This window comes from Cydia amplana, chromosome 19 (genome assembly GCF_948474715.1).
Source record: "Cydia amplana chromosome 19, ilCydAmpl1.1, whole genome shotgun sequence".
Lineage (NCBI taxonomy): Eukaryota > Metazoa > Arthropoda > Insecta > Lepidoptera > Tortricidae > Cydia > Cydia amplana.
In genome coordinates this window covers 12,676,643-12,964,943 of record NC_086087.1, presented here as the reverse complement: position 1 = coordinate 12,964,943, position 288,301 = coordinate 12,676,643, and the positions used below count along the sequence as shown (strand labels likewise).

Genomic DNA, 288,301 nt, shown 5'->3' with positions numbered 1-288,301 from the left:
AAATAAGCTACTGGATGATTTGTGTATCTGATAACCCATGAATTTTACATGAATACAATGCATTTTGAATTTTTTCACAGAAGTATACTTGCAGACTGTTATTATCCAGTTCTTTAATTGTTAAAAATAATGGAATTAGCTAATGCAGCATGGTCAATACTTATAATTTATTCGTAATTTTACTGCAAAATGTGCCCATTTGTTAATGATAAAAACAACAAAGTATATTCAGGTCAATGTGGAAAAGTCAGTCTTCAAAATTTAATGCAATAAAGACAATCACAGGGCAAAAACTCTCGTGTTTGTAAACATACGTTGCAAAAAAGGTAGAACTGCAGTCCTGCTCTACTGATCTTCTATAAGTAGTGGCAGATTTGTCCTAAGACCCAGTAGGTCCGGCCAAGGGCAGCAAGACATGGGTGGCAGTCTATATGATGTGGGCTGAGCAGGGACGTATTTTGAAATTTGGCACCCCGGGCCAATACGTTTCGCCGCCCCAGAAGTCAAGGATGAAAAACAAAATGCAATCTGCTAGGGACGGCATATGCCGCCCCAGGCCATGGCCCGGATGGCCCTAGGGTAAATAAGCCCCTGGGGCTGAGAAAGATCGGCTAGTAGTTACTACAGGGCCCGGGGCCTAGGGCGGCCAATACTGATCCGCCACTGTCTATAGGTGGAGTATGTGTAGAAATGCAAGGGTTAGAAGTGACAAAAGAATTTACATGGCTTTTTCAGTCCATGGTTGCAAGTTTTAAATTTCGGCGGTGGCGCCCTAACATAGCTAGGCTATTCGAAATAGATAGGTAACATGGTGAGGAGATTGCCTCACGGCGCCCTCTCTACTGTCTATGGCGCCCCAGTACGCAGTTTGGGAGCCCCTGTTATAGACTGTCGTCTCCACGTAATCTTAGATCAATTTTTTTTTAAATGAGTGTACCTGTACATCTGGTTTATGTCATACTCGAATTCAGCCATATTCCCGCTTTCTTGTTTCAGCATGGTGTCTGCCTAAAACTGAGAGAAAATTGTTGAGAAAGAGAAAAACCAAAGATATTTCCTTTTAAACACACACTAGTCTGTGCGGAAAGAGAAGAGTCGTAATGTATGAGCTCCCTTACACTCCACGACTCTTCTCTTTCCGCACACTCTAAATGAAACAAAGCACAACACTTTTCTAAGACAGATACACTGGCATGGATGCCATGGATAGTACATGGCAGAATATTTTGGAAAAATAACTTGTTCCAAAATATTCTAAATATATGACGAAATCATGACATTTTTACTCAATCCTGGAACACTGTACTAGCGCTATTAATGTTCAAACTAGAGTAACATAAAGTTAAAACAAATGCGAATACGATATTTAAGTAACAACAACAACATTTTATCAAAAACAAACAGTAAACTTTTTTATGAAGTTCAAGAGTAGCGATGTCAAAGCAACGTGCTCCATCATAACTTCATAAAATTCACTTACCAAGTTTAAGTGAATTCAATGAATAAACTGAATTATACAGCCAATTTGTATGCGTTTTTATTTGGATTTGCATCAAAAACAGCAGGGCAACTCAATTCCAAACACAGCGATAAACGAGAAACAAACACCAAAACCACGCACCAACGGTACCGCAACAAACACCAAAACGAACGATGCGAATGATTCGAGGGGAGAGGAGGGCTGCGAAAAGCTGAACAAAGAACGAATGGTTTTGTGGAATGTTGTTTATTAGACTGTTTACACGATTCATTCTGGAGAGATTTTTTGTTTAATCGTTCACCGTACGAACATATTTTGTTCCTTAATTCTGGCTTATAAGTGCATATTAATATCGCATACTTAAATATTTTGGAAATACGGATCAGATCCGGCGTGAATCCGCGAATCCCACAAGCTTTACTTTTTAGTTTAATCTGTGGCGGATCCGCACTTGTAAAAAAAAAAAAATATGTCATTGTCTGTCACTGTCAGAGCAGCTGTTCTGAGTGTTCGTTCTTTTATTTTGACTAAGGTTTTTGTTGAACCGTTGAAGTTACATTAAGTGAATCCAGTTTTGAGAAATACGAATTACATATTTGGACTACACTATGTCTCAAATGTAAGGGTTAATATATTATTTATCAAAGCCAAAAACAAACTTGTTCATAACAAATCTTTATTATAATATAATGCAATCAAAAATTAAAACTACCTACTAGTACCTACTAAACTTATACTAACACATAAAAACATGGATGACCTAACCCAATATGTTTCAAAATATGTCGATTGCATGTTTATAGTTTGGCCAATTGGCAAGAGTCGTTTGTCAGTGGCACTCAGTGGAGCATAGGCAGACGTAATCGTTGAGTCCGCACCAGGGATGTTGCGAACAACGCACCTATATTCTTGCTCAAATACTAAACGTTTCGTTTTTTTTAATAAAAAAATACTAAAAGTGTAATATGTGACGTTTTCTAAGTACCTAATCTTGACATCCGCATCCGCGGATGTGAGCCTTTAAATATCCGCATCCACATCCGCGGATGTCAAAAAATCGGCATCCGCAACATCCCTGGTCCGCACGTCCGCAGCGAGCACGGTTCTCCATACAAAATGTAGTTACGCTCTCATTTTAAAACAACTAGCTTTTAGATTTTATTCTGAAACTGTACTTACAATAGGATAAGGTATATCTATGCCTGTAATTATAATTAGTTTATGTATCTTCAGATAACATAGTTAATTATTTTATTTATTTATTTCTAGCCTTAAGTATATCACAAATACATTTTTATACTATAATGTATTCCTCTGCTAGCTAGTGCTAAAACCCGAAAGACAGGGATGGCTAGTTTTTTATTCTAATGTTATTGATAAAACTTGTTTGCCAGACTGTAATTTGATTGCCTAGTTTCAGAATATATCCATAGGTATTTATCTGATTAATTACGGGAAATTGAATAAGCCTAATAATTTTTTTACAGATCTTTGCGACATTTACACCGCGGTCCAACCACTACACTAATCTTTACAATTGTACGGATCGAAGGAGACCCTGTTTCAATATCATATGATCACACTATTACCGTTGATAACTTGATACAGGCTTCTGTAAAATTTGAGTACATAAAATGCACGTTTGTACCGTATGTAAGAATGAAGAAAATGGAAGGTGTATACAATTCTCCAGTTCCAGTTACAATACAAAGTGACGGATTTAAAGAACAGTTTTTTTGCTCTGACTACTGGATTGAAGTAAAGTTGAACCCATTTGTACATACTTCAGCAGGAAGAACTAATTTTAAATGTAGCAACACAAGTTATTCGGACAGGGCACATGATATTACCGCAACTTGTTACATCATTGAAATAAATGTTACCGTGCAAGCCATAATACCAACAGGTTTTTTGCCAAGAAAAGAACTCTATGAAGATACAGAGTCTATGGATTTTCAACTGCATACAAAAGATGGCACAGTGGCAGTACACAAGGCAGTACTGTTCCTTCACAGCGACATGTTCAAAATGATGTTGACAAATAACTGGAAGGAATCTAATGAAGGTCAGATTAATATGGACGGTATCACTGTCCAGACGCTTAAACACCTGAAGGACTACATGTACTTGGGTATTCTGCCAGAAGAAGGCCTGGAGCCGCTGCTGCAGGTTGCTGCACACTACTTCATGGACAAGTTGAGAGCCGATTGCTCGGCTAAGCTAGTAGAATCGGTGAATTCAGAGAACATCAATAGACTTATTGCTCTGGGTTGCGAGTTTAATATACCAGAATTGGTGAGAGGTCTTATATTTAGAATTCCAGATAGTATTGTTAATGATATGAATTACTTGAAAATTGATAAGTCAAATGACAAAGTCGTAGAGGAAAACTGATATTTGAAATGAGAATTATATTTGTGCCATTTTCAACAAAAAGGGTACTTATTGTCGGTTGTCAATAAGGCGCTATTTTCATATAGCTTCATGTTGAAATCAACCTTATCGACAACTGACAAAGTGGTACCTTTTGGTTGAAAATGTCACATTTTTCTTTTATGAAACTAAAATAATTTAATGATAGGTAATGATTGAAGGCTTAAAGTTAACCATAAGTACGTAGTAGGGTCATTATTTGATTTGGTGTAAATTGGCATGTCCACGGTAAAAATTTGAAAAATCTTTAATTTTGGTACTTGTTTGCCCATAATCAAATGTTTAGGATGCAAGGACTTTAAATAACGTTATGGTCCCTTTCTGTGAAAGTTATCTCCGAAGATATGGACCTCGAAATTTTAAAGTGCCATGGTGATGACATTTTATGTGATTAGTATGACGTTTATACATGGTAATGACAAATTATTATTTTTACCTTATAAATAATAATACATATTTTCTCACTTTAAGTAAAATATTATAGTATATGAATAAAATACAAGCAAATAAAAATAACTCTCCTTCGGCAGATTCGCTTAAAACAGAAGATAAACAATAAAAAAGCGTTCCATGTCCTTACCGTGGAGAAATAGTCATTACCATGGTCGAAATATCCACGGTATTCCATGGTAATGACTACCACGGTGATGACAAAAGCTAACATTTTGTCTCATAACCCTAAACATAGTTAATGCTCCAGAACATTCTTCCAATTACGTCATAACAGTTCGAATAAGTCATCGTATCAAATAGGATTTGTATTAAAATGATTTCCACTTACCGAGAAATAAGACACAGAACCTGACAATTTTTTTGAACGGCTCCACGGTAATCGACTTATTATTTGAAAATAAAATATATGCGGGTACAAATGTTGAAGTGTGTTCCCACTGTCGATTACTAGGCGACGAAGGGCGCGCGGGGGCAGCGGCAGGATCTCAACACTGCTTTCTATTGGACAGCTATATGATATGCAAGTAGCATCCACGGAATGACGGTACCGCGAGGGCCGGTTAAGTTCGATGGTGCCATTTAGTTCTGGAGGACACAATTTAATTTGTGCAATCAATAATGAATGTACTAACTAATGTAGTTTTAGGCACTTAGTAAATACTAGCCATAAATTTAAATTTAAATTAACTTTTAGCTCATGTTTTGATGAAATCTGATTAGGCGACACGCGTTTGTAGTGACATTTTGACCCTTTGGAGCCTTAAAAAACATAGATCTTCTAAAGATAGCAGGAAATAGAACACGGCATGTATAAATATTTTTTAATTTACTACTTATATGTATAAGACACGGTAAAGATCCAACTTCGTTTTGTGCCAAAAAACGCCGGCGACATGCGATTTACACCAAATCAAATAATGACCCAGTACTATTACTTATTCTGTGCCATACATAAGGTAGACAACTTTGTCCAATTGTTACTATAAATAAAATGTTTAATACTTGGACAGAATTTTACTCCAATCCAATATGTACTCCTGATATGCCTTATCTATGCCTATTAAGGCACAGAATAAAGTACTACCGTACAGAAACGACACTTACTACAAAACCGAAGTTTGACAGTGATTCAGGGTCGATCATGATATTCCTCAACTATGGCACTATCCCTTTCGGCTATTTAGGGTTGTCAAAATTCAAGTCATCTTATCTGTGGGCGTGCACGCAAAGGGACGTCAAGTTGTGTCAACCCTATAATTGCTCGGAGCAATGCTGAGCTGGCATACATAGAAAGGGATAGCATGATTCGTCCCTGAATCGCTGTCAAACTTCGGTTTTGTAGGAAGTGTCCTTTCTGTACGGTAGTACTATTATTATTATGTGCTAATAGTTAAGTGCAGTTTTCTGCACATTACAAAATTACCATAGAAGCCTAATATTGGCCATTTTGTTCGGGACACAAATCACCAAACGGTGAAGAAGACATGAGATGCGGGACGCTGTTCACGGCGTTGTGATTTTTTTTTTTTTTTTTTTTTTTTTTTTTTTTTAATGGACTTGAGGGCGGTGTTGCCCGTAGCCAACGTCAAGTAAATTAAAGGGAAGGAAATTAAACGCGGAACAAGGATTAAAGGTAATTCGGAATTTGGAAAGTGTAGTGGTCAGGACAGGTAGGTATATAGATGAAATACAAAATGATAAATATACTTAGTTTTATAAAATATTATACCTTTATATCATTGTAAACGATGAATGAAGCTAGGATGTTATAAAAGTCTGGATTGATGAGCAAGGAAGGGATGTCTATTGGAAATGGAACATTTTTGGATAGTAAAGAATCCATCAAAGCAGTACGATCATAAAAAGGACATGAAAAGAATATATGATTAATATCCGCCTCCTCGGCACCACAGTCACAATTGGGATCGTTAATAAATTTAAATCGAGCAAGGTCAGAAGGAGCAGATGTATGGCCCAATCTCATGCGTGTTAAACATGATATTTCACGTCTTTTAAAGTTTTTATTGTAAAACCACGGCTTTACAGGGATGTCACTTTGAATCTTAAGGTAATAACTTCCGGATTCCAGGCTGCTCCAAAACCAAAAGAACTCCCAGGCTAACCTGAGATATCTTTTGGGGAGCAACAGAAGGTCATGACAATAGTTTTTATATGGAAATATATCACCAGAAGCAACAGCATCTACCGCCAGACGATCAGCCTTCTCATTTCCGGGAATTCCACAATGACTTGGCACCCATACAAAGTTTACAGTAAGCCCTTTCTTTTCGCATTTTAACAAGACGTCTCGGATATCATATAACAAAGGGTAACTGTTAGTCATTTTGAAAGGAGATTTTAATAGAATTTGAAGGCAACTTTTAGAATCGGAAAAAATTACACATTTATTTAAATTGAACATGCAAACATATTCAACAGCTTTATAAATACCAAATAGTTCTCCGGTAAATACCGAAGATTCTGGAGGGAGTTTAATTTTTTGTACAACATTATACTGGTGATGAAATACACCAACCCCAACACAACTATTTGTAGCAAGTTTTGATGCATCTGTGTATATGTAATGCCAACCAGACCAATATTCGCCCACTAAGTTGTTAAATACAGGTTGAGCAGTTATTATATCCTTAGAAATATTGGAGTCTAGAAAAACTTGTGGAGAAATAATCAAAGAGTCAAAGTCTTTCTCGTATATAGGAAGGTTAATATGTCTGACAGTAGGAGAAGATAGAGCCAAAAATTTAAGGTAACTATTAATTATACAAGGAGGAGTTCTATTACGCCAATATGGAGATGACTGCATATGATCATAAAGAGTCGATAATTTTGTGATAAGAGGATGAACCGAAAATTGCATAGTCCTAAAAATGAATCTGTCGGATAAAAATTGACGTCTCAAATGCGCAGGTGGGTCAACACACTCCACTTGCATGGCATTAGCCGGACTGGTTCGCATAGCACCAAGGATTGTCCTTAGTGACTTATTCTGTATGACATTGAATACTTTAATGGCATCTTCTGTACCCGGAGTTAAAAGAAAAGAACCGTAATCAACAACGCTTCTTATTACTGCATTATAAATAAGCTTCAAATAGAAAGGATGGCTGCCCCACCATACACCAGCCAAGCATCTCAATATGTTTAATGAGCGTTCACATCTACCTTTAACATAATTACAATGACCCTTGGCTGACAAATTGTAGTCCAAAACCATTCCTAAATACTTGACTTCTTGACGAAAGGAGATTGTAGTTCCACCATAGGATAAACTTTCATTAACAGTTTTTTTCCTGGGAGAAAATATAATTGCTGAGGTTTTCGGGACTGAAAGGTCTAACCCATTATTATTTAAATATACATTTAGTTCATTCAAACTAGCATTTATGAGTTCACAGGCCTTTTGTACGGATTTATTTCTTGAGTAGAACACTATGTCATCGGCATATTGTAAAATTGATATATAATCTGGCAAATTGGAACTAAGGTCGTATGTATATACATTAAAAAGTAAAGGGCTAAGAACAGAACCCTGTGGTAGTCCTTTCCAAACTGTCCTGTGAAATACTTTATCATCTAAATCTAACCTAATCGTCCGTTCATAAAACATAGCAGCAATAATATTACACAAGCGTTCAGGAACTCCCAAGAGGAACAACTTATTTACAAGAATTGATATATTTACATTATCATAGGCCGAATTGATGTCTATAAAACAAGCTACGACATATTCCCGTTTCGAGAAGGCTAAAAGGATATCAGAAACTAACAAACCCACACAGTCTAAAGTGCTTCTGCTTTTGCGAAAACCATATTGAATATCGGGTAATAATTTTTTACTCTCAATAAACCACTCTAACCTATTTTTAACTAAATGTTCTAAAATCTTAATTAAAACAGAAGATAACGCAATTGGACGATACGAATTTGGATCATTACGGGGTTTATTCGGTTTGAGAAAGGGTAACACCAACTGTATTTTCCAATTTGGTGGAATGTCACCTGTCATAAAAATCCCGTTGATAATATTAAGAAAGTAACCTATAACGTTGTCACTAGAATGTTTCAAAAATGAATATGGAATACCATCGCATCCTGGTGCAGAATCAATAACATATGATAAGACATTCTTTAGCTCTAAAAACGAAAATGGACTGTTAAAAGGCTGCACGTTATCATTATCAATATTGGGCGAGGAAGCCAGTTCAGGACACACAGGGAATGGGACAAATGAAGGAGCTAATTTATCTAAAAATTTCTCGGCTACTGGAGGATCAAGATTGATGGCGTTATTTTCTACAAAAGCTCCTCTAAACATTCTAACCTTCCTCCAAACTTCTGACGGGTGAGTGCTAGGACTTAAAGATGCACAAAAGGATCTCCAACTGTCAACTTTCTTTTTCTTCAAAAACTGTTTTGTTTCTTTTAAAGTAACTAATAAGGAATTAAAGTTCTCTTCGCTCATATTATTATTATACATTAACTCACACTGTTTTCTCTTTTTAACAGCTTCTGAACATTCAGAATCCCACCATGGAGGGCTGGGAATATTGAATTTAGAGGACTTCTTACGAGGAAATACTTCATCAGCTATATTAATTATAAACTTAGCAAAAGCATCAGAAGTTTTAAACAAATTTTCACGAGATACATCGGGTAATTCTCCCAACCTCTCATCCATATGTTTGCGAAACTTATCCCAATCTGCATTTTGAAGTTTATATGCTAAAAGTGGAGATCTTTTATGTAATGGTCTGTTTTTAATAGGAAAAGAAATGAGAATTGGAAAATGATCACTGCCATAGGAAAGTGGAAGTACCTCCCACAGTAAGGAGTGTGATATGGAAGAGCTACAAATTGATAAATCTAATGCACTAGGATTCTCATTGGGAGCAGACCGACGCGTAGGAACACCAGAATTCAATATACATAAATTATAATAATCAACTATGTCTATTATTTCCTCGCCTAAAGTACTTGAATTGAAACACCCCCAAGCTGGGTGATGGCAATTAAAATCTCCTAATATTAAACATGGAGTAGGAAGAGATGATATAATGTTTCTTACTTCACTAAGTATGGTAAGCGAGGGATGAGGTATGTACACTGAAACTATACAAATGCTATCTACAAGAGCTAAGATTATGGAAAATTCATTATTATGAGGTGCTAATGGAACATGAGAGAAATGATATGATTTTTTTACCAGGATGGCTACACCACCATGCCCATCCGACCTGTCTTCGCGGAGGCATGCATAGCCAGGAATTTTGAAACATGACTCAGACCTGAGCCATGTTTCAGATAGGGTAATAACAAAAGGGTCATACTTCTTAATTAAATGGATTAAATCGCTTTTTTTATTGTTAATGCTGCGACAATTCCATTGAAGAATTTTGGAATTGTTGGCCATTATTGGAGGAAACATGAGGACTAGTAATATGTGCAGCGTTGGACGGTTCTGAATGGTTTTTGTGTAAATTAATACTTAACAGTTGAATAAGTTCTAATATGAGGTCATTGGTAGTTTTATTGTTAAATTGTTGCACAATGGCACAACCATTCCCAGAGGGGGATGGCATGTTATAGTCTTTAGATAAATTGTAATGTGAGGCAGTGTCAAAACCTTTCTGGGATTTTGGCAAGCTGCGAGGTTTCAGAAAGACTGTTTTTTTATATGAGTGAGTAGTTGTACCTAAGTTATTATTATTTCTATTATGCTGAGACGGGAGAGATGTTGGAGTGGACATGACCACATCTGCATATGGTTTTGTTACAGGAGGGTGCAGTTTAGAGGCCTCTGTATAAGATATAGCACTTTGTGCCATAGATAGCTTAATATTTTTCTGGCGCTCATACTCTGGACAGCGAGACTTATTAGTGGCAAAATGAACACCGGAACATAAGCAACAAGATGCACAATCTTCTTCAATAGTGCATGTGGAGCCAGTATGACCCTCTCCACACTTGTAACACCTCGGTTTAGATCTACATTGTCCCTGCGTGTGACCAAAGCGAGAACAAGAGTAACATTGGATCGTTGGATAGATGTATAAGTCTACTGGTAGAGCGTTATAAAACATAAATATGCGTTTTGGAAGAACTTGGCCATCAAACGTTATAACAACTGTTTGTGATGGCTTCCAGACCGGAGAACCATCCACAATCACTTTATAATTAATTCTCCTTACTTTTAAAACTTCACCACAACCTACTGGGACACTGATGTTTTCTTTGACCTCCTCTAAAGACATTTCAGTTGGTATGCCTTTAACAACACCCATTCTGATAACGTTAAAACTTGGAATAAACGCCTTATATTTGTTGTCAGTCAGTCGAGTGTCTTTTAGAAAATGGTTGGCATCCTCATACTTTGAGAATGATAGAGCGACTCTATTGCGGCCTATACGTTTGACACTACCATTAACAATGTTCCTAAAATTGTGCCGTTTCAAAAAGTTGCCAAAAGCAATTGAATGAATAGAAGTGCCATCATTGGGAGATTCTTGTTGTTTCTGGACATGTACTACATACGGCGAAGAATCAGTTTGTATATATTGCTTCCTGGACATGTCTGTGAGCTGAGAGGTGGTATTCACTGAGCCAGCTGGGGCTGCAGCTGGGGCCGCAGCTGGGGCTGCAGCTGGGGCCGCAGCTGGAGCCGGAGCAGGAGCTAGAGCCGGAGTAAAAGCTGAGGCTGAGAGTGGTGCTTGAAATTGTGACTTTGTATCGGAGTTGTTTGAGCAAGTTTGACAATTGCAATCATCTGTAATGGATTCTTTATCCCTATTTTTGTCCTTGTTATGTCGCTTTTTTTTATTACAGTGACGACATATCCTCCTGGATGCGGTCTTTCGTTTTCTCACCTCAGAAGATACAGAACTATCTGTATCCACGCTGTGATACTCTTTCATATCAATTTCATTATCAGAATTTTCATTATTATCGATTGTAACAGTGTGGGAAACCGGAGGACCACCTCCTGGGTCGTGAGGCTCGTCGTCATCACCGCCCATGGCGGTGAAAAATGTATTAAACACTTACCTAGATAATGAATAAATATATACAAAATATAATAAACTAACTACCAATGATATTTACAAACTATTTACACTGCGGTGACCACTATTACTACTAAAAATATTTAAAATTGTATAAAGGAGAAAAAAATACGCGCGCACAGGTCGAAGTTTCCCGCCCTTTTTCAAAGGCGTTGTGATTGGTTGTACCAAACATGGCGCGCCACCACGTGCAAGCGTAGGGATGGGACATGTTCATTACATGCAGTTGTAATGGTACCAGTGGTACCGTAATTTATTGTGGTAAAATTGTTATCATTAGTCTACAGAAAAAATACTTAAATCATATTAAAACAATAAATCCTTCATTAAGTAGGTGCTTTAAAAATGTTACTTAGCATATGAGATAAGATTCTAGACGTGAAGTTGTAGCTACTGCGCAAATCTCCGCGTAAGATTATCTGCTCGCTTAAGACAAAGTCGGGCTCTAAAGTGGTGACCCCGACGTGATAATAAGGGTCGCATAAAATATATATAAAATAGAAACTCGATTTTGCATACATTTTGTGGTGAAATTATAATTTATGAGATTTGCACAGTACTTATGTACTTGTTAAAGGCGTTAAAGACTAAGGTGCTTTAGGGTAACTTCAATATAGACATGTTTAAACCATAGTCCTCGCAAGGCATGAAGTGTTTCTAAATTATGTATAAAATAATAAACTACCTATAAATACTTCTTTATACCAATTTTTTTTAATTGGGTGTGGTAATTTTTGTTGTGTTTAATCTCAGTTGTCAAATTTAAATTGATTTAATAGAATTCGTATTTGCATTTCTCCCACTAATAATTGCTGTCATAATGAAAAAAAAAAACAGTGCTAAGATCGTGATAATACGTTTTATTACAAAACTAAACGAGACATAGGTTTCAGTGCTACAAAACGATTATGAAATGAATATTTAATTTACTCTCAACTAACAGAGCAAAGATAATTGATTTTTCTTTTCTCCTAAAAGAGAGTTCAGTGAAAAGATCTCTCTATTATAATTCTTGAAAATCTTCTAAAAGAGATTTCAGTGAAACGATCTCTCGTTTTAATCTCCTGTTTGCATCACGCAACTTTCGCAGTTTAACATTTTTTTCATTTACTTTGCACTTAAGTTCCATGATTCTTCGACTAAGTCGTTTTTTGTCAGGACTATCATAAGCAGATGGTGACTCAGGGTCCCGGACTTGGGATAGTTTTCGCTTACTGGTAGGTGTTTGTGACATCTCATTCTGCTGTTGAGATGTTGTTATCAACACTGAACCCTGCAGAGTAGAGCCATGATCCTGAAAATATAACATACAATGATGACTATACTTAATCTTTAGAAATTTCAGAACTAACGGTAGTAATATTATACTATAATCGAACCTCTTTTTTATTTAGATGTGCCTTTATCATGGGCATCACAGTCAGTACTGTCTTTACCATAAGAGCACACGGGACCCGTGCCCAGGGCCCCCATCCTCAGGGGGCCCCCAAGGACAGACAGTAACAGTATATTTGATTACCCATAATAATTTTTTACAGTATTTTTTTTGTATTCTTTACTTTCCAAATGGGCCCCAAATTCTTATGTGCCCAGGGGCCTCAGCATAGTTTAAGAGGCCCTGATCATAGTCTATGTTTTGCGGTATTTGAACTGCTACTGTCGAGTGTCTAGTTATTATGTTGCTGAGTTATATCGTCAATCTGAAATATTATTTCTATGTAAAATTTGTAATATTTTACCCATAAAAAGAACAATAATTCAAAATTCGAACCAGGTGTGAGGTGGTACTTGTAGATGGAACTTCATCAACATTAAGTCGCTGTTGTACTTTTCCCTCGATGGTATGGTCCACGTCCATATGTGTCGGAAGTGGAGCCTGCAAATATTTTATTTCATGTTTTTTAATATCATATTCATGGCTGTAAGTAGGTAGTAGGTACATAGAAGTGTTTGGTAAATGTAATTTAAAATGATGAATTAACCAAAATAATTCTCATCAAAACTATAAGAAGTTTTTTAAATAAAAATAAAGATAATCAATTACATGTTGAATCAGCTTACCAAAACTGGTAAAAATAGAGTTGGTACTGCAGAACTCAATAATCGTCTCCGCTGGCTCGTTACTTGGTGGAAATTATCCGCAGTGAAGTGCCTTGAGCAAATGACACTCGTATTACATGGGTACCATAACTGTCCACGGTGCGTAGCGTCAATCCATTTTGTTTTAATTGCAGGATTTTTTGGAAATCTGAAAGTCCATCAAATTATTTTACCATATAAAAAGCGACGCCACGATTTGTATACATACACAGACAAGACATCCTCTAGACTAAGCATAGTAACGCTACCCCCTCTGCCACAAATATACGGTAGTTTTACTTCTTCTTCGAGTCAAAGTGTCAGAATCCCGTGCCGTGATTGGTCCGTGTCTTTGAACGGACCAATCACGGCACGGGATTCGCTCACCTCGTCCCCCGCACCCAAGTATTTTTGGCAGCATCGGTTTCATGAAATAATTGCTCTTAACTCCGTCTAGACTAGACTAGGAAGTCTATGTATATGTCACCGTAAAATTGTAAACACTCGTCAGATTATAATCTCGCTAGTTAAATTATAAACTGACGGTAGGGAGATTATAAACTAACCTAACCTACGTTAGATTATAAACTAACGGGTTCACAATCTTACGGTGTCATATACATATGATCCCTATTCCCAGATTCTACAGATTGAAAAAAGGATCACAGTTTTCTTTTATATTTTTAAAAATGGTACAAAAACCAAACCATCATCGTCACATCACTATTCGTTTACGTGAAAGGGATAACACATTGCATTTTCAAGTTGACGAAAAGGGACGGGCATACTTCGTTGTTGCTCGGTACATTCGAATTGACCAGTATAAAACAATCTTACGGTGTCATATACATATGATCCCTATTCCCAGATTCTACAGATTAATTATTCTCAATAAAAAATAAAAAAAAGGAATCACAGTTTTCTTTTATATTTTTAAAAATGGTACAATAACCAAACCATCATCGTTACATCACTATTCGTTTACGTGAAAGGGATAACATTGCATTTTCAAGTTGACGAAAAGGGACGGGCATACTTCGTTGTTGCTCGGTACATTCGAATTGACCAGTATAAAACAATCTTACGGTGTCATATACATATGATCCCTATTCCCAGATTCTACAGATTAATTATTCTCAATAAAAAATAAAAAAAAGAATCACAGTTTTCTTTTATATTTTAAAAAATGGTACAATAACCAAACCATCATCGTCACATCACTATTCGTTTACGTGAAAGGGATAACACATTGCATTTTCAAGTTGACGAAAAGGGACGGGCATACTTCGTTGCTGCTCAGTACATTCGAATTGACCAGTATAAAATCAACTCTGCGGACAAGAAACTATTTTCAACAAAATAATGAATTTCACTTACCTGTGGAATGTTATCCCATCTGTTAAGTATTTGGAAGTCTTAGATGACTTGCCACACCATTTTACACTGCAATATACCATTATTAGCGAACGAATTCACGATTTATTTTCGTACAGACGTGTACACTACACTACTAACAAGTCGTATTCTTGGGCGCAACTGATCGGCGTCATCGGAGCGGCGCGCGTGTATAACACCTATACACCACACGGGTGGTGACCGCGAGTCGTCCTACAGGGCAGTGGTCTGTGCAAATTGATTTGACAGACTACGCGAAATTTAGAATTTGTGAAGACCGTGAAGACCATGTAAAGACAGATCGGCTTAGCTTTTTTTTGCAACTGTCATGTGTCAAGTTGACATTAATGGACATAACCAAACAAAGGGTCAAACAGTAGAAATAACTGCGTGTTGTGTATTTTAATATTCATAAAACTAGTATTTTACACATAACTAATGTCCGATTCTTCTGATGACGAAGACCTTTCGAGGTTCCGCGAGGCTGTCGATACTTCATTCACTAAACTCATCAATGAAACTCGCGGTATACCACAAAAAGGTAGGCTGTATTCTGAATCTTGTTAAATGTTTTTGATTTTTCCTAAATTATTTTAATAATTTTCACAGGGATTTACTAGCTAACACTTTGTTACAGAGATAGCTCCAATAACTTAGTCTTTCTGTAATTTTGATATCCCCAGGTCGACCAATATTTTCGCATTAATTTTCTGCTACCCAAAGGTTGTCTGGAAGAGATGGCTTCTTAGCGATAAGACCGCCTGTTGTTACCTAGCTTTTAACTGTATTTCATTTTCTGTGTATTTTTAACTGTATGGTGCACATTCAAGAATATTTACTTACTTAATTTAGCGAATAATATCTACCTAATACTCACTCTGGTTTAGACGTAGAGGCGAATTTCTCTTTATTTAATGTCATTAAAATATCTTCTGAAAACCTCACTTTATACAACAACCCCGTAAAACAGATCTTCAGTCTGTCTGAGCTAATTTACACCAAGTTAAATAGAACAAAGTGTAAAAGTGCCACTATAAACATCATAATTCCATAGAGATTTGACATAAATTTGGTCTGACTCCATCACTTATACTGTCAAGCCAATTGTGGTGTCCCTATAACAGGCCTATTTCCATTTTACCCCATAAGAACAACTTGGAATAAACCGAAAAACATTATTATTGCCCTGATTAACCTTTTGGACGCCAATGACCGATATATCCGCACTGTAGGTTCAACGCCAAAGACCGATTAATCGGTCACATACCACAGAGCAACATAGACCTACGTGCATATGCATAAAGTTCAATTTCAGTTTTGACACGTGGCGTCAGCGTGACAGCTTTTGTGTTGGACACAGCGTCGAAAAGGTTAATTGATTGGTATCTTATTAAATTTTTTAGATGTAAAAAAACCTGTTTCCGAGAGGTATTTGGAAACCGCCAGCCATTACAACGATGTGAAGGTGCCGGAGAAAATGCAAAAACAGATTGGTGTGAAGATCTCCAAGATTATTGAAAAGAATGTCGAATTTGTAGACATGGAGGCCAATGGAGTGAAGTAAGTGTTCTTATATAATCACTCAATACTTAATTACACATAAAACATTATTATTTACATAATTACTAGCAGTGAAAATAAATGTATAAAGTATAATCCAAATACAGTCAACAGGGGTGAATAGGGATGGCTGGGGTAAATAGGGACAAACTTAAAATGCGATATACCTAACAATTTCTTAAAAAATACCTACAAAATAATCATACTCGTATTTTTGTAGGTATTTTTTAAGAATTTGTTAGGTAAATCCCATTTTAATTTTGTCCCTATTCACCCCAGCCATCCCTATTCACCCGGCTGATGGAATCACTCATAATTTTATATGGTATCATATTAGAGTACATGTAATGACTAGTGTCCGACCGAAGATTCGGTTTCGGTTTCGGCCAGTTTCGCCCATAAAATCATGTTTCGTCCGTAGTTTCGGTTTCGGCCTAAAAACGGCCGAACCTTTCGGCCGCGCCGAAACATACGAAATAGTACTTCGTACTATGAAACTAAACTATGTGACAAAGACCAAAAGTTGGGGAGCAATTAGGATAACAATATTTATGTTGTAACGACCCTTATTGGCTTACCCTATGTAACTCTGATTGAGGCTCAGTGAGCGGCCGCCAAGCCACTTTTTCCAACAAATCATTCTGTCTGTACCTTCTGCCTAAAGAAGTTCTTTGAACAACTAAATTATGGAGGGGGTAAAGACCCTACCAGAGTACAAAAAGAAAGAAATTAAGTCTTAACTAAAGGTTCGGGCGCCTGGCAGAAAGCACAGAAACAGATTAAATGACCAGATACCTCGTATGAGCAAAATAGTCTTTTAATACTAGGGAGGGCTAGGAGAGAAAGGAAACAAACTTATTGCCTTATAAATTATATTGTATCGAGGAGGCGGGTTACAATTAGGTTGACAAGTTATTGGTTTTGCAGCCCCACAGAAGGTGGTATCTAAATTTGAGCTAAATAAATCTAATAAGGTTTTTGAGACACATTGAATAAAGAAGGGTCACCGACCTGTGGGTGGGCACTACATAATACCCGCGGGATGCCTTGGGCAGAGGTCCTCACGCGGCACGAGCTCCACTGCGCGGAGTCAAAGATCGTAGAGCCCGGAAAGGATGTCATCAGCGTTCCCGCAGGTGTAGGCGGTTAGAGCTGTTCCGTCATCGCCGACCCGGGCGAGCACGTGGGGTACGGAGGTTAGAAAAGCATCATGAGCTCACTCGCCGCGATCTCATAACCGGCGCATAGCGGCGGGAAAATGGAGGAGACGAAGGTTCTTTTTTTTAAATTAAAAGGATTATAAGGGTTATAAGGGCTAACACGCCCCTTATCTGGAAAAGAAAAATGGCGCGAGTCAGCTAAAGTCGAACCGGAAAATTTAAAAGGAATCGCATTTTCCGAAAGACGATTGTGGAAATTGAGGAAAAACTTACGTTAGCCCTTCATTAGGTTGCCGGGGTTTGCCGTGGCGGCATTATTTTCGCCCCTAATCCATTCCTATAACAAAGAGGAATTCCATGTGAAATCTGGCGAGACCGAATTTTCATATAAAATGGAAATACTAAGAGAAATCTACATACCTGAGGGACGGAGCAAACCTCCGGAACAAAGCACTGCCGGTATTTCACCAAAATAATGGAAATTTACAATGATTTTCTCGGATCAAAATTTTATCTGTTTTCCAATGAGAAAGCTGACAGTAAAATGACAAGACGGAATTCACATCGAACCATCGATAAGAAGAAATGTTACCAGATCCGAAATAAGAATGATTTTTGCTAACCAAAATGCTAAAATTGTAATAAATTTTGAACAATTTTTGACGAATATATTATTAAATATATTATCAAATATTGTCGGATCTATTTTTCCTAAAACAAAACTACCACTTGCGAAATTTAAACGAAAAGAAGAATTTATCAAATATGAAAACGTTTGAGACAATTTTAAAGGCATTGGAATGAAAGTTACCGAATCTGTCAAAGACAACGAAACTCAAATAGTTCGCTGTCAAACGTCAAAGTGACAAGCGAATGGTTGTAAATAAAACAGGAATTGGGAATATTTTCTAATTTGGAAATAAATCTAAACAAATGTAGGCTAACTCATGGAGAACTTTATTAAATATGTGTTTAGTATGTGACGTGACTTATTGACACGTTACATTACCCCCTTTCTGTGAAAAATAAAAAATAGGAACTATTTTTTATGGAAGAAAACAAAAGCTAACTCAAAAATAACCGCTAGACTAGAACTGAACTGCAGAGCTTAGAGTTTATCAAGGAATACTTTGGGCGGAATACTAGAGTAAACTTATAAGAGTAATTATTGTAATTATAGGACATAGAAAAACTAAAGTTGAAAATCCTGTGACTAACTTTAAAACTTGCTATTATTAATGGTTCTACGGTACAAGAGGGAAAGAGTGAGAAACGACGGGCCCCAGCACCACCTATCAACAGTTCAATTCCGCTTCTACATTGATTTTAGGAGAATTGAAATTAAACAAACTTAAATTTAAGGGATGTAAAATGAAAACTAACCAATCAATTATACTCTACTCGTGCAGATGCAATGCATTAAGTTAACTAACAATTAGAGACAGTTGAGCCCCAAAGCCACTGTCTGGAATTACTAACATGCGAAAACGAGGTTACCACTAAATTTTATTATTTATGAAGAAACAAAATTTATAGTATACTAAGTTAAGGGAATTATAATACAGTTAGGCACCTCTGCCACTGTCTTATGCTAAGCTGACGTGCTGAACTATTTTAATTTAATTAGAGACTTAAGGTAATACAAAACGAGGAGATGATTAGTACAGTTAGGCACCCACGCCGCTGACTAGTTTCACTTTACATGCCAAATTAACCTACAGTTAAAGAAGAATTTGTTATTAACTAACAAAGGGGGTAGTGCAGCTAGGCACCATCGCCGCTGACTAATTTGGAAATAAAAGGGAATTTAGAGTGCAGTTAGGTACTGTCACCACTGACTATCGAAAAAGAAAGGAAATGGAATGAGTGTACTGTGACAACTCAAATAAACCAATTGTGACTGGCACACCACCACCAGCTTTCCTTACACAATGGAAGGAAATGAAATAAAATGTAATGAGTGTACTGAGACAACTCAAATAAACCAATTGTGACTGGCACACCACCACCAGCTTTCCTTACACAATGGAAGGAAATGAAATAAAATGTGATGAGTGTACTGAGACAACTCAAATAAACCAATTGTGACTGGCACACCACCACCAGCTTTCCTTACACAATGGAAGGAAATGAAATAAAATGTAATGAGTGTACTGAGACAACTCAAATAAACCAATTGTGACTGGCACACCACCACCAGCTTTCCTTACACAATGGAAGGAAATGAAATAAAATGTGATGAGTGTACTGAGACAACTCAAATAAACCAATTGTGACTGGCACACCACCACCAGCTTTCCTTACACAATGGAAGGAAAGGAACTAGCACTAAATAGTGTAGCCTTTTAAATGACCAACTTCGCTGAGGAAGTGGTGAGAGTAAAGTCCGAGTCCTTCCTCAGGGATCCAATGAGGGGAGGTAAAAGTCAAATCCGGGAAATATACTTATGCTAAATTTATACTAAACCGATCGGCCATCTAATTTTATAATTTTAATAACTACATTTTACTTGAACGAATAAATTAGGAATTTTTAGAGTTATCATGCGGCGAGATAAGCTAAATTACAACAAAAGTTAAGAGAGAAATGGAAAAGGACTTCTAAACTAGAATAGTCCCTTTTCTGAACTTAGGAACTGGTTTGCACAGTTAGACGCCTCTTACGTCACGCTTCTGGCTGCGGTAGGGAAACGTATTCTACTACCCATCCCTACATGGGGAGAAATCCTAAGAAAGTACGAGAAAAAGAAAGTCCACAACATAACCAAAGAATTTACTAAGGAGAATCTTTACGAATGAAGTAATACTGTACGTTAGGTTCTATAGTATAACCGGCTTCCAGAAAACGTCGATGTATATTGCAACCGAGAACACAAGTAGACGCACCACTATCCAACAAGCCGGACTGTTCTACCCCGTTCACATGGAAAGTCAAGAAGGGTCTAATGTCATCATCCTTTACAAACAACATAGGCGCTATCCTATGTAGGCCGGAATAAACTCTAATGAAATCTAAACACTTTTGAAGTTCTGACTTAATAACATCCGAGGAGGGTTTTAAACTGGGAATGGAATTGTTATCACGGCCGGCCGAAACACGCCTCACTTCGGAACGAAATGGTGTTCGACCGCCGTCTACTCGTTTTTTGGAGACGCTACTTTCGTCGGTTCAGTTGTGCCCGACTTACATATATCACAGGTTAGGGTGGTGACGTCCCTTTTTTTACACTTAAAGCAAATAGTGCCTCTTATTGTTTTACAATCCCTATAGTGGTGACCATTCTTTTCACATTTCAAACAGGTTAAGGGTTTAACAACGTCTATGGGATTGTATTTTCTAGTAGGCTTGTCCAAATTAGAGTTAGACGTACTTTGATGCTGTGAAGGTACAGTCATAGTATACGCATCAATTTCCTTACTAAGCCGCACAATAACATCCATATCATAAGTGGTTTTACCAACAAAGTGTACCATTAAAGACGGTAACATGTTATGTCTAAATATACCTAACAATACAGTTTCAGTTAACAGGAGGTAAGTTGAGTGCAGTTGGAAGTCGCTGCGCACCGGTGTCCGTGCTGTTGTGACCAGCACCAGGGTATCCGGAGAGTGTTATTAAATCTCCCTGAGATGGTAAAAATTGAAGTTGGTCACCCGCACCACTAATGTGTCGTTCACCGGTAGTCATCGACTCCATTGAAGGATGAGAAAACCCTGGGGCAGTCTCAGGTTCTCGATCCCCATTGACCGACATCTTGAAATTAAATCAAACCGACTACGTGGATGTACAACAAGACAAAGTTCAAAGTTAAAAATCTAAAAGTTCCTCCAAAATAAATCCGAATTTAAAATTCAATTAAAGTTTCTAAGTCGAAAAATTTTTTTTAAAACCTTCACAAAAATTTAAACCACCCTGTATAACCAAAGGTCACAGTTGCCAAAATATTCTAAGTTCAAAATTTAATTTAATTTAATTACTATCAATCTCAATTTCAATCTCACCCTGTATATTCTTAAACGAGTACCACCCTGTATATAAAAAAGTTGTTGACCTGAAGTAGGTATTATACCTAGTCACTAAGTTTATTTTAATTGCAAATGATTAACTATTTTTTATATCACTGTATGTAAAACTTTAGTTTTTAAGTGGAAGATTTTTACAAAACAAGCTGTGGAACACACACAGGAATTCAAGAAAGATAAACACAGTATTAAACAATACAATAAACAATATACCACAGGTGTCTCAAACTTAAATTCAAAGGTACAATATTCTAATGAAAATTAAATTCCCGCTAAGGCAATAAGTTTGAAAAAGCAAGAAAAAGTCAAGTCCCTGTTCGCGACGACAAATATGTAACGACCCTTATTGGCTTACCCTATGTAACTCTGATTGAGGCTCAGTGAGCGGCCGCCAAGCCACTTTTTCCAACAAATCATTCTGTCTGTACCTTCTGCCTAAAGAAGTTCTTTGAACAACTAAATTATGGAGGGGGTAAAGACCCTACCAGAGTACAAAAAGAAAGAAATTAAGTCTTAACTAAAGGTTCGGGCGCCTGGCAGAAAGCACAGAAACAGATTAAATGACCAGATACCTCGTATGAGCAAAATAGTCTTTTAATACTAGGGAGGGCTAGGAGAGAAAGGAAACAAACTTATTGCCTTATAAATTATATTGTATCGAGGAGGCGGGTTACAATTAGGTTGACAAGTTATTGGTTTTGCAGCCCCACAGAAGGTGGTATCTAAATTTGAGCTAAATAAATCTAATAAGGTTTTTGAGACACATTGAATAAAGAAGGGTCACCGACCTGTGGGTGGGCACTACATAATACCCGCGGGATGCCTTGGGCAGAGGTCCTCACGCGGCACGAGCTCCACTGCGCGGAGTCAAAGATCGTAGAGCCCGGAAAGGATGTCATCAGCGTTCCCGCAGGTGTAGGCGGTTAGAGCTGTTCCGTCATCGCCGACCCGGGCGAGCACGTGGGGTACGGAGGTTAGAAAAGCATCATGAGCTCACTCGCCGCGATCTCATAACCGGCGCATAGCGGCGGGAAAATGGAGGAGACGAAGGTTCTTTTTTTTAAATTAAAAGGATTATAAGGGTTATAAGGGCTAACACGCCCCTTATCTGGAAAAGAAAAATGGCGCGAGTCAGCTAAAGTCGAACCGGAAAATTTAAAAGGAATCGCATTTTCCGAAAGACGATTGTGGAAATTGAGGAAAAACTTACGTTAGCCCTTCATTAGGTTGCCGGGGTTTGCCGTGGCGGCATTATTTTCGCCCCTAATCCATTCCTATAACAAAGAGGAATTCCATGTGAAATCTGGCGAGACCGAATTTTCATATTAAAATGGAAATACTAAGAGAAATCTACATACCTGAGGGACGGAGCAAACCTCCGGAACAAAGCACTGCCGGTATTTCACCAAAATAATGGAAATTTACAATGATTTTCTCGGATCAAAATTTTATCTGTTTTCCAATGAGAAAGCTGACAGTAAAATGACAAGACGGAATTCACATCGAACCATCGATAAGAAGAAATGTTACCAGATCCGAAATAAGAATGATTTTTGCTAACCAAAATGCTAAAATTGTAATAAATTTTGAACAATTTTTGACGAATATATTATTAAATATATTATCAAATATTGTCGGATCTATTTTTCCTAAAACAAAACTACCACTTGCGAAATTTAAACGAAAAGAAGAATTTATCAAATATGAAAACGTTTGAGACAATTTTAAAGGCATTGGAATGAAAGTTACCGAATCTGTCAAAGACAACGAAACTCAAATAGTTCGCTGTCAAACGTCAAAGTGACAAGCGAATGGTTGTAAATAAAACAGGAATTGGGAATATTTTCTAATTTGGAAATAAATCTAAACAAATGTAGGCTAACTCATGGAGAACTTTATTAAATATGTGTTTAGTATGTGACGTGACTTATTGACACGTTACAATGTATAGGACAGAAATTAATTGGTTTATTAGAAAACACCAAACCATATTACTGAATTATCTATTAATAAATTTAAGAATTATGTAAAGCGTAAACTTATTTCTAAAGCGTATTATACCACACAAGACTACATGAATGATAAAACAACGTGGGATTAATTGTTATTCGAAATGATTATTTTTAGGTATATTTTATTAATGATGAGGAAATTGATATTCCGATGTATGTACTTTTGTGTTTTTTATTTATTTATTTGACATTTAGATTTTATTCTAGAAACATTCTAGACTAGTATTTTTTATACAATTTTTTTTCATGTTTGACGATACTTTTGTGAAATTCTTAATTTAATTTAATTTGTGTTTAATTTGATTTGTATAATAATCCAATATTCTTATGGAATAATAACATCAATAAATTGCTCTGATAATTAGCTTAAGATAATTTATAAGTATGTTACGATTCATAAGTGCTAAACACAATACCCCTAATGATGGCGCCACTGGACGGTCCTTCGGTCCTTCGAACCTTCGGTTTCGGCAAACGCTACAACGCTTTTGCTAGCGACTTCAATTATCCTATATCCTTCCGCGGGCCTCAGTCTCTATGCCAAATTTCATCTAAATTGGTTCAGCAGTTTAAGCATGAAGACCAATAACAGACAGACAGACTTTCGAGTTATAATATTAGTATGGAATTAGAATGTGTGATTATGTTTTTTAGGGTTCCGTACCCAAAGGGTAAAAACGGGACCCTATTACTAAGACTCCGCTGTCCGTCCGTCCGTCCGTCCGTCTGTCACCAGGCTGTATCTCACGAACCGTGATAGCTAGACAGTTGAAATTTTCACAGATGATGTATTTCTGTTGCCGCTATAACAACAAATACTAAAAACAGAATAAAATAAAGATTTAAGTGGGGCTCCCATACAACAAACGTGATTTTTGACCGAAGTTAAGCAACGTCGGGCGGGGTCAGTACTTGGATGGGTGACAGTTTTTTTGCTTGTTTTTTTTGCTTGTTTTGGTCTATTTTTTGTTGATGGTGCGGAACCCTCCGTGCGCGAGTCCGACTCGCACTTGGCCGGTTTTTTTTATAATTAACTGATAGGCGATAGGCTCTAGTCACACCTGAAAGTGAAAACAGTACCTAAGATGGAGCTCACCGGTTCAGTAATAGCCTATTCACTCTTGCTTACATGTTTACAGAAAACGTAAGATCAAAGGTGGCGTGAAACTGTTCTCCGACTCAGTTGATTACCTCTCACCGGAGGCTGCAGTGGACACGTATGCCGAGACACACAATGCACGGTCTAGGGAAATGATGACACAGAAGCGGCAGCGTGAAGAAAAACAAGTAGATGAAAATGGTACGGTTTATTTGCATTTCAACTGATAATTTTGATGTTTTAAATTGTATTGTTATATTTGGATATTACATTACTTTTCATTCTTTGAAAGAGGGTAATTGTTGTTCTAAAAGGTGTGCAGAAAATGATACGTTTCTGCACTAGAGCATTTAACTTCGCAGAGCGACTTTTTAATTTTTTTTAATAAACAATTGAAATTTGGTCTTAAATGGATTTGTTATACAATTTACATTCTGATGTTTAACTCCCCATTCCATAAATAAAGATTCCTTTACTTAAAATATTAATTGAAATTACTCTCGAGAAACAGTATCAAAATCTATACTTTGTTATGTTTTTTAAAATGACATGGATTTTACTTTCCTCGTATTCGAAATGAAAAGAAGAGCGTTTAACTCGGGCGAAAGGCATAATTTCAGCCTCGGACTATTGGCTATTAAACTACCTCGGCAGAAAGGAGTGCGTGCCTTTCACCCCTTGGTTAAGAATCTACTATTGTTCCCTATATTAAGATTTATTTTTTAATGATATTTTTTTATTATTTTCAGACAAAATAGCAACAGTGGCAGTAACAGGCGAGTATGTTTTATCCAAAGAAGAAACAAAATGCTGGAAATCTAGACGAAAAGAAAAACTTTTCAAATACAAGTCCCAAAAAAACAGCAAAATTTTAACCGCTATTGAATAGTTTCCAAAATAAAACAAGAGTAAATTTACTTTTTTATTTCTATTTACAATAATACTTAGTAATTAACAAAATAAATATGTACAAAAGTCAGTATCACAATAGTAACTGCATTTTTTTTACATTACAATAATTAATGTTCTGAGTAAGTTTTCATTTTTTTTTGTAAAATAAATTAAGATTATGTTACTTTCATGTTTTAGACCCAATTATTAGTTACAAATTACAATGTTTCAAGTTTAAATCATTTAAACTATTCAAAAGTGAATGCCAGGTAAAAAAACATTGTAACCTGTAGCTTTATAATCTAGGGCCCTATAGGGGTTACACCATGATTACTTGATTTTCTCAGACAAATGATTTTATTTTTCATTAAAATTTTCAACGTTATAAGAAAAAGTATAAAATTGCTCAATACATATACTCAAAAGTATATTTCTGGCAATGTAGACTTTATGATAATTATTTTAAAGACGATAATCAAATGTATTAAAACCACAAGTCTGTCCCAAAGTAATCATGTTGCTTGACAAATGTCAAACCAAAAACAACTATAGTGTGTCAAAGGACTGTCTCATTTGAAACATAGACAGAGAAAATCATACTATCTTTGTCTTACACTAGTACTAGCATCCAAAAGAAAAGGATGAGTATAGTTTTTTATGTTCCTATTTACTGACAAATTCGTTTGACCAACTATAGTAACATAAATCTAAGACAATCTTCAACAACTACATCTATGGCGTATGGTTTTAGGCAAGAGCTTGGTAACACTAACATCACATGTCACATAATCTAGACATAAACCCTTGGAGGATACAACTAAACGGAGTAGCCATTGACAGGCTTTCCCCTCTGTCGAAAATAGGCGGCCAACGGTCATACACAATGTATGGACTGACGTTTATCTGACATGGCTATTTTTACGTTACGCATACATTTGACGTTCCCCTCCCCCGCAAAAATCGGCAGACTGTTTTGTACAGAAAATTACAGACATGGCGTCTCCGTTTGATTATATCCTCCAAGCATAAATCTGAGGCAACGAATATCGTAATTTCGTTATCTGCCTCTATCGCTATTACTCATTCGAGCGATAGAGAGGTAGATAAAGAAATTTCAATTTCGTTTTTCGCCTCTGAGGAAACATTATTTCTTTGTAAATAAAGTACCTAACTATAGCCTGGCAAGCCACTTTTGTTAGTACAAAAGACAAATTTCAGAAACGTGGCCGAACGATCGATTTCTCATAAAATAAGTTTTTGTCAAAAATTTCATTTTTGGTACAAGCTTTTATCGCTGACTGTACTTTTCTTACGACAGACAACTAATACTCATCGAGACAATTCTAAAAACCCCTAACACAATTAGGTTGCGTTGTTTCATCACAGAGTTCCTATGGCCACCTCCTGTCTCCATCATCAGATCAGCTCGATGGTACCATAATATTGCATTGTCACCCGACTTTGTGTATGCAAACTTTCAGCTCAATCGGAAACCGGGAAGTGGACCAAATTTAACTTCACTTGGTTACATAGAGGTCGACCTAATAAAAGCTAGTTAAAAATTGAATTCACTTTTGTTACTGACAAATTGGCTTTCCAGACTATATTTAAAACGGCGGCAAATCTATTGGATCCATTTATTTTGTAGAATGAGATAAATGACACATTTTACGAGATTCTAGTTCCTCTTATTCTATCGTTGTCACTACATGACACATTCATTATATTACGAGATTCAAAATGCATTCTCTGTGTTTTCCACTTTTTTTTTGGATTTTCCAAATTCATCATCAAGAATGGGATCATCATTCAGTAGCGTCCCAAAAACATCTCTTCTAAACTGATATCAACCTTATACAGTAACACAGCAGACAAAATAATATCTTAAATATACATGCTCATAAGGCACTTACTCGTACAATCCATTTCAGGCATAACCATGAAAAATCGGGTATTTCGTCTTATGTCTAAGCGCGGATAAATCATCCGACCACTTTTCAAATGACGAATGATTTATTCGTTATTTCATTCGAATAAATCCACGAAAAATATTTAAGTTTATTGGCTTATGCCATTCAAATAAACAACACGAATAATAACATTAATAACACGTTTAATATGACTTGTTTTTACTGTAAATTTGTTCTGACAAGTTAAAGATTGTTAAGGGTTAAAGGATAAGCCCAGGTAGTATAATAAACAAAGGATTAGCGTGAACAATAAATTACACACAAAATATTAGTAACTTTCTAGCCAGACCCAGAAAGAGATAGCTATATACTAAAAGAGTGAGAAAACCAAATTTTCTTAGCAGTTGTTTGCTTCAGAGCGAATCTCACAACGCGTAATTTATATTTACAGTAACTATTTAGGTAGTTATAGGACTTGCAGGTAGTTGTATCGCACATCACAGTTGCCAAATCTTTCGAAACCGTAAAGTTTATAAGGTATTCCAATAAACAAATTATTCGTGGCAATTCATTCGACGTATAAATTATTCGCGGATGAATTATTCGACGAATAATTTATTCAAATAAGAATAATCATCCGACATTTTTATTCGTCATTCGCGATAAATTTAGTTATTTTCATTCGTAATTCGTCATTCGAATAAATTTTGCCCATCTCTGCCTATGAGTCTGTGCGTGAAATCTATGACTCTTCTCTTTCCGCACAGACTATATGTCTGAACTGATTATTAACTTTACAACAAAATCGAACCTTATACACGTGCACACAAGGTTCTTTCTCGTATCCACTTTAGACATCGAAAATGTTACCACAGATACCACAGACAGTGTGGTGTCCGTTCCGCGCGTATGCTCTGTTTTCTATGTCGTATAAAAATCACAACTTCCGAACTGATATTAAATTACAACAACATCGAACCTTAAGTGCATACACACAAGGTTCTTTCTTATAACCATCGAGAATTACCACAGATAAACTACAATTTGCTAGAATCGTGTGCGGGGCGCGTTCCGTTTCGCGCGGGTAATTCGTCGTGGCTGTACGCTCTGTTGTCTAAGCCTATGGGTTTCGCCGTCGGGCTGAGCTGTGCGGGCTCCGGGGCCTTCGCCACTGGGCCATCCATGAAGAACATAGTCAGGAAGAAGAGGATGCAGCCTGTTGAAAAAAAAATTGATTAAGAATGATGGTTAGGTCAATTCTGTCAAGCCATTTCCGTCAGTAGAAAAGAGCGGCAAATTTAAAAAATATAGGCGCGAACAGTTGTCGTCCCATAGAAAATTTGAATTTCGCGCCTTTTTCTACTGACAAATTTGTTTGAACGGCAATAACTATTTATTTTGATCTTACTGATGCCAAAAATGAGCTTGAGACCAAAACTAAACTCGTCATCACCGACTTTGTGATTACACGTGGAAGTATCATAATAAAACGTCATATTTTCATATAAATATAAGGAAAACAGATACCACTAACGCTTCACTCCTTACATCAGGCCCCATAGCTAAGGGTACTTTAAGTGGAGTCCAGACGAGACAATTTTTCGTCAATCTGATTAAATTGTCCGATCAAATCAGGACGTGCGGACGCAAATGCCAATTTGGCTCGCCGAATTCGACCGCCGATTATGACCGATATTACCGATAAAATGGGGTGCGGACGCAAGAATACTAATTTGTGACGCTATTTTCGTTTTGGAGCATTTTTTTAACTTAGAGGGATCAAATATCACCATAAATCTTAAATTGGTGATTAAACTGGAGATTGGCGCCAATTATTTTCTTGATCTAATCTATCGATTTGCCCAGCTCGTCTGGACTCTACTTTAGAGATACATTATAATTTATACCAAGTGCAAGACTTACTGATTCCGTAAAAGCCAGCGTAGAAGATCATAATAGCCTCTCTGTAGCCAATAGCCTTGGCCACAGGGTCCACCAGGATGGGAAGGTTCCCTCCCACGTTGTTTATGACGAACAGGAACTCGCTCCACATACCTAAGGTTACTTTAGAGCTACATTATACCAAGTGCAAGACTTACTGATTCCATAGAAGCCAGCGTAGAAGATCATAATAGCCTCTCTGTAGCCAATAGCCTTGGCCACAGGGTCCACCAGGATGGGAAGGTTCCCTCCCACGTTGTTTATGACGAACAGGAACTCGCTCCACATACCTAAGGTGGTTACTTTAGAGCTACATTATACCAAGTGCAAGACTTACTGATTCCATAGAAGCCAGCGTAGAAGATCATAATAGCCTCTCTGTAGCCAATAGCCTTGGCCACAGGGTCCACCAGGATGGGAAGGTTCCCTCCCACGTTGTTTATGACTAACAGGAACTCGCTCCACATACCTAAGGTGGTTACTTTAGAGCTACATTATACCAAGTGCAAGACTTACTGATTCCATAGAAGCCAGCGTAGAAGATCATAATAGCCTCTCTGTAGCCAATAGCCTTGGCCACAGGGTCCACCAGGATGGGAAGGTTCCCTCCCACGTTGTTTATGACGAACAGGAACTCGCTCCACATACCTAAGGTGGTTACTTTAGAGCTACATTATACCAAGTGCAAGACTTACTGATTCCATAGAAGCCAGCGTAGAAGATCATAATAGCCTCTCTGTAGCCAATAGCCTTGGCCACAGGGTCCACCAGGATGGGAAGGTTCCCTCCCACGTTGTTTATGACGAACAGGAACTCGCTCCACATACCTAAGGTGGTTACTTTAGAGCTACATTATACCAAGTGCAAGACTTACTGATTCCATAGAAGCCAGCGTAGAAGATCATAATAGCCTCTCTGTAGCCAATAGCCTTGGCCACAGGGTCCACCAGGATGGGAAGGTTCCCTCCCACGTTGTTTATGACGAACAGGAACTCGCTCCACATACCTAAGGTTACTTTAGAGCTACATTATACCAAGTGCAAGACTTACTGATTCCATAGAAGCCAGCGTAGAAGATCATAATAGCCTCTCTGTAGCCAATAGCCTTGGCCACAGGGTCCACCAGGATGGGAAGGTTCCCTCCCACGTTGTTTATGACGAACAGGAACTCGCTCCACATACCTAAGGTGGTTACTTTAGAGCTACATTATACCAAGTGCAAGACTTACTGATTCCATAGAAGCCAGCGTAGAAGATCATAATAGCCTCTCTGTAGCCAATAGCCTTGGCCACAGGGTCCACCAGGATGGGAAGGTTCCCTCCCACGTTGTTTATGACTAACAGGAACTCGCTCCACATACCTAAGGTGGTTACTTTAGAGCTACATTATACCAAGTGCAAGACTTACTGATTCCATAGAAGCCAGCGTAGAAGATCATAATAGCCTCTCTGTAGCCAATAGCCTTGGCCACAGGGTCCACCAGGATGGGAAGGTTCCCTCCCACGTTGTTTATGACGAACAGGAACTCGCTCCACATACCTAAGGTGGTTACTTTAGAGCTACATTATACCAAGTGCAAGACTTACTGATTCCATAGAAGCCAGCGTAGAAGATCATAATAGCCTCTCTGTAGCCAATAGCCTTGGCCACAGGGTCCACCAGGATGGGAAGGTTCCCTCCCACGTTGTTTATGACGAACAGGAACTCGCTCCACATACCTAAGGTGGTTACTTTAGAGCTACATTATACCAAGTGCAAGACTTACTGATTCCATAGAAGCCAGCGTAGAAGATCATAATAGCCTCTCTGTAGCCAATAGCCTTGGCCACAGGGTCCACCAGGATGGGAAGGTTCCCTCCCACGTTGTTTATGACGAACAGGAACTCGCTCCACATACCTAAGGTGGTTACTTTAGAGCTACATTATACCAAGTGCAAGACTTACTGATTCCATAGAAGCCAGCGTAGAAGATCATAATAGCCTCTCTGTAGCCAATAGCCTTGGCCACAGGGTCCACCAGGATGGGAAGGTTCCCTCCCACGTTGTTTATGACGAACAGGAACTCGCTCCACATACCTAAGGTGGTTACTTTAGAGCTACATTATACCAAGTGCAAGACTTACTGATTCCATAGAAGCCAGCGTAGAAGATCATAATAGCCTCTCTGTAGCCAATAGCCTTGGCCACAGGGTCCACCAGGATGGGAAGGTTCCCTCCCACGTTGTTTATGACGAACAGGAACTCGCTCCACATACCTAAGGTGGTTACTTTAGAGCTACATTATACCAAGTGCAAGACTTACTGATTCCATAGAAGCCAGCGTAGAAGATCATAATAGCCTCTCTGTAGCCAATAGCCTTGGCCACAGGGTCCACCAGGATGGGAAGGTTCCCTCCCACGTTGTTTATGACGAACAGGAACTCGCTCCACATACCTAAGGTTACTTTAGAGCTACATTATACCAAGTGCAAGACTTACTGATTCCATAGAAGCCAGCGTAGAAGATCATAATAGCCTCTCTGTAGCCAATAGCCTTGGCCACAGGGTCCACCAGGATGGGAAGGTTCCCTCCCACGTTGTTCATGACAAACAGGAACACTCCAACGGTGGTGGAGCGAACGGAGAGCGGTACGATCTCCACGAGGATCGCGAACACGATGCCGAACCACATCTCAGCTGGAAACGAACGTATTTGTTAGTGTAAGGCCTGAGTGGACGCTCGAAGCGGAGCGTTCGGCGGGGCGTGCAGCGTGGCGTCGGGCTCACAAGGGATTTGAGCAGCGTGCACTAAGGCCGCTACTATACGCTTGCATTTGTTTGACATGCACGCCCCGCCCCGCTGCACGCCCAACATGAGCGTCCACTCGGGCCTTACACTTAGAAATTTGATAAATTATTTCTTTGTACAATATCTATCTAATTGTAAGTACATGTGCATCGTGATTCATTTACGAAATTGCTATAAACATTAAGGCAACGTATAAATAAGTATATCTACGATATGCGTGATTGATTCTGGTAAAAATTGCTATCTTACAGGGTGTAGGTACCAAGTACAGAATTAATTAAAAAATGTAAAAAGTAAAATATGTACTTTTAGTATAGGTACTAATGTTGTCCGAATTGACTGTGTTCATAGCTCATTCTGAACATATAGCGAAACCACAAACTTACCCAAGAAGTAGGAAAGAGCTAGGGTCATCATGGCCCATAGAGGTCCGAAGACAACCGAACCGAAGGCGGGTAGCGTAGCGATCAGCTGGGATAAAGCCAGTGTCATAACTTACCGAAAAAGTAGGGAACTTACCGAAGAAGTAGGAAAGAGCTAGGGTGATCATGGCCCACAGATGTCCGAAGACAACCGAACCGAAGGCGGGTAGCGTAGCGATCAGCTGGGATAAAGCCAGTGTCATAACTTACCGAAAAAGTAGGGAACTTACCGAAGAAGTAGGAAAGAGCTAGGGTGATCATGGCCCACAGAGGTCCGAAGACAACCGAACCGAAGGCGGGTAGCGTAGCGATCAGCTGGGATAAAGCCAGTGTCATAACTTACCGAAAAAGTAGGGAACTTACCGAAGAAGTAGGAAAGAGCTAGGGTGATCATGGCCCACAGAGGTCCGAAGACAACCGAACCGAAGGCGGGTAGCGTAGCGACCAGCTGCGATAGAGCCAGCACGAGCACACGGGAGCGGACGCCCAGTTTGGCCACGAATCTGGAATAAATTAGATATTAATTAATCACAGTTTGAGCACGAGATCCTTACATTATCTCGCGTAGGGGAAGCGGGGGGCAGGTACACATTATATTGGGAAAAGGGTTCACTTGGCTACGAGATAAATAATCATAACACAGAAAAAGGAATAGTAAAATAAAGAATTATGAAAGCTGAACTACTGTCAAACAGTTACAATAGTACAAGTTGTGAAACTTGTCCGAGGCGACTTCAACCGGCTGCTTTCTACCACCGCACCAGCACCACTCACCGCGGGCAGGTCTGTCGGCTCTGTCCTCACTTTGGAATTTATATGGCCGCGCCGTAAAGTGGAGGATAAGTACCTACATAAGGATAAGTATACTACATAGATACTTTTGAACTTTGAAGATGGCTTTCTACCACCGCATCACTCTCGCCGTCGTTGGCAGGTTCTTCACATTCTGCACCAAATGAATACCCTTCCCCTAACGCACCAGCTGTGGAATGAACTCCCTGTTTTCATGAAAGGTAAGCATGAAGTTTTTCGAAGTACCTACAAGCTTGGCGTGGTATGGTATGGAAGTAGTCGCGCCAAAGAGTCAACCACTCTGGCATAAAGTTAAATCTCGTAGCCTATCTGATAGCATAGAGAAAAAAATACATAGAGTGCTCACTCCATACATCAGTTTCAGTACCAAAAAGACTATTAGCATCTAGCATCGAGTAGCGGAACTATGAGTACTGCTACTTGACAATAGATGTAGCACCGACCGGAAAGTCTTATGCTGTTGAGATAAGACTTTCCGGTCGGTGCTACATCTATTGTTAAGTAGCAGTACTGATAGTTCCGCTACTCGATGCTAGATGTAGACACTGAAATTAATAGTCTGAACTGATGTATGGAGTGAGCACTCTTGTCTTACTTATTTCTCTATGCTGATAGTCAACCGGACTATAAACTTACTTGTCAGACACGACGCCGCCAACGACAACGCCGACAGAGCCGATGCCGACAGTTACGGCGAACAGCCACCAGCCCAGGTCCACGTCGGGGAAGTAGTCCCGGTAGTACAAGTCGGCGTTGTATGCGAAGCACATGCCGCCTGCGAAAAAATTTTTGTATGTGTTACAAAAAACATCAGCGGCGGTAGCACGGTCGCATTTTTATCGCTTGTCACGATGCCTGTCACGTTCTGACAAATATGTAAGTGCAAAAGTGACGGGCATAGTGACAGGCTATAAAAATGGAACCAGCATACTGCGCCCGCAGGTCAGGATTTTTTTTACTGACGACAGGAATGCAGCAATATGTAGTCGTAGAAGTCCCTCTCGTCAGTTAGGTGTCATTCAGGAAGGTGTAACAAGCTCTTTAGTATGCTTACATATCCCTGGTAATTTATATAGGGGACGTGCATGAACTGTTGGGGCACTTAGTACTAAAAGCGATACCGATAAGCGATAGGTATAAATACATAAGTACAATTTGGCATTTGCGACAGGCAAAGTCGCAGAACTATTTATAGGCACAGTACACCCAAATAATGTACATTTAATAACCCCGCCTGCGGCAGTTGAAAATAGAATTGAGATACGTACCTAGTTCCTACTATTTTACGCCATTAATTGACCGAATGTTTACATTAACCCGTCTCTATTGTGCCAAAAATAACATGTACCTACTCGTATCAATTTCCGACTTTTTGTCCGCTGAATTAATTACAACTCAATTTAACGGAAGCCTTATTAAACACAAAGCCTTGTATTTTATTAGAACGGCATAAGAAATATTTTTGAATGCCTCGGGACCACTAATTTGGCCTTGCATTTTGTGACAAGATGTCAGAACCGTGACTGGCAGGATACGGGTGACAGGCAGAACTATTTTATACTTCCTTTGCAAAATACAACCTTAATGTGTTTAAATTTATGTAGATTTTAGTATACATTTATGAATGAGGCCTTTTTTCATAGGCCACTCGATATTGAACCTTAAAAAGTAAGACTTTAGGTTCTTTAGGGATTGGTTGTAGTAGGACTTCTTAATGGTGTCTCCTAGGCATGTTTCTAGGTATTATGTTTTCTTGTTCGTCATGTTCGATTGTTGTTTTGTGAACGACTTCGATCGATTTATTGATAGGAAATTGCTACTGCGTCAAAAACAGGTAGGTATCTATAGTAATACTTAGGTGCCAATGCCAACATAGGTACTTACAATACATTTGGAACTATACCTACAGTTTCGACTTGCTAGTTCATGATTCTAATGTAAGGTAGGTACTTAAATAGGTATCTATGAGGGTTGTGGTTGTGACAGAGAAGGCTTGTGACATTGAAGATTTCTCGAAAACTGATCGTTAGTGAGCTGAAATATTGTCCTTTTAGAAATGCACTTTTCGACGCAGTACTTACATTCAACAGTGACAGCGCACGTAAAGCGGTTATGATTATACGTCTAACTACTTACAGCATCGCTCTCACTGATTGTCGGTGGGCTTATATCTTCGCAATAGGTATGCAATAATATTTATGAATTATATGGTAACAGTATTGCCGAGGCACAACAGGTATTCTGCTTACTTGTGTGGCATTATATTAAGTAGGCGTGTTATAATACCTATGCGAGATGTTAACCAAACCAACATCGTCACTCTTAGAAAGTGACAACTGTTTAATATACTGTGATAAGCGATATAGGGGCCATCATATTAATCCTTCAGCCGGGCTAGCACATGATTGGAGCGACAACAGTATCTCGCGGCGAGATAGAATACTCTTATTTTTCTAACTGTGTTAATAAAATAGGGACAGGTAGTCTATCTCGCCGCGAGATACTGTCGCGCCCATCACGTGCTAGCCCGGCTGGTTGGGGCATGTATATAAAGCTCGGAACACACTTATCCCACGTACGGCAACGTATGCAATGCATTATGACACCTGTACCCTAAAATTTGTATGCTTAGAAACATACTTGTCATACGCAACGCAACGCATGACAAGTATGTTTCTAAGCATACAACTTTCAGGGTTCAGATTGTCATAATCCATTGCATACATTGCGTACGTGGGGTAAGTGTGTCCCTGCCTTTAAACTCACCGCAATGTCTGATAGAAGCCGCAATACACAGCAATATGATCCTCGGCTGGGTAATAACGTGCCAGATGGTGATTTGTGGCTGTTTCGTCCCCGCCTCCATGTTTTCCGTCTTCCCCCCCTCCTCGCCGATGGTGGTGCGCTCCGGCTCTCGGAGGGTCATAAAGGTGAGGATCGTGAGGACGATGCCAACGACGCCGGCGCCGTAGTAGCATAGTCGCCAGCTCTGTTCAGGGGAAATTGGGTGTTATTGTCTTGCAAATTTACATACTAGCGACCCGTCCCCGACAAAAAGTCACGAGATTCACATAACACGATTTAAATTTCCATTGGAATTTCCTATTAGGTACCTAATAATTATCATTTGGCTTATTAGGTCTAATTTTATGCTTGTGGGAAGGTACAAACATTGTGTTATTTAAAATGCCTGCTGTCTTCAAAAACAAAAGCGAGGGAACAATATCTGGAGGCCAATTCTTATTTAACCGGTTGTTTATAATTTTGATTTTGTTTTGATAAGACCTTGAAGATTGTTCATCGCTCATGCTGGTTAAAGCATGTTATTTATGTAAAATGAAACGAAAGCAGTGCGTTAGATGATCACCAATTACCACTCACATCTTCAATGTTGTTTTCGTCAAAATTAACTAACTAACTTCAAATACCTTAACTAGGTATACAAAAGTAGGATACATCGATTGAATAATGTATAAGTAGATACCTATGAGTCCTATGCCGTTATCATTTAATCTCTATTTTACATTTAATCGTTAATTCTGTAATAAAACTAATAAAGGACTGAACGTATTAATCGGCCATATTCAAAACGTGAATAAAATTACCATAAACTGTACTAGTTTAGGCTCAATCTAGCTCAGAATGACATACGTTATGATAGGTAATAGGTAGGTACATTAAGTTAACTACTTAATTACAAGCTTCGATTTGGGTCAAACAACTCCCTGCACGAATTTTGCAAGGAAAAAGTGCGGAAGAGCCTTAACACATTAATTGCCACCCAGCCAAACAAGACATCCGCGCCAGGCCACAAAAATGTCGTCATATAAAGCTGTAGTACCACGATCCCGACTATCGGGTCGTCCGGCCTGGGAACGAAAGTATAAAATACCCGACAGTCGGCTTTTCGGCACTGAATGTGTTAATAAACATTATATTTTAGTAGAAATTTGCGGTTGCAAAGTCTGTACAGAGTGAGCTCGGTCCAATTCGTGTAAAGTCCAACTCACCAATCCCCACGCATTCAACTCAGGTATATACCTCCCAACAGGGAAAGCTATACCATATCCCCCATAAATCCCCCAGTTGAAGATCGACAGCACCAGCGCCCTCTGGTGTTCCGGAAACATGTCAGTCAGGATGCCAGTGGCCAGCGGGTTACATCCTGACTCGCCGGCAGCCAAGATCATCCTGAGGACTACTAGGTGCCAGTATTCTTTGACAGCCCCCATCAGGATTATGGCGACGACGAAGACTAGAGTGCAGTAGGAGAGGATTTTGGCGCGGTTGTACCTGAGAAGATTGTAATAAAACTAAATTAAGTTTGTATTAAGCAGAAAACCAGTAAGCATTTGTGTCCAGCGACGAGCGTATATGGCTCTTTTGTACGAGTGGTATGTAAAATTAAGACTTAAAAGACTGTTTACTTTATTTTGTAGGCACCCAGTGCTCAACCCTGGTGCCTATTAGACCAACAATTGCTCTACCTATAACATAGCTTTGTTTCCTTGTTCTCTAATTATGACAATATGTTATTATGTTATTAATTATACCGTTGTATGTAAATACTAACAAGTCTACTAAGGCTTACTTATCAGCGATGAATCCAATGATGACGCCGACCACTGTAAACACTGCCATGAACGCTGGACCAGCCAGCACCTGGTAGTCTATGCCCAGCCCGTTGTAACCCCATTCGCAGTACTTCGTGCCGTTCAGGGTCAGTGACTCGCATCTGCAAAAGGTATAAGGTTAATAAATGATTACGTATCGACTAAAAATCCCGACTTAATCGCGTAAAATTAAGTTTTAAATTTACCTCCGACATTTCGAGGACGGCGTTGTCCCCGTGGTCTCGGAGAAGACAGGCTAAAGTTGACATCAACATCTTATTTCTAGCCGCGCGAGTTTTTCGAACTAAACGTGCGTCGGAGGTAAATTTAAAACTTAATTTTACGCGATTAAGTCCCGTTTTAGTCAACAATAACGAGTAAATATCGTGATAGTTTAAATCAAGTTTGATAAAGTCCGTCTACGCAAAGTTGGTGGCGACTTGGCATTGAGAATGCATAACGTAGGTATATGTGGTGAAGATATACAATTTTTAGTTGGGAAGAACGTCGTAGGGCTAAAACTCTTGTATTTGAATACGTACTTCGCTCAGACACAGTCAGAAAGTAAGAGCTTCGCTTCTTCCGCTCTACCCTCCTAAGGCCCAATGTCCTACCTATAGTACCTATTCAGTTCGATGTAATTTAAACCATGTACAATTGGAACAGAGTCGCTTTTGCTTTGTTTCGTTCAATTTTCAAACGAACAAATGCAAGTGTTAAAAGCGATGAACGAGCTTGTAGACGGTCTTACCTCATAGATCGTCTTCACCATCATCGTCAATCGACCGATCGTCATTGACCTTACTAAACTTATTTTGTAAATACTCTAGATATTTTAGATTGAATAAAATTTCCGTATATTTGTCAATGGATTTAGGCGTAAGTATTTAAAGATTTAAAACCGTTGAAAACCGTGTAAAAATAATTAAACCCTTGTCCGTAATTGCGCGATGTCTATTGATTGCCAACGTTTTAATGAGATGGTGTTTAAAGAATGCAATACTAATTACTGGTTACATGTCACGAGTTTCCTAGTATTGAGAAAATTGCAAAATAATAATTTTGCATTTGCCAATGCAATAGCATTGCACTATTGACTTGCATTATGTCACCAAGACAAAAATAAAGTCATTCATAAAATAAATATTAATTATGGGAGAATCTACACAAATCAACTTAGTCCTACTTCCCACAGTAAACTCATTAACCTTTTGGACGCCAATGACCGATATATCCGCACCGTAGGTTCAACGCCAAAGACCGATTAATCGGTCACAGAGCACAGAGCAACATCGACCTACGTGCATATACATAAAGTTCAACTTCAGTTATGACACTTCAATGACGTGGCGTCTGAGTGACAGCTTTTGTGTTTGACACGGCGTGGAAAAGGTTAAGAGAAAAGTGAACGACCGGTTCTCCATATAAATAAATAAATAAATAAATAAATAAATATTATAGGACATTTCTACACAAATTGACTAAGCCCCACGGTAAGCTCAAGAAGGCTTGTGTCGTGGGTACTCAGACAACGATAGATATAATATACAAATACTTAAATACATAGAAAACAACCATGACTCAGGAACAAACATCTGTGCTCATCACACAAATAAATGCCCTTACTGGGATTCGAACCCAGGACCGCGGCTTCACAGGCAGGGTCACTACCCACTAGGCCAGACCGGTCGTCAAAAACCCATATAAACGTAGTCCCTATTTTCCTCACCGGATATTGTAATCAAGGATACAATACAATACAATTACAAATCCTCTTTATTGTACAACCTCAGAATGAATTTACATGGAAACACAAATAATACATGAAGACAGAGGTAAACAACAGGCGGCCTTATCGCTAAGGAGCGATCTCTCCCAGACAGCCTTTAGGTAGGTGGTGGATATTGGTGGGTGGTAGTGGAATTATGGGAAGCTAATTTTGCATGACATTTGCAATGACGCCAATGACAAAGTGTGGACATGTCATCATAAATGTTATAGCGATGAGTCAATACATGACCCTAGAGATTTTTTCACTGATTGAACAATTTATGACGAGGTAGAGGCAGATTGATTATTTAATTACTTAATGGCAATGTCGATTAAGATTGAGTGATTCAGAGGAAATTATTGTTGTTGTTTGAGAATTTTGTTTGTGTGGGGATTTTTATAACATTAATAGTTACGAGTAGGTACCTCTTATTTAAGAATTTCGAAGACAAGATTGTATGGAAACCACTTTAATTTAAATATTATACGTATATAATTCAATAAAAAATATGTGAAATATTAATTTAACGTATGAAATCATGGGTCCGAAAATATTTATTGTGTCATAATTGGCAATCTAAAGCTATGCTTATAGTATTTTATGCAACCGTTGTTTATGAGAGGTCAAAAAATGCGAGTGGCGTGAGTAACAATTTGAGGCGAAGCCGAAAATTGTTAATAAAAACGCCACGAGTATTTTTTGACTCAGTTAAACAACGTTGCATACAATACTTTTTCTACGACCAAGCACTTACTTTTAAATAAAATTTTAAATTTAACAAATATTTTTAATTCAAGAAGTAGCAAAAATGAAGGGTACGGGCGGGAAAAGAATGAATGAATGAAATTAAAAAAAAAAACATGTCTATGACATTTAAAAAAAGGTTGGCAACACTGTATTTCATTCAATATTTTTTAAGTGGTCATTACACGAAGTATCGTAAAATCGCCAAAAAGATACTGCGTGTATGCACAAATTCTTTTTTGGGGAATAGACTAAAGAACTATAAGGTAGGGTTTTAAAGTGTGCACGACCCTTTAAATGACAAATAAAAGTACCGGAGTAGAAAAAATAAATAACACACAATTATGTAACAACGTAGTACTTCCTAGTTTTTTTTGCAGTTCTTAAACCGGATTAGATAATAACTGTGACAGTATGTCCTTGTCGCCATTTTGTTGAGTTTTTTTGTCATCCTTAGGAATCGGTACTTAAAGGCTTATTATAGGCACTAAGTTGTATAATAATTTTTATTTTATTTTATTTAAACTTTATTGCACAAAATATATACAACAATGTATAAATGGCGGACTTAATGCCAAATGGCATTCTCTACCAGTCAACCATAGGGCCAAACAGAGATACCTTCAATTGGTGCAGAGAGAGAAAATATATTGAGTGAATTAAAAAAAAGCAAACTATACTTATAAATTACATAAATAAATAAAATATATATAATAACTAGCTGTTGCCCGCGACTTCGTACGCGTGGATTTGTATATTGGTGGTTATAAATTCTACATTAGCTTAGAACATTATGCAGCAAAAGATAGCAGTAGGGACGGTTAATCATTTGTTAATTATTATACAACGCATAAGATTTGTCTTTCACAACCTGGCTACGAAGTTTCAAGCCCCTAACTGAATAAAATTGTTCTCGATAATCTCGATATAATCTCTCTCAACCCCCAGAAGATTTTCAAGTCCACTATTTAATAAAACCTACTACCTAACTACCTATTTACGAAGTTTGAAGTTCCTAGCTTTAAATAAAATTTGAACCCTCTACCAACTCTCAACCCCTGTTTAAACTTTTAGGGGATGAATTTTTAAAAACGCTGAGATTACTTTTCTTGTATTGTAATAATATGCCTTTATACAACGATTCAAGTTCCGCACTCCAATAAATATTTGGGTTCCATACAAATTTTCGACCCCCTTCACCACCTTGGGGGATGAATTATCAAAGACTCTGAAATTAGTTTTCTTTTCTCTCAATAAAATACCTTTTTACGAAGCTTCAAGTTCCTAGCTGTAAATAAAATTATAACCTATACAATCTTTCAACCCCTTTTTAACCCTGTTATGGGATGAATTTTTAAAAACGCTGAAATAAGTTTTCTTGTGTTCTAATACTATGGCTTTATACAAAGATTTAAGTCTCGCACTCTCAAAAATATTTGATCTCCATACAAACTTTCAACCCCTTTTTCACCTCCTCGGGGGATAAATTTTTAAAAACGCTGAATAGGTTTTTTTGTTTTTTAATAAAATACCTTTTTACGAAGTTTCAAGTTCCTAGCTTTAAATAAAATTTGAACCCTATACAAACTTTCAACCCCTTTTGGACCCTTATAGGGTATGAATTTTTGAAAACGCTGAAATTACTTTTATCGTATTCTAATAATATGTCATTATACAAAGATTCAAGTCCCGTACTTACAAAAAATATTGACCTCCATACAAATTTTCAACCCCTTTTTCACCACCTTAAATGTTGAATTTTGAAAAACGCTAACATTAGTTTTCTTCTCTTTTAATGAAATAACTTTTTACGAAGTTACAAATTCGTAGCTTAAAATAAAATTTAAACCCTATACAATCTTTCAACCCCTTTATAACCCTTTTAAGGGATGAATTTTTGAAAACGCTGATATTACTTTTCTTGATAATTAATAATATGGTTTTATACAAAGATTCAAGTCCCGCACTTTAAAAAATATTTGATCTCCGTACAAACTTTCAATCCCTTTTTCACCACCTCGGGGGATGAATTTTTAAAAACACTGAAATTTGTTTTGTTGTTTTTTAATTTAATACCTTTTTGCGAAGTTTCAAGGTCCTAGCTTAAAATAAAATTTGCACCCCAAGACAAAGTTTCATCCCCTTTTTTACCCTCTTAGGGGTTGAAGTTCCTAAAACGTCGCAATTCCTTTTTTTTGCAATCGGCTATTATGCCTTTCTAAAAAGTTTTAAAGCATTTGTAATGGATTCAAACTTTCAACCCCTTTCTAACCCTGTTCGGGGATGAATTTTTAAAAACGCTGAAATTACTTTTCCTGTCTTATAATAATATACTCATATACAAAGTTTAAAGTCACACACTCACAAAAATATTTGTGCTCCATACAAACTTTCAACCCCTTTTTCACCACCTTGGGGGATGAATTTTCGAAAACGCTGAAATTAGTTTTCTTATTTTTTAATTTAATATATTTTTGCAAAGTTTCAAGTTCCTACCTTAAAATAAAATCTGAACCCTATACGAACTTTCAACCCCTTTTTAACCCTGTTAGGGGATGAATTTTACAAAACGCTGAAATTACTTTTCCTGTCTTCTAATAATATCCCCAAATAAAAAGATTCAAGTCCCGCGCTCGAAAAAATGTTTGATATCCATACAAACTTTCAACCCCTTTTCCACCACCTTAGGGGATGAATTTTCAAAAACGCTGAAATTAGTTTTCTTGTACTTTAATTTAATAGCGTTTTGCAAAGTTTCAAGTTCCTAGATTAAAATAAAATTTGCACCCTATGACGAACTTTCATCCCCTTTTTAACCCCCTTAGGGGTTGAATTTCCAAAAGCGTTGCAATTACTTTTTTTTGTAATCGGCTATTATGCCTTTCTAAGAAGTTTCAAAGCATTTGTAATGGATTCAAATTTTCAACCCCTTTTTAACCCTGTTGGGGGATGAATTTTCAAAAACGCTGAAATTACTTTTCCTGTCATATAATAATATCCCCATATACAAAGTTTCAAGTCCCACACTCACAAAAATATTTAATCTCCATAGAAACTTTCAACCCCTTTTTCACCACCTTGGGGGATGAATTTTCAAAAACGCTGAAATTAGTTTTCTTGTTTTTTAATATAATACATTTTTACAAAGTTTAAAATTCCTAGCTTAAAATAAAACTTGTACCCCATACAACCTTTCATCCCCTTTTTAACCCCCTTAGGGGTTGAATTTTTCAAAATCGCTTCTTAGCTCTTGTACACTTTATAAATTCAACCTAGTGTGCAAATTTCAACCTTCTAGCATTTGTAGTTTCGGCTCTGCGTTGATGAGTCAGTCAGTCAGTCAGTCAGTCAGTCAATCAGTCAGGACACGTGCATTTATATATATAGATAATATATGTAGTATAATAGATATTATGAAATACCTAGTTATTTTTTTGCTCTTTTTTGCCGGTTTTAAATGATGTTCGATTACTAAAAAACTCGTTAATTGGGTACTTTCCTACTAGTCAAATCAGCTTCTTTTTTTAGAACTGTCAAAACGATTTGCCAATATGAAACTGTGTGTAGTGACGTCACGGTCAACTCGCCTACTTTTTATATTTCTATCTGATTTATTAAATAGGTAGGTAGGTAGGTTTTTTAGGTAGTTTTAATTTAGTATATGTTTAGTTATTAGTTTATTTTATTTTTGTTAGTTGTAATTAATTACTTTTATTTGTAGCATAATTATTTGATAAATAAAGTTAGTTTTACTAATAGAAATTGTGTTTAAAAATAACTTCTATCTATGTTTTTCTAATAATTATCTGGTGCTTTATTTCGTGCACAGTGTGAAATAATTTATTTAAGTAGAGGAAAGTAGGTACCAAATTCGTTATATCTTGTATTGTTTAAAAATTAATAGTTATAAAAAATAATTGGCCATCTATTGCAAAAAAAAAATGTTTTGAATAAGTGTATGTACCGTAAAACGAGGTGACTTTAGGAAATTTTGGGGATACTTTGATAGTTTTAAAACTGCCACTAAATTATCATTATTCATTATTTTCTCGAACTGTTCGTGTAACAAGTTAGATTATTATACATACTTGTTTACCTACTACTAAAAAATCCGAATAAAAATATGTAACGGCTGAAAAACTGAAATATCGAAGTCGCCCCTGCATTTGAAAGTCACCCCGGTTTACGGTACCTATTCTGCAGTAAACTGATAGATTTTAAAGATACGAAATTTATCAATAAGTATAATATACATATAGCTGGTCAACCAAATCTTGTCAGTAAAAAAAGGCGCGAAATTCAAATTTTCTATGGGACGAATTCCCTTAGCGCCTACATTTTTCAAATTTGCCGCCTTTTTCTACTGTCAAGATCTGGTTGACCAAGTATACTACAGTTCTTCGTTTTTTTAGCATTACAAATAAGGTAAACAATCTTGATGTGTCTTTTAATTGAAAAACACATTTTAAAAATAAGTTACGGTAAATATGTAACAATTATGAATCTAATACGATCTTTTATAGTCTTCTGCTTTCATAAGTAATAGTTATTGATTTTTAAAAAGTGTTTTTCAATTAAAAGACATGTCGAAATCGCTTACATTCTTTCAAGTTCTTTCTAATGCTAAAAAATAAACGAACTATAGCTTCTGCCTGCGACTATGTCTGTGTGATATGATGACGATGATTGATAAAAACTATCCTTTGTCCTTCCCCGGGCCTCAAACTATCTTTAATATCTCCATACTAAATGTAATCTAAATAGGTTCAGCGGTTTAAGCGACAAAAACAGACAGACGGACAGAGTTATTTTCGTATTTATAATATTAAGTATGAATTATATATAAAAGAGTTCCGTTACTTAGATATTGACAGACAGACAGACAGCGGCGACAGCTGCGATGGTGTGGTCACGTCTCCCGTATGTCTAGTGACAGAGTTGCTAAGCGCATCTTCTACTCTGAGTTGCAAAGTGGCAAGCGGAAACAGGGCGGCCAACTTTTGCGCTACAAAGATGTGCTGAAGCGTCACATGCGGAGATGTGACATTGAACCATCGCACTGGGAGACTTCGGCACAAGATCGGCCGAAGTGGAGGCATATAGTGAGTACAAAAGTGCGAGCCTTTGAAGAACAGAGGCGAGTGGAACTCGACGCGAAGCGTGACGAGTTAAAGGCCCGACCACCTGCGGTCATAAACTATAATTTTGTCGGAGGGGTGCTGACCTGCGGTGAGTGTGGACGTACATTCGCCGCAAAAATAGGCTACGTCAGCCACCTGAGAGCTCACGATCGTCGCTCTCAATAGCCAGTGAATATCCAGTCGCCGAGGCCGAAATCGGCTAGGACAGGATGATGATGATGATTGACAGACAACGCCCAGCCTAAACTATTTAAGTCAGGACATGAAATTTAGATTAATATGTTCTTTAAATATTGCCGAGCTCCAATAAGAATAGTAGTTTGTGTTACAAGGGATCAAAATGATATATTTCCGTCAAGGGCGTACATTGAATCCTGAATGAAGCGATGGATTCTACAATAGAATCCCGAACGTAGTGAGGGATTCTAAAGTAAAATCCTGAGCGTAATGAGGGATTCAAGTGTTAACGGCCAAGACGAAATAATTTTTATACCGTGTGACACCTACTGCTTTTCACATCAACTATGAGGAAAATTAAAAAATCTTAGTGTTGAAACAATCTGATGCTTAAACAGATTATTTAAGCTAAAAAAATAATGTGCAAAAAAATGTAAAAATAGTGTGCTTGAACAGAAAAGTGCCACTTTGATCCCTCCTAGCAGGGAGGAAAAGTGCCACTTTGATCCCTCCTAGCAGGGAAGAAAAAGCTCTTTTCTGAATAGGAGGTGTGAAAAGGATTTTTATTCAACCCCGGGGTGAATTAAAGTGTTTATAGTTTGTCAAAGGACTGTCTCATTTCAAACATAGACAGAGAGAATCATACTATCTTGGTCTTACACTAGTACTAGCACCCAAAAGAAAATGATGAGTATAGTTTTTTTGTTCTTATTTACTGACTATTTGGTTTGACCAACTTAACTCCTACGCGGACAAATTCGTGGGCGGATAATACATATGTAGATGTCAATAAATACTTAATTAATTTTACCATTGACTTCCTACACTTACACATAAAATAAACCTTCATGTATCGGCATATTTGTCTTAATCTAATGGCACCTCATATAACCCCCCTTGAAGCATCATAAGCAATAAAAGCTATGACATTGGCCGAATTGATCGTAATCTAAGGAACATATATACCTAACATCGCAGCGGCTCGCTCTCAACATCAATTTATATTAATTGTGGCTAATGATTCAACGAATGCTTGCAATTTCAGGGAGACGGTGTAACTACAGAATCATTGCGGCACTTGACCTATTATTGAGGGAAACTTATTATAGTTCATTTCATTTCATTTATTTCTTGCAACCATGGTGTTTACAGGATGTTCATATACAGGGTGCCCGGTAATTAGTGGATAACCTTCTAACCACCGACAGAGCACCTTAGGCTGGTCCAGAAAATGCACTTATAGGTCTAGTAAAAGTTTCGTGGTTTTCGAGATAATCGAACTTTTCTGTCTTTTTTAATTGGAGCTAGCCATTAAAAAAGACAGAAAAGTTCGATTATCTCGAAAACCACGAAACTTTTACTAGACCTATAAGTGAATTTTCTGGACCAGCCTAAGGTGCTCTGTCGGTGGTTAGAAGGTTATCCACTAATTACCGGGCACCCTGTATATAACTCAACAAGTTTGTTCATAAACTTATAACCGCCGGTGATGATTTCTCACGGGTAGGTATTTATTCCTCTATTTAGAATTTCTGCCAAGCTTATAATGACAATAAAGTTTGATACAATTCAATTTGCGAAGGATCGCTTATTTTTTATTTATTTTTTGTTATTAACCACAGCTGACAATAATTTTTCACGGGTCTCTATTTCCATTTTCTGCCAAGCTTTGATTCTAAAAAAATACGAGTAGGACTACCGTAATTGTTAATTTTTTTAGAGATACCTTCGCATGGAATGCATAAATCGCGGTACAATACTATGTTGTTCCAATTTACTTTTTGCCTTAGCGCAGAAAAACCCGTCTAAAAACTGTAAAAGACATAACTAGCGACAAGAAACTAGTTCTTTATGAAATGAATTTTATAATGGCTATATGAAACGTTTAAAGGTTTCCTTATTGGCTAGTTTTTCTTGAGTATTTCAGATAGGTAGGTAGGTATATAATAAATAAATATTACTTAAGTTAAATTACAGAAAATGGGTAGAAACGTGAGGTCCCTACCTACCACTACCTACTTTATTTTTTTTATTGTAGTTGTTCAGAACGCATCCTATGTGACGTCAGAGACGGCCGATTGCGTCCGAAATTAGAAGATCGGCAACGATCGGATGCGTATACACCGTGTTTTTTAGGGTTCCGTAGCCAAATGGCAAAAAACGGAACCCTTATAGATTCGTCATGTCTGTCTGTCTGTCCGTCTGTCCGTCTGTCTGTCCGTCCGTATGTCACAGCCACTTTTCTCCGAAACTATAAGAACTATACTGTTGAAACTTGGTAAGTAGATGTATTCTGTGAACCGCATTAAGATTTTCACACAAAAATAGAAAAAAAACAATAAATTTTTGGGGTTCCCCATACTTCGAACTGAAACTCAAAAATTTTTTTTCATCAAACCCATACGTGTGGGATATCTATGGATAGGTCTTCAAAAATGATATTGAGGTTTCTAATATCATTTTTTTCTAAACTGAATAGTTTGCGCGAGAGACACTTCCAAAGTGGTAAAATGTGTGTCCCCCCCCCTGTAACTTCTAAAATAAGAGAATGATAAAACTAAAAAAAATATATGATGTACATTACCATGTAAACTTCCACCGAAAATTGGTTTGAACGAGATCTAGTAAGTAGTTTTTTTTTATACGTCATAAATCGCCTAAATACGGAACCCTTCATGGGCGAGTCCGACTCGCACTTGGCCGCTTTTTTGATTTCCGTTAATTTCAAGGGTGCATTCCTGAGCTTAAATCAAGTAACTTTCTCAAAGACACCGATATTCTAATTAACTCCATTTCGGAGATAATCAATAATTTATTTTTTTCCTATAAGGCCTCTACAAGCGTGTACACTTGCCTTAGGGCCGGTTTACATATTGATTAGTGTTTAGAATGAGTTCATACATTTGCTACTAAACTTAGGTACAATCTCGGTCGATCGATGTTCGAAATGACATCGATATGTCACAGATTTCAATTGTTTGGTTGAGTTAAATGTAATGCCCGTGTTACAACAACGCTATATGTTACGTTTAATTAGTTTTTAAACTTATTTTTTTTTTGTAAAAAAAGCAAAAAAACAATTTTTTTTTGAAAATTAACTATGTCATTTAGTTCTCTTAAACGTACTTAACCATACCCCGAAGTTAACGGAATTCAATAAAAACACGGTAACGTCCGCCGCCAGCAGCCAACGGCAATCTTTCAAAATACGTTGAAAGTTGAAACGACAAACTGTACTTGTAGTTGTACTGTATTAAATTAATTTAATTTTACAAATAAATCTCTGTACATAAGTTAAAATAATAAGTCTTCATTGAAGATCCACTTAGGCATCCCTGTACCACTAGAAAGGAGCCTATAGGCCTCAACAGTAGTTTTTTATGTGACCTACGTCATCTACATACAATTTGTATCTAACCGTTTAGTAAACAGGCATTTCATAGTCATCTTGTATTTTTTTCGGGACCGATCATTTTGCTCTATAAATCATAACCGAGGTTTGATCCGTGATTTTTGACCACCACATACATGTATGAAAGAATTGATATAAATGGGCACCGAATTATGAAATAATAATAAAGATAGTTGTGGCACTTGTGGCGAGCTGTTGGGGAGTAACGACCCCACGGACCCGAGTGCTCCAGAGAGACGGTCAGGGTCTCCGTCTCCGGCGTGTCTTCGTCGGTCGGAGTGGAACCCAAGGGGACCCGCAGGACTCTCAGCTCTGGCTTGCCTTCATTGGCCGTCCAGAGAGGAGTCGCTAGAGCTATAAGCTCCAGGGGTGGAAGTGAAAGATGCATAAGACGCGAGTTGACACAGTGGCTGGTAACAGCCACTGGGTAGAAAGCGGCGCACGCCTCTCGACACCCCTGAGCCGCTCACACCGATGTTGCCCCTGGTCGTCTTCACGACGGCAGTTTCAGGGGCCCATCTAGTCAGCGGCGAGTCACCTGCCTCAATAACGTGTTAAACATTGTTATGGCAGGTGTCCGGACCTCATTACAATAGCCCAATCTTTTGACCAGCTAAACTTCAACACCATAACCGGAATTTTTCTCCACTATATTTAATTTACAATAGCCCCTACGCCTGTTGGGACCGATTTTCGGGTATCTATTTGTACCCGTGAATGGGTTCTAGCAGGTGTATTCCATAACAGCAAACTTCACCAAAGGGCCTCTACGTGTTGGATGTCTATCCCCAACGCCTATCAAATGACCGGGATGCATATACCCGTGAGTTTAGAAAAGATAGTTTATTATTCAAGTACCTAGGCATATTACAATGCGCTTATGAACGTCAAATACTTAAAGCTAAATTGTTGACGATTGCATTATCATTTGATTCGCTGGCTATTTGAAAAGTGACTCGTAGCAGCTTTTATTTATAGCCCAACGCTTTCCTTGGCCATCTTGTGAGGGGCTTTGACTAATTAAAAATCTAAGTTAAAGAAACCTTTACTTACATTTCACTGGAGTTGACTTTCTCGCAGATGACGGGTAGTTGCGCGTATGTGAGATGCGTGTGTATAGTGTTGAGCATGCACGCCTTGTCGCCGTAGTGAAGGTCGTTCGCTGTCACTTTTGATGTGGTTCCTGAAGGAAAGATAAGTACATCATTAGAAACATCTACAAGATATATCGTAAATATCTGGAGACTGAGGCAAAATGTTGTTATTTTTGGAGTTAGGAGAGATAATAGGTAGAAAGCTTTTGTAATCTATATAGCGATAAGACATGCGTCTTACACCGATTGCAACGGGAGGTCGCAATTCGTAGATTCGTACCACGGCCTGTACCACCAGTTCGCAAATTGCGGGCATTTTTCTGTCACTCTAATTATGCTTTCATTGGAGTATAAGAGAAAGATCCCCGCGATTTACGAATTTCGGTATTCGCGGTAGCCCCCCAGGCACGTGTTGGGAACATTCCTTCGAAAACGCTTTTCCTCCAGTCTTTTCGGTGAATAATTATATTAAGACCTAGTTATCCCTCAGATATCAGTCAGGCTTTCGTAAAAACGAATGAAAAATGGCAAAATGGCAGAGACCACTATATTTAGTTACTTTATGATATTACCTAACCCAATAGGGTATTTGACTGTATTTAAAATAAATTATTTTACACGATGCATGAAATGAAGCACCAGAAGATTAATAGAAACGCGTAGACAGCAGTTATTTTTAGACACAATTTCTATTTTAAAACCCGTATAAAACTATAAAGAGTAGGTAATTTGATTGTGACGTCACATTCTAGTGTTACATATAAATTTCATAGTAGCAAAATCGTTTTGACAATTCGAAAAAAGAAACTGATTTGACTAGTGAAAATACCCAATACAGACTTCACGAAAAACCTAACCAACTTCACGGTAGCTTTACGTAACTATTTACATCAACAATGACAAGACTTCAGTCGCGAAACCAACTTTTTGTAATCTATGTTAATGATTACCGAAATACGTTAAATAATTAACTCGGGCAAAAAGCGGAACATTTGGTGCTTTTTGTTTAATTACTAGGTTCGAGGCCGTTCAATGTCGAGGTTGGCACGCAAAAAGTCACTGGCCTATTCGAACGAGTGTTCATCAGAATGATACCTGAATGATTTCATTCAGTTTGCATCGCTCGCGCCAATACATGTACAGTCGACTACAAAGAGATGTATCCACTTTTTCACCTTATTGCATTGTAATAAAGTGAAAAGGTGGATACATCTCTTTGTAGTCGACCCTACAGATGTAGTGCATAATTGTTTTTCATCGCATTTTCTCGGAATCGTTCGTATTTGTCATGCTACTCCAGTCAACCTCAGTACTTTTTGTACCGAGACTGACTGAAATAGCAAGACACGTTCTTACCGTTTCCGTGAAAATACGATGGAAAATCTGGGGGCACGGCAGTGTCCCCGCCAAGTCGAGCGCGAAGCAAACACTGCCGTAACATCCTTTACTGGAACCATTTCGCCGCATTTTCAGGCCCCTATTTGAGAACCTCTGGATAAGACCAGAACGCAGAAATTTTCGTCATCCAGTAAGCTATAATCACATACTTAAAATCCAAAATTTTAAGTCTGTAGGTCATTTAGTTCCGAAGTTAAGCGAAAGCAAAGTTTCGCATTTATGACACTCATTCATTCACTCATGATCATCATGAGTATGGAAATGCATTGTACCGCGTATATTGAATAGATTTCCAAATGAATTATTAAGCTCATTAGAAGATCGAACATGTGGGCAAGCTAGATACATTATAAAGAAACACATGCTTAAAATAAGAGAACAATCGAATCCCTATCTTGTAACAATATAATAAAGATGTAATAGTAGTGTATAATTAATTCTATATGACTACCTAGACTCCTTAACTCAAAAAATCTTTTTAATTTAAGATTAGTAGTTAAGTTTTGTAAATATGCATGCTTATTTTATGAAATAAACAGATTAAATTTTTAAAATTTTTTTTTTTTTTTTTTAAATAGAATTAGTACTTCCCATAAACTCAGAGAGCTGAAATTTTGTACAGAGTTAGGGTTTAATGGCCACATAAAGGGTAAACCTGAAAATATTGCAATATCAGTCACGTTTTAAAGATCTAAGAACTGCATAAGTAAGTTTGTAATCCCATATAAAGATATGATATTACAAAGTTACTGTTGCAGTTCCTACAAATATGTAGTAGGTAAAGTAAAGGTACACTACGATGTACGATGTGAGTATGAATGAAGATACGTTTAGTTATGACATGTGTATACATAGTATGGGTATGAGTACCCGAAAAGAAGGACTGCCAACAAAAAGAGGAGATCCCATCAAAAACATTACATGTAAAAAGGTGCAAGTCTCGCAACGCTTTTACTACAAAAAAGTTTTGAGATGTAATGTGAAACCAAGTCGGTTATTTTAATCAGTGCCAGGGGGTGTTAAAACCAGTTATCAATAAGATATCTTTAATTTGTAATACATATAATGACTTGGCAATCGCACATAACTTTACTCGTACCGTACTCGTAAATATGTGTAATGCTCAAACTGCAATTAGCGCTAGCTAATGTTCAATTAGAATTATTTTTAATAGGTGATAATGATCCTTTTGTCATTATGCAGCCGTGCGATGGCCAAGTCATTATACGTATTACAAATTAAAGATATCTTATTGATACGGTTTTAACATCCCCTGGTACTGATTAAAATAACCGACTTGGTTTCACATTACATCTCAAAACTTTTTTGTAGTAAAAGCGTTGCGAGACTTGCACCTTTTTACATGTAATGTTTTTGATGGGATAATTATTGACTACATTCTGTAGGTCTCTTCTTCCTCGCGTTGTCCCGGCATTTTGCCACGGCTCATGGGAGCCTGGGGTCCGCTTGGCAACTAATCCCAGTAATTGGCGTGGGCACTAGTTTTTACGAAAGCGACTGCCAACTGACCTTCCAACCCAGAGGGTAAACTAGGCCCTTATTGGGATTAGTCCGGTTTCCTCACGATGTTTTCCTTCACTGAAAAGCGACTGGTAAATATCAAATGATATTTCATACATAAGTTCCGAAAAACTCATTGGTACGAGCCGGGGTTCGAACCCGCGACCTCCGGATTGCAAGTCGCACGCTCTTATATACCGCTAGGCCACCAGCGTTACATTCTGTAGGTACCTAAGCTACGGATAAGTAAGTAGTAGTAGTATAGTAAACTCTTTATTGTAGCAAAATACATATTATATATTAACATACAATTAGTAAGAAGTACAAAGGCGAACTTATCCCTTTGAGAGATCTCTTCCAGTTACCCTTTGAGTAGATGAGAGGAGATAGTAACGTGAAAAGAGGATGACAAATGCAGCAAAACGTACAACAAGGTACCTGAACGACATCATGTAGATGTCATTCAGAGGGCCTATCGCGAACCACGTTGCCTCCCTGTCACACTTACGTACGAATTTACAAGTGCGGCAGAGAGGCAACACGTTGAACGTGGTTCGCGGTTTGTATTCATGTTACGTTCGAATCGGCCTGTCATGGCGTGCGCATGTCAGTGATTGATAGGGCTACTGTGTTGCGTTATGTTATTACTTATGATATAATCGGTTGATGTATATCTTAAACGTTTGCAGATATTATGTTACTCTATGTCTTAATTTACTGTTTGGTGCATAGTAATTCTGGGTGATGAGATTAAAATACATATATGTATATACGACTTTCGTAATTCGGTAAAGGAGATAAGCATAGTTAGGTACATAATTATTTACTTTTTAACCGAGCTCTAAATAAAGTGTCATTCAATAGAACTTGCTAACTATGTAAACAAAAGTTACTAGTAATTTGGCATTCAGTGTCAATTTTAGTATGGCGGTTTGTTTACATAGTTAGCAAGTTCTATTGAATGACATTTTATTTTATTTTATTTATTTCGATAAAGTCGAAGCGACTGCTGCCGATGCCGGCCTAGCCAAGGTGACGATCGCTTGCGCTTTGCCATCGAATCGCTTTTTTTTATGTTTCAAATCTTGAGCTCCCATATTTTCCTAAGAGCCGGGTTTTTAAATAGAGTCTGTTCGGAAAGAGAAGCCCATCAAAAAAATTACATGTAAAAAGGTGCAAGTCTCGCAACGCTTCTACTACAGGACAGGTTATTTTAATCAGTTAAAACCGTATCAATAAGATATCTTTAATTTGTAATACGTATAATGACTGGCCCTTAAGTAAATAGACCGGTTTTAAAGTAATGAGCACCTGTTATTTTTTGTTATCAATAAAAACATATCCGCCAGCCTACACAGCCTCAAAGTATACAGAAATCGCTAGAGAACCTACTAGTAGAGAACATAGGTGAATAATTATCACAGTCATATATGTTAATCAATTTGAACTTCAGTCTCCTACAACCAATAAATAATTTTACCGTGCGGCGTACTTCCAAAAACACTAAATAAAATAAATTAATAAATGTTACAGCCGTGACGTGTGACGGAAGACAGGGGAGGCTTGAATCGGGGGCCAGTTATAGACTTATCGAACATGACTAATTCAACAACGTCGCCCCATCCATTGACATAGATATCTAGGGACTGGCTTTACGGGCAATAAAAATGAGGCATGACAGGGGCCAGTACAGCGGTGTGAAATCGCTACAACGAGATTGGTTGATGAGTTCGCAATGTTCGCATCACGCGCGCGATTGTTTGACGAGTTCGCATTACGCGCGCTATTGGTCGCAACTAGTTGCGTTAGACTGCACGATTGGCTGGAATTCGTGAGTAACACCGCTGAATTAGTACGATTTTTAGTGTACCATTAGCCCGTCCTTAGATATTATACGTCAATGGCCCCACCCGGCCGTCCGATACTATTATAAACTCATAATGAACTTAGCATTTCTCGGCTAACCCAGTCATGACCGCAGTGTGACCGCTCTCTAGTCACGTGCTGTTTGTAAACAAACATACGAGTGCGAGCGTGTGTGACGCAACACCACCGCAATAAGTTGACGAGACGAGAGCTTTCACTTTTCACGGAGATGTACGAATTGTATGAGTTTAGAAATTAACGAGGTGTGTTATGCATAGTTGCCTAATTAGGTACTATTTTTCCTAGTTGCAATTAAATGCAACTGCATGTTTTGAGTAAATGGGCTAATATAGTATATTTAGCGTTGGTTTATTTTTTGCACTATCAAGAATTTTATGTTTAGGCACAAAAATGCGGAATTAGAAATATTAGCAATTATTGAAATATATTCCGATATTTTTCAATAATGTCATAAAATAGTATTTTAAATGGAATGCTTACTTATGCCAATATAAGCTATATAAAAGCAATTAACTAAACATAAGGAAGTGACAACATGATACGCAATTCCAAAATAATTAAACTAAGACTGTGGGAAGTAAATGCAAATTTAGACACTAATTTAATTATGATACATGACCGTAGGTTTAATTGGGTGCTAAAATATGACCTTGACGAAGCATTGACCGTTTAACAGTCCCGTTTGTAGTTGTATGGGCTGCTAGTGTCACATACACCAATTGTATTCTGTTGGTTGCTTGACATAATGATAACTCACAATATAGCCGAAATTAAACACTTTATTGATAACTAACTATAAAAGCGCGACATTATGAATGATAGTGCAAATGAGGACACGCGTGATAGGTTCTAATGCTGAACGTGTACTGACTCGTATTATATTGCTTTACGCAATTGTAAGTAATTTCGCTGAGATGGCAATGTGCGGTATGTGGACCGTACAGTAGTTGACTGCACCCCTAGCACATGATTGGCGTGACAGTATCTTGCGACGAGATGACTCCTCGTCTTTTACTATGTTAATAAAAGAGGGACGAGTAGTCTATCTCGCCGCGAGATACTGTCGCGCCAATCATGTGCTAGCCCGGCTGAGCATTATCGAAGGTCTCCGTTTCAGCTTAGCCAAAAATGCTTTCGTATGTCCGGATGTTCTCCTCTGCAGGTCGCATTTCTCAACCGATTCTTGTAAAATTTTGTGAGCAGGTTCGGTCGCTAGGTATTTTTAGGGTTCCGTAGCCAAATGGCAAAAAACGGAACCCTTATAGATTCGTCATGTCTGTCTGTCTGTCTGTCTGTCTGTCCGTCTGTCTGTCCGTCCGTATGTCACAGCCACTTTTCTCCGAAACTATAAGAACTATACTGTTGAAACTTGGTAAGTAGATGTATTCTGTGAACCGCATTAAGATTTTCACACAAAAATAGAAAAAAAACAATAAATTTTTGGGGTTCCCCATACTTCGAACCACGGAAGAAAGAAAGAGCGCGCCGCGCTCTAAGGGGAAACGGCATGTGCCTGGATTAGTATGGGAACCTATGTCGCCAACACGCTGTCACAAAAATTGGCCATATTTTCTTATTTCGAAAGGGATTATGAACCCTCACCCATCACAATAATTAGAACCTTACAGTAAAGAAAATTATGTCGAAATTGCACAACGATTTTTATTTATTGTAAATAGTCATTTATGCTCTATCCCTTTTACACTTGCATGGCTTTTCCAAGAGTGAATGCGATAGGATAAAATATTCGACTATGACGTTGACATATGCGATAGGGATGTGCATGATTCGGTGTGATATCGATAAACGCTTATTAATAATTAGTGTAAGTACACGTAAACTACTCAGTTTTTTATATACTATATTTTCTGGCGAAGATTAGGTTACCTACTTACTTTTTAATAAAAAAATGCTCATATTGAAAGTAATCAAGCCACCAACTACGAATATAACTGTAAGCGAGTACCAATATATTAAAAACTGTTTAACCCTAGTCACAGGGCGGACACGCCATACATCAAAAATGATTTGCGTTTATATGTGTGCGCGGCACGTCTGTACACGCGTCAATGTGCATGTATGGGTAAGTCGCTTTACTGAGAGGACGCCAGAAGTCCGCCAGATTCATGTCTAGGCCAGTCGCGGGGCGAGGTAATGCGAGTCGGGGCGGGGCGGTGCGTGGCCGTTCTGTATGATAATACTATTACTTATACTGTGCCTCAGCACACCCCGCGTGATGTCCGCGTCCTCAGTTACGTGCTACACGTCGCTCAACCATCATCTTCCTTCTTCCTAGCGTTGTTCCGGCTATTTGCCACGGCCCGTGAGCCGACCTGCGTTACGGAGCCTGGGGTCTGCTTGGAAACTTATCACAAGAATTGGCGTAGGCACTCATTTTTAAGAAAGAGACTGTCATCTGACCTTCCAACTTCGAGAGGAGACTTTACACTAAAGCCCTATTCGAACAATGAGATACGTCAAATACTAAATATTGAAACGATATGGTAACAAGTGTCGGTGACGTTTCTTCAAACAAACACGTCACTTTTGACGCTGACAGATCCGATCCATATCGTTTCAATATCTAGTATTTGGCGCATCTCATTGTGCGAATACGAATGTAAGCCTTATTGGAAATAGTTCGGTTTCCTCACGATGTTTCTCTTCACCATACATAACTTCCGAAAAAAAAGGCCCGAAACATGTCGCCAATAGCGACTAAAAATTCAAGTGAGTGAAACCGTTGTCGTATACACAACTTGCGAAAAACTCGTACGAGGCGGGATTTGAACCCATGACTTCCGAACTCGTACTCTTACTCTTACCGCTAGACTACTAACGCTACGTAATGCATGCCACTCGATAAATATAGAAAATACGCCTTCCACAAAAAGTAAAATAAAATATTAAGAACATGTATCAACATAAACAAAACGAACTGTGTATTTATACAAACATCGAAATCGATAACTTTTTGATATGGTCCTCGCACTGTGGCCGAATAGCGCACCCGTACATGACTTTTACGCTAAGTAGATATCAACCTTATCTCATTTATATAAATTTGATTTTTGTACTAAACAATCCAAAAATCCTTGCGGAAACCGAAAATGTAAAAAAGATTGAAATATTACATGAAATAATACTTGCCGATGATATGAAATGCCTCCATGTCTAATATTTTTTGTCCCGCTAGTGTTTTTACACTCCAAAATGGAGCAGCACGGCATATTGGTAATTATTTGTAATTTTAACTGGAATCGTTTTCACATCTGACATCTCATAAGCGCCATACTGAACTGACAACGACTGACAGTAGCCTGCGGTGAAGTTTAGTGCAGCTAATCCTAATGATGCCACACGCTATACACGTACGTTTCGCTTCTATTACTTCTTTGTTTTGTGCTTCGAACTGAAACTCAAAATTTTTTTTTTTCATCAAACCCATACGTGTGGGGTATCTATGGATAGGTCTTCAAAAATGATATTGAGGTTTCTAATATCATTTTTTTCTAAACTGAATAGTTTGCGCGAGAGGCACTTCCAAAGTGGTAAAATGTGTGTCCCCCCCTGTAACTTCTAAAATAAGAGAATGATAAAACTAAAAAAAATATATGATGTATATTACCATGTAAACTTCCACCGAAAATTGGTTTGAACGAGATCTAGTAAGTAGTTTTTTTTTATACGTCATAAATCGCCTAAATACGGAACCCTTCATGGGCGAGTCCGACTCGCACTTGGCCGCTTTTTTAAGCTTATGAAGAATTCTCGCGAAGTCTAAATTACAGATCATGTTGAAGATTTTCAATGGTAACTACTAATTTATTTCACTGTAAAGTGTAGGTAATTCAATGGAACTCGCTGAATATGTAAACAAACCAACATACTGAAATTGTCTCTGAATATCAATTTACTAGCGACTTTTGTTTACATAGTTAGCAAGTTCCATAGAATGACACTTCACCTAGGTAGAGTGTATGTATGGGCCCAATACAATCCACGACTCTTCTCTTTCCGCACAGACTCTACAAGGCCCAGAGTTAGTTGACTCACCAATAAGGTAATGTCCGAGCTCTCCGAGTATGTAGCCTACGGACACCAGCCCCAGCACGTACCACTTGTAGTACGGACGGAGCTTCGCCCAAATACCGCCGCGAAACATTTTCAATCTGGAACAACAGAAAATTAAGTTAGCAAGATATTAATTAAAAATAGTGTCCGATCGAAACATGTTTTTTTGTCGAAACCGAAACCGAAAGTTCGGTTTTGGCTCTAGTTTCGGCCGAAACCGAAACTATTGTAAACTTATTAAAATCGTTAAAAAAATGTCATTAAACCGCTTTTATACACATGTTAAAACTGCGTCGACCGTCCAGTGGCGAGCTCATTAGGGGAATTGTGTTTTCTAATAAACCAATTAATTTCTGTATACATAAATATTGTTGTCCTACTTGCTTCCCAACTTTTGGCCTGTTGTCACATAGTTTAGTTTCATAGTACGAAGTACCATAATTTCGTAAGTTTCGGCCCGGCCGAAAGGTTTGGCCGTTTTTTAGCCGAAACCGACCCTACGGCCGAAACATGACTTTATGGCCGAAACTGGCCGAAACCAAAACCGAAACCAAATCTTCGGTTGGACACTAATTAAAATGTAGGTACTCAGCAGATCATCAGACTCATAAAGAAGGAATATTTCAAAAGGAAAACTCCCGGCCCAAGGCGAGGTTTGAAATCGCGGTATTTATATTTCCCTTTATTCTAAAAATAAGTAAGATTTTCGTATGTTTTTGTTTTTACTAAAAACCTAATAAATAATAGAAATCATGACAATGAACCGATCTTATCTTTAAAAAATCCATTATATCCTCATTAATACCTTATGAAATCTTTATTTCAGGCAACTAGTGGCCCATACATAAATACCTTAAAACTAGCATATTATACATATTATAAAAATATAAACTAAATACTAAATATCATACGCAACCCCGCAGTGTCAGGGAGCCGGCCGCGGAACCGCCGAAAATTAACACGCTTCGGCCAAAACTCCTCCTTGGTGAAGGTCGCTAGATGTTCAGTCGGAACGCTCACCACAAACGAATATGGCTTAAGCTTCCCATTCACACTCCTACCTTGTAGTCCGCCTCGCAGGACTACGGCGTAGGATATAGCTCACACACCCTCCTACGTTGTAGTACGCCTTGCAGGACTACGGAGCAAGAAATAGCTCACACACGGTACTGTTTTGCCGTCCATCACCAGTACTGCTTCGTTTCTCACAAGTGTCGGTCTACTTACTCTTGAAAATGTTACGTGCAATTTAAAAAAAAGAAAATAGCTCTTCTGCTATGTATTTTCTTGTTATTGGATAAAAACAAAAAAGAGTGTGGAAAAAGAAACTGCTAAAAATTCGCCAGAGAGCGTCATATTTCTTAAGTAGGTATTGGTAATAATTGTTGCAATGCCTATTCCTCCATTGTTTGTTGGAGTGATTGGGTGATTTCTGGTCCCAAAAACAGCGATTTTCTTTATAAATTTCAAAAAAATGGCGCGCACTGTTGTCATACGTCAAACACGGTAGTCCGCAACGTAGGACGACAACCCACACACAATCCTACGCGGTGGACTACAGCGGTGGGCGGGGCTTGCAGGATTTGTAGGACCCAAGAGGCATCCTACTTGGGTTTGTAGGACGGCACGTAGTCCGCAACCCTCATACACAATCCTGCCCAACGAGGCGGACTACGAGGGGGACTACAAGGTAGGACTGTGAATGGGGGGCTTTATGCCAGTTATCTATGCCACGGAAAATTCACACGCTCCATTCAACTTTGATCAGTAAATATTTGACATCAGGCAGATATTGAGCTGGACAGTGTAAAAAGGCTCTAACCACGTTGCGTGCAAGGAGTTGACTGACGTTATTGATTGCCTATTGTTATTTCGCTATGGAACCCACTTGTCCAGTTCAGATTTGCATCGCACCGTTTTTAATATGCCCTTTGACCTCAGCTGACGTGATCAATGGTGATTTTAATCGACCTTAAAAACCTGAGACCTTAAAAAGGTCCTCAATTCATCAGGATTTTATTTTCTCTAAGACAGATGGACTTTAGTTCTAATGTAAACTATCACGATTTCTGCACATCTTTATTTACGAAAACAGGACTCGCGAAAAATTGACGACCGATCTGGACCCACTAGGCCAATAATTGACCCTGCCTGTGACGCCGATGGTCCTGGGTTCGAATCCCGGTCAGGGCATTTATTTGTATGATGAACTGAAATATTTGTTCCTGAGTCATGGGTGTTTTCTATGTATATAAGTATGTAAGTATATTTATCTATATGTATAAGTATGTATATCGTCGCCTAGCACCCATAGTACAAGCTTTGCTTAGTTTGGGGCTAGGTTGATCTGTGTAAGAACTGTAAGATGTCCCCTAGTATTCATTTATTTATTTTAATTAAGTTCTAAAATTACCTCCGACATTAATGTTTATTTTCTATGAAAATATGACATTTATAATGACACTCCTTCACTTTCGTTCAAGTCGGTGCATAGTTAGCATAGACGGACTCTAAAGGGCCCACTGATTAACAGTCCGCCGGACGATATCGGCCTGTCAGTTGTTCGGAACTGACAACTTTTTTGTTCTAACTGACAGGCCGATATCGTAAGGGGCCCGTAAAGGGGCCCACCCTTTAAAGTAAGTTTCAATTCAATGTTAAGTGAATTTGATAATTGGTCACAAAACAAGGCCTGTTAGTCAGAACATAAAAAGCTAGTTAACTTGAAGTTCGCCTTGCTCATGTAATTAAGAGCCATTTTATTATTTACTAACCATGTCACGAACATAGTTGTAAAAGTGTCAACTTGGGGGCCATACATAAGAACTATGTTTGTAGTATATCGAGCCCGATTCAGAATTAACAAACCTGTTACGGTTTTGATCTTATTTTGACACGACCTTGAAGATTGCCCACACAGGCCCCGTACCAGTGTTGGCCGAAAGTTAATGCAAATTGAAAATGCTGGCCATTAACCATTATAAATTGAATCGTAAACTATAATCGTCCGATACGGTTTAAGGTTCAATTTATAATGGTTAATGGCCAACATTTTCAATTCGCATTAACTTTCGGCCAACACTGCCCCGTACTACGGGGCCCGTAGACAGCATGCCAATAGCTCCGTAGCGAACTAAACGCAACTGTCACTGTCACACTAATATGGAAGAGTGATAAAGAAACACTAAGCGATTCGATGGGGAAGCGATAGCGATTGTCACCTTGGCTGCGGCGCCTGATTGGTGCATGCAAAATGATGCTTGAGATGCGGGCCAATCACCAGGACGGTCGTCAAGGTCGTATCAAAACCGTAACAAGTCGTGAAATCTGAATCGGGCTAGTGATCGCATATCGCATATAAACGAAACGACATTAATGCTTAAAATATGTAAAGAAGCGGAATAAGTGGTTTTTTAATTGTTCTGTGGCTCAGGCCCCGTAGCCCGTAGCCCGTAGACAACATGCCAGTCGCTAACGCTTCGTAGCGACCGAAACGCAACTGTCACTGTCACACAAATATGGAAGAGTCACAAGCCCCCTCCAGACACCCCCCCCCCCACAAGCCCCCCCTAGACTGTGAAGGGGGCTACAGAGAGTCAAAGCCATTCGATGGCGAAGCGTTAGCGCTTGGCATGTTGTCTACGGGGCCATTATTTGCAAAGATAACTAATTTATTAGCTATTAACTGGCAATTAGTATTTTAATAATGATTAACAAGTTGTTAATATGAATTGTAAATGAGCTACCTATAATTGTATAATATATTCTAGTCGTAGTTTGGCATTAGTTTATTCAAAAATCTAGTTAAACAGATTTGGCAATTATGGTAGGTATCTTTCCCACGGCAAATCAGTACCGTACCGTATACGTTTATGGCTCATTTAGAACAATACTTATAAAATGTCACAGCGATAAGATACAAAATGACATTTTTGGTTGAAGAAATGTTACTTTTGACAATGACAGATCAGTATCCTATCGCTGGGACATCTGTTATATATATATGTAATATTATAAGCGTTGTTAGAATTGGGCCATTGCTTGTTAGTGCCTTAACGTTAAGGACAACTAGGAATAAAAAACAAGCAACAACAGTTTCACTCCGGGAGTGCCGATAGAAGTGAAAACTCGCCTCACTGACGCCCGGTAACACGATACATACGTTTAGCGCAGGTATTCTATTTATTTATTATATATCATACTCAAATAAGGTCACACTTTTTCATTGATATGTTTATTTACATACTGCCATGATAACGTCAAATTATTTGAACATAGGTAAAGAGTCTTGAAAAGGAGTCCGCAACATAAATTTCAAGTAACATTGGGTTTTTCTTTATTGATTTAAATGCCATCTAAATTATGAGTGGCCATCTAAACCTTACGCCTCTTACGGTCACGTGATCGCCTTACGCCCCTTGCGGTCACGTGATCGCCTTACGCGGTCTCGAGTTTATCATTTTTTCCCCACCTCAAAAAGTGCCCAGCGCCGCTAAAGAAGTTTTCACTTTAAAAATTAGCCAATCCATAAAAACAGCACGATTCCACCAACATGAGTGACCCAAATGTGAAGTTACAATGACATAATTAAATGCATTTGTCGTTCTGTGTCGCTATTGTGTTGTCACACTGTGTATTAGAGGACACAGGTGTGATTCACAAGTCGCTACGCTTGTTTTTTGAACAACTTATGTCAAACAAGCATATGGTCCATCTGATAGTACCTATACGGTTACAAAAGCTTACTCTAGTGTTAAGACAAAAGTGGAGTACCCGCGCTTTTTCATACAAACGTAGTCCTCATTTTCCTCTCTGGATATTAACATTATTGAAAATGTTTTGACACAATTTTTTGTATATCAACCGCAGCTATGCCCCGTTTGATTTTTTTCGATTTTTTAATTATAATATTTAAGAGTATTTAAAATTTTGTATCTCAATTGTAGGCGTAGCTCAATTGGTTAAGAACAACGCACGGATTGCGGAGGTTGCGAGTTCAAGTCCTGCCGGAAGCGTAACTTTATCCATTTTTTCCTTCAATATAAAATTCACGAGAGTCGGTTGAAAAATACGACCTCCGAAACATCCGGGGAAACACGAAATAATTTTGGCTCAAAATGAAACGGACACCTTCGTTTCCGCTCGGTCAATCAAGGATCAACTTATGTAAGTTAATAACGTAAGTTAACACAGTGCCTTGTGAATAGATATGGAGGTTATGTTATGAGTTATGAAACGTCCGATGATGTGAAATAATAGTAATTTTCGATACAAGTGCGAAAAAGAGGAAATTCGAAACGAGCGGCGATAAATTAAAACACGACCGAAGGGAGTGTTTGAAATCGACACGAGTTGCGAATTACCTATTCGCACGTGTATCGAACAACGTTTTACAGTACATATGGCACTTTAAAGTTTCGACATACGCACGAAAAGTGCTATTTTACGCACTAGTGCGGAAAAGTAGCCCCATATGTACTGTAATATCAATTAATGGCGACTTGGCCGTAAAGTGCTTCCGGATGAAGATAAGTATCTTATTGAAAGAAAACCCTTCAGTTCCTGAAATTTAAGTATCTTTAGTTATTTATTTTAAGATTGGTTTTACTTATTTTTAGATTTAGTTTTTAAGTTTTATAGGTTAATGTTTTTGTATGTTTACTGAAAATAAATTACTTTGTATGTAAAAAAAAGTATCTTTACTTAAATTCAAGCATCGTTAAGGTAGTAAGTAGTTAATAATTAAAAGTAACTGGGGATAATATCCATGGCGACTACGTTTGTATGGAGATGCGACCGTCCCCTTATTGTGTGGTAATTTTTTTAAATTATCCAATAATAATAGATTATTTCTTTCGTTCCACTTGAACACCATTTTATTACTTTTACGTTATCTTTGTCGTATACCCGCAGGATTCGAGTAAAATATGCAAAATCCGAATGAAAGTTCACAGTGTAAACTCTTCATTTTTTGTTCATTCGGAGTGCGAGTGAAAGATGCCGAATGAAAATATCCAACACCGTTGGATTGTTTCACTAATGAATTCATTTTCACTTTTTGTTCATTTTGTGTTCAGACGTGTTACTTTGAGTGAAAGATGAACAATGAAACTAGAAATAGAACAAAAAATGAACCGTCTGATCCCACCTTTAAGAACAGGCTTGTTTATGTACAGCAAGGATTTAATCCTTGAACTTGCAATGTCGCGGCTGAGCTCTCACGGCCCTGCTACGATTACACTATAAATATCGCTTCCTAGTTCTGAATTTTATGGTTTTTATCATAATTGAGGTCGTGACTTGCTACGCAACAATTATTGTCGTAGATAATTAATGGCATTTGATTGGTTAACATCAGGATATGCAAATGTGGGTGGAAGAGTCGTTTATGGTGTATTATAAAGTAATAAAATGGGGCATTATCTATGAAAAGGGACCTTATCGTCGATGGCGCTTACGCCGCACAGCGTCGCGCGGCATTGTATTTATATCGGAGCATCGTTAATAATGGCGTAAGTGCCATCGACAATTTGGTCCCTTTTCATAGATAACGTCACAAATAAGGTAGAGCGAGGAGAAGAGGATCATGATATTTAAACCGTTTGTATTTATATCACTACATAGTATAAAACAAAGTCGCTTCCCGCTGTCTGTCCCTATATGTATGATTAGATCTTTAAAACTACGCAACGGAGTTTGATGCGGTTTTTTTTAATAGATAGAGTGATTAAAGAGGAAGGTTTATGTATAATTTGTTACCCTTGCGAAGCCGGGGCGCGTCGCTAGTTAAAATATATTATTGTATTGATATGAGCGCGCTCAAATTGACCGTAAGTCTTTCTACCCCGCAATGTTAGTTATCAGGCAATTTTTTTAGTGTGACCCGATTGCATTTTGCTCGTCCTTGTCCGTACATGTATTAGCGCGAGCGAGACGCACGATAACTAATTAACACAATTCAAATAACATTCTGATGGCAGTGTACGTTCGAAGGTCAATTGACCTGTATGAGTATTTATTAATGTAGTAAGCGCCACTTGCATCCCACTATCCCGGAGTTATCCAGTTAAACCTGGAGTTACCATGGTTACCAGTACAATTTGACACTGGGTTAACCGTTTAACGGGTTTATTAGATATAGCATAGCAACACTGAGTGTTCGCTCTCTATGGTCGATTACGCCATGCTTTCGACATGTACCTAAATCTTGTCCTGTTACTTAATTATTTTAAATAAATAATACTTGAAGTTAAAACCGTTGTTCATCATTAAATGAGAACCTAACATGGTGTCAGAAGTAATTCGAAAAATAAATCATGTCGGACGACGAGTCGAAGAAGTCTAAGAAAGAAAAAACTACGCGTCCTGAGCCGAAATCGAACAATGGCGGACATAGCGGATCAGAAAAGCCTAAGTTATTGGCAGGGTCACTCGCAACGCTGGATTTGCGAAATACCAACATGCCAATTACCTGGAAAAATTGGATCACGCAATTGAAGATTTATCTCCGTGCCAACGGCTTGGAAAATGAATCAAATAGTCGAAAAGTCGCCATCTTGCTTCACTTCATCGGCACAGAGGCACTAATAGTTTTCTATTCATTTAACTTGGATATTGACACAGTAACATTTGACGAACTGGTCAACAAATTCACTAAACATTTCACGCCACAAGTTAATGTCACAATGGAAAGGCACAAATTGTTCAACAGACGCCAAGGTGCAGAAGAGTCGATAGACGACTACGCCACTGACCTAAGAAATATAGGGAGACAGTGCGAGTTCGATTCACTAGAAGACAGCCTCCTCCGCGATGTCTTCAGTTGGAACCTTCACACGAAGAATCAGCATATCAAAGAACATATTCTCATGAAGAAGCCCGTGAAGCTAAATGATGCCATAGAACTAGCAAGATCTATAGAAACATCGAAGCTACAAGCCAAGACGCTAGAGACGCCGAACTTCGTCGGCAGAGTCCAGTCAAGATCAGCGAAGCCAGCCAGCAGCAAGTCGCCTAGCAACAACAGAGCTACCAGACCAAGACCAGCCAGATCGCCGAGCAGTTCCAGTACCACTACCTGCGGTCGCTGCGGTCAGATACATCGATTCAAGTGCCCGGCAAGAGGAGTTAAGTGTAAGAAGTGTGGGAAGTATAACCACTTCGCTTCGGTCTGCAGAAATACACAGGTTCAACAAGTTGTTGTTAACTCTGAGGTAACTGACAATCTTTTCTTCGGGTCCATTCGTATTAACAATGTATCATCAGATAAATCCTGGAAAGCTACTTTTACAGTCAATAATGTAGATGTAAGTCTTTTGCTGGACACAGGCGCAGATGCTAATCTTTTGACATTAAATACATTTAATAGACTCAATCTTGCACCTGATGTCTTGTCGAAAAACAATAATAATTTGACAAATTATAATAGCGATGCTATACCTAGTATAGGTCAATGTACTCTTCCAATTTTCCATAACAATGTCAACTATGATATAACTTTTTATGTTGTAGACGTCGACGGGCAAGACATTTTAGGAAGAGATTCTTGCACAGCTATGAAGCTAGTAAAACGGGTCCATTCTGTTTCAATTAATACTCAGGACAAAGACTTTCTGTCTGAGTATAGTGATCTTTTCAAAGGCTTGGGTTGCCTGAAAAACTTCACGTGTGATTTAAAACTAAAACCTGATGTCATTCCTACCTGTGATCCATGTCGTCGAGTCCCATTCCAACTTAGAGCTCAGTTAAAGGCAGAGCTGGATGAGATGGAAAAAGAAGGAATTATCTGCCGCGTTGACGAGCCTACAGAATGGGTAAGCTCGCTTGTTCTTACAACAAAGAAGAATGGTAAGTTACGTCTTTGCATAGACCCGAGAAAGCTCAATAAGGCAATTCGGAGGTCCCACTACCAATTTCCAACGGTGGATGAAATCAAGTCAGACCTGGCGGGTGCAAAATTCTTCACCACGCTGGATGCCAACAAAGGATTCTGGATGCTGCCACTGTCTGAAGCAGCTTCCAGGCTCTGCACATTCATCACACCATTCGGTAGGTACTCTTTTACACGGTTACCCTTCGGAATCAATGCAGCTCCGGAGATCTTTCACCGTGAAATGGTAAAAAGGTTTGACGACATCAAGAATGTAAAAATAATGATGGATGATTTTCTCATCTATGGCAAGACTATTGAGGAACATAACGAGACTCTAAAAAAGGTCTTAGAAAGAGCTCGTGAAATAAATATTAAATTTAACAAAGAAAAATGTGTCATATGTGTTCCTGAAGTTAAGTACTTGGGACATATTTTCGGTAAGGAAGGTGTAAAGGTAGATCCAGCCAAGATTAAAGCCATCTGTGACCTGCCCAGTCCTGCATGCGTTAATGATCTTCAAAGGTTCATGGGTATGGTTAACTACCTCAGTCCATTCATTCCTAATTTGTCCAAAGAAAATAGTCTTCTAAGAACTTTGTTATCAAAAGAAACAGAATGGTCCTGGTTAAGTCAGCACGAGGCTGAGTTTAATAGTATTAAGAAACTTATATGTAGCGCCCCAGTGCTCACATACTATGATCAAACCAAGGTACTGACCATGTCAGTTGACGCATCAAAGGATGCTCTCGGTGCTGTTTTACTTCATTCCGAACAACCAATAGCATATGCATCTGCCTCACTAACTAAATGTCAACAAAATTATTCTCAAATAGAAAAAGAGGCTATGGCTATTCTATTTGGTTGTACTAAATTCCACCAGTACATATATGGTAGGACAGTCACAGTAGAAACAGACCATAAGCCATTGATCACATTGTTTAAAAAAGCTTTGTATGATGTTCCTGCTAGACTGCAGAGAATTATGCTTCGTCTTCAGCCATATGAGCTTAATGTGATATATAAACCAGGTCGTTATCTATATATTGCAGATACTTTATCTCGAGCTGCCCTAAAAGAAACAACTCTTTCAGACCTCGAGAAGGACATAGATTTACATGTCAATTTCATCATGTCCAATTTGTCTGCTAGTCCAGAAAAAATAGAAAAAATAAAAGAAGAGACATGTAAGTCTAGTACCTTGTCTCAAATTGTAAAATATTGTCAACATGGGTGGCCGGAACACAGACGGTCTATAAGTCAAGAATTAAAGCCCTACTTCTCATTGAAAGACAAGTTAAGTGTAATTGATAATATTCTCTTTATGTCAGACAAAATTGTAATTCCAGAGCCACTAAGAGAAAATATTATAAATTTGACACATGAGGGCCATCAAGGTATTAACAGCTGCATTCGGCTAGCTAAGACCACTGTGTATTGGCCAAACATGGCAAATGATATAGAAAAAGTCATTAACCAATGTCATACATGCCTTACTTACCGTAGAGGTAATACAAAGGAGCCAATTCTACATCATGATTATAAGCTTTTGCCTTGGAACAAAGTCGGTATTGATATTTTTGAATTTGACAATGAAAAATACCTTCTTGTAGTAGACTACTTTTCTAAGAATGTTGAACTTGCTCTTTTGAATACAGGCTCAACTGCTAACAGGATTATTACTCACTTGAAATCAATTTTTGCCCGTCATGGCATACCTGAATTTATGATGTCGGATAATGGTCCACCTTTTAATTCTGTAGAATTTCAAACTTTTGCTAAAGATTGGCACATTAAACATAGTACTTCCAGTCCCTACTTAAGCAGGTCTAATGGTATGGCTGAACGAGCTATTGGCACAATCAAACTAATGCTAAAGAAATGTAAGGCTGACAACACAGACCCATATCTCGCTTTACTTTTATATAGAAACACTCCAAAAAAGATAGGATATTCACCCGCACAGCTATCTATGTCTAGAAGCTTGCGAACCAAGATTCCAGTCTCTGATTCACAGTTGTCACCTGCATTAGTCGACAATAGTCTGCTTAAAGTAAAGATAGAAAAACAAAGGTCTTATACATCTCTTTATTACAACAATCATGCAACATCTTTGCCAGAAGTTCAGAAAGGTGATAAAGTGTATTTTAAACATAAGCCAAATAGCATCTGGATCCCAGGTATGATCTCAGAAGCCAGTAGTGAACCACGTAGCTTCACTATACAATCCCCGCAGGGTGAGTTCCGTAGAAGTCGTCAGCATATTCTTAAACCTGTTCCTCCTGCGCCTGAGATGATACCTGAAAATAAGAATTCTAGTATTAATAGTGAACCTAAAAGAACGCGCTCTGGTAGGGAGGTGAAAACGCCAGCACGTTATTTAGAATAGGTTTTATAGTTTTTCTACAAGCTAGAACGTAAACGTAACTGTCAGTTTCTAGGTTACTTTCTTTCATTATGACAAGCTGTCATAGCTGTCAGTCAAGATGCGTTTTGTTTCTCCATTGTCGTTTTACTAGACAGATACGTTCCGTTCCACTTAATATTTTAAGAGATAAATTAAAATGTTACTTACCTTACTTAGATCCTAAGATCGTAGTCTTCTCTTCAAAAAAGGGAAGATATTAGATATAGCATAGCAACACTGAGTGTTCGCTCTCTATGGTCGATTACGCCATGCTTTCGACATGTACCTAAATCTTGTCCTGTTACTTAATTATTTTAAATAAATAATACTTGAAGTTAAAACCGTTGTTCATCATTAAATGAGAACCTAACAGGGTTAACCTCGGGTCAGTAGGATGGTACAAGTGGCCCTAAGATGAATACTGTGAGTTCTATGTTACAAGCCATTTCTAATATTTGTAACTGGGAATAGTTTTGGTTGTTTAAATTTAAGTTTTCTTAATGTTTAGTCGGTTGGTTTTAATTTAGTAAGTATTAATATACAGGGTGATTCAGGAGATGTGATCAGGATCAAGCCTACGCATACAGTAAGTAATAAACAACTGTTTCGTACCTGTATTTGTGAGATTAACTTTAATTTATTTTACACTGTTTAAAAAAAGTTTTAATTTATTTACGACATTTATGGTCACCCTCTTTGTTTTATCCATAACAAGTGCCAAATTCAATGTCATCGGAGACTGGTTACTTTTGAAAAATCGTATCTCACTCAAGTGTGACATTTCATTTTCTTCATACTCGAAGTGCTGTCATAATGGTTAAAAAGGTTTTATCTTTGTTAATTAAATGTTGTAGGGTATCCATGATAGTAGATAATTAAATTTGTTCTTACCAAAAAGTATAACAACAGAAAAAAAGCGTGATTGTTTTACTTAAATATTGTGGTGAACGATTCTACTACATTTACTGATTGTGTAGGCTTAGTCCTGCTCACGTCTCATGAATCACCCTGTATATTTATAATACAACTTGGTTTTATACTAATTTTATTTCGTCGGGTGACAAGTAAAAGTCACTAACTAACATCATTGAAGTTATTGGACAATAAACCGTGTTACAAGTGTAATAAAATGCATTGTTACTTTAATTTTTTGATATTACTTAGTGACTTTTACTTGTCACCCGACGATTTTATTTTATTATTTTTATACTAGTTTTTGTTCACGACTTCGTTTATGTAAAAAAAAATTTAGTTAGGCTGCCTAAAACTATCCTAACAATTTTAACACCACTTCCTATTATATGAAAGTCATATAATAAACATATTAAAACAGGTCACTCACGATGGCGCAACATGTTTTGCTACATAACGAGGAGCTTCAACGGGAGCACGCGCACTTTAACACACCCTAATAATTTGCAATAGCGCAAAAAGTAATAATGAGCACAGACTAACCTTCTCAAACCAACTGCACTCTCTGACCCACAAAACAAATACTGACCAAACACAAGACATAACCTATAATATATAATATAAAAGACACTCGTCCTTCCCAAAACCGATGAAGCTCGAAATTCAACTTTTTTGTCTACTTTATAATTTCTATATTATTTTTTAAGGTTAAATATGTAAACGGATTGTGCGAAGTTATTCTGTGTGACGGTTACGGCTTGGTTTAACTGGGGTATGAAAAAGGGCAAAAAGTGAACACTCTGTTCTGGTGGGTTAGTCTATGATTGTTGTTGGAGCGTGTAATTGGCTTGATTAAAGGCCTATTATTGGAACGAGTCGGTGCTAGGTACTGTCTGGAATATAATATCTCATAATCCTTGAAAAAAAATCATAAAAAATAAAATAAAAAAATAAATAAAAAAAAACGTCGTTTGCAGGAGTTTGCAGGCGTACCTATGCAGGATTCCTCATCAATTCTTCCTAAATAAGATGTCAGGATAAAGATATAAAGTTTACACTTAAGGACGGTATATATAATTTGACGTCGATTGTACAGTAAGCTGCAGACATATCTGACCCCCCTGCAAACAAGTTTCTATGCAGAGGGGTCAGGTTATCTCTGCAGCTTACTGTACAGTGAGAAGAGGCCTAAATATTATGGTAGTGGTGGTGGTATTATGGAGGTTGTTAAAACTATGGTGACTTGTCTGAGAGATCGCTTTTTAAGGTCTCTGCCCACTACACCGTATCATACCATGACCGTAGTAGGAACGTATCAGGCACGTAATGTAACGCGACACGGACTACTATGCCCACTACACCGTGTCCACATCGTTTCATATTCGTGCATAACGGGTTTAGTGACCGTAGTAACTGCGTATCATCCCCATAGCATCCGCCTATAATCCCCGTAGCATCCGCGTTTCATCCCCTTGGTCCCCGCGTTTTATTCCCGAAAGCTAGACTCGTCAGAAAGAGCGAGCGAATAGTTATCATACTGGTAAGAGCGACAAACAGATACGACAACGCGTTTATAACGGGCTTAAAACGGTCACCATACGCGGTCATAACCCGTATGCTCACCGTTTCGCCGCCTGCATGCACTGTTCTGGCAACGTTGCGTGCCGTGCACGTTGCGGTCCGTGCATGGCACGCTACGGGAATGGTCGGCGACGGAACGGGCTAGTGGGCATAGTCTCATACTTTTTAATACAAAGAATATTTTTTTGCCTGACACGTTTCTACTACGGTCATGGTATGATACGGTGTAGTGGGCAGAGACCTTTAGTGATAAGACCGCCCCGTTATTTGTTCTGTATTCGGTTTTCTTTTGAGGTGTGCAGAAAAGAGTATTGTAGTAAATGTTTAGGTACTCTAAATGCCATATTTTCATTGCTCTTAAGTGTATTAAGCAGCTAGCCGTATGAAACAGGTCAGACCGCTGACCGCAGGTACGTGGGTTCACCAAGGTTGACATCACATTATACAGCTATGTGGCATCTGACGTGGATCTGACATGTATCCTTTATGAATGTCACTCACCTTAATGAATATTATCTATGAAAAGGGACCTTATTGTCGATGGCGCTTACGCCGCACAGTGTCGCGCGGCATTGTATTTACATCGGAGCATCGTTAATAATGGCGTAAGCGCCATCGACAATAAGGTCCCTTTTCATAGATAACGTCACATATTATTCTGAGTAGTTGTTCAAAAATGTCGTGCGAGGAAGAATGCGGTATAACTTAACCCTTAAATGCATGTTTTTTGTATAATTTCCTAATATATTGTGGGAAAAATAAAGAAAAAAACCATAGTAATTAAAAAATTATATATGCATATTGAGCCACGGGCCATCAAAATATACGATGTAGATCTACATCATAATGCATTTAAGGGTTAAAGGGATTATTAAGGAATATGAAATCGGATTATAGTAAAAATAAATTATCTAACACTGCGCGCTGCGCGCAAAAACCCACATTGCTGATATCGGCGAGACTGCTAGGCTCAAACGCGACTGGGCCGGTCACGCTGCCGCATGCATCCAGACAGATGGGCCAGTGTACCAACTGGATGCTAGAGCTACCAAGTGGATGCCAGATGAAGGGCGTGGATGCGGCAGGCCCAGACGGAGATGGCGGGACGACATAGACACCTTTCTCAACAACTGGACGGAGGCACTATGCCGGGAGTCGTGGAAGACAAGAGGAGAGGCCTTTAGCCCTTGCTACACGGTCGCCAACAAGCCTTCTAACCGTCTGACCTTGGTCTGCCCTTGGTCAGTTTTGGTCTAATTTTGTTGGAAACAACTGTCTACACGGTCCGGGACGGACCAAGGCCACGCGGTCTGGGGGCTTGTCGGCGACCGTGTAGCAAGGGCTTTTGCCCAGCAGTGGCACACCAAATAGGCTAGGTAGCAAGAAAAACAGTAGATTTTGCCCGGGACTCCGTCTGCTTGGAATAATGATTATGATATTAAATGTACTTATTTTACCAATAAAGATCTCTATATCTGTATCTGATGGATAATAATCTTTAATAGAAAAAAACCGACTTCTCTAACTACTAGCCTAACCCACTTAACGGTGCTTATACTTTATTTGGTAATATGTATACATTTTATGGTAATCATAGTGGTTGATTTAGTTTAGGTATCATAGTGGTTTTCCGGGTCAAGGTCCGGGTCTGGGTCCGAGTCCGAGTACGGGTCCGAGTTCGGAATCCGGGGCCCAATCCAAGTCAAAATCGAAATTGAAAATCACAAAACGTGTACTATGCGTCGTTGAGGAGTTCTGTTCTGATCATCATCAGCAGTTCCACTTCATCAAATGTCACTTTTTTGAATGTATATGCTTGATTTGTTGATAAAAATACAAAAATCACTATATGTGTGCCTTTAAGATTTGAGGAGTTCCCTCGATTCCTCATGGATCCCATCATCAGAACTGGGTTTTGACAAAAACGGGACCAATCTGTATGCATATACATACAATCAAAAAAATAATTTTCAAAATCGGTCCAGTAATGACGGAGATATGGAGTAACAAACATAAAAAAAAATAAAAAAAAAATAAAAAAAAAATAAAAAAAATAAAAAAAAAACACAACCGAATTGATAACCTCCTCCTTTTAGATTTGGAAGTCGGTTAAAAACGAACCTGTCCTTGCTCCGGCCTCAAACTATCACCAAATTTCATCTTAATCGGTTCAGCGATATACCTAAGCGTGACGATAACAGACAGACACACAGAGTTAATTTCGCATTTATAATATTAGCAGAGATTGTTTGGGAATTTCTATTCGCGCTGTTACTACGACCTACGACACGTAAAATAGGCATCAAAAACCTGGCCTTCTCGCGCGCGACTCCATACATCTTGCGCGACTTCAAGATCGAGTCGCGCGCGAGAACGCAACTCATGCTAGACCGACTGGCCGTACTAATTGTAGTACGTCTCAGTATTTCTATTGACAAATACTGAGACGTACGATATCAATTTGGCTGGTTTCAGGCATTTTGACAGGCTGTCTAATTAGCTGAGTCACCACAATGCACGGCCGCTGCGACCTTGACACGGATATTAGACGATAGCCCAGAATGCAAAGATGATATAACTGGCATTGTTGGCGATAATTGGTTGTACGTGATGCTATTACGAGTTTCGATTGTTGTTGTACGCAAAATCATGAAAGGAATAACTAAATTTATTAAGGAATGGAATTCCTTGCCGGCGTCTATATTTCCGAGCACATATATAACCCAGCAACCTTCAAATCAAGGGTGAACAGGCACCTTCTGGGCAGGCTCGCTCCATCGTAGGCCACGTCTTCGCCTCGGCTAGTCTGTGGCCATGAGTAAGCCCATTAATTATATAAAAAAAAACTATATTTCTAAATTATGCTAAATACTTACATTAAAATTAACTACAAGTATTTTTAAATTAAAACTAATAAAATAAAAAGTAATATCCACCTCTAGGCATGTTAAGTTCCCCAGGGTCTATTCCCTGCGGAAGGGTGCTCAGAAGCACTCCTTCTTAGCATGCTGAAAGGCGATGCCAATTCGTTGGTCTAGGAATGAGCCAGCCCTAGAGTTGACTGTTGACTAGACGCCGACGCTCGGAAGACGGTAGTGTATAGTGGCTCTTTGAAACGGCAAGGGACCCTCCGTTTCAAAGAGCCACTATACACTACCGTCTTCCGAGCGTCGGCGTCTAGTCAACAGTCAACTCTATGGCTGCTGCTCGACGCAACGTTAGCGCGACGCCAGTTTCCATAGCTGACTAGACGCCGACGCACAATAGACGCTAAGTGTAAGGTGGCCCTAACTTAATTTAAGATAGAGTCTGTGCGGAAAGAAAAAGACGTAGAATGTATCCCATACAGTACTTTATAATTTGCGTTTTCCTATTCTCTATGCCAAACAAAAAAACTTGTAGAGTCACGGGATCAGAACTTGGACTCAATTAAAGCAAGGCATTGTCTTGGGATATATGTACAACTATGTACGCATATATATGTACAACTATGTACTTTTTGTCAGCATAAGCTAATTCTTTGTCGAAGCTCATCATCAATGTCGCGATAGAAGTCGTGTCGTGGCAACATCATGCATGTCATGCTATCGGCTATCGCGCGATCTTGTCACGATATATTATGTCATGAGGCGGTGGGCGAGGACTAACTTGATTATACAATAAATCATGTATATCTGTCTAGTGCGAGCTTTATTACTGACAATCATAATCATCATAATCATAATCATTTATTTGCACATAAAAAGGTAATGTAATTAAATGTGTGTTTTATCCGTCTAGTTAATAATCTAGTTAGTAAAAATACATGCATGCAAATATGTGACGTTATCTATGAAAAGGGACCTTATTGTCGATGGCGCTTACGTCTTTGTTAACGATGCTCCGATATAAATACAATGCCGCGCGACGCTGAGCTGCGTAAGCGCCATCGACAATAAGGTCCCTTTTCATGGATAATGCCCCATATAAATGTAGAGTTTTACGACTTACCACTAAAAGAATGAAGGATTAAAGATTATTATAGGAAGGTGTGCTTTTTGTTGAAGAACATCGGAATTAGAATTCTCGCTTTTCGGGGATCCAATCGATGTTTTCTCGCTCGTATAAAATTCAACACGATGTAAGTGAAAACTAGTAGAGTTAGACCAAGATAAGTCTGCATCGATTTTGAAAGCACACGCAGTGAAAGTGTTATTTACGTCTACGTCATAATATCATAGTAGTTTGACTTTTTTAATTACACTTGCACTGTGTGTGCTAACAAAATCGTTGCAGTCTTATCTTGGTCTAACTTTACTAACGATCACTGAACTAAGTCGCGAACGAACGATGGGTAGAGTGACAGGCAGACAGACTGTCCTTTCGAAACTATGTACCCTTGAACCCTTGTTCCTAGTTGACCACGGAACTGTACATAATTGCCAAAATAAAAAGTTATATTAATGATTGTTATTAGACGACCCGCCCCATTGCAATTCATCATCATGGAATAATACCATCCATTACTTTCTGTTTCAGTGTCGTGTAACCGTCAATCTAATCATGTCCCTGTCAATCAAGTGTCTGTCCAAACTAAACGTCAATTAACTAGAAACAAAAGACATTATTTCCTACTCAAACTAGATTTAATGTCGAGTCAAGGTTAGTGCTGGGAAACATTACAATTGCTTACACTATAAGGGCGGAGACGAGGCTATCGATCGTAAACTTCCTAAACATTTCTAACATCTGTTTGTGGGTCATTTACATGAAAAAGTACACCTAAATTGGATATTATTTGGATAGCAGAAGTGTACAAAGCCAAACATTTTTCGTAGCGTCCATTTTGTTACTGTCATAGTTTTTTTTCTTGTATCGAAAGGAGGATCGAAAGAGCTCGTGATTTTGAGTAAATGTCACATATAATTCCCAAACATATTCCTAAAAATAAGTTTTTGGCAAAAATTTCATTTTTGGTACAAGATTTTATCGCTGACTGTACTTTTCTTACGACAGAAACTCATCGAGACAATTCTAAAAACCCCCAACACAATTAGGTTGCGTTGTTTCATCTCAGAGTTCCTATGGCCACCTCCTGTCTCCATCATCAGATCAGCTCTATGTCATAATAATATTGCATTGTCATCCGATTTATACATGCATGCAAAATTTCAGCTCAATCGGAAACCGGGAAGTGGATCAAATTTACCTTGCAAGATTTGATTACAGACCGACAGACAGACAACGGGACAGGTGAAACTAAATAAAAGCTTGTAGAAATATAAGCACCAAAAAAATAGATTATTGTTCAAATAAAGCACCATGGCCCAAATCCAAGTTTTTAAATGTGACAGTTCACACCGCCGTATTTTTTCAATGTTTATGATGATATTATTAATACCTATAGTTCTGAAACTGTTCTTGAACCTATACTCGTACTAGAAAAACAAGAGATGCAGAGCCGTATTTGAGCAAATATGGGTGAAGCTTACATATAAGTGACGTTAGAATAGTCTAAACATAACTTGGCTCAAAAGCTTTCGTCCAGGCAATCTAAACACCGACCTACACCGTTTGTGCGAACGCTGGCTAGGTGTGAAGGCGAACAACGGACGGACAGACAAATTATCACTTAGCTTTGATTCATGAGGTCAACATTGTGTGTTAGCATTAGCGATTTGCTGATAAAACACTAGGACCTTAAAGTTGTCACATCACTCAGTCGACGATATAATCTTAATCTATATGTATAAATGTAAGTGTCCTGACTGACTGACTGACTGACTGATTCATCAACGCAGAGCCGAAACTACAAAAGCTAGAAAGTTGAAATTTGCACACTAGGTTGCATTTATAAAGTGTACAAGAGATAAGAAGCGATTTTGAAAAATTCAACCCCTAAGGGGGTTAAAAAGGGGATGAAAGGTTGTATGGGGTACAAGTTTTATTTTAAGCTAGGAATTTGAAACTTTGTAAAAATGTATTATATTAAAAAACAAGAAAACTAATTTCAGCGTTTTTGAAAATTCATCCCCCAAGGTGGTGAAAAAGGGGTTGAAAGTTTGTATGGAGATCAAATATTTTTGTGAGTGTGGGACTTGAAACTTTGTATATGGGGATATTATTATAAGACAAGAAAAGTCATTTCAGCGTTTTTGAAAATTCATCCCCTAACAGGGTTAAAAAGGGGTTGAAAGATTGAATCCATTACAAATGCTTTGAAACTTCTTAGAAAGGCATAATAGCCGATTACAAAATAAAGTAATTGCGACGTTTTTGGAAATTCAACCCCTAAGGGGGTTAAAAAGGGGATGAAAGTTCGTCTTGGGGTGCAAATTTCATTTTAAGCTAGGAACTTGAAACTTTGCAAATAGATATTAAATTTAAATACAAGAAAACTAATTTCAGCGTTTTTGAAAATTCATCCCCTAAGGTGACGAGAAAGGGGTTGAAAGTTTGTATGGATATCAAATATTTTTTTGAGCGCGGGACTTGAATCTTTGTATTTGGGGATATTATTAAAAGACAATACAAGTAATTTCAGCGTTTTGTAAAATTCATCCCCTAACAGGTTTAAAAAGGGGTTGAAAGTTTGTACAGGGTACAAATTTTATTTTAGCTAGGAACTTGAAACTTCATAAAAAGGTATTATTTTAAAACGGAAAAAAAATTTCAGCGTTTTTGAAAATTTATATCTCAAGGTGGTGAAAAATGGGTTGAAAGTTTGTATGGAGTTCAAACATTTTTGTGAGAACGGGCTTGAATCTTTGTACAGAGGCATATTATTAGAATACAAGAAAAGTAATTTCAGCGTTTTTTAAAATTCATCCCCTAAAATGGTTTAAAAGGGGTTGAAAGTTTATATAGGGTTCAAATTTTATTTACTTCAAACTTCGTAAATAGGTAGTTAGGTAGAGGACATGAAAATCTTCTAAGGGGGTTTGAGAGGGATTATGTCGAGAACAATTTTATTTAGTTAGGGGCTAGAAACTTCGTAGGTTGTGAAAGACAAGTCTCATGCGCTGTATAATATTAATAATTAACAAATGATTAACCGTCCTACTGCAATATTTTGCTGCATAATGTTCTAAGCTAATGTAGAATATATAACCACCAATATACAAATCCACGCGTACGAAGTCGCGGGCAACAGCTAGTTAATCTATATAGGATCGCGACTAAGTAGGTAGAGTAAGTATATGTTCTGCACTTTATCTTATTTTTATAAAAATATTACGGAAGGTGTGAACTTTGCATATAGTTAACAAATAAAATGATTGTATACGCCCTGTCCCAATAATACTCGTACATAAAGTGTCATTCAATAGAACTTGCTAACTATGTAAACAAAAGTTACTAGTAAATTGACATTCAGTGACAATTTTAGTATGGCGGTTTGTTTACTTACATAGTTAGCAAGTTCTATTGAATGACACTTTAAGTGATGTCAAACTACATTTTCTATTATGTCAAATAGAATTATAATCTTAAACCTTTAAACGAGCAATTCTTGTATATTTATTTATATGTAAGAACTTATTACTACTTATTATTACTTTATGATTTAGTATTAAGATTTTGAGTATCTCGGAAACGGCTCTAACGATTTCGATGAAATTTGCTATATGGGGGTTTTCGGGGGCGAAAATTCGATTTAGCTAGGCTAGGTGTTACCTCTGGGAAAACGCGTATTTTTGAGTTTTTGTATGTTTTCCGAGCAAAGCTCAGTCTCCCATTTATTATATTCGTTGGCGATAGCAGTGTAGGTTGCGTTCCGTTCCGCCCTACTTTCGAAACAGGACACGTCATACAATGAAATAGAGGGACAGTCAAATACAAACAAGGTCTCTATTCGACATGCGATGAAATTCTATGAACGAAATAGTTACGTCACGCCTAACTAAATTTACGTTCTCAGAGTATTTAGGTAGTTTTATGTCATGGCTTGGTCATACAATGTAAAGTGCACCACAGATGGGCTGAAATTATCAGAAATTTAACACCGGTATCTGTATGTTTAGGTTAGGTTAGAGAGGAAATTCCGATGCTTCTTTTTTATATTAAACACCAGTCCCAACAATATCTGAATTATTCTATGACCATAAAGATTTCGGTGGATGAATTTCTGATGAATGATGTGTTGTGTTGTGTTGTACGAGTATACGGCTGATGTACCTATAGTGTGCCTAAGATTATACCATAAAATGTTATTTATTACTTAGATAATAGGTAGTGCTATAATAATAATGCGGAACGCAGTTATTTAAAGTTTAATTCGTAATCTGTACTCTTAAGATAAACGATCGATTATAAACTATTTGCCTGGTCACGTAAGTGCATGATAGATTATTGTCCGTATTTCCTATTAGCCTACATAATATCTATGTAACAAAGTATTGTGATTTATAAGCAGCCTTCGTTTTGCATTTGAAATAATATAACTAGGAACAAGGTATCGCATGAATAAATAAACGCATTTGTTTGAAGGTGCATAGATTTGAATACCCTCACTCACCTTACTATGCAGCCTTATTTACAATCGTATTTTTAATTAGTTTAAGTAAATTACTTAATAACATATCGTTTAACATTATTAGACATTTTATTTAAAATTTACCTACACTACGTCTTTTATTATTTTGATTTTTTTATCTAATTTCTATAAAAAAAATGTGTCCCAAGTTTTTATTTCCATTTCTTTACCTATTTGTTCATACACGATTCATGACGGTAACGGAATGGCGCCGTGTAACTTTCTATTGCCACTGTAAGGCCAAATATTTATAATATAATAAACGTAAAAAAATATTGAAATTAACAGCGTATGAATTTCTATTGTCGCACAACAGAAAAAAAGAAACGTGGGAATATCATACAAGCAATAATTGTAATCTAGATCTAGAACTCCGAAGAAGGTAACTCAGATAAAGCACTAAATACAAGTTACATTGTATACTTCACCATTGTTTTTTTATCCAATTAAAACACTGGTCCATCAGGTTCATCTATTATTCACACAGCTCACAAAATAACACTATAATTTGCATAAACCTCTGTACATGCGTAATCACGGAACAAGCTATAAAATAAATGGCTAAATGCACACCACTCTTTATTGAACATAGGTCGATTCTGTTTTAAAAATTTGATAAGGTTTTGATTATATTTTGACACGACCTTGAGCCGTGTCATCAGGCATCTCATGCGTCCCAATATATAAGTGCCTACGAGCGATTCTTATCGTGCATGGTACGTCTTGAAACGTCATTGGTAAAATCCCTCCAGCCAAAACCCACAAGAGGGGAAACCTAGCCTAGTTTGTAGTGACCCAGCCTACGAAGCAGTAGGTCCCAATTTCCAACCGTGGTAAGGGCATTTATTCGTGTGTTTATCACAGATATTTTTTCTTGAGTTATGTATGTTTTCTATGTATTTAAGTAGGTAGTTTTCTATTACATACGTATGTGGTCATGTGGGCACCCACAGCACAAGCTTTATTGAGCTTACTGTGGAACTAGGTAGATTTTGTAAGATTGTTTCAAAATATTTGTTTACCAATTATTTATTTATTCCGTGAGGCATTCAGTGTTAGCGGCTCTCGCTGATTGGTGTAACAGCGCACGCTGACTCAAATTCGTATCAAAATAGAATTAAAACTATGTCAAATTGTTAACAGAATCGGCCTCTTGTATTTATTGGGTCGTTATTGTCAATTACTTACCTACTGGTTTAGTTGCCACGTGTTCAGAATGGTATTGAACTAAATCTGACTCATATTCCGTAGCTATATATTTACTTACCTACTTAAGGGGCCCACTGATTAACAGTCCGCCGGACGGTATCGGCCTGTCAGTTAGATCAAAAAGTTGACAGTTCCGAACAACTGACAGGCCGATACCGTCCGGCGGACTGTTAATCAGTGGGCCCCTTTAGTTTCATACTCGAGAAACTGGGTGGGTTACTTACACTAAAAATACAAACCGCGAGTAATCCGTCGACTGAATATGTTTAAAGCTAGCTACTAGAATGAACTGAATTTTTAAGGTACTTCCTTAAAATTCTTAGTATTCTTGGTCAATAGATCAGCGTGCATATGCTATTGAGGCGTAACGTACCAAAAACTTTTCATTTATTACCGCAAGGCGTAATTTTTGAATTAATTACGGAATATGCGGAAAAGGTAGGAGTGCGTAGGTACACAGCGAAGGTTGTTATACTTGTGGCGCACCACAATACTGGCTGCCCACAACCCGTCTACAAGTCTACGTCAACGTGTCAGTCATGTCACTTCGACTCAACTAAATTTTCCTTCTTTGATACGGAAGCCTAAATCTTATTTAATCCTATTGTAATATATTCGCTGTAAATATTCTCTCATTATATGTAAATATTCATCATCTCTATCTCCGCGTATTATTTGGTATATAAATAGTGCCCTAGGCAAGGGCACCATATTGGTGACCCGCGACTTTCAAAATTTTCAAATTTTTAAAAAATGACCGAGGTCGAAGATTCTGTTACCGGCAATATAGAGCCCGAACGATCAAGTGCTGCGGTTGATCGTCTCACCATGAGATTACCACCTTTTTGGGCAGAAGATGCGGAAGTTTGGTTCGCCCAGGTCGAGGCGCAGTTCGCCGTTTGGGGCGTGAAAGCAGATTCTACGAAATATTTTCAAGTGATCAGAGAGCTAGATCCCAAAACGGCTCGAGAAGTACGGGATATCATAACGAAGCCCCCAGAAACAGACAAATACGAAAAGTTGAAAAAACAATTGATCGACCGACTGTCAACGTCGCAAGAAAACAAAAGACGTCAGTTGCTGCAATTTGAAGAACTTGGAGACAGGAAACCAAGCCAATTCCTTCGTCATCTTCGAGGATTAGCTGGCGATAGTGTCACTGACGATTTTCTCCGAAGTTTGTGGTCGACTCGTCTACCTACTCAAGTGCAAGCGATCATCGCGTCTCAGAAGACGGCTTCTTTAGACGACATCGCGATCCTTGCAGACCAAATCATCGACGTGACACCTTGTTCTTCTTTTAAGCAGGCTGCAAGCATGACTTCGTTCGAAGACATGTTCAAGAAGATGGAGCAATCCATAACGGCGCGCATCCAGAGCGAAATGACGCAACAGATTGCTCAGCTAAGCACCGGTAACGGCAGCGGTCAGCGACGTTCGCGTTTTAATAGGAACAGGTCGCGCAGTCGCAGCAGATCGAAGTCACACGGTCGGTATCGAGCTGTCAAATCAGGTATGTGCTGGTATCATAGTAACTTTAATACCAACGCACGGAATTGCGTTCCGCCGTGCAACTTTAATTCGGAAAACTAGCAAGACAGTCTACCGTGGCGGCTGCCGACTGTCATACTACAACCAGCCGCCTATTCATCACGGATAGAGTAACTAAAATTCAATACCTCATTGATACCGGATCTGACCTCTGCGTCCTGCCACGCAATTTTATGCCTAAATGCAAGTCGCCTGACAACTACTCACTTACTGCCGCTAATGGTTCGCTTATACAAACGTACGGCATAATCAAGCAAAAATTAGACATAGGATTACGCAGAGATTTTATTTGGAACTTTGTCGTAGCAAATGTAAACAAACCTATAATCGGCGCAGATTTTCTTGCACATTATGGTATTATTATCGATTGCAGAAATAGAAGACTACTTATTGACAGCTTAACAACTTTGTCGACTACGGGACAGCTTAAGCACTGCAACCAACCCAGCGTTAAGGCAATTTCGGGTGACAGTGAGTACCACCGCTTGCTAGCAGAGTATCCCAGCTTAACGAAACCATCTGGACTGCCACGAAAGGTAAAGCATTCCACTGTTCACTACATCCGAACTACTCCAGGTCCTCCTACCTTCTGTAGACCACGCCGCTTAGCTCCAGACCGCCTGAAGATTGCTAAGGAGCAGTTTGAAGAGATGCTTCGCGACGGTGTAGCGGAACGCGCTGAATCACCATGGGCGTCGGCGCTACACATGGTGCCAAAGAAAGGCAACGGTTGGCGGCCGTGCGGGGATTACCGCGCGCTGAACGCACGCACTATTCCCGACAGATACCCTGTCCGCCACATAGAGGACTACGCACATCGACTCGCTGGTAGTAAGATATTTTCAAAAATAGATTTAGTTAAAGCTTACAACCAAATTCCCGTATACAAAGATGACATTTGCAAAACTTCAATTACAACTCCATTTGGAATGTTCTCCTTCCCATTCATGCCATTTGGACTCCGAAATGCTGCCCAAACCTTTCAACGGTTCCTGGATGAGGTGCTCAGAGATCTGGACTTCGTGTACTCCTACATCGATGACGTGCTCATCTATTCTAAAGATGCCGAGCAGCACTTAGATCATTTACGGCAAGTTTTCGATAGGTTCCATGAGTACGGTATGCTCATCAATGAATCCAAATGTTCTTTTGGTCAGAAAGAAGTCACATTTCTCGGATTTACTGTCTCTGAAGAAGGCACGCGTCCCATCGACGAGAAGGTAAAGATTATGCAGGAATATCCTCCTCCAAAGACCGTCGGTGGCTTACGCAGGTTTCTCGGCATGCTGAACTTTTATAGAAGATTCGTTCCTCACGCTGCCGAACACCAAGCCCCTCTTCACGACATGCTAACTGGACCTAAACTGAAAAGTTCGTCTCCACTAACTTGGACAGATCAACAGTTAGAGGCATTTCAGAACTGTAAGTCTAGTCTTGCAAACTCTACATTACTGGCTCATCCCATTATGGAAGCAGAACTTGCTCTTGTTACTGATGCTTCAAGCACGGCCTTGGCCGGCGTTTTACAACAATTTGTACAAGGACAGTGGCAACCACTTGCTTTTTTCTCAAAGAAGATGACACGGCAACAGACGCAATACAGCGCGTACGATCGGGAGTTGCTCGCTATTTACGAAAGTGTCAAACATTTCCGCTACATGGTCGAAGGCAGACATTTTGTCATTTATACAGATCATAAACCTATCACCTTCGCCTTTCAGCAAAAAGACAGGAAATGTTCCCCGAGACAATTCAATTACCTTGATTTCATTTCGCAGTTCACAAGCGACATCAGGCATATCTCCGGGAAAGACAACATCACCGCTGACACGCTCTCCCGTATCGAAGCCATTGCCGTGCCACCGGACTTCGAAGCCATCGCGCAAGCTCAGCAGGAAGACCCAGAATTACAAGAACTTCTTGCCAAGCGATCTTCGTCACTGAAGCTTGAGAAAGTACCCGTACCAGGTACCAATGTTTATTTATATTGTGACACGTCTCAAGCAAGGCCACGTCCGTTTATCGTCAAGCAGCATCGACAGAAGATATTCAACACCATCCATGGCATGAGTCATCCAGGTACGAGATCCACAATCAAACTTGTAACTCAGAGATTCGTGTGGCCATCTGTACGCAAAGATTGCGGTACCTGGGTACGTGCATGCGAATCGTGTCAACGTGCTAAAGTACAACGTCATACCTCCTCTCCTCTCGGAAATTTCAAATTACCAGAAGAAAGGTTTAGTCATGTACACATTGATCTGGTCGGCCCATTGCCACCTTCATCAGGGTTCCGTTACCTTTTCACAGCCATTGACAGGTACACACGGTGGCCCGAGGCAAAGCCACTGTCTGATATCACGGCTGAAACGGTAGCCCATGCATTCTACGACATTTGGATATTTTTTTTTTTTTTTTTTTTTTATTCATTAAATATGTACAGCAAACTTTTCACTATATCTAATTATACATTTTAATTGAAGCCAGCGTTTAAAGACATAGTGTGCAGTAACAGCCCAAAAAGACCGGGGCCTGTGCTAGGGCTAGTTACAATATATGTGACACAAGTTTAGAGAGCGATCGGATAAATAAATTTCCTATACCTAATATAAAATTTACTTAGTCAACGAAAAATGCTTAATTAAACATGCATTACTGGCTATATTTTTTTTTATTTTTATTTTATTTTATGTTCGTATATAACATACTATATACGTATACTGGATTTATAATTATGTAAGTAGCTATATATATTATTTGTTATATAATACATATACATATATATATATTATATGGAAGAATAGAGAAATATGACACGGAGTTACGTAGCTTTGTATTTATTGAGGAAATATTTGTATGTAAAAGTCTTTAAATTCTGTAAAGGAAAAACTCAGGAGAAACACTTTGGTTTTTTTATTTAGCCTAATTATGTAATTTTGATTATTTTGAGTAGACACGCTTGCATAGCTCAATTGCAGTATATCCTGTAGGTCACCTGGTAATTTGTCAAAAAGCCTAGGTCCAATATATGAGTAGTGCCTCCTAGCTGCAGCGCTGTTCCTAATCGGTATCTTATATTTACTTCTAGTGTTTCGGAGGTTTGCTGTGTTAACATTTAATATCATATCATCTATATGTCTCCCCATATATGTCTATTACTTGCCAGATGTATAGTTGCCTTGGTGCTAGCACTTTACTTAACTTATAAATTGCTTCAGTAGAAAAACGCCTTGGTTTTCTTTTAATAATTTTTAGAATCAGTTTCTGTGCAATTTCAATGTTTGTTATATTTTTTGCGCTACAGGCACCCCAAGCTATGATTCCATACAATAGTATAGTCTGGGTTAAGGCAAAATACACAGTTTCAAGTGTTCTCTGGTCAATTATATTTCGAAGTTCTAGAAATATATATGCGGTTTGTCTAATTTTATTAGCAATATGTTTGCAATGTAGGTCCCATTTTAAGTTCTCATCAATTTCAACACCTAAGTATTTTGTTGAGTGTACTTGATCTATTGTAGTGCATGTACAAGCAACATCGGGAGTAGGACGACATTTATGAATTTTCAAGTTGATGTTTTGCTTAGGTTGTCCTGTCTTGGTTAGCGAGAAGCAAATGTAGTTAGTTTTTGAGATGTTTAGACTTAACAAATTTCTCTCATACCAATTTTGTGCCACTGTTAAGCCCTCTGATGCTCTAAGACCTACTTCATCCCAAGATTTACCCACAAAACTTATTACTGTGTCGTCAGCAAAACAAATACATTGGCATGTGTCTTGGTTTATATCTTGGTTTATATATCGCGTTTTGGTTGTCCTCAAACCGTAACTACTGACCAAGGACGTCAATTTACCTCACGTATGTTTAAGGTCTTGGCAGAGCTTTGTGGTGCACAGCTGCGTCACACGACGGCTTATCATCCGCAAGCCAACTCGATGGTGGAGCGTCTTCACCGCTCCCTGAAGGCAGCCATCATGGCCCACAACAGCACGAGATGGACTGAGGTGCTGCCGATCGTTCTACTCGGCATAAGAAGTGCGTGGAAGGAAGACATCAAATGCTCAGCTGCAGAGATGGTGTATGGTGAGCCTTTACGCATCCCGGGTGAGTTCTTTCATTCTCATACCTCAAACACCCTGCAGCCTGATGATTTCGTCACTCAGTTGAAACGCCAAATGTCACACCTCAGACCTGTCCCCGCATCAAGGCACGGAAACAAATCAGTATTTGTTCATAAGGACCTAAGTTCATGCAGCCATGTTTTCCTTAGACAGGATGCACTGCGTGGATCACTAGAACCGCCATACACTGGCCCATATCGCGTGCTAAACAGAACGGACAAGACCGTCACATTGGATTTGTTACGAGGACCAGTGACAGTCTCCATTGATCGTGTTAAACCAGCCTACATGTTGAACGATACAGCTTCACCTACAGGCACAAGTGCTAAGCCTACTCAAGCTGTTGTCCCGGTGAGAACCACTCGGTCTGGCCGGAAAGTAACCTTTCCTTCTCATTTTCAGGCAGGACTCTGATTCTCCCAGGGGGGTCCTGTGGCGCACCACAATACTGGCTGCCCACAACCCGTCTACAAGTCTACGTCAACGTGTCAGTCATGTCACTTCGACTCAACTAAATTTTCCTTCTTTGATACGGAAGCCTAAATCTTATTTAATCCTATTGTAATATATTCGCTGTAAATATTCTCTCATTATATGTAAATATTCATCATCTCTATCTCCGCGTATTATTTGGTATATAAATAGTGCCCTAGGCAAGGGCACCATATACTTGTTATGTAAGAAAGTGATTTAAAAAAATGTCAATCATATTCGTTTCATAAAAATAAACAGTTTTGGTTTATAATGTTTTAGTTTTTTAAATAAAATGTTGCAAGCGGAAATCTGTCGCTGTATTTAAAGAATATATGTTTCAAATTTCAAGGTCCTATCCCCAGTTATGACTATGCGTATCTTTGTCTTTCAGTACTTATATAAGTAATTGAACTATTTATATGTGTAATGATCTAATGATAAATGTGGAATTTCGTGCTAGACCAAATCTTCACACGCTTATTTAAATTATTATTATTATTATATAATTAAGGAGCATTGTTAATAATCATAAATAAAAAAATATAACATACCATATCAGGCTTGGGCTTAGTTAGCACAAAAAATTAAACATCAAGTATGTTTTTTTTTATTAAATTAACACGTTTAAAATACCTATAAAGAAAACATACTCGTACATAGGTGGTCTTTTATTGCTGGTTTATTGATTTTAGACCATAATTATGTCCGGTGAATACGGTTCAAAATAGGACTTTAGTCTAGTCTACTGCTGTAAGAACAATGAATGCGCCTGCGACCCTGAACTTCACGCGAACTGGTTCATACAGTGAAAGGAGAGGATGGCCTTATGCAATCGTGTGTTCTTTAAATTAATACGTTTTAAATTTTATTTACTACTTTTGTGTCTGATATAAACCAAGCATGCTTATCATGCAGGTCAAATTGTAACATATTAAATTATTTTACTTTCTACAAAGTAGGTAAGAAGTTTACTTGTAAAAAACAAAACCCATTAAGCTAATAGAACTATGAAAAAAAAACAACGGGTTGCACTCAGGGAGTGCCGGCAGAAGTGAAAACTCAATCACTATTGCAAAATGTCTGCAGCACTATGTATAATTGAGGTTAACGCCATCTAGCGTTATTTCGTTGCATTACTTGAAACCCCTAAGTACCCGAATTATATTAATACCAGTTAGAGGGAAACTCACTATGATGGCATTTAAATCAATAAAGAAAAACTCAATTACATTGAAAGTAACAGTTTTTCGATCAGGTCACGTGTCCGTCTTACGTCTTACGGTCACGTGACACCTGTTACGAGTTTAACATTTTTTCCCCACCTCAAAAAGTGCACAGTGCCGCTAAAGAAGTTTTCACTTCAAAAAACTATAGATCCAATAATGAACTAGAGATAATTTGATGTGTTTTTTTGCAAACTAAATCAAGTCGTGATTGTAATTGGTTTTCGCGTTTATTTTCAGTTTTACATCAAATTAAAGCCTTGTGGTTAAGCAATTTGCTGGAGTTTATTTTTAAATTCAAAACAATTGCCACGCAACGCAAGTCAGACTTAACGCTGATTATCAAATTAACTTAATTTGTAGCCCGGCGTCTGGTAAAAACTAATCACAGTTAATTATATGCTGATAAACACAGTAATTGGGTAGGTACTTAAATAATTTACAGAAATTAATACGTCATCCTGATACATTTTTCCTTTTCAATTGGCGTGTGCCGATATACTCGTACGCTTATAATTTTTGCGAGGCCCCGTAATAATACTTTTACCTCGTCAAGCCCAATGTGCATTACGGTGTACACTCCGATTCAATTAGAAAATTTCATAAACCGAATAAAGTAGCATTTATGTTTCGTTGTTTTCTCGAACAAACGAAATTCATTCCATTTTACTACGATATGGTTCAAATTAAAAATAGGACAATTTTGTATGGTGAGCCTTACGACAATAAGTGCGAGTCCAGACGAGACAATTTTTCGCTAATCTGATTAAATTGTCCGATCAAACCAGGACGTGCGGACGCAAACGCCAATTTGATTCCCCGATCAAATCAGCAGGTGCGGACACAAAAATGCCAATTTTCGAAGTTAGTATTTATGGAATGCAAATTGGTGATTTAATTGTGTACGTGTGGACGCTAGATGAGATTAGCACCAATTATTTTCTTGATCAAATCGGTCGATTTGCCCAGCTCGTCTGGCTCGACACGGCTTTAGGCTACTGCATAAGGCCATCCGCGGAATATCGTTACGGATATTGACCCGGCGCGTACGCAGCTTGCCGGACGCACGCCCTCAAGGACTAGGGTTTCTGTGTGGGCACAGTACAAATTAACCCTTAAATGCATAGTGTTGCTAAATGTCTACAAAGCATTAGACAGCTCACAGATTAAGGGTTAAACAAATTCTATTTGTTCCTGTATATTATTTCAATAGTAAAACTAATAAATTTTCCGAATTATTACATAAATTTACGCAGTATTTTAATTTATAAAAATTACATTTGTTTATAGACGAAATGTCGAAAAACTTGGAAAAACCTGGAAGTTGATGATTTTTAGTATGTGATTTTGGGCAGATTTTTCGGGGTATGTAATTATTTTATATTTACAAACTTTATCATAGGAACATCATAAATAGTGTACCTTTCTGATGGCAGTTAAGATTTTTTCTATACCCCTTACTAATAGCTATATATTTCCAAAAATATGATTTAGCCTATGCAACTTTTAACACTGATTTCGCAGTGAAAATCGATGATATAATTTTTTTTACTATTTTTACTAGAAACGGCAAACAATTATGTGATACATATATTAATTTAGGGCAAAAAGAAAAAATCATGCATTTAAGGGTTAAGGGTTTGAGAACCACTGTACAGTAGTGATGGGTAGGACATCAATTTAAAATGAGTTTGTATGAGTACCTCATTTTCTAAAATGAGGTGTTACAATGTCTTACTTCAAATGAGGTGAGGTACTAGCATATTTTCAGCGTCGACTATTCCATTAATTCCAACGGCGACAAAAATATTTAATGTATATACATATTTATGTATTCATCACTTCCTTTATAAATAAATAAATAGTAACATTTAATTGGAGTGCAATTCTGGAGGTTAAGAATAGAACTTTTAGGAGAAAGATAATTTTAGAATCAAGTAAAATGAATAGAGGAGTGAAGTAAGACATTTTTGCGGTACGAAGTACTGCGACAAATTAACAAAATGAGTGGTACAAATGAGGTGCCTCACGAGTGAGCGACTCAACACTACTGTACAGTACAACCTTGATATTTTACTTTTAGTTTAAGTTAAGTTTCACAAGGTCATAGATTATTAATTGGCTAAAAAAACATTATTCATTTTCACTGCACCCACTTGGAATGGCTTTTTCTTTCTTTATTCTTTGAAATCAGTGAGCAAACATGCATTTTTTTCTTATAAACAAATTTTGAGCTGTTTAGGTTGTATATATATACATATAGGACCTTAGCTTGGATAGGATGGATTTTTAAGTGATGGTATTGAATAATAAATATTTAACTTAATATCATTAATTTGGATTAGGTTTGTTATACTTTACGCTATTATTTTCCTCGTGTTAGTGTAGTGTTGGAAAATTTTGCGAACTGCAAAAAATCTAAAGCTGTAGACGGTGGGTGAATAATTGATTATATTTTAAATATACGGTTACAAAAGCAAATATTTAATTTACGCCATCAGATAGGTTATTATTTTTAAATTAAATACTTTAATCCGACGACACTTGACATTTTCAGTTTTGGTCGCACTTTTGACATTTGACAGGCAATATTACCCATTTACATTCTAGAATAGGGTATTTGACTACTATTAGTCAAATCAGTTTCTTTTTTCGAACTGTCAAAACGATTTTGCTTGTATGGAATTTATATGAAACACTAGCATGTGACGTCACAATCAAATTACCTACCTCTTTATAGTTTTATACAGGTTATAAATAGAAATTGTGTCACAAATAACTGCTGTCTACGTTTCTCTATTAATCTTCCGGAGCTTTATTTCATGCATGGTGAAATATAATTTATTTTAAATACAGTCAAATAGCCTACCTACGAGGGTGAATCAAAAAGTCCTTAGAAATAGGGTCAAAAACAAACGAATATCATTTTTATTTTTTTTACTTTTCAACATAATTTCCTTCTTGTTCTATACATTTATTATACCGTTTTTCAAGTTTTTTTAATCCATCATAAAAAAACGATTTTTCTTGAGCCTCAAAAAACTCCTCTACGGCACCCATGACCGCGTTGTTGTCGTCAAATTTAGTTCCGCGAATGTGCTCCTTTAGTTTCGGAAACAAGTGGAAATCACTAGGAGCTAAGTCTGGCGAGTAGGGTGGATGATCAAAGATCTCAAAACCAGCTTGGCGGATTGCAGTGAGAGCCATTTGTGATCGATGAGCCGGAGCATTACCATGGTGAAAAAGCACTCCCGCACTCAATTTTCCTCGACGTTTTTCTTTGATTGCTTGACGCACTTTTGGTATCACATCGGTGTAATAGGCACCTGTAATGGTTTTTCCTTTAGGCAGATAATCAATAAAAAGGATTCCTTCTGCATCCCAGAAAACTGAGGCCATAACTTTACCTGCTGTCGGAAATACTCTAAATTTCTTTATTGGAGGGGAGGATGGCCGTTTCCAGGACATGCTTTGCTTTTTTGTTTCAGGGTCAAAATGGTGAACCCATGTTTCGTCCATTGTTACGAAACGACGATAAAAAGTGTCCGCATCATGTAAGATTTTCTTTAGATTCCGCTTCGAAACTTCTAAACGCAAGTCTTTGTTAGCCTGCGTTAACATTCGCGGAACCCATCTTGCTGACACTTTTTTAAAACCCAAAACATCGGTTAGTATTGAATGTACGCTACCAAATGAAATCTTTAGAGTCTCTGCTATGTATTTAATTGTTAGTCGCCGGTCGTCCAAAACCATTTTCTCAATTTTTTCAACGGTTTTTGCGTTAACTGAGGTAGATGGCCGGCCGGAGCGGGGGTCGTCTTCGCAGCTAGATCTGCCTCTTTTAAACTCGGCAACCCAGAAAGTGACGGTGGAATAGGGTACAGCACTAGTGCCTACGGTTTGCTGAATATCCAAAAAAATTTCCTTGGTAGTCATTTTTTTCATACACAAGTACTTTATCACGGCACGTAACTCATTTTTTTCCATAATGGGACGTTTTAGTCGACTTATTTCGCAAAATATTGATTTACCATGTAACGGCGGGAACAATTCGAATGAAACCAACTGTCAAATATTACGTTATAATGACAGTTCAAAATAAAAAAAAAACTTCATTTAAAAACTTTTTATAAACAGCCAGTTCTAAGGACTTTTTGATTCACCCTCGTATTGTGGATTTACTCAATTTATAATATCCGTACAGGATGGAGATTCCTAACACATCGGTTAGAAAATACGAGGAAAACAGGTGACAATGTCTTAAAGAATCACAACTAGGCAATCGATCACTTAATGGTGATTATTAAATAATTGCTTTCATAGTCACTTGATTACAGTGACTTGTGACTCGGACGCATCACGATCATGATCTTAATTTCGTTGTTGACTGTACGTATGTCTACAAACGTGCAGTAAGTTTATGTTTGACCGAATAGTTGACTGGTAGAAAATGCCTTAACCTCGTAAGGCCCACGGCACCATCCTATACTCGTAGTAGTACCACGCCCACACCACGCCTGTATACTTGCACCATGTACTTGTTACTTTAATGTAATTTAAACCATTTTCAATTACAAGCATCACCCGCCTGAAGGGATGTGACGGTTACCGTACCTCCTGTACCCGTACCGTAACTCCAGGGGTGTTACATGCGCACTAAAATATCCACGTAACATAACTGCGCATACGCACATAGTCATTAGCACTGTGCACTGGTTCTTGTGGTCATCCAGCTTGTTAGTCGTTAATTGCAGCCACTTTAAACAATTAATAAATAGCGGAGTATACATTGTACAAGACACTATTATGACACAAGAATTGAATGAAAAAGGAAGACATTATCATTATAACAGTGAACGCATATAAACCATGGAAGTATTCTGTCCGCTCAATTATGACCCAACGTAAAGTATTCGATTGTAGGCGGTGCTTACAGACTGTTCGATTGGCAACTTCAGTGCAGCCCATCGACACCCCATACTATGATAACTTAGGAACGTACTTGTTACCAACGTTGAGGCATAGTAAATAATCTTATCGAATTAAAATGCCTGCTGTTGCATTTTGGTAACACATACCATACTTGCTTTCAAACATAGACGTATTATACCTACTTTTCTTTAGGTTGGTATGATCGGTAAAACGTCTACCGTCATTCTAAATTGTGGTGAAAGCGGTTATGTTACGTGTTTATTTTTGTGTTTAGACCAAATAACTTTAGCTTTTATTTAAATGGGGGGCAAATCTTTAAGAAAATGTGAAGTTTGTGGGGTCAGGCGTGTAAGGAAACTTACTTCTGATATATTTTTAGCAAGATTTCCTCTTGATTCGAACAGGTCGGTAAACTGATGTTTTTGTGCGATATTTTCATTTTGAGTCGTTCCCAGATACTAATTTAATTAGTTTGGAGTAGTTTTTATCGTTTACCATCCTTGATTAAAACGAAAACATTCTGTGAATAGATTCTTCTTGTAAAAACTAGGTAACCTAAGACACGAATAGTGTGCGAACAACTTATCGATAATCCCTTTATTTCAGATATCGACTATGGGTAAAGGTAACAGGTAATGAGGATTTGGAATATTTACCTATACAAAGGCTGAATGAAACTCCAACCTCTGAATATCTACAAGTGAATGAGCCTGACAGCTTTTTCCCTTTGTGGGAAGTTGGAGTTCACAGCCTTCACAGGCAAGACTCAGTGTTTGCAGGAGTGCTCTAAAAGTAGATTGTAGCTTTAGTTACGTTCATAAGCGTATTGTAATATGCGTATACGTAAATATAAAACTATCTGTATCTTATCTTTATTCTGTAAAATAAAATTATTTTTATATTTTGCATTTATTTTATTAATCCACCTGATTTTCAATATTTACTTTTACAGTAGTACAGTACAACAGCACGTATCGCACATTTATCGATATCGATAAACAGTAGGTACCGGAAGTGTCGAGCCCTAGCGTTGTTTTTTTTTGTGTTGGCAGTATTGACATGTATTTGGTGTGTTGGCACAATGTACGTTCTTAATTCGGTTTAAGGCTTGTTCGAGAGTGCCGACTCTTAAAACGTAGTGATTTAATACTCTTTGCTTCAGTGCGGCCGAGATGACAGTCAGTGACCGATGGCTAAATTGGTTTATAAAAACTACGTTTTTTTGTAATTAAAAATGTCTTCATGTGTCGTGAAGTGGTGCAGAAGTTGTTTTAGTTTATATCAAGGACAGTGGAATCACTTTTCACTTGTAGTAAACAGATAACTTCAGTAAAATTTGGAATAAACATGACGACATTTTTTCAATACTACCGTGCTAAGCTAAAACGTAACAACTGCATACGACTTTCATAACAACATACGACTTTTTAAATTGCGAGGATAATAGGGATGGTTTTATGCCAAATGAAGTAGACTATTTTATTAACTTATGGTTTAGGTATTTTCTATATACAGTAGAATCCGCTTATAATGACATTGAAGGGAAGTAACAAACATGTCATACTAAGCGGATGTCATATAAAGCATAGTTGATAAACTTTTTATTTTATGTTTTCCAAATTAATCTCAAACTATTTTGTGAGAGATGAGTTTTATTAACCACCAATTATCAACTTTCACCGAGAGTAAAAACTAAAAAACGCCACAGACGTCCTCGCAGGGAAAGATGTGGGGCCGGCCACGAAAACCAGCTAATTTGTCAGTATAACCGGACATAATTCTATAAAAATAGTATTTATAGGTCGAAGTCATCTTATCCGACTTTGTCACAAAGAATTTCATATGAAAACCAAACTTCGCACAGTAATTGCGTCATAGTAAGCGGTTGGTCAGTATAAGCGGAGTTATAATAAATAAATAAATTAAAAAAAAACCGGATAAACGGATAATAAACGGATTCCACTGTAATTATAAGTGTAGTAATAAATTCCTTCTTACTGATTTGTATTTTCCTTTTTTATTTCATGAGATGGAGCTATAAAAAAACTACCTAGTTATTTCAAATTAATAATCAAATTTGGTATTGTCATTTTACATTACTTTCCATTCAGATTCCCACAAGATGCTATTCGCAGAGAACTATGGAAAAAAGCTGTCCAATTAGAGAGACATGAAATTGAGTGGATGCCTGGCAAGATATCTAATGTTCTATTCATGAGATAACCCGTGAGATAATCATACCCGGTCTCCTATATGTACGAGGGGTGTTCAAAATATTCTCGGTATGAGAATGAAAACAAACAAGTACGAAAAGTTTGATATTTTTATTTTTCAATATACTCCCCCCCTATGTTCATACACTTAAAAGATCGATCAATTATTTTTTTTAATCCTGCATAAAAATATTTTTTATCTTTGGTGTAAAAATGCTCCTCCACTGCCGCCTTCAATGCTTCATCATCGGAAAATTTATTTCCACGCAGATCCTTTTTAAGATTGGGGAACAAAAAGAAGTCGCTGGGGGCTAAGTCCGGACTATACGGTGGGTGAGTAACAGTTTCAAACCCACATTCAACAATAGCTGCCTTGGCAATATGAGCAGTATGGACGGGGGCGTTGTCATGCAGAAGCATAACACCTTTGGTTAACTTTCCTCGCCTCTTTTCTTTGATTGCATCCTTTAATTGACGTAGAATGTTAGCGTAGTACTGTCCTGTGATATTTACACCTTTTTCTTTATAATCGATCAGTAATACTCCTTCACAATCCCAAAATATCGTGGCCATGACCTTGCCAGCTGAAGGGATGACCTTGAACTTCTTGGGATGAGCTGAACCCTTAATGTGCCACTGCATGGACTCTTGTTTACTCTCTGGGTCATAATGATGAACCCAGGTTTCATCTCCAGTAACTATTCTTTGCAGCACCTCATCAGGATTTTCACCGCACAGGTCAATAAAATCGGAACAACAAGCTACACGCATGTCTTTTTGAAGCCGAGTCAGCATTCGCGGAACCCATCTTGCACTTACTTTTGACATATTAAGATGGTCATGGATAATATCATGTACGGTACCAATAGAGAGATTGGTTACTTGTGCTATAGATTTTACCTTCACTCGACCATCTTCCAATATAAGTTTTTCCACTTTATCAATATTTTCTTGTGAAGTAGCTACTACAGGCCGGCCAGGTCTAGGGTCGTCTTCAACACTCTCCCTTCCACGTTTAAACTCGCTTGACCACTTTTGAATGGTAGATAAAGAAGGAGCAGACTCACGGTAAACACAATCCATTTCCTCTTTTATGGTTTTTTGATTTTTACCCTGTTTTGTCAAGAATTTTATCACGCATCGATGTTCTAATTTAGTTAACATTGTCAATTCCCACATGATGTTCATGTTTGTTCAGCAATTGCAGAAAAACAAAAGAACATCTCGCTTCGAATTATACTTTTTTTTAATGTCAATGAATAAACCTTAGCGGCCAGTAACGAAAGAAATTTTAGAAGAGGTTGTAAGATATCAATACCGAGAATATTTTGAACGCCCCTCGTAGATACATTTTTTTCTATCACGCTTTCACTGAATTAATTTAACAAATACACACATTATCTCAAAATGTTGATCATTTTAATCCACCCTCTACTGTCACATATATGTAGGTTCTCTCTCAAGCCATTTCCGTCAGTAGAAAAGAGCGGCGAATTTAGAAAATGTAATACAATTGTGTACAAATGTAATACCTACTATAACCTAGTACCTAAGCAAATCCGTAATATTTTCAATTGTATCTGTTAGGGAGACCTGTTATTGGCTTCATGATTGTATCCTAGTTATAAGTCTATATAGTTTGTTAAAGCTGTTGGTCTTCTAATAAAATAAAATAAAATAAATAAATAAAATAAAGTAAGCTCGCGAACGGTTTATGGTGCCATACAAAATTGTAATTATGCGCCTTTTTCTACTGACAAACTTGCTTGACCGGCTATATACATATAAAATATTTCCATTGGAACTGAAAGTGGGGATTTATTGTGACTCCGCCTGTTCAAATGTTTTTGACCCGATTCGTGTACGCATGTAAATTTTGCAGGCTGTATAGCCTGTCCGATTTCTAAGATCAAGTTCGCCATACATTTACTATGGCGTACTTGGTCTTAGAAAAACGGACAGACTATACCAGTACGGCTACCATCAGTTTGGCACTGACAAACGCCGTCGAGAACGTAATTTACTTTCTATACATCTCGCTCGTACTCGCTTATTAGTGCAAACGAAATGTATAGAAAGTAAATTACGTTCTCGATAGCGTAAATGTCAGTTTTGACACTGTCAGTAACTCATGGTACGGGCTCTGAACGTGACTTCGCACTGCCATACAGATTGATAATAAAATATACAAAATACTTATTATAGCGGAATACATTTATACCTACAACAATGAATATTTAATTATGTTGAGTTAGTCTGTCATTTAATTTCATAACAACATTTTAACTAGTTATCTTTGAATCTGCATTAAATTATTATACGTGAATTATTTGACTGGTTCTTCAATGTATGGCATAAACCTATCCCTGTCCAAGTCATATTCTAATCAAATATGGACCGCGAACTCTCAGCGGCCAGTTACGTACAGTAAGAAGGTTATTAGCGGATTAATGTCGCTGATTGGTAGTTATTGACATTATATGCATTTCATCTACACTTAGCTGTGTACGTTAGTGTAATAGAGACAGGCTCTGTAAACGTATCGTCTTATTTAAATGTAGGCGTAATTGTGTATGTGTGCTAATTTGGCCCGAGAATTTGAACGGTAATGTTCCCAAAGGCGGTTTCCAGTTATATGCTTTCACTGCATTATAAGGACTGGCAATAAATAAATAAATATTAAATATTATTAGACAATTTTACACATATCGACCGACCCGTGTAAACTCATTAAGGCTCGTGTTCTGGGTACTAGACGACGATATAATTATATAATTAATAGTTATATACATATAAATATTTATATACCTACACAGAAAAGTTCCATAACCCAGCCAGGAACAAATATCCTACTAAACATACGAATAACCAGTGGCTCTGTGAGCTGTACACCTCGCGAGCATAGCTTAAATTTCAATAAATATATGGCTCTGCCATTTTGAAAATTTTCCAAAAACTTAATCGACGTTAAAAAAAACAACGAACCTGCCCACAAATTTTCACGAGTATTGGTTCCTATTAGTGTGACAGTGACAGTTGCGTTTCGTTCGCTACCTACGTAGAGTTAGCGATTGGCATGTTGTCTACGTGGCCAGGCGGCCTAGCCAAGATGATAATCGCTATCGCTTCGCCATCGAATCGCTTTGTGTCTTTCTATCACTCTTCCATATTAGTGTGACAGTGACAGTTACGTTTCGATCGCTACGGAGCGTAGGCGATTGACACGTTGGCTACGCGGCCAGGTATATTCAGGATTATATCTCCGAAATTTTAATCACTTTTTCTCATGATTCACAATGTTTGCGTCTCGTGGATCAGCTGGGCCATTTTATTCAAAAAAGTTGTCCCCTACACTTTTTGTTTTCAATTTGTGAATTTCTATGTTATTTCTACTCAGAATCACGAGCTCTTTCTATCCCAATAGGAGAAAAAAAGTGCCCTATTAGGATCAAAAGAACTCATGATTGTGAGTAGAAATAACATAAAAAATCCGAATTTTGAAAAAAGTGTAGGGGACAACTTTAAATAAAATGGCCCAGCTATGTGTTGTTAAAAGATTGACAGTCCTTATTATTTACCTATTATCACAAGACACAGACACAGGTGCTACAGAAATAGGTCAGTAGGCCGCCGCAATCGGAAAACTACCTGTCTTCATGGAATATTCAAACAATATCCAACAACGTATTCTAGGCTTTAATTATTTATTTATAGTTATAATAATAGACAATAGAGGTTGAAAACTTTAAGTGGGTCAGTAAAAGCGGTTAAGGTGCAGCCTTCACATTTTTTTATTACACTATTATAAAGTTTTTTCTCGTTAGGTATATTTATTATCTGAAAATAATCCATGAACCTCGTAAGGGCCACCCCACATCTAGCGTCTTTCGAGCGTCGGCGTCTACCGGCGTCTGGTCAGCGCTATGGAAAATGACGTCGCTGCGCAGTTGCGTCGACGTTGCGTCGAGCAGCGGCCATATTAGAGTTGTAGGCGCCGACGCTCGAAAGACGCTAGATGCCCTCTAAGTCCCCGTGTACTTGTTCAAGTACATACGAACGAGGGGCGTTCAATATATAATGAGAATGAGATGCAAATTCTTTAAATATTAGGAAAGTAAATACTGGCCGGTAAAGCTAATCTACCTAGCTGATTGCCCTGAAAAAAAAAACTAATTGTTTTTTGTTTAAAAAAAAATACGGCGATTTCTTTGCGATGCTATTGAGTACGTTAGCGAAAATGGAGAAAATTGAACTGCGCGCCGTTATCAAATACTGCCGTTTGAAAAAAATTTCTACGGACCAAGTCAATTTAGATTTACGGGACACTTTAAGGTCTAATGCTCCTCCGTATTCGACAGTCGCACGTTGGTGCGCCGAATTTAGACGTGGAAGAACATCGACCATGGATGATCCCCGCTCTGAAGAAATTGTGAAAAAAGTCGAAAACTTAGTTTTGGCGGATCGTCGTGTCACGGTTCGTTTTATTGCTGAAAATGTAAAGATTTCAACGGGGAGCGTGCATAATATTTTACATGAACGCTTGGGTATGAAAAAGGTATCAGCGCGTTGGGCACCCAGAATGCTTACTGACACACAAAAACAAACTAGCGTCGAGATTTGTCAAGAAGCTTTGGACCTGATACAGCAAGACCGGGAACTTTTTTTGGCGCGATTTATAACAATGGACGAAACATGGCTCCATCATTACGACCCTGAAACGAAACTGCAGTCTATGACATGGAAAAGGCCATCATCTCCAACTCCGAAGAAATTCAAGGTGGGCCCATCTGCCGGTAAGGTCATGGGCTCTGTTTTTTGGGATGGTAAAGGGGTCGTAATGATTGAGTATCTCGAGCATGGAGCCACTATTACGGGCTCTTTATATGCCAAACAAATAGCAACATTGCGCAATGAGATCCGTGAAAAACGGCGAGGTAAACTCTCGAAAATTGTGTTGTTCCATCAGGACAATGCACCGGCACACAAGTCCGCCGTTGCAATGGCTGCAATACGTGATGCTGGGTTCGATATCCTTAAGCATCCTCCGTATTCACCAGACCTCGCCCCTAGTGATTTCTACCTATTTCCGAGATTGAAGGAATACCTAAGAGGCAAGAAATTTGAAGACGACGACGCGGTAGTCGCTGCAGTACAAGATTTTTTAAGTACTCAAGATGAAACCATTTTTAGAAATGGAATTTTAAGTTTAGAAAAAAGATATACTAAGCGTATTATGCTAAAAGGTGACTATGTCGAAAAATAAAATTACATTTAATAAAAGTTGTATATAACATACTCATTCTCACTTTTTATTGAACGCCCCTCGTACAAATTAAATTCGAGTGTTTGAACTACAAATAAAAGAAGGTTCCAAATTCAAAAGCGCCAAAATTGTTCTAGGAATTACGAGGTTAACTTAAATAGAATAGAATAGAATATAATCCCACCAAAAACATTTTCATGTAAAATGTTGCCAAGACGAAACCATAAGGCTCGCACTGACAAAAAGTTACCAGATCTCTTGTAGAGCCAAGCTTCTAACTCTACAAGCCCTAACTTCACAAACTCTACACCTTAGTCAAAATATGTGGCTTGACCGTTTCGCTACTGTCACATGGACGTAAGGTGAAAAATGTATTCACTATTCATTATTTTTTATAATACAATAGTTCTTGGAGTAACGAAACGGCCAAGCCACATATTTTGACTAAGGTGTAGAGTTTGTGAAGTTAGGGCTTGTAGAGTTAGAAGCTTGGCTCTACAAGAGATCTGATAACTTTTTGTCAGTGCGAGCCTTATGGTTTCGTCTTGGCAACATTTTACATGAAAATGTTTTTGGTGGGATTTCACTTCTTTTTGTAAGTTGCTTACATCCCCTAATTTAAAGGGTTGCGCGTGTGATTTAAGGTACTATTAAAAATCCTGAAATACGTACCTCGGGGCATCTTTTATACAATCTGCTTTTTACTGATTCCCCATACAAACTTCAACCCTCCTTTTCCCCTAACGCCCTTTTCCACCCCCTTTTCACCCTTACGGGGTGATTTTGGGGTTGAAAACTATTCAATGCCATTCCCCATTACAAAAACTATCTACATACCAAATTTCAACTAAATCGGTTCAGCGGTTATTGATTTCCCATACAAAATTCCACCCCCCTTTTCCCCCCTTAGGGGCAAAAAATTTCAAGTTTTTGAATTATTTTGTTGTTTGTGTACTAATACTATCTTACATACCAAATTTCAGCTTCCTAGGACTTCAGGAACTACCCTAGAGGTTTTGATGATCAACAGTGAGTGAGTCAGTGACGAAATTGGGGTTTTTTAGATATGAATAAAATCTTAAGTATAAGAGCTATGCAATTGAATTTTTTTATGTTTAATAAGTCCACTATTGACATCATATCCCGAGAATTTTGTTTATCTGGTATAATCCAAACCCAAGTTATGAGGGTTCAAAAAAACGACGAAGCGCTTCGAGAAAAGGTAGGTAGTGCCCTTGCGCTTCGCTTTGCTCGTCTTGGCGGGGGCACTACCGTGCCCCCAGATTTATTCTTAAGCACAGACAATACTTAATATGAAAGAAAACACAAAATAAGATTAAAGTGCCACGAAATGGCCTCATCTCAGCATGTTGCTGGTGGCTTCCCGCTGGTCTTCCGATGTGACCATCAAGTGAGAAGAATCACGGAGGGTAGCAGACAAGAAGAAAAAGACATCAAATAACGTACACTGTACGTCGTACAGTGATCAAATAGTAAAATAAAAGTTACACAGAAGGAAGATACAACATAACAACTATATTAAATAAGTCTTGTCTACACTCTACCATCGATCTTTCCCTTTTGTCCCGCCTGAAAAACGCCGATCATACCGTCGCGTCGCCCACACTGTTAACTGACAGTTCGTAAACCTTATTATAAAAGTCATAAGGTCCACCGATGGACAAGTTAAGAGTGTTGCTGTTTGTACCTCTATGCTAGATCATTCACTGTGCATTCTGTGTGACTCTGTCAAGCTCTGGAACGTGCTACGGTGCTAGAGTCAAACTGTGCAAGTGTTATTTTGAACGTCAAACTTCTATGAAATTATGACGTTTCTCTTTTGAGGCAGTTGCCCATCTCTTTTGAGGCACTGCCAGGTTTTTTGTTTTACAATAAGGCAAGTCGTTGTTTAACTGCTCGTGCTAATATTGATACTCGAGTATCTGAGCGTCGTGAGGGTTTTAAGACAAGAAGATTAAACAAACTTTGCTTCCGAGTGAAATACAAAATATTCCAACTCGAGGAAAATACTACCTGTATAACTTAACGAATCAAATCCAAAAATAATACAACGTTATTATATATTTATCGTTCAAAATCATCACTCAAAAGTCAATCCCAATCCCACCAGCATTTCCTCACGGTGGGAAACAACTCAAAGTGTTTGTTGTAAAGGTTTAAGGCGACGATAAACATATAGGGTAACAGCACCAGTGGCCAGCCAGGTACCAGTAGTCAGCCTTTTGAGTCGTTTATTGGTCATAAATATCTGGTATATTCGTTTAAACAAATCACGAGTAATCAAATAGGAGCTTTGATTCCTTATTGGTTAATACGTCACACGACAGGTGCGGTGAGGGAACGGGGGGAAGAAATATACTCGTTCATACAGGTGCTGTTTGTCGACGAGTGCAATAGTGTCATGTCCGCCATATTTTTCACTGCACGTGGTGTTCTCTTAACAGGCAAGAAAAACTATGTTTTAATGTTAAAAGTTATTGTTTTTGTTAATGATTGGTTTATTTATTAGTTTATCTATTAAATTGCATTATATTTGAATGAAAATATCAATATTTCATTTATAAATTGAGGGGGCTGGCCACTGGATAACACTTTTTTCCAAAGAATCCAGTGCCCAGCCCCCCACGGCTGACCTTTGGGTTATTCGTTTATTTTATTATTTTCGAGCCAATGCGACCGTTAGGACCGTTAAATTTACATTTTCAAATTTAGTTAGGCATGTCCTAGTCAATTTAAAGTAAAACCCAGTAGTCAGCCGCATTTGAAATAACGTTTTAATGCGGCTGACCACTGGGTTTCACTGATCCAGTACTCAGCCATTGACCTTGCTTGGTACGTCGCCGCCAAAAATATGTCCACATTTTTAAACCCTATCTCATTGAAATAAGGTTCAAAAGTGTATACATATTTTTGACGTTAACTATACATAACTATCGTTTTGCTTTTTCCTGGTCGGTATAATATGACTTTGTTTATTAATGATAAAATGATAATTAGATCTGAATAGTCTCGTTTAATTATTTTTTACCGAATACCTACTAGGAACATAATTATATATTAGGATTTACCTCGTTAATTTTTGACGGATTAATTATTAGAAAATAAATAATTGCGATTCTTAGTTTACAAGAATAGTGTTATTTAAGTACCTGTGGCCTATAAGAATTGTATGTACCTATAAGAAATTTTCTTTTTATTAAATATTTAAACAAGTAATACATATAAGCAAAAAAAAAATAAACTAAAATTAAAAACTACAACTAACTACAATAACAATAACTAAAATTATAAATAAAAAATAGATATTATAACATCGTTGATTTTGATATATGCAAAAAATTATAAACTAAAATTAAAAACTACAACTAACTACAATATCAATGACAAAAATCATAAAGAAAAAATAAATATTATAATATCGTTGATTTTGATATAAAAATGTAGTGTTTTGATCTAATTATTATGAATAGTTTATATAGGCTGACTACTGGGTACACAGAGGCTGCTTACTGGATTTTGGAGGCTGACTACTGGAGAAAAGTGCCACTTTTTGTTTAAACTTAATTAGAGGTATTATAAAGAGGATTGTTATTTTTTTAAATATTTTGTTTTAAAACTATGATAAACAATTGATCTAACCATGTCATTTGTTTAATTATCCGACTAATCCTGTAGAAATGCCGAACGTTCAAACTTAAAAAAGTCGTTATAAGGCTGACTACTGGTGCCTTTACCCTAGATGAATAAATACATACTTATATATACATAGAAAACACCCATGATCCAGGAACAAATATCTGTGTTCATCACACAAATAAATGCCCTTACCGGGATTCGAACCTGGGACCATCGGCTTCATAGGCAGCATAGGCAGGGTCAGTACCCACTAGACCAGACCGGTCGTCCAATTGCCAACCGACTCTTGTTAAACTATAAGGGTCGGTTGCACCAAACTAAGTGTTCGCTAAATTTTATTGTATGGGTATTTACATAGTTCTCTGCCGCGTGATGTTGATCAGTTTGTCAAATGTGGTTGGTGCAACTGGCCCTAAGTGCACGCGACATAATCCAGTTTTATTTCACTGAAACTTACCCTTAATTAAAATTCACCACCAAAACACAAAATCTACACCGCACGCGCGTTTCAAAAAATCGAATTACGAACTCGAATTTTAATTCGCTTCGTTCAAATTTCGATCCGTTATTGTCGGCAACCTCTAAAGCGCGTTCATAGGTTGCAACAAGCGCGTGCGCCGTGTGTGGTGGCGCGGCGGCGACTGAGTGGTGGTGGCAGTGGATGCCACCACGAACGTAGCTTTCAGGACCGCCCGCCTAAAGCCCTTGCTACACGGTCGCCAACAAGCCCCTCAGACCGCGTGGCCTTAGTCTGGACGGACCGTGTAGACAGTTGTTTCCAACAAAATTTGACCAAAACTGACCAAGGTCAGACCAAGGTCAGACGGTTAGTAGGCTTGTCGGCGACCGTGTAGCAAGGGCTTTCGGGCTTATTTAGACGGTGCGAGAACTCGCATGCGAGTTGCATTACATTGCGTCATTTGATCGGTCTCTCTCTAGCCTCAATGGTCCGCAATGTAACTAAAATCGTATATGAGTTCACGCGCCGTCTAAGTGAGCCCTAAGGGTGGATCATGGTACGTAGTGATAACCGCCTAAGTTAATAAGACCGGAAGGATTATTCGGATTGTGGTAAATGGTTATGAATTGGATCTGGATTTGGTTTTGATATGATCTGTCAGCTGTCAACAGTGACAATCCTGGTTGAAGAAATGTTACTTTGACAGCTAGTTGATCATATCCCTAATCCGGCTAGTATTTCATAGCAGGGATGTTGCGGATGCCAATTTTTTGACATCCGCGGATGCGGATGCGGATGCGGATTTTTAAAGGCTCACATCCGCGGATGCGGATGCGGATGCGGATGTCAAGATTAGGTACTTAGAAAACGTCAAATATTACATTTTTAGTTTTTTATTTATTTAAAAAAAACGAAACGTTTAGTATTTGAACAAGAATATAGGTGCGTTATATAAACAGAATAGAATAGAATAGAATAGAATAGAGTGAATAGAGAGGAGTCTGTGCGGAAAGAGAAGAGTCGCGGAATGTATGGGGCCCAATACATTCCACGACTCTTCTCTTTCCGAACAGACTACTATCAGAGAGAAAAATACATAGATTTCTCACTCCATACATCAGTTTTAGTACCAAAAAGACTATTAGCATCTAGCATCGAGTAGCGGAACTCTCAGTACTGCTACTTGATAATAGATGTAGCACCGACCGGAAAGTCTTATGCTGTTGAGATAAGTAAGACTTTCCGGTCGGTGCTACATCTATTGTCAAGTAGCAGTACTGATAGTTCCGCTACTCGATGCTAGATGTAGACACTGAAATTAATAGTCTAACTGATGTATGGAGTGAGCACTCTTGTCGCCGCCGCTAAGACGTTCCTGTACCGACTTGTTCGACATCCGCATCCGCATAAGCTCCGCATCGATTTTATGCGGATGCGGATGCGGATGCGGATGTTGAAAATAATGCGGAAGTTCCGCGGTTGCGGATGCGGATGCGGATGTTCGCAACATCCCTGTTTCATAGCATAGCACTTTCGAGGTAGGTCACTTTCTGAGGACGTCTTAGGACGTAATTTCAATGTAGGTCACTTTCTTAGAATGTCACGTTCTGAGAACATCTTTTAATTTCCGTGATAAACAGTATGCTGTGTCTTTCCTCGGGATTAAAAATATCTCCATACCAAATTTCACTTCAATCGGTTTGCCGGCTTAAGCGTTAAGAGGAAACAGACAGACAGAGTTATTTTCTCATTTATAATATTAATAAATAAATAATACATATATTAAAATGCATAACTATCATAGGAGGCAGATACATATTATAGGTGCAGAGTAGTAGTCATCACCGTTCATAATTACTTTATTATAAATGTATAATAGCCAGGTGGTGATTTAATTACAAAGGCTATTAATATTCCTGATTTACTTGTACATGTCAATAGTTAGATACTTCATTTATTTACGTAACAGATCATGATAAACATCTCATCATCTTCCTCGCCTTATCCCGGCGTTTTGCCACGGCTCATGGGAGCCTGGGGTCCGCTTGTAAAATCCCGAAAATTGGCGTAGACACTAGTTTTTACGAAAGCGACTGCCATCTGACCATCCAATCCAGAAGGAAACTAGACCTTATTGGGATTAGTCCGGTTTTCTTGTGATGTTTTCCTTCACCGAAAAACGACTGGTAGTAAATATCAAATGATATTTCGTACATAAATTCCGAAAAACTCATTGGTACGAGCCGGGGTTTGAACGCGCGACCTCCGGATTCCAAGTCGCACGCTCTTACCGCTAGGCCACCAGCGCTTCAGCGTGATAAACACCTATATTAATAATATTAGAGTACATTTTTATTGCTAAGAAAAACGAACTAATAACTTAAAACTGGCTTGTAATGCGCAATGTTTCAATTTATTAAAAAAAATAAGTTTACATTAAACCTTTAATTCAGTTCAGACGTCACAAAACCACAAACTGACTCACAATTACAAGTACTACGGAAAAATTATATGAACTCCGTTCAGTTGACTCCGAAAGGGTATGGAATAGTACGGGTGTCATATAGAGTTATGCCCTTCTTCGTTTAGAGAGTATAAAGTCATTTGTTAATCGAATGTTTCCATTGCGAAGATCTTGGACTTAATTCTCGTATTTAAACCTGTAATTTATGCCCACGATTTCGCTTAGGTGTTCGTTTTTGAAATTCATTCCGTTTCAAGTGTTTCAACCAATGATATTATATAACCATAGATAGGTTATACTCATACTTGAGGACCACAAAAAATACTTCCATATTTATTTGTGTGCCTACGAAGAAATCTCTTATTTTTGATTAATTTTCTCATTCCATCCATCTTTGTCACACTCGTTGTTAAACATAAGGTCGTCTCTTTCTCTTTCGGTGTGCGGGAGCTCGTTGGGACGTGCACATTTCTCGCTTGTCCAGCCGCGTCTAAAGGCAACTTGTCCAATTTGTCACAAGTTAAGCGCTTCAATTTTGGAACGCCTATAACCTATCTTGAGTTATAAATCATTGGTTTCAACTAAATTTTCATCCCCAAATAGGCATGTAGGTGCCTATTTCGAAAAAACCAACGAAGTCGCGAATTGACTTTAAGATCTTCGGAAATAAGTTACTTATCGCTAAAAATCCTCAATTTTACACACCTTGGAGTGTAAAATACAAAATATTTCTTAGTGAAGCTTTCTCTTCTCTTTAAAGATTTTTTTTAATTAAAGGTCCTTACTTTCAACGATTAAGGCTGTAATGTCTGTCTGTCAGTATAAGGAAATATGTCTGTGTCTCACGGAAGTTATTATAACTGGAAACTCTGATTCAAATTTCAAAACGCAAGGCTATACCTGCCTAAAGGGACCCACTGATTATCAGTCCGCCGGACGACATCAGCCTGTTAGTTAGAACAAAAAGTTGACAGTTCCGAACAACTGACAGGCTTAAGGCCCTTAAGTAGTTAGATTGGATTTAGATGATTGGTTGCTGAATGTAGCCTCTTAATGCGTTGACAGTTGAAGGCTGGTTAAAGTGGGTAATAGGCAGGGAATCCCCGTGCGTAGGGCCCTAGGTAAATATTTTACCTAGTAATATAAATGTTAATTAATTAATAAAAGTTAATTATCAAGGTCTTAGCGATCGGTTGGATTCCCCGATTGCTTTGCATTTAAATTGTAACACACTGAACACAATAATGCCGGTTGGAATGAGAAATACTTACTGTGTTAGAAAGGGTAGGTACTTACATTGTTTTTTTGAATGTTTATGCAAAAAAATCCTATGCAAAATATTTCCCAATTTTCCACAAAGGAGTATTAGATTCATAGACAAAAAAGTTGCTGTTTATCGGGAAAGTATCTTCTTAGATTTTCTTTTATCTGTAATTATTGTTATTAAAGTAGGTGTGTAAATACCTCCGAGATATACCATGCGTCAAGCGTCAATACCCAGACAAACACATTTCCAGGAACATATTTTTCTCAAAAATGGACGGCAAAGTCGACGTTGCCGGTTAAAAAAAAGGTCGCGAAGTGCGTAGTTTATGGTCAGTCAAAATTATAAAAAGTTAAAAACATTGCAGTCTCGATTTCGGGAATGTTGCATACAAATTCCATTACTTGTCGAGTTCCAAACTTTTTAAAAGTTGAAATGGCTATATCAAATGAAGGCATGGTCCATTATACAGCCAAACAGATGATCAGTAGTTATTATTATAACGTTGGTACTGCGACTATTTAGGCGTATCAAATAGGTTGGGGTATTTCAGCAGAAAAATACACTTAATTTTTAAAAAAAGGCAAAGCAAATAATTTTAATGGTTTTACTTTTTTCTGTGAAAATTAGAACATTGCTTCTGTAAAATATTTCTATTTCTTGCACCATTTCTGAGAAAAGCACTATATATGACTCGGCTGGAAGGCTACTTGCTGGCTTCGGATTCAATTAAACGGACTCCCATGGTCGTCCGTTTAAAACGAATCCTCAGCCAGCAAGTAGCTACTTCCGAGCCTCGACAATAATGTACTATAATCTATTCGCTCTGAGCAGAAAAACTAGTTATTGGAGCACTAGGTAAGTAAAAACTCTAACGCGTCCTCTGCGTTACCGTTCCATTGTGTTACATTGTCCGTATTAATACGGAACGTGATGATTTTTGATTGGGTCCCCGCGGGTCTGTTTATTGAAGGATAATACGGTGGAAACGTAAAAGAAAATCGTGACGTATAATAAACTGTGAATCGTATAATACCTATTAATGTTATGAAAGCTTTTACGTATGATATTCTACTGTTTATTAATATACGAGCTTAAGAAATGCATACAATCGCATTCAATAATATATAATCATTGTAGGCTTATTAAAAACAATGGAAAATTGCGTTATTGTTTTAATTAGATTAGGTAATTTATAAGTGTAATAACAAATAAGTAAGCAGGAAATCTGTCATTATTAAATTAGCACAATTATTGACAGAGAGAAACAGAAGGGTAATTAAAAAAAGGAACCTATTTTTTCGTTAAGGAAATTCCGAAACCCACGAGTAGGTATGCAATGCCTATAAAAAAGCCTTGTGACGATCTCTTTAACATCGTTTCATAGGACAAATGGAAATTATTTGACCGAAATATTATCTGAATATAAATCTATGCGTTTTTCCAGAAATTTCCTGCCTCGCACAGGTAAACTGTGAAATGAACTGTCGCCAGCGGTATTTCCAGACCGATACGACCTTCAAATGTTCAAGAAAAGATCGTAATCCCATCTTTAGGCTGCGTTTCGACCAGCGGCACGGTTAGCACGGTCGCATTTTTATCGCCTGTCACCATACCTGTCACGTTCTAACAAGTACGTATGTGCGAAAGTGACAGTGACAGGCGATAAAAATGCAACCATGCTGGCACCGGTGATATGTGATTATGCGTTGTGAGGGATGTGTTTTAAGCACCACTAAAATCACTGCATGCTGAGCGAGGAAATCAAATGAAACATCCTTAGCGCACTTGCAATCTCTCTGATGTTGCAGGTATGTATCCATAGACGGTAATCGCTTACCATTAGGCGATACGTTTGCTCGTTTGCCTCCTGTAGCATACAATAGAAGCCCTTAATATTTTAATTAATTCTAGAGCCTAAACTGTTTGAACTAACCCAGAATATAATTTAGTAGGTACAATCAAACGCCTTTCATCCCTTACCTATTGTGCAAATGTATTATGTCATTTTACTCGTAATGGGAGGCTTTCGTACTAGGAGGTATTATTTCATTGCTTACAAACCAATGGTTTCAGAAAGCCAATATAAGCCGAAAAAAACTTAAAGACCTGTATGAAGTGAAATAGATGTAAAATACTAAAGAAATAGTAAGGGCCTCCGGAGGCCCTTGGGCAAACTCTAAAATTAAGGGCGAGCAGTACAGTCAACAGCAGAAATTGCTAAGCGGGCCAGGTGTTCACAATGATCTTGACGCGACTTTATTGTTAAGAGAATAAGAGCGCGTCAAGGTAATTTTGATCACCTGGCCCGCTTAGCAACTTCTGCTGCTAACTGTACGTACTTTAACGGTTCCGTTTTTCCCTTTTGAGGTACGGAACCTTAAAAAGCTACTGCGGTATAGCGACCGGAGGGTTTGGTCACTTTTTATTTAGTACTTATATGACATCCATTTAGTAGTTTTACAGCCATATTCGTATATGGCCGTTAGTTTTAGTAAGTAGTTAGTACACGCGTACTACTAGGTACGCACCTACCATACGTTCTCGATATAGTGGGTCAAACCAAATTGTCAGTACCTAAATAAGTACAAAAATAACTATACTCATCCTTTTCTTTTGGGTGCTAGTACTAGTGTAAGACAAAGACAGTATGATTTTGATTTTGAAATGAGACAGTCCTTTGACAAACTATAGCGTTTAAATATAGGTATCAGTAACAAACTGGTGGTAGCCACATAGAATTGTGACTACTTAAAAACACAAATCAAAAAATATTTAAGTTATAAGAATAATTTGATTTGTTCCCTAGTCATCTTTCTGTATGTCACGGACCTCCGACTCCTTCGAGTCTCAGTCTCCGATTCGGATTTTGAACTAGACATCTATTAGATGTCTATTAGACATCACCAAGATACTACAACGATATTTTTAAGATCTAGCCTGTCAAATTTGACATTTCCGCGATTCTGGAGATACTCTTGAACGATTTCCACAGCAATGTCTAATACGTCTCGTTATGTATTTTTAGATCTCAAAGCGATATAAAACGATCTTAATAATACGATAATTTAATGTAAAAGTGACATTGGTTACCCGAATTGAGCTGCAAAAGATATCTAGTTGAAATCTAAACTACCGGTATCTAGTATATATCGTATCGTTCTCTTTTCTAGAACGGATCTTGTTTTCCGAATACCGCGCGGTCACTTTGGTTCTCCTGGTGGGTATGGGAATAGCCTATGAGGCTTCACGTACACTCACTTCATTAAGCTCTCTCTGAGGGTTGCGGTTAATCTGAATGTAATTCAGTTTGAAATAACCCGGCTGAAGCCGTCTCGCATACTAAACGGCATTTCAGTAATTAATTCCAGTTGTTTAGATGACTATCTAAATTTAAAATGGGCTACCTAGTAGTGTTGGGAGTGCCAGAGAACAAGGCATTATTTAGAGTTAAAGATTTTAATTTCTGATACACTCCACGACAATAGAATGTTAAAAACCGGTCAAGTGCGAGTCGGACTCGCGTTCCAAAGGTTCCGTACATTAACCAATTTTTAATAATGTATTATTTTATGTGAAATGTGAATAAGATGCCTTTTAAAACCCTTAGGGGTCGGATCAAAAACTGAGTTGGTATGTAATTAAGTCCGACTTACGCTCGACTGCACATTTCTAATAGGTTTTCCTGTCATCTACAGGTAAATAACTTATTTTGTGTATTTTTTTCAAAATTTTGGCACGAGTGATCCTATAAGGGTTCCGTTTTTTCCTTTTAAGGTACGGAACCCTAAAAACAACCACAGCTGAAACGGTTACAATCGCTACTGCAAACTATCAGCGCCTTTTAAATTTAGAAAACGTCCTTAGTATAATTCTAGAGTTTGACCAAAAAAAAGTCTGCAACGATTTGGATATCATACACAATGCAAGTGTTATTCATGTCATAATTTCATAGAAGTTTGACGTTTAAAATAAAACTTGCACTGCATGCTATCAAAATCGTTGCAGATTTTTCTTGGTCTACAAATAAAACTAAGTTGTAAATGGTTATAAGCTATAACAATAAGGGGACTAAGGAGCAGGGTCACCGTGAAGTGGCCACAGAACCGGTGCGGGTATTAGAGCAATAAACGACAGGCATACCGCACGCGCTGACCTGTTATCACTACCGGAATTTATTGTATCGGAACAGAGGCAGATGGAGACGACATTTACATGACTGCCAAGATAGATAGATAGAATACTCTTTATTGGCACACCTCAGTAAAAAGATAAAAAGAAAAGCAATTGATTAAATGTAGAGGCAGACCACAAGCGGTCTTATCGCTAAAGAGCGATATTTTCTAGACAAACTTTAGGTAGCGGAAACAGAGAAATAATCGAAAAAATTTTGCCAAGTTTTGTTACTGCCAAGATTTGATTTGCCCTTTGCCATGTTGGGGAATTTTAGTTGTACAAATTAATTAATTATGTAATTTAGAAAGTTAGTTATAATTAGTATATATTGTAACAACATGTTTTGCTATAATCTTCCAGGGTCCATTAAGTACGTAGGTATGTAATATACTGATATGGAAATAAAATTTCTATCTCAAAATTTACTGGCAAGAAGACTCTGACAACAGACGTTGAAATTCATCGGATATTACCGATGTAACGAAAAAAATATTTCGCAATTATAAATGATTTTACCACAAAAATGCCAAAAACTATTTTCAAGGATGATATAAAAAATTTAGTGAATACAATCATCGCATCGATTGTCACCTTGGCTAGGCCGGCAGATATTCTATATGACTATAATATATTAATTATACATGACGTACTCACATCACATCACATTATTGCCAATATCTGGGCGACCGAGCTTTGCTCGGAAAACATATAAAAACTCAAAAATACGCGTTTTCCCAGAGATGACCTAGCCAGATCGATTTTTCGCCCCCGAAAACTCCTATATAACAAATTTCATCGAAATCGTTAGACCCGTTTCCGAGATCCCCGAAATATATATATAAATAAATATACAAGAATCTGAAATCTGAAATCTGTAGCGACCCTATCTTGGGGCCAAATACATTTTGTCAGGCTTTAGCTATAGACCTAGATATTTGTTATTTAAGGCTGGTCGACTCAATACCACTTATGTTCTGACATTCATATCGCGAATGTATCTCAGTTATTATTGATATTAATTGGTATTATAACTAGCAAACCTTATCGTATATAGTCAGGAATGATTGTCATTCTTTACAATGTAGGAAACGAACACTTCCGACCGAATGATTGACCTGAATGATTGATTGAACGGTTAACCTAATATGGGATGATTGTTATAGGTTATTGAGAAATAGTAAAAATATAAAGAGATATGTACAGTGAAGGTAGACTCGATTCTCTATAATAAAACTATTACTTAAATTCTAAGGGCGTCCGCTAGCTGGCGCGGTTGCATGGAGCGGGTGAGCGGGTTAACGAAAAATAGTAATACGAGCAACGCTAACTACACAATTAGGGTTTGCACGACGGATCGTATGGGAATATCCGTGGATCCGGATCCAGATCCAGATAATTTCATACATTTCGGATCCGGATTGCAAACCCTACCCGCGTGCGTGCGCTCACTCCGTGCATGAGCCAGCTAACGGACGCCCTAATCATCTGCTACATAATGTGTCATGTTTTTCATACCTGTTTGGAGGATTTGTTTTCTGTATACCGTTCAATGACGTCACATTATGCTGCCGGGACGGACCGGCAGAGTTTCCTGACTGTTCTGTATCAGCCTGTTCCGAGGGTAACGATATTTCGGCGTGGGACTGGGAAGCCGTCATCCGAACAGACATCTTGTCATCTTGTTTATTTGGTCGGTCGGACCTGGGTTTATTTGTTCTTTCAGCCATCTTCTCAGTTATTAACTTATTGTAATATTATATACAAAATGTTATAAGAAGAATACAGAAATCGTACACGATAACATTGACATTTAATTATTATGACTTTGATTGATACCGATCGGCCATTGGATGGCCATTGGTAAGTCTATATAGGGGAGTATTGTATTCTATGCTGTAGAATCTATGGCTGTATACTACCTCTTTAAAATACCTCTTTAGCTGCAACTATCATCTGCAAAGATCAAGCTAAGATGCTGTGGCCAATGATGAATATGATGATGATGACCAATGATGATTGATGAACGATAAAATAGAAAAAGCGTTCAACTGTGAAAACTAAGGTGAAAACCGTAGTTTAAATAGAGTTGAATAAAGGCTTTATAGTTGGTCAAACCGGTCAAACCAATTTGTCACTAAATAAGAACCAAAAAAATTATACTCATCCTTTTTTTTTGGGTGCTAGTACTAGTGTAAGACAAAGATAGTATGATTCTCTCTGTTTATGTTTGAAATGAGACAGTCATTTGACCAACTATATCTACTCAATACACAATATACATACATATACTTGGTCAACCAGCGGGCTCAGCAATTTCGCGCCTTTTTTTACTGACAAGATTTGGTTGACCAGCTATATATCTCTCTGCAACTGCGATGCTGTGGCCAATGATGATGATGATCTTATTGAGAAGGCTTTTAAAACTTTATTTTAATTGTACATTGATCGTTTTATTAGAATTTTACAATGCAAATTTCGGCCTTGCAAGAATGCCTATTGGATTCGTTTTTATGAATATATTTCCGACATCTACGTGCCTCTTGAGTTGGTCATAAAATGGTACAGCCCAAAATTAATTCCGGAACGGTTTGGGCCGATATATTTAATTGATACTTCCAAAAACGATCTCTAGACCGCGTCCTTGTTTGCCGCCATTGTGATCTCTTCTTCCTCGCGTTATCCCGGCATTTTGCCACGGCTAATGGGAGCCTGGGGTCCGCTTGACAACGAATCCCAAGAATTGACGTAGGCACTAGTTTTTACGAAAGCGACTGCCATCTGACCTTACAACCCAGAGGGGAAACTAGGCCTTATTGGTTTGCCGCCATATATACCGCCTAATATAGCACCATTTAATGTTAGGTTACAAGTTAAATGCATCTAATCGATGTAACCTAACCTGTTGCTGAACGAGGTAGTCAAGCGATCCGTGGATGCGTTCCCTTTGGTTCCCATAGAACGTAGTGATTAAGTATAATATTATTATCTTTGGTCCCATTTGGCGTCGCATATTGGTACATTATTATTTTTGCGTTTTTAGGGTTCCGTAGTCAAATGGCAAAAAACGGAACCCTTATGGATTCGTCATGTCTGTCTGTCTGTCTGTCCGTCCGTATGTCACAGCCACTTTTTTCCGAAACTATAAGAACTATACTGTTGAAACTTGGTAAGTAGATGTATTCTGTGAACCGCATTAAGATTTTCACCCAAAAATAGAAAAAAAAAACAATAAATTTTGGGGGATCCCCATACTTAGAACTGAAACTCAATTTTTTTTTCATCAAACCTATAGGTACGTGTAGGGTATCTATGGATAGGTCTTCAAAAATGATATTGAGGTTTCTAATATCATTTTTCTCTAAACTGAATAGTTTGCGCGAGAGACACTTCCAAAGTGGTAAAATGTGTGTGTGCCCCCCCCCCCCCCCCTGTAACTTCTAAAATAAGAGAATGAAAAAACTAAAAAAAATATATGATGTACATTACCGTGCAAACTTTCACCGAAAATTGGTTTGAACGAGATCTAGTAAGTAGTTTTTTTTTAATAAGTCATAAATCCCCTAAATACGGATCCCTTCATGGGCGAGTCCGACTCGCACTTGGCCGCTTTTGGTTTATTATGTTAATTTTTTTTCGGTTTCCAACTTTTTGTGCGCTCAACTGTTGCTCATCCATATAAGTAGAGTTATTATATCGATAAATTAATCGTCAAATTGCTTACGTAACTTACGCACTTGATTAAATTAAGACGATTTCCGGCTTCCCATTTAGAGGCTGCACGTGTTGTCGATTTGTCTTTGAGAATTTGCTTCTAAATATCCAAATTATTATGAACTGGAGGTCTATTCGAACGTTAAACATTTCAATTTAATTTCTTACTGATATGATATGAACTAGAGCTCGTTCGTAATGCATTTCGGCAAACGGTAAAACGCTGCCTCCAAAGCTGAATGTCCTGATGGGTTGTGAAATGTGAATTCTGGTGAGGGCATTAGTAGTAGTAGTAAACTCTTTATTGTACAAAAAGACATATTAAAAATAACAAAAAATTGTGAAAAGTACAAAGGCGAACAAAGGCATTTATTTTGTTACGAATATTTGAGTTGAGTTCCGTTGCGTTCTTGATACGTATTTATAAATTTAAGTAGGAACGCTTTTTTACCGTAATATTTTTAATCCAATAAGCACGAGCGAGATGCATTCTTATCAAATTCGTATCATATCAATAACCAAAACAAAGTTACAATTTATAAACTCAGAATGACGCTTCTGACCTCATTTTGTATAAAGTATTTAAAGTTATTCGAAAATGATAGCGCCATAAAATACTAAGTTTGTTTGTGTCGTGTACTATAGGTACTGGTTGTCCCTGAGTATATTTCGTTCTTGACACGGGTACGGTACGGCCAGATAAATTGAATTATGGACCAATTTCAGCATTGTCACGACATCACTGTTGTAAAAATATAAAATGGCTGGCTTTGGCCGCTACTTGGTCTGCGTAAGATGATTATTGATTATAATAAGAAGGATTTAAGATTCAATTCAATTCTTTCAATATTAGATTTGCCTTACACAACACACAACACGCACAACTTACAGAGTATGTGTTTAAATGTAGGTAGAGGTACCTGTGTAGGTAAATGTAGGTAATAAAAAAACCTACAAATTGTCTACTAAGCTATCTATTTGATTTGAGTCTGTTTGAGTCTGTTTTTTTCAAAGCGGAGTGCTTTAGATTTGTAATTTTTGATTCAATTATAAGATGCCAAATGTGTTTGGAACTACCGATCACATCTTAGTGGTAAGAGCGAATTAAGTTTATAAAGTTGTTGTGTCTAATTGGCGAATAATTAGCTGTGCTTAGGGTTTGCACGATAGATCCGAAATATATGGGAAGATCCGAGGATCCGGATCCAGATCCGGATAATTTCATACATTTCGGCTCCTGATTGCAAACCCTAGCTGTGCTATTCCAATAAATAATTTCTAAAAAGTTACTACATTCTTACTGGGCTTGAACCCACGACGACCCCGTTATACAAAAGTATTCAATCAATTGATTTTACGTTTATTTAAGACCTAAGACTACTGTAACCAATTCAAAATCGTGTCCAAAAGGACCTTTATAGGCGTGGCGGCTGGCGCAGCCAGTACCAGGGCCGCCGCGGCCGGAAACCGGGCCTATCTGACAATCTAACAATCATGTCACTCCGCACTTGACGGCACTTCCTTTTTAGGGTAGATGTCCTATGAAGAGCTAAGCGATACTGCTAAAAGCCTGGCCCACCTGCCAAATCTAACAATATTAAAAGTGGAAAAATTCGCTGTCTCTCACCCCACCCAAGTCAGTGAATTTTCCTACTTTAAATTTGTTTCTAAGCTTAATAGCATCGTTCGCAGACGTTTCTGCTTGATACAAAATTAAATCTAACAATACTTAGTGCCAACACTTCCGTTTTTGGGGTGGTTGTTTTGTAAAGGCAGAGCTACTTTAGTCTTTAGTCCATACTTAGGCGAGAAACCGGGCCCATCTGACATTCTTACAATAAGTATGGAACTTTTGATATTTTTTTGGCGATTTCAGGATTGCTCTTAACAAAAATTGCTCACAGTGATAAGTAGAGTCGCGTATTACATATTACAACAAGTTTCATAAAAGAAAATTTTTTTTTAGTGCTGGAGTATACCTATCGATCCAGAAGCCGTGAGTTTGAGTCTCACCCAAGGCGGTAATTTTTCCACTTTTAAATTTGTTTTAAGCTTAATAGCATCGTTGCTTCTGCTTGTTATAATTAATTTATATAGGGATAGTACAGTCAGCTGCAGAGAAAAGCTACCACCGCTACATAGAAGTTTGTATGCAGGGGTGTTACCTTTTCTCTGCATCTGACTGTACATACTACATAGTACCTATACATTTTAGTAAAGCATGCAGTGTGTGTAAGCCTAATCAACCCTATTCTCTCGTGACAGGTCCATCCCATTACAGCTCTGGAGGGTCCTGACAAACTGTCATTTTCTTGCCTTTTTATCCGTGTCATGGTCACATGAAAGCTAATAATACGCGTCCAGATGTTTTTTAAACAGATATTGATATTGATATCGTTGTTTTTGTTCACATTTTACATATTATAATAATTTCTACGACTTATATATAAAATAAAACTAAATTTATACTAGAAACTTATACTAAATAGAATTTAAATAAATCTAAGAAATTGGGCCCGTTTGGCATGGTGACGAGGACGCTGGCAGCATTTCCCCGCTGTATTGCGATGCTAATACGTTGTGCGACTAGATTTTGATATGAAATGACTAATAAGGTAAGCGTACTGGTGCTCGACGCGGTCCCAGTACATGCCATCTTGAAACTTAAGTCATTGCCAATAGAGGTGACAGCAGGGTGCCTCTATTGGGCATTAGCATGTCGAGCACTAGTACGTTTACCTTATAAGGTACTTTTGATTCTCTAACTAATTAATTGGTCTAGAGGGCGATTCGAACTTTATACTAAAGTATAATTTGAATAGGACTCCTAACAAACACTCTTCTTGACAGTAAATAAGTGTAGGTACAATTACGTAGTGATATATTACATTTTTCATCTGTCATTCTGATCTACAATTGAAAACTTTTAGCATTAGGTATCTTTTTTTTTCCAAAATCTCATCTAAAGTCTTTATTGTATTAAACAAAAGGTTAATGGTATATAAAAAATCATACAAAAATAACTTAAATAAATCTAAATATTAAAATATTTTAATCAAAAAGACCTCCGCGAGTTGTACCGGGTGCAAAGGTACAATTTAATATTTACATCCCCCTTTTTCATAAAATATTACAAGCCTCAATTAGTTCATTTATGTTTTATTCCTTTCTTACAAATACATAAGTTATAATGACAGATTGAGACAAAAGATTATTAGCTACTTAAGACTTGTAGCCCGTTTATGAATGTCGCCATTGTTGGGATAGCCTACTGAATCATCTCATATTTATACAAGGAATTCCAACAGCTATGAAATATTTGTTTAACATTTTAATATTTCAGAGCCAATTATAGGAAATGTGCATAATGCCATAATGTGCATAACGCATCGAAAACATCTGAAATTGTCTGTATGTAATCTTGTATTTCTTTTTCGCCTCGAAAAAGCTATAAAAAAATTCATACTAAGAACTCACCAAAACAGATAGGTAAGGTACAGTCGCATGTTTTAATTTATGACCCATTTTTGTAGGTATCTTGTCACAGACTTTACCTACATGCGACTGTACCTACCTATTACTCAGACAAAAACTCGTACGACGGAATGAAAATCGCTTAACGTAGGTAAACTAAAGTGTCATTTTATGGAACTTGCTAACTATGTAAACAAAAATCTCTAGAGAGGCTCCGTGCATGAACTATAGGGGGCAGCACAGGAGCCGTCAAATTTTTGGCGCGAGGCGTAAATGTGTCGTCTATGCTTCTGATGTAGGTAGTGTATGTAGTCTGCCCACAAGATGGCAGAACCTACTATGCACAAGGAAACATACCGACGAGAACGGTAGATGCTGGCACTTGCTTTGGCAATGTACATGTGCACATATGTTTCCAATTTAGGCCACAAGATGGCAGACCCTCCAACGCGCACGGTCCCTCTAGTAAATTCATATTTCTTGACAGCTTCAATATGGTTAGCAAGTTCTTTTATAATGACACTTTACGAGTAGGTAGTAAATCAAAACAATGCCTAAATATACTAGTCATTAGGATAACCGAAGGTCGCAATCAGCCGCACTTTCACTTGCCGACTTCCTGGTGTTTTTGTCGCGGACATGACGTGTCGTTCGTGGAAAATCAACGAAGCGGTAAAAAACTATGGCGTGTCGCCGAAATTGGCCTCCGACCGTGATGTCAATTGTCTTTAACAAGTAAACACTAAACTTAATCTATATATGTCACCGTAAAATTGTAAACACTCGTCATATTATAATCTCGCATATATATGACACCGTAAGATTGTGAACCCGTTAGTTTATAATCTAACGTAGGTTAGGTTAGGTTAGATTATAATCTCCCTACCGTCAGTTTATATAATGTAACTAGCGAGATTATAATATGACGAGTGTTTACAATTTTACGGTGACATATATAAACGTGAAAGACCTGACTGACCGACTTAAATCAACGCACAGCCCAAACCGCTGGGACTAATAGAAAGTCCAAATTTGGCAAGTAGATTCCTTATAAGGTCTAGGGGTCCACTAAGAAAGGATTTTTCAAAATTCATCCCCTAAAGGGGTGAAAAGGGGGTCAAAAGTTTGTATGGGAAAAATATACTAATCTACGGGTACGAAGTCGCGGGCAACAGCTAGTAAATAATTAAATTTCAATACCTACCTATAATTTATGTCTCTATGTTCTAGATTTTAATTTGTTTTATTGTTTAGTATTTTATCTCTTTGCTTGAGAAACACGTAACAATAATAATGTTAAACTTTGATTGTCAATAAAAATATTGTTATTGTACCTAGGTAATATGTAAAAGTGCGCGCATAATACCTAAGTATATAAAATACGATACAAATATTATTTATTATTGCTCACCTATATTAAAAAAACATGATTAAAAATGAAGCATATATGGTAGCAAATATGGTAGACAAGAGGCGGTCTTCTCGCTAAAGAGCGATCTCTTCCAGACAACCTTTGGGTAGTGAAGATAAGGCAAAAAAACAAGTTAAGATAGTTTATTAATCAAGTAGGCATATTAAAATACGCTTATGAACGTCAAATAAAGCTACACCGGCTCTAACCCTACACCTCTGCTTCGAGAAGATTTAAATCCCCCCTCAATTGGAGGAGGGTATGGGTATCCCAATATGGAACCGGCAAGAAACTCGGTCGGACACATCTTTTCAAAACATTACATCTTATAATTAACATATGCATTACGAATAAATAAGAAAAAATACAATTTAGAGTAATGCTGTATAAGGTCACTGTTAATAATAGGCTCCATGAGTTAGGTAATAGGGAATTTTACGCGAAACTCTGCGTAGGGGGCGCCACTCCCACAAGAAGACACAATCTAAGGGTCTACCGCAAACGAGAGAGTCGAAATTTTGTTATCTAACCTCTCTATCACTCTTGCATATTCGACCGATAAAGGGGCAGACAGCTGATGTATCAATGTTATATTTGATTGTCTGTGAAAACTTGTCAAAAACAATTTAATGTATAGTTTGTAGTATAAGTTATTCTATGGTTTACTAAAGGCGCTAGTGCTGCACTCTGGCGGCAAAACATTGCAGTAATACTCCCTATTGGTCGCACATGTTGGTGTTCTAGACGCCTGAAACGAATGTCTTAGCTATCTCATCTAAAGAGCAAAGGATAATTTACTAGAGGCGTTTACTTACTAGCGGCCATTCCGAAACAAGGAAAAGGCTTTTTAGCGATAAGACCGCACGTTGTTTAGCCTCTTATTTTCTGTATTTTATACAGAGTATGTATTTGTATATTGTATTGTATTGTTTTCTGTTTGCTGCGGATCCTTTGCTCTGCAGCTGACTGTACCTACTGTGGACTGTTGGACTGTGGATCTTTGGAACTAGAGGCGTGTTTTTTTTTATGACATAAATAATAATCATTTATTTACAAACAAGATATATACAGTGGTATTACTAAAAGAAATTAAAAACTAGCTTAAATCTAAAATAGGCCCTTGAGGCATTGTACCAAAGATGCTGGCGACATTTCTTCGCTGTATCGCAATGCTGATACGTTGTGCGAGGTAGCCGCCAGCTCTTCGGTCACCAGTTACGTCAACCAGACGCTTCGCGATTTCTGCGAAGAACTTATGCGCGCTGGGACGTTTGTGTGTTTGAATACATAATATTAACTCACAATAAAATTTATAGACGGGTCTATTGCGAAATTTATTTTATTACCTTTATTTACCGACATTTCGATAAGTCTATAAATTGTGAGTTTATGTTATCCAGAGATGTGACACATTTTTACAGTAAACGCGATAGTGAGTTTTGGCCGCCAATTTTACATGAAACGATTTTGGTGCGATCATTAATACACCAATCAATTCACTGTCAATAGTAATGTCATTTCTAGTATCATTACTTTGATATAACTCAAATACTGAAGCAAGATATTTAATATAACTTCATTACTTACCGTCATTCCTTCATGCCAATCCCTACACTATCACTAAAAATTACATTTCTTAAAATTAATGTCATTATTCATGATAGTGTCGGGCCCGCAAAAGACTTGAAATCCTATTTAAGTATATTATTAATTAATTATGATAAGATACCAAACAACATTAACTGGAGATATAAAAATCAACTCTTAATTATTAAAAAATATTGAACAGAACTTCCTCGCCACACTGCTTTTGACAAGTTTAAGAGTTTTTATAAATTCAATTAAATCTTTGGTTGGCATTGATCAATTGATTACTTTTAAAACAAGTTCTATTTTTAGATTATAATATATTAAAAAGGGTTATGATTTAAATGGTCTGCAATAAAAGGGATATATGTTTTGGTTAGCAGAAAAACCAGAAAAGTTGGTCAGCAAGTTGGTCAGTAGGTAAGTCTAGCCGATTTTAAGTTATCCCATAGCTTGGGTTAGCCCTTGCTGACCATCAACTTTTCTACTGATCATAATTTATGTTTTAACTTAAATAGTACCTACGTGAGGTACGTCAAAGGCGTTAATATAAAATTGGAAACGTCACGGTTATAACACATTTTTTTAATTTGATTGATTGTTGTAGTTGATTGATTTGTGGATTACTGTTGATTTTTTTATATAAATATGTATGTACAAACATATACATATACAGTGATTAGATTAGAAAACGTCCAGTCAGAATATTATAAATGAATCAAGTATGCTGCCGTGACGTGTGTGTCATATCTATAGTTATAAGAATCGCACTTAATAATCTACTTCAATAGGTACATATTTTTAATTAATCCTGATAACGTGTTGTTGCTGTTAAGATAGTAAATAATCTTGATATGATTCAACTTTACACGTGTAGTAATTTTATGTATTTATTTAGAACACAAACAGTCACATACCAATAGGTTTGTAGTACAATGAAATGTACCCTCGCCCACACTGTTAACTGTACACCGGTGGACCTTATGCCTTTTGTAATAAGGTCCAACGATGTACAGTTAGGAGTGTTGCTGTGTGTACTGCCCCCACAGCTATTGGTCTGGTTGGAGAGTTCAAGGACACTTTATAACTTCTTAAGTCCATTGGGCTCATTTAGACGGTGCGAGAACTCGTATGCGAGTTTCATTACATTGCGTCATTTGATCGGTCGGCTGAATTGACGTAACCTCAATGGGCCGCAATGTAACTAAAATCGTATACGAGTTCGCGCGCCGTCTAAATTATATACATTTTATTAGAGATCAAAGGATCATTGATTGTATTAGATGTGTAATACAAATAAGTCTCCTCAAATGTCACCGTTAATCACATCAATCAGATGTGATCACTACATAGTATAAAACAAAGTCGCTTCCCGCTATATTGTCCCTATCCTACTTGTGCTTAGATCTTTAAAACTACGCAACGGATTTTGATGCGGTTTTTTTTTTAATAGATAGATCTTGTGATTCAAGAGGAAGGTTTGTGTATAATTTGTTAACCCGTGTGAAGCCGGGGTGGGTCGCTAGTTTGTAACAAATTGCGGCATTTGGTCTATCTATTGATTTAGTTGCTTCTACTTATACTTAGCCAGCAATTGTCTTAAACCGCATTTGTTGCCAATGTCGCAACGTCTGTAGAAGCCTAAGAGAGATTCGTCGAAACTCTGTAGGACCTTTGGTTCGAGTTTGATAATTAATGATGATGATGATGACGATACATACATATATTCACTCCTATTTCCCGGAGGGGAAGGCAGAGACCACGGATTTCCATTTGCTACGATCCTGACATACCTCTTTCGCTTCCGTTACTTTCATAACATTCCTCATACACGCTCACCGGTTTAGGGTGCTCTTGACCTGGCCTGATAATGATAATGGTATCCTGTTATCCCTCATCAGGGACATAGGGCTCTCAGAAGGGTTTTCCATTTTTCGCAGTGCAGCCCGGCCTCCTCCAGCTCCGCCTAGCCGAGGCCAACTGGTGTAGCCTCCTTTTCCTTTTCTTGTGATAAACTAATGCGGGAAGTATATTTATTTTAATTTCTCATACTCTGAAAGTGGTTCATTGTTAGGGTTCCGTACCTCAAAAGGAAAAAAACGGAACCCTTATAGGATCACTCGTGCGTCTGTCTGTCCGTCTGTCGCAGCCTATTTTCTCCGAAACTACTGGACCAATTAAGTTGAAATTTGGCACACATAATATGTAAGTTTGTGACCCAAAGATGGACGTGTAACGTAAATAAATTAATTTTAAATATGGAGGCCATTTTTGGGGGGTAAATGAGAAAATAAAAAAATAAAGTTTCTTAAACTAGGTACCTATATATCGTGTTATTAAATGAAAGAGCTTATTGTAAGAATCTCAATTTTTTTTTTTTATAAGTTTAGGATAAATAATTTAGCAGTTATTCAAGAAAATAGGCAACAAATTACCATCCCCCTACTGGGTCTAAAATTTTGAAAAAATACACTAAATAGTTCTTTAGCTATAGATGACAGGAAAACCTATTAGAAATGTGCAGTAAAGCGTGAGTCGGACTTAATGTACGGAACCCTTGGAACGCGAGTCCGACTCGCACCTCGCACTTGGCCGGTTTTTATCTATGAAGTGGGTGGAAAGTAAAATTTAATACGTTTACGTCAACTACTGACGGAACTTCTAAAATACATCTTTGTAGAGTCAGACCGAGAAAAGTCTGCAGCGATTTTGATAGCCCACGCAGTGCAAGTGTCATTTTAAACGTCAAACTTCTATAAATTGATGACGTGTAAATAACACTTGCACTGCGTGGGCTATCAAAATCGCTGCAGACTTTTCTTGGTTTAACTCTAAAAACTCGCTCCGCTGTTGAAATTATAGATTAGTGATCTGCTAAAAGTAAATAATATACTAATGTAAAATGTAATGCAACGGGAATTTGAGATCAGTAGGTATAATAGATAAAAAATATTTTTCATTAAATAATATTTTATTCAAACTTAAAAACCTGTATCACAGTCTGTTTAGGTAATTAACTTAATCTAAATTAAACTGGCTGACTGTACCTAGACATTAGATAGAACTTACTCTAAATACAATTACTATTAAGCTAAATTTATTTACATACCTATATCTACACACAATACATTTGGTTTCATAATGTTATTATAGTCCTGTACGGATATGATGGTCGTTCTTGTCTACGTGACAGCGTGATAAAACGGTGTCCGTCACTTTCTTTCCCACGGTGTTAAACAGTGACAGTTATTTTATCACGTGGATAAAGATGGATAAAGCTATCCATAATAGGCTGGCTGGCTTATACCTATACATTTTATATTTGCCTAACATAGAAAAATCTCAGGGCATTTCAACTTCAGTAGTTAAAAACTAAACCTCAGAGGCCATTTCAGATAGTACTACAAAGTCTTGCAGATCGTATCCGTATCAAATTAATAACAAAGACAGTCTATCTGAATAGACCCCCGTTCATAATCCACTGTCAATGTACCAAATATTGATTCTCTATCTATACTAAACATCTCATAGTGTCCGCAGCGAATTCTTAATTAAGTAATGTTTCAAACAAATGCATTCCATTTGAAAGAGTTGATTAATGATTATTGACTAGAAACCTTGGTTCTCGGCAAGAAGTTCAGTTCGATCTTATGTTTGGACTGCAGCGTGAAGGCCAAAGGATCGAACTCGACCTTCCGGGGCACGTGCGAGGGCAGCTCCACGGTGTAGTGGCGGAGCAACGTGACCAGGCCTGCCAGCATCTGCATCTTCCCGAAACGCATGCCTGGGGAAAGAAAAGAAAATAAGACATTTGGAGGACCTAACCTAAGTAACATAAAACATAAGTTAACAAAGATTGTACCTATGCATAATAAAAACTAATTTATTAAATACTAGCGACCCGCCCCGGCTTCGCACGGGTTAACAAATTTTACATAAAGCTTCCTCTTGAATCACTCTATCCATTAAAAAAACCGCATCAAAATCCGTTGCGTAGTTTTAAAGATCTAAGCATACATAGGGACAGACAGCGGGAAGCGACTTTGTTTTATACTAGGTATGTAGTGATGAAGAAGAATTACAAAAGTTTTAGTTACCCTAAATGATAGAGAAAGGAAAAGAGCGAGCAACATGTTAAATGAAACATGGATAAACTACACTACACACACACACTCTACACTCACCTATGCAAATCCTAGGTCCATCTCCGAACGGGTAGTACGTGTAAGGCTTGATATCGTCCTTGTTGGCTCCCAAGAACCGCTCGGGTCGGAACTGCTCAGGCTCCGGGAAGTAGTCCGGGTGCATCTGCAGGTACTGCACCGGTATGTGCACGCGCGTGCCCTTCTTCAGCAGCAGACCTGAGGGCATGTGATAGTCCTCCACCACCTCGCGAGTCAGGACTCCTAGTACCGGGTATATGCGAAGAGCTTCGTCCACGCAAGCTTCCAAGTAAGGTAAATCGTTGACACATTCATACGTGACCTGTCCTCCGGTCTTCACCAAATACTCGTCCACTTCGTCTAATGCACGCTTCAGAACTTCAGGGTTTTTGGACATCTCAAACAAAGCGAAGCTCATAGTCGCTGCTGACGTCTCAAATCCAGCCGCGAAAAATATGAAAGTTTGCGCCACTAGACTTTCATCATCCACTGGCAAACTCACTTTTTCTTTGGCATCGCTTCCGCTTTTCAGAGATTTTATACCATCCCCCGTAATGCAGTTATTTTTCTTGAACCCGAGCAGGAAATCGATGAAGTCGTGCCTTGAACTTGGAGTATGGTTACGATCAGAGAAGACACCTCCGATAAGCTTGGTGAAGAAGTCACCAACGTCCTGATCGAAGGCTTTCATGCCTAATCCATAGAAAATGTTCGGCCAGATAGTTCTCACGATATTTTTAAAAACCCTGGAGGCGTGAAAGTCGAAAATTTTCTCGCTGATGGCCACGAAAGGATTGTCGCTCTTCTCTTGCATGACTTTAGTTTCAAGGCCAAAGACACATGATCCGATGCAATCCATGGTATATTTCGCCACGAAGCCCCTGACTTCGTGTGTTGGTTTAGCGGCGATTTCTCTATCCAAGAATTTCTCGAAGTCTTGCGTGCGTTCATGAATTAAGTAGAACATCTTCTTCATCTTAGCTGATGTGAAGACCGGGGTGAGGTTTTGCCGCATGACGCGCCAGGTATCCCCATATTCTTGGAACACATTTTTGGTCATTATTTCCCTTTCTGTATGTGCCGAGAGATCTCGGCTGCTGAAGTAGTAGAAGTCCTTGGTGATGACAAGCTTTAAGAGCTCTGGATCCTTGATGATGACGACCGTCTCCGTACCGTAGTACACACCGACGATAGGCTCCTTAGGGAACTGTTTGCAAATGTCAGTGACAGTGTCAAAAAGGTTTTTCTTAAGCAGGATGAAGTCCCCATAGTTACCGAGAAGCGGCAAAGGCTTAGGAGTAACGAGGCCCCTGGACTTCCAGTATTCATTTTTTCTCTTCAAGTATAGATAGAGAAGACCCAAAGCGGACCCAAGAACTACGAGTGTCGTAACAAACATGTCTAAAGATTGACTGATGTCGACTGACCGCCGGACCGAGGATTTATACTCGCGCGATAACAACATTTGGATGTAAGTAGGTATGTATTGACAACAGTGATACGCGATGTTGGTAGTCACTAGTCAGGTTATGACAACTAATCTGTTTTTGTTGTAATTATCGTTACTGTGTTGTTAGTAGGATATCATTTTAGAGTATTGTGAGATATAAATAGCTAAAATTTTTGGCGAGTTTATGTGGAACTAAGTAGGAATTTACTATTAATTTTTATTGGTCCGCTTTTAGGTACCTACTCTGCTTAGAGCTCCTGATATTATTACAATCCGATATCAATTTATTAGTTACATGTCACTTGCTATATGCTATTGAAGGGAAATTTTATAATTATTTTGATTGACAACAATTATTTTTAATTCATTTCTATTTATCGTAATGTATTGTACCTACTTATTTTAAGTATTCGATTGCCTGTAACGACATAAGTACCATATACTTACACACACACACACACATATGCACATATTACTTTATGGTGAATAAATGAAAATAAAATAAATGAAAAATATAAGCTACGTTTACAGCTCAACGTTTGGTTTTGTAACAACAATAACTGACAAAATAATATAACAATAGCTTGTATGAACTAAAAAGCACCGAGTGCCAGAGCGAAGGTTATTTAAAACAATTTATTATTAAATTACTAAGACACACTTGACTTGACTTGATGTATATTTTTGGCTTATTCAGCTGCAAAAAGTATTTACAGCTCTGAGAATTGGAAGTCTTAGTTCACTGTGTACCGTAAAATGTGTTAACACGTAGGCGATGCGGTTCAAATCCTAAATTTCTTAAACCGTCTGTATTTGTAGCTGTTATAAACTGCAAAGTGTTCCAAAGAATTAAAATTCAAAATTCATTAAATTTATTGAAACAAAACAGTGAAGAAATAAGCACAATTACGTGTAAGTATAAACTTTAGGAACACTACGAACTACTTACCACACAAAAATCGCATAAATATCTGGCTGTAAGGCTGTATACAGTGCAAATTAAACGATTCTCCGAGTTACCTTTTGTAAGAAACCGATCATATTGCTCACTCCTGAGAATATGCCTTTCTTCGAGTTACGTTACTTGTCCCGGTCCTGAACTGATCTCGCCCAAGTGACCCGTAATCTTCCGGTAATAAGCATTTTGACAAAAGCGATTGACATCCGGACCTTAAATCCTAAAAGGGGTACTATGGTACTAAGCTGCTAAGGCTTTATTGGGATTCATTCCATTACCTCGCAATATTTCTCCTTAATATATTTTTATCTTTTGCACCTGACTGCGACTTGTTTGCCGACCAAAGTCATTAACTTTTTAAAGATTTTTTACGGTTTTGCGAATCAAACATACAATAGGTAGCTTATTAATTGCTTTATTATTACTTACTTAATTTTACTACTTAATTTTACAGTGCATTGGTGTTAGGGGTGTGTAATGCTTAATATAATTATAAAAGAACTATCATACATTTGTTATAACGCCATTTGATATATTATTATATGTTATAATGTAATTTTAATTATACATTTCCTTTGTTATATAAGTTATATTGTGATTTCATCTAAACTGTCATTGATATAATGCCTATTGTAATATAATTTTTAAATAATATATACACATGTGCTATACTGACATTTGTTATATTATATTTTTGTATAACGTAATACTTTATACAATTTTATCAAGTATAAATACATATATTTTATAACATTTTTTGTCATATTTCATTTAATAGTAACATAAAAATTTACATATTTTTCATATCTGCATTATTTTTTAATAAAATATTGAATTTCTAGTTACGTATTTTATCCTATCCAAGTAGGATTTTTTGCTACATATTTTATTCTAGGGGGGTCGCAGTTCTAACCTAACCTAACCAATGTTTTCTTGGTTTTCGATTCTGCGGGGGCCGCAGTTCAAACCTAACCTAAACCACTTTTTTGTTAGGTATTTCATTCTACGGAGGGTCAAAGTTCTAACCTAACCTAACCCTCCTTTTGCTAGGTAGTTATTCGTTTGTGTGGAGTCGCAGTTCCAACCTAACCTAACCCATTTATGCCATGCAACTATTATGCCACACAAGTAATTATGCGATATCACTTGTTATAACAAATAATATGCTTTATAATTATGGCAATGTATATTAGACGAAGTGTAAATATACCTTATGAGTCTTATGACCATTATACCAATAATAACATTATGTGTACCGTTAATTAGGTATTACGGTAGTATGCCATTAATTACGTTATTCGAAATAACGATATATCAAACTATAATATGTATATAAAAAGTAATATATACATATAAAAAAAGTAATTATAAAAAATGTAATGCACCCATGCCAGACCAACTACAAAATTAAAACTCCACCAGGGGTGTTAGCTGTAATGCTGTAAAATTTGATTTCAATAAATATCAATATCAATGACCCGTCATCAAAAAGTTTGCAAAATATTAAAATTATGCTGCCATTTTAATGTACTCAATAGTTTTAAGTTTATGACGTGTAAAATGTAACTATGTTTATATTTACCAATAAAGTCTGTACTCTCTACTCTGTATGTATTTCATTTACGAGTAAGGGCCCGGCCACATGTCAGCGGTGCGGCGCCGCCGCCGCCGCGCGGCGCGGCACCGCAGAAATCTGCGGCGCCGCAAACCGCTCTGCGGCGACCCCGCCGCAACGCAATATTTTGCGGTGCCGCGCTGCGGCGCCGCAAAGCGGTGCGCGGCGCCGCGCGCGGTGCCGCAAAGCGGTGAGTTTCGCCGCGCGCGGTGCCGCCGAGCGGCGTGCGGCGCCGCAGATTTCTGCGGTGCCGCGCCGGTATTTTCTTTTCAAATGATTTGCATCTTCATTCATTATACGAAGATATGGGTTCACCAAAAATTTTCTTTTCAATTGTTTTTTTATTTCTGCGCCTTCTTAATAGCGCTGGCAGTACACCGAGAAATTCAGTAAAATGCTGCAAATGATGTTAAAGGTATGAAAATTGGTACGATTGATCTTTAGGACATTTGAAACAATTTGACCCGAAGCACCATTAAATAAAAAAAACGAAATGAGTTATCTTTTTTTGTATGGAATTTGAAAAAACTGTTTTGAAACCTATCGTGTGTGGTATTAAACGAAAGGGCTTTCTGAGCCGATTCCAAAAATATCATATCATTACATTTCAGTCATTTATTATAATTATATTTAAAAAAAATCAAAACATACCAAGTTTGGGCTTCTCCAGATACAATACCGTTCAATATTTTTTTGTAAAATATACCTCAAATTATACCTAATATCCTCATATCTAACCCTAAGAAAGCAATTTTGAAAATAATTACATGAAATATGTTTTTTTTTTTAATTTTCAATTTTACAAAGTGTGATCTATGAATCTCTCAATTAAATATTTAAATAGAAAGCATAAAATTAATATAAGTATAACGGTTTTTCCAAAAAGTCGCTTATATCTCGGAATCTATAAGTCGTAGTAAAAATTATCTATGTAAGAATTAACTGAAAAAACTCACCTTTTACTAAGTGCATTGCTGCCAATTTTGTAAATTGGCAGCAATGCACTTAGTACTCATCTGTCAGAGATGACAATTAAAATTAGGTTGGCAACAATGCATTTCATACAATATTTTTTAAGTGGTGATTACACGAAGTATCGTAAAAGTACCAAAAAGATACTGCGTGTATGCACAAGTACTTTTTTGGGGAATAGACTAAAGACTTGTCTTGACAACTATAACATAGGGGTTTAAAGGTGTGTGTACGACCTTTTAAATGACAAATAAAGGTACGGGAGTAGAAAAAATTAAAACAAATAGGTATACTAAATGTAAATATTTTCAAAATTGCTTTATTAGAATTAGATATGAGGATATTAAGTATAATTTGAGGTATATTTAACAAAAATAGTAGTTTATGTGACTGCTACATAATGAGAGGCATCAAAATACGAGTGTGGGTTTAAGAAACGAACGTTAGTGAGTTTCTTAATAGGATCACATGAGTTTTAATGCCTAATTATGTACAGTTACATACACTACTTTATCTAAACACATACTTAAAACTAATTAAAAGATAAACTGTACGCCAAATGACGGGGAATGAAAACTTTTTTCACGCATGTCACGCATCCATAGTTTTTTTTAATTCCTAGACAAAAGAATAGAGTTCCTATTCTCATGTCATTTCTGTTGCCATTTCTGTTAACAACAAATACTAAAAACAGAATGAAATAAAGATTTGAGTGGGGCTCCCATACAACAAACGTGATTTTTGACCGAAGTTAAGCAACGTTGGGCGGGGTCAGTACTTGGATGGGTGACCGTTTTTTTGCTTGTTTTTTTTTAACTTGTTTTGCTCTATTTTTTATTGATGGTGCGGAACCCTCCGTGCGCGAGTCCGACTCGCACTTGGCCGGTTTTTTTTTATTTGTTGGTGCTTCGCGTCAAATTGTTTCAAATGTCCTAAAGATCAATCGTACCGATTTTCATACCTTTAACACCATTTGCAGCGTTTTTTGGCGAACCGCTATCGCTATAACAACAGCAAGAGCAGAACACGTGTGAAGGAATCCATGTCTGATTAAACAACTGGTAGTCGAATTTTATTCTTTACTATGCAGCGTGGCATCGCACGCGGCGCCGCACGCCGCTTGGCGGCACCGCGCGCGGCGAAACTCACCGCTTTGCGGCACCGCGCGCGGCGAAACGCACCGCTTTGCGGCACCGCGCGCGGCGCCGCAAAATTTTGCGTTGCGGCGGGCGTCGCCGCAGATTTCTGCGGTGCCGCGCCGCGCGGCGGCGGCGGCGCCGCACCGCTGACATGTGGCCGGGCCCTAACATTGACCGCAAATGTTTTTGATATTAACTCGTTCTGAATTCATAAAAACGCTGTGTCGTCATGACTTATTTTATCGGATCATCATGACTTGGCAATTTAAGAAGTGTCGTTGCAAAAGTGCGTATCTCTCAATGAAAACCATACAAAAACAAGACTCCTCAATTTATATAATGAATACTTAAATAGCGAGAGTCTTACATCGGTGTACCTTATTGTCTTTAAAATACGGCTTATTATTTGTCAGTTGACAGTTGATTCATACATTGTAAACATGTTTACAAAGTTAGCTACTTTAGATAAATGTATGGAAATATGCTGAATCACTGTGGGTCGATTAATGGTCGACTACCTTATTGCTATATCAGCATTGAAGATGTTGACCAGGGATGTTGCGAACATCCGCATCCGCATCCGCAACCGCGGAACATCCGCATTATTTTCAACATCCGCATCTGCATCCGCATCCGCATAAAATCGATGCGGAGCTTATGCGGATGCGGATGTCGAACAATCGGTATGGATCGTCTTAGCGGCGGCGTAAGTGCTAGGTAATTTCGTCATTACCTATAACGAAATCGTCTAGATCCAGAAAAGTCGGCCAAGTTAATGTTTATTAAATATAACGCACCTATATTCTTGCTCAAATACTAAACGTTTCGTTTTTTTTTAATAAAAAAATACTAAAAATGTAATATTTGACGTTTTCTAAGTACCTAATCTTGACATCCGCATCCGCATCCGCATCCGCGGATGTGAGCCTTTAAATATCCGCATCCGCATCCGCATCCGCGGATGTCAAAAATTCTGCATCCGCAACATCCCTGATGTTGACATCTTATTGTTTAATTACTTTAAGTTGCTAACCATCGCTTATTTTAGACGGTAAAGGTCAATGATTTATAACTCAAGATAGGTTATAGGCGTTCCAAAATTGAAGCGCTCACCTTGTGACAAATTGGACAAGTTGCCTTTAGACGCGGCTGGACAAGCGAGAAATGAGCACGTGCTAACGAGATCCCGCACACCGAAAGAGAAAGAGACGAGCTTATGTTTAACAACGAATGTGACAAAGATGGATGGAATGAGAAAATTATTCAAAAATAACAGATTTCTTCCTAGGCACAGAAATAAACATGGAAGTATTTTTTGTGTTCCTCAAGTATGAGTATAACTTATAGTCTATGGTTATATAATATCATTGGTAAAGGTGCCATTCTGATTCAGAGTAGGTACACCAGCCTACAATTGCTGCCCGGATTTTTACATTTGCCACCAAAAATCAGAAATCTGCTAATAACGCCCAGTAAGCAAAAAAATACTGAAACTATAGTCTGTCAAGCCAAAAAGGCAAATCTAAAAAATGTAGGCGCGAAGGGTTATTGTCCCATAGAAAATTTGAATTTCGCGCCTTTTTCTACTGACAAACTTGTTTATTATTAAATTAAGTCCCAAATAGCACTAGCTATAGATATATATTCCGCAATAAAAATCATGATGACTTGGCCATTTGCTAAACAAATAACAACAGATATACTTGGTCAACCAGATCGTGACAGTAGAAAAAGGCGGCAAATTTGAAAAATGTAGGCGCGAAGGGATATCGTCTCATAGAAAATTTGAATTTCGCGCCTTTTTTACTGACAAGATTTGGTTGACCAGCTATAAGTAAATAATTTTTCACCTCAGCAGCTCGAACAAGGGTACTTTGCTTCATAAAAACAGTGAGTGAGACAAAATGACATTCAAGTGATCTTAATATTCAAATGTCATTTCAACATGCGGGGTGTAATACAAGTTCGAAATACTTGGATTTTATTATCTCTGTCCCTTTCACGTCGTTAGCAAAAAGAAAGAGACAAAAGAAAGTTCAAACGACATTCAACGGTGTATTGACGGTTTATAATAGACCCCCGAAAAACGTCATAATGCATCGATCCAAAACACATACGAGTATGAATTCTTAATAATTAATTAATGAAAATAAAGTTTAGGATTTGATAAAAACTGATAAAAACACTATATTTTACGTAATTTATTGTACGATTAAAATAATGAACTCAAAAAATACACAGAATATCACGTCAAATAAATAATTATACTTTTAAGAATCTCTACTATAGTTTACAAATAGTAAGTATCCGCAATTCGGAACGTATCTTACAATGATTTTTTTTTACAAAAAAAAGTTGTCGATTGAAGTGTCATTCAATTGATGGTCGTTGTTTTCATATATTACCTATTTTACTGAAATTTACTACGTTTTGTTTTTGTGTTTGATTGTGGTAATTAAATTTAATTGTTGGTATATCTTAAGAAAACATGAGTGAATAGGTAAGTGATGAAGAAGGAATACATTTTTCGGGTTCTCTAATATGTTCTCACTGCTGAGGTGAAAAGTTTTGTGAACTACACGAGATCAAAGTCATTTACATCTCGTGAGCTTTTGAGTCCCTTACCTACTACGCTCAAGATTCTAAATTAGAGTGCGGGTAGTTCGAAAAACTCGCGCGGTTAGAAGATGCTGATGTCAACTTAAGCTAGTCTTCTCCGAGACCACGGGGACAACGCCGTCCTCGAAACGTCGGAGGTAAATCTTATAAACTTAGATACGCGATTAAGTCCCGTTGTACAATTTAATAATGTGTAAAAATCGTGAAAGTTTAAATCAGTGTGACAATCACTATGCCCGTCACTTTCGCACTTACATACCTACTTGTTAGAACGTGACACTCGTGACAGGCATGGTGACAAACGATAAAAATGCGACCGTGCTACTAGGGCAAGTACGTTTACCTTATCGCAGCTATGTCACGATGATTTGATTATTTTTGTACAGTCGCCATCAGATATATCGAAGCGGGCGACGTGCTCAAAAATATCTGAACACGACTCTAACGCCTTGACAATAGAGGCGTGTTCAGATATTTGTGAGCGCCTTGGCAGCTCCGATATATATGATGGCGACTGTACATACGAGTATATCGCTAATTATTTACGTAAGAATGTGATTATATTTCTTGGTTTTCGACGAAATTGGATTTAGAGCATGAATTGACAAGTACTATTTTATCTCATTACCAGGTACCTACTTAGCAAAGGTTGGATGACTTTTATAAAAGTTAATAATACATTGTTATAAGAAGTACTTGCTCATGCTTTAAATGCAATTAATAGCACAAAATTTGTTACCTACAGCAACAGTGATGGAATATGTTGTACAGACCAGGGATGTTGCGAATATCCGCATCCGCAACCGCGGAACTTCCGCATTATTTTCAACATCCGCATCTGCATCCGCATCCGCATAAAATCGATGCGGATTTAATGCGGATGCGGATGTGGAACAGGTCGGTACAGGAACGTCTTAGCATCGGCGTAAGTGCTAGACTGCTAGGTAATTTAGTCATTAGCCAAAAAAACTATTAGAAATTAGCAGTCAAGCGTGAGTGGGACTTAATGTACGGAACCCTTGGAATGCGAGTCCGACTCACACTTGGCCGGTTTTTTGAAATAAAAATTACTAAAATGTAATATTTGATGTTTTTATGTACCTATCTTGACATCCGCATCCGCGGATGTGAGCCTTTAAAAATCCGCATCCGCATCCGCATCCGCGGATGTCAAAAAATCGGCATCCGCAACATCCCTGGTACAGACGAAGCCCTTAGTACCAGCTTAGTAAGTTTGAAACATCAAAAAATTGTGACTGACACTATCTGACACACCGTAGGGTGACTGCTATAGTTATTGGCCACTAAGGTAAACGTACTAGTGCTCGACATGCTAATGCCCAATAGATGACACCCTGCTGTCACCTCTATTGCCAATGACTTAAGTTTCAAGATGACATGTACTGGGTCTGCGTCGCGCACCAGTACGTTTACCTTACATAGTAATTGGCCTTTCCTAACAAATAAGAAAGAAACAAGCCAATTGAAACCTTATTGTTAAGAGCGGCCAATTACTATGTTGTGGCCAATAACTGTAGCAGTCACCCTAAACTTCTCTACACAGGCGGCCTAGCCAAGGTGACATTGGCTTGCGCTTCGCCATCGAATCGCTTTGTGTCTCTCTATCACTCTTCCATATTAGTGCGACAGTGACAGTTGCGTTTCGATCGCTACGGCTACGAGGTCAGACCTATCAAACGCAAACTTCTCTATAATGGCTCCTCTACACGATGGGCCAATATCACTTGCTCCCTCTAACGCATAAATGCGTCCCTTGGAGTGGCCGGCGCTGGGCCATCGTGTAGAGGAGCCATAACAGATACCCCGCCAGCAGATTCGAATATTAATAAATACCTATACAATACCAATACCAATCAATACCAATATACTATGTTGGTCGGTTTGAGGAGTGCAGCCTTTAGTTTGATTTGTTGCTCCTGTTACAGGAAGCATCCTGTATATTGAGCATTTATTTATTCATTTTATTTAGGTTATATTTATATATGTACGCTTTATTTTTATTATTTGTTTATATATATTATTTGTAGCAATGTGTATTCAAAACTTGCATTTCATTAATTTTAGTGGTTGTACACTATTGTTTTTGTTTGTCATTCATCGTTACTTCTGTTTTTAACCGACTTCCAAATCTAAAAGGAGGAGGTTATCAATTCGGTTGTATGTTTTTTTTTTTTTTTTTTTTTTTTTATGTTTGTTACTCCATATCTCCGTCATTACTGGACCGATTTTGAAATATTTTTTTTGATTGTATGTATATGCATACAGATTGGTCCCGTTTTTGTCAAAACCCAGTTCTGATGATGGGATCCATGAGGAATCGAGGGAACTCCTCAAATCTTAAAGGCATACATATAGTGATTTTTGTGTTTTTATCAACAAATCAAGCATATACATTTAAAAAAGTGACATTTGATGAAGTGGAACTGCTGATGATGATCAGAACGGAACTCTTCAACGACGCATAGTACACGTTTGACGATTTGTCCTCTTCGTTATGTTTGTTAAGCAAGTTAAGTTTTTAAGCCACATTTTTGTCAAGCTCGAGTTCTGATGATGGGATCCATGAGGAATCGAGGGAACTCCTCAAATCTTAAAGGCATGCATATAGAGATTTTTGTATTTTCATCAAAAAATTAAGCATTTTCATTAAAAACTGTCGCATTTGATGCAGTGGAACTGCTGATGATGATCAGAACAGAACTCTTCAACGACGCATAGTACACGTTTGACGATTTGTCCTCTTCGTTATGTTTGTTAAGCAAGTTAAGTTTTTAAGCCACATTTTTGTCAAGCTCGAGTTCTGATGATGGGATCCATGAGGAATCGAGGGAACTCCTCAAATCTTAAAGGCATGCATATAGAGATTTTTGTATTTTCATAAAAAAATTAAGCATTTTCATTAAAAACTGTCGCATTTGATGCAGTGGAACTGCTGATGATGATCATAACGGAACTCTTCAACGACGCATAGCTCGCATTTGGCGATTTGTCCTTTTCGTTATGTTTGTTAAGCAAGTTAGGTTTTTAGGCACATTTATGTCAATCTCAAGTCCTGAACATGGGATCCATGAGGAATCGAGGGAACTCCTCAAATCTTAAAGGCATACGTATAGAATTTTATATATTTTCATCAGAAAATCAAGCATTTACATTACAAACTGTGGCATTTGATGAAGCGGAACTGCTGATGATGATCAGAACAGAACTCTTCAACGACGCATAGTACACGTTTTGTGATTCTGAATTTCGATTTTGACTTGGACTGGGCCCCGGACTCCGGACTCGGACCCGTACTCGGACTCGGACCCGTACTGGGACTCGGACCCGTACTCGGACCTTGATCCGGAAAACCACTATGATACCTAAACTAAACAAACCACTATGATTACCATACAATGTATACATATTACCAAATAAAGTTAGCGCCGTTAAGTGGATCCAGGCTAGTAGTTAGAGAAGTCGGTTTTTTTCTATTAAAGATTATGTTTTATTCGTTTCCTCAAAGGTTAACTGGAAGAGATCCCATACAGGGATAAGTTCGCCTTTGTTGTATTTAATTTACTCTGTAACTATGTTTGTCGTGTTTTTATTTTCATGTGCAATAAAGTATATACATACATACATACAATTTCCCGCTTTAAAAAAAGTTGCCTCTAACAGTTTTGATTGGCTAAAATAAATTTCTACGAAAACGATGCTATTAAGCTTATTGACTATTGGGTACGGTCTTGGTAGCTCACATGGCAGAGCACTGTACTAGTAAATTAGTGATCCAGTGGTCGTGGGTTCAAGTCCCACCCAAGACAGTGAATTTTTCTATTCTTAATTTATGATTTGATTTGAGTGATTTTATATTTATATGTTAACAAGGTTTAATAAAGGCTTCTACGCATTTAATTTTATTAACAGTAGTATGTTTAAAAATAAACAAATTAATAGAACCACTAGTTCTATGGTAATTTAAACAAAAGTCATGCGCAGTTTATTTATTATTATTAGAATACCTGTCTGGTGTTATGTACTTTGAAAACCAATCTTGAGAATGCGGGCCATGCTCACGTCTTTTTTGAACCCAATACTGTAGTCACTGTGTGTGTAGGCTTAATAAAAGCCCACATTTATAATGATTATCAAGCCTTTAACACACCTGTGCTTGGTAAGCAAACGGAATCCCACGTCCTTATTTTTAACCGACGAAAAAAACGGAGGTGGTTCTCAAGTCGACGCGTATATATATATATTTTTTTTATGTATGACCACGCATAACTTTTTACAGAGTAGTTCGATTTTGATAATGATTACCCCGAAGTTGGTCCCATATAAATTTGGTTAAAAAAATCCAACCTTAAGGGTAGGAAAATAGGAAACTAAAAATGGAAAAATAAACACTTTTTACAAGAAAAATAAAACCGACTTCAAAAAGGATGAAATAAAATATTATCCTTTTTGAAGTCTATGCGTTACCAACTGATATGTTTGAAGTCGGTGCCAAGCCAAGTAGTAACAATACCAGTCAAAAAAATTATCAGCTTTATGGCTATAGATCCCATTTTTGACTGGTATTGTTACTACTTGGCTTGGCACCGACTTCAAACATATCAGTTGGTAACGCATAGACTTCAAAAAGGATAATATTTTATTTCATCCTTTTGGAAGTCGGTTTTATTTTTTTTGTAAAAAGTTTTTAAACCAGTGAAGGAAGTGACTGACGCGCTCTTCGTTCGTAAGCGCCTGACTAAACGCGTTAGTGAAATTTGCTCTAAATAATCAATCAGGCGTTAAGGCGGGTCATCGATATTGCTTTCATTAACCTTCAGGGTACGGGGGTGTGTATTTGTATGTGTGGGTACAGTCTAGTGCTACTCGTATTTAAACGTTTGGAAGCGATTTTGCATCCGTCTAATCTAAGTACTTTCTCCTAGATCAAGTCACAATTTATACGAGATTGAATGAATATTTTGAGACTTTTTGAGGCGTTTTTAATTTTCTTTCATGCATTATTTGTACCCATAGACTAGGAATCCTCTAGACGGATTTTAGAGCAATTATTTCATGAAACCGATGCTGCCAAAAATACGGGGGTGCGGGGGGACGAGGTGAGCGAATCCCGTGCCGTGAATGGTCCGTTCAAAGACACGGACCAATTACGGCACGGGATTGACTCGAAGATGGAGTAAAATTACCGTATAAGTGGCAGAGGGGGTAGCGTTACTATGCTCAGTCTAGAGGATGTCTTGTCTGTGTTTGTACCTGAACCTTTTGTTTGAATATGTAACATGACTGTGTTTATAATCCAAAATGACAAAGATTACTTAGGTAAGTGGGTACATTAGGTACCAAACCAAATAAGATTTTCTCTGAGCTTTTTCATTATTTACTATAATATCTTACTCATTTAAGCGTTCTGAGAGTGAAGGCAGGCTTCTGGAAAGCCTTTTGTTTTATCGCAGCATTATACTAGTTTTTACTATTTTCACAATAGCAGTTATTGTGGAAAAAAATGGAAAAAAACGATGCGATTCCATTATACTTCGAAACAAAAGATAGGCATTAGTTTCCGCTCCACTTATTTTTGTTCTGTTGTATGTTTCGTTTTGTTTTGTTTATTACAAGCTTATATTTATTTATTTATTATTTAATCTTGGAAGCTAAAGGCCTACTTCCCAACTTCCAATGAAGCTGAAAATATGCATACATAATATGTAGGTAAATAAGTCGGGTGCTAATGCAATATTTTGATACCATCGAGCTGGTCTGACGATGGAGACACGAGGTAGCCATAGTATGTCTGTGATATAACAACGCAACCTAATTGTGTTCGGAGTTTTATGGAATTGTCTCGATGAGTAGTGGTAAAATAGTACAGTCAGCGATAAAAGCTTGTACAAAATTTTTTATTTTTTGCAAAAACGCGCATCGCAACGCGAGGAGCAATTTCAAAGAAAAAAAGTAGGTAGGTAAAACCTACCGAATTGGAAAACTACGCTGTTATAAAATTATTTACATTTGATCTCAAATTTACATTCTGTTCAACCCAGAGTAAAGTTTTCTGAACACAGGTTTTTAAATTTTATTTTCTAGCAAAAACGATAATAATGGTTGCCAAGTTGTTTGTACTTTTTTAATTCTTATCTAAGTACATAAGCCACTTGAAGAAACTTAACCGTACCTAAGATAATTCGTTTAAAATTACCAAGCTAATAATTAATAAAAAAAAGAGGCAACAAAACTGGTTTATAGTATTAAGATACTAACAAAGTCAATATTCTCCCGAGAATATAAACAGCTGCTGACTACTATTATTACATTAAACATTCTACCCTTCAGGATGGGGTGATAGCGTAAGTGTAGTAAGTAAGTATCGTTTGCAGACATTCCCGATATAAAATTAATTCAATGAAATGTATGGGGGTATATATTCCCCCCCCCCCCCTTTCAACCCTGCTCTCGAACGTTTACCGAACATGTCAGTACAGTACAGTACAGAATTATTCATTGAAACCTCGCCACACGTCTGCCTCGTAAACCACAAAATTGCGACAAACTTATCTACTACACACGGCAAAATTTTACAACTAGTAAACTGCCTACATATCGGTGGTTAAGCTTTAACGGGGGCGACTTTGTCAACTGCAAGTGTAAGTTTGTCGAGTCTTAATATTAGAGTCTCAAAGTAAAGTTCGGATGTCTCATTAAATTATCATTAGTTGGCCTCTAGAGTGTGCCCTGTGATTTATTATGATACGACATGTTGGTAAAGTTATCTGCAATAATATACAGGATGGAAAAAAATAATGGGCCCTGGAGGGAAAGTAGGTATCTTAAAACCTTAAATTAGCTCATACTTAAAGGAAACATTAATTTATTTTTAATAACCGCCTCCTTTTTTGAAGTCGGTTAAAAAGAAACATTTTTTTAATATTACAATTCGCTTGTCTAAAAATATTCTTTTGTAGGTACTAAATTATCGATTTTACGGATATTTTGTGCGACAGACGAGTGTAAGATCTAATGTTTCTTGGAGAAATTTTAACATTAACAACTTAAATTCGACTAGTGGAATATATTTTATTTATTTTTGAAAATTTTAGTTGGTTCGATTCCCGGGCGAGACAAGCGAATATATAATTTTTTTTAAATGTACTTATTTTTGTTTCTTTTTAAAAATAAAAGAATGTTTCCTTTATGAAAAATTAGCTAACTTAACGTATTAAGGCACTTTTCCTCCAGGGCCCATTCATATTTTCTACACTGTATTGTATATGTTAGAGTAGGTATACTTACGGAACTCTCTTCATTTTTATTGTTCTGCCAATCGCTTACGCTCCGTAGCGATCGAAACGCAACTGTCACTGTCGCACTAATATGGAAGAGTGATAGAGAGGCAAAGCGTTTCGTTGTCGTAGCGATAGGTAGCGATTGTCACCTTGGCTAGGCAGGCTGTAGGTACCTACAGCTCAACCGAGGTTTGAACCCACGATTTTTGACCACCACATACATATATAGGTATATGCAAGGTTAAAAGGTAAAATCAAAGTTACACATGACCCGATTAAAACAACCCTATTCATTACATTTGTTTTTCTCAGTAATGTCGAAGTTAAGCCCTCAAATTAACTGATATTACTGAGAACTAATCAATCAAATAGTTCAACACTGGCCACTGATCTGTACCATCGCAATATAGCCCTTATAGCGTGTACCTTAAGGACTACTACCAGCATCCACCTGTCGCAGCCAATGTGGATACATTCTAATAAGATTGTATTTGCACGCTCTGACACACGAACAAGTACAACTTAAAACTAAAAAGGCAATGTGGCAAAGATTTGTTTATATGATTTTGCAGCGTGATGCTTTAACTTAAAGTCGACATTTGTACACATATTAATGAGTACTCAAAGACCTATGCTGTTTTAGTTCTGTGGTCGTGACGCTGACTAGGCGCAGGCGCGCTCCAGCCTTCATATCCCCTTAGCGAGGTCTGCCTGATTCGTAGGGTGTCTTCGATTCTGTGAAATGTGAGACTGAGGTTCAGTGAAGTGTCCAGGCTCCGGACTAATCCGATTTGGTTTGAAATGCGATCAGGTAAATAGCCGTGAATGTTGTCCGTTCCGTGGTTTCTAGTAATTACGTTTACGAATTTGCGAGGGTTCCGGGCACACCAATCTTGCTAATATTGTAAATATGGACTAAATTAGCCTACGATATAATGTTGTAGGTACGTAGAGATATTTGTCGGATCCTGGCCTGGGCTATCGTCGTCAGTAGGTTCGTGCACGTGCATGATTGTAATCACGAAATAAGATGCAATACGTGATGTTCAACCGTGTATTTTCAAATCACAATCACAATACAAAAACAAAAAGTTAAACGATTACTTCGATACAGATCGATTTAAAATAATTTAAGTTGGAAACGTGGTGTGTTCGTCGCAAAACTAGTTTAACATCCGTCACAATTGAAGGCACGATCCAGAATGGCGGCCATGCTTCCTTTTTCCGACCAACTTCTGTCTTCAGGTTGGTAACTGTCACTTTTTGTTTACCTTGAAGTTAGCCAACTAACCGTTACTAGTTCTGCGCCGACCGCACCCAAGCAAAAATGCTTGACGTTTCCGAAAACTGCCAATAGACGGCGTTACTAGTTACAAAATCAGTAAACGCTGGCGCCGACGTAGCTACAAGTTCTTAAATCTATCGCGTGCGGCGCCACTGTCATCACCATGCGACATATTTATTAAAATTTATAATGTTTTGTAATTAAACAAATTTTTTAGGAAGCATATATATATGTTACAGGAAATTTTGAAAAGACTTTTTAGCAACCGAGGACCAAGTAAATATGAATAGACTAGCTGTTGCCCGCGACTTCGTACGCGTGGATTTGTATATTGGTGGTTATAAATTCTACATTAGCTTAGAACATTATGCAGCAAAAGATAGCAGTAGGGACGGTTAATCATTTGTTAATTATTTTACAACGCATGAGATTTGTCTTTCACAACCTGGCTACGAAGTTTCAAGCCCCTAACTGAATAAAATTGTTCTCGATAATCTCGATATAATCTCTCTCAACCCCCAGAAGATTTTCAAGTCCACTATTTAATAAAACCTACTACCTAACTACCTATTTACGAAGTTTGAAGTTCCTAGCTTTAAATAAAATTTGAACTCTCTACCAACTCTCAACCCCTGTTTAAACTTTTAGGGGATGAATTTTTAAAAACGCTGAAATTACTTTTCTTGTATTGTAATAATATGCCTTTATACAACGATTCAAGTTCCGCACTCCGATAAATATTTGGGTTCCATAAAAATTTTCGACCCCCTTCACCACCTTGGGGGATGAATTATCAAAAACTCTGAAATTAGTTTTCTTTTCTCTTAATAGAATACCTTTTTACGAAGCTTCAAGTTCCTAGCTTTAAATAAAATTATAACCTATACAATCTTTCAACCCCTTTTCAACCCTGTTATGGGATGAATTTTTAAAAACGCTGAAATAAGTTTTCTTGTGTTCTAATACTATTTAAAGATTTAAGTCTCGCACTCTCAAAAATATTTGATCTCCATACAAACTTTCAACCCCTTTTTCACCTCCTCGGGGGATGAATTTTTAAAAACGCTGAATAGGTTTTTTTGTTTTTTAATACCTTTTTACGAAGTTTCAAGTTCCTAGCTTTAAATAAAATTTGAACCCTATACAAACTTTCAACCCCCTTTTGGACCCTTACAGGGTATGAATTTTTAAAAACGCTGAAATTACTTTTCTCGTATTCTAATAATATGTCATTATACAAAGATTCAAGTCCCGTACTTACAAAAAATATTGACCTCCATACAAATTTTCGACCCCTTTTTCACCACCTTAAATGTTGAATTTTGAAAAACGCTAACAATAGTTTTCTTCTCTTTTAATGAAATAACTTTTTACGAAGTTACAAATTCGTAGGTTAAAATAAAATATAAACCCTATAGAATCTTTCAACCCCTTTTTAACCCTTTTAAGGGATGAATTTTTGAAAACGCTGAAATTACTTTTCTTGAGAATTAATAATATGGCTTTATACAAAGATTCAAGTCCCGCAATCTAAAATATATTTGATCTCCGTACAAACTTTCAACCCCTTTTTCACCAACTCGGGGGATGCATTTTTAAAAACACTGAAATTTGTTTTGTTGTTTTTTAATTTAATACCTTTTTGCGAAGTTTCAAGGTCTTAGCTTAAAATAAAATTTGCACCCCAAGACAAAGTTTCATCCCCTTTTTTACCCCCTTAGGGGTTGAATTTCCTAAAACGTCGCAATTCCTTTTTTTTGCAATCCGCTATTATGCCTTTCTAAAAAGTTTCAAAGCATTTGTAATGGATTCAAACTTTCAACCCCTTTTTAACCCTGTTAGGGGATGAATTTTTAAAAACACTGAAATTACTTTTCCTGACTTATAATAATATACCCATATACAAAGTTTAAAGTCACACACTCACAAAAATATTTGATCTCCATACAAACTTTCAACCCCTTTTTCACCACCTTGGGGGATGAATTTTCGAAAACGCTGAAATTAGTTTTCTTGTATTTTAATTTAATACCTTTTTGCAAAGTTTCAAGGTCCTAGCTTAAAATAAAATTTGCACCCCAAGACAAAGTTTTATCCCCTTTTTTACCCCCTTAGGGGTTGAATTTCCTAAAACGTCGCAATTACTTTTTTTTGTAATCGGCTATTATGCCTTTCAAAGAAGTTTCAAAGCATTTGTAATGGATTCAAACTTTCAACCCCTTTTTAACCCTGTTAGGGGATGAATTTTCAAAAACGCTGAAATTACTTTTCCTGTCTTATAATAATATACCCATATACAAAGTTTAAAGTCACACACTCACAAAAATATTTGATCTCCATACAAACTTTCAACCCCTTTTTCACCACCTTGGGGGATGAATTTTCGAAAACGCTGAATTTAGTTTTCTTGTTTTTTAATATAATACATTTTCACAAAGTTTCAAATTTCTAGCTTAAATTAAAACTTGAACCCCATACAACCTTTCATCCCCTTTTTAACCCCCTTAGGGGTTGAATTTTTCAAAATCGCTTCTTATCTCTTGTACACTTTACAAATGCAACCTAGTGTGCAAATTTCAACTTTCTAGCTTTTGTAGTTTCGGCTCTGCGTTGATGAATCAGTCAGTCAGTCAGTCAGTCAGTCAGTCAGGACACTTGCATTTATATATATAGATTTGACAAAGATACTTTTTCTTCAAAGACTTGTGACAAAGAGACATTTAAAATAGAATAATTCTTTAAAAACCCAATCAATCAATGTTTTTAGTTTTATACATTTTTAACTGGACGCAACGCAATATAATGCTTATACATATGTATAGGTAGGTACTTGTAATGTTTTTTTTTAAACTTCTTATCGACGTTTTTCTTCATAATAATTTAGCGGTTGTATCAAACTAGAGTCTGCGTCTAAGCTAACTTGGTGCGACTTGAATAACAGTTTTGAATGATTCACGGTTAGTTTCACTAGACTTACAAACTTACTTTTGTGTTGAAAACAATACAAAATGTAATCACTGTTCATATCCCGGTCGATATATGCCGACTTGAATATAAAATATAACAAAGTGAGGAAGTGCTATTATGAACGTCATATTTTCATAGAAATATTACAACAATGATGACATAAGATAAGATAAGATAAAAATATATCTTATTGCACGGAAAGGATACAACAGTGGTTACAACACGAGTTACTGGTAAGAGTTGTGCATAACTAAATTGACATGCCGAAATTCCAGGAGTCCCCGCACTAGGCTAGGCCTGTATCGCGGGAGACCAGATGTACATTGTATGTCATGCAAGTTAACTTAAAAGGAGAAAGATACCTAATTCTAATTTTAACAATTGTGTAAACTATGTAAGTCTATCTGTTATTACATTACTACTAATTTTTGTTTCTAGGTTCACCTTTAGTATCAGTTATAATATCTCAGTCTAATCAGTTATTTTTATATCTATTAAAGTTTTCAGTTAAACAGTTTTTAGAGTTATACAATTTTAGTCTAGTTTAGTTAGTTTTACATTTATTCGAGAATTGTGTTAAACAATTTTTAGAAGTAACGTCTCAGTCTCATTATAATCAAGTGATAATAACCAATTAAAAAGTAACCTTTTAGCTACATGCACAGTGCAATTAATTAATTCGCTCTGGAACTTTACGGCCGTATTGTAGATCAAAGAACTAAGGACGTCGCCAAATCGTCTCCCAAAAGCGGAATTTACCCTCGGGATAGGTAATTTAAATACGCGTTTAGAAAGTAATTTTGCATAATTTTCAGACTTAGCCGCGTTTTTATGTATCGAAAGACAGACTTTATGTATGTAGAGCTGGCGGACTGTGAGTACTTTAGCTTCTTGGTAGAGGCTGCTTGTCGGATATCGGAAGGGCTTTTTAAGCATTACCTTTAAGACCGAACGTTGAGCACGTCAACACACCACACTTAGTCATTTAAAATGCCATCATGCAGAGCTACCTTCACCCGAGTATAACATTCCCCAGAATAAAGCATGACTCATGCTGGAACGGTCCGGGTCTGGGCTGAGGCGTCCGATTCTTAAGTCACCCGTCATAGTCAACTAATTGTCGGACGCCCCAGTCCGGATCCGAGCCGATCTAGGATGAGTCATCTAACAATTAAGTACGTCGCAAACCCATGGGCACCCTAGCGCCTCACCCCAGCGTCCAGACTCCAGTACTGCGCCACCTTCCCAGGCCGCCGCTTGTACAAACAGACTGACAAACACACATATCTAACGTGCCATATCATTTGAACATGGAATCTTAGTTAGTTCCAGTGTTAGTGAATGTGTATTGGAATGGATTGATGTTTTTGAACGGTGAGAATTGTGTTTTTATTTTGATTAGAACGTGTTTTATGAGACTGACAGCTTTATTATGGTTTGCAAATCCGTTTTATCTATAGGCTTTATTTTTTACAAAACAAGAAAAATAACTGAAGAAAATATTAAACGAAAGATCTCAATCATGTCATTATAACAACGATTCAGTTTACAAGGTTTGGGCCTGTCGAAAAATCACAATATCCTCAACTTTATTATAATTTGTGAAAATTCTACTACTTATTTTGTGACATAAGGATTCATCATAAGGTCGTTTCTCAAAAAGTTGGCACCGCCAGGTTAAAATTTATGATTTTCAAAAATTATGCATTTTTGCATTTTTTTTTATTGAGATCGTTAAAAGGCAACTTAAACTATTAGAAAATGTGGAAGGGAAGCAATTCCTTCAATTAGTTTAGAAGATATAGGCGTTTGAAAATTCAGGTGAATGACATCAAGGACAGGTGAAAGATATTTTGTCCCCAGGTTATCGATAGTAGAAGCAGGTTATCGAAAAATAAGTACAAATTCCACTGAAAATATTGACAGGTTATCGAGAGGCTCCATTAACCTGTGTCCATTGACGTTAACCTGGTTTCTTGTCATCATTCACCTGAAATGAGTGTCATTCACCTGTCCATCACATAATTTTTAATGCCTTCTAAAAATAATCGAAATGTCATTTTCTATAAAAAGGGACCTTATTGTCCACTACGATGATTACAATAGTAGGTTAACATTTTGGATGGCAGGACTTGGGAGGGCAGTACCCAAGATAGAGCTGATGCTGAACCCTCGCCGTACCTAGTGGAACTCAGGTTTGGTGCAACATAGACACACGCTGTTTTGGTCATCCAACACGTCTTAATGAGCACTTGGAAGAGCAGTACCCAAGATAGAGCTGATGCTGAACCCTCGCCGTACCTAGTGGAACTCAGGTTTGGTGCAACATAGACACACGCTGTTTTGGTCATCCAACACGTCTTAATGAGCACTTGGAAGAGCAGTACCCAAGATAGAGCTGATGATGAACCCTCGCAGTACCTAGTGGAACTCAGGTTTGGTGCAACATAGACACACGCTGTTTTGGTCATTCGACACGTCTTGATGAGCACTTGGGAGAGCAGTACCAAAGATAGAGCTGATGCTGAACCCTCACAGTACCTACTGGAACTTAGGTTGGATGCAACATAGACACACGCTGTTTTGGTCATTCGACACGTCTTGATGAGGACTTGGGAGGGCAGTACCCAAGATAGAGCTGATGCTGAACCCTCGCAGTACCTAGTGGAACTCAGATTTGATGCAACATAGACACACGCTGTTTTGGTCATTCGACACGTCTTGATGAGCACTTGGGAGAGCAGTACCCAAGATAGAGCTGATACTGAACCCTCGCAGTACCTAGTGGAACTCAGGTTTGCTGCAACATAGGCACACGCTGTTTTGGTCATCCGATACGTCTTGATGAGCACTTGGGAGAGCAGAACCCAAGATAGAGCTGATGCTGAACCGTCGTAGTACAAGTGGAATAAACTTGGTGCATCATAGGCATACGCTGTTGTGGTCATCCAACACGTCCTGGGAGAGCAGTAGGTCCGGGTCATAGTCCAAGTCCGGGTCCGAGTCCGGGCCCAAGTCTAAGTCCGGGTCCTAGCCCCAGTCCCAGTCCAAGTCGAAATCAAAATCGCCGAACATGTACTATGCGTCGTTGAAGAGTTCTGTTCTGATCATCATCAGCAGTTCCACTTCATCAAATGCGACAGTTTTTAATGAAAATGCTTGATTTTCTGATGAAAATCCAGAAGTCTCTATACGCATGCCTTTAAGATTTGAGGAGTTCCCTCGATTCCTCATGGATCCCATCATCAGAACTCGAGCTTGACAAAAATGTGGCTTACAAACTTAACTGGTTTAACAAACATAACGAAGAGGACAAATCGCCAAACGTGAACTATGCGTCGTTGAAGAGTTCCGTTCTGATCTTCATCAGCAGTTCCACTTCATCAAATGTCACTTTTTTGAATGTAAATAAAAACACAAAAATCACTATGTATGCCTTTAAGATTTGAGGAGTTCCCTCGATTCTTCATGGATCCCATTATCAGAACTGACCTCTCTCTCTCGCCCGTCATATCATCACACAATAAAAAAATTGAGCATGTTTTCACCTTTTTACAAAATATTTTAATATGTCTAAAACTAAAAACCCTCATAAGGTACCTTTTCTCATGGGACGTCACAAATCTACTTAATCACTGTTTGAGTATATGTAACGTGGATTTAAAATAGTTATCGCTCACCTGTCATATGGCAAGTGAATGACGCTTCATTCACCTGCTATTGCATCATTCACCTGACTTATTTGGACAGGTTAACGAGACGTAAGACGAAAGTACACAAATTTGAATAATATGTAACTTTAACAGACAGGATAGTTTTTATTCCTAAATTAACACACAAAAGCGATATAACCGATATACAATTATATAGTTACGAGTATTAGTTGTGGTATCAGTGACATTAACCTGCCGCAAAATCTCATCCACCAGGCAGTTTTAGCCAGGTGGACGATATGCAGGTGATGGGGAAAATGGCAGTTATATCGCGAATACACAAAATGTATTAGCTTGTTGAACTCCATACTTAGGCATATAAAACTAAACTATTGATTACGTTACATATCTTAATAGTAATGCGCTACCCAATTAGCAAGATATCCACGCCAGGATAAAGAGTACTTACCCATTACAAACTCCAATTTCCGATACTTTGTCGTTTGTGTTTTATTTGCGGAGCACAATAACCACGTCTTCGTCCTACCAGGAGATAGCTGATGACTGATGCCTTCGGCTCGTGCGGAGTGAGACGGGAAAGGTGCGGTGGGGGTTATACAATCGTCGTGAACGTGACGCGACAGGTGAATGTCAAGAATTGCCTTGGACAAACTTTGAAGCCCAATAACTTAAAATATAAGCATAATATCGTTATGCGATAGTAATACTTTAAAAGTTAAGGATATATGTTAATAAAATACGGCAATGACGTTAAATTAAGTCAATAATTTGTGTGGTTTTCATAGCTCGGAACATCAGTACCTCGCGTTGGGACACGACAGGTTAGCGGATAAACGTAGTTACAATATTTTTTTTTTGTAATCTATATTTATTAAATCTTTTTCAAAGTATTAGGCCTCTGTGTAAAAAGTCTCTCTAAATATGTGTTAAAATTTTATATATAAAAATTATACATAATGAAAAAAAAGTTCTAACATAAACCTATTGACAGGTGGCGGTGCCAACTTTTTGAGAAACGACCATAAGGAATAACAATGTATTAACTCACATTTATAGACGGGTCTAACGCGAAATTTATTCACATACTTACCTTTATTTACCGACGTTTCGACACAGGTTTCACTGGTCATGGTCGCGGCTAACTGATGTCCCAGCAAAATGTCAAAACAGAGATTTGTGCAACTACCCGACGAAAAGCAATGTACCTAACAATGTATTGTTGTGCCATTTAGGGTTCTTGTTCTTGCTAAATTGCAAATTCTTTTAACGTTTATAAAAAAAAAACACTCGGAAGTTGCTCAGTGTGAAGCAAGCCTAAGCCTAAATATGTGTCGCTTAAGTGATCGCGACTTAGCCCCTACTTTTATTAAGGATTCAAGATTCCCCCGAGGAATTCAAAATGCGAAACTTAAGAAAATACCTTACTGTAGTGCCTAATTATTGTTTATTTATAAAGGTATAGCATTGGTATAGGTACCTATGGGCACTAGAGTTGAGGTCACGCACCCAACAACAACACTATGTAATGAAAAGCCGTTTTTGAAATTAGTATTATTTTTTCGTAGGTACCGATAGCAAGTTGAACCGCCAACATTGACGTATAATATCTAAGGACGGGCTAATGGGGCACTAAACATCGCATCGTACTAGTTCAGCGGTGCTACCCACGAATTCCAGCCAATCGAGCAGTCTAACGCGACTATAGTTGCGACCAATAGCGCGCGTAATGCGAACTCGTCAACCAATCAGCCGCGTGATGCGAACTCATCAACCAATCGCGTTGTAGCGATTTCACACCGCTGTACTGGCCCCTGTCGTGCCTCATTATTATTGCCCGTAAAGCCAGTCCCTAGATATCTGTAATGTCAATGACCGCCAACTGCAAGATGGACCAAAGAGTTTCCTGACTTTTTTTAAATTTATTTTAGCTTAATATCGTGCGCTTAAGTCACATTCACTTATTCATTCATTCAATACTGCTTTTGCTATTAGTACCTACCTACCTACACTACACTGTGCTGTGTGTATACCACAACTCTCCTGATACCTTTACGGTACCTAGCTTTTTACAAAGTTTGTCCGTAGTTTCACACTCCATATCGACATAACGTGTCAGGGGACTCAGGGGATATAATACTGAAGTTGCAAGGTGAAATGTTGCTATCATTACTGCCTAATATGACATATGACTCGAAGTTGCAAAGTTAAGTTTTTGTTACGTAACTAATCTAACAATATCACGGCAGTAACTGTCTCACTCTCCGCATTAGATGGACAGCAACTAATTTAGCGAGGTAGAGTTAGACCAAGGTAACTCTGCAGCGATAACACTAGCTGACGAAATTACTAAATACTAAAATAGGTAGGTACTAAGAAATTATTGAATTATTATTGAAAGTACTATGAAATTATGACGTATACGATTACTTATATCAAGTATATGATTACTCGATTAGTTAAGGGTTTGGTTTGTGTGGGATGGATGAATAGGATTAATTTTATCCCGGAAACATCAAAATGGCGGGGTCATCAGTATGGGTGTACCTGCAAACAAAAGTTACTTATTCTTGTTAAGTATTAGCACAAGTCTGTTAATACCTACTTAAGGATAGATATCTACTTTGCGTTGTAGACTGTATTTTGTAAAGGTTGGATCATAGCGGATTACGATGCGATGCACTAGCTCTAATGTCATCCAATCGCTGCACGTTTCAGTCTCAACACCCACGCACTATTGATTTTCTTTATAAATAATACGTTTTCTGGATTCTGCCGACTGAACAGCTTCACTTATACTTTCTCGAACACTGTTTTATAACAGGTTATAAAAATCGTTATAAAACTGCCTTAAAAAGCACTTCTTTTATAAGAACCACGAAAAAATGAAGTCGTGAAGCCACGTACTAAAACTGTACTAAAACAGTAGAGTTTAGCCGAGGTGCAGGTTTTTTTAGACTGAATTATAAGTTACTAAAATAAGTTTTATTTATCGTATACAAAGGAAAATTTAAAACCTTTAAATCATCGTAAATATTGTCCCCAAAGCGCAGCGGCACCACTATTTCCTGCTCAATTTGCTAAATTGCGGTCCGCCCTCGAGCGACGTGCCGCTGAAGATGTGCGCTAATGAACGGACACTATTCAAACTGTACACATAAGGTCAATACGGCTAAGTGTGGCTGGCCACTTGAGGCCTGTTCAGGGGGCCGATTTTTGAATTTCGATCACTCGATTTCGTCACCTGAAAATCGGTGGAAAACGGCGAAATGCTGATTTTTGAAATACGAGTGATAGAAATTGGGAATCTAGTGGTATTGACCACTCGTTTTCAATTCTATAAGCAGAATTTACATGACTAGTAGTGGAGATATTACTGAACGAAATACGCGAAATCGAGCGGTCGAATTTCAAAAATCGGCCCCCAGATATGTATATTGATTAGTGTATATTGCAAGTTCAACAAATGTATGAACAAATGAGTAGGTAAAGTGACAAATGATAGGTACACCAAAAAACGATTTATTGGGTCTAAATAAATTTGTGCATATTGTGGGATGCCAGACCAAATACAAAATTAAGGTGAAGTGAGTTCAGAAAACGGAGTTTTAAAATATTCGTAGCGCTTTTTTGGATCACCGTACGGCTGCCATGAATGGTATAAGCAATCTTGAGGCCTTTTTCTATGGAACTCAACGATTCGAATCCTAAGTTTTTGACTTTCGCTCGATAGAAAACAATCACGAACATAGGTCTAAAACGGACTTGAAATATTCGTAACAATTTTGGCTCAAAAGATAAAGATATGAAATTTGCTTCTAATAACGCGCAATCTTATTCTTGATGGAACTCAGTGATTCCTTTTTTTTTAAATTGAACATTAAATAAATATATTCAAAGACATGATATCAGCGGTCCCGTGCACGCAACTTCTTTGATTCAGATGGCCGCTGGCCTCGGACGAAGGCGGGCGCATCGCGCTTTGGAGCTCCATGACAGCTTACTCTTGACAAATAAATCATGTACGTATACGAAAAAGTATACCAGTAGACAGTTTGTATTAAAAGAAATAGGGTAAATAATTATCATCACGTAGAGCTCGAGTTTCATTTTAAATTAGATTTGCTGTTATTTACGGGGCATAATGGTTGAAAAACGCAGTAAACTATCTTAAAACAATACGATTACAATATCATTTAAGTAATTTGCTCCTTGAAATCCCGCTTAAAATGAAAAAAGTTTGAAGACTCATTTTTACTGATTGGAATTAATTTTCATTATGCTGGTATTAATATAGCGTCATTTTAAAAACGTTCCTACGTGACTTCTGTACGTCAATGAACTGTGATGACAGATGACAATTTTGTGATTTTGTATTTATGTTAGAGAACTTTTGTTCTTCAAATATTACCTATTAACATTCAGTGCCGATAACCTATCGGGTATTTTATGATTTTGTTCCCAGGCCGGACGACCCGATAGCCGACCCGAACGTGGTACTACAGCTTTATATGACGACATTTTTGCGGCCTATTTTGTTGCGGTTACATGCTCTGCAAACCTTCATGAAAATGATGCATGGTTCTGCAAACCTTCATGAAATCAAGAAAAAATAAGCGGCTATGGTCTAGCCTCAGTCCTAGCGAGTTTTTGCGGCTTTTGAGACCGAGATATACTTACCTACGAGGCTTACAGGCTGGTTTGTGTTTGTGGTTGTTTGGATACATATAAACAGTATTATACAAATTTACTAGGTACCAAATAAACAAAGTTCAAGTTCAATGACATCCTGAGCATATTTAATTTTTATACCACGTCGATGACAAACAAGCATACGTCTGATGGTAAGCAGTCTCCGCAGCCTATGGACGCCTGCAACTCCCAGAGTTGTTACATGCGCGTTGCCGAGCCTGTCACTCCGTACCCTCGTTGATAACTGGCCACCTTACTCACCGGCAGGAACATAACACTATGAGTGGGGTAGGGTCTAGTGTAATTGAGCTGCGGTTTACTGTAAGGTTGAGCTCTGCTCTAGATCTGGAATGACATCCGCTGTGCTGTGCCCTATCACGCAGGTGATGATATTCACAGTACCCATACCTCTCTTTCCATATACCTTAAGTATTTGAAAACAAAATAGAATAATTATCCTAAAGCACCCAAATATAATTTAAAGGTATAAGATAATTTATATATGTAAATGCATATACAATGTTTGCGTAATTTTAAGATTTTTTTTCAGATTAGTTTACTTTTTACTTTAGTAATAAATACATACAAACATGAACGCTGAAAACAATACACTCTTTTTGTTTCGGCAGTCGTGTAAAAAGCGGTACCGTACTGCTTACACCGTAGCTAAATCAGTCCCCGCATAGTGCAACATTCTATGTATATCAAATTTATGTGCAATCCTAATATATACAGTAAGTAAGTAGGTAGGTTACATTTCTACATGTATAAAATACAATTTACCTACATTAAAATTTTGATAATAGTACCTATTTTCCACCCACCAATTTTCACCCTGCCAGTGCCAGGACTTTACTTATTGATAAAGATAAAGAAATGTTTATTTGCAAAAATGTAGTGATGGATAGGTGGACAGTAATTCTGGATGCGTACAGTTCACTTGTAGAAGCATGCAATTTTTTCTTATTAGCTAGGTACAGTCACCTGGAATAGTATCGATAGCTTTGGGTTCAGTTGGCGTAAAGGGCAAAATTTTAGTTTTCATAAGACGCGAAAAACAGCGATTTTTTTTTATGTTGATATTTATATAATATTTTTGTTGTTTATGAAGCTACATTTTTAAAGTACTCAAAATTTTAGTAACTTTACCCTGAATTAGCAGTCATTGTATGAATTAAATACGAAAGAAGTTACTCAATGTCCTTTACAATTGGTCAAAAACACTATGAATGTCTTTTACACCCATACATTTTTTGGTAATTTAGTGTATCTTGTTTAGTAGGGGGTCGTAAGTGACATTCTCAGACTATTTTATTCCAAATTCGGGGTGTATTAGTTACCAGTCACGGTAGTCATGTTAATGAAGACGGTAAACTAAATATCCCAGTGCTTAAAGCTAGCCGCCTTATACAGGGTGGATTTTCTTTTTAGGTCAGTGAGGGCAGCTACCAGATCCCGTGCTGCTACGAGAAAACGGTCTTAGAAGACCTTCCTTCGATTTCAAATGAATGAAGATTGGCTTTACAGATTTTGGAAAAAACATACAGGGTGCGAGGAAAAGGAAATTTTTGACAAACCTTTTTTTTATGCCAATCGATCCCATTCCTATTGAGAATCAAAAGCTTGTATGCAACCAGAGAAAAAATCCGGCTAGAAAAATCCCAAAAAGCGAGGAAAACTTTTCCCAGACAATTTGTATGACAATGAAAACTTTTATTTTTCACATGCTATTTTTGGATGCCAATCGATTCCATTCCTATCCAGTATCAATAGTTTCCTAGGGGGTCAAGTTACGGTAATGTACTAAAAACTACTAAGCCACAAATTAACTGCAGCCTATGGATCAACTACACTAAACGGGCTCTCAGCGCCCTACGCGTCCAATATAAGCTTTAGGATGCTGTTGGGGCTGCCGCGCCATTGCAGTGCATCGGAAATGTTTTGCGAGAGACGTACGGATGGCTTCCATGCCATAATGCGCAAGCGCGTTGCGTCCTTGGTGAGGCGCCTGCGCGGCAGCCCGAATAGCCTCCTTCAGACGGTGGCAGAGCGCCTAGACGGCCCTTTCCAGCTTCACTGGGATAAGCTGCACAGGGCGTCAGTTTTCATTTTTAATATTATATTTTTTACTTATTGTTATTGATTTTAATTTTAATGTACCTACTTATATTGTTTTTATTCTAATTTTGTGAATTAATTTGATTATTGTGTAATTATGGATCACTTATCTGAAGTAAATGAATGTATTATTATTATTATTAATAAAAACTTTTTCCTTACATTTACTAGAGTCTGGCTAGCCAAAAGAGAGATAGCTTTGTTGAGAGATATTTCATTGTTGTATCACCAATTGCCTATGATAGAAAAAAAACTAAAAGTCAGTTGTCAATTTATGTCATTCATTCAAATTGTTTGGGGTTTATAATGGGTTTATTTTAAATAATATTAATAATGTCTATACTGAGTGAGGTCCGCAAACTAATATTTAAGCTCGTAAATAATTACGACAATGTGCGAAGTCGACGTGTAGCGTTGTATGACGAAAAACTGCAATGTTTACAAGTCGTAAGCAAATGTAAACAAACTAGGAGGTTGGGGCTCTATAAATATTATGATACTTAGCATTTAAGCAAATTTGGCATAGTACTTATGTATTTTTTGGTGATGGAATAATAATACGGTATCATCGAGCTAGGTCTTATTTACACTACATTTAATTTTTCGACTTGTTACAATGGTATATGGTGAGAAAGTGTTAACATATGTGTAGAAATTATGTGACCTGATTTTGAGTGCACGTCAACGTATATTTAACTTATATTCTTAGGTACCTTACGTGTGCACAGAAAATGTAAAATGTTTTCTAGTATCAAAACTATAATTCCTACTACAAAAAGTGTGACCAGCCCAAGATTTTTTTAATTTCCCGCCAAACATTTGTGTAATATTTCAGTAGCCAGACTCTATGGAGAAAACGTGAAATAATTATTCACAATTTTCTATCTCGCCCATCAGTCCTACAGCAATGTCTTCGTACAGTATTATGGTCCTTAAATGTAACAGGACTCATTGTGAAACAATTAAGTAAACGAATTAATTAAAACCGATTCGGTCTTTAGTCATTAAGTATTAATTATCAGTTCGTCCTGATACGTTCCAAACTTTGTGAGTGTGTTTGAAACGAAGCATTGTTCTTTATTTCAACTAGTTATTGTAGCCGAGCTCAACCAATGACACAAATAATTAAATTACGCACAAACAACAACAACTTCCACCGCTCAGAGACGGAAAATAAACAGTCATAACATAACCCTACGCCAGTCAAGCTGCGTATCCGATGAGAATCAGGAAAGCGACGCAATGGGCAGTCGGTGATACACATGTTTCGTTCTCCTAACCAACAAGAAATGCGAGCCGGAAAGGTTCAGAGTGTATTATGCACAGGCTAGTATGTTGTCGCAAGACTATAAGAGATTACACTGCGAGTAAAACAATAATATTTGGGGGAAAAACATTTGAATGGCAAACATTATATTTTGGTAACAAAGGACTCATAAAACTATTCATTAATTTGGCATTATAGACCTTAATCCATATAGTCCATAATCAAAGATAACTGCGGAAAAAACTCTTAGCGTAAATGCTTTCAAATTTAAGGGCAAAGATTACATTATAGTAATAAAGGTCACAGAAAACGACTTATTTGATATTATACACCGCTACGTCCATGTTATTTGTTTTAAATGTAAAGTTAAGAAACTGATTTGTGGTAGTAAACGACAGAAATATTAGAAAATTCCTTTACAACCTGGTTCACCTCGTATACTTATGGTTAAATCATTTTAGGGCGGGTCGTAAAGGGCAAGTAAAATAATATCAATAGGAAAATATGTCCTTTACGACTATCTTGACGATACGACATGGAAAATTTTATTATCATGACAAATGATGGGCTTAAAGGACGACAAAAGACTTGTAAGTCCTTTACAATAGTATTAATATTTAGTGGTAATAACTAGGGATGTACCGACTAGTCGGGAAAGCCGACTATGCGGCCACATTTGTAGTCGGCGATTAGTCGGCGACTAGTCGGCAAAAAAGGCCGATTAGTCGGTCTATTATTAATTACAGAAAGCAGGACATAAATAAAATAAAAAGCCAATATTAATCAAATGTTACATGCCCATTTTACTCAAATACGTATTTAGGTTACAAAATGAGCTTGTGTTCATATTAAATTCATGTATAGGTAATTATGTAGGTGTATCGTCGCAGTAGCATAGAACATCTTTCAGTTGATATTGAAAGCGCGACGACGCAAGGACAAAAAAAAATGTTTTTATAATGCATCCGAACTTGAATAAATAAATCTACTACAGTTGCCATACATATATAATCTTTATCGGGAAGTAACGATTATGAATTTGGCCGACTAGCCGACTAGTCGGCCAAAACTATAGTCGGTACATCACTAGTAATAACCTTTACGATACTATCTTTGAACTTATAATTTATAACTAACTGGTCATTTACGCCCCTTGAGCTAAGCTGTTTTTGCAAGCTCATAGTGTAAAAATTGGGTCGTAAAAGCAACTTTTCTCGAGGTATCGAAATTTTAACTATGCAGCCGGCCTAGCCAAGGTGACAATCGCTATCGCTTCGCCATCGAATCGCTTTGTGTCTCTCTATCACTCTTCCATATTAGTGTGACAGTGACAGTTGCGTTTCGATCGCTACGGAGCGTAAGCGATTGGCACGTTGGCTACGGGGCCAGAACGGTTAGAATTCTGAAAAAAAAAATGTATACATAACTCATTTTCGTCAAACTGTCCTTTGCGCCAATTGAATCCAAAGGTATATATACAGGGTGTCCCAAGAAGTAGTGATATACTGAAGCTGGGAGGTAGAGGACCTAGAGGGCTATCTGAATCACCCCCATGTATGTTCCGCGATTTTTCGTATTTTCGGAGTTATGATTTTTTTAAATTTTTCACCTGTCGCCGAGTACGATGAGATTTTTATTTATGGTGACGTGAATTATTGCGGTAGATGCTTGATTTTTTTTGTGTGCTACGCTGATAGATAGGCCAATTCAGTGTGGTAACATTTACTATCGTTAGATCTTTGAATGGAATTAAAAAAAAATTAATGGCAAGAAAGATAAAATTACCCAGTATGTTCACAACTTCAAGGGCGCTTAGAAAAATAAAACATACTGGGTAATTTTATCTTTCTTGGCATTAATTTTTTTTTTAATTCCATTCAGAGATCTAACGATAGTAAATGTTACCATACTGAATTGGCCTATCTATCAGCTTAACACACAAAAAAAATCAAGCATCTACCGCAATAATTCACGTCACCATAAATAAAAACCTCATCGTACTCGGCGATAGGTTAAAAATTAAAAAAAATCATAACTCCGAAAATACGAAAAATCGCGGAACATACATGGGGGTGATTCAGATAGCCCTCTAGGTCCTCTACCTCTCAGCTTCAGTATATCACTACTTCTTGGGACACCCTGTATAGATACCTATCTCTTTGAAGGCCGCAAGAATATGTGACACGCTCTTATGGCTCTACAAATAAGGTCGTGTCAGATATTATTGAGGCCTTTCGTTGTGTAACATATTATTGCAGGTGACTGTATTAATAACTATATAATAATTATATACAATTTGAAGCTAAGGTAAGTTATATACTAATAACATCATCGGAATACACATATGAGTTCATTGAAATTGTCATTGAATTGATTTTGCGCCTTATCGAAAGCCGGACAGAATACAGTTGGTACCTAAATAACGTATTACCTACATCTGAAGACTTCTGTATTTATTCGGTTTATTTAGTATGCGCAATGCGCATCTCAACAACAATCAAATGAATTAGATTATTTACATTTAAGTACGTCACGTTTGACATTAACAGACAAGGAAAGCAAGATAAAATGTATTGTTTCTCTTTCTTCTTTCAATGGAACGCTTTTACAGTTCCTGTTCCTCTAAAAAGGCCAATGGTTAACACTAAACTCAAAATGCTCTCATCTGCATCTTAAAAAAAACAGCTTGGGTCACTGACCTGTCCCAGTAAAGTGAGGTAGTGTGCGTGAAGTGTGCTTGTGTGTGAAATGGGGTAATTTGACAGAATCTGAAAATTTTCCCCGGGCATACCTCGCCTTAAAACTCAATTAGATTAATTTCATTATTTATCTTAGAAGGTTTTGTTATATTGCTCCAGCTATTTGAATAGAGCCTAAAGCTCACTTGCACCAATCCACTAACCCGGGGTTAAGCGGTTAAACCGTTAACCCAGTGTCAAATTGTACTGGTAACCATGGTAACTCCAGGTTTAACCGGTTGACACCGGGTTAGTGGAATTTCGATTACCTCTTGGGGCTTTAGAAACGTGGCAGCAATAGGCCCATATAATGAATGGGCTCGCAATAAGTTGGACGCTAGACACAACGAGTTAAGCCTAGTTTTTTCTTAATAATGAATACTAATGTACTTAGATCTCACGCTGTTTATATGACAGACTGAGACGAATGAACCTACGAGATACAAAAATTCCTTATGTATCATAATTACATAGATTACATTACATTACACAGATTACATATCTTATATTACATAGATGCGTAAAATACTAAACGGATTTACATGCGGTTTTCACCTATCAATAGAGGGATTCTTGAGGAAGGTAGTGTATAATTTGTTTAGGTTTTGTGTAACCCGTGCGAAGCCGGGGCGAATTGCTAGTCTTACATAAAACGTAGTGGTTATATTATTCTCTTTGGTCTTACGTTTGAAAGCTTTATGCTTACGCTTTACGCTTCATAGATTTTGTAGCCGTGAGGTAGCAACGCGAATTTTAACAATTGGTTAATCCTAAGAAGTCGGGGGGGGGGGGCGAATAGTTGGGCAAAAGGTCATGGGCGGTGACCTTGTCTAAATGAGGTCAGGCGATGACCTAACCTAACTTACCGAGTATCGCTATCGACCTAGGACGATCTCAAACTTGAAGTATTAGGGGGCTTATTTAGACTTTCCATTTAAAAGATATACCTTCAGAGAATTTTGGCATATTTCGACCACATAGTGAGAATGCCATTATTAAGCTCAAAATGTCTAGTTCTAATAAATACGAGTACATATATAGTACTTTAAACCAATTGTATCTACCTACTCCTCATAATGCAATTATTACCCGACGGCAACGCAAAGGAGGGTTATGATTTTGACCGGTATGTATGTGGGTATGTATATGTCGCAGTCGGATCGTATAATCCGCCGTATTACATTACGGCTAGCCGTTTTACAAAACAGGGGCGTTTTGAAATACGGCGGTTCGACGATTAGCCGGATTGAATGCGGCTGAATGAAAATCCGCCGGAATGTATTCGGCGCCATACGTTCTTCAACACGGCTAGCTGTAATGTAATACAGCGAGTCATTAGCCGCCGCTTTGACAGTTTTAGTTCCCATTTTTAACACTCGTGGCGCTGCCTGACATAACAACAACAAACTATGAAAAACGCTGGGGTGTCCATCAAGTCTGGAGTTCGTCGGACTGTTTTTTTTTTTTAAACATTTCCTTCGCAACTTAACTAGACGGAGCCCCGCGACCTATTTCTAAGCGATTTGCCCTTCGGGCATCTGAAGCTACCTAACGAACCTAACCTACCTACCTATTGATTTAGTGAGACGTCCGTGAAAACATTACACTTTGGGGAAAAAAGGGTAGGTAGGTTAGGTTCGTTAGGTAGCTTCAGATGCCCGAAGGGCAAACCGCCCAGAAATAGGAGCCCCGCTTGCGGGGCTCCGTCTATTTAAGTTGTGAAGGAAATGTTTTGGAAAAGAAACACATGTAGTACGGTGGGACCATGGTAAAAATAAATTAAATTGCAAACATTGTCAAACTCCGGTTACGTAGGCGACCGAAAGAACTGGTCACTCTACAATCTAAATAGTAGATACGATGCGGCTAAACGTAGGCCGCCTTATTTTTATTTTATTTTATTTTATTATTGAAGAACGTATCGCAATGACAAACGCCCCTGTTTTGTAAAACGGCTAGCCGTAATGTAATACGGCGGATTATACGATCTGACTACGACATATATATGTAGGTATGTACGTATGTTCATTTTTTTTGTTTTATTATGTGGCGTTGTCATTATGAATATGGAACATATTATCTGACAGTCGCAGTAGTAGTAGTTCGCATCCAACCGACTGCGCCATGTCAGGATACACAGGGTGATTCATGAGACGTGAGCAGGACTAAGCCTACACAATCAGTAAATGTAAAAGAATCGTTCACCACAATATTTAAGTAAAACAATCGCGCTTTTTTTCTATTGTTATACTTTTTGGTAAGGACAAATTTAATTATCTACACTCATGGATACCCTACAACATTTAATTAACAAAGATAAAACCTTTTTAACCGTTATGACAGCACTTTGAGTATGAAGAAAATAAAATGTCACACTTGAGTGAGATACACAGACTTGTCATTTTCGCGCTCGCGCTTGACAGACAGCTGAAGTGTGCGAAAGGGAAGCCATCAAGTATATGAACATCGCATGAGTGCGAAAGAGTCAGACTACAAATGAGAAAACGTGACCATTTTTAACCCCCTTCAAAAAAAAGGAGGTTCTCAGTTTGACCCGTATGTATGTATGTATGTATGTATGTATATTTGTTCGCGATTATCTCGCGTTTGGCTGAACCGATTTTGATGCGGTTTTCAGAAAAGTGTTTCTTACATTCTGGAGAAGGTTTTAGTATACATAGATCTGAGCTGATGCTGAACCCTGGCTGTACCTAGTGGAACTCAGGTTTGGTGCAACATAGGCCAACGCTATTTTGGCCATCCGTCACATCTTGATGAGAACTTGGGAGAGCAGTACCCAAGATAGAGCTGATGCACCAAACCACCCTGGCTGGCAGGGTTCACCCTGGCTGTACCTAGTGGAACTCAGGTTTGGTGCAACATAGGCTCACGCTGTTTTGATCATCCGACACGCCTTGATGAGCACTTGGGAGAGCAGTACCCAAGATAGAGCTGATGCTGAACCCTGGCTGTACTTAGTGGAACACAGGTTTGGTACAACATAGTCCCACGCTATTTTGGTCATCCATCACATCATGATCAGCACTTGGGAGAGCAGTACCCAAGATTGAGCTGATGCTGAACCTTGGCTGTACCTAGTGGAACTCAGGTTTGGTGCAACATAGGCCAACGCTATTTTGGCCATCCGTCACATCTTGATGAGCACTTGGGAGAGCAGTACCCAAGATTGAGCTGATGCTGAACCCTGGCTGTACCTAGTGGAACTCAGGTTTGGTGCAACATAGGCCAACGCTATTTTGGCCATCCGTCACATCTTGATGAGCACTTGGGAGAGCAGTACCCAAGATAGAGCTGATGCTGAACCCTGGCTGTACCTATTGGAACTCAGGTTTGGTGCAACATAGGCCCACGCTATTTTGGTCATCCGTCACATCTTGATGAGCACTTGGGAGAGCAGTACCCAAGATAGAGCTGATGCTGAACCCTTGCTGTACCTAGTGGAACTCAGGTTTGGTGCAACATAGGCCCACGCTATTTTGGTAATCTGTCACATCTTGATGAGCACTTGGGAGAGCAGTACCCAAAATAGAGCTGATGCTGAACCCTTGCTGTACCTAGTGGAACTTAGGTTTGGTGCAACATAGGCACACTTTGTTTTGGTTAACCGATTTGTCGTCGTGTGCCTATGTTGCAGAGTTCCACTAGGTGGGTCTATGAACTTTTTTCTAACTGCCTTTAAAAAGACGTGTCCTGAATGTCCTGAATCATCCTGTATATAAACGACCATTACTTTCACTAGACTTATATCGACCGGGATATGAACCGTGATTACCTTTTGTGTTGTTTTCGTTGACGAGTTTTGACGTACATACAAAAAAACGGTCGAATTGATAACCTCCTCCTTTTTTGGAAGTTGGTTAAAAACAGGTTGGTATGCAGAGTAAGTAAATAACCTGAAGTGCCTAGCCTCTAACTATTTCGCTCTGTCAGCAGAAACGTTCGAACTCAATTCATGAATAGCACAACTGTTCCATATTTGCACCAATGTGTTTGTTCCATTTTCCCGACTAACTTCACTGCGATAAACTCTGAACGTTCCAACTCGTGGAAATGTTGAAACGTGGAACGTTTATCGGAATTGTAACTGCTTTGCTGCGATAAAACTTTTGTTTTAAAACTATGATGAAAACATGAGAATGAATGAATGAATTGTAAATGAGAGTTTGAATTTGATTTAATTGTCAATCCACGTTTTAACGGAATACATTTGATTATAAGGAAAAATAAGCTCTTTTTTTGTATGATAGCGCATGCGTAGGTTAACTAATTATCATGCTGCCTACTCATTCATTCATTTATGCCTTTATAAAACATAGTTTTACATGTCAATCATCACAGTATTTCATATTTACAACTATTCATATCTAAATTACACAACATAACATAAGACATCAGTCTATAGGTATACTTAACTTGCTTGGTCCAACTCTTTTGTTATTATAATCTCCTCATCTCTATAGAATACTTGCTTTTAGACTTTAAACGAGTATCACGTAACCCGTGGAATCCTATCTTGCACGGGTGACTTACTCGTTGACGGATTTTATCTTTAAACGTATTCGAATACCATGTTTACGAAAAGCGATTTAATTATGCGTAAACATGGTATAAAGGTTATTTAGACATCAAACGCAAGTTAGCATTAAGTCATGAGGAATGTAAAGTGGATAGGGATCGCAGTGATGAAAGCTTTTCATATCTGGGATGAGTATATTATTATTGTCTAGGTACTTTTATCTTATGTGTGTTTTTTTCATAGCTTTATGAGTTATGAGCCATGTTGTTTGATAAATAAATATATGTAAATACAGAAGCTTACTCCGTATCTTTTCTAAACTAGAACCTACTAAGATGTTAGGTTAGGTAGGTAGTAGGTACTAAGGTAACCATCAGCCCTTAGTAGCACGGTGGCATTTTTATCGTTTGTCACCATGCCTGTCACGTTCTAACAAGTATGTAAGTGCGAAAGTGACGGCCATAGTGATAGTCGATAAAAATGGAACCATGCTGAGCCCGCAGGGGGCTTGGTTTCATACACTCCTACCCTTTTGCTTTGAGTTTGTAAGCTTTGGACGTTTTCCTCGTAGGGAATAATCCCGTATTTTGGACGCCAGATAACCCGCTTAGCTTAGGTAAAAGGCGTACATAATTGCAGAGCAGTCACAGCAGATAAAAGCACGGACTTCCAAATAATAATCTTCCCTGTTAAGAGTAGGTATCATTGTTACAGATGAGATAGTGTAAGCAGTCTCATGGGCAGCCTGCCGGACTTGACGGAGCGGTCGCGGCCAGCCTCCGTGCGCACTGCAGCCCGCACGGTCTCTGATCCACATCGACACCATGCTATCAAACAAGTAAGTAGGAGAGAAAGAAACCAATAACATCCATAGTGTATCAGGGAATGTTCTAATGTAAGCAGAGCCTACCACAAGATAATATCGCTGATGGAGACGAAGACAACAAAAACAATGCATAGGCCAAAAACATGGATTAATGGGTCAATATATATAGAGAATTTTTATTTTTTGCGACATTTAAATCTAGCTACCAGTCTACTTTTACTTTGCGAGTAAAAAATCTACTATGTAGGTACTTCCGGAGAAGCTCTTTGACTTATTTTTCTTCCAACAGATTCCTGTAAGCACAATATACAAGAAAGAATGGCTCTGGAAGAAGCCGAAATCCTCAGCCAGAGCGCCCGCAATTCCCACATCCTCCCGCCGCCGGGACTCCGTGGCCTCATCCGTCGGCGCGGCTTCAGTCCGCCGGCTCATCGCCCGCCAACCCCCCAAGATCCCCAAACCCGTTGTCCAACGATTCAGTCTCCTCTGTGTAGCCAGCGGCCTTTGCGCAACTGCCCTGCTCCCTTTCACAGCCTTCGCAGGCGCGGAAGCAGGAGCTATGCCGCTAGCAATCATGCACACGGTAGCAGCTTTAGTAGCACCGTTCTCCCCTTTAATTCTTCAAAAGACTGGGACTAGAGTAGTCATCACGGTGGCGCACGTTCTAGTCTGTATATTATTAACAGCGCATATAGCTGCTACTCCTCTTTCTGTGTTACTTCCACTTTATGGGGCTTGCGGTTTCGCTTTGTCTCCGATGTCGCTTGCGTTATGTGCGTCAGCGACTACATTAGCTCAGGCAGCGGGCGATGAGTGTAGACGGAAGATAGCTTTAAGGAGGGCTCTGCGGGCGCTCCGGGCGGCGCAGGATCTAGGGCTGGTGTGTGGGTCCCTGCTGCTCGGCGGGGCGCTCCTCATCTGGCCCGAAGACATGTCTCCGGCCCTCTTCACGGCTGTGCCTACAAACGCGACGGTGCCGGGGTGGCCACCGCCTGATGACTCGTATTTTCCAGATGAAGAATATGAGGTAATAATAAATTAACATATGTATATCCATGTTTTCGCGCAACATAACTTCCTGTGTGTAATGCCCATTCGTCATTAGAAACATAGAAACGAGTGCTCATACCTACTGTCACGTCACGCGCGATAATGGTGAGATGGTGACCATAAATAATAATATATATATTATGCTTGTAATTATATTGTCAGTGGAAGCAGTCTAGCCAGTCCATCATCCACTCTATTTTGCTAACCACCATTAATAGGAATCCATTTCAATTGAGTTTTTTTTTCTCAAGGAGCAAACCTGTGGAGCGGCGGGCTGCCCCGACGTGCAATCCCTCTCCGGCACCACACTAACCTCGGACGGTCGCCGAGCGCTCGTGGCCGTCTGGGCGCTACTCGCTCTAGTCGCCATAGGCCTAGGCGTTTATGGCGCCACGTCGGCGCCCGCGCCACCGCCTGATGCGCGGTCTATAGTGCGCGATCCAAGGGCGCTGCTTAGCTTTCCGATGGGGCTGTTCATTGGTCTTCAACAGGGGTTTATTTATACGTCTTATATTAAGGTAAGATATGTATTTGTATAGTGTGGGCACTGTTCTCTAGTCGCCATAGGCCCGAGCCGCCCGATCCGAGGTTTATTGTGGCTTGGCTGCTGTTCATTGGCAGCAGGGTTTAATAGATAATAAAGATTCATAAATAATATTAGTAACTGTTTTTGATAAGCCAATTAAAAAGTTTACTTCCTTAGTGGTACGGCGTCTGCGTCGGCGGCTGGACGTGCGCGTGGCGCGCTCTCTGCGGCGCAGGCTGCCTCCAAGCCCTAGCAGCCGCCACGCTAAGCATGGCTGCCGCGCGAGGCAGACGGGGCGCGCTAGCGGCTGGAGGCGCCGCGGCACATGCCTCGCTGATGCTGGCGCTGTTAAGGTGGAGAGCGGCCAGGACTGATCTGGCGTTGCCTGCTGTCGCGGCTGCGGCGTGGGGCGCCTGTGCGGCGTTATGGGACGTTCTACAGGTACCCAAATAAGTTTTAGCACTATACCTACATTTTTAGCACATACGCAACGTACAACGTTAAAACGATGGCCTGTCAACTCACTACAACTCAATATATTGTAATACTTCGGGAGAATCGTTTAAATATCTAATTTTTTTTACTAGTCGGGAATCTGCATCGGCGGGCCAGGCTGGCGCGGCCCCTGGTCCCTGACGCTCGCGGCGCGTCACGCCGGGCTGGCCCTAGCGTGCGCGGCGCGGCAGCTTTTATGCGCGCGCTTCCAAATTGTGGCGCTCGCTAGCGCGCTGGTCGCCGCGCTAGTTAGCCAAGTAGCGCTGGAGCTGCGGCTGCGGCCCAGTGAGGCGCAGAGACACAGGTGAGACAACATTTAGTCTAGACTCTAGAAGATACAATATTCAGCAAAATTCAAAATTGGAATTAATTTGAAAAACATTTCATTCTATTTTTATTGTAGTGTTTTGTTTCCTACTCCAACTCCTGTCTGGGCACTACTTACGGTTTTTTTTCTTTACATACCTAATTAGTAACAGTATCAGCACAATAGTACCACATTTCAACAGCAATCTAACACCAGGTTTCCTCATAGGTCCTAGCGAAGGGCGACCATGACGGCAACCACGACCTCGTTCATCGCGACGTCAGATGACGTCGACGTCATCAGTTAGCCGCGAACGCGTGACGTCGCTCGTGACGTCGCTAGTGTGGACAGCAGGACATCTATGAAGAAAGTTGCGAGTTAAGTGTAAAAACACTAACAGACGGGCGTACCGGTTGGAACGGTCCGAGGTCTGTGCAATCGAGTGGAAGGTCCGTTAAGGACGCGGCTATGTGTGAAAGCAAGAAAGAGATAAGCTGATCGGATCAAGGTGGCCGTTCGGTACGCCCGTCTGTTAGCACTATTGAGGCAGCGCAGTGACGTCAACGATAGTCCGGATAGTGGCAGACTTCTGTGAAAAAAGTTGTGAGTTATGTGTTAAAGGACTTTTAAATATAAGTTACCTGTTTTAAAGTGTTTACTGTAGATGTAACATTTCAGCATTTTCAGCAAAGCTGGCAGATTGGTAGTTTCAGATATTTAAAAAGCAGTTGTAAACTAAGAAAAAATAAAATCCACTTATTTTAACATTTACATAAACATACATATTTATAAACCATTGACCAAAATAGCGGTTGGCCCGTCGATTGTTTTCGACAGTTATAATTATAGAGGAAGACAGCACACTAGACCGGTTCGGGTCCGGGCCGAGGCGTCAAAACTCTTCAGGGGGCCTAGCCAAAATGACAATCGTTTGCAGAAAACGGAACGCGAGTGCGTTCCATGTCAGTGCGATAGAGACAGATAGCGTTTCGTTTCTCTGCTTTCGATTGTCATCTTGGCTAAGCCCCCAGTTTTCTATAGGCAGGCAAATGATCATCAATTATTTTTCATAGAAAATGAAGTGTCGGAAGCCTGGGTAGGGACCCGGACCGTTCTAACATGAGCCAACATTAAATTGTATTGTTAGCACGAGTGAATTTGTAGAAAAGAGGAATTGCATATACTTACTTAAAGACAATTAAACAGTGTTATGTGTTTGCGTAATATATGTAAAATAAGTTAAACAATATATTAGTTAGAAGGATGTGTAAACTAATCAAAAAAATCAGGGTAAATTACTCCTACAAAATCCTAGAAGGCATTTGTATAGTTTCCTTTTTATTTCAATGTTAGCGACAAGCTCTCATCTCAAGATTCGAGCGTTGCGAAGATTTCAAGCCACGAGAGTGAAACAAACTTTGCTACCTAAGGAAATTTATTACACGACATTTTTCACCTCACCGACGCCAGGAAAACTTTAACTGTAAAACATTACAAATCAAATCCAAAGGATCTTTATAAATACGAGTAAGTATTTATTATTCATAATCATCACTTAAAAGTAATTTCTACTTACCAGCCATCATAAGGAAACAACCAAAAACCTCCTATATATTCACCTCGCGTATAGTTTGTAGCTTTCTAATAGAGCCCGACGGCTAATCCTATAGTCTATTGTTAAGTAAAACCGCTCGTGCCACGTGCCACAACCACCTGCATAAAAAATCGTTCATTCACTTTACCCAGGTAATTGAATTACAACTCCTATGGAAATTGCAATAAGATTCAAAATGGACTAATGGATAAATATGTGTGTGGTCCGTTCAACTCAGTAACCGAAATACTGAGTGCCGGCGAGTCGAATGCTACAGAACCAGTCTAAAATGTGTCGTCGAGATGCGTAACAAAGGCGCGTTATCGGAGAGCGCACCTACACTGGTTTTTTGTGCGTTGGACTAGCTCGCGCTCAGGTGCCAAATAGAATAATTAAGACCCTTTTTTGCAGGTAAGAGGCACGTGCGGTTTTACTTAACAATAGACAATAGGATTAACCGGCGGGCTCTACTTGAAAGCTACAAATTATACTGCAGTAGGTCATTAAATTAATTCTTGCTCTACTGAAATGGGATACTAGTCCCACAGATTTACAACGTATGTACAAGATTGGCTGTCATATAAAACCGGCCAAGTGCGAGTCGGACTCGCGCACGGAGGGTTCCGCGCAAAACAAGCAAAACAACGGTCACCCATCCAAATTCCAAGTACTGACCCCGCCCGACGTTGCTTAACTTCGGTCAAAAATCATGTTTGTTGTATGGGAGCCCCACTTAAATCTTTATTTTATTCTGTTTTTAGTATTTGTTGTTATAGCGGCAACAGAAATACATCATCTGTGAAAATTTCAACTGTCTAGCTATCACGGTTCGTGAGATACAGCCTGGTGACAGACGGACGGACGGACGGACGGACAGCGGAGTCTTAGTAATAGGGTCCCGTTTTTACCCTATGGGTACGGAACCCTAAAAAAAGTGCGACCAAACTCGAAAAGATGTCAAGTCGCAGCCGAGGGCCCTCACGCTGCCGAGGGCTTCAGAAATAAGTCTTCAGATAACAAGCTCACAAACTACCTAAAGCAAAGTGTACAGCCTTATTACAGAGGAATAAGGTTCAAAAGTGTAAACATATCTTTGACGTGAACTGCGCTACTATTAAGGATGCGCGATTTTCAAATAAATAATTGGCAGTAATAAAATGGCACGATAGTCTTTTGTTTACTAATACTACTACACATAGACCACCATTTCCGGTCCGGTACAATAATATTTGCAAATTTCTTAATCTGATGACAATTAATGTAGTAATATATAATATTTTCAAAAATATTAAAATTACCTTTCGCCATCTTTTAGAAATCGAACAAGAACATTTTCAAGAATATTTTCATTTTCAAGAACAAGAAGAAAGAACATTGAAAAAAAATCCCAATCCCGACGAATTGAAAACCTCTTCTTGTAGTCGGTTGAAATGAAAACCTTTGTTGCGACAATACGGACTTTAGAGCTCCAGCCGGCCTAGCCAAGGTGACAATCGCTATCGCTTCGACAACGAAACGCTTTGTGTCTCTCTATCACTCTTCCATATTAGTGACAGTGACAGTTGCGTTTCGATCGCTACGGAGCGTAAGCGATTGGCATGTTGGCTACGCGGCCTGTTTTGATCATAATAGACCTTTTATGTAAAGTTTTGACCGAATCGTTGTCACTTAATGTTGTACGTTTTGTACAAAGTTGGACATTTCAGAATTTGATTCTCTACAAGTTTAGTCCTCTTCACTTATGCCGTAAAGTTGAAAATAAACGAGATAATGATAATATTTCGAATTGGTCGCTTTTTTCAAATTTAATTTCCAAAATATCGATCCTAGAAGAAAAATTGTAAGGACCAAACTTGTAGAGAATCAAATTTTCTACAATTTTTGTCCTCACGGTTTTACTGTAAAATCAAAAATGGCAGAGTTATTCAAGAAAAACCATTTTTTTTTTTTTGAAAAAACCATTTTTTGAATATACACAGGATCCTGATTCAGTCTACTTTTTGAATTTACACTCCCAGTGACCCCCCCGAGGGACCTACGAAAAAAAAATCCAAGAACTAATTATTCACGGGTAGGTCGGGTAGGGTCGGTTTTTTGGATAAAATGACTGTACTAGAAGATCACTTTGTGAGATGTCAAGAGCTTCGCCCCCAGTTACGATACAAATTCAATTTGTTTCACATTGTTACCAGTCGTCACGCTGAATGAAGTCGTGACACTGAGGGGAACATTAAGTTGTTTTGAGTGTCGAGCTTTCCTTATTAAACCCTCTTAAGATAAACATTAATATTTCAAAGACAACTCAGTACTTAAATATAAGCCATACGAAATTAACTGCCGCCATTACAATCTAAGTTAGGTAAGCCAGGCGTGTCTCACTCCGCGATTTCGTCGCTTTGCTACAGGTAGTTAAAAGTACATCCGTTCGGCCCAAATTTTGGGGAAAGCCATAAGCCGCGCGTGGCGCTGTCGCCACCTAGCGGTCATATCTGTGCTGATCATAACAGACGTTTTTTGTTAGAGAGTGAGTCTTCTGTACTTAGTACTATTATTTATTCTGTGGTTAAGCTCTTATTTTAAATCTACGTTCTTAAATAACATGAATTTTGACACGAATATTCAAGTAGTTTTCGCCATCGCCCTACGCTACAACATTACCATCTTCACCGCTTAGATGGTCGGCAGTCCTCAACTGCGCGTTTCTCCAGAAACTTCCTGCCTCACACGGCTTCACGGCTAAACTGTGGAATGAACTGTCGCCTGCGGTATTTCCGGACCGATACGACCTTCAAACCTTCAAGAAAAGAGCGTACTCCCATATTAAAGAACTAGCATCGAAAATTGGGTTTATGCACGGTTTATGGATATAGGAAGTCCCCATCTGTCAAGAAAATTTTTCCCACGGATTCCTACGTCTGTGTATGACCATTGGCCGCCTACTTTCGATAGGTTTGGTTATATCCTCTAAGGCTAAAGTCTATTTATTCTTTCCGTAGACTAAAATGACAACCACAAATGTCAACGTAGAAATAATGTGGCCAGCTTAAAACAAACAGTGATGATCTTTGATTTCGGTATGTGAATAACCGATAAATATTAAATTAATTTTAGATTCAAAATAAACAAAAAATGAACTCTAAATGGTTCCTTTATAAAACAGGCCACGAAAAGTACAAAGTAAGGTTCTCATTTAAATAAAACTTAGTATACGTAGAGAAATAGGATGAGTAACTTGGTGAATTATGAGCTATATGATATGTAGCTTCGATGTGACTGTTAATCTTACAATAAAATCGCTTTAAAATATTAGAAATATTGTGTATAGACCTGGATACAAAATTTCTAAATACCTCAAAATGATGGCATTTTTACCTACGCTATTTCATATTTTTAATACATCTCCTAATGTCCCCTTTTAGCACGTCACGGGTTATCCATTCATTGTGTTACAGACACTTCATCAACCTCCCAATAGTTTATTTTCGGTTAGTACCGGTTGTAGCACAACACTATTTACAAGACGTAAAAAACTAGCAACACATAAAATGTCATTTTTGTCTACGGAAAGAATAAATAGACTTTAGAACATACTCGTTGCAGACCCGATTAACCCCTTTCCCCCCGTATTTATTAAGGCAAGCAGTGATGCGGCGACTGAGCTATTGGACCGGTGGCCGGGGCTATTCCTGTCTCAATCAGCCTTCGCAACTTTCTGTCCCCTCACGTCGAATGATGGTCCCTCTATGACAGTTCATTTTTATATACCTAACACTGTCACGTAAAATGTTTGTAGATTTTTTTTGTACCATTTATGTAGTAAAAATACCGAAAAAACATATTTTTTGGGTTCCATAACTCAAAAGGAAAAAACCGAACCCTTATAGGATCACTCGGGCGTCTGTCTGTCCGACCATTCCCCCCCCCTTTATCTCTGAAACTGCTGTGTCAAAAAATTTGAAAAAAATACACAAAATAGTTTTTTACCTATAGATGTCAGGAAAACCTATTAGAAATATGCACTCAACCGTGAGTCGGACTTAATTACTTAGTACCTATTGGATCCGACCCCTACGGGTTTTTAAAGGCATTTCATTCACGTTCCACATAAAAAAATAGATTGTTAAAAATTGGGTAACGTACGGAACCCTTGGAACGCGAGGCCAACTCACACTTGACCGGTTTTCCCAACCAAAGGAGACTTTAAGGAACTGTCATAGGAGTTATCATTCGACACGAGAGGTATATGGGAGTCGTATTCCTACTATAAAAATGTAATTTTTGATTTGATATTTGTATGACAGTAGTACCTATTTACTTGTATAGACCGTATAGACAAAAAACATAGATATATATATTTGAAATTTTGTAATATGACGTAAAAAATACCTAAGTTTTGCGGGCTAGCTCATTTTTGTTGCCTATAGGTATATATCTTGTTTATTGTCCTGTCTCGCTAATACAACTAAAGTAGATTTTTAAGTACTACCTAGGTATTCTTTTGTAAACTGACAAAGTTTCATGGTTGCATAAGATTTTACTGTATTTACCTATTAATAAGTGCTTATTTTACACTGCATTTCTAACTAACATTCAAGCACTATTTCACAACTGTACCTACATTGAAATTTAAATGAAAACCGATTAAACCTGCATCATATGACTGCACATATAAAATTGTTGATGAAGATGTTTGTACAATTATAATGTTTATATAACATGATATAACTTAGTATAAGGTCAATGTGGCTAATTCCGTCCAAGAGCGGATTTTTTTTTTATCGTAGGAAAAAAAGCATCTGCTTTTATACTACGTTTTTTTTAGCATTAGAAATAAGGTTAACAATCTTGATGTGTCTTTTAATTGAAAAACACATTTTAAAAATAATTTGCGGCAAATATGTAACATTTATGAATCTAATACGATCATGTATATTCTTCTGCTTTCATAAGTAATAGTTACTGATCTTCCTCGCGTTGTCCCGGCATTTTTGCCACGGCTCATAGGAGCCTGGGGTCCGCTTGGCAACTAATCCCAGTAATTGGCGTGGGCACTAGTTTTTACGAAAGCGACTGCCATCTGACCTTCCAACCCAGAGGGTAAACTAGGCCCGTATTGGGATTAGTTCGGTTTCCTCACGATGTTTTCCTTCACCGAAAAGCGACTGGTAAATATCAAATGATATTTCATACATAAGTTCCGAAAAACTCATTGGTACGAGCCGGGGTTCGAACCCGCGACCTCCGGATTGCAAGTCGCACGCTCTTACCGCTAGGCCACCAGCGCTTATAAGTAATAGTTACTGATTTTTAAAAAGCGTTTTTCAATTAAAAGACATGTCAAGATCGCTTACCTTCTTTCAAGTTCTTTCTAATGCAAAAAAAAACGAACTATAATTTTTGAAACTAAAAGCAACAATGGCTGCTTTGTCGATGAAATTATCAATTTTGTTCGTCGTACGAGAAAAACGCTAGTAGACGGAATTAGCCATATTGACCTTATGTTTAGTTTGTGGTTATTGTTAACCAAATTATAATAAATGTTAACCGTCAATAAGGCTATACAAAGTATTTTTAATACCTTTACATTATCATTTATTTCACAGCTTGGATTACACAAGTGCGAGTAAAAGAAAATCACAATTTTGAGGGTTCCGTACCTCAAAAGGAAAAACCGGAACCCATATAGGATCACTTTGTTGTCCGTCCGTCCGTCTGTCTGTATGTAAAGACCCTTTATCCCGGGAACGCGTGGAGGTATCGAGTTGAAATTTAAACCATATAGTCACGTCTACGGTCCCTTGAATCTATGAAAAAATCTACTTATGTACTTACCCGGAATTTATAATAATACCGCAAACTTGGAGACTCACACAACGGTCAGGAACGCTCAATCTGCTGTACCGCCTGTATAGGTACCTTATGAAGAGATAATAGATATTACACTTAAACCTGAGATGCACTTGGCCCAGGTCCGTGCATAGCAGTAATCCGGTGAAAGCCGAGAAAATATGAAAAACCAGATAATAATAAATGTTTATTTATTTAGACAACAAGATCCATTTTGTTAGTATTACCTATATGCAAACTAAAACCTAAAAACTATGTTAGTATTCGTAACTCACTAATGACAACGAATTTTTAATGAAGCGTTGCATTACTGAGCACTTATTCCTTACAATAGAATTCAATAGAACTTGCTAATTATGTAAACAAACCGCCATACTAAAATGGACACTAAATGTCAATTTACTAGTAACTTTTGTTTACATAGTTAGCAAGTTCTATTGAATGACACTTTACAGCTATTGTCTTCAGGAGGCTGTTCGGGTTATATATGTCGGAGGCAGATCGTAAAATCGGCCATATCGAGATATTCCTAGGCATACCATGAAACGCCGCCATTTCATGATCTGACTAGCGACTACCAGCCATATCGTTCAAACATCAACGTTTGACGATTTGCCTAGCGACGTTTAGGCATATCAAATAGTAGGGTGTGATATTCCTAGGCATATCATGAAACGCCGGCATTTCATGATCTGCCTAGCGACGACCAGCCATATCGTGCAAACCTCAAGGGGTGATATTCCTAGGCAGATCATGAAACGCCGGCATTTCATGATCTGCCTAGCGACGACTAGCCATATCGTGCAAACCTCAAGGGGTGATATTCCTAGGCAGATCATGAAACGCCGGCATTTCATGATCTGCCTAGCGACAACTAGCCATATCGTGCAAACCTCAAGGGGTGACATTCCTAGGCAGATCATGAAACGCCGGCATTTCGTGATCTGCCTAACGACGACCAGCCATATCGTGAAAACCTCAAGGGGTGATATTCCTAGGCAGATCATGAAACGCCGGCATTTCATGATCTGCCTAGCGACCACCAGCCATATCGTGCAAACCTCAAGGGGTGATATTCCTAGGCAGATCATGAAACGCCGGCATTTCATGATCTGCCTAGCGCGACCATCAGCCATATCGTGCAAACCTCAATGGGTGATATTCCTAGGCAGATCATGAAACGCCGGCATTTCATGATCTGCCTAGCGACGACCAGCCATATCGTGCAAACCTCAAGGGGTGATATTCCTAGGCAGATCATGAAACGCCGACATTTCATGATCTGCCTAGCGACGACCAGCCATATCGTGCAAACCTCAAGGGGTGATATTCCTAGGCAGATCATGAAACGCCGGCATTTCATGATCTGCCTAGCGACCACCAGCCATATCGAGCAAACCTCAAGGCTCAAAAGGAACGTAAACTTGTATTAAAAGGTACGATCTGGCAACACTGGACTCGGACGCAGCGCCATATAGAATGCAGCGCCACCAGTGGCAAAAAATGCAATTATTTTACGATGCGATCGGTATGAATGAAGCTAGGAATTCGACGAATACATTGCTCCCATCGATCTGCCGAATCTTTTATAAGACAGATCGTGATATGCCTGAGTTAATTTTAGTCAGATCATGAAATGGCGGCGTTTCATGATATGCCTAGGAATATCTCATCAATTATTTTACGATGCGCCCGGTATGAAGCTAGGAATATCAACGAATACATTGGTCTGACCGATCTGCCGCCTCTTTTATAAGGCAGATCGTGATACGCCTGGGTTAAACTTAGTCAGACAGATCATGAAATGGCGGCGTTTCATGATATGCCTAGGAATATCTCGATATGTCCGATTTTACGATCTGCCGCCGACATATACTTACGGAAATTCATTTGATATTTATTACGGACCGTGAAAGAAAACAGCGTAAGGAAACCTGCATACTTACATCTGTGAAAAATAACAAGGTTGCACGTAAAGTCCCCAATTTTTGCCCAAGCTGAATCGAGTACATCCAATAAGCGTTCCGGCCCTCAGAAATACATGTTGTATAGATTTTTGCCATATAGAAAGATTTTCTTGACCGTAATGTGTTTGAAATGAAGCGTTAAACGAAGTCCGAAAGATTTTCAATACATCAATGTCGGGGCGGGTAGCCAACTTAAATCTACCTATACTAGCAAAGCTTAGGGAGGGAAAATATAGGTAGTATGGGTTGTAACACGAGTGAATATTTAAACAACGGATTACAGATATTACAGATGTTAGTCATGCTACTTCAGTCAACCTCAGTACTTTTTACATGTACCGAGACTGGCTGAAATAGCAAAACACGTTCGTACGTTTGCGTGAAAATACGTACGATATATAAATATACATATATGGCTTCGTATGAAAGGTTAAGTAGTAGGTTTAGAAGTGACTTGATACAGTAAATAATACACGAGTAAGATTATTAAAGTTATAGACGGGCTACAGAGCAGCCCTATGATTTAACGACGTTCCTCTAGAGAAAATGTAGGTTGTCATGACCATTTTGTACTATTAAAATAAATAAATCATTTTGGACAAGGATTGCCTGCCTCGCTTTACTAAACGACCTTGCCCCCACACGGCCGACAATTCAATACTTCCCTTTTTAGGGTTCCGTAGCCAAATGGCAAAAAACGGAACCCTTATAGATTCATCATGTCTGTCTGTCTGTCTGTCTGTCTGTCTGTCTGTCCGTCTGTCTGTCCGTCCGTATGTCACAGCCACTTTTCTCCGAAACTATAAGAACTATACTGTTGAAACTTGGTAAGTAGATGTATTCTGTGAACCGCATTAAGATTTTCACACAAAAATGAAAAAAAAACAATAAATTTTCGAGGGTCCCCATGCTTCGAACTGAAACTCAAAAATTTTTTTTTCATCAAACCCATACGTGTGGGGTATCTATGGATAGGTCTTCAAAAATGATATTGAGGTTTCTAATATCATTTTTTTCTACACTGAATAGTTTGCGCGAGAGACACTTCCAAAGTGGTAAAATGTGTCCCCCCCCCCCCTGTAACTTCTAAAATAAGAGAATGATAAAACAAAAAAAATATATGATGTACATTACCATGTAAACTTCCACCGAAAATTGGTTTGAACGAGATCTAGTAAGTAGTTTTTTTTTAATACGTCATAAATCGCCTAAATACGGAACCCTTCATGGGCGAGTCCGACTCGCACTTGGCCGCTTTTTTATCAATGCACTATTTCTATACACAAGGTAAGCCTATGTCTAAAATCAGTGCCGGCCGACCTTCGCAACTGGGGCACGCATAATGACCGACCCACTTACACTCTCCAATTAAAACTGTACGCCCTATGCCTGGACATTGTTTTAGATTATCTTTTTAATTGGCCGATTGTCTTTTTTTATGACAATTTGGTACACACATAAAAGTAAAATATTTCCTTTTCATTATGGACCATATATGTATTTTTTACCACACTAGCTCGCTCGTAAAGGATTTTCTTTTTTTACAAGCTTTTATTTAGTTTCACCTGTCCCGTTGTCTGTCTGTCGGTCTGTAATCAAATCTTGCAAGTTAAATTTGATCCACTTCCCGGTTTCCAATTGGGCTGAAATTTTGCATATAGGTACATGTAAGTCGGGTGACAATGCAATATTATGGTACCATCGAGCTGATCTGATGATGGAGACAGGAGGTGGCCATAGGAACTCTGAGATGAAATAACGCAACCTAATGTGTTAGGGGTTTTTAGAATTGTCTCGATGAGTATTAGTTGTCTGTCGTAAAAAAAGTACAGTCAGCGATAAAAGCTTGTACCAAAAATGTTTTTTTTGCCAAAAACTTAATTATTCAAAAACAGTTGCAAAGTCATTGATGGTGATTTTGAGTTGTATCCTCATTTTGGCTTTTAAATGATGATTTTCAATGATAAAATACCATTCATTTATATTTGATTTGTAGTGTTTTACATTAGTATCTTCCTTGTGTGGTGAAAATTTTTGTTTAGGTACACTCGTGCCTAGAAAAACAACAACCCCTTGTAAAACAAATAACTATGTACCTATTTCACGATAACAATATTTTCGAAGCTCGCACACGCCCCTTTTTGTACGTAATTGAGTCTGCTCCATACGAGTAGACTCAGTCAACCGAATAATGGATTTGCTGTTCATACTCGTATTCATTTTATCCGAAAACTCGTCTAAAGGCAGGTCAAGTGTGGTGTGCTCAGCGTTATATGGGGCATTATCTATGAAAAGGGACCTTATTGTCGATGGCGCTTACGCCGCGCAGGGTCGCGCGGCATTTTATTTATATCGGCGCATCGTTAATAATGGCGTAAGCACCATCGACAATAAGGTCCCTTTTTATAGATAACGTCACATATAAATACAACGGCTCAAATGTTTTCAGGAGAAAGGTTTCAGTGAGCAATGAGTCTTTTATGTTACATGCTTGCTTTTGCCCGCTACTTCATCTGCGTGGAGTTAGTAATTTGGGTAGCTTATTTTTTATCCAATCTGCTTTTAAAAAATGAAAAATGATCATAAATCTAAACTTAAATTAGCCTGAGGCATTTTTCCCGGACACTGGCCGCATTCCCCTCTGCACAGTGAAGTTGAGTTTTTGCGCAAAAAACGCGCCAGCTCGTAGACACCGACACACACAGATTAGTTACACCCAGAGTAGTAGTGTAGAGATATCTTTTACTAGTTTTTTGATATAAATAGTGATCGTTATCAACGTGCTGTATTGGTAGCAAAGTATGGTTGACAAAAAAACAAATACGCAAGTATTTTAAGCATTATATATTTCACAAATTATGAGATTTATATACATATTTATAATCACTTATCCAAATTATACTGAATAAACGACTAAAATTTGCTCAACATATTTAGCTGTCAGTTGTTCATGTCGATTGGAAAAAATCCATTTTAAATAGCTGTAAAATGACCTTTGTACGTTACCGTAAGTCACAGAAGGTTAATTTAAGTCTCTAAAATATTGCACGCAACACGCAACTACAGTTGTAATGACATTTAATGTAATTTTCACCTCAGCAGCTCGAACAAGGGTACTTTGCTACTTAAAAACAGTGAGCAAAATCGCATTTTGCTCACTGAGTGAGACAAAATGAGCAAAATGCGATTTTGCTCACTCAGTGAGACAAAATGAGCAAAATGCGATTTTGCTCACTCAGTGAGCAAAATGCGATTTTACTCACTGTTTTTAAGTAGCAAAGTACCCTTGTTCGAGCTGCTGAGGTGAAAACTTAATTGTTGGTATATCTTAAGAAAACATGTGTGAATAGGTAAGTGATGAAGAAGGAATACATTTTTCGGGTTCTCTAATATGTTCTCACTGCTGAGGTGAAAAGTTTTGTGAACTACACGAGATCAAAGTTATTTACATCTCGTGCGCTTTTGAGTCCCTTACTACGCTCAAGATTCTAAATTAGATTCACTCGCTACGCTCGTGAATCTAGTGTAGAATCTTTCGCTTGCACGGGACTCAAAATAAGCACTCGAAGAAATATAAAACTTTGATCTCTTGTTGTACAAATAACTATTGACGTACATTGTTTTAACAATATATTAGGGCAGAAAAGGTTTTGTACCGTAAAGAGTTAGGGGAAGTCCGGGTAAAGCGAACACCCCAGGCAAAGCGAATTCGGGCTCCCAATCCTAAACTATTCGACTTTGTCGCATTACGCGCCTATATGATGTTCAGGATCCTTTGCTCTATGAGCGGCAAACGTCACAGGGAGCGGTCGCTGTGAGCGTCGTCGGTGACGAGTCAAAATGTGTTTTTAGTGCAAAATATTCGATTTTGAAAGGTAAGTCCATTGTATGTTATTTTGTCACAGTAATTATCTCGAATTTTAATTCAAGATGCTTCTATTGCTTATTAAAGTATCTTCCTTTTATAACGCATTTCTTTTAAAACAATCCAACGGTTATTTTTTTTTAATTCTTAATTTCTTTAACTGACTGAATGGGCAAAGTGGATCGGGCAAAGCGGATAGCGTGTTCACTTTGAATTTATTAGGTAATTTTTTTTTATTATAATATTTTGTTACAGATGGTATATAAATATCAAAAAAAGATCGATAATGGCTCCTGGCTAACAGACGTCATGGAAATGGCTATCAGAATTGATACTTTTTTCATTTCTTCCTCGTTAATTTTTTCTGTTATGTCAAGTCAAAGGTAAAGGTGTTCACTATGCCCGGACTTCCCCTATATCTAGACTGAAAGAGGTGTAATCCTAAGATAAGTATTTATTTTATAGTTAAGAACAAAAGTGAATATTCAAATGTATGTGTTTTTTCTGCCAACCATACCCTTTGCTACGAAAACTGCACGTTGACAATAACGATCACTAGATATAAAACACGTTCGAAAGAATCTATCTGAATAAGCCCTTCAATATTGTAACAGCCTTAGGTTACGAATTACGAAGCATAATATAAATAATGTTAGAATTAGAGTTGTATGTCACAAGGACGAATAAATATTGTTATTTATTGTTGACAGTGCAACTTGTTGTATTATTATGTCCTGCAGGAGCACAGAGGATTGAACTAACCAGAGTAACAGATTTATACAAACGAAATCGATAATTGGACAGTTAGCCGATGAAATGCAAAAAATTTAATTGTTGTTTAGATTCGTGAAAATCGTAATTTTAGTAGTTATGAATAGAGGAGGCAGAGGAGAGGAGGAGGAAGGATTATTTACATATAGATCTTAACGGTTGCTTGTTTTGTTTTGAATTTTATATTTGCGAAGCTGTTGTTACTCTGACCTGTTCCGTCGTCTGTGTAGAGATGTCCCGTGGGTATGAATTTCACTCCGACAACCCTATTTGTTTTCATTTCAGCAGGGACGTTTATTTTCGTGAACCATTATATTACAGATGACTGAAATAAATGCTACTATTGTTTGTTTAGTCAGTGATAAAGAAATAGGCAAATAAAGTAGGTACTGCAAAATGCGGAGGCCGTAAACTTGAGACCTAATGTGAAATTGGATGAATGGTATTTAATTTAAATTAGGTAAGTGGTGAACGTGGTGGTGCTTACTAGGTACTTTACAGAGTTCAGTATTAACACACATTCATTGCCACCCAGCCAAACAAGACATCCGCGCCAGGCCACAAAAACTTCGTCATATAAAGCTATAGTACCACGATCGCGCGACTATCGAGTCGTCCGGCCTGGGAACGAAATCATAAAATACCCGATAGTCGGGCTTTCGGCACTGAATCTGTTAACTGAAACTTATGTATGAAATATAATTTGATATTTCGGTGGGCACTAGTTGTTTTTTGATGGACGAAAACATCCTATAAGATTTTAATTTTTTTTAAATGGCAGAGTGTACTATACACGAGGTCTACAGTTCACAGAGCTACTAGAGTTAGACCAAGATAAGTCTGCAACGATTTTGATAGCACAAGCAGTGCAAGTGGTATTTTAAACTTCAAAGTTATATGAAATTATGACGTATAACACTTGCTAGCTTGCTTCTAGTCATCGAGGATAAGGTCAAATGAAACCACCAACATCAACATTAAACGTCTTTATTTCTCAAATATCTAATTAATGCCCTTTTCCAAAGCCGATTAATTATAATAACGCTACAGAAGCCTACAGCCGCTTAAGGACCTAACTCTAAATGCAAGCAGGCGTGGCTCACTTCGCGATTTCGTCGCGTCGCTACAAGTAAGTACAGGCGGCCCACACCAATTATGGTGTCTATATAGCCATAGTAGTAGTTTCCGCGCAGTGCTACGGAACGGACGCCTGCTCGCGCTTGCGCCACCTAGCGGTCATATCTGTCGTAACAGACGCGATTTGTTAGAGAGTGAATCTTCTGTACCTAGTACTATTGTTTATTCTGTGATGCAAGCGCTTCGATAGTCGATACCCGAAGGTAACTTAACCCTTTACCAGGCTAAGGGGTATGTATTTCCCACAAACGGCACTTCAAACAAGTGTTTTAATCTAGATATCAGTAAGACTGACATTCGATTGTCATTTTTGAACTGTCAGTCTGGTAAAGGGTTAACCTATTGTCTGTGCATGATAAAGATCCTGACCGAATATTTAGTCCTCTTTTCATTTTTTTAAGTACGATTTTTCTGCTCCATACAGTATACGTTCGAACCCACGATTTTTGACCACCACACATACAGGGTGCTTTTGTTATCAGTTATCAATGACCAAACTCTAAGGGGTGAATATGTAGGTAGATACTGAACAACTTTTACTATGGGGCCAACCTCGAAATCACAAAATTTTATCAAAATGTATCAATTCCACATCAAACTTTGCTCCAGTTTTAAAACACCATGCCAAATATCGTGATACATTAAACGCATTTTCTTCCGAAAATAGAACGAAAGAAAAGCTATGTCATCAGAACTTTAAAGTCCCATTTAGACAGTTCAAGGAAAGCATGCGATTTTGTTACATTGGGGTACCTAAATATTTGGTTGATCGACTGAATTCATTGTACTATGTTATGTAGTTAGTAAATATATCGAAAATTACATTCAAGTTCTTGAACCGTCTAAATGTAATATAATCAAGATTTTCAATCTCGTACCTCACTTAGGCAACTCAGCAAGCTTCCTTGCCGAAACACGGTACTCGACTGAAAATAGGTACAGTTTCATACTAATTTGTGAACTGGTTGTTAAACAACAAACTTACATACATTTATTTTAATATTCGGTTTTGAAAAAGGGCGTAAATGTGTTATACCAATCAACATGGACCGATAATGACAATAACATACAAGTAAATATTACTATTATTGTCTGCAATAATGACTCATTGCTATTATGCTATGCAGGGTCGGTCTGGTGAATTCAGTTTAGTTTTCATTTCAAAAGAAAACTAATTCTTACTCCTACTTACGTTACACAAATAATTTAGGCGATTTCCCAACAGTATAAGTCTAAACTTTACAAAAACATTTTCTAGGTATAGGGTAAATCTACCTTACGTTGGCTCCAAACGTTGATAAATTCAATTAATTGTGATGACAATTTTGTAAAAGTTAATAATCGATGTTTACTGTCTACCCTATTAATAAGAAAATTAAATTAGATTTTAATACATAAAAAATTACCTAAATGTACTTTTTCTATCTTGCTCAATGATGAGTAAATCCTATAGGTACTCAAAGTAAAATAAACTTGTCCCTACCGACCCTATTTCAATAATTATTCAATTTAAGGTAATCTCCAGTAGCTTTTGTTATTTCATTAACAGGACATCAGGTGTTGTTCAGGATTGTGCATATATAAATAAATAAATAAATAAATAAATAAATATTATAAATAAATATTATAGGACTTTCTTACACAAATTGACTAAGCCCCACAGTAAGCTCAAGAAGGCTTGTGTTGTGGGTACTCAGACAACGATATATATAATATACAAATACTTAAATACATAGAAAACAACCATGACTCAGGAACAGATATCTGTGCTCATCACACAAATAAATGCCCTTACTGGGATTCGAACCCAGGACCGCGGCTTCACAGGCAGGGTCACTACCCACTAGGCCAGACCGGTCGTCATAATAATCGTATATAATTCGGTCGGTCGTATATAATTATATATTGGTAAAATTTATCAGTTTTGACTTCTCGAGTTAGTTTAATTAGTTTTAATATGCAACACATTTGTTTTGCCAATCAAGTTAGGAAGAGATCTTTGAAGGGTTCTTTGCAAAATGTCATTTAACAAATGCAGTAGAAATGAGCACACATTTTACAGTCAATACTTCAATAGGTTGTACTATAATGCAAAGTGTATACTATTATAATGCAAGGTATGGTTAGTGTGTTGAAAGAAATTAATGTTAATAAAAAAATAGAAAGGATTAAAATAAAAATAAATTATCAAAACGAGCTTATGTCTTTATTAAATGTCTATTCGTAAAATAATCTAAAAATAGCATCACAATTATGATAAGCGACGGTATAGAACGTAAAACCGCTTACAAATAAATCGAATTAAACAACGTAATACGAAATTAAAAATTTTAGAAAGCCCCGACGTAAACTTTAATACTGAAATGCAATGAGATTCGATAATTTCATATATTTCGCACAAGTTCTTTATCGTATATAGATTGGACTTATTCAAGGCATTGGACACTGTAACACAAGAAAATCCAAGATAATATCTAACTTTTTTTTATTTTATTCCCTGAAGGTATAATATCCTATTCATGATCCCTTTCACTTGCTTTTATATTTTTGTTAGAAAATGTAAGTATAAAATGGATTACCATTTATCTGCATTAAAAGTAAGGACCGGACGGTGTGCCCCAAGGATGTAACTTAGGACACATATTGTACATATGTAAAAGTTATATGATTTGCAGCATACCTACTGCTTTCAACTTTTCAACCGTATATCATTTTGTACGTTGCGTCCTGTTGTTATATTTATAGGTTCTGTTATATTATATCTATAAGTATCCTATACGGATTCAAATACTTGTGCTAAATATGTCATTACTTACATCGAGGCCGATATTTCGATTGTAATCGTATGGCTTTGCAACTTAACAATATTTTTACAAAGCAAAAAGAAAACAAATAATTTCAAATAAAATTCAACCTAAATCAATGTAGTAGGAACTGATTTGAATAGAATATAAATGTGCTTTGCAAATTATAAAATTTGCAAGCCTTTCGTTCCTTAATCGTCTTAAATATGGGTTATAACAGCAGTCAAATCGTAAAACTTAAAACACACATGTTTTTCCTTTCTTGCCACCATTATTGTACAAAGATGTAAACTTTCCTATTCAAAACAAATAGTTTTAAATATCGAATCCAGCTCAAGGAACTTAAAACCATTTGTAGCATACAATCTTTTATAAGAAATGCATCATCACTTGCCTATAATATAACCCATATTATCAGAGGGTAGGATAATTCATTCGGCCAGCTATCTATATTACATAATAAATAACATTAAAATTCAGATTTCTAACTTAATTTATAACCTGGAACACAATGAAATGCATTCGTATTCGATTTAAGTAAATAGTTGTTCAAACGCGACATTGATATAGCCTAATATTGCAAAGAAACTTACAACTGCTTGCTACTTTAACAGATGGCGCCACTTACCGGTGGTAATTTTAAATCCTTTTCTCTGTGGCTTTTTCACAAACGATAAAAGGAAAGTCGGTAAAAGCAAATGTGGCGCGAAAAATCCAAACAAACCTTTTAATGTATCGAGATATTTGAGATTTCAATATTAAAGTAGCTCAACTCAATAAAGTAGTCCACATGATTCACAAACGGCACCAACAATAAACAAGAAAAAAATAAACACATTTACAATACGAGGAGCGTTATCTGTTAAAATAAATTATAATAACAATAAATTATACAGTTACTCAGCTTTATCAAAACTGCAACACTCTGAAATCTTGTACGATACAAGCGAACTGATTTTTTTACAAATTTAAATCAAAAAATAATCATAATGAACGCAGGCCAGATACAATTTTAAATTTCTGGGTTTTGTAAATAGGTAATTTCTGATTCTGTGACACAGAACTCTTTAAGAGTGTCTGAGCTATAATTTAAATTGTAATACCAAAAGGAAATAAACCATTTTACAAAAATCACTTACCATTTTCCATCATATTCTACGTAATTCGTTATTGTCTAAATGAAAAATTAACATATCTCCGATATACTAGTAACATACAGACACGCTTTTAGGTGATATCTTAAGGCAAGTAACTGTACTGTACATGTATAAAATTTTCAATATAACAATGTATTTTACATGGTATAAATTTGTATAATATATACATAGGTTTAACAATTCTTAAAATTGGATAGACATACATATTATACGATACTTTTGATTTTATATAAAAGGATACAATTTATATTTATCATACATATAAATAAGATATCAAATACATAATAGATATGTATAAACAGTTATTAGATATTTATTTTACAATAAAAAGTTACAAGCCTTAATATGTCACCTAAGTTCATCCGGATGCACCAGACTCGCGAGTGTTAAAGCCGTAATAGACTACCGCACCGCACCGTGACCTTGAGGTCGCGGTGCGGTGCGGTAGTCTGTTACGGCTTTTATAGTAAAACCTTGAGAACGAGTCAGAAGGTCATAATTATATCATTTGTAACATCACACAAAAAAATAGTTGCAACAGATTTCAATGACAATCATTTAAATTAAACAGAGTAACATGGCCTCTAAGATTCGGTATTAGGACACATAATTGATTGCATATTCTAAAACTCCTATAAATATAGCTCAGAAACAACGCTGATTTTGCAAAAAATTACAACTGCCTATAAATAAGACATGTACAACTATTTAAGTTAATTTGGACTTTGTTTCAACTACGTAAAGTCGATTACCCTTCCTATTACAATAAATTAAGCAAGAAAATAAATACAATTAATTTCCTATTATGACAAGCGGGGTACATTCACTGTTGTCATTGTTTGTAACAACATTTCATCCATTTTGACGTAAACTTTATTTTACAGATATCCTCGTGTACTGCTGAATTGACCCGTTCACACACACATTGACCTTAAAGGTGACATTCGAAAATACTGACCGTTTCCATTCCATTGACTAGTAATAACATGTTGCAAAAACCTTACCGCCGGGGTCGAGCCGCCATTTTTCTTCACTTTCTAACGCGTTGAATTATTTTAATCGTGAGCGAGATGCACAATATCTCACTTGTAGCGCTCTCGGTAGGCCTAAAACGATTCACGATTACATTTTTAATGGTTAAAAACTGTCATTTACCAATAGATGGCGCTAGTGGTTTTGCCATCTGTAACTAACGATGTTCTCACTACAGATGTCACTACTGTTCTACTCGTAGGAACCAATGTTGCCAACTGTAATGTAAGTTTAGTTTATAACCTCAGTAGATAGGGACGTTTTACGCTTACTTTCAAACCACCCATAGACATTCCAACCGGCCAGTATCCCAAACCACCTTCCCAACAAACCCGATGATCCATATCACAATCCGCTCCGAGTCACACTACTTTCAACTCGAACCGAAACACTCCGCAAAGGAAATTAGACTACAGCACAAGGTGTTAAAGTGCTTTTTACACCGGCTTGTAGTTGCCGACGGGTTTGTAGAACATCTGCCCGGTGAGTACGCGGCGCGCGATCTCCTTGAGTAGGAGGCTCTTCTCCTTCTTGATCTTGGAGAGGAAGCCGCGGTTCTCGTTGGCGCGCCGCGACAGGTACGGCAGCACCTCGTTCACGGGCCCGTACGGCACGTACTTGTACGCGGAGTACCCGGCTTGACCTGGAAAAAAGAAATCACTGTTAGTAGAATATCATCATCATCATCATATTTATTCATCGACAATACAAGATGAAGATTGTGTTTGAAGTAAAATAAAATAGGTAACATTTTGGAAATAATATACCTAACAATTATCATATTGGTTTTTAGACAAAAAACTTACTAATAACACATTTTAGGACAATATTCACGTTATACATAATGAGATCAAATATGGCATTTATGAACAACTTATACACTATAACTAGACTAAATCAGTATTAAATAACTCATCCAAGCTATAGAAGCAACCTCTTAACAAATATTGCTTCAGTTTTTGCTTAAAGATAGTATACTCTGAAATATTTTTCAAATGCTGAGGCAGTTTATTAAATAACTTAACAGCCTGATGTCTCACACAGTGCTCCTCAATTTTTGAAGTAGGGCGAAAATTTATTTTAAAATTTATGTCTCATATACAAATGATATACAGTATTCGGCGGTAAATATATTGGACATCGGTCTTTGGAACGAGACTATTGGCCGTTTACAACGATTTCCTAACACTGGCTACCATCCATCGATCATCGTAAGTACGACTGACAAACGTCAATATCTGGGTGACCGAGCTTCGCTCGGAAAACATATAATAACTCGGAAATGCGCGTTTTCCCGGAGATAAGACCTAGCTAGATCGATTTTTCGCCCCCGAAAACCCCTATATACCAAATTTCATCGAAATCGTTAGAGCCGTTTCCGAGATCCCCGAAATATATGAAATATATATATATATATATATATATATATATATATATATAAATAAATAAACAAGAATTGCTCGTTTAAAGGTATTACATATAGGTAGACAACGCTCTCCGAAACCGAAATTAGCAGTCTCTTTCCAAAGACTTATAATGCAATATTTATTTATTAAGGTTTTATTTTATATAAAGGTTGACTGGAGGAGATCGCTTGAAGGAATAAGTTCGCCTTTGTACATTTTCCTAATATAATACAGAATACTGTAGAATAAATAGTTTACTACTACGATTGCCAGTTGCGATATTTATCTTCAGCGGTCTATACTAGTCCATTGCTGGACTATGCCTCTAACATGTCACGCCGGGGTTTCATCTATTCTCCTACAATATTTGCTCGGTGCCTATCATCTACGCCTCACCCATGGCTATAGAGAAAAAAATACATAGATTGCTCACTCCACACATCAGTTTTGGTACCAAAAAGACTATTATTTTCAGTGTCGACATCTAGCATCAAGTAGCGGAATTATCAGTAGGTACTGCTACTTGACAATAGATGTAGCAGTATAATTTCGCTACTCGATTCTAGATGTCGACACTGACAGTAATAGTATTTTTGGTACCAAAACTTTACTGATGTATGGAGTGGGCACTCTTGTCTTACTATATTTATCTATTCCCATGGCATGACACTGCATGAGCACGACCTTCAGCTTTTCTCCAATCCCTGGTTGCTTCCGAATCCTCCTTTCTCACAAATGTCATACAATCTTTACGAATGTCATAGGTCTACATAGTTATAATTAAACATATATATATTTATACAGTCAGCAACCCTATAGGACTTATGTGCTTGTTGTGTCTTTTTTCTTTTTCCTTGTTTGTTTTATTTTGTTACTGTGTTTTGCGACAATAAATGACTTTTTATTTTTTATTTTTTTTATTTTTTATAGGTCCACCTTGTGAAAGACTCACCGAGCGGGAAGGTGACATGGTCGCACATGCCGAACAGCTGGCCGAAGCAGACGACCTTGTCCCCGGGCCGGATGCCGTGCTGCTGCATCAGCTCGATGGCGTAGCGGACCGTGTCCTCGTTGTGGCTCGCCACCATGATGCCCAGCTGGGAGGCCTTGCCCTCGCGGCCCTGGGGAAAATAACATTAAGATGGTCGATCATTGCAGGGATGTTGCGGATGCAGATTTTTTGACATCCGCGGATGCGGATGCGGATGCGGATTTTTAAAGGCTCACATCCGCGGATGCGGATGCGGATGCGGATGTCAAGATTAGGTACTTAGAAAACGTGAAATATTACATTTTTAGTATTTTTTTATTTAAAAAAAACTAAACGTTTAGTATTTGAGCAAGAATATAGGTGCGTTATATTTAATAAACAGTAACTTCGCCGACTTCTCTGGATCTAACGATTTCGTTATAGGTAATGACGAAATTACCTAGCACTTACGCCGCCGCTAAGACGTTCCTGTACCGACTTGTTCGACATCCGCATCCGCATAAGCTCCGCATCGATTTTATGCGGATGCGGATGCGGATGCGGATGTTGAAATTAATGCGGATGTTCCGCGGTTGCGGATGCGGATGCGGATGTTCGCAACATCCCTGGATCATTGATATACTTACAAGACGTTTCTATACGTAAGCTTAAGCAATAGAGTCTATAGTATCTGCCAAGTCGAGCAAAACAAAGAGGCACGCCCGTACCATCCTTTTCTCGAAGCGATTCAGGCCATTTTCGACGTCCTGTAATTTTGTGCCGGCTGAAGCTAGAACCCTGAATTTTCAGTGACATATAGGGCTTAACATGCTTAAGATACATTCTCAAAACTTTTTTGTAGTAAAAGCGGTGCGAGACTGGCACCTTTTTACATGTAATGTTTTTAATGGGATAGAATAGACTACCTATCTAACTAGTCCGTGAGCGGTAGCCAAGATGACCGTCAATCGAAAAGTAAAAATTTCGGATGACGAGATACGAATGAAATAACACGTGATAATTTTCATGCGTTGTTTAAGTATCGATTGGCATTTCTATTTTTAAGAAAAAAGTTTATATTAATTGTAAGTTTCTGATAATTTAACAATCCAGACAGATACCATTTAAACCAAATTTTGGACCGACTTATATGTATAGGAGAAAATAAGCAGAGTATTGGATACGATCAGACTTTTTATTTGAAAAAATAAATGGAAGATCTCTGATCATCATAATAGGCACATCCCAATATTTGCTCTTACGAATGTCAAGTTTTTGGTTGAACTTACCTTGACCCTGGAAAGGATCTCCTTGAGACACTTGTGGAAGGACACTGTGGTAGCCTCCACGCTCTCACAGGTGGGGTCTTCATAACCCATCGCCGCAGCTCGCGCGCGCTCCTGTCAACATTATAACAACATTCATTAATACAATGATATTTTTTTAAATCATATACGAAGAACTGTACGTCAGTGTATGTCAAATATTTTGATTGAAATAAATCGGTGACGGGATGGTACAATCACGCTCCACGTGCTGATATCCTAGCTTGATGCAATTCCAAATTGGGCCGACTGGAAATAAAGTTAATATCCAAGGAAAAGAAGTTATGTTATCTGAAATAGATACCATACACTAAAGAAAAAGTGACCAAGTCCACCAGTGGCCGAGGCGAGAATCAAACCCGCGTCTTCAGCTTACACGGCTAACGTCCTGACCACTAGACCGTGGCCACGGTGATACTCGTCCCAAATTCTCTGGTGTATGCTATCTTTAAAAGACGAGGCTTTTTTCTTTAGTGTATGATATCTATTTCTGTTTATATTTAATTTATATATAGTAGTGTGACTAGTTAAAAGACAAATCAAAATATTTCTTAAAATAATTTGATTTGTTCCCTACTTATGGTACCTGTTCGATGTAAGCGCCGCGGACGAGCTTGGCGCCCCAGTAGAAGTTCTGCCGCTCGGCCTGCTCCAAGTCGGTGAGGATCTCGTTGTAGGTGTTTTTTAGGTAGGTCTGGTACGTGTTGAACACGAGGAACTTGTCCTGCAATACATATTATAGGACATTTGTACACAAATTGACTATAAGCTCCACAATAAGCTCAATATAAGGCTATTCTCTCGGGTTCATAGGCAGGCTCACTACTGGCTAGGCCAGACAGGCCCCGTAGACGATATATCAAACGCTAACGCTACGTAGCGAACGAAACGCATCTGTCACTATCGCACTAATATGGAAGTATGGAAGAGTGATAGAGACACAAAGCGATTCGATGGCGAAGCGCAAGCGGTCGTTACCTTGGCTAGGTCGTCAGGTCGTCAAAAGATTGTCCACTGGACGCTCGCCACTAGGACCGTGCACTTGGGCCATTTTATTTAAAGTTGTCCACTTGTCCCCTACATTTTATTTAATTTGGGATTTTTTATGTTATTTCTACTCACAATCGCGAGCTCTTTTGATCCTAATAGGAGAAAAAAAGTGCCCAAGGTTTTTATTTCCATGCCGTTACCATTCTTCATAGACTTTGTATAGCGGTCACGGAATGGAAAGATCGAAAAATGTATTGAAATTTTGGGACCCTTTTTTTCTCCTATTAGGATCAAAAGAGCTCGTGATTCTGAGTAGAAATAACATAGAAATTAACAAATTTAAAAAAAAAGTGTAGGGGACAACTTTAAATAAAATGGCCCACTTACTACGTCTTGAAAACTAAAGACAGTGAACAAGATAACATACCTTGTTGTACCGACGCATCATCTCGAGACAGATGCGACTTATGGCCGGCTGGAAGTAGGTCTGTTCGGCGTCGATCATGATTCGCACGTCGGCGTCGTTCGCGGTCTGGATGATGTGGTTAAGCCGCCGGAGCATGTTCCGGAACATCTCCTCTTCCTGAAATAGAAAGGGGAATTTTACCAAAGGTATACAAGTTGCTTACTTTGTTCTAAATGTAGCAGGATAATAAAACTCAGCTGTAAACGAGCTTTAGAAAGAATTCTGCCAGGGCGCTAGAGGTATGTCTGCTTTCGGAAAATTCACTCACTGACGTACTATCACACAAATATATATTCTCATTGACAATCATAATCAGTGTCATTGAGACCAAATTAAAATCTTGTTTTAATTATAGTTGACTCTACTTGAGAGTGATGTCCTTTTTATCCTTATCGAGCTATCTGAGGGTACTCTAGGTCTAAAGTGTTAAGCTATTTTAAGTTACACAGAATTTGTGATATAATTTAAGTATTTTCGGTCCCCAATCGCGTTTTTAAACACTCGATAATGTTGTTAGCTGTTGTTATTCCATAACTTTGTCGAGCATACTAAGTATAGAGTGGGAAACCAAGAAATACGAGTAAAAAAAACCTAGGGTAAGTTATTTCGGCCGTCAATCCTACGTTTGAGGGCTTGGGAATATTGTTAAATCCATATCGAGGATAGTATTGTACTGAGTGCGATAATAATGGAAGAGAAACACACCTTAGGCAGGATCTGTGAGATGAGGCGTCTCATCTGGCCGGTCTTGGGGTCCGGCACACGGAACGAGTCCGACAGGCCCATGTCCTTGTCGAGGATTCCCGACCAGGGGAATAAATGCACGATGCTGCAATAGAAATACAGGTCATATAGAAACAGCTATTACTTAGTAGGTATAGAACAGGATACGAGTATAAAATGCGAGCACGAGCTGATACGCAGGAATGAATATTGGATATTGTAAAACTACGTTTGCCATTAAACAATACTTTTAGCTATGATCACTTACTATTGCAAGTAAGGTTTGAAGTAATTTGTTCAATATGACAAGGATTAGGTACACAAAAATGAATTTCTGGTGAAACAACGCATACCTAAACACGAATAAATTGTCATATGAAGAAATAGCACCATCTGTTTGTGCCTAGCAGTAAACGATAGTTTAGCGACAACGCTTACGAGTTACGACAATAGGTGGCGCCACTGACCGGTCCCACGGGAATATGTGCAGCACGCTGGAATAACACACCTTTATTTACTCCCAGACCGATAAGTAGATGTCGCTTCAAATTTATTGAGTTGGTAAGTTAATATTTTTTTTACAATATTCTATAACTTTTTTCATTAAATGACCGTCATAAGTAGAAATTCGATACAGCCTTGACACACCATATTGAGCACTAATTTTTAATTAATAACAATGTTTTAAACTTTAAAAAATATTATAAAATATACAATGACGTACAACATTACTTTTAAATATGTATAGTACCTATTTATGAATCTAGAAAAGCTCACAAAAAATATGTTCTTATTCTTGCGAAAAAGATACAGATTTGAGATTATTCAGTGTAGTTAATGTTAACAACACGTTATGTGTTGTTAACATTAACTACACTGCATAATCGTGCGTGTTATTCCATATAATTATCTTAAAAACCAACCCAACCATTATAATACTTTGTCGTCTTACAAACAAAAAAGGTTCTTTATTATCTTTTGCCGAGCGAATCAAATCCAAATCACATTCGCTAACATTTTGCTTTCAGGCAAAATACCATCATTATACGACTGGACGATTACGAATTCACAATGGAACGAGAATAGCTTAGTGTAAGGCCTGAGTGGACGCTCGAGTTGGGCGTGCAGCGGGGCGGCGCGTGCGGCGTGCATGTTAAACAAATGCAAGCGTATAGGAGCGGCCTTAGTGCACGCTGCTCACATCACTTGTGAGCCCGACGCCACGCTGCACGCCCCGCCGAACGCTCCGCTTCGAGCGTCCACTCAGGCCTTACACTTACTGAGAAGAGTCATTAGTCGTGCCAATGTCGCAAATAGGTACCTAGTCAAATAACGAACAGTAGCAACAGTAGTTACTATGTAGGTACGAACAATGTAGGTATTGTAGGTGTCGTTAAAAAAACTACAAGTCAATCGAAAATACACCTTAAATAATTGTCACGGAAAGGTCACAAGGATATGTCGTAAATTTTACTTCATACATACAAGTCGATATAAAAAATCTAGAGAACTATTGGAAATAGGTATATGTGAAAAAATATCGATATCTGATAAAGTTACAAGGATTACAGAACGGGAAAAGAGAGATCTTTTATTTATGGAATTGGGAGTTAAATTATCAGAATGGAAATTGTATAACAAATCCATTTAAACCCAAATTTCAATCGCTTGTCTTTAAAAAATTTAAAAAATCGTGCTTGGAACGTAAACTGCTCTAATAGTGCAGAAACGTATCATTTTCTGCACATCTGTTAGAACAACAATGATCCTCTTTCAGAGCATGAGAAATGAAAAGCAATTTTCAAAGTGAGCTGCACCTAATAGGGTTAAGCTGGCTATCTATAATACTAAACAAGATTTATCAGTTTTGGCAGCGACACGAACTGACATTTCTCATGTAGTCATGTAGTATGTCGTCATATGTGATTGAAATGAGCTAGACATACGAGTAGACAGCTGAAAGCTATTAATGTTGTAGTTTTTGTTGGACTGTCCTTTCTAGAGTCCCCTTCTGGCGATTATGGAAGATTCATGTAATTTTTGTTCAATTCTGTGACAGTGAAGTGGAAAAATAGGTTCTATTAAACATTTTCAGATTGCGTTTTGCCTAAGACATTACAGGTGCCAATTCAAGAGTCCTCTCGTTTGGCAAGAGTACAAGGAAATGGACACTTCCGAATCACGTCTGTGGAAAGCACACACCTACAATTTAACAAGTATTAACTTGGCATTTATTTGCATCCCGGAACTTTTTAGTTCAAAAATGTATAGGTACTTTATTTTAAAAGACAAACTTTTTTGTAATGGAAACCTATTTGAACCAGCCGAATAGGACTGAGTAATTATTAGTAATGATAAACGGTTGTTTCGGACGTGACCCCTTTGATGATTTTACTCTTAGCCAAATCTCACAACGGTTGACTTCGTTGGCAGGCCGATCCAATTTGTCACCAAAAATGACAAGGAATAAATCGATATTGCTCATATGTTTTAATTAGTACTAATGACACACACATTAACATGTGTACCTACATAATACTTCGATCAGATTCGGACCGTCGCTTTACATCGCGAATATCGCCATTGGTGTTCAAATTAGCTCCATCGTTTTCTATTTTAAGCAAGGTATTTATCATTAGAAAGATCTCCGCAAAAGTAAGATTGCAAATCTATTTATTGCACGCCTCAATAAAACTAACAATACATAAAAAAACAATTGATCGAGACAAACAACAGGCAGTATTATCGCTACCTAACTAGCCTGTTCCAGACAATCTTTGGACGACTGGTCTGGCCTAGTGGGTAGTGACCCTGCCTGTGAAGCCGCGGTCCCGGGTTCTAATCCCGGTAAGGGCATTTATTTGTGTGATGATCACAGATCACAGATATTTGTTCCTGAGTCTTGGTTGTTTTCTATGTATTTATGTATTTGTATATTATCAAGGGGAGAGGCCTTTGCCCAGCAGTGGGACACTCATATAGGCTAATAAAAAAATATTATATATATCGTTGTCTGAGTACCCACAACACAAGCCTTCTTGAGCTTACTGTGGGACTTAGTCAATCTGTGTAAGAATGTCCTATAATATTTATTTTATTTATTTATCTTTCGTTTTAAAGCAGAGACGCTTTCCAGATAGATTTTTGTACATTGACCATTGATTGCTGCTATCTCTATTGCACGCGTATAATTATATCGCTCTCCCGCCCATGATGCCAGTTTTCAATGTCACTGTGCGAGTCTGACAGCAATATAATTAACGCGTGCAATAGAGATAGCAACAGGTGGATCAATGTATGAAAATTTATCTGGAAAGCGACTCTTCTTTAGCGAAATCATCGCTGCTAGTGAAAAAAGAGTAGTATACGTATATACTATATGTAGGTTGCAAAGTGATTTAGACCGAATCTCTGCGGCTTAAGTATACCTGCGGAGTTCCTTCTATTCTTTCTAATCCAAATAAATGGTAAATTATTCCTTTTTGTCCATGTTACTAACAAAGAAAAAGACGTCCATTGGACGCCCGCCAGGGTGATTCAGTGTACTGCGAACAACTGAAATAGTTTCAGCGTTTTTGGCAGACGTGCGAACCGACAGTTATGCAACGTTATACGACGGAGGTCGGGATATCCGACGCAAGGCTATTAATGGAAGAGTTTTTTTACAATAGACTTTCATGTATATAAATATATTGCTACGTATTTAAGACAACGCAGATTGAGAGATTGAATGGAAAAACGTTAATTTAGAGTACAAGCATAAAATCTCAATTATATTCAGTTAATAGTATTTCATTTTAATAAGTTAACTAGTGCGGAAACCCGTGACATATTCTGCTGCTATGTATTTTATTGATAGTAAAATGTATTCTTATTCTTTTATACTTATTTGTTTCCATCTTACAGACTACAATCAAAAAGTACAAAAGTAAGGTAAAGAATAAGATATATTTTTATGATTTACGGGGCTTCTCTTCCCTTCGAGGTTTTCGACACAAACTCCTGTATTGAGAGCCAGAGCGCCAGAAAGCCAGATGGCTCCTTTTTCACAAGGTTATTGCAACTCCTTGATGCTCTTTTCTCTGCATATAGTCTAGGTACTCTAAGTAATTCTAGTACCCGAGTATGATATTATGTCTAACATGTCGTATGTACATCAACATATACGAGTATGTATGCTTCATAAGCTCCTCAGGCTTGGAACTGTGGTCTCCAAAGTAGCGCTGCAGGTCCTCAATGGCCTATGGTAAGTAGGATTACTCATACAGTAAGATACCTACCCCTCTTTGTCCGAGGTCATCTGTTTCATGAACTCCTGGACCTCAGGCTTGGAGCTGTGGTCCCCGAAGTACCGCTGCAGGTCCTCGATGGTTTTGTGGTGGGTGAGCACGTTGCCCATGCCACCGACGATCTGCTGCATGTAGTTGCGGGCGCGCATGATCACTTCGGACAGTTGCAACTGGAACATTACAGAAGATTGGACATTGGTAATTGGCTATGTTCCTACTAGTCAAATCAGCTTCTTTTTAGGGTTCCGTACCCAAAGGGTAAAAACGGGACCCTATTACTAAGACTCCGCTGTCCGTCCGTCCGTCCGTCCGTCCGTCCGTCCGTCCGTCCGTCCGTCCGTCCGTCTGTCACCAGGCTGTATCTCACGAACCGTGATAGCTAGACAGTTGAAATTTTCACAGATGATGTATTTCTGTTGCCGCTATAACAACAAATACTAAAAACAGAATAAAATAAAGATTTAAGTGGGGCTCCCATACAACAAACGTGATTTTTGACCGAAGTTAAGCAACGTCGGGCGGGGTCAGTACTTGGATGGGTGACCGTTTTTTTGCTTGTTTTGCTCTATTTTTTGTTGATGGTGCGGAACCCTCCGTGCGCGAGTCCGACTCGCACTTGGCCGGTTTTTTAGAACTGTCAAAACGATTTGCTAATATGGAATTTATATGAAAACGTGCGTAGTGACGTCACAGTCAACTCGCCTACTTTTTATACTTCCATCCGATTTATTAAATATAAATTGTGTTTAAAAATAACTGCTATCTATGTTTTTCTAATAATTATCTGGTGCTTTATTTCGTGCACGGTGTAAAATAATTTGTTTTAAGTAGAGGAAAGTACCCAATTATGAAGAATATGAAATATGCCTACTGCGTTTACGTGAAAGTCATAACAGTTATTTGTTTTACAAGGGGCCAAAGTTGCCCCCGAGTGAAACACAAAATTTTTCACGACACCAACCCGAAGAAAATAGTAACTGTAAGATATCAAACAAAATAAAACACATAAAACACAATTAGGGCCACCCCACATCTAGCGTCTTTCGAGCGTCGGCGTCTCGTCGGCGTCTACAACTCTATGGCCCTGCTCGACGCAACGTCGACGCAACTGCGCAGCGACGTCATTTTCCATAGCGCTGACCGACGCCGACGCTCGAAAGACGCCAGATGTGGGGTGGCCCTTAATGAATCTAATGAATCTTTAAGATAATTAATAAGTGGCAACTCACCAGCAACTGAGGTCTTCCCAGCGCGGTCAATTTGACCGCCATGAGGCCGGTGCTTTTCGTGGTGTCTGAAAGAATAGAATAGAATAGAATCTCATATATTCAAGTAGGATTTTAAAATATCAACAATATCAGTTTTCGTTACTACAAACAAATAAATACAATATCATAACCTTTCGTATGTGTGTGGTGGTCAAAATACCGTGTGTTCAACCCTCGGTCGTGCCGTATAGTGCAGTAAAAATCAGAAGTCAAATTAAAGTTGACTAACAATTTGGTCAGGACCCTTATCATACACAGCACAGACGAGAGGTTAATATCAACATTAACAAGTTACTTGAAGTCTTCTTACGTGTACGATATACCTATGTATGCGATGGTATTTCCCTTATAGTATCTACTTATTTACGACAGCTAGAATTACACTAAATAGCGATTTTATTAAGTTATAGGTATCGCCCTTACTAACAAGTGACTACCACTTTAATGTTTATAATGAAAGTACGTTCAAAATATTGACAATACCTACGTAAGGTAATGATAATGACACAAGTAAAACATAAGTAATTGAATCTTCAATTTCAGACGACATGATGTTACATCGCGCACGAATACCATGGAAGGGAAATTAAGAGGCCGGTATCTATTTTAGTCGCAAAAATGAAATTGTACACCTTTTGTTACGTAATAGAAATAACAGTACTCGTATATCTATTAGCACGTCTTCTTATCTTGCACTTTTACATATCATTTTTTTGAAAACAGACTCACTAAATTAGTAATGATTTTTTTTCTGATGGACGTTTAGGTAAACGCGCGTAAAGCACTGATTTTGTCGATCTTATTTGTAAATTTCGTAAAGATTGGAATGCTAAAAATGCTAATTTTGTATTACACATATCCTGTACTCCAACGATAGACTACATTTTTGCTATATGATACTGAACAAGAAAGAGTAAATGAAAGTTAGACGAAATCAATTTCCACCAGAAATTACCTCAAAACAAGTGACAATTTTTCGTGAAAATCGACTTAATTTCAACGTAATTTTCATACTTAAACAATCTACAACATTTTCTAAAACTGTTCTTATACATCATTTTGTATAATTTACCACTATACATTTTTGATGAATTTTTAAAAACTGCCCCTTCTCGTCATATATTGCCGGTGACGCACGCTCGGGACCTCATTATTAAAAGGCAAGATGAGAGGACGTGCTAATAGAAATTAGAAACCAATACTTGTTATTTAGATATTAAGTACCTAACAAAAGGAGTACAATTTCAACTACTAAATCTATCAATTTTACATTTTGGCTCTAAAATCGTTAACAGGCTCTTATTATATTATATTCACTGCCAAGAACACGATAGTTGTGTCAGAAGCCCGCGCCTGGTATCCAAGGCTCGGAAAATGCTTGACATTTTTAAAACAAATCATAATTTAGAATCCATTTAAGAGACGAAAAGGTTCGTTTACGGTCTACGGATGTCATTGGGGCATATTTAATCGTTGAATCGGTATAAAGAAGTCTGTGTTGTACGGAACAGGGTAATGTTTTCAAAATGACGGGCGTTTTTCTGAGCCTTGCTGATATCAAACCATAACCCAGCTCAGCTTCTTTGGCCGCCTAATCCACGCTATTCGTGTTCGAACCGTACCTGGTGCAGTCTTGCAATAACATCTCACAAAAATGACACTTTTCTATAGCTTCGACAAGATGGAATCAGATATTTTTGTGCGCTTCATCGTGAAAGATATTATTGCATTGACCGATGGCAAAAATAAGTAAATAAATTACGGTACAGTTTACGTCAAATCCCAGAGCTTCGATAGGTTCGTCGCTGAATCGTTCTTCATAATCTAGGTAAAGAACAATAAATCTTATATTCTGAGTCTGTCAAAGTGTTCACTATAAATTTGGGATGAGGCACTAATCGGTAATCGGTGGGCCTTATATCTTTTCAATAAAGTTTATGAATTACCAGGTTAAGAGTGGCGAAGATTGTACACTTGCCGGCCACAGCTTCGATACTCGCTAGCAAACCACTACTCTAAGTGTTGGCCCTCCTTATCCCACCCATGGCAAGTCAAAGCAGCGTGAAAGAGACTTACCGGCCACAGCTTCGATACTCTTGAGGAACGCCTCCATATTCCTCTCGCACGCCGCCTCGTTGAGGTAGAAGTACGTGCGCGCACTGTGCACTTCGTACCGGCAGTTAGCCAACCACTACTCTAAGTGTTGGCCCTCCTTATCCCACCCATGGCAAGTCAAAGCAGCGTGAAAGAGACTTACCGGCCACAGCTTCGATACTCTTGAGGAACGCCTCCATATTCCTCTCGCACGCCGCCTCGTTGAGGTAGAAGTACGTGCGCGCACTGTGCACTTCGTACCGGCAGTTAGCCAACCACTACTCTAAGTGTTGGCCCTCCTTATCCCACCCATGGCAAGTCAAAGCAGCGTGAAAGAGACTTACCGGCCACAGCTTCGATACTCTTGAGGAACGCCTCCATATTCCTCTCGCACGCCGCCTCGTTGAGGTAGAAGTACGTGCGCGCACTGTGCACTTCGTACCGGCAGTTAGCCAACCACTACTCTAAGTGTTGGCCCTCCTTATCCCACCCATGGCAAGTCAAAGCAGCGTGAAAGAGACTTACCGGCCACAGCTTCGATACTCTTGAGGAACGCCTCCATATTCCTCTCGCACGCCGCCTCGTTGAGGTAGAAGTACGTGCGCGCACTGTGCACTTCGTACCGGCAGTTAGCCAACCACTACTCTAAGTGTTGGCCCTCCTTATCCCACCCATGGCAAGTCAAAGCAGCGTGAAAGAGACTTACCGGCCACAGCTTCGATACTCTTGAGGAACGCCTCCATATTCCTCTCGCACGCCGCCTCGTTGAGGTAGAAGTACGTGCGCGCACTGTGCACTTTGTACCGGCGGTCGGCGAAGCGTTGCTCCACATGGTATTGCTTCAGCTGTCCCTCTTCCTCTTTATCTCCGCTCTGGGAGATTGAAGCGCTGGGGGAGAGAGACAAAACGTTAGTTCAAGCGGAAAATAAATGGATACATTGAGAGTGAATGCTTATCGTCCAAAATGGAGAGAGTCCGAAATAGGTTTGTGCATAACCGCTTTAACCTGCTGGGATCTAGAAGTAGTTTTGTTTTTCAATTTGGAACCTTTAATTGATTACGGAATGTGTAGAATAAATTGTACGAGAGATATGGGGAGGTTAAAAATGTTTACATTGGAGTTTTTTTAGATCAGCCTCGATCGCCGCTTTGCGAATCACTAGATTTTCGTAATAGCTTGCCTGGAACGTAGGTAGTGTTAAAATGTCTAGACCAGTCTAGAAGTTATCTGTTTTTACAGGTTCTCGTGATGTTTTTGGATTGGCTAACTGTGTATCGGAGTAGGCAAATAACATTAATGTGACGAGTTTGTTTTTAACTGAAAAAGGATAGGTTAAGGACCTTCCTAGTCAATCGCAAAGTGTAAGCAGGTTATATGGTTCAATATATTATACGCATTATACCTACTTTTAATTATCCGTTCAATTTTACAGTATTCTAATCGAACTAAAAATTTGAAAAACGTTTTATATTACTTTTCCAGTTCATTGAAGATGTTGCCTATTAAAAAAATAATGAACTCGTAAATTTCCATCACATTCTTAATAAGTACACGTGTTTTTCAGTTCGTGGTATGTACTTTCTTAAAATAGACCAGCAATAAGAACGGGTAAACGACACAAAAGTACGCAAATCAAATTCATGATGTTACATGTCCCTAATAAAATATCGGTTTAAATGTATAGAATTATCAACCATATCCCCTTGAAATAAATGCCAAAAAATCACTCTCACTGCCAATCGTTATAGAAATAGGAAGCAATCTAATCGATCTGAACCTCTATACATACGATGCATAAAATTTGGCCAAACGCCAGAACAATTCGTGATCAACCAATATAAACTCACACGAACCAGTTATAAAGTCTAATTTAGGTTGTTAACAATCCAATAGTCTAGTACGCTCTAGCCAATTTCGTGTCAAAGCAACTTCGAATCTGCCGAACAGATCATAAGGTACTTTGTATATGTTTAGTCTAGAAAGAATCGGCGGACAAGTGGGTCACCCTAATATTCTATGACGGACATGTTTGGCACGAGCCAGAAGTAGATTACTTTCTCTAAGACATTGTAATTGTCGTACTATTAATATCGTGTCAATAGCCTCTTGATTGCCTAAATATAAATCTCTTTCCCTTTCTAACAAGTATTGTGTGACGGAGAGGGATTTCCACGATTAGCTATCACACGTCTTGAAACTGTGCAAAAAATACGGTAAAACGGTTAGTTACACTCCCATGACCCGCTAGACCAGTTAGACCACTAACGCTTTCGACTTCGTTCAGCCATGGATATTTTTTGCTGGCAGGTCGACGAAAAAGTAGGTAGTAAATTAAATACACGTGCATTTACTGTAGCTCCGGATAGTACTAGTTTATGTTATATCATATCAGTCATGGTTTAATATCAACCTAACCTAGTCGGTAGTGACCCTGCTTACAAGTGTTTATCATTATCTCAAATATTTGTTTCCGAGTTATGGATGTTTTCTGTGTCTATAATATTTATATATAACTATATACCTATGGATTATATATATCATCATCTAGTAAGTACCTAGGTACCCACAACACAAGCCTTACTGAGCTTACTGTGGGACTAGGTTTATCGGTATAATTGTCCTGAAATTTTTATTTTTATTTATATAATTAAACAATGCGTTATAACTAATAGTCTGTGGCGGTATATAGCCACTTATAATATACATCCAACACATCATATAAAGACAGATTACCAGTTCACCGGACGATATTAGCCTCTCAGTTAGGTAAACGCAAAAGGTGACAGTTCCTCCGAACAAGTGACAGGCCGATATCATCCGACGGACTGATCATCAGTGGGCCCCTTTAGTTCAGCAAGACTAGCTTTACCGACTTTAGCCACTGCGTATCAGATATTCATCTCTGCCACGACACATGTTCATTAGATATAACTCATGTAGCCTATTGCTAACAGGATAGTTTTCCGTCACATGCGTTTAATTCCCACCATCATTTTATCAAAATGCAAGAATTATAACGGGGAGTCAAAACGACCTGGTCAGACGTCATCTATTAAGTATCAGCACTAAGGCTAAGGCCTGAGTGGACGCTCGAAGCGGAGCGTTCGGCGGGGCGTGCAGCGTGGCGTCGGGGTCACGAGTGATTTGAGCAGCGTGCACTAAGGCCGCTCCTATACGCTTGCATTTGTTTAACATGCCCGCCGCACGCCCCGCCCCGCTGCACGCCCAACTCGAGCGTCCACTCAGGCCTTACACTAAGAAGCCAAATATCAAATCAGTCATTGACGGCCAATTCTCACGATCAATCAGTTGCACGATGTACGGACATGGGAGATGACGTCACTTACTCATTTATAGAAGCCGTACTGTGTCAAACACCAGCCCGATTCCGATTTAACCGTTTGTTATGGTTTAGAACTGGTTTTGACACGACCTTGACGATCGTCATATTTTTTTATTTGTCAGTATAAATAAATAAATATAATAGGGACATTCTTACACAAATTGTGACTAAGTCCCACGGTAAGCTGAAGACGGCTTGTTTTGTGGGTACTCAGACAACGATACATATAATACACAAATACTTAAATACATAGAAAACATCCATGACCTCAGGAACAAATATCTGTGATGAGCACATAAATGCCCTTACCGCATATACAAATAAATGCCCTTACCGGAAGTCGAATCTAGGACCATCGGCTTTATAGGTAGAGGGTCACCAATCACCATACTATTTAGGCCAGACCGGTCGTCAAAACAGTACCATAAGCTCTTAAGTCTTGGTATTGGCGCGCATCTCACGCACGACATTCACACCATTTCGTATCCACCAATCAGCGTGAGCGACCTTCAAGGTCGTGTCAAAACCGATTCAAAACCATGACAGATTGTTACATTTGAATCGGGCCTCATATATCGAGTCGCTATAAAATGGATAGTATAGGTACATAACCACTCAATGTAACTGGCATTACACCTCAGTTGGTGTCATTAACATACCTACTTCTCATTAATAGCATCGCAACATGTACAAATTTTCAAAATGAAACTACACCGTTATTAAAAGTAGTATGATAAAAGAATCCCTATACTGATTATAATTATAAACTGCGAATTTAACTCTGATGTCAGTCTGTCTGTTACCTCTTCACGCTTAAATCGTTGAATCGATTTAGATGAAATTTGGTGTGGAGATATTTTGAGTCGCGGGTGGTCGCGGGAACGGCTATCACATAGATTGTATGGCGAAAATCATCATTCTCAATTTCTGTAAATTAAAACAAGATCGATTTCTGCCCACGAAAAATTAAAAGAAATAACGCTGTAAAAATAAAAAAATAAAATAAACTAGCTAACTAAACTTAATATAATGATAATACTGATAATTATTTGTAAATGTATTGGCAAACTACACAGTTACTCGCTAGCATTCGCTAAGTAACTGCTAAATCACATTACAATAATTATTTTACAAACGTGTAGCTGCGCTAATTGGCTAAAATAATACTAATTACCAACACTACAAGCTGAAAGGCGTTAAAAATGAGTCAATTACTTTTTAAATAGAGTCTATTCGAATACACTAGTAATTAATTCAAGATGGCCGCTAAAAAGAAAAGAAACAAAAGAAAAAACCCGGCAACTGCAATGTCTTGGAGGCTCCGGGGGCCGTTTTTTAGCAATTCTTGTAAGCGAAAACTTGTCGTGCTGCTTCTGAAATAATGGAAGAGGCCACTTAAGATCTAGATCTGACTATAGCAGGGGTTTTCTATTTCACCACCTCCCTGCATGTGTTGGCACTTGGGATTGGGGTTATATCTTTCCCTTGGCACACATGTAGCCCGTGCTTTCACGGCGCCAGTATTTAAACTACCTACAATCTAACTGGCGTGTCACAAAACTTAGGGGATTTAAAAATTAAAGTAACAAAATAACGCTTGTAAATTTCGGCACTGTTTGTCTTCTCTGTAATCCATCCTTTGTATCTTTTGATGTAATGACTGTTTGTTGCCATAATAAAATAAAAAAATAAAATATGGAATTAATTTACAAATAAATGATTTCATAGCCTAATTCTTAGATTTCTTAGTTATATTATACATATATATAATAATTCTGCACATAGCAAGATAGCGTAATCTATGTATAGATGAATTTAGGTATATATACCTAACTATATTAATGACTAAATCAGCTGAAATTATTATTCCTAACCTCACTCGTATGAGGATAATTTTGTAACCAAACTCGTGGTTCAAACCGATAAGTATAAGAGAATGGACAAGGAAGAATAGCATACAATGTATGTTTAATGGTTTAAAAATAGTTTTTCATGAATACCTAGTTACGTAATTGTACTGTAGTTAAATCTAAACGTCGCTAAATAATACCGATGTCCGATATCTAGGATATCACGCTTGTTTATGTAATTTTAATTATTTGTAGGTACTAAAATAATACCTAATTGCAGTGATATTGGAAATAAGTAAACGCGGTTTTTTACCTATAAAGGTGATGTTTATATCGCGGTTATCGCTCTGAGTATATTTCGTCACTCTTACACATTGTCAGGTCGAATGTGATAGGTAGATAGATGTTTTAAATCCACAACGAAATATGACAAAAACATGTAGGTATATATTCTCGCAGTTTATTCCAAACAATAGCAGATTGGGCGAGTAGAAACTATACGTTATCCGTCTTTCGAGCGTTTGTCTGAAGTAATTTATTGGAATAACACATTGGCCTTATAAAAAACAAAAGAAAATGAGAGAGATGGCCGTTACAACTGCAAGCGTTTCATGATTGTCAGCCGAAGGCCGTCTCTTACGGGCGCTCAACTATTTTAGAATCACGATTCCATTGTGGCGAGCTACACATACATACGTACTCATACATACATAATACGTGTTAACCGGCGTGTCTTTGACAAGCAAAAATAATGAGAAAATTGAGGACGGGTGACGGTCGGCCGCTACTTACTTGCGCGGATGAAGAGTTATGAGATGAGTTCCGAGTTGTAAAAAGGGGAACAATACCGCTGCCGCTGTTTGAAAACAGGGTATGAGTTTGGGTTTAATAATGATTGCTACAAATAAAATACTATTAAGGTGTTTGCGTAGGCACGACCAACAGTGGCACCATTACGAATAGCAAATAAGACTTATGTCATTTGTATGGTTTTCATCAGACATGCCGAATTGCCGACGGCACAGCAAAAAAGTAGGATTGTTATTTTAACAGTTTTATGCGGGCAAATTAATGAATATGATTGTGTGGTGCGACTCCTGTGTTCCATGAATTCCATCGTAGCGTCCAAGTTAAAGTTTCAAATATTTTCGTCGTTCATTTCTTGGTGGTTGTTGGTTGGTTGCTTATGATACATTGTTGGCAGTTAAAATAACATATGTATTACGCACTGACGAAAGCAAAATTCTACAGAAAATTGCAAACACACAGCTTATTCAAGCAACTAACATAAGTAGGTAATATGTACATATTATTAATCAGGAAAGGTCAATGCTCTATATACTTTTTTCTGTTCTGTATAAAGTTTAATAAAATAAAATAATGGTATGTCTCCATGTAGGCTCAAGCTGAGCCGACTGCATGCATCCGTATGATATCAGTAAATATTTCTAGCACCTATTACTGCTTGTTCTCTGTTTGGCCGAGGGTTAACTGGTAGAGAATGCCTTCTGGCATTAAGGTCGCCTTTTGTACAATTTTTAGTGTGCAATAAAGTTATCCTTCGCCGCCTATCCCTTATTAGGGGGACGTCGGATACATCATTACCAAACTTAAATGGAGCTGGGCGGGACATGTTGCCAGGCAGAGTGATGGCAGGTGGGCCAAAATGTTAACGGAGTGGTGGCCGCTTACAGACGAAAGGAGTGCCTGGCGTCCGTTGGGTCGTTGGGTAGACGATATTCGGAAGATTGCGGGTCACTTCTGGATGAGATTGGCTCAGGACCGGGATAAGTGGCGTACTCGAAGAGAGGCCTATGCTCAGCAGTGGGCGATAAAAGGTTGATATGATGACGATGATGCGTGATGAGGCGTTACGGGATGATGGTGAAGGAAAAAGGATTAGTTTACCTGACTTCTCGCTTCTCGGCCTCCTCTTGGGAGAGGTCCTCTTCGACGGAGTAGTCGAGGATCGACTTGACGCCGAATGATCGCAGTCTGGAAATGGAAACAGATACTTTATAACATACACAATAATAATAACCTGCTAAAGAAAAGAAAAGGGGAATCCCTAAAATTTTTAGACATACTTAACTGGCTTAGATGGAAATAAATTTAAAAAATTCACTGTCTCGGGCATCTGTGGTCTCGCGCGAGATTCGATTTGGCGACTTTGAGGGGCTACCCCGAAAACCGAATTCCGCAAATTGCGGGGATCTTTCTCTTTTACTCCAATGAAGGCGTAATTAGAGTGACAGAGAAAAATGCCCGCAATTTGTGTAATTCGGTTTTCGCGGTAGCCCCTCTGAATCACTAGCCCATCGAACTAGCAAGCCCCCATTCGTGTACCTACATATACGCCTTAGGGGGCCCCTAGCGACATCTAAAATAAACTTCATTTAGCGCAGCGGGCCGAAAGTTGACGCTTTACAGCCGGAAGGCAGAAACACTAATGACTAGATCAGTGGTTCCTAACCTGGGGGTAATTACCCTCGTGGGGGTAAACTGGTATTTTACGGGGGTAATAAGCTAACCAAATATAACAATACAACAAACGTACACGTTTTATTTTTTATTACCATTGGGAGGAGGGGTAAAATCAGGTTCCCTAGTTAGTCATAGGGGTGACCGGACTGAAAAGGTTAGGAAAGGAGCCACTGGGCTAGATTGTTGGTAGTGGTCAATGATATTAGACAGGGTGCCCAGTAATTAATGGATAACCTTCTAACCACCGACAAGGCACCTTAGGCTGGTCCAGAAAATGCACTTATAGGTCTAGTAAAAGTTTCGTGGTTTTCGAGATAATCGCACTTTTCTAAATTTGAAGTATGGTGCTAGCTATTAAAAAAGACAAAAAAGTTCGATTATCTCGAAAACCACGAAACTTTTACTAGACCTATAAGTGCATTTTCTGGACCAGCCTAAGGTGCCCTGTTGGTGGTTAGATGGTTATCCATTAATTACTGGGCACCCTGTATAACTCTTACTTGAGGAGCACAAAAAAACCAGCCGCGACAATAGGCAATTTGTCCAATTTGTCACAAGGTAATAAGCGCTTCAATTTTGGAACGCCTATAACTATCTAACCTAACCTATCTTGAGTTATAAATCATTGGTAGTGGTATAATATGTTTACTATCAATTATGCTAGACCTATACGCTAGTAGGTATGTATATTTACCTGTCGAGCGTGGGTCGGATCTTATTCTGGTCTTCGCCAGCGACGAATTGCCCGTAGAACGTGGCTTTCATTATCATTTCGAAGAGCTTCTTGCCGACCACTTGCCGCATCCGTTTCATCAGCTGCACAAACAGACATTGTTAAATATATTTTACAATAAAGTAGAAGATACAATAGGAATTACATATATGAGTTGTTTGCCAAATTTAATCATACAACTTTAGATGTATCCTCCTCAAAACTATTTATTAATACAAGTTCAAAGCCATAGTGAACCGCACTATTAATTAAACAAGGTTGTTTTTTGTGTTTTTTTTATGCAGTTAGTGAGTTTTGGTTGTTACCTGACGATATTATGGTCACGCGTACCTGGCGTGACATGACACCTGCATGACACGATATAGCTTAGGTACTATAGCGTGCATTGCATCCTAATGCGATTGTTTCTGATAGGTACACCGTTCGTTAGTAAGAGAAATGTGTGAAAAGCGCAACCATAATGCATCTGCAGTTCCTACATTAGTACAGTACAAGTATTTTTGATAGCGGATGAAGACCAAAGTTCTTTTTACTAGTTTTATAGTTCGTTTCTTTTCAGATTAGAAATTGTATATACCTAACCTAAAAAGCAGTGTTAACTTTTTTCCTCCAAAATTAAATCTGAGTAACTATGCACTGAATTATATGCAATCAGTACGGATATGATGGTCGTTCTTGTCTACGTGACAGCGTGATAAAACGGTGTCCGTCACTTTCTTTCCCACGGTGTTAAACAGTGACAGTTATTTTATCACGTGGATAAAGATGGATAAAGCTATCCATAATAGGCTGGCTGGGCTAAGTATAACCGCGAAAATCGAAGTACGCAAATTGCGGGCATTTTTCTCAGTCACTCTAATTACGCCTTCATTGGAGTAAAACACAAAGATCCCCGCAATTTGCGAATTTTGGTTTTCGCGGTAGCCACTCAGGTAGGGTTTGCACGACGGATCCGAAATGTATGGGAAGATCCGCGGATCCGGATCCAGATCCGGATAATTGCATACATTTCGGATCCGGATTGCAAACCCTACACTCAGGCCATCGGCTGAAAAGATAATAATGGCGCTCGTCTTTGTGATTTTGTCCGCAAATTCATAATCAGCCTTTTTTTTCTTTTTCAGGACTTCTTCTTCTGGCCTTATCCCATTTCTAATCGGGGTCGGCTCTGCAATCTTCCTTCTCCAGAGATACGAACTAAATAGGTATTTTAATTTATTTGCTTGCTAGCAAAGCAAATCCTATCGCAGCCGGCATCAACTATGAAATTGTCTCGGAAGCAGCAACAGCGGACCGGACGTCAGCGCCATCGCATCATGGAAATACATTTGAGAAGACAGGTCAGATTACCGTATCACCTGCATTGAGTTATTATTATTATAGAGACGACATACCAAACAATGAAATTGTCGCAATCACAACCACGCGACCAAAACGTCGTAAGCGCCGTGAAATTCATGGCGCTTATGCGTTTAGGTCGCGAGACTCACGCTCCGCTTCTATGGTTTGATGCCAAAAGGGCAGCAACACATGACGTAAAATACTGATTCTCTGTGCCGGTTACGTTAGTAATAAATAATAATATTAAATCCGGCGGAACAAGGGGGCCCTCTCAGCCGCTTGGATTGACTACAAGAAGGCCTATGATTCGGTGCCTCATTCATGGCTGGGGAGGGTCTTAGAGCTGTATAAAGTTGATGCAACTTTGAGAGCCTTCCTAAGCGCGTGTATGGGGCGGTGGACCACAGTCCTTCGTCAACCAGGAGGCGGGAATGACCGCTCTGGTCCGCAGGATTTTATAAGGATTGAGCGAGGAATCTTTCAGGGTGACAGTCTGAGTCCCCTGTGGTTCTGCCTAGCTCTGAATCCCCTCAGCACCCTGCTGAAAGATTTGGGACTAGGTTGCCGGCTTCGGAGAGAGGGTGAAGTCATTTCTCTACATGGATGACCTCAAATTATTTGCACCAAATAACCAAGACTTGTTGGACCTACTGAAAACTACCGAAGTCTTCAGTAGTGCCATCAACATGGAGTTTGGTGTCGATAAATGTGCGGTTATACATGTAGTGTAGAGCGGGGGAGGGTTGTAAATTCAACAAATTTACAACTCTCTGAGACAATGGCTTTCAGATCTATCTCTGAATCAGAAACCTATAAATACCTTGGTATGTCACAGTCGTTGGGTATTGAGGACGAGGGTATTAGACGGTCGGTGAAGGAGCGCTTTTTCAGTCGGCTCACAAAAGTCCTTAACAGTCTTTTGTCAGGAGGCAACAAAGTGCGCGCCTTCAACGCCTGGGTAATGCCCCTACTCACATACTCCTTTGGCATACTAAGGTGGACTCAGACCGAGCTGGACGCCCTGGATCGGAGGGTCCGATCACTGCTCACCGCACATCGCATGCTACACCCACGCTCGTCAGTTATGAGATTGTACATCCCACGGAAATGTGGAGGCCGAGGCTTCCTAAACGCCAAGGATCTCCACAACCGCGAGGTGTACAATCTCAGGAATTATTTCCTTAACAACGAGTGTGGGATGCATCGTGATGTGGTGGCAGTAGACAGGAACCTCACGCCGCTCTCCTTGGCAAACGAGAACTGGCGCAAACCTGTGGTACTAAGTACTGCGGATCGCAAGGCGGCATGGGAGAGTAAGGTGCTACACGGGCGGTTCTACAAGGCCCTCACGGGACCTGATGTGGACCTGCTCGCGTCGGTGAACTGGTTACGATTCGGGGACCTCTTCGGAGAAACCGAGGGTTTTGCCTGTGCAATTGCGGACGAAGTAATGATGACGAACAACTATCGGAAATATATCCTGAAGGACGGTACGGTCGACATTTGTCGGGCATGCCACCGTCCCGGAGAGTCACTCAGGCATATCATTTCCGGTTGTTCTCATCTTGCTAACGGCGAGTACTTGCACAGACATAATCTCGTAGCCAGGATTATTCACCAGCAGCTTGCTCTTCTATACGGCCTTGTGGACCGCGAAGTACCGTACTACAAGTATTCACCTGCGCAAGTTCTCGAGAATGGTCGTGCCACGCTCTATTGGGATCGATCTATCATCACTGACAGGACTATTGTAGCCAATAAGCCTGACATTGTGATAATAGATCGATCGCAGCGCCGGGCTGTGCTCGTTGACATCACCATCCCCCATGATGAGAATCTCGTGAAAGCCGAGAAGGACAAGTCTAGTAAGTACCTAGACTTGGCTCACGAGATAACCGCCATGTGGGATGTTGATTCGACGATCATTGTCCCGATAGTTGTTTCAGCGAACGGTCTAATAGCGAAGAGTCTCGACCAACATCTTGAGAGACTCTCGCTAGCTGGTTGGATCAAGGGTCAGATGCAGAAGGCGGTGATCTTGGACACGGCGCGGATAGTCCGCCGGTTCCTCTCTCTGCAGCCCTGACCACCGGCAGCTTGGGCCTTGCCCCGCTGCTGGCGGCGCCCTAGGTTAGGTTTTTTATAATATGTTTATAAGTTTTTGTATTGTTTTTGTAAATGCTTTTGTATTTTATTTTTATATCCATATTATAAACAACCTAACTTGTGATGAAAAATAAATAGAGTTAATTAATAATAGTTCAATGATCACCAGTGTTACCATGCGACATCGCAGCCAAATCAAGGTCACTGCCAGAGCGAACGTCCTCCAAATATCCTTAAGCTAAGCTATTTTATAGTATTACCTAACCGGTTGGAATATTTTTCGCCTATCTGGTCACGAGACTCGGCGGCCTTGTAGTGGAAGATTCGTTTTTAAACTTAGGTAGGTATGTCTAATGCAACTGTGGTTGGCTCAAAAATTTAGATTTAGGTGAGCGTCATTCTTTATAAAAATTGCAAATAAGTTATAATGCATTTCCAAATGGTAGCAAGTCGAGCGGCCTGCATACATAAATCGATCTCATTTGCAGAATAAGAAGGATGTATACAGTCTACCAGGCCATACCAGGAATTTAATTTCCGTACAATTTCGTACGTGGTCCCAGTGACAATCAATATGAGAGTCGCTAGGGACCTCATACTATTGTAACTATGACAAGGTACGAAATGGTACTGAGATTAAATTCCTTGATCGTACGTAATGGCACCCGCAGACCCTATTAAGGGCGAGAATTTTTTCCGAGGTTTTCATAAAATAAGCACCTCGTTTGCAATGAGTCTCGTGATGTCAGAACATCGCATAGCAACGTAAAACAGCTGTGGCACGTAGTATGGGTGCCTAGAGAAAATGAGTAGATTAAGAGTAACAAATCCCTGAAATTGAACATTCATTTGCGTTATTGAGGAAATAGTTAAACGAAAATTTGGATAAATACGTAGGTACCATCATCGCCCATACTGTTAACTGTACATCGGTGGACTTTATGTGCTTTGTAATAAGGTCCACCGGTGTACATGCAGTTAGGAGTGTTCCTTTATACATACGTATGGCCGTACGTCTAACCGGCATGCCGATGTTTTTTACATAGCTATATATGTAAGTATAAGTACCTATGCATATTTACAATCATTTTAAATTAGGACGGTACCACCAACCGTAAGATACAAATCAAACTAGATAAAGAACTAGGCGTCAACACCAATACGTCACATTCCATAGACGTAAGTAAGCATGGTATTGGCAAAAACAATGTCAGGGACACGGTCGTTGATCTGATTCATCAGTTTCGGCAAGGCCGGTGGGAGATTGAACTATACATAGCTATCCACAGACATGTACCTACATGTACAATTGTACAGTTCGGGCAAGGTCGATTCAGATGTCACAACATGTTACGCCGTGATCGTATTTTGACACGACTGATTGGTGCATGCGAAATGAAGCGAAACCCACAAATGCGCACCAATCACCAAGACAATCGTCAAGGTATCAAAACCAGTTCAGAACGATAACAAATTGTTGAATTAGAATAGACCTCACCGTATGTACACAGACCGTTAGAATTAGATAATCAATAGGTATTATCTAATAGGTCTAATAGGTTGTGGTGAATCGTAAAATAGGTGATTGATATGATTATAAATATATGCGGCCAAATCCGTCAGCGGGAATTACCGTATACACGTTCGTTTTTTATCCAACCGTAGGAAATAGAAATAGAATCCAGCTACTTTTAACTGCTGAAATTTAAAGCAATCCCTGACTATTGTATTGTTTTTATGCAATGGGTCCCATATAGACATTTGACCCTTAAAACAAACCTAAATCGACTGATACCTTTAATAAAAACTTGTCATCTAACCTATTAAAATACCTACCCCTTTTCAGGAAAGCGGCACAACTGCGTAGTACCCTAAATTAGACTACAAGTGTGTAACGATACCGCTAACTTTACGTTTGGGACGCCCACTGACCATCCAGCCTCTAGACATAGCATAGTCGCGCTACCCCCTCTGCCACACATACGGTAGCGTTACTCCATCTTCGAGTCACGCCTACACCGCTTACTTCAGTCGGCGGACCGGGCTCGGTCTAGAAACTTCGGTAGCTCGAAGAAGTTTTTGCTATCAAAAATGCATTATTGTTGTGTCAAATTGTGTGGCAAGAACACTAAAAACTCTGGTGTACAAAAAAATGGCATTTCATTTCACAGGTAAGCCGATTTTTTAGAGATTTGGATAAAAAATATTTTAATTTAAGCGTCTCATCAAATTTGACAGCGCTTGAAACTCGATGACGTCTTTTAAGAAAGTCTCTTTCTATCGCGCTGCATCCGTATACATCCTTTCTTGTCTTTTATTACGTGACATTCCTAAGCCCAAACTAGTGATGTCCATATCCATAGAATGTGATTGTTTACTATTGACAAGGTAATTCAATTCAAATCGCATAGGTATTTGCGAAAAATTCACTATAAAACAAATAAATAATATGAGAATTACACTTACGGTCAGGTACCAATTTTCCCTTGAACATAAACGATATTGTCAATTCAGCACTACATAGGTACTCGTATTACTTTTAGCGATTATAAAAACATTGCAAATTTAAATTAATCACAAGACCAATTTTATACAAAAACACACGGTTGCAATTTAAAATGCATTATTTTGATTCCATTTTTGTTGAGAATAGTGGGCGTCGGTTTAACTTTTTAATTTTTGCTTTTTTTCTGTGTACGACTGCCAACATGGCAATGATACTTAAACTTATAATTTAAACTTCATTTAGTTAGATTGTGTTAAATAACATTTCATTTACATAATAACAAATAAATATTTGATTTAAACCATGTAATAACTCTTAATAGAATTATACAAGGTGTTTTTAATGGGTGGGTATAGTAGGATACCGCGAATACAGGGTGGATTTTCTTTTTGGCTCAGTGAGGGCAGCTACCAGATCCCGTACTACTACGAGAAAACGGTCTTAAGAGACCTTCCCTCGATTTCAAATTAATGAAGATTGGCATTTACAGATTTTGGAAAAAACATACAGGATACGAGAAAAAGGTCATTTTTGACAAACTTTTTTTTTTATGCCAATCGATCCCATTCCTATTGAGGATCAAAAGCTTGTATGGAAGCAAAAAAAAAAAATTCCGGCTAGAAAAGCCACAAATCGAGGAAAACTTTTCCCATAATATTTGGCCAATCAGTCCTGTCCTGTTACATTTAAGAACCATAATACTGTATGAAGACATTGCTGTACGAATGATGGGCGAGGTAGAAAATTGTGAATAAAATTTCACATTTTCTCCATAGTAAATGTATGGAAAAAGTTTTTATTAATTTGTGGCTTTTTAGTACATTACCGTAAGTCGACCCCTAGGAAACTATTGATACTGGATAGGAATGGAATCGATTGGCATACAAAAGTAGCATGTGAAAAATAAAAGTTTTCATTTTCATTCAAATATTATGGGAAAAGTTTTCCTCGATTTGTGGCTTTTCTAGCCGGAATTTTTTTTTGCTTCCATACAAGCTTTTGATCCTCAATAGGAATGGGATCTAATTTGAAATCGAGGGAAGGCCTCCTAAGACCGTTTTCTCGTAGCAGTACGGGATCTGGTAGCTGCCCTCACTGAGCCAAAAAGAAAATCCACCCTGTATATAAAGCCGCAACCCGACTGATTAATTGACAAAATTGCTCTCCCAGAAGGGGGTTCCTGGGGTATTTGACTTTGATACGGTCGTATAGAGGGGGTGGTTTGGTGACTTCCAGAAAAATCCGACTTTTGGTCTACCGGATTACCCGACTTTTGGTCACTAAACGGTGACAGATACGTGGGAGATGCTCGACCAAATGTCATAGAGGGACGCTGACAGTTTCTGAAGCCGCCATTATTTTTTCAAAATGGCGGATTCAAAATAGCGATCATTTTTCAAAATGCTCCCAGCGCGCTAAAATTTTGGTCACGAAAACTCGGGGTCACCTAGCTGTATTCCTAAGGATTTTTTTTTTAATAAAACCAATATGGCGGTAAAAATGGCCACTTATTTTTTATGAAAAGCTTCAAAGGTGAGAGATAGGTGGGGGGTGCTCGACCAAATGCCATAGAGGGCCCGAGACAACACAAATTGCATTTAAAAAGTTTCAAAATGTACTAACTAACATAAGAACACCTTGTAATACAATGGTTGCAATAAAGAATTATGATTATGATTATGATATGATTTTTTTTTTCAAGTTGGTCTGAGCGCGTTGAGATTTGGCATGCGGCGAGCTTGGGGGCCCAAGATTAGTATGTGAATTATTTTTTATTAACACTCAAAATGGCGGCGGACACGGGCAAAGGAAAATTTCCAAGTAGGTTAAGCGAACCCGAAGGGCGAATATCAGGCTGGGAGGCCGAAGGCCTGGAGCCTTCACCCCGACTTCCAAGCGTGCAACCCTCAGTAATTTAAAGCGAGGCCGATGGGCGAGCTGCGTGAATGAAGTGCTTCCAAGCAGGGATGTTGCGAATATCCGCATCCGCATCTCGTCTCGTCTCGCGCTTCTCTAAATCCCATAAGACGCCTTTTTACCAATAGTTTATTTTTAAATTAATTATATAAAGCAGATACACCTGCTAACGAAACCACAACGTTATGGGTTAATGTTTTCGAACGAACGAATCAACATAGCATTCAAAACATGCTTGCATATTATTACTGTTATTACATTATTGACCGTGAATGACAATGTTATTATTCAACGTGTCACATCACTAGCGCCCGGCAGATATTTCTGTCTGACGCCCACGTGTGTTTGAACGGACCAATCACGGCACGGGACTCGCTCACCTCGTCCCCCGCACCCCTGTATTTTTGGCAGCATCGGTTTCATGAAAGAATTGGCCTAAGTTGAGTCTAGAGGCTGGATGGTCAGTGGGGACGCCCTACAAAAAGTGTAACTCGTAATTTCCTTGCAAGGATTTAGGTCGATCGCTCTCGGGGGTGGGAAAAGGAGTCTGAGGAAAAATCTGGGTCGAAAGTAGCTAAGGAGTAATACCCCTTTATTCATAAAACTTTACGGGCCTAACTTAGTTAAATTATGTCTTATCCCTTTCTTACAAATATATAAGTCAAAATGACAGATAAGGACAAACTGAGCGCGTTTATATATAAGGGGGTAATTTTATAGATATACCTAATATAATATTTCCAGCATTTCGGATGAGGTTTATTTATTTATTTTTACTGGCATTATTACAAATCTTGGTAGCACTACAAATTTACAAATACCAAGGTCAAACCGATCGGGCTGCGAGTCGGATTAGGTAACCTAGAAGTACCGCAGGTACTTACATGGAGTACCGCAGGGACCGCAAGGAAGGGTCTTGGGTCCGCTATGCCACTAAAGCTTTTACAATGATTGAAAACACAGAACATATTAAAGAGGGTAGAATGGCTATCGCACGCAGTTAGTATCGGAACCGGTGTCGCCGCTCGTTCCTCTCCACATTTCCACATTTCTCGCGCAACGGTAGTAAAAACTTGTGTGCCTGGTGAATGGATACGCCTCCTTTAGACAGATTTGATGTCTGGATTCTTAATCTGAACGTTATTGTGGCGCAAAAGGCATGTTTACGTTTTTCGGTCAGCGCGGGCAAGTACTAGCATGCGAGCGTTTGCTCATAACCGGCGGCGACACGTACCCTGCTCGCATCGCCATTCTACTTGTTCTGTGATTGAAAAGCTACTGGATCAGTTTCGTTTTTAGTGGATGTCTGTATTCCCAGTTTCTGAGCGTTTCTTTTATTTATTGCCATTTTTGTATATTATGAAATTTTTTGCCACTTTTGTGTTATTTCTAGTCAGGATCGCGAGCCCTTTTCAAAAGTGTCCTAAAATTTCCATACGTTTTTCAAACTTTCCTTTTTGTTACCAGCATACAAAGTATATGGGGAAATGGTAACACAATAGGAAAAAAACTCTGGGACATTTTTTTAGGAGGGAGTAGAAATAACACAAAAGTGGCAAAAAAGGTCACTATAAATAAAAACCGGCCAAGTGCGAGTCGGACTCGCGCACGGAGGGTTCCGCACCATCAACAAAAAATAGAGCAAAACAAGCAAAAAACGGTCACCCATCCAAGTACTGACCCCGCCCGACGTTGCTTAACTTCGGTCAAAAATCACGTTTGTTGTATGGGAGCCCCACTTAAATCTTTATTTTATTCTGTTTTTAGTATTTGTTGTTATAGCGGCAACAGAAATACATCATCTGTGAAAATTTCAACTATCTAGCTATCACGGTTCGTGAGATACAGCCTGGTGACAGACGGACGGACGGACGGACGGACGGACAGCGGAGTCTTAGTAATAGGGTCCCGTTTTTACCCTTTGGGTACGGAACCCTAAAAATGGCAAAAAATAAAATAAATGCTCTTCTCAACTCAAAAAGACATAGGTCGAATGTTGTTTTCCATTGTAATATCTATATTGTACACATATATGTTTGTCGTCTAGGCTAGTGCCTCATAGACTACGTTTATTTATGCCATAACATTTATTTATTTTTATACAGTATAATTTGAACCATAAATAGCGTCTTAGTCATCATAGAAAGAATACTGAAGATTGTCTGGCATCAAAGATCGCAAGCTCTGTTGGGAGGCCACGTTTTTCGCATATGTAACACATAATTACGTCCGTTACTACTTCACCCGCACCCGGCATTCGTTACGTAACGGGCATCAAACGACCGCGAATACGTCACAACGTACATTGCTCTCCTAAAAGCGAATTCATCTGCGAAATGACTACTAAAACCAGCCATGTATGGCTATAATTCGTTATATCGCGTTTTTCGATTATTAAATTTGAAGCACAATCTCGCCACCAATTTAGACATTAGCAGGATTCGTATTTAGCTAGCAAAGTGACTGCTGCGGTCTGATAGGACCTTAATGACTTTGATACTTGGATCAAATTAGCTTAAATTATGAACTATAAAGTTGCCGATACGCAATTCCATCTGCCTATTGACTTGTTATTCTATTTCCAACTCGAAGTTAACTGCTTTCCGATTATTCTTAATACCCTGAATAAGGATCCCGAGATTTCACACTTTGCGTGAGCACTCGACAATTTCGACATGCCATTTTAGTCTTTATTATTTATAAACTAAAGTTTACATAAGTTTGTAATAGCAGGTCAGTTTAAGTTTCCCCCAGTTTGCATAAAACCGGTTTATTAGTTTTTTTTTCACGCAGTCAAGTTCATTGACCCGGGATTGTATAGTTGTCTTTGTCTCGAGGTCCTTCATGCTGGGGGCCGATTTTTGAATTTCGACCACTCGATTTCATGTATTTCGTTCAGTAATATCTCCACTTACTAGGCATATAAATTCTACTAATAGAATTGAAAACGAGTGGTCGATACCACTCGATTTCAAATTTCTATCACACGTATTTCAAAAATTAGCATTTCACCGGTTTCCACCGATTTTCGAGTGACGAAATCGAGCAAAAATCGGCTCCCTGAGCGGACATTCAGTAATTCAGAGACAAGGGAAAAGCATAATTCTCTTTGTCATTGACAAGTCTTTTGTGTTTCTACGATCTTTTTTTGCCGAGCATGGAGCGCACCATGCTCGGCATTAAACTGCAAGACCGAGTGAGGAATGTCGAGATCCGACGCCGCACCAAGGTGCGGGACGTGGGTGACGTCATTGCCAAGCTTAAGTGGAGTTGGGCGGGACATGTTGCTAGGCAGAGTGATGGCAGGTGGACCAAAATGTTGACGGATTGGTGGCCGCTTACGGATGAAAGAAGCGCCTGGCGTCCGTTGGCTCGTTGGGTGGATGACGTTCGAAGTATCGCGGGGCACTTTTGGATGAAACTAGCACAGGACCGGGACAAGTGGCGTACAAGAAGAGAGGCCTATGCTCAGCAGTGGGCGACCGAAGGCTAAATGATGATGATGATGATAACGATCTTTAAACTCAGAAAAAAAAAAAATGGATCACCATTCATCGTCAACAAACAAGAATGAATTAAAAATAGATACCTTCCTATATTTCTTATACACCGCCTAATCTCTCAATGGGAAAGTGTGAAAGATACAACCCTGCGGCGGTAGCACGGTCGCATTTTTATCGCATATCACCATGCACGTCACGTTCTAACAAGTATGTAAGTGCGAAAGTGACAGACATGGTTATAAGCGATAAAAATGCAACCATGTTGCCACCGCTGGTTATCACTATGGCTGTTGAATTAAATGTCAATATTTTTACTTATTATCATGGGACACAGGATTAATTTCTTCTGTCTTTGTTCGTTTATACTTTACGCCACATAAATAGATTAGGCAAACTAATATGTATGTCATTGTCACTATTTAAGCGCTTCATTCTCCTCAACAATGAAAAAACATATCTATTTCTGGAGGAGAAGAACCACCTGTACCTACAGTACGTCAACGGGGAGGTAAAACTCGATGCGAGCGAGCAAACCTGTTTATAGTACATTACATACCTAGGGAGGTAAATTCGTGAATCGCAGGTGTTTGTGGCCCGAACCGAAATATGCGATCTGGGGCTTTACGAATTACCACCCGTGGTTTGTCTAAAGTTTTACGTCTTGCCTTGGCCACGAAGTGAGATTTTCTCCTCGCGTAGCGGGTGACGTAAAATATATTTTAATAGCAAGTCGGTTTATATAGTCAAAGAAAGATCTAATCCGGATTTGGCACTTGCCATACTAAAGTGAGGTTTAAACTAGCAAGAACTTGCATGCAATTTTCATTAAATTGCGGTATCTGATCAAGTGATCATCATCTATGTATGTTTCGTTTTTACCGGCCTTTTCCAGTAGCATGCATGAAAAGTTTAACAGTTATCTACTTATGTGATGACAGCTGCTATGGGTTCGATTTGTGCGTGATTCATCTCACCTTTTTTTTATTACACCTTACACCCCCCGTAGGGTTGATACCTACCTATAGTTGAGCAGGCTGCAGGCCTGCCAGGGATCTACACAGGCGCCTATTTTTAAGAAGGCCGATGATCGTGCAGAATGGGTACAGACCAACGACCTCATTTGGTCGCGACCCTCATTCATGAGGATATGAGGAAGAAGAAGATAAAATATCTTTAAAGAAACACCAATTTTGCCGACTTGCCCAATTACCCATGCCTGACGACAGACCACTGACGTACATCTGCCTACCTACGCTGGCATTGGATAAAATGAGACATTAGTTAGAGCACTTTACGTAATTAGTCAAGACGTGTCACTCGCCGACACGGACATTGCAACCTTGCTGAAGGAATTTCAGAGAAAATACCCATTTCAGTATGTTACTAAGACAGCTATTGTGCGAAAAAGTTGATTAACCAAACGATGCACTAATCTTCCTCTAAATTAATATTTTTTAAGGTACGAGTAGGTAGGTATGTACGTAGTGTATAGAAGCCGATGGAAGCAAACAAAGGATAATTTTTAAGTTATATCGTCCTGCGATCACGATGATCTTGAGACACGACCTTGCTATAATCATTTTAGCGAAAATACATGTTTCAATCAACAGATTTAGTAACAACTAAGGAAAGTAGATTGCCGGATGGCAACAAATTTGCAAAGGTGACAAAAGTTTCCTTATGGGCTAGAGCAAAGTTAAAAAAAAAGTTCCCATACTTTATACAACACACATTTTAATGACTTTCGTCCAATTAACAAAAACGTAGCAAGTTATTATCGTTATCAACAACCAAAACATTTCATGTATAGGAAAACACCCAAATTACTAGGTATCCACTTTGTTATGAAAGGCACGACATTAACAACAAAGTTATTTTTAGACAAACTATTAAAGTTCCTGCAATCCATCAAGATCAAGATAATATAAAATTGATAGCGCTACCCCACATGAATGTATACCATAACACATATTATAATGTAGAATAATTAAAAGTACTAAAGTAATGAATAGTACGGTTACCATCAGTTTGTCACTGACATAAACGCCGTCGAGAACGTAATTTACTCTCTATACATCTCGTTTGCACTAATACGCGAGTGCGAGCGAGATGTATAGAAAGTAAATTACGTTCTCGACGGCGTTTATGTCAGTGAAAAACTGATGGTAACCGTACTGGTATTCTCCGGCCTGACCCTAATTTAGATAGTTGTGTTCTAAATTCTAAATATGTATGAAAGCGCTGGTGGCCTAGCGGTAAGAGCGTGCGACTTTCAATCCGGAGGTCGCGGGTTCAAACCCCGGCTCGTACCAATGAGTTTTTCGGAACTTATGTAAGAAATATCATTTGATATTAATTACCAGTCGCTTTTCGGTGAAGGAAAACATCGTAAGGAAACAGGACTAATCCCCAATAAGGCCTAGTTTCCCCTCTGGGTTGGAAGCTCTGATGGCAGTCGCTTTCGTAAAAACTAGTACCTACGTCAATTCTTGGGATTAGTTGTCAAGCGGACCCCAGGCTCTCATGAGACGTTGCAAAAATGCCGAGATAACGCGAGGAAAAAGGTATGACACGTGCGTTGCGTGTGCCGCTCTGTATTAGAAAGGAAATGTTGATAAGGTAAATAGGTAATTCTATTGAAGAATCATCATGAATATCTTGATCAAATCTGTGACTGCTTATGCGCTACATTTAGTGTGATTCTTTGGTTATTATCTTATTAGAATTTTAAAATAGGAGTACAAATTTGGTAGGTAAGTGTTTTGCGGCTGGCACTTAGGTATTTGCATAAGTGATATAGAAATGTCAGCTAGGTGGTTTTCCATTTAAGTAGTTCGTGTAAATTGAAGATCACACGAATCTCGCCGAAACTTTTTCCTTCTAACTGCCAAAATCCAGATTTTGCTTGTTTTAAATTATCACGCCTGACACGCCTCGTGCCGGCAACTTGGCACACAGAGAATTTGTCAGTCACGGACTCACGGACCAAATGCGCTAATTTTATTTTGTTACATACTATGGTTTATTTAAATGACAATTTGTTGATTGACACTATTATCGCGTGTATATTTTTGAGGATATGATATACCTATGTAGTTCTGAGGATTTTCACTCGCAGGAGGCGGGAGGGTATTTGTGCTAGCGCTGGGGCGTGAGGAAAGCAAGCGGAGCTTCTCATTAATATTTTTCTGGCATGTAAAATATTAAAATAAAATGTAGGTAAACTACAAAAATAGGTCACAGTAGTAATGTTCTTATTGCATTGTCACATTTGTCTTATTATTGAGTAAGACTTATTAATTTAATTATACTGTGACAAAAACAGTAAACTCTAATAAAAACCATAAATCAATATTGTTTATGTACGTACTTCATGTCCCTGGTAGTAGTGATAATGATGACCATTTTACGACTATCGGAGGCATTGTTAACTTAACACTGGACTGATTTCCCATTCATGAATCACGAGAATCACTTCAGATTATATAACTGTTGTCAACAGATTTTACAATAATTTACCCGTGACAATGAGTAGTGACGTTATAAGAGTACTTGAGCTGGTCAACATGGGTTTTGAGTTACAATTGGAAGGTTTGTAGTGTCTGAAATAAGTACCTGTTGTCAACTAGAAGATATTTTAATATTGTCTTCGACTAGCGATACCGCGATAGTTGATGAAATAAAACTGTGGAAACGGATTAGGTGCAGTATAGCGTTTAATGAATTTGAAACACATCCCGATGTTAATGTTACTTAAAAAAATTGTAATGTATAACTAGCCTTAATTATGGCTCTATTTCTATGTACTTATAACCAGCCTTAGTATTTAGAGTTTTCGTTCCATTATTTTTGTCAATAATAATATAGGTAGGTACATACGAGGGGAGTTCAAAATATTCTCGGTATTGATATCTTACGACCTCTTCTAAAATTTCTTTCGTTACTGGCCGCTAAGGTTTATTCATTGACATTAAAAAAAAGTATAATTCGAACCGAGATAGTCTTTTGTTTTTCTGCAATTGCTGAACAAACATGAACATCATGTGCGAATTGACAATGTTAACTAAATTAGAACATCGATGCGTGATAAAATTCTTGACAAAACAGGGTAAAAATCAAAAAACCATAAAAGAGGAAATGGATTGTGTTTACCGTGAGTCTGCTCCTTCTTTATCTACCATTCAAAAGTGGTCAAGCGAGTTTAAACGCGGAAGGGAGAGTATTGAAGATGACCCTAGACCTGGCCGGCCTGTAGTAGCTACTTCACAAGAAAATATTGATAAAGTGGAAAAACTTATATTGGAAGACGGTCGAGTGAAGGTAAAATCTATAGCACAAGTAACCAATCTCTCTATTGGTACCGTACATGATATTATACATGACCATCTTAATATGTCAAAAGTAAGTGCAAGATGGGTTCCGCGAATGCTGACTCGGCTTCAAAAAGACATGCGTGTAGCTTGTTGTTCCGATTTTATTGACCTGTGCGGTGAAAATCCTGATGAGGTGCTGCAAAGAATAGTTACTGGAGATGAAACCTGGGTTCATCATTATGACCCAGAGAGTAAACAAGAGTCCATGCAGTGGCACATTAAGGGTTCAGCTCATCCCAAGAAGTTCAAGGTCATCCCTTCAGCTGGCAAGGTCATGGCCACCAGAGATGTACAAAATGGTTTTAAAAAAGCATTTAAATACAAAATGCAAAATACTTTTCAGATTTACTATTTCAAATGCAAAATACCAAATAGTTTTGCGTTTTGTATTTCAAATGCTAAATGCAAAATAGGTATTTTCAAAATACTTTTTCAAAATAAAATACCTTTTGACCAAATCTCAGATATTTTTATTTATTTTAGGTATTTATCATGAGAATAGCCATAGAATAGATAATGTTCGTCGTTTTCGTTTGATATTGACACTAGTCAGACATTATAGCCGGTTTAGACTCTCGTGGCTCGCAAGCTCATCGAGCTAATATAATTTAAATACTAACGGCACGGCATAAGGTTTATAACCGAATGACAAGCCGAATGCGAGTGTGTCGAGGCGAGCCACGAGACGCGCCGCGAGCCGAGCCGCGAGTCTAAACGGCATGGCTAGCAGACGCCTCTATCGGTCAAATTCGGCAATACAAGCGTCATTCGTTCTTTTCATTTTGTTTGACTGGTAATGTTGGCTAAACTTAATCACAAAGTATTTTGCATTTTGAAATGAATATTAAAAATGCAAAATACATCTCGAAAAGTATTTCAAATAAAATACAAAATGTTTTTTACTAAAAGGCATTTAAATGCAAAATACAAAATAGGTATTTTGCATTTTGTATTTGCATTTTAAATAGAAGTATTTCAAATAAATCGCATCTCTGATGGCCACGATATTTTGGGATTGTGAAGGAGTATTACTAATGGATTATAAAGAAAAAGGTGTAAATATCACAGGACAGTACTACGCTAACATTCTACGTCAATTAAAGGATGTAATTAAAGAAAAGAGGCGAGGAAAGTTAACCAAAGGTATTCTGCTTCTGCATGACAACGCCCCCGTCCATACTGCTCATATTGCCAAGGCAGCTATTGTTGAATGTGGGTTTAAAACTGTTACTCACCCACCGTATAGTCCGGACTTAGCCCCCAGCGACTTCTTTTTGCTCCCCAATCTTAAAAAGGATCTGCGTGGAAATAAATTTTCTGACGATGAAGCATTGAAGGCGGCAGTGGAGGAGCATTTTTACACGAAAGATAAAAAATATTTTTACGAGGGATTAAAAAAAATAATTGATCGATCTTTTAAGTGTATGAACATAGGGGGGGAGTATATTGAAAAATAAAAATATCAAACTTTTCGTACTTGTTTGTTTTCATTCTCATACCGAGAATATTTTGAACACCCCTCGTATAATGCGTTTTTGTAAACGTTACACCCAGAGTGGGAATTCCTGGAAATCGAGCCTTTTACCCTTTTGAGCTTTACGGTACGCGGAAATTTCTAGTTTTACTGTTAACACGAAACGTTCGATTCAATTGACCCCGTTTTCTCTTTTCATTGATAAGAAATCGTTACTGCTAAAGGCTGGTCTGGACAACGTAGTAATTTAGTCGAGTAGATTTGAATTTAATCGAATCTATCGAATATATTATATTCCTTTAGCGAGTAAGCCCCCACCCCCACCACTCTTCAATGCATCGTAAAACTAAGCGTAATACCTATTGAAGACTTGAAGCCACTACTTACCTATTAAATTTTCAGTTCAATTACTTCCGATCAGGGATGTTGCGGATGCAGATTTTTTGACATCCGCGGATGCGGATGCGGATGCGGATTTTTAAAGGCTCACATCCGCGGATGCGGATGCGGATGCGGATGTCAAGATTAGGTACTTAGAAAACGTCAAATATTACATTTTTAGTATTTTTTTATTAAAAAAACCAAACGTTTAGTATTTGAGCAAGAATATAGGTGCGTTATATTTAATAAACAGTAACTTCGCCGACTTTTCTGGATCTAGACGATTTCGTTATAGGTAATGACGAAATTACCTAGCACTTACGCCGCCGCTAAGACGTTCCTGTACCGACGTGTTCAACATCCGCATCCGCATAAGCTCCGCATCGATTTTATGCGGATGCGGATGCGGATGCGGATGTTGAAAATAATGCGGATGTTCCGCGGTTGCGGATGCGGATGCGGATGTTCGCAACATCCCTGCTTCCGATCCTCTGAATATTTACAGACAGGAAGGTGCCTTCGTTAATTGAACTGACTAATACAGCAAAATCCTTTTGAATTAGGGTGCAATACCAGGACCTTTTTTGGGAGACCGCGGAACTTTTTTACTTTTAATTAGCCAGAACGCTTATGGTGACGTCACACACGTGGGAACTCACGGGTTAACTAAACAGTAGTTTTATATAGCTACCATACGATAAGTTGCTAGTCATGCTAGTGTAGTATTCGACATATCCTTTACTTTTTACTAAATTGAATTAGTAGTATATTTTCGATTGTTATTAGTTTATTTGTCTCTTCACTTCATCTAGCATTGAGTAACTAATCATTGAGTAATTTGCTGCCTATTTGAGAATGTGTATAACTACCCTCAGATAGTACTATTTTAGCGTTTGTAAACGAATGTATGTATATGTAAAACATATGTCACAAATTGTAAAAAATATGACAGTTATAAACCTACTTCTAACGCAAGAATGTTTTGAATTAAAATTGTTATTTATTCTTCTGTGCCAAAGGGAAGTTTAGTGTCGAATGTTTTTAACTTTAACGTCAAAACCTTCATCGTATCTTTATAACTTATAACGTTACAGGACCTGCCGTCTAAAGCCCATAGATTGGAGGACTAATTAAGTATAACTGTCTGGCGTAAGGAATCTAATACCTTTAAACGAGCAATTCTTGTTTATTTATTATATATATATATATATTGTTTATATATATATATATATATAATATATATCGGGGATCTCGGAAAAGGCTCTTAACGATTTCGATGAAATTTGCTATATGGGGGTTTTCGGGGGCGAAAAATCGATCTAGCTAGGTCTTATCTCTGGGAAAACGCGCATTTTCGAGTTTTTATATGTTTTCCGAGCGAAGCTCGGTCACCCAGATATTACTAAGTTAAGTTAACAAATTCATCTGAATATTCTGAATAGATTATTTAAAAGTTATACCTATCCATCAACTAAACGAATTGATTATTCAGCTCATGGAGTGTGAAGCCGGCAAAAGTAAATGTTAACAGACGGTTTGACAATGGCTTTACATAACAATAGGCGGCCACGTGGACCCGTCCCCTAAAACATCAGTCTTTCAATGGACTCCGCGAAACCCTGCACACGTCATACCTTATACAAGTTACCGTTAACTTGGTCATTCAACGTCTTACGTAAACCTGGTCCCCATGTCAAGACTGAGGACGCATGCGCTTTTCTACCGATCAAAAATCCATTCATTCCCGTAACATCACTGCCTAGCAATCCTGGAAATACCCAATCCTAACGATCGATCGGCAACGCCGCAAAAAACTAACTGCATTTGCCATTGAACTTGCAATAAATGCATTCATTTTCTGAATTGCATAGTAAGTAATACCGGTGTAGCTTACGTAACTTACCATGTCGTTGTTTTCAACGAGCCAGTTGACCGAGCAAAGCTGGTAGACGAGGTACGCTCGCACCAGCTCGCTCGTCTTCTTGCTCTTGAAGGCATCTTTGGGGCTGCTGAAGGTAAGGTCGAGTTCGTCGCGCATCGGCGGCGGCGCCGAGGCAAGGGCGCGGGCGCCCCGGGGCGCGTTGACTGCTAATCGTCTGAGCAGAGCCATGGTGGAGCCCCGCGCACTTCACTGAACACACGCGTACTCCGCGGCCGACACCTGACAACTGGCTGCTGACACTGACGTGCGCTCGATACGCGTCGACTGCCGGCGCGCGCAGCCCGTTCCAATTATAAATCCCACGGAGGTGTGTCAACGGCGAGCCTCGCCATTGGCCGTCTGGCCTGTATCGCGAAATTTAACTGTTATTATTAAAACACCACGGAGTTTCCAACTTCCTATGCGAATAATACAGGAAATTAAACAGCCGCATATGCCGCATTAACTCTAACCTCAAAATTGTTACGTAACGTGCCCATAACCTCAATCTTTTGGGAGTTACGTAAACGGATTCAAGAACCGGTTACCCCAGACGGATGCACTAGAAATCTGGAATCGCTGGTGCGAAATAAATCTAATTACCCGTGTGGTCTAGACAGATCGATCTTTCGCATCGGCGTTAGCGATTTTCTACTATATTAAATTAGGTTCAGATAAGCGGGATTTATGAAGCCTTCGCTAACCTTTTTACACAAGGTTGTTATCTTCTCCTTTACGATGTAAAAAGTTGTAAGTAAGTACCTTGTACAGTGAGCTGTGAAATTGCATGGAGAAATTATGAATGAATTGATTGATAGGTACATTGGCCATGCACTTTTACGGCTGATGGTAGAAAACGAGACCCGTTAAAGTTTTTTGTACCTCATGTCTTTGGAGTCTCTCGTCGCTATGCTCAAGATTCTGGGTTAGAATCACTGACCACGCTCTTGATTCTATTAGTGTTTTGCTTGCTCGAGACTGAAAATCAGTAGGTATATATAGTGATGTGCCGCCGAGAAATTACGCACTTACCGTAATTCTCATTAGTGAAAATTACCGTAAATTACCGAGAATTTACGGTAACTTACCCATGAAGTATATTAGGATTAAATTAGGATTGAATTTTGCTTACAAGTTTTGTGGTTTTAAAGTATTTAAATGTTTTTTACATTATTATTATTCTGTGTTATTATTATTTTTATGTTATCTGACATGTGGTTGATTGGTATAATAATTTCTAGTCTTATTTCTCCTTATATTAGTCCCACCTCTATCTGGGCTTATATGTACGGCGGCGGAGACAAACCGCTTTATTCTGGGTTACCAATGTTACCATAGGGTTTAGGTTCTGGGCTTTCATCTCCCTCTTGATATTGAACTACCATGTGCCGGGAGGTCTTCGTCTTCCCAGGAATGTTGTGAGGATATTGTATTGTATTGTAGCACGGGCAGAATTCCGTAACTCGACGACGGGCGCCTTTTTTTCATGACGGGGGGTGGGGGCTAGTCCAGCCAACCCAACCCCTCAAGAAGAATGGTCACCCTTCCTCCTGCTGGATCCTGAAAGAGCGACTTCGTGAGTCTTTCATTGATACCAGGCATGGCCTTTCGGCCTCCAGCCTGGTTTAGCCAGTGTGCTGTTTCTTTGTACGTTCTAGCAGCAGTGAGCGTACCTTGCTAAAGTGGATCGGGAGAATCGCTTCCGGGCCAATCGCCTCCGCACCTAATGCGGTTTGATGTAATTATATGGCTCAGGGCGATTAAGAGTGCTCTACTGTCGGATAGCATGTGGATGGAGGATCTTACTACCCTCCTTGCAGTGATGGCAGCCGCCGCATTGATGATGCCCATGCAGGCATGCACTCAGCTTGGAATATGAGTTATGGGCTCCTAGCGGAGTGGTAATGGACACGTTCAGGTCTTCTGAGAAGTTTCCAGAGTCCGACTCACTGTCTGTTTGGGGATGTCCGCTGACGGGGATGACCTCTTGCTGTATGTGTAGGTAAAGCGATGGAAGGTTTAGCATGCCCTGAAGGGCATGAATGGCTGCAGACTGTGAGGACTTCGTGTTTTGTAGGGATGTTTAAGAGATTTAACTGGCAAACTATCAAACGTTTCATGTGGCCGGACCGAACCATCCTAAGCCTTCTTTTAGTTTGTCATAAATAAAGGACCACTCTGAAAGATCCTCTTACGTGCTCATTGCGCTATCGAGACAAGTAACAGGACATAGAAAAGTCGAGCGCTATAAATGCAGGATCTTGAGGGCCATCAGGAACTATTTTAATCCGTTAGTACCCACACAGTACAAAAATGCACTTTCCACGTGTTTTATTTTTACTGCGGTAACTGGGTAGGTGGGTACATTGCAAACCCAGCTGATAAGCGTTTACCTGTTTACAATATAACAGCCTACTTAAAATAAACACGCGACGTAATAAAATTGTATCTTAAAACACACTTGTTGTAATGGAAGTCATTACAATTCAAACTTTACCTTACACATCAATGCTTGCGTACATATGAAATTGAAATATAATATCTGGGAGACCGAGCAGCTTTGCTCGGAAAACATATAAAAGCTCAAAAATCAGCGTTTTCCCAGAAATAAGACCTAGCTAGATCGATTTTTCGCCCCTAAAAACCCCCATATAGCAAATTTCATCGAAATCGTTAGAACCGTTTCCGAGATCCCCGAAATATATATAAATAAATATATAAGAATTGCTCGTTTAAAGGTATAAGATATGTTGTTTTAGATTACACAACATTTTGAATTAGGTATTTAAAATCACTGTCATAACTATGAGATGAATTTTATACATTTAAGCTAAAATAATAAAGAACTCACTTTATTTTTTTTATGCAAGTTTGATTCAACCTACTTTCATTAAAAACACTTAATTCGCACATCAAATGAAACTTATTAAACATCAGTAAAATAATGTAATATTATGGTGTATTCTCTGATGGTTAATCTCTTACATCTAATTACATACATCATTGAATTCATTGATAAAAGTTAAAATTTCTCTTAGAAAAATTACCCGAGAACATTCGCGGGGAAGATTGCCCGTAATTTACGGCGGTAATTTACGGTAATTTTGGTAATAAACTAGTTCCTCTTGCCAGATTATTTTGAAAATTTCTATACAGATTGTATTACCTAAATAAGAATCAATTCTGTAAAAAAAAGTTTAAAAAAAATTAAACTTAGACCACTTTCTCGATAATTACCCGTACGGAGAACGTTACCGCGAAAGTTACCCGACGATTCTCTCTGTTCTCGTAATTTACGGTAACGGCACATCACTAGGTATATACCTACTCGCAGCAGAAAACTTGCTCCATCGCATTCTTTCTTTATATACCTAAGTAAGTAGGTATATACCTAACTGTAAAAGGTTTATGAGTTTCTTTTAGATGAGATCATAAACGTAGTCATAATATGAAGCACATTGTTATTGTGGAATTTAGTATACATACCTATACTATATCCTATATCAATATCACTACATATAGTAGAATAAAACAAAGTCGCTTCCCGCTGTCTGTCTGTCTGTATGTATCTTTAAAACTACTCAATGGATTTTGATGCGGTTTTTTTTAAATAGATAGAGTGATTCAAGGGTTAACAAATCATACATAAACCTTCCTCGTTTATGTGTGATTTGTTAACCCGTGTGAATCCGGGGCGGGTCGCTAGTTATGTATAATAAATATCATCAAATGAAACGGCCATAGTTTTTAGGGTTTCGTAGTCACCTAGTATGTCGGTATGTCTATCCGAGGCTTTGCTCCGATAGGGTTAGGAAAATCAGGGCTTGGCTTTTATCCTAAAATGTGATAACTGGAATCTGATAAGTTTTTTACAATAAACGCTAATGAGTCTTGGTCGCCAATTTTACATGAAATGTCTTTGTTGGGTTTCATGTTCTGTCCACATGAATATTTTAGTTACACCTTTAATTAGGGCTATATTCAGAAATTAAATGTAATGTCAATATAAACCCCAAAAAAGATACAAAAGAAATGAACAATTAATTAAATGTAGAGGCACACAACAGGCGGTCTTATCGCTAAAGAGTGATATCTTCCAGACAACCTTTGGGTAGTGGAAACAGAGAAATTAATGGAAGAAGTAAGTAGGTGTTGCAAAATCTTTATGAAGCCTACTTTTACACACACAATTACATTGGTGTGTAAATGTGTGTATTGGCGGTTAGTGGGTAGCTAAGTTATGGGACTTAATTTAGTTTAAGTGTTGAATTCTTACTTAACATTTTATATACAAACAAATCAGTTGCAGCCAAGCCTTAAGGCGAAGAACCCACGAAGCGCAACCTTGTATCAAGGTGTAAACTATATATTATACTACTCTTTGCCTAACCCTCCTATAGGTTATGTAACAGAAAATCAGTTCAAAACTACAATCGCCTCAAGGCGTTAAGTATATTATTTCAAGTGCAAAAATCCAGCGTGATGAGCCCTAATAGTCAATGACTAATAACATAATAGTCACTTATAAATACTTAGTACTTAGTAATATTATGATTAAAATTCAAGACCGAATCCCAAAAAACCGTTGACTCATTCATAATATGTAAAAGCGACCCTTACTTTGTGTGCGGTTTGTATTAACCAACACTCGAACTGAAGTGCGTAGTAGGTAGACTAGGTACATACCTAGTAGTTATCTGTGTGACTGAAGTATCCACTTCAATTCACGGGTAATTGAGATTGGTGCTATTTATAGTAACAACAAAATTTCCTTATGTAGATTTTATAAAGGAAAGCACATAGGGAATTCCTTCCGTATTAACCTTTTCGACGCCGTGTCAAACAGAAAAGCTGTGACGCTGACGCCACGTCACCGAAGTGTCAAAACTGAAATTGAACTTTATGCATATGCACGTAGGTCTATGTTGCTCTGTGGTCTGTGACCGATTAATCGGTCTTTGGCGTTGAACCTACGGTGCGAATATATCGGTCATTGGCGTCCAAAAGGTTAAACGGAAGGATTAGATAAAAATAGATGCCAAAGATTGAAGAATCCAATGATTGGACTATACTTATACGGCATAAAATTACCTAGAAACATAGATTACACCTACTAGATGGAGCGTGTAAGACCTTTTGCGGTTACTACTATAGTATTTTTCAAAAAGCATGGGTACGCTGACAGATGTCATTGCAATACAATTTTGTGAGATATTGCGTTGTATTGAGATCACATCTGTCACCGTGCCCAAGCTGTTTGAAAAATACTACACATAATAATATATGTCATCAGAAAATTCCAAATTTGAAAAAATTCCACTTGGTTATTTTCAAAAAAAATTTAAAAAACTTCTCATATTTTTGTAAAGGAATCGACTTATTAATTTCCAAAAATTTTACTTTCGTTTGTTAATGTTTCCTGTGAAATTTTCATGTAAGTTCTGAGAACTTTTGCAATTTTGTTTTGGAATCAATCCGCAACATGCACATCCGTACTAATGGCGCTTCCATACTAAAGAAATAACACTTATTTCTAAGAATAAGGGCCTACGAATAAAACAACACAGTTTATTATCATGTATACATAGATACTTTTATTTGAAAAATACTTCGTGTAGCTAAACTAATCACATATGGCATTCTACATCCCAAAGACTGTATTTTTACAAAAAATCACTTATCGCAAATAAATATAGCAGCTTAGATCACCGAACCTACCCGCGACACACGACTACTTATATACACCTCAATTTAGAATTTATATTCTTCAATCAATCAAGCCAAATATATACAATGGTAAAATAATCGATCTAATAAGCCGTATTATACTAGATTGCTGTATCATAGTTATACATTTATTTTATTTTTATTATGATTCATAACTTAATAGTTAATATCTGGGTAACCGAGCTTCGCTCGGAAAACATATAGGTAGCCGGAGAGCTAGCCACGGCAATAGGTATGCAATTTATAGAGCAACGAAATCCCTCTAGTTAGTATGCCATACTATCATTATTAATTAATCCGGGCGCCTGGCAGCTGTCTAGCGGTGGGTGTGGGAGTGGATGGGCAACAAAGTTGTTGTAAAATCAATTGAAGGTGTGCAATTTATAGAGCTCTGTGTTTGGTGTGATATAATAGCTAATTATGTATTTAATTCAAATATAACAATGCCAGGCGTTTGATTTGGGGGAAAAGTAGTGCCAGGTGATAAAAATCGATAAAAATACACAATTACTTGTGCGCCTGTAGGAAGATCACGAGCAAATTGCACCTGACTCACAATCTATGCGTAAAGCAATAGTGAGTACTTCCTGCAGGCGCACATAGTGATTGTGTATTTTCATCACCTGGCACTACTTTTCCCCCAAATAAAACGCCTGGCATTGTTATATTTGAATTAAATACATAATTAGCTATTATATCACACCCAGAGATAAGACACACAGAGATAAGACTTTTCCCAGAGATAAGACCTAGCTAGATCGATTTTTCGCCCCCGAAAACCCCCATGTAGCAAATTTCATCGAAATCGTTAGAGCCGTTTCCGAGATCCCCGATATATATATATATATATAAATAAACAAGAATTGCTCGTTTAAAGGTATTAGATAGATATAAATTTTAAAAAATTATAACCTCCAACGCAACGAAACGGAAGGATCAAAAAACCGCATGCAAATCGGTATAAGTTTAAGCGCTACGGTGCCACAGACAGACACTCATGTATAGCGGTCAAACTTAAAACACGCTCTTTTTGCGTCGGGGGTAAACAAAATAATCTACAAAAGGTCTTGAACCATACTGACTTGTTTAGCCCAATGGTTGACTGGTAGAGAAGGCAAAGGCATTAAGTCCACCTAGTTCCTGATTGTTTTCTTATATTGCACAATATGTTTAAATAAATAATAAAAATGGCCTGAAATAATTAAGTGGAGTAATAAGTGAGCTGTTTACCCCAGGTTTTTTGCCTTATTCCATTTTGAAATAAACATTGTCGTAATATGATATCGTGTAAGTTAAATGCCTTTCGTAACAAGTCTATATTGCAACTCTTATAGTAATACTGAACTGAGTTGAACAGAAGCAAAACAACCAACTTCTAATTGAGTAAAGATGTAATCCATTTATTTTGCATCAGCCCCTTTTTTGCTGTTTTGCTCTAGCAATATCACATTTTCAAACATAGACGATATTCTTATATCTTGCCCAACCTAATCCTTAAATTTAAAAGGCAAACTTAAAACACAAGAATCATAGTAATTCTAGCCAAATGAATCACAAATCATACAGCGATCCAGTATAATATCTCGCAAAAAACATCAGTTACACATAATCATAATTACAAGCTAGCTATTGCTCTTTTGTGGTGTTCTTCCTCACAGTATAACAGTGATGTACATGAATTCTACTATTATTTCTCTCATAATAAACGTGTACAGTGATGCAATATTAGAGGTGCCAACAATGTAGAGTTATAGTTCGTTTTTTTTAGCATTAAAAAGAAGGTAAGCGATCTTGACATGTCTTTTGATTGAAAAACGCTTTTTAAAAATCAGTAACTTATACTTATGAAAGCAAAAGAATACAAATGATCGTATTAGATTCATAATTGTTACATATTTGCCGTGACTTATTTTTAAAACATGTTTTTCAATTAAAAGACACATATAGATTGTTTACCTTTTTTCTAATGCTAAAAAAAAACGAACTATAGACCAAGAAAATCTGCAGCGATTTTAATAGCCCACGCAGTGCAAGTGTTATTTACACGTCATACATTCACAGAAGTTTGACGTTTAAAATGACACTTGCACTGCGTGGGCTATCAAAATCGCTGCAGACTTTTCTCGGTCTGACTCTACTGTCATTAACGGTGGTTATCATTATAACCTATAGTAGCCCAGAAGCCAATAAAAAGCCCTTTCATTCCGTTGTATTTTGAATATTTATTATGAGAAATCAAATTGCATTCGTCATCACAAGTTTTGCCTTGTTCAAAATATAATGATTTGAATGATTTTATAATGATATAATGGTTATGTGAGTAAGGGATCTCCCTTACTCACATAACTCGATAATAGAGATATACAAGCCGTTTTGGCAGGGTTCGAAATTATCCAGATAGGTAATAATAGTCTTTGATAATTATCCGATAATTATCCCAGGTATGGATGGTGCTATATTTATTTTCTTTAAATTATATGATAGTAAGAAATAATGATTGGGGGTTTTTTACATTTTAGGTTATCAAGTTTTATTTCAGTTTATAAATTCAAATTAAATTTTAGGTTAAAAATCACGATAATTATCAAGATAACTAGGTATCATTGATAATTATCCTTTCGAACCCTGCGTTTTGGGTACTTAGTTTATGTAGACAGTCCATCTCGGTGATCTCGGAGACATACATATAAAGACTTCAAACATAAAATTTCGTTTAGGTTTTTTATATGTTGACGGCACCTCTGAATATTGTCACACTGTAACAGCAGTTACAAATATAATATTGCATTGTACTTAGAATGTGCTACAGAATCACTTACACATACTACGAACCTTTGACGTTTCTGCATGTAAAGTCCATGTTACAAAACAAACAGATGTTTCTTTTTCGGGTAGGACAGTAGAAGTTATTTTACTATTTATGACGTCCTAGTTTTGTATTGAAAACATACCTTTTCTTTTATTTCACAAGTTTAAGACACGGCCTTAAAACTGAAATATTTTGAGTTACACACCGATTTAAAGGCTCATCTCCCAAACTCTGTATAGAATTAAGCTGTTGGCTCGATTTTATAAAAATCCATTAGATATTAAACCTATCGGGTCATTATAAAACTAAGCCTAAATGATGATAAATCCTAAGTAAATGTAAAAGAAATAGCACTTTCGGGTAAATAATTTCGCCTCAATAACTGGCAAGGACATAATAACGCACATTATGTATGCCTATCCATATCGCATATAAACATATTTCTATATATTCGTGATAATCTTCAATAAAATGGAACCTAGTGACACTTACGTAGTTATTCGCCGTTGTATTAAAATGACTGTTTTCACTGTAAGCGCCAACAGTTTGGCAGACCAATTTCATCAGAAGAAAAGGCGCGAAATTTTAAACTAGGTATGGTGTTTCGCGCCTAATTTTTTTCAAAATGGCCGCCTTTTTCTACTAACAAAATTAGCTTGCCAGACTTATTCCATTATCGCGTATTATATCTATTAATTGTATACATAATTCAACATAACGATTTAATAAAACAATAAAAATCAGAATGTCAGCGAAAAGCATTGCCTTACAATAATATTTTAAGTTGACTATATTACTCGACCACCAAAGGCACCATATTGGGTACTGGTAGTGAAATCGGCGGCCATTAAATGTGACCTTATTATCGATGGCGCTTACGCCATTATGAACGATGCTCCGATATAAATACGAGGCCACACGACGCCGTGCGGCGTAAGCGCCATCGACAATAAGGCCCCTTTTCATAGAGAATGCCCCAAATGTGGTCGATAGTTAAGGTAAAACAAACACTTCTATATATCGTACATACGCCTAGTTATGATCTTAATGAAACTTACTATTAACTACGACTAATATGTACAGGTTTTATGATAAAAATGATATATAGAGCTATACTATCACACGTGGTAGAAGGATAATTTTGACACAAATATAAACTTTTAGGTTAGAACGTAAACTATAAAAGTATAGGTAAAGGTCACTGATTAAATGACTGGTGCTAAACTTGCTATACAACACAAGAAAAACTAAATATGTATAATTGTTTAACCTATTTAGATAAAGCAATAGGGCTCATAAAGGTTATAAAATCTTATTTATTTATTTCATGTTTATTGCACAAAAGAAAAACCTTATAGTACAAAAGGCGGACTTAATGCCATAAGGTATTACCTGTCAACCTTATACATCAATAGTAACATGTAAGTTTTCCTTTAAATTGTTAAAAATAAAATACGACACTCGATGGCAAGGCAGATTTCTATATAATCATAAAGAAAACGAGTTTTTTAATGATAACTTAATTCGTCTTAAATATAAATGAAATAGATGCTTGCCTAGGTAATAGGTACCGTATCTCGAAACACCAGTCATTCAGTCAGAACGTTGTAAATGCATTTCCGAATGAAGATAACGCAATATTTGCATAAAGAGCTATCAGAAATAAATGATCATTGTTAAGAAGGCGCCTGTTACTCTAAGCTAAATCTCTCACAAATATCTGAACACGCCTCTATTGTCAGGGCGTTAGAGTGCGTGTTCAGATATTGTGAACACCTTGGCCGCTCCAATATATTTGATGGCGACTGCACAGTCAGAAACGTGTTAATCGCCAGTTTCTCTAGTTCTTCGGCCGAGAAAATATTTACTGTTGATGTATGGCCGCTGTACTCAAAAGTATAATATGTCAGGAATAGTGAAAAATGTCAAGAGAAAAGCAGTAATTTTTACGATTTGATCTTGAAATATCAGCTACATCTCTACTTATTGGTAATGTTGTCAAAAACCTGAAATCTTTCGCAATAAGGCCAGTCCAGACGGGATGATCAAATCGGTCGATTTGGTCAGAAAAGAAATTGGCGTCAATCTCTCAAGTTAATCACCAATTTTAGATTCATGGTGATAGTTGAGGGCGTTAAATAAAAAATGCCCCCAAACACGAATACTAGCGTCACGAATTGGTATTCTTGCGTCCGCACCTACATTTATTGGGTAATATCGGTCAAATTGGCGTTGGCGTCCGGACCACCTGATTTGATCATACAATTTAATCAGATTGGCGAAAAAATTTCCCGTCCGTATATTTGTATTGATAATGGATGTCACAAATAAAAGGCGGACAGCTATAGCTAAAATATCATGCTCTGTTTTTATAATTTGATTGACTAAAGTCACCAACTTAACACGTCGAGTGCCAGGACCCGCTCGGCGGGTTCTCTATTCAAAGTCACTTTCCTCTACAAAGCGGGAAAAAGCTGGGATAGGCTATCAGCGTAGCGCTACGAAAACGTTGGCAGTGTATATGTTAAATAACTCCTGAGCGGGGTCAAAGGATATTGGAATTTAAAAAGCCACCAGTAGAATATTTCTTACCTGGCAACAACTGTATTTGTAAAAGAAAAATGCTTGCATATTGTATGAAACCATGGGATAAATAAACCAAGTTTACTGAAGTAAACTCCAAGAGATTCATAATTTTTTTTATATGAGTCTTCTAATTTTATCTTCACAAATAATGGTGACTTTAAGTTTTTAAGTTTAATTATTTTTCGCTCGACTTTTTCTTCAAACGTGTTATTTTGACCGATTTCAAAAGGAACTTTCGTAGTTATTAAGTATTCAAATATGATTTAAATATAGCCATAATTTTAAGTCAAACCTTATAATAATTGAAAAAATATTGTCATAAAATGTGCAGCTGCCATATAGGCAGATAAGTAATTCTCCAGTAACTGGCCACCCTAAACTAAAAATGAATTCTATCCACCTGTAAACAGAATTCATTTTAGTATGCGGCTAGTTATTGAAGGCTGGCCAGTTATTGAAACCTTATACTAAAATGAATTCTGTTTATAGGTGAATAGAATTCGTTTTTAGCTTAAGGTGGCTAGTTATTGGCCGGTGACTAGTTACTCGCGAATTACCCCGTCATTTTGAGCGTTCATACTAAATAATAGGTAATAATGCATTGATTAATATTCTTTTTTACTTCCCATAATCTCAAAACTGACATATTTCTAACATGACAACCTCTCTTCTGAGAAAATAGCAAAAATTAATCAAGCACAGATCGCAATAAAAATAGGTATAAATAAATGGTCAGTTAAATATGTTCCTAAGTATGATGTTCTGTTTTGTTAATATATGTCAAAAGTTATTGTCGACTATGTAACTGTCAAGTGTCAATATAAAATTACATTGAAAAGCTTCGCGATTTTTATTAAAACCACTGGCAACATTAAAACGCTCCTAATAGCCCTTAAGCCCCCTCCACACTTGCGTTCGCGGCTTCGCGCCGCTTCGTGATTCGCGCACGGGTGTGGAGGGGCTTTAAATATAATATGAATGTTAAAATCCTTCGACACCGAATCACGCGTATATGTACAAAGCTGTAAACTCCCTTCAGAACTGTACAAAAATAAACATAGGACACACAATAATGTATTTCTCTTCGTATATACATGAGCTAACCAATACGATTGGTGTTACCAATTTAGTGATAATTCTAATATTTTATTAATTTTTAAAAACTATAGTATAAAATTTGACTCCACACAACATATATTCTGCTATGTAAATAAATGGAAAATTATGTTGATATTTGAAATATGTGTCGCTCCCGCGTAAAAGGGACCCTACTCCGACAGCTTCGCCATTACATATTACCTGCAAATGCTGAGGTAACAGCGCGCCGCACTAAGGTCCCTTTTACAAAAGAACGCCACAAGTGGTTAAATGACGACACACGTATATAGTTTGACATATATATAGGCACAAATGAACAGTACAGGTGCCTTACATAAAGCTTCATTACACTACCACTACTTAAACAGTAGGCGAGGGATTTTAGTCCTACAATCTCTTACTAAACACTTTCCTTAACATTCGATTTAAAACCTTATTTCTTTCGGTATAAGGTTGTATATTCATTCTCGCAAACATTAAATTTGGCCATTAGTTTCAAACTGGACGTGGCCAGATATTGTGCGTTTTAACTAAACCATTTTAGTAAATAATATCATAGAATAGAAAACAGTCATTCACAGTAAAAAGGGACCATAACTCTCCAAGCGTTTACGCCAGTCACTGAATATAATACCAAGCTTCGACTAGTGACTTTCGCGCTAAGGTACCTTTTCCTAGGAACGACACATGACAACGAATTTTTCTGTCGATCCTTAGGTTTCTTTATGGTTAAGTAAAAGTACTAATAGCATAAGTAATATTGTATTACTACACGTTTGTGTGTAAAATGATCTATATCGATTAAATGCGAACTTGGTAAAGTAAGGACTAGGCACGAAGAATTTTGTACATCGACCCGCCATTTCCTATTTTTAACTCGCACCAGGCGTGTCTCACTCCGCGATTTCGTCGCTTTGCTACAGGTAGTTAAAAGTACATCCGTTCGGCCCCAATTTTGGGGAAAGCCATAAGTCGCGCGTGGCGCTGTCGCCACCTAGCGGCCATAACTGTGCTGATCGTAACAGACGCGTTTTGTTAGAGAGTGAGTCTTCTGTACTTAGTACTATTATTTATTCTGTGCTCGCACGCATGTTTATATTACTGTCCTGCTCGCACAGTGGCATTACTGCCGACAGTATGGGCGGGATAGCACTATAATTACGCAAGTGCGATAGAGATAGAAAAAGGCGGGTCAATCCACGAAATTCTTTGTGCTTACCGTTCTTACTTTAGATCTCTTCACAAACGAACTGTCCATATTTTAGTAAACATATGTAAATCCTGATAAATAATAATATACTTAATTTGGAATAAAGACAATCGTTTTAGGCTCATTGTTATACCTTAAGGTAAATTCTATTCGGGTAATTCCGAAAACGACTGGAATTATAATCTTCGAAATTACTCGAATACACTTATTTTGAAACAAAAACGATCGGTCTCATTAATATACTCTGTTTCAGAGTTTCCTTATGTGAGATCGAAAAATTAGTATAATCACAAACGTAAATCACTAAAAGCTGCCAATTACATATTCTGCGCTTAGGTACAATCGGAAACAAAAGTAGCTAAGCCGCCGAGTAGGTGAGCCCTCTTAGGTACCTCTGCTGCTGACTGTACCAAGTAGAGGATAAAATATGAATGTTATTTTACAATAGATATAACTTCTTTTGCTTGGTACAGGCGCCATAAATATATCAGATCGGCCAAGGTGCTTATAAATATTTGAACACGCCTTTGTTAAGAAGTTACAGTACATGTTTAAATATTTTTAAGCACAAATTCATTCTGGGCGTTTATTGGCCTCAATTATATATTTAAATTTTTTTTTTTCAAGCAGATATGTCTGCGCTGCGTCCGGTCCTATATATTAGAGAAAAATTTGAAAAATGCACCGCTTCGGGCAAGACTCGAACTAGTGACCTCTCGGAACACCGGTCTGATCTTAATCAATTTTTCATGAAATATAAAATGAACATTGTTTTTTCGAGACCATGATAATATATGATATTTGCTCACAGCTCTCAAAATGCTCAAACTAGACTTGTAACGGCTATATCTCTCAAAAGCTTTTAGGCCGTTTTAAAACCCGGAAATTTATATTTCAAATAGAAACCATAGATTCCATAGAGCGAAGCGGTGAACTCTCTAAAAAGAGTATTTAAAAAGACTTTTCTCATTTCATACAGACTTTCGCTCTTATTCATAAACGCGGTACAAACCTCAATTAGCTAATGGGTCAATCAACTATTTCTTGTTGTTATTCTGTCCCATCAGCGAAGAGACAATAGTAGCATAGATTGTTAGAAGAACTGCTGTACCATGTTGCTGCTGTACGACCGGTCTGGCCTAGTGGGTAGTGACCCTGCCTGTGAAGCCGCGGTCCTGGGTTCGAATCCCAGTAAGGGCAAATATTTGTGTGATGAGCACAGATATTTGTTCCTGAGTCATGGTTGTTTTCTATGTATTTAAGTATTTGTATATTATATCTATCGTTGTCTGAGTACCCACAACACAAGCCTTCTTGAGCTTACCGTGGGGCTTAGTCAATTTGTGTAAAAAAATGTCCATTAATATTTATTATTATTATTTATTTATGTTCTACTAACATGCTCAGTAGCTGGCCCATTATGGAAAGGTCTTAGAACTACCATAAAATGCAAGTTTGGTTCATTTAAATACGAAAAACCTAGAGTTTTAAGAGTGACTCAGGAGACCGTAACCATCGCAACGTGTGACAAGAAAAAGTTGATTAACCCTAATAATCGTTTGTCCTAATCTGTCATTTTGACTTATATATTTGTAAGGAACGGATAAAACATAATTTAACCAAACCAGGCCTGTAAAGTTTTGACACTAAAGGGGTCAAAGAAATCCACCACAAAAGAAGACATACCTATCGTTAGCCAGTAACAGAAAATGCTGAATCACTTGTAAACCAACCAGTCACATCACTCCATGGTACACTATCACTCGGGTAATGGAGCGCAGTCCTGTGAGTCTGTCGAAGCACTTTCTAGGACTCTGTAGGGTCGTGTCGGGACACTACCAGGCTGAGAAGTCGAGGATTCGCTGCCCCTGGAAATAAGAGTGGTTAGTGAGAAAAAATACAAAAGTTGTCAGTGAAATTTGAATCTACAGTGTAAGAAACAGAGTTGGTTATGTTTTGTTTTTAAATTAAATAAATTATTTTACACCATGCATGAAATTAGGCACCAGAAGATTAATAGAGAAACGTAGACAGCAGTTATTTTTAGACACAATTTCTATTTTAAAACGCGTATAAAACTATAAAGAGTAGGTAATTTATATGAAACACTAGCATGTGACGTCACAATCAAATTCTCAATACTCAATCAAATAAATGATTGAGTATTGAGAATTGGATTGTGACGTCACATGCTAGTGTTTCATATAAATTCCAATATCTGGGAGACCGAGCTTTGCTCGGAAAACATATAAAATTTCAAAAATTAGCGTTTTCCCAGAGATAAGACCTAGCTAGATCGATTTTTCGCCCCCGAAAACCCCCATATACCAAATTTCATCGAAATCGTTAGAGCTGTTTCCGAGATCCCCGAAATATATATATAAATAAATAAATATGCAAGAATTGCTCGTTTAAAGGTATTATCGTTCAAAGGTATTAGATAGATAGAAGCAAAAACGTTTTGACAGTTCGAAAAAAGAAATTGATTTGACTAGCAGTCAAATATCCTATTGAATGGAACAAAACAAATGCAACTCTGTTCCTATCACTACACCTTATAAACAAAGTGCCCCGCCGCGTCTGTCTGTTTGTGTCTATGTATGTTCGTGATAAACTCAAAAACTAACTGAAAGGATTTTCATGCAATTTTCACCTATCAATAGAGTGATTCTTGAGGAAGGTCTGGGTGTATATTTTGTTATGGTTTTGTGTAACCCGAGCGAAACCGGGGCGGGTCGCTAGTTGAAAATGATCGAACTTAATAAGTCGGACGAGATGACAATGCTCATGTATACATGTAGTGACCAACCTAGTCGGAGTCGTCATCGTTGACGGAGGAGCGCAGCTTGGACAGCGTGCGGCGCGCGGCGGGGGTGTCGTCCTGCTCGTCGGACGAGATGACGATGCTCATGTATACATGTAGTGACCAACCTAGTCGGAGTCGTCATCGTTGACGGAGGAGCGCAGCTTGGACAGCGTGCGGCGCGCGGCGGGGGTGTCGTCCTGCTCGTCGGACGAGATGACGATGCTCATGTATACATGTAGTGACCAACCTAGTCGGAGTCGTCATCGTTGACGGAGGAGCGCAGCTTGGACAGCGTGCGGCGCGCGGCGGGGGTGTCGTCCTGCTCGTCGGACGAGATGACGATGCTCATGTATACATGTAGTGACCAACCTAGTCGGAGTCGTCATCGTTGACGGAGGAGCGCAGCTTGGACAGCGTGCGGCGCGCGGCGGGGGTGTCGTCCTGCTCGTCGGACGAGATGACGATGCTCATGTATACATGTAGTGACCAACCTAGTCGGAGTCGTCATCGTTGACGGAGGAGCGCAGCTTGGACAGCGTGCGGCGCGCGGCGGGGGTGTCGTCCTGCTCGTCGGACGAGATGACGATGCTCATGTATACATGTAGTGACCAACCTAGTCGGAGTCGTCATCGTTGACGGAGGAGCGCAGCTTGGACAGCGTGCGGCGCGCGGCGGGGGTGTCGTCCTCCTCGTCGGACGAGATGACGATGCGCTGGCGCGGCTTCACGCCCGTCGCACCGCGGGTCATGCGCCGCGTGCCTTCGGGCGCTGGAAAACACGATATCGATATCACTCTAAATATTCCCAAGGGAAATTTCCAAAGATCGATAAAATTCCCAATATTAGCAATCATCTTGATAGTTAGGAGGTGAATTTATTGTCCAGCCCTAGATCTGGCTAGCTGGCTGCCCGCTTTAGTACGGAATTTGAGCATTACTAATTTAGTAGAATCCCTATTGGTCTCAAAACAGCTCCAGCAACATTTCAAGCACCTCAACGTGCTGTGATTTCCATCTGCAAGCGCAGATTCGGCCTGCTTTTTCTGCCTTACTCCCTGCAATTTTGCACAGGGTGAATTTGCCAATGTCGGTGTTGACTTTCACACGTGAGGAGAATGTTCGGTATAATAATTTTGTATTTTTGGAAGGATGTAGTTGGGAAACCCTAAAAACAAATAATTGTTATGAACATAACAGACACATGACGAATACAAAAATTAGCAAAAAAGCGGGAAGCGGGTGACAGAACGTTAGTAGTACCAACATGAAGGAAGTGGAAGAGAAGAAAACTTTACATATATAATATAGAGGTATACTAGATATAGAGTACAAAATATTTTCTGCCTCTTATTAACTTTGTCCTGTTTGAGCGCCAAACCTTACTCATCCATATAACCAACAATAGCAAAACTAACTTTGCCCGCCATCTCCGAAGGTGCAGAACGAGAGTTTGCTCTCCTTCTTGGCCTGTTTCTCCCGCCCCTTATGTCTTTGTCCTATTTCAGCATCACCTGGTACCACAGACAATCCAACCTCTAGACATAGCATAGTCGCGCTACCCCCTCTGCCACACATACGGTAGCGTTACTCCATCTTCGAGTCAATCCCGTGCCGTGATTGGTCCGTGTCTTTGAACGGACCAATCACGGCACGGGATTCGCTCACCTCGTCCCCCCGCACCCCCGTATTTTTGGCAGCATCGGTTTCATGAAAGAATTGGCCTAAGCTCAGTCTAGAGGTTGGATTGTCAGTGCCTGGTACTTACTCAAGTAATCGTAACAGAACTCACTTTGCTCGCCATCCCCGTCGTTGGACGCCGGTTTGCTACGTATTGACCTTGACCTCCTTGGCCTGTGTCCTACTCCTATCGTCTTTGTCCTATTTGAGCACCACGTGGTACTTATCTACTTACTCAACTAATGGTAAATCGTAACAGGACTCACTTTGCTCGCCATCCCCGTCGTTGGAGGCCGGTTTGCTCTTGACCTTGGCCTCCTTCTTAACCTGTTTCTCTTGCTCCTTCTTGTCGACCTTGGCCTGTTTGAGCACCACATGGTACACTACTTACTCAACTAATCGTAAATCGTAACAGGACTCACTTTGCTCGCCATCCCCGTCGTTGGAGGCCGGTTTGCTCTTGACCTTGGCCTCCTTCTTGGCCTGTTTCTCTTGCTCCTTCTTGTCGACCTTGGCCTGTTTGAGCACCACATGGTACCTACTCAACTAATAGTAACAGGACTCACTTTGCTCGCCATCCCCGTCGTTGGAGGCCGGTTTGCTCTTGACCTTGGCCTCCTTCTTGGCCTGTTTCTCTTGCTCCTTCTTGTCGACCTTGGCCTGTTTGAGCACCACATGGTACACTACTTACTCAACTAATCGTAAATCGTAACAGGACTCACTTTGCTCGCCATCCCCGTCGTTGGAGGCCGGTTTGCTCTTGACCTTGGCCTCCTTCTTGGCCTGTTTCTCTTGCTCCTTCTTATCGACCTTGGCCTGTTTGAGCACCACATGGTACACTACTTACTCAACTAATCGTAAATCGTAACAGGACTCACTTTGCTCGCCATCCCCGTCGTTGGAGGCCGGTTTGCTCTTGACCTTGGCCTCCTTCTTGGCCTGTTTCTCTTGCTCCTTCTTGTCGACCTTGGCCTGTTTGAGCACCACATGGTACACTACTTACTCAACTAATCGTAAATCGTAACAGGACTCACTTTGCTCGCCATCCCCGTCGTTGGAGGCCGGTTTGCTCTTGACCTTGGCCTCCTTCTTGGCCTGTTTCTCTTGCTCCTTCTTGTCGACCTTGGCCTGTTTGAGCGCCACATGGTACACTACTTACTCAACTAATCGTAAATCGTAACAGGACTCACTTTGCTCGCCATCCCCGTCGTTGGAGGCCGGTTTGCTCTTGACCTTGGCCTCCTTCTTGGCCTGTTTCTCTTGCTCCTTCTTATCGACCTTGGCCTGTTTGAGCACCACATGGTACACTACTTACTCAACTAATCGTAAATCGTAACAGGACTCACTTTGCTCGCCATCTCCATCGTTGGAGGCCGGTTTGCTCTTGACCTTGGCCTCCTTCTTGGCCTGTTTCTCTTGCTCCTTCTTGTCGACCTTGGCCTGTTTGAGCACCACATGGTACACTACTTACTCAACTAATCGTAAATCGTAACAGGACTCACTTTGCTCGCCATCTCCATCGTTGGAGGCCGGTTTGCTCTTGACCTTGGCCTCCTTCTTGGCCTGTTTCTCTTGCTCCTTCTTGTCGACCTTGGCCTGTTTGAGCACCACATGGTACACTACTTACTCAACTAATCGTAAATCGTAACAGGACTCACTTTGCTCGCCATCCCCGTCGTTGGAGGCCGGTTTGCTCTTGACCTTGGCCTCCTTCTTGGCCTGTTTCTCTTGCTCCTTCTTATCGACCTTGGCCTGTTTGAGCACCACATGGTACACTACTTACTCAACTAATCGTAAATCGTAACAGGACTCACTTTGCTCGCCATCTCCATCGTTGGAGGCCGGTTTGCTCTTGACCTTGGCCTCCTTCTTGGCCTGTTTCTCTTGCTCCTTCTTATCGACCTTGGCCTGTTTGAGCACCACATGGTACACTACTTACTCAACTAATCGTAAATCGTAACAGGACTCACTTTGCTCGCCATCCCCGTCGTTGGAGGCCGGTTTGCTCTTGACCTTGGCCTCCTTCTTGGCCTGTTTCTCTTGCTCCTTCTTGTCGACCTTGGCCTGTTTGAGCACCACATGGTACCTACTCAACTAATAGTAACAGGACTCACTTTGCTCGCCATCCCCGTCGTTGGAGGCCGGTTTGCTCTTGACCTTGGCCTCCTTCTTGGCCTGTTTCTCTTGCTCCTTCTTGTCGACCTTGGCCTGTTTGAGCACCACATGGTACACTACTTACTCAACTAATCGTAAATCGTAACAGGACTCACTTTGCTCGCCATCCCCGTCGTTGGAGGCCGGTTTGCTCTTGACCTTGGCCTCCCTCTTGGCCTGTTTCTCTTGCTCCTTCTTGTCGACCTTGGCCTGTTTGAGCACCACATGGTACACTACTTACTCAACTAATCGTAAATCGTAACAGGACTCACTTTGCTCGCCATCCCCGTCGTTGGAGGCCGGTTTGCTCTTGACCTTGACCTCCTTCTTGGCCTGTTTCTCTTGCTCCTTCTTATCGACCTTGGCCTGTTTGAGCACCACATGGTACACTACTTACTCAACTAATCGTAAATCGTAACAGGACTCACTTTGCTCGCCATCTCCATCGTTGGAGGCCGGTTTGCTCTTGACCTTGGCCTCCTTCTTGGCCTGTTTCTCTTGCTCCTTCTTGTCGACCTTGGCCTGTTTGAGCACCACATGGTACACTACTTACTCAACTAATCGTAAATCGTAACAGGACTCACTTTGCTCGCCATCTCCATCGTTGGAGGCCGGTTTGCTCTTGACCTTGGCCTCCTTCTTGGCCTGTTTCTCTTGCTCCTTCTTGTCGACCTTGGTCTGTTTGAGCACCACATGGTACACTACTTACTCAACTAATCGTAAATCGTAACAGGACTCACTTTGCTCGCCATCCCCGTCGTTGGAGGCCGGTTTGCTCTTGACCTTGGCCTCCTTCTTGGCCTGTTTCTCTTGCTCCTTCTTATCGACCTTGGCCTGTTTGAGCACCACATGGTACACTACTTACTCAACTAATCGTAAATCGTAACAGGACTCACTTTGCTCGCCATCTCCATCGTTGGAGGCCGGTTTGCTCTTGACCTTGGCCTCCTTCTTGGCCTGTTTCTCTTGCTCCTTCTTGTCGACCTTGGCCTGTTTGAGCACCACATGGTACACTACTTACTCAACTAATCGTAAATCGTAACAGGACTCACTTTGCTCGCCATCTCCGTCGTTGGAGGCCGGTTTGCTCTTGACCTTGGCCTCCTTCTTGGCCTGTTTCTCTTGCTCCTTCTTGTCGACCTTGGCCTGTTTGAGCGCCTTGCACTTCTCCATCGTGGGCTTGCCCTCGAGCCCCGCCGCGGTCAGTAGGTCCATCATTTTGCCGACGCGCTCCTTATTCTTTGTGCAGCCTGTAACAAAATCATGAGACTCAGAATATAGGAATTTTCGTACCTAAAGCTTTGGTTTCCTCCGATAGCGGTGCCGTCATATAGCGGCCGTCTCCATACAAATACTACGACATCCATATTTAGCCGTATTATTTAGTATGGAGACGGCCGCTATATGACCGCTATCCTAGGAAAACCGATCTTAAGAGGGCTCATTTAGACGGTCCGAGAACTCGCATGCGAGTTTCGTTACATTGCGTCGTTTGATCGGCCGGCTGAGTCGATGTAACCTCAATGGTCCGCAATGTAACTAAAATCGCATGCGAGTTCGCGCGCCGTCTAAATGAGCCCTAAGGGTGGTATTCCAACTAGATCCAATTTCTTTGTCCAATGTGTATTGCGTGTCACATTTTGCTTAATGAGAGAGTGAGACGCAATGAAATTGGACAGATGGAATACCACCCTAAGGAACGTAAATTTGTACTTCACCTGCGGCGAAAATGTAAACGGGTATATAATATTCGGCGATGCATTCTGTTCCAGAGGAATAATTGTGGAACTAAGACTTTGCGATTGTTCCATTGTGTAATTACACCTGTGAGACGGGGCCAGGCATTGTTAAACTGATATGAGATTCTTATAAGTGAAACTATGATTCAAAGTGGAATCCTGAAATTATGAGATTGCATCATCTTCCTCGCGTTGTCCCGGCATTTTGCCACGGCTCATAGGAGCCTGGGGTCCGCTTGGCAACTAATCCCAGTAATTGGCGTGGACACTAGTTTTTACGAAAGCGACTGCCATCTGACCTTCCAACCCAGAGGGTAAACTAGGCCCGTATTGGGATTAGTCCGGTTTCCTCACGATGTTTTCCTTCACCGAAAAGCGACTGGTAAATATCAAATGATATTTCGTACATAAGTTCCGAAAAACTCATTGGTACGAGCCGGGGTTCGAACCCGCGACCTCCAGATTGCAAGTCGCACGCTCTTACCGCTAGGCCACCAGCGATTTTGAAATTATGAGATTGCAATTATGATATTTTAGGAGTAGAGGAACATTTTTTTAAACGATATTGACCGAACGCGACAGTCTACGTCTGAAGTATTGTGTCATCAGCGATTAACAGTTGTCTAAAACGTAACTGACCTTCGACAAGCTTCTTATAGTCAAATCTGATGCCAGCAGCTTTGCAGAACTTCTTCATGTCAGTGATGCCGGGTTCTCGCAGTTCCGGGAGCCGGGGGTCCCGGGGCCATTGATATTTACGATAGTGTGTGTGTGCCATTGATCTGAGATTTGTTAATGTGTGGCAACTTACCTCATTGGAGATAAGTCCCCTGGCTTGCAGTTTCGCAGCGGTTAGTTTGGCGGCGGCGGCCTTCTGCGCGGCGATCTGCGCCGCCTGCGCCGCCAGCCGCTCGCGCTCCTCGTTGGCGTCGTAGTAGTTGAACAGCACTTCTACTGTGTTATGAGCGCCTGGTACTTTGGAGTCGGGCAGTAGCATAATAGCGACCGATTAGAACGAGACGCACTAGTGCTAGCTCCGTCACCGAAGTTTAACATTGATATTTACGATAGTGTGTGTGTGCCATTGATCTGAGATTTGTTAATGTGTGGCAACTTACCTCATTGGAGATAAGTCCCCTGGCTTGCAGTTTCGCAGCGGCTAGTTTGGCGGCGGCGGCCTTCTGCGCGGCGATCTGCGCCGCCTGCGCCGCCAGCCGCTCGCGCTCCGCGTTGGCGTCGTAGTAGTTGAACAGCACTTCTACTGTGTTATGAGCGCCTGGTACTTTGAAGTCGGGCAATAGCATAATAGCGACTGATTACAGTGAGACGCACTAGTGCTAGCTCCGTTAATCTTAACTATAGTGAAGTTTGACATTGATAAACGTAACTGACCTTCGACAAGCTTTTTATAGTCAAATCTGATGCCAGCAGCCTTGCAGAACTTCTTCATGTCAGTGATGCCGGGTTCTCGCAGTTCAGGGGGCACGGGGGGGCGGCCGCGGCGGCCCGAGCCGGGGGTCCCGGGGCCGGGGGCGCGGGGGGCAGAGTTCCGGGAACCTTTGGGCCGACCGGGACCCTTCTTTAGGGGTGCATCCTGATGAATCAATATAAATCCCATCAAAAACATTACATGTAAAAAGGTGCAAGTCTCGCAACGCTTTTACTACAAAAAAGTTTTGAGATGTAATGTGAAACCAAGTCGGTTGTTTTAATCAGTGCCAGGGGGTGTTAAAACCGTATCAATAAGATATCTTTAATTTGTAATACGTATAATGACTTGGCCATCGCACGGCTGCATAATGACAAAAGGATCATCGTCACCTATTAAAAATAATTCTAATTGAACATAACTCTAGCGCTAATTGCAGTTTGAGCATTACACATATTTACGAGTACGGTACGAGTAAAGCATTATGTGCGATTGCCAAGTCATTATATGTATTACAAATTAAAGATATTTTATTCATACGGTTTGGTACGGCAGTGTTTGCTTCGCGCTCGACTTGGCGGGGGCACTGCCGTGCCCCCAGATAATAAGTTAAACAGCCGTGGACTACTGATTAGATTTCGCCCGCCATAAAACGAAACGACCTTAACATTTCCATATTACAGATTAATATTTTCCTTTTTAATACGTTATGGAGTTGATTATAAGCGTGAGGTTATACATCAAAAATATGGGCAATTTTCAAGCAAACGGTATGTACTATGTAGCCAATAATACGTCAGCGCCAGAAACGTTGTTAGATTCAATAAAATCAGAAATTGATCGATGTTTTACACATTTACAATAGTACATTATTGTCGAGGTTCGGAAGTAGCTACTTGCAGGCTGAGGATTCGTTTTAAACGGACGACCTTGGGAGTCCGTTTAATTGAATCCGAAGCCAGCAAGTAGCCTTCCAGCCGAGTCATATATAGTGCTTTTCTCAAAAATGGTGCAAGAAATAGAAATATTTTACAGAACTTACAGAAGTAACGTTCTAATTTTCCATTAATTTTCACAGAAAAAAGTACAACCATTAAAAAAATTAGCTTGCCGCCTTTAAAAAAAAAGAAGTGTATTTTTCTGCTGAAAATACGCCAAACTATTTGAGACACCTAAATAGTCGCGGTACCAACATTAAGCCTGTAACAGACTATCGCACCGCATCGCGACCTTGGAGCGTCGCACCCATAAGTGAGAGTGAGAAAGAGATATCTGTTTCTCGCTCTCACTTATGGGTGCGACGCTCCAAGGTCGCGGTGCGGTGCGATAGTCTGTTATAGGCTTTATAATAATAAGTACTGATCATCTGTTTGGCTGTTTAAGGGACCTATGCCTTCATTTGATATGGCCATTTGAAGTTTTAAAAAGTTTGGAACTCGTTAAATAATGGAATTTGTATGCGACATTGCAGTCCCGAAATCGAGACTGCAATGTTTTTAACTTTTTAATTTTTTGAATTTTTAATTTTAGGTCGCGAAGTGCGTAGTTTATGGTAAACTACGCACTTCGCGACCTATTTTTTAACCGGCAACGTCGACTTTGCCGTCCATTTTTGAGAAAAAGGTATTGTGCCAAATAAGAATTTTAATAGCTGTTAAATACTCATCTCACTCCATGCTACTGAGAAAACTGTATTCGAATGGTCACGATCACTTAAGACTTGTATCCAGGCCTTAGGTAATTAAAATAAAAACCTTTACCTCGTCACTGTCATCGCTGTCGCTGCCGGACGAACCCGAAGAGTCATCTGACGACGACGAGTCAACCGTCGTCACCTGTAACAAAATTATAATATTATTCAGTGCAAATTGACATTGTAAGATAGATTTACGAGTGACCTCGTGATATTGAACCTTCGCTCGCGCTCCGCGTTGGCGTTAGTTGTTGAACAGCACTTCTACTGTGTTATGAGCGCTTGGTACTTTCAAGTCGGACCATAGCATAAAATAGCGAACTAATAGAGCGAGACGCACTAGTGTTAGCTCCGTCACTCTTAACTATAGCGCAGTTTGACACTGAGATTTGCGATAGTGTGTGTGTGTGTGCGCGATAGTGCATTGCAAGTTTGAGATTTGTTAATGTGTGGCAACTTACCTCATTGGAGATGAGTCCCCTAGCTTGCAGTTTCGCAGCCGCTAGTTTGGCGGCGGCGGCCTTCTGCGCCGCCAGGCGCTCGCGCTCCGCGTTGGCGTTGTAGTAGTTGAACAGCACTTCCACTGTATTATGAGCTCCTGGTACTTGGAGTCGGGCAATAGCATCAACTAGCGACCAATTAGAGCGCGACGCACTAGTGTTAGCTCCGTCACTCTTATAGCGAAGTTTGACATTGAGATTTGCTAATGTGTGGCAACTCACCTCATTAGAAATCAACCCTCTAGCCTGCAGTTTCGCAGCGGCTAGTTTGGCGGCGGCTGCCTTCTGTGCGGCGATCTGCGCCGCCTGCGCCGCCAGCCGCTCGCGCTCCGCGTTGGCGTCGTAGTAGTTGAACAGCACTTCTACTGTGTTATGAGCGCCTGGTACTTTGGAGTCGGGCAATAGCATAATAGCGACCGATTAGAGTGAGACGCAGTAGTGCTAGCTCCGTTAATCTTAACTATAGTGAAGTTTGACATTGATACCTATTTGTGATAGTGTGTGTGTCATTGTAAGTCTGATGGCAACTTACCTCATTGGAGATAAGTCCCCTGGCTTGCAGTTTCGCAGCGGCTAGTTTGGCGGCGGCGGCCTTCTGCGCGGCGATCTGCGCCGCCTGCGCCGCCAGCCGCTCGCGCTCCGCGTTGGCGTCGTAGTAGTTGAATAGGACTTCGGTGGACACGGGCACGTCGCCGAAGTAGACTTCGTTGGGGATGTGGGAGGAGTCGAGGCAATCGTCGCTCCATCGCCTGTGGAGCATAATGGTTTAAGTCAGGGGACTCAGGGGCAATTTTAGTATGTAATCGGGCGGATCAATATCTGAATCCCTAAAGTCTTTTCTCCTATCTTTGCATTCCCTAATATTGTTTGTCATAACGATCAGTTGTCCTAACACTAAAAACCCTAATTTTGGTTTCCCTAATTATTGATTGCTTATCCTAATGTTATTAAGCATATTTTCTTTTCTGCGAGGGTCGCATTTCTAACCCTTACCTAACCCACTTTTGTGGCAGCAAGTTCTAAAACCTAACCATGTTTCAGAACCTTACATTATGGAAAATAATCGTTACGACAATTGATCGTTAGGGCATGTGCCCATTAGGACAAACCAGTTAGGGCAAGTGACTTTAGGACAAACGTTGTTAGGGATTCAGAATGACAGCCTAAACGGATGGGGTCAGAGTTAACTGCCAATTCAGTATGTGTATGCGTCCATGTTCACGGCGGCGTTCATGTTGTGCGGTCTTAGGACATCATGCTGAAAGCTTACGCGGCTAATGTTTTAACCGTTAGACCACCCGGCCACGGCGGGACCCGTTTCAAATTCTCTGGTGTATGCTATCTTTGAAAGGCTAGGCGCCTTTGACTATGCTGAAATCCCTCGGAAGACCATCCCCACTCTGCCCAAGAGTTCCCATTAAGCTGGCAGCGCTCTATGGGCATGGAAACTTGTTGGACCAGCTAAGACCCAGAGGGGAGTGTGTAATAGGGATGATGACACATGTTGAATTTTATAACAAATTCTAGTAAAATAGATAGCAAATGAGCAACTTATCACAATATTGTGGATATTAAAAAAATATATGGAAAGTTTCAAAATTTAAGTTTTTTCTAACTTCCAAAAACGAAATAAGTAAGGATTCCTCACATTTTATCCAAAAAAGATTGTAAGGCAACCACATAAACGCAATATTTCACCGACAAAATTGCAATTTTCTTGTTTTGTTCATACTTCAAGATGGACTCTCAGTGACCTCGACGTCACGTTCACATAGCGTTTTGTCCGGGGCGTTTCGCGAGTGAAGTACGACTGTCCGACTTTGACTATCATTTCTAACTTTTGTATCGCTTTAATGCAACGGGTCCCATATAGACATTTGATCTTAAAAACAAACTTAATTGATTGATACCAGGGATGTAACGGATGTGGTTTTATCGGAACCGAAAGCAGAACCAGATGTTTTAAATTTAGTTTATCGGAACCAGAAACGGAATCGGAACCTTAACCAGAACCGGAGTCTGAGTCAGTACTATCAGTAGGTATACATTACACAACACAACACATACGAATACGTACTTTAAATTCAAAAACACGGATAAACAATATAAATATTTTCTACGGAATATCTAATTAGTGCAGCACGTGGCAAGCGGGGCTATGAGCGAATGACTGGTATAAACCTGTTTGTTTTTGATGTACACCGCTCATGTCCCGCTGCCGCGCTAAGCATTGACATCCTATATAACTTCCGTTTCAAAAGTAACGGAACCGGAACAGAAACGGATGTGTAATACCAAACGGAAGTTCCGACTTAACGGAAACGGAGCTCTGTAACATCCCTGATGGATACCATAAATGAAAATTAGTCATCTAGCCTATTATGAATGCTCGTTACCTTCGGAACTGTATCCCGGAGAAGTCCTTCCGGAAGGGCCGCACGGCGTACTGGTAGCCCTGCGGGCGGGGCCGCGGCGCCACCTGCGGGGGGCGGGGCGCGGCGCCGCGGGGGGGCGGGGGCGCGGCGCCCGGGGCGCGCGGCCCGGGGGCGCCGGCCAGCTTCGGCTCGTTGGTGGAGCCCTTAGGGCGCCCGCGCTTCTTCGGCTACAGATAATGCTCGTTACCTTCGGAACTGTATCCCGGAGAAGTCCTTCCGGAAGGGCTGCACGGCGTACTGGTAGCCCTGCGGGCGGGGCCGCGGCGCCACCTGCGGGGGGCGGGGCGCGGCGCCGCGCGGGGGCGGGGGCGCGGCGCCGCGCGGGGGCGGGGGCGCGGCGCCGCGCGGGGGCGGGGGCGCGGCGCCATCTAGCTTATTATGAATGCTCGTTACCTTCGGAACTGTATCCCGGAGAAGTCCTTCCGGAAGGGCCGCACGGCGTACTGGTAACCCTGCGGGCGGGGCCGGGGCGCCACCTGCGGGGGGCGGGGCGCGGGGGCCGCGGGGGGCAGGGGCGCGGCGCCGCGCGGGGGCGGGGGCGCCACGCCACGCGGGGGCGCGGGGCCCGGGGGCGCCGGCCGGCTTTGGCTTGTTGGTGGAGCCTTTAGGGCGCCCGCGCTTCTTCGGCTACAGATAATGCTCGTTACCTTCGGAACTGTATCCCGGAGAAGTCCTTCCGGAAGGGCCGCACGGCGTACTGGTAGCCCTGCGGGCGGGGCCGCGGCGCCACCTGCGGGGGGCGGGGCGCGGCGCCGCGGGGGGGCGGGGGCGCGGCGCCCGGGACGCGGGGGCCGGGGGCGCCGGCCGGCTTCGGCTTGTTGGTGGAGCCTTTAGGGCGCCCGCGCTTCTTCGGCTACAGATATAGGAGCGTGGTCAAATTTATGTCTATATAGGCATCTGGGTCAATCAACTATTTCTTGTTGTTATTCTGTCCCATCAGCGAGGTGACAATAGTAGCATAAATTGTTAGAAGAACTGCTGTACCACGTTCTACTAACATGCTCAGTAGATGTCCCATTAATCCCATTATGGTAAGGTCTTTTAACTACCATAAAATGCAAGTTTAATTCATTTAAATACGAAAAACCTAGAGTTTTAAGAGTGACTCAGGAGACCGTAACCATAGCAACGTGTGACAAGAAAAAGTTGATTAACCCATCTAGACCCGCGGCAGCGCGTCAAGCAAAATTCAAAAAGAAAACTTGCGACGCAAGTACAAAAGAAGAGGACTAACGATGCAGCGGACGTGTGTTATATCACGCGTACCATTTAAAGCCCCTGTTGACCCTTCCCTAGCTTTAAATCGATTAAATATAAACAAATAAAAATTGGTTCAATTAAGACCCTTAAGGGTACCTAACACCCCAAATGACATAAATACCTGCACCGGTTACTAAAATAAAAAGTTACTAACATCCTAAAATGGGAATATTTCTCACTGACTGACCTAATATCAAAAACCTAACCCATTTCCAGATGACCTAGCAAGTTGAAATTTGGCATCCAGTTAGGCAATTATGTGGTTACGAACCTAAAGCCCCGTCTCCATATCTCGCGGCAAGCTATCGACCATTAGCTCCATATCGCGCGATATGGAGACGGAGCTTAACATCAACAAACGATGTTTTTTTACGATTTGTAATATTTTCCAAAACAAACAATTTTTATTTACACACTAAGTACTCATATACACCCAAGTTTAAAAGAATACGCGTCGCTGTTGACTTTGCCGGAAAAATAATTGAGATCTAAATGGGTGCCAAGTTCTAGTTCACTTCACTCATGTTCACTAAACTTCATGAAAGTAACATACACAAATATAATATAGCCCGTACGTAAAAACTAGCCAAATCAGGTCCTGAACTTTAGTTAGATCCCAAGTGAACTAAATTTTGGCACCCATATAGATCTCAATTCTTTTTAGCGAAGTCAACAACGACTCATATTCTTAATGTTAAACTTAGCTCCCATTTCACACCTATGTTTTTGATGGAATAAAAAGAACTGATGAAAATGAAAAGAAAAATCCGTTACATGGCAACAAAATGAAGCATAAAAATCTAAAAATAAACAATAAAAATAAGCAAATAAAACTGAAAAATTAATAAAGTAAAAAATAAAAGAAAAAGCCGATAAACTTACACTCACCTCCAGGCCGGGGGTAGAGGCCTTCCCGGGAGTCCCGGATTTGGGCAGCTCCGGGCTGCTGAAGGGTTTCCGATCCTCCTCACTACAAAGAAGTCACTCGTTTTAGGTATTTAATTGTTTTTAGGGTTCCGTACCTTAAAAGGAAAACCGGAACGGTGTTCGTATGTCACAGCCTATTTATTCCGAAACTACTGGACCAATTAAGTTGAAATTTGGCACACATATGTAAGAACTATTTAAAAAAAATGCACAAAATAGTTCTTTACCTATAGACAGTGTTGGCCGAAAGTTAATGCGAATTGAAAATGTTGGCCATTAACCATTATAAATTGAATCTTAAACCGTATCGGACGATTATAGTTTACGATTCAATTTATAATGGTTAATGGCCAGCATTTTCAATTTGCATTAACTTTCGGCCAACACTGCCTATAGATGACAGGAAAACTTATTAGAAATGTGCAGTCAAGCGTGAGTCGGACTAAATGTACGGAATCCTTGGAACGCGAGTCCGACTTGCACTTGGCTGGTTTTATTTTACACACAACTACAAGCGTTGGTAGCCTAGTGGGCGTGTGGCTTGCAATCCGAAGCTCGCCCGTTCAAACCGAACTAATGAATGAATGAATATTTATTTATTTCGGGTAACAAATGGACACATTTTTAGGGTTCCGTAGCCAAATGGCAAAAAACGGAACCCTTATGGATTCGTCATGTCTGTCTGTCTGTCCGTCTGTCTGTCCGTCCGTATGTCACAGCCACTTTTTTCCGAAACTATAAGAACTATACTGTTGAAACTTGGTAAGTAGATGTATTCTGTGAACCGCATTAAGATTCTCATACAAAAATAGAAAAAAAAACAATAAATTTTGGGGGTACCCCATACTTACAACTGAAACTCAAAAAAATTTTTTTCATCAAACCCATACGTGTGGGGTATCTATGGATAGGTCTTCAAAAATGATATTGAGGTTTCTAATATCATTTTTTTTTTTCTAAAACTGAATAGTTTGCGCGAGAGACGCTTCCAAAGTGGTAAAATGTGTGTCCCCCCCCCCCCCCCCCTGTAACTTCTAAAATAAGAGAATGATAAAACTAAAAAAAATATATGATGTACATTACCATGCAAACTTCCACCAAAAATTGGTTTGAACGAAATCTAGTAAGTAGTTTTTTTTTAATACGTCAAAATCCCCTAAATACGGAACCCTTCATGGGCGAGTCCGACTCGCACTTGGCCGCTTTTATTAGTAGAGCTTTACAAACCAAGGGGTTAGTAGGTACAGCGAACTTGATTTTTTTTTCACACCACCTATTCGGAAAACTACTATTTAAACATAACAACACTGATGGGAGAATGCAATTCCTCACAGTGCAACAAGGGACAGTCAACCCTGTCCGCTATCATTCGTAGGATGCTGTTGGGACCGCCACGCACACGGCGCACCAGGGATATTGCCCAAAAAGCAACACGCTGTGCTGTGCTAATCCCAATAAGGTCGAGTTTTCCCTCTGGGTTGGAAGATCACATGGCATCCGCTGTAGCAAGAACTATTCTTTCCCATTGAGTTTGTCTCGTCTTTGTAGGCGGCTAGTCTTTGTAGGCGGCTAGAGTCTTTGTAGGCGGCTAGAGTCTTTGTAGGCGGCTAGAGTCTTTGTAAGCCTTACCTCTTGTCTGCTATCTTTGCCTCAGAGCGCAGAGCATCGCCGCCCTCAGCCAACCCCTCCGGCTTACACACTTCTGTTAAGAAAGAATAGATCACATCATTATTTGTGTAAACTACTAAGGTTGTTTTGTAACATGGCTGTAGTATAACAATAAATTAGGTACACTTTTAAGGCCTACGCACACCGGGACGGAATGGTAATAGTATTTTATGCAACCGTTGTTTAAGAGAGGTCAAAAAAGGCGAGTGGCGTGAGTAATTGAAAAAAAAGTTGAAGCTGAAATTGTTAATAAAGACGCCACGAGTATTTTTTGACTCAGTTAAACAACGTTGCATACAATACTTTTTCTACGACCAAGCACTTACTTTCAAATAAAACTGTAAATTTAACAAATATTTTTAATTCAAAAAGTAGCAAAAATGGAGGGCACTGGCGGGAAAACAATGAATGAATGAATGAAATTTAAAAAAAAACGTGTCTATGGTTCACTTATTTGTCAAAGATGACATTTAAAATAAGGTTGGCAACACTGTATTTCATTCAATAATTTTTAAACCAGGCCATAAAATCAAAAAAAAAAAAAATTTAAGTGGTCATTACACGAAGTATCGTAAAATCGCCAAAAAGATACTGCGTGTATGCACTAATTCTTTTTTGGGGAATAGACTAAAGACTTGTCTTGACAACTATAAAGTAGGGTTTTAAAGGTGTGTGCACGACCCTTTAAATGACAAATAAAAGTACGGGAGTAGAAAAAGTATTTTGCCACCCATCATCGCACACTAACCGCTAAGGTAAATACTGTTAGGTATGTTCACTTAGGTTTAACCTCCTGAGACTAAATGTACATTATAATGTACATATTTATCTCTATCTAATATATCTATATCTATAATCTAATTTGAACCTTTCATGAACCAAATAAAGTAGCATTTCTTGTTTCATTGCTTTTTAAAACAAAATTCGTTCTAATTTAGTTATAAAATAAGGTTCAAATTAAAAATTTGATTTCTTTATATGGTGCGTCTTACCGAGGTTAAAATTTTTGGCTCAGAAAAGACAAATGTGAATGTGTGTATGACAAAATAAATAGATGCATTCTCAAAAATCGTAACAAACCATTCAGGACTCAGACAAAATTGTGCAAATTATTGATATGATTATATATATAATTTAGATTACCTGCAGGTTTATCTCCGAGTTTACCATCAACTCCAATGCTAGGCTGGCCATCATCTGAAAACAAGCAATACTTTACTCGGTGCATATAAGATGGTTGATAAAAATTAAAAAAAACAACGGGTTGCACTCAGGGAGTGCCGGCAGAAGTGAAAACTCAATGACTAGTGCAAAATGCACTATGTATAATTGAGATTAACGCCAGCTAGCGTTAGCGTTAAGTACTTGAAACCCCTAAGCACATCACTATTAGTACTCGAGTTATATTAATACCAGTTAGAGCGAAAATCACTAGATGGCATTTAAATCAATAAAGAAAAACTCAATGACATTACATGTAACAGTTTTTAGGGTTCCGTAGCCAAATGGCAAAAAACGGAACCCTTATGGATTCGTCATGTCTGTCTGTCCGTCTGTCCGTCTGTCTGTCCGCCCGTATGTCACAGCCACTTTTTTCCGAAACTATAAGAACTATACTGTTGAAACTTGGTAAGTAGATGTATTCTGTGAACCGCATTAAGATTTTCACACAAAAATAGAAAAAAAAATTTTTGGGGGTTCCCCATACTTAGAATTGAACCTAAAAAAATTTTTTCATCAAACCCATACGTGTGGGGTATCTATGGATAGGTCTTCAAAAATGATATTGAGGTTACCAGTATCATTTTTTTCTAAACTGAATACTCGTAGTTTGCGCGAGAGACACTTCCAAAGTGGTAAAATGTGTCCCCCCCCCCCCCCCCCCTGTAACTTCTAAAATAAGAGAATGATAAACTAAAAAAAATATATGATGTACATTACCATGCAAACTTCCACCGAAAATTGGTTTGAACGAGATCTAGTAAGTAGTTTTTTTTTAATATGTCATAAATCCCCTAAATACGGAACCCTTCATGGGCGAGTCCGACTCACACTTGGCCGCTTTTTCATGTAATGTCATCGAGTTATTCTTAATTGATTTAAATGCCATCTAAATGAGTGGCCTTCTAAATCTATGTAAATATACGTTCACGTGATCGTCTCACGCTGTCTCGAGTTTAACACTTTTTCCCCACCTCAAAAAGTGCACAGCGCCGCTAAAGAAGTTTTCACTTCAAAAAGAGCAAGTAAATTGTATTGTACCTTTCTTTTGCTCAACCGGTTTGGACGCATCCAACAGTAGCGATTTTTGAGACACATCTGAAACAACAGTAAATAAATATATAATTATAATAAAACGGAAAGACACAAGTATGCACTCCAAACCTTTTGAACCTTAAGCCCCGTCTCCATATCGCGCGGCAAACCATCGAACTTTGGCTCGAGCCAATGTTCGATGGTTTGCCGCGCGATATGGAGACGGGGCTTAAGACTCTTGGTGAATCCACCAGTCTCTTAAAGACTTCTGAAATGAGCAAAACAAATACAAATAGTTTATTTCCAAAAAATACATTACAGCATTTACACTTTATACTGACCCCCACACTAGGCAAAGCCTGTCCCGTGAGGGAAATCATACGATTTACATAAAGGTATTACATGAGCGGCTATTGAACCATGTTGAACAGACAGACTACACAAGGATGTAGCCAGCCAGTGAACTAGGGGGGGGGGGGGGGGGCAAGTTGATATCCCAGGAGGCCTAGGGGAGGGGCAAGGTGGCATTCATTTGAGCTCCATTTGAGGTCGCGCTTTTGATTTTTGACAGGCAAATTTGCATAAAGCGAAATGTCACATAAAAGCGATAGCTCAGTAATTAATTGGCGACGTACCATGGGGCTTGTCAACATCGGGCCTGTGCGCCAGGTCGTCAGGCTTGAAGATGTCCGTCTTGATCTTAATCTTCGGCTGATCCAGGTCTCCGCCCTACAAACAACATCATAATATAAGTAGAGGGGCAAAGTTTGTAGAAAGTGAGTGTAGGCTTGGTAGTCCTGCGAGGAAGTTGAGTGACAGTGGCCGGAAATTGTTGCCAACTGTGCTGACAGGCACAGCATCAGCAGTGAGCAGCATCTTTATGTAGATTTCTGCAAGTAATCTGCTAAAAACTTGGTAGACTTGGGTTCTTCTGAAGCATTTGACTAAACATTATTTTTTAATCTTAAAAGTTATACTCATTTTCTGCTATAGTATTTTTTATACTTGATGGGTAGGGTGACAGGAGTCATCTCATCTATAACCACAGAATAAATAATAGTACTAAGTCCAGAAGACTCACTCTGTAACAAAACGCGTCTGTTACGATCAGCACAGATATGGCCGCTAGGTGGCGACAGCGCCACGCGCGGCTTATGGCTTTCCCCAAAATTGGGGCCGGAACGGATGTACTTTTAGCTACCTGTAGCAAAGCGACGAAATCGCGGAGTGAGACACGCCTGCTATAACCTAAAACGCAAAATTGTATTGCAACTACACCCCATCAATTTAGAGAAATACTATGAGTATATTTTTGGGAGAGAAACAGAAAAAACTAAGCAAAGAAAGAAAAGTATTTCATACCATCATTTCACTCTCCGGGTGGGGTCTCTTATGCACATCTTGTGGCTCTAGCTTGATCTCCGGCTTGAGTTGCTTGACATCGAGCGGTTTCTGAGCGTCCAGCGGCGGCAGCAGGTGCGGCTGGGGCGCCCAGGCGGCTTTGTGCACCAGTTCTGGGGCGTAGCCTTGAACTGTGGGGACAGGTTTGATTATAATCCCTATATTGATATTACAATCAGGATTTAAAAGACAAGGGAAACCTAGAATTACTTATCACAGCCAAATAAAAAATAAAGCGTTGTATGAAGCCCCATCTTCATATCGCGCGGCAAGCTATCGAACATTGGCTCGCGCGACAGCCAATGTTCGATAGTTTGCCGCGCGATATGGAGACGGGGCTTAAGGAGATTAAAAGACAAGAAAAAAATGATTGGCGATTACTCCACCGACAAGAGCAAGGTCTTAAGTTATGATGACGATTGTATTGCATGAATGGCATTATTAGAAAAATGGGGCTAATTTGAGTTTCCTTTTTAATTAGCTGTAAGTTTTCAATTTAGGTTTTAATGGTTAAAAATTAGGCATGCTGGTAGGAATACCACTCTTGCATACAGTAGTGTGCAGTATAATAATAGCAACATTGTGTTGTAGCACATAAATTGGGTGACTACCATAGAGAAAAAAATACATAAATTGCTCACTCCATACATCAGTTTTAGTACCAAAAAGACTATTAGCATCTAGCATCGAGTAGCGGAACTATCAGTACTGCTACTTGACAATAGATATAGCACCGACCGGAAAGTCTTATGCTGTTGAGATAAGACTTTCCGGTCGGTGCTACATCTATTTGTCAAGTAGCAGTACTGATAGTTTCGCTACTCAATGCTAGATGTAGGCACTGAAATTAATAGTCTAACTGATGTATGGAGTGAGCACTCTTGTCTTTCTATATTTCTCTATGGTGACTACTAAGATCTTCATTAAGCTCATTTTATGCAACAGAAACACACATTCATGATTTTTATCATAGTGTAAAATTAGGTGAATGCCCTTATCTTCTGTGGGACACATTATGGTTCGTTTTTTTTAGCATTAGAAATAAGGTAAACAACCTTGATGTGTCTTTTAATTGAAAAACATATTTTAAAAATAAGTTACGGCAAATATGTAACAATTATGAATCTAATATGATCATTTATATTCTTCTGCTTTCATAAGTAATAGTTACGGATTTTTAAAAAGCGTTTTTCAATTAAAAGACATGTCAAGATCACTTACCTTCTTTCAAGTTCTTTCTAATGCTAAAAAAAACGAACTATAGCTAATAGCATCAACATTTTATAGTTAACTTTTGTGATTCCATACTATTTAAATTATTTGTGCAATATTAATTAAAAATATTATCAGTATACAATAAAAATCAAAATTTACAATATTTCTGTTTTGCTTATAATAAAAAAAAATCAAAGTGCCAGCTTCTAGTGCTTTTATGTTGATAGGAAGGTGCAAAATTATTTTTGAAAAGGCATCAAGTTCAATGAACTCTTCAACACTATATACACATAACAGGATGAATACCAGATTTTTTACACAACTGGTGCTTAGGTATTTATCCCAAAAACATAAAAAATCCATTCCAAAAAATAATAAACAACATTTGATCACTTACATGACTTACCCATGTGAGACTGCGGCATATGCAGCTGAGCCTGCGGCTGCTGCGGAGGAAAACTTTGATGGTGCGGGTAATTCTGGTGCGCCGGGGGGGCATATGACAGGTTCTGAGGGGCATAGCCCCCGGGCGGCGGCGGCCCGTACGCTGCAAACGCATCTGGGGGCGGGTAGTGCGTGTTGTACGCTCCAGCGTACGGTTGGTATGGTATTTGATGACCATTATCTACAACAACATATATTAACTCAGATTTCGCACTTATACAGACATTTTTGAACATTGAATGGGTGATACAAGTGTTTTAAAACGCTTACCCATGTAATTGAGCGGCAATCCGTTCCCCTGCACCACACCATGGCCCGGCTCACCGTCCATACGCAACCGCTTCTGGTTCATGGCTCTTTCGGCTTCATAATTCATCTTCGTAACTAAAATAACAAACAACACTTAAATGCACATCCCCCGACAAGACTACCGCACATTTTATCCGCGATATTGTTACAAAATAAGACTAATTGGATAGTTTCGCGATCGCCGTGACAGACGCCAACCGGACGCCAGCACTAAACACAGGTTATACTCTGGGCCAAAGCAAACACAAGCGTACCTTTGTTGGTTTCAGATTGTTATTGATTTTAGTTCATAGAAGCACCTCGAGCCTTCCCCGCGATAGTTTGGTGCATAATAGAGCACAATATTAAGTCAAAATAACTGTTGCATACAAAATATGCATCGAATTATCAGCTTATTGACAGTAAAATTAGAAAAAAACACAAGTGAAGCGGAGGTCGTGTATTTTTTTTCTCATTCTTTGATTTTTTTTTCTTTAATGGTAATACTAGGCGTCTTTTTCTGGCGGGTTCCACCACACCATACGAGTGGTTATGAAGCGGTTAGCTTAATCGATTTTTAGTATTACCAGCAGTAAAAGCTTTTAAAATCACCAATATTCATTTAAGGTGATTATGAAAACGCTTCAAAAACGTCATGTTGCCAGCTGACGCTGAGATAAATTTCGATAAGGTTATGTTGTAATTAGGCTTAGGCCCATCTTTTTACGTAAATATCGTATTTAAACGATTGTTAAATTACATATGCTTTTCCAAAGTGGATTAAAAATAAGAAACAATGACGGACTATACCCAGCCACCGCCTCCCGACCCTAGATTAGTCAGGTTTTACGAAAAAAATGATTACGAATCGCTCGCCAAATACCTTATTGGTAATAATTACCGATATCGCGAAAACATTCTTATACCGCGGTTTCTTGGTCCACCAGAGATTAAAACTAACGAAGAAAAAATGATCGAAGCTGTTGTAGAGAGCTGCCCGTTTAAATCACTCACAAGTTGTATCGTTGGTAAGTCCTGTTTTTATTATTATTAAGCAATAATTCAATACTTTAGTAACATTGAAGCTAGGCAAACTTTACTTCTATGGAATTTTTCTATTTTACTACAGATTTTTTATATTATTATTTTAACACGATCGTGTTTGCCATGAATAAAGATCTTGACAACCTTTTTTTAGTCATCTTTTAGTATTATTTTTCGAGAACGATTTTTTTTTCCTCTATACAGCACAACCAAGAATTGAACCCATGATTTCTGACCAACACAAACATAATGAAAGTAGCCTTTGGTAATTATGAAATATTTTTTTCATATTTTTATTAGGTTATGGTTTGGGGGCTGCCGTTGGTCTCTTCACATCCTCACTCATGCCAAACGTCACAGACACAACAGCACCACAAACTCAAACGGCCAGACAAATATTAACCGAGTTCAAAACTGCGATGTTAAGTAATGCAAAGACTTTTGCGATACTTGGGGCAGTGTTCTCTGGAGTTGAGTGCTGCGTAGAAACAGCGAGAGGGAAGTCGGACTGGAGAAATGGGACTTATGCTGGAGGTGTTACTGGTGGACTTATTGGATTGAGAGGTATGTCTCAGGGTCTGATCATTCAAAAATTGCTTCATCTAGAAGTTGACAGAAGAATCGATATTTAATTAATAATTAAGCACTAACAGAAGTGCATTTTTGATAATTACAAATGTTGGATAATTCTGAACATTACTAATAGTTCCATTATATGAGATCAGAATCCATTTTTGCCTTTACCCAACATTCAGTATTATCCATTCATACACATAAATCATAATTAACTGCTTGAGTCACTTCTAGTTTTTATTCCAAATCACTTTCATCGTAACATTTTTGGAAATAAGATTTGGTAGTAAATTTTGATAGTGTTTTCAGTTATCATAAATACATATAGTCCGTCAACCAAATCTTGTCAGTAGCAATGTAAAGCAAACTAAAGTAGGGCAACACTCAAAGAGCAGTATTGCATTAAGAAAAGCAGCAATGTACATCGAACCAACAGATTTTTTTTTCCGCTGAGCGCGCCCTGCGTACGTCAATTCAAATTGTCACTCGCGGGTCTCGCGGTTTATTGAAAAAAATTGAAACATGGACGGGCAATTTAAAAGCGATGTTAAAACAATGTTAATTAAAATGATGAACAAATTTGAAGATATCAAAAACAACTGCTTATATTCTCTTTGTTCCCTATCTATGTCTTCTAAGTTTACTAAAATAAAATCATATCAAAATGCAGATAATTAGATAGTGCATATATTTGTTATTTACAATCATTGAGCTATTATTACTATATAATATGCCACTTGTTAATGTAAATTAGTGTACTGTTCTGGATGAATATGACATATCTGTGTAATTTTTTTGATTGGTATATATTGTACAATATAGATAGTTGGATAGATTTAGGCATACGTTTTAATTTTATTTATGCCTTTTAACCCTAAAACAAAAAAACTGAACATAATCTTAAAAGTTCGAAAGAGTTCTTCCAATACTTGTCATAACCTCAATTTTTAGTAATGTTTACCATCAACGAGCATGATTGTACATTGTAGGCCCCTTAGCTTTGCTTAATCTTATTTAATGTATTGGTATTTAATGGTGACAGCAGAAATATCTCTTGAAACAGAAACGATTCAGAATGAAAACCAAATGAAAACAAATAAGGTGACGGCTGTCATTCACGATCCACATTCCACAGATAAAACACAGATGACACGCGTTTTGGAATTATTTGAACACAGTGTTGCTAACCCGCGATTTTTCAAATTTGCCGCCTTTTACTACTGACAAGATTTGGTTGACGGACTTTAGGTGGGTTGACCGTGACGTCACGATGTAATGTTTCATATAAATTCCATATTAGCATATCGTTTTGACAGTTCTAAAAAAGCAACTGATTTGACTAGTAGGAAAATGCCCTATTGTCTAAAATCGCAATACATTTATTGCGCCGTTTGTAGAAGCCTTAATTAATGGTTAGACCATAACCATATCCATAGAGCCCTCTGCACGAACGTTTAGTTTTTAATCATTTTCCCGCCAAATCGTGCAAGATGGCGGTGCGTTTAGTTGCTCAGTAGCCGGACAGGTCGGCGAACGTCTGGTCTACCTCCTCGGCGATCGCCTTGTACTTACTGCGCTCTTCTAGCACCTCGTCTGTAAGGGTTAGTGGTTAGTAAGATTAAATATTCATTGATAATGTGTAAAATCTAAAACAACATACACTAGGCGACACGTGTCGTCAGCGAAGTCGGGTGAAGTGGCGCAGCGTTGTCGGACTTTACTCGACATGCCCGCTGATCAGCGCGTGACCCATGTCGCCACAGTGTGTATGACATGTTCGTGAACCATTCTTATAGTACTGGGAAACCATGGGTAAACCTCATGTTTGATATTCAAGGTACCTATAAGTGTAAGTAGGTACATAATTGGATTTCCCTTCGAATATGTGATTTTTGACAGAATTTATGTTGCAGTCAAGACTTTAGATTGGGACAATTGATAATAAGCCGATTGGAATTTTATCAATAGGTATGTAATTCGTGTCATCAATGCGTGCATCTACTAGGTATATATTGGCGTTATTCATAAACGCGTTCCTGGCCTGAATTAGCTATGAATCGTTTGTCTTTATCTGTCATTTTGACTTATATATTTGTAAGAAAGGGATTAAACATATAGTCCGTCAACCAAATCTTGTCAGTAGCAATGTAAAGCAAACTAAAGTAGGGCAACACTCAAAGAGCAGTATTGCGCTAAGAAAAGAAGCAATGTACATCGAACCAAAAGATTTTTTTTTCCGCTGAGCGCGCCCTGCGTACGTCAATTCAAATTGTCACTCGCGGTTTATTGAAAAAATTTGAAACGGACGGACAATTTAAAAGCGATGTTAAAACAATGTTAATCAAAATGATGAACAAATTTGAAGATATCAAAAACAACTCCCTTTCGTAGTGCTTATATTCTCTTTGTTCCCTATCTATGTCTTCTAAGTTTACTAAAATAAAATCATATCAAAATGCAGATAATTAGATAGTGCATATATTTGTTATTTACAATATAATATGCCACTAGTTAATGTAAATTAGTGTACTATTCTCGATGAATATGACATACCTGTGTAATTTTTTGATTGGTATATATTGTACAATAGGATTACATATTAAAAATAAAACAACTGATATTTGGGCGTTTATTTAATTTAAAGTTAAATAAGATAAGGGTCACTTTAGCTTACACTATAATTCAGGTTATAAATTGAAAAAATATAATGAAGTTACCAATGTTACCGGGTCACTTCAACCAAGCATAATACTCTGTAGTATTCTATTGCATCTTTGCAAATAGTCACAACTGATTGCTGAAAATATTAGACATGTGGGCCTATGGACGGTTTCCAGGACACATATTATGGTCTTGTTGGATAGATTTAGGCATACGTTTTAATTTTATTTATGCCTTTTAACCCTAAAACAAAAAACTGAACAATCTTAAAAGTTCGAAAGAGTTCTTCCAGTATGTACTTGTCATAACCTCAATTTTTAGTAATGTTTACCTTCAACGAGCATGATTGTACATTGTAGGTCCCTTAGCTTTGCTTATTCTTATTTAATGTATTGGTATTTAATGGTGACAGCAGAAATATCTCTTGAAACAGAAACGATTCAGAATGAAAACCAAATGAAAACAAATAAGGTGACGGCTGTCGTTCACGATCCACATTCCACAGATAAAACACAGATGACACGCATTTTGGAATTATTCGAACACAGTGTTGCTAACCCGCGATTTTTCAAATTTGCCGCCTTTTACTACTGACAAGATTTGGTTGACGGACTTTATCAGCAAGATAAACAGAAATAAAATCTTTTTTTTAAATATGTATCAAGTTTTGCTAATGGTCACTACCATAGAAATTTTGAATTTTGCACCTTTTATTGTAACAAATTGGTTTGCCAGACTATAAATTATTATTCTTCCTTTTTTCAGGTGGCCTAAGAGCAGGCGTATTGGGTGCAGCCGGTTTCGCGGCATTCTCGACAGTTATCGATTACTACATGCACTCTCGAGGCTCCTGAATAAATCACAAATTATAGTAGTGAATGTTATTTAATTAGTAGAGTTTATGCTACAAAAATAATTGTTAAGACAACCGTCTGAATAAAATATTGAATCCGTCTCCTTGTTTTATGTTACATATAGAGATAGTGTGTCAAAGGACTCTCATTTCAAAGGACTCTCATTTCAAACATATACAGAGAGAATCATACAATCTTTGTCTTACACTAGTACTAGCACTCTAAAGAAAAGGATGAGTATAGTTTTTGTTCCTATTTACTGACAAATTGGTTTGACCAACTATAGTACATATTGTGAGAGAAAGAGAAATTGCCATGCTATCCCTTTTTTACGCCTTGAATCAGTTTTTCATACTTGTTATGTTGGTACTACAGGAAACCTTTGTATAATGTTTTGGTTCTTAGTCTGTGGTCTCATACTATGGATGTGTGTGTGTAATATATATATATTATACTACTCTTTGGTGTAACGGCCGAAAAAAGAAAAGAACGTTACAAAGCCGTCAAAAGTGTACACGATTGATTTTTACCATTTTTTGGGAAAAATGTATTAACTAGTGATATTTTTATATTGCATTAGCAAGTTAGTCATCTAGTTAATAAAACAAAGTGATAATAAGTGTTTTGTGCGCCTTCAAATTTATACAATGAAGGATCCCTTTGTGTCGGACTCTGCGATCGATTCTCCGGCCAGAGAAAGCCTCAGAAACGTCGATGGGTGTTATAATAAGAACTTATTTAAGAACAAATCCTTCGCTAATTCCCGTCGTGCCTTACAGTCCGGCGCTGAGAAGATTTCGAGGACTTTTAGAACTGTTAGAAATACTTTTGGTAATCTGTCACAGGTATGTAAAACAATCAATAACTTACCAATAACTCAGATTTAACCAATTCCATTGCGATATTTAGATCATTTAATTGCACTAGATTTAAAATTAGTACTATTTACTAGACTTTTATGTTCAAATGTGGTGTTCTACAGCATTTCAGGCTAGGGGGAAGGCGCCGGCATCGCCTAGCGGAGACTGGTTCTCCCTGCAGAACCCCATCCACTCCTGTTACGAAGAAAAAACAGGTAACTGGCCGCAATAATACTCTTTAGTTTTGTGTGAGACAAATGCGGTGAGAGTCAGAATGGCGGGTGTATGTAAACAAAAATAAACAAAAAGCATACCATATTTTAGTACCTAATTTGTACTATTTGGTACCTCATATATAAAAATTAGTACCTCACGGAATTTAAAGTTATTACCAAAACACGTTACACCCGCCAACCTGACAGTCAGAATGGCGGGTGTATTTTATTACGCTATGATCCCGCGATTATTGATAAATTCTATAAAAGCCAAATTTTAGTACCTTTTTAGTACTTTAATATTCAATTATAAATTGAGCCATTTTATTTGTGGTTTCCGAGTTTTACTAATTTTACACATTGCATTGCTATTAAAAAAAATCAGGCGCTTTAATTTTTCACCGTATCGATATCGTTTTTAAGAAAAAACGCTACGCTACAACTATTTTTATTACGCCAGGATTTAGTACCTTTCATGTTTAATCTGTTACCCTTTCACGGTTAATCTGTTAGGTTCAATTAACTATGAAAATTACGTCTTACAAATGGCCAGGAGCCATGTCAAGGGATGCTTCCTAAGAAGAAATTCCGCTCTTCATTGTGCATGTAATTGTGCACCTAATACCTATTCTTAAGTACATGGTGATTAATCAAATAAAACTTGCAAATTGTCTGTTTGTCCCTATATTAGTGTGATGAATATACTTCTTTGTGGGATCCCGTTGATGTCCTTGTTTTGCTAAGATATGCTAAGTACCACATACTATATTTTTACTGTGAGTACGATTGAAATACATACCTTTTACAAGCAATATTTTCATTTAACTATTCTTACATGAGGTTTTTCTATCGTCTTGGTTAGTTTCTTAACTTATACATAACTAACAAAATACCACACCCGGTAGTATTTTCATGTTTAATATCCAAAAGGTTCTATACAGGGTGGATTTTCTTTTTGAGTCAGTGAGGGCAGCTACCAGATCCCGTGCTGCTACGAGAAAACGGTCTTAGAAGACCTTCCCTCGATTTCAAATTAATAAAGATTGGCTTTTACAGATTTTGAAAAAAAAATACAGGGTGCGAGAAAAAGGTCATTTTTGCAAACTTTTTTTTGATGCCAATCGATCTCATTCCTATTGAGGATCAAAAGAACCAAAAAAAAATCCGACTAGAAAAGCCACAAATCGAGGAAAACTTTTCCCATACAATTTGTATGAAAATGAAAACTTTTATTTTTCACATGCTATTTTTGTATGAAAATCGATTCCATTCCTATCCAGTATCAATAGCTTCCTAGGGGTCAACTTCCGATAATGTACTAAAAAGCCACAAATTAATAAATACTTTTTCCATACATTTACTATGGAGAAAACGTGAAATTTTATTCACAATTTTCTATCTCGCCCATCAGTCTTACAGCAGTAAGATGTCTTCATACAGTATTATGATCTTTAAATGTAACAGGAACAGGACTGATTGGGCAGATAGAAGAATGTGAATTAAATTTCACGTTTTCTCCATAGTAAATGTATGGAAAAAGTTTTTTTTTATTTGTTGACTTTTTAGTACATTACCGTAAGTTGACCCCAAGGAAACTATTGATACTGGATAGGAAGGAAATCGATTGGCATACAAAAATAGCATGTGAAAAATAAAAGTTTTCATTTTCATACAAAGAGTATGGGAAAAGTTTTCCTCGATTTGTGGCTTTTCTAGCCGGAAGTTTTTTTTTGGTTCCATACAAGCTTTTGATCCTCAATAGGAATGGGATCGATTGGCATCAAAAAACAAGCAACAACGGATGCACTCCGGGAGTGCCGATAGAAGTGAAAACTCACCACACTATGTTACCGACGCCCTGTAACGCGATACATACGTTTAGCGGAGGTATTCTATTTATTTATTATATATTATTATCATTCTCAAATAAGATCACACTTTTTCATTGACATGTTTATTTACATACATGACATGGATATTTGAACATAGGTAAAGAGTCTTGAAAAGGAGTCCGCAACATAAATGTCAAATAACATTGAGTTTTTCTTTATTCATTTAAATGCCACGTGATCGCCTTACGCCCCTTACGGTCACGTGATCGCCTTACGCTGTCTCGAGTTTATCATTTTTTCCCCACCTCAAAAAGTGCCCAGCGCCGCCAAAGAAGTTTTCACTTCAAAAAGTTTGCAAAAATGACCTTTTTCTCGCACCCTGTATATTTTTTTCAAAATCTGTAAAAGCCAATCTTTATTAATTTGAAATCGAGGGAAGGTCTTCTAAGACCGTTTTCTCGTAGCAGCACGGGATCTGGTAGCTGCCCTCACTGACTCAAAAAGAAAATCCACCCTGTATCCACCTTTTGGATATTAAACATGAAAATACTACCGGGCAGGGATCGGAACCGGTTTTTTGCAAAAACTTAGAAATAACCATATTTTTCGAATTATTTTATACTCGAAATGTAGGACTCAGTTGTGTATTTAGGTTACGACTTCGTATTATTAGATTACCCAATTAGAAATGAAGTAATTAGCAAAGAACGAAAAAATACCGTTTCCGTTCCCATACAAAAAATACCGGTATCCGATCCCTGCTACCGGGTGTGGTATTTTGTTAGTTATGTATAAGTTAAGAAACTAACCGAGACGATAGAAAAACCTCATGTAAGAATAGTTAAATGAAAATATTGCTTGTAAAAGGTATGTATTTCAATCGTATTCACAGTAGAATATAGTATGTGGTACTTAGCATATCTTAGCAAAACAAGGACATCAACGGAATACCACAAAGAAGTATATTCATCACACTAATATACGGACAAACAGACATAATTTGCAAGTTTGATTTGATTAATCACCATGTACTTAAGAATAGGTATTAGGTGCACAATTACATGCACAATGAAGAGCGGAATTTCTTCTTAGGAAGCATCCCTTGACATGGCTCCTGGCCATTTGTAAGACGTAATTTTCATAGTTAATTGAACCTAACAGATTAACCGTGAAAGGGTAACAGATTAAACATGAAAGGTACTAAATCCTGGCGTAATAAAAATAGTTGTAGCGTAGCGTTTTTTCTTAAAAACGATATCGATACGGTGAAAAATTAAAGCGCCTGATTTTTTTTAATAGCAATGCAATGTGTAAAATTAGTAAAACTCGGAAACCACAAATAAAATGGCTCAATTTATAATTGAATATTAAAGTATTAAAAAGGTACTAAAATTTGGCTTTTATAGAATTTATCAATAATCGCGGGATCATAGCTTAATAAAATACACCCGCCATTCTGACTGTCAGGTTGGCGGGTGTAACGTTTTTTGGTAATAACTGTAAATTCCGTGAGGTACTAATTTTTTTATATGAGGTACCAAATAGTACAAATTAGGTACTAAAATATGGTATGCTTTTTGTTCATTTTTATTTACATACACCCGCCATTCTGACTCTCACTGCGCCCACAGGTTAAGGTTTAGATGTATTTAAAGCCTTGTAAGGGCACAATATGTCTAGTGAAGTGTTCCATGGGTAAAAGTGCATGTATCCTAAAGCTGTGCCAGTAAAATCTTACATTTAGTATAGCCTTGTGATGCCCCATGTACATTACAATGTACATTCTGTTTCAATGGATTTTCGACTACAACAAACAAAGTAGCATTTCTTTTGTGTTATAATATTTTCTAACAAATGAAATTCAACCCAACTAAACATGTATAATGGTACGGGGATAGATATATTAGATTCTTGCCATATGAAACAGAATGTTCTGTCATGGCACAACATTCTACTTGGATTTCTAGATTTCATGTTTGTATTAAGTTCAGAATTACGTCAACATTACAAATCCAAATATTTATGATTGCTCTAAAGCCCCGTCTCCATATCGCGCGGCAATCCATCGAACATTGGCTCGCGCGGCAGCCGCGGATTGCCGCGCGATATGGAGACGGGCCTTAAGCATAACTTTGGATACTTGTGACATTTCAGGTACTAGGTAGGAGTCCCGCTAAGTTGTACAGTCCATTTGGAATAGAGACACCTCACAGCCGAGATTTCAGAATGTCTCCGTACATGCCTGATACACCAGACCACGGGTATGTAGAGTTTTATAGTTTATTTGATTATATCCAGTATATGTTTATATTTGCTGCCTATGCCTATGAATAGGGTTGACTTTGATTTTGATAGATGATACCATACCAGCAGGTGTACCTGTCTCTAGTTTTGTTCTATATTCTGTTTGGAAAGAGAAGAGTTGTGGAATGTATTAGGCCCCATACATTTCACGACTCTTCTCTTTCCGCACAGACTCTATGAGAGACTGAGATTTTGCTCAATCTAGCTAGCATCTAGGCCATTGTATTGTATTGTATTGTATTACGGGCGATTTTCCGCAACTCGACGTCCTGCGCCTATTTTGCGTGATAGGGGCTAGTCCTGCCAGCCCAGCTCCTCGAGGAATCCTATCAAACCTTTGATGTTGAGTAGGACCTCGGGGAGATCTCTTGGGGATCCGAGATGTTTTGCCCTGTATGGGGCCACTCCGCTGCATTCCAGCACCACGTGAGAGGCTGTTTCTTCCTTCTCCATGCATCCACGGCATAGGGGACTGTCTGTGACACCTGTTATAAAAAGATGTTTGTTAAAAAGTCCATGACCTGTTATGACACTGGTTACCATACTCAGACGAACTTTTCCTAGTTGAAGGAGTGCCCTTGTGAGCTTACCGTTGATGCTAGGCATGGCTTGTTTGGCTTGTCTGCATCCAGTCTGGTTTAGCCAGTGTTCTGTGTGTAGTTTCCCTGTGCGTGCCAGCAGCATTGAGCGTACCTTGCTAAACGGTATCGGGAGAGTCGATCTAGGCCATACAATTAAAAAAAAAAGAATTCGAAAATATTCGTAAAATCTATATTACCCATACAATTACATACCGTCATACACCACACACTAAACACCATAATTTCTCTCATTTCCAGGTTATCACCAAAACGACGCAAAGGCGTGACTCATTCGTGGCACATCCTCGCCAAGAAGAGACCGAGAGCGCTCTTCCACTGATGCCTTTCTACCCACCAGTGGCGTAGCTAGGCGTGGGCGAAGTAGGCCCAAGGCCTCGCGCCCCAAGGGCGAGGCCCCTTCAGAAAAGGGCCTCTCATGCCGGAACCACACTTCGCTATGCATTATTTGCAAACCTCGCAACCGAGCTAGCAAATCTGTAGCAGTTGTACGTCAGGGTTATCACTACTACGTATAAACTAAAGTGCAAAAAATATTTTTTCTTTGTTTTCAAACAAACCAATATTTTCAAGCAATGAAAATTCCATGTTAATATTTGAAAGAAATACGAAAAAAAAACGGAATTTTATAAACAAAATAACAGATAAGTACATTGAAACGACCTGTTAATTTATATTATTTGTAAGTAAATTAAACCGGGTTATATCGGAAGAGGGTCAACATGGTTCTCGATCAATTTTATTAATCTTACATACAATAAAGTTAAAGCAAAATGGTTCATCATAATCGCCAACCCTGACACAAAACTGTCATATGCTACAGTTTTGCTAGCTAAATATTTGTTATGTGAGCGAACAACAAACACGGCGTCCACATTTCGTGCCGGTGTGCCAAACTTGGTGCCGGTGTGCCAAACATATGTGGTGCGTTTTGACTTTGAAAACCGTAAGCGAGTGAATGAGTGAACGAAGTGTGGGCAGTCGAGACGCATATTCGGCTTATTCGTGTCCTTTGAAGTGTGTCAAAAAACCGACAGGTGGACGGATAGGCGTATTTGCTATTCGCGCTTATGCGTTATGCGGGCAAATGTAGCAAATATAGACGAATGAACCCTCCACACTTCGTCGTATGCGGCCGAATAACGCGCATAACAAATAACGCATAGCGAAGTGTTTAAAAAAAAAAAAAAAAAAAAAAAAAAGCGAAGTGTGGTTCCGGCATTAGATGCGACCTCCACCTCGCCACTGATACCCACAATATATCCCACCGCTTATATGTAAGGTTGTATAGCTTTGTATTGTCCGTATTATGCGATTGGTGCTATATTTAGGCAGATTTTTATTTGGTTGTCGTTTTTTTTCGTCATCGATAAAATTTGGTGAATAGATAGTTCCCTGTTCTGTACAACATAAGCGTAATTTCACAGTCCTAGAAAATCTTCCTCCGAGTTACGAAAACATATTTTTTTAACATTTTGGTAACTCAGCGGAAAATTTCGTGTTTTTTTACGTCCAGAATGAGGAGCCTATTAACTTATCAAATTTTATCAAAATCTGCCGAAAAAAGAAATCGATGACAAACTAAAAGTCAGCCATTTAGGTCTGAGGTTTACTGAGTGTATTTGTGGGTGCTTGTGCCCAAAATAACATATTTTTTTAAGTTTCACGATTCCCTATATTGGTTTTATGCAATTGTGCGTGGCTGAGGAACTTAAACCAACGCCTTTACCATCTGTTTCACACATTCCTCCGATAAAAACATCAAAAAATATAATGAGTGTGTGTTCCATAGCGGCCAGGATCTCTGCCAGTAAAGTAATTATGAAAAGTAATGTAATTTTTATTAATTGATTAACTAAAAAATATGTTATTTTGGGAACAAGCATAAAAGCTGGTGCTCAATGAAAGAATGTAGCATAATAAGCATGTTAACGCTCATATTGCCAGCCTTTCAAGTATTATAAAGGAATATTGCACCAGGAAATCAAAATTTAAAGTATTTTGAACATAACATACTTATTGATATGATACAGAGCTATGCCTGAACAATGTCAATGATATGACAGTCTTAACCTCTCAGTTCCCAGTGGCTCCAATATGAGTCGGAATTGTATGGATTTGAGAGGTCCTGGGAAATGAGGGGTTAATTTGACTGTCAATTTATAATACTCTGTGCTCCATTGAGGCTTATTCTAGAGTCGAATCAAGCAAACCCTGCACAGACTTTGCACTACAGAGTGTTCAGTGCCACAATAACCGTCAATTTTTTTTTTATGAAACAACACTTGCGTCAATAACTTTTCTCCAGAAACTTCCTGCCAGCTAAACCGCAGTGTAAAAAGTAACAGCGGACCAACGCCTTTAGTGTTTGCATAAATACCGACACCGCACAAGAACACAGTAGGGTTGTCACAGACTTTTACACAACTGCCTAAAAAACAGCACATTTCAAATAAGACACGCTAGCCCTGTACGTAGTACCGAGCTACTATAACACAGCTCGGGTGCGCGCCTGCCAAACGTGTCACTTATGTACACTCTGTCACTGCAAATTTAGTGCAGAGTTAGCTTAGACAGACTCTAAATGTGTTAGATCTGAAATTGAGATCACTGTCGTTTTCTTAAGACAATTTACATAATCATAATCCAGTATTAGATAAGCCAAAATTATGCTTCAAGACTAGAATAAGTTTTTATACATAATGTACGAGCTAAATACGCTTCGCTATGACAATATTATAGGCTGCTATATTTAATACTTAGGTAGTTATCTTGGCTGGAATCTCGGGTTATTCCCACTAGTTACCACCAAGTTGTTACCAGTGGTAACTACTGGGATTTTATTTACCGCTGGTAACTACTGGGAATTTTTTTTTTCCCAGTTGTTACCACAAACTCGGTTTGTCCACCAAGTAGTTACCAGTGGTAAAAGGTGGGGAAAAAATCCCAGTAGTTACCACTGGTAACAACTTGGTGGTAACTAGTGGGAATAACCTGGAATCTCGAGTGTACCTTATTGGTAGCTCTATTATTTAGTAATTATTTGTAACATAAGGCAATAAACACCTTTGTTGGTTGTCAGTAGGTTGATTTCTGATTGCTATGTTCGACTTATTCACCTTTGACGACATTAGCGGGACACAAAAAGGGGGTCCCTTTGTTTCTTATAAAATTTTAAGTCAGTGTATTGTTTGTCATATTATCATTAGTCATAAAACAGACACCGTTTCAGGATTTTCGTAAGGTTATCCTATAGATATAACATATAACAAACCTAATCTAACCTGACCTGGTTAGATTAGGTTTGTTTTATGGCAATCCTGAAAAGTGGTGCGTTTTTGAACCAAATAAATTATATGACTAACAAAAATGCGGGCAAACAATACATTATGTTTATGACTTAAAACTTTTTGGGAAATAATAGAGACCCCACAAAAATCTTTACTTTTGGTTATGGTTCTTTCAGTAATAGGTATACAAAATTCGGGATGTGTTTTAGTCATTTCTTAATCTATCCATTTATAGTCGGCACTACTAACAGTGCTAACACTCAATATTTGACTATATTATTATTATTGCGAAAGGATCAATTCGTAACGGTTAAATATTGTATGCAATATGCATGGTTCTTACGTTGCGTCGACTATAAAACTTCAATTGTCCATTTTTCCCAAAGATTTCTCGAACAATATGTTTAATACCTAGTTTGTGTTGTCATTTATTTATATAGTCTGTGCGGAAAGAGAAGAGTCGTGGAATGTATTGGGTCCCATACATTTCACGACTCTTCTATTTCCGCACAGACAATAATAACTCCTACAAAAAGCAGTTATCATGAACACTTGTAGATTAGTACGTAAATTCCTATCTTTAGATCAGTAGGATCCAAAAAATTCCATTCTCGTTTGGCCAAAAGCCCGCGGTTATGGAAGTAAAATCACCTCCACTTAGGAGAGAAAAACAAAATAAAAACATAAATAATAATAATAATGACACGGCGCGGATAGTCCGCCGGTTCCTGTCTCTGCAGCCCTGACCACCGGTAGCTTGGGCCTTGCCCCGCTGCTGGCGGCACCCTAGGTTAGGTTTTTTATAATGTGTTTATATGTATTTTGTATTGTTTTTGTAAGTGTTTTTGTATTTTATTTTTATATCCATATTATAAAATAACCTAACCTAAGATCAGAAATAAATAAAGTGAATAATAATGATAATGAGATTTGAATTACCTGACATTTGTAAAATACTCTATGTATACAGGATGCTTGGTTATTGTGCTTATTGTACTCAAGGAAATTATTTCTGTACCACTTTGTGCTTTGTCACAAATGTCACAATAATAATCTGTCGCTTAACTTCCAACTATATTATGAGAACCCTAGTGGTTTTCAGTTTTCATATTGTCACTGACAAGGAGTGAAGTCGAATTCCTTGACTGTACAGTCACGTCTTAAAATATCGATACGGACAAAGTGCCAATAATATGTGTACACGACCTTATTGCCCATATATTCAGTTAGTGTACTTATACATATTTTTAATAAAAATATGAAATTTATTTGTTAGAGTCTGCGCGGAAAGAAAAGAGTAGTGAAATGTAAGGGATCCCATATATTTCACGACTCTTTCCGCACAGACTCTAGAAATGTGGTACAGAGATATTGTAACTGTTACTTTGACCGTATCGATATATTCAGACGTGACTGTACAGTCGCAATCAGATATATCGGAGCGGCCGAGGCGCTCAAATATACCTGAACACGCACTCTAAAGCCTTGACAATAGAGGCGTGTTCAGATATTTGTGAGCACCTTGGCCGCTCCGATATATCTGATGGCGACTGTACATCACAATGCCTCTTCTAGAGAATAGGGGCCTATCGCGAACTTCGAAGTTTCTGTATTTCTGTCTATCATCACTCTTGTATTAGTGTGACAGATATGGAGACATACTCGTACTGGATCAACCAAATCTTGTCAGTAGTAAAAGGCGGCAAATTTGAAAAATCGCGGGTTAGCAACACTGTGTTCGAATAATTCCAAAATCGCGTGTCATCTGTGTGTTATCTGTGGAATGTGGATCGTGAATGACAGCCATCATCTTATTGTTTACATTCTGAATCGTTTCTATTTCAAGAGAAATTTCTGCTGTCACCATTAAATACGAAGATTATGCATGACCTCAAGCAAAGCTAAGGTGCCTACAATGTACAATCATACTTGTTGACGGCAAACATTACTAAAATTTGAGGTTATGATAATTCACTCGAACTGACGTATGAAGGGCGGAAAAATAAACACGTTTTGGTTCGATGTACATTGCTGCTTTTTTTTTTGCGCAATTCTGCTCTTTGAGTGTTACCCTACTTTAATTTGCAGTACATTGCTACTGACAAGATTTGCTTGACGCACTTTAGCTGGTCAAGCAGATCTTGTCAGTAGAAAAAGGCGGCAAATTTTAAAAAGGTAGGCGCGAAGGGATATCGTCCTATAGAAAATTTGAATTTCGCGCCTTTTTTTACTGACTAGATCTGCTTGACCAGCTATAGAAACTTCTAATCTTAAAAATGTAATGGTGATCTTAGCAATAATATTGTTCATCAATGTAACGCATTATAAGGACGCTTTGTTGCGTCGATGTTTTGAGATGTATTGGTAAAAAAGCGCTCTTCGTCTATATAGTTGTGAAGTGAAATAAGGACATTGGCCCATTGGCCCTTTCTATCTCTATGGCACGCGCATAATTCGGTACACGGCGGGAAGAAGTTGATAACTCGAGATATATTATTGAAGAAATTTGAACTTAAAATGAAATTGCATAAGGTTCAAATTTCTTCCATTTTTTCCCGCGAGTTATCAACTTCTTCCCGCCGTGTACCTACGGAATTAACAGGAATGGGGTTGGCCGGTCGAAGTATTTAGCAGATGACGATGGCGCCATCATAGCTTGCCCTGTCAATCCCTAGAATCAAATTACAAATTTTTGTTTTTTTACACGTTCAGTCCCAACTGTTAACTGTCAACCTTACGGCCTTTTAATAGAGGCTTGCCGTGCCCCGTATGTGGGTCACGGGACTGAACGTGTTAACCCTTTACCGCATGCATGACGTTATAAATTCTACTCTATTGACAGCTATCAGAGTTCAAATTAAAACAAATAATTTTGAAGGTCATGCGGTAAAAGGTTAATGCACTGGATGCCAGCCCTTTAAGCCAAATCTCATAGAAAAACCGGCCAAGTGCGAGTCGGACTCGCGCACGGAGGGTTCCGCACCATCAACAAAAAATAGAGCAAAACAAGCAAAAAAACGGTCACCCATCCAAGTACTGACCCCGCCCGACGTTGCTTAACTTCGGTCAAAAATCACGTTTGTTGTATGGGAGCCCCACTTAAATCTTTATTTTATTCTGTTTTTAGTATTTGTTGTTATAGCGGCAACAGAAATACATCATCTGTGAAAATTTCAACTGTAGCTAGCTATCACGGTTCGGTTGAGATACAGCCTGGTGACAGACGGACGGACAGCGGAGTCTTAGTAATAATAAATAGGGTCCCGTTTTTACCCTTTGGGTACGGAACCCTAAAAAGGGGGGCAAGCTATGATGGCGCCATCTATGCAAACCTTTGACAGTTGCCAACCCCATTGTTCGGCGTTATTATTTATGGGTGGAATACAGCAATAAAAGTACGCCCGTGTGATAGAGATAGGAAATGGCGGGTCAATGTACATACGAAATTCTTTGTGCCTAGCGTCTCTGCTTTACTTAGGATTTACGTCAAAATCCGAATAATGATCGTCAACTTGTGTAAAGGGGCGTTTTTTTTTTGTTGTCCCCTACACTTTTTTTTCAAATTTGGGATTTT

The 288,301-nt window shown here is 38.6% G+C and overlaps 10 protein-coding genes and 4 long non-coding RNA genes across 16 annotated transcripts; 6 read left to right on the top strand and 8 right to left on the bottom strand.

Annotated features, from left to right (window-relative positions):
* The first annotated feature begins 2,016 nt into the window (after positions 1-2,016).
* LOC134657083 (uncharacterized) lies at positions 2,017-3,874 on the top strand. The gene is made up of 2 exons (XM_063512635.1): positions 2,017-2,099; positions 2,968-3,874. The coding sequence occupies exons 1-2, from the start codon at positions 2,089-2,091 to the stop codon at positions 3,872-3,874; spliced, it is 918 nt and encodes a 305-aa protein (XP_063368705.1). The 5' UTR covers positions 2,017-2,088.
* Positions 3,875-12,448: 8,574 nt separating this feature from the next.
* On the bottom strand, positions 12,449-15,209 carry LOC134657082 (THAP domain-containing protein 1-like). The gene is given in 4 exon segments (XM_063512634.1): positions 12,449-12,739; positions 13,507-13,693; positions 14,902-15,026; positions 15,198-15,209. Coding segments are annotated over 4 exon segments (615 nt in total).
* A 114-nt stretch (positions 15,210-15,323) lies between these two features.
* Positions 15,324-25,682, top strand: LOC134657326 (uncharacterized). Its single transcript, XM_063512901.1, has 4 exons — positions 15,324-15,460; positions 16,323-16,479; positions 24,814-24,974; positions 25,523-25,682. Exons 1-4 carry the CDS (start codon positions 15,358-15,360, stop codon positions 25,660-25,662), a joined length of 561 nt encoding a protein of 186 aa, XP_063368971.1. The 5' UTR covers positions 15,324-15,357; the 3' UTR covers positions 25,663-25,682.
* Positions 17,768-18,919, bottom strand: LOC134656764 (uncharacterized). Its single transcript, XR_010097556.1, has 2 exons — positions 18,060-18,919; positions 17,768-17,976 (listed from the first exon to the last, which is right to left on the bottom strand). It is a non-coding gene; the product is annotated as an uncharacterized LOC134656764 (long non-coding RNA).
* On the bottom strand, positions 22,728-23,598 carry LOC134656801 (uncharacterized). The gene is made up of 2 exons (XR_010097560.1): positions 23,021-23,598; positions 22,728-22,936 (listed from the first exon to the last, which is right to left on the bottom strand). It is a non-coding gene; the product is annotated as an uncharacterized LOC134656801 (long non-coding RNA).
* A 2,908-nt stretch (positions 25,683-28,590) lies between the features above and the next one.
* Positions 28,591-106,925, bottom strand: LOC134657000 (putative metabolite transport protein HI_1104). The gene is made up of 10 exons (XM_063512566.1): positions 106,754-106,925; positions 59,354-59,469; positions 50,451-50,580; positions 38,131-38,274; positions 37,550-37,832; positions 36,306-36,528; positions 34,176-34,314; positions 33,090-33,229; positions 31,995-32,192; positions 28,591-28,790 (listed from the first exon to the last, which is right to left on the bottom strand). The coding sequence occupies exons 2-10, from the start codon at positions 59,460-59,462 to the stop codon at positions 28,612-28,614; spliced, it is 1,545 nt and encodes a 514-aa protein (XP_063368636.1). The 5' UTR covers positions 59,463-59,469; positions 106,754-106,925; the 3' UTR covers positions 28,591-28,611.
* A 10,399-nt stretch (positions 106,926-117,324) lies between these two features.
* On the bottom strand, positions 117,325-178,423 carry LOC134657026 (uncharacterized). Its single transcript, XR_010097581.1, has 2 exons — positions 178,283-178,423; positions 117,325-117,443 (listed from the first exon to the last, which is right to left on the bottom strand). It is a non-coding gene; the product is annotated as an uncharacterized LOC134657026 (long non-coding RNA).
* Positions 128,407-130,425, bottom strand: LOC134657204 (cytochrome P450 6B5-like). The gene is made up of 2 exons (XM_063512760.1): positions 129,028-130,425; positions 128,407-128,627 (listed from the first exon to the last, which is right to left on the bottom strand). The coding sequence occupies exons 1-2, from the start codon at positions 130,403-130,405 to the stop codon at positions 128,446-128,448; spliced, it is 1,560 nt and encodes a 519-aa protein (XP_063368830.1). The 5' UTR covers positions 130,406-130,425; the 3' UTR covers positions 128,407-128,445.
* LOC134656883 (uncharacterized) lies at positions 169,023-171,943 on the top strand. Of its 2 annotated transcripts, XM_063512422.1 has the most exons (6): positions 169,023-169,170; positions 169,448-170,185; positions 170,460-170,726; positions 170,912-171,175; positions 171,322-171,533; positions 171,765-171,943. In XM_063512422.1, exons 1-6 carry the CDS (start codon positions 169,069-169,071, stop codon positions 171,769-171,771), a joined length of 1,590 nt encoding a protein of 529 aa, XP_063368492.1. In that variant the 5' UTR covers positions 169,023-169,068; the 3' UTR covers positions 171,772-171,943. The 2 variants fall into 2 exon arrangements, with proteins under 2 accessions (XP_063368492.1, XP_063368493.1); XM_063512423.1 differs by lacking the exon at positions 171,765-171,943 and having other exon boundaries at positions 171,322-171,537.
* Positions 178,424-191,954: 13,531 nt separating the features above from the next.
* On the bottom strand, positions 191,955-233,466 carry LOC134656905 (proline dehydrogenase 1, mitochondrial). 2 transcript variants are annotated; one of them, XM_063512455.1, is made up of 12 exons: positions 233,157-233,466; positions 213,614-213,735; positions 212,344-212,430; positions 205,948-206,129; positions 203,109-203,173; positions 201,871-202,049; positions 197,573-197,696; positions 196,829-196,984; positions 195,998-196,135; positions 195,376-195,486; positions 194,069-194,237; positions 191,955-192,353 (listed from the first exon to the last, which is right to left on the bottom strand). In XM_063512455.1, the coding sequence occupies exons 1-12, from the start codon at positions 233,361-233,363 to the stop codon at positions 192,148-192,150; spliced, it is 1,746 nt and encodes a 581-aa protein (XP_063368525.1). In that variant the 5' UTR covers positions 233,364-233,466; the 3' UTR covers positions 191,955-192,147. The 2 variants fall into 2 exon arrangements, with proteins under 2 accessions (XP_063368525.1, XP_063368523.1); XM_063512453.1 differs by lacking the exons at positions 205,948-206,129; positions 212,344-212,430; positions 213,614-213,735; positions 233,157-233,466 and adding an exon at positions 205,224-205,350 and having other exon boundaries at positions 191,956-192,353.
* Positions 200,475-200,685, top strand: LOC134657028 (uncharacterized). Its single transcript, XR_010097583.1, has 2 exons — positions 200,475-200,521; positions 200,573-200,685. It is a non-coding gene; the product is annotated as an uncharacterized LOC134657028 (long non-coding RNA).
* A 14,800-nt stretch (positions 233,467-248,266) lies between the features above and the next one.
* Positions 248,267-271,123, bottom strand: LOC134657181 (basic proline-rich protein-like). Its single transcript, XM_063512734.1, has 18 exons — positions 270,771-271,123; positions 270,478-270,591; positions 270,170-270,388; positions 268,510-268,679; positions 267,783-267,876; positions 267,154-267,210; positions 266,035-266,088; positions 264,853-264,925; positions 263,185-263,266; positions 261,684-261,889; positions 261,474-261,624; positions 260,998-261,203; positions 259,134-259,350; positions 258,169-258,243; positions 256,372-256,573; positions 254,293-254,490; positions 249,414-250,178; positions 248,267-248,472 (listed from the first exon to the last, which is right to left on the bottom strand). Exons 2-17 carry the CDS (start codon positions 270,581-270,583, stop codon positions 250,024-250,026), a joined length of 2,265 nt encoding a protein of 754 aa, XP_063368804.1. The 5' UTR covers positions 270,584-270,591; positions 270,771-271,123; the 3' UTR covers positions 248,267-248,472; positions 249,414-250,023.
* A 26-nt stretch (positions 271,124-271,149) lies between these two features.
* LOC134656961 (mitochondrial import inner membrane translocase subunit Tim22) lies at positions 271,150-275,727 on the top strand. The gene is made up of 3 exons (XM_063512524.1): positions 271,150-271,523; positions 271,840-272,103; positions 275,539-275,727. Exons 1-3 carry the CDS (start codon positions 271,292-271,294, stop codon positions 275,625-275,627), a joined length of 585 nt encoding a protein of 194 aa, XP_063368594.1. The 5' UTR covers positions 271,150-271,291; the 3' UTR covers positions 275,628-275,727.
* A 370-nt stretch (positions 275,728-276,097) lies between these two features.
* LOC134656755 (uncharacterized) lies at positions 276,098-281,772 on the top strand. The gene is made up of 4 exons (XM_063512274.1): positions 276,098-276,472; positions 276,610-276,702; positions 280,689-280,795; positions 281,678-281,772. The coding sequence occupies exons 1-4, from the start codon at positions 276,275-276,277 to the stop codon at positions 281,757-281,759; spliced, it is 480 nt and encodes a 159-aa protein (XP_063368344.1). The 5' UTR covers positions 276,098-276,274; the 3' UTR covers positions 281,760-281,772.
* Positions 281,773-288,301: the final 6,529 nt, after the last annotated feature.

Bases quoted from the DNA above. Each gene is read 5' to 3' on its own strand.
- LOC134657326 (XM_063512901.1), top strand. From the start codon at position 15,358: ATGTCCGATTCTTCTGATGACGAAGACCTTTCGAGGTTCCGCGAGGCT. The intron at 15,461-16,322 runs GTAGGCTGTATT...TAAATTTTTTAG, and splicing joins TCGCGGTATACCACAAAAAG to ATGTAAAAAAACCTGTTTCC. The intron at 16,480-24,813 runs GTAAGTGTTCTT...ACATGTTTACAG, and splicing joins ATGGAGGCCAATGGAGTGAA to AAAACGTAAGATCAAAGGTG.
- LOC134657000 (XM_063512566.1), bottom strand. From the start codon at position 59,462: ATGTTTCGCGGCGGTATTTGGGCGAAGCTCCGTCCGTACTACAAGTGG. The intron at 36,529-37,549 runs GTGAGTTGGACT...TCCCCTGAACAG, and splicing joins AGTTGAATGCGTGGGGATTG to AGCTGGCGACTATGCTACTA. The intron at 28,791-31,994 runs GTAAGTCTTGCA...TTTTTTCAACAG, and splicing joins CGCTGGCTTCTATGGAATCA to GCTGCATCCTCTTCTTCCTG.
- LOC134657204 (XM_063512760.1), bottom strand. From the start codon at position 130,405: ATGTTTGTTACGACACTCGTAGTTCTTGGGTCCGCTTTGGGTCTTCTC. The intron at 128,628-129,027 runs GTGAGTGTAGAG...TTCTTTCCCCAG, and splicing joins TGGACCTAGGATTTGCATAG to GCATGCGTTTCGGGAAGATG.
- LOC134656883 (XM_063512422.1), top strand. From the start codon at position 169,069: ATGGGCAGCCTGCCGGACTTGACGGAGCGGTCGCGGCCAGCCTCCGTG. The intron at 170,186-170,459 runs GTAATAATAAAT...TTTTTTCTCAAG, and splicing joins TTCCAGATGAAGAATATGAG to GAGCAAACCTGTGGAGCGGC. The intron at 170,727-170,911 runs GTAAGATATGTA...TTACTTCCTTAG, and splicing joins TTTATACGTCTTATATTAAG to TGGTACGGCGTCTGCGTCGG.
- LOC134656905 (XM_063512455.1), bottom strand. From the start codon at position 233,363: ATGGCTCTGCTCAGACGATTAGCAGTCAACGCGCCCCGGGGCGCCCGC. The intron at 213,736-233,156 runs GTAAGTTACGTA...CTGTTTGTGCAG, and splicing joins TCGTTGAAAACAACGACATG to CTGATGAAACGGATGCGGCA. The intron at 194,238-195,375 runs GTAAGTTCAACC...TATTTTCCCCAG, and splicing joins AGATCCTTTCCAGGGTCAAG to GGCCGCGAGGGCAAGGCCTC.
- LOC134657181 (XM_063512734.1), bottom strand. From the start codon at position 270,583: ATGAATTATGAAGCCGAAAGAGCCATGAACCAGAAGCGGTTGCGTATG. The intron at 261,625-261,683 runs GTAACGAGCATT...TCCACCAACAAG, and splicing joins TCCGGGATACAGTTCCGAAG to CCAAAGCCGGCCGGCGCCCC. The intron at 256,574-258,168 runs GTAAAGGTTTTT...TTGATTCATCAG, and splicing joins ACAGCGATGACAGTGACGAG to GATGCACCCCTAAAGAAGGG.
- LOC134656961 (XM_063512524.1), top strand. From the start codon at position 271,292: ATGACGGACTATACCCAGCCACCGCCTCCCGACCCTAGATTAGTCAGG. The intron at 271,524-271,839 runs GTAAGTCCTGTT...TATTTTTATTAG, and splicing joins ACTCACAAGTTGTATCGTTG to GTTATGGTTTGGGGGCTGCC. The intron at 272,104-275,538 runs GTATGTCTCAGG...TCCTTTTTTCAG, and splicing joins TGGACTTATTGGATTGAGAG to GTGGCCTAAGAGCAGGCGTA.
- LOC134656755 (XM_063512274.1), top strand. From the start codon at position 276,275: ATGAAGGATCCCTTTGTGTCGGACTCTGCGATCGATTCTCCGGCCAGA. The intron at 276,703-280,688 runs GTAACTGGCCGC...GTGACATTTCAG, and splicing joins CTGTTACGAAGAAAAAACAG to GTACTAGGTAGGAGTCCCGC. The intron at 280,796-281,677 runs GTATGTAGAGTT...TCTCATTTCCAG, and splicing joins CCTGATACACCAGACCACGG to GTTATCACCAAAACGACGCA.